Genomic DNA, 278497 nt, shown 5'->3' with positions numbered 1-278497 from the left:
CCCCAGCCAGCCAGCCAGCCAGAGGCCACACAGTCACCTCCTCACCCGGGACAAAAGATACATTCTCAGCGGATACAGCTCTCTGAATAACAGGATATGAAGGGACAGGCGGATCTAGTCTGAGTCGCCGCCCATGCCCAGTGCCCCCCCAAGTGAACCCGGGCAATGAGCCTCCACTCACACCCCCAAGCCCAGGAAGGAGCTGCAGCCACCCTGCCCATCAGATCCTGGTGAGGGAAGGGCCTGGGCACCCACAGTTCAAGTCCCTGCCCCTCCCACCTGCTCTCGAAGGCCGTCTTCCTCTGTGCCCACTGCCCTGCCCTCACTGCCTACTTAAAGCCTACTGGAACTGCCCCTCCCACGGGAAGCCTGCCCTGCCCCCTGCCCTCCATGCCCTCCTCCCCTGGCTCCCATAGACTCTCAGTTGGCATTGGCAGGAGCGCACTAACTGGTACGGCTGCAGCCTTTTCCTGGGTCTTATAATCTCCCCAGACACCAGACATTCCTGGAAGCAAGGAGTGTGTTTCTAACACACAGCCATTGTGTATTCTGAACCACACAGAAGGACAAGGCTTTGGAGCCATTTTTTAAAAATCCTGGATAGACAACCTCACTGCTTTATTATATATATATAGAGAGAGAGGAAGGGCAAGGGAGAGAGAGAAACATTGATGTGAGAGCCAGACATCTATCCGCTGCCTCACATCTTACCCTCCACCCCTCCCCGCCCCCCCAAGGAGGGATCAAGCCTGAAAGACCAGGCGTGTGCCCTGACCCGAAATCGAACCAGCAACCTTTCCGTGCATGGGACTACACCCAACCAACTGAGCCACACCAGCCAGGGCTTAAAGCTTTTTTAATCTCTGCATCTCTTCTAGCCTATATTGCTCAGCCCAGTGCTTTGTTCAAGGAAGATGTTCCATAAATGCCCTGCTTCCTTCCAGCCCTGAAACCAGGTGTACAAAGGCCTCTGACCACTCTTCTAATGTCTGTTGGTTTCTGTTGTGCTTATTTGCAAAGGTTTTTTGGGAGGTAGAATGAGACTGGACCAGGGTGCAGGAAGGAAGGAAAGTTGAGAGAGAGAGAGAGAGAGAGAGAGAGAGAGAGAGAGAGAGAGAGATCAAGCTGGGGCATCTCTGACCAGGAATCCTTCTCTTATCTGCCCTGGTCTGTGACCGAAAGGATGAAGTATGGAAGCAGGAATCCCGTTTCAGCACGGATCGTGCCAAGTGTACTCCCAGCCAAGCTTTGCGAGTGGCAAGAGAGTTCCCCACCCTTAACCATCCCAGACCTTGTTCCCTGAGTGAGGAATTTTATGGAAAATAAGAAGAGGAAATGGAAAGAAATCCAGTTTAGGGGGTAGCATGTCTTGCCCCTTCCCCCAAAGCCTGCCCATCCCTCCCACCACCTGTCTTCTTGGAGTCTTGTTTCTCTGACCAGAGGAACCTCCTGGCCTTCGTTGATACCACACCCCAGTCCCTACTGAGTCTCTGGCAGCCAAGTAGGCAGGACCCAGGTGAGCACCTGGTTGACAATCAGCCACCTGCTGTCAGGTGTGCGATCACCCCAGAGAGCTTTAGCAGCTCCGGGTTTCAGTCCCCAGACCTCCCAATAGTCTGCCCATCACTCATCCACACCTTCTCCTTCTTTTAAATCAAGTGGACATCTCTGGAGATACATCTGGATAAGTGCCTTTCTGAAGGAAGAATGCCAGAGTGGGATAGTCAGGCGTCTCCACCCTCTTCCGCCCTTCCTCCTCCCCTAGGGGCTGGGAGACAGGCTCTGCCACTACACCCATGTCATAGCCACCTGCTCCTCCCTGCCTGCCCCATCCCCCCACCAAAGAGGCAGCATGGTCCCAGGCACAGGATGGGAGCCGTGAGGGCAGGCCACAGAAGGTAGGTCCTGTATTGACTTTGCTACAGGTAGATCCTGGCCTAAGCATTCGGGGGAGGTAGACATGTCCATTAGAACCTTCCCAAAAAGTGGGAATGGGGAGGCCACTGGTTCTCCAAAGGACCCCTCACCTGGGACCCTCAACCCTCCCCCAATGTTCTCATTGTCTTTTCCTTGAGGGATTCATTATTGAGCAACCAAGAAGCCCCTAACCCCACCCCCACTCACCTCAGCCTAGCTTGACGACTTCTCCAAAAGTGCAAATTGCCCAGACACCATGCCCTGGGACTCAGCCACTCCAGCCCCACCCTTCCACCCACAGGTTCTGGGCCCCACCCCTCCAGGTGCCTCCTAACCATCCCCCATCTCTTCAACTCTCCAATCCCCTTCAATCTGGAGCCCTGAACATCCACCATACTCTTCAAAATTCATCTCCCCCTCCCCGCTTCTGCACACACTTCTTGAGTCTTAAATTGTTTCCAAATGTCCCTGTGTTAGAGTAAGCAGAGAGAGAGATAGGAGCTGGGAGAGGTCGGGAGAGGCAGCTGGGGCCTGGAGAAAGCAAGTGTGAGACACGACAACCTGAAAATAGACAATGGCGATACCAGGCCCTTCTGTGAGCGGGAAAGATTCAGAGCCCTCCAAGATAGGGCCTAACTCTAAGCGATGGCATAACTCCTAGATGAAGGAGCCTCATAGCTTACAGATACTTTTTTTTTGAGACACGAGGGAGGGAATGACTTGCTCCTTGCCTAGGATCATGCCAGCCTAGAGGTATAAATCCTCTAAACTCCCCAATACTGGTATTTGGTCTCAGCCAGCTGAGCTGCCCACTTAGGGCACTTGGTTTGGTTTCATCCAGTTGAGTTGCCCATTCAGGTCCTACCTGAGTGTATTTCTTTCCTACAAATAAATCCTCGCCTGCTTTTGCTGCCATAAAGTTGTCTCTTGTTTGAATCCATTCCTACAAGCAAGGTAAGAACTGAGGGCACAGAGTACTTATCTCTGGCCAGAGGCGCCCTTGACCACCGCTGACAGCTGGACTCCTGTCTCTCCTAGTCACCAACCTCTCTAGAGCCTAGCCCATTCTCAAGCCTAAATTTGGCATGCTCTGTGTCCCTTCCCTCTACCTCAAATGTGCTCACTCTTTTATTCACCATTCATTTGCTTGTTCATTCATTGGCTCATTTATTCATTTATTGACTCATTCATTCATGCATTTCCTTGATTCCCGTCAATATGCAGGGAAGGTGTAATCTGAAGTAGGCTGGTGATGCTTGACTCGATTTGCAAGGCTCTTTCTAACTAATCTCTTCAGCCTCCATGGCCCCACTCTCTGCTCTGCCTTCTCCTGGTCTTTTCCCAATTCCAGAGGCTACTCTCTCACACAAGCGCCCCTGCCTCGCCCTTCCCCACCCTCACAGGACTCACTGCATCTAATTCGCACACATGGATACACAGCGTGAGGCACTCTGCCATTCCTGCCCCCCTCTACTTGGGTAACCTATCTGCCTTCCGCCCACTTGTGATTTTAGAGAATGTAGCTGGAAGGAGAAGCCTGCTCCTCTAAATTCTTTTCTGGACAAGTAAGCTGGAGGAGTTTGATGTGGACACACACACACACACACACACACACACACACACATACACACACACACACACACACTCCGCTGGTCCTAGTCTCACCAATACCCAGAGGGCTCTTTACTCTTGGATAGGGAAAGGCTGCGCCCGCTCATCGGCACCTCCAGTGCCCCCTCCCCCAGAACCCCTGCCCTCACCCCCACCCGGACAGGGCTGGGCAGGGGAATGCTCCCACGGCGCAGGTGGCTCCACCAAACAAAGCCAGTCAAGCCAGAACCTGCCTCGGTCCTGAGGTGGAGAAGCTGCCCAGACTCCTGGCCCCTATCCCAGAGCTCCCCGGCGCCCCCGGGATCTCACCCAGGTTCCTCAGGTCCCGTCTGCCCTCCCTGGGAACGGCTCTGAGAGCACAATGGGGCCTGCGTCCGGGGACCTTCCTGAGTCCCAAGGTGGAGAGAAGCCACCTCTCTCCCCGCCTCAGGCTCCCAGGCTCCCTGGGCCCTCCCCGGACCCCATTACCTCTCCCAGGACACTGCTCCCAGAGGCCAGGGAGGCCTGTAGCGAGGGTCCGACCTTCCCCAACCCCCAGCTGCACGCATTTGCCCCGTTTCTGTCAGGAAAGGATCGGAGCAGCTGCGGGCAAAGCTCCCAAACACCCTTCCCGGTGGCCCCGCCGCTGGAGAGGAGCCCAGGCAGCTCCTGGCTGGGGAGGGGTCTCGCCACCCCACCCGCTCCTCTGACGGCCACTCCAGTCCCTAATCTTACCAGAATTCTCCATTTGCAAACCAGCCTTTTGGGAGAGTGAATTAACGAAACCTCCCGGCCCAGTCTCTGGCAGGGCCCTCCCTCCTCAGGCCCCTTTACAGCCCCTTCTCCGGGCCTCAAACGCCCCCGACCGCCCAGGACGGGGCTGGGGTGCTCACCTGCCTCCTCGGTTCAACTCCTCTCCAGCGAGGCTCTGGGGCCTGGGCTCTGGCACCGCCAAGCAGCAGCCCTCACTCAGCCCAGCCAGGACTCCTCCCCACCGCACTCCCCAATGGGTCCCACTCCCTCCTTCCCTGCCTGGCGGAGCTGGCTCAGTGGGGAGGTAGTGACTGAGCTCCCTCTTGTCTTGGCCCTGGGGTTGGGCCCTCGTTAAAGGGATACACACCTTTTTTAACACCCCTCCACCCCACCCCAGAAGGAGGGGTGGAAGCTGGCATTCTGTCAACCCCACCCTCCTAGCCCCGCAGGGCCTGACAGAGCCTTCCAGGTGAAGAGAGGAAGGGAAGGACTGTCACCTGCCCTTCTCACCTAGGTCACTGGAGCTCAGGGTCAGGGGCCCCAAGCAGACATGTGCGGGTTGCACTCCAGGCCAGCTTGGCTGGCCTCAGAAACGGCCTTGCCCTTGGGATCTCAGGAGTAACGCCGGCTTGTGTGCACAAGCCAGAAGGCAGGCACCAGGGACCGGACTCCGGCCCCCTGAGCTACCACCTCCAGGCCAGCCCAGCAGGAGCTCTCCTGCCCCCCCCATCCCTGGGACTGCTTTTGTGCAGCAGATGATTCCTCTGGAAATACCCTCTAGCCCAGCCGTGGGCAAACTACGGCCCGTTTGAAATGAATAAAACTATTGAAAAAAAAAAGACCGTACCCTTTTATGGAATGATGTTTACTTTGAATTTATATTAGTTCACACAAACACTCCATCCATGCTTTTGAACCCATTGTGGCCCTCGAGTCAAAAAGTTTGCCCACGGCTGCTCTAGCCCTTCCCCAAGGAACCCAAGGAACCTGGCCAGTTCCACATCCCCGTGAGGAGGCAGCAGCTGAAAAGAGGGGGGACCCATTCACCAACTCTGGCAGTTCACCGGGCACTCACTGTGCCAGGCTCTCTGATAAGTGCTTTACATGAGGCCTCACATTATCCTAACAATCCTCTGAGGGAAGCACTGTTAATATCCCCATTTCACAGATGAGGAAACTGACCCTGAGACTCACACGGAGGCCACCAGCCCCACATCTGCCTTGCTCCTCACCCAGGCTCCATCCGGCAGACCCGGGTTCATGTCCTCTCCTGTCCGAGTGCCAGGCCCTAGCAAAGAGGAGCTCGGCCCTCACAGAGGACCAGGTCTCCCACCTTTGGGGCCTGGCACCGTCCTCAACCCAAATCCCTGGGATAAAGTGGGTCCCTATTCACTTCTACTGACAACCACTGCAGCCACCCCTGGAACATGCTACCCGATGACTCTGCCATTCACCCAACCACCCGGCACCCATGGGCCCGTGGACCTGGGAAGAAGGTATGCAGGCACAAGACATCTTTCACTTTTTCCATTTTATTTTTATTAATCAAGATATACAAAACAGCCATCATTCTTTAAATGCCCAACCACCCAGCTGGTTCTCGCTCCCCAAGGTCACACCCTTCTTAGCCTGCTCCCCCTCCCCACTGCTCTCCCACTTCCCCTGCCCTCGTCCAAGGACAGTCTTGGGAGGAGGCTGGGGCAGAGCTGGAGGCAGGAAGATAAAGCATTGACAGACAGCTCCTTAGGGTTGGGGAAGAGAGTAGGAGGGGTAGGTTCTTAGAGACCTTTTTTAATTCCAAATATCCAGCCCTATTCCCAGTCCCTTTCAAATCATTTCCCAAAGTCCAGCTCCTCTCTGCCCAGCACCCACTACCAAATGGTGTGGCCCTTAACCATGCTGACCCCTCCACACCATCCCTGGCCCCAGCCGGTCCCCTGAGCCTCCCTCTGGTGGGGATCCCTGGACCCATTCTCTCCACAGAGCGAGGGATGAAGTGCAGAGACCCCAGGAGGGGCCGCTATGAAGCTGAACCTGGCAGAGGTGAGGCAGGCGCGGGCTGGGGAACAGTGCGGTGACGGTAAAGAGAGGAGTTTTATTTCCAGGCCCACAGTCTCTAAGGTCCCCTTTCCCCAGCATCCCCCCAAGAATCCCAGGGGAAGGTTCTCAGCTCCCCCGGACAGCCTTCTCCAGCTTCACGCTCTTGGCTGCTTCTCCAATCAGCTCCCAGAAACTTCCAAACTCCAGTTTAGAGTTGTTACAGCTGCCCAGGTTGGCGATTCTATCTTCCAGCCCACAGTTGTTCTGAGAGGAAAGACCACAGCTCAGCAAGCAAGCACCTTCCAATCGTCCCACCCCACCCTGCCCAGGGGCCAAAGCAAGACTGGAGCCTCCCCAGCACTGCCTCAGGGCTGCTAGTGCCAGGGGCTGTGGCTGGGTGGTGGCGCCTTGGAGCATTTGCTTGGGAAGCCAGTGTCCTGCCTGGTGTGGGGTCACCCCCTCAGTACCGGCATAAGGTGAGGCAGCTGCTGGGTCACTAGGTTCTGTAGCTCGGAGGGTGTCAGCGTCTCCTTCCCACCCTCCACCGAGTACTGGTGGAAGTTCTTGATGAGGGTCTCAATGGCCCTCTCCACGTCACTGAATTCCTGGGCATCCTGCGGGTAAGGGACATCACCCACATCAGGGAGGCTCCACCCCACCCTATGACACCCTGCTTTCCCCGGGAACCTAGCCAGGCCAACAGGGCAGAAGACTCTGGAAGGCACACAGGCTCCCGCCCACTCCAGAGCCCAACATCCAGCCCTCCTCACCCCCACTGGCCTCTGCCCTGAGCCACAGGTTGGACAAGGCTTCCTCCCACCACCCACAGCTCCCCCCCCCCCTCCCCAGGCAAGGCAGGTCTCAGCACGTGGCCCAGGCATCCTCTTCCTGGGAGGCCTCCTACTGCATCACCCTGCGTGGGCACCAGAAAGGGGGTTCAGGTCTCAGAGCCAGGGTCTGGAGGGTAGACCACGGCCAAGGCGAGAGGGCAGAGGTCAGTGGGAGAACACAGACCCTCAGGGTAAAGGAGAGGAGTGTGGGAACAGAAAGACAGGCCGGGAATGAATGGGCTCACCTCGGCATTGGCTGACCGACACTGTCCCATGGTGCCTGGTGTGCTTGGTCCTTTGGTGGAGAGTTGTGTAGTCTACAGCCTGCCCCGGAGGAGCCGATGGCTCATGATCTACCTAGAGGTGAGGGGAAATCCCAGCGTTTCTTTTTCAACTACCCCCTTTGGCTCCACCCCAGATACTCTGGCCTCATCTAAGGGGTCAGGGTCCCCACCCAGGCTGCAGGCCAACTCCCAGGCCAACCCATTTAGAGAGAATCCCTTGGACCTCATCTTAGCTTTCCTCCTTCCTCTTCCTCCAAACACCCACTTCTGTTCCAGACACACATACCAGCCTCCAGGGCCTCCCCCCTCCCCCCCCCCACTCCCCCACCCCCCACCCCCGCGCCCCTTTCCCTGGCAGATTAGAGTAGAATAGTCTAAGCATGCCCTCTGGACAGGGGCAGCCCATTTTGGGTGAAAAGCTCTGGATCTCCTTACCTGCTGACACCTCTGAGGCAGGACAGGATGAGCCAGCTAACCTGAGCTCAGCTCTTATACCTGGGGGAAGGGAGGGGAGACAGGGGGAAGGGAAGCGAGGCAGGGGGCTGGGCCTCATCCCTAAGCCACCCAGGCAATTGCAGCTGCCAGGGCTATGAGCCAGCTGTGTGGGCTCCACCCTCCATTGGCCAGAGCTCCAGAGCCCGCCCCATCTCTGCCAGGAAGAGAGAGTCACAGAGGGCTGGGTCTGCTTGCCCCTGGCCCCAGACCAGGAGGCAGGGTCCCTGGAAAAGATAGGGGAAGAGAGGCAGGGGAAGGAGAGGGGGAGGGCTTGGAAGCACTATAGGGTTGAGCTTGGGAGGAAAGACCTGGAGGAGTTGTAGGGCAGGGAAGGGAAGGGGCCCTGAGCTAATAACCAGAAGTAGAGGCTGATGAAAGCAGGGTTTGCGGCCCAGAGGGAATGAGAGACACGTGGGTTGAGAGGTCTTCAGGGACCTCTCTGTACTTTGATGTCACACACACACACACACACACACACACACACACACACGCACCAGGGCCAGTTTGGATCCTGCCCAAATCCCAGACACCGGCTTCCTCAGTCCCAGTAGCAGAGGGATGAAGGAGGCCTGGGTCAGGAAGAAGGAGCCAGAGAGGGGCAGCTGTCCTGCCTTCCCTCGGCTCCCCTCTACCAGCATGCACATGTGCAAGGCCCGAATGAGTTACCTGGCAGCTAATGACCTCTCCAAACTGGTTGGGCTGCCTTCTCCTCCCTCCCTCATGCCTTTCCTACCTCAGTGGCTCCATAGCAACCACACACACACACACACACACACACACACACACAACCACACAGACACACACACACAATCCAGTACCGAGGATGCATCCCAGGGAGCAGATCCAGGGACTCAGCCCAACCCCAAAGGCTCTCCTCACCTGATGGAGAAGGGCAGGGGGTCAGGGCAAGGGTGGGGCCTAGAGTCAAAGCTCCTGGACTCCTTTCCTAAATTCTAAGATCAGAGCATACCTTCTGTAAATAATAATAATATAAATGGAACCACTTTAAAATGGAGTCAGGGTGCCTGGCCAGTGTAGCTCAGAGTCCCATGCACCAGGAGGTCGCTGGTTCGTTTCCAGGTCAGGGCACATGTCGAATTTCCGGCTCCATACCCAGTAGGAGGTGTGCAGGAGGCAGCGGATAGATGTTTCTGTCTCTCCCTCTCCCTTCCTCTCTCTGAAATCTGTAAAAACTTTTTTTTAAATAGAGTCCAGGGTGCCATTCCAGAGGAACTGCCTTGTTTATCTCACTCTTCAAACCTCTTAAAACTGGGCAAAATGACCTTTGGACTGGGCCTAGCAGCACTGTATCCCAAACTGTTTGCAAAGATAACAAGAAAGCAAATAGAAAATTGAACACATTCCTTAGAATTAGCATCCCTATGTTAGCTTACTGCACCTATAGAAATTCCTTCCTTAGCTTATTAACGCCACTAAAAATTCCTTGGGGGAGGGGAACGGAGTGGGCTAGAAGGGGTCAATGGGGGTAAAGGGGGTAAATATATGTAATGCTTTCAACAAAAAAAGATTAAAAATAAATTTCCTTCATCACTCGAGCCAGGTAGTTCAGTTGGTTAGAGCATGTTCCTAATACACCACATTGTGGGTTCAATCCCCTTCAGGGCACATACAAGAATCAACCAATGACTAAATAGATAAATGGAACAACAAATCAATGTTTCTCTCTCCCTTCCTCTCTCCCTCAAATCAACAAAAATAAGTAAATAAATAAATCCTTCCTTCTCTCCACCTGTAATTATTCCCCTTCCCTTTCTCATAAATCCCCCGCACCTCTTAATCAGAACATTATCTGGGTTTCTGCCTAAATCAGTGCTTCCAAAAGAATGATCCTTTTGGGTCTCAAATAAGAGCTTGTTGCCTCACCCTGTCCTTTTATTTTTAGGTGACCGCTCCAATGGCCTCCGAAGGCCCCTTCTAGGCCCCCGCTGTACTTGTGGCCTCGGTGAAAGGCGTCCGTGTGTGTCCCAGTGAGGCCCTTCTAAGGGTGTCTCATTCTGAAAGTTCCTCGGAGAGGCATCACTCTGGAGACCCTCTGACAGTCTCTCAATCTGAGGGCTTCTCCAGAAGTGCCTCAGCCTGCGGTCCCTCCGAGGAACTTTCTGGAGCTCCCTCCTGGGGTCACTCACTGTGGGAGCCCCACTGGAGTACCTCCGACAAATGACCCCTGGCAGTCCCAGTCTGGGGGTCCCTCTCAGTTCGGAGGCACTTAGAAGGTCTCAATCTAGGGCCCTTTCATGGTGCGAGGTAGGAACTGTACATGTGCCTCTGCACTAATAGCTGCCCCAAATGGACACCTGATGGTCGTGCAGTAACAGCCCCTGCAAGTCGGCACCCACTGGGCTGTCCCACCCCTGCCCCCTCTGGTGACGGGCAGTGCAAGCCACATGCCACTCAAGCCAAGGACAGAGAGAGGGGCACCATGGTGCTCTAATGTTCTGCTTCCTGCAGCACCTCCGCCATCATTACCCCGCAGTCCTCCAACCAGAAACTGTGTCCATCCTTCTGTTCCACCCCCGCTCTGGAGGGAGCAGGGAGCGAAGGAGGGAAGGCCCAGCATTCCCAAGCACCCATCCAGCCAATTCATCGGACGCACTGGGATTTCCATCCAGTCCCACCTGTTCATGACTTTATGGCTTAACCTCTCTAAAATCTGTTTCCGCCTCTTTAATACGGGACTTACAAATAGAACCAACCTCAAAGGGCTGTGAGAAGTAACTGAGATAATGCAAGAGGATGTTTAGCAAAGCGCCTGGCATACAGCAAGCCTGTGGGGCGTGGCCACAGTGTTTTGGACAGGTTCAAGCCTTGGACTGAGGAGAGGGCAAAGTCCTTTCATGGCCATGTGCAAGTCCCAGCTTGGAGGGCAGAGCCTTCCCAGCACAATTATAGCCAACAGCTATAGTTATGAGCTTGAACCTATGGTCCGAACACGTGGCCCCAGGTGCCTGAGTGACATGGCTGTGGGTGCTGGCGCTGTCCACCAGAGAGGCAGTGTCCCACCGAGACCCAGCTTTCATTCTCTTGTCTGTCTTTTCTAAGCCTTTCATCGCCCCCACTCAGGGTCACTGAACCAGGCTGAGCTGGCATGAGTATGCCATGGCCGTGCCAGCTCCCCACATATGGCGCCCAACCAGGGGCTGAATTCTGCAACCAGGGACTGAGTTATGAGGAACAGGGCCTGAGTTCGGGCTCCCCACACAAGCCGTCAGCACGTAGTCACGACTATCATCTCCCAAGGACGCAAAGCCCAGGAATAAGAAAAAAGGGAACTAAGACCATGCCCCTGAGCCCTAGGAGGCACCAGTAGAATGAGTCACCTCATCTGGCCCAAAGATCTGTCTCTACCTTTCATATATTCATTCACCAACCATTTATTTGTTGAGCAACCTAACCTGAGCATGAGACCTCGGTGCTAGATGCTGCAGAATATTTGAAGATGAGTAACATTCCTGGTCCTCAAAGAGCCCATAATTTTTGGACCCACCCTCAGGTCAGAGCAGAGCTTTCCCACCCCCTGGTCTCAAGAGAAGAAATCAGGGTGGGCACGAGTAAGAGACATTGGTGTGTTAAGGAGAAGGCTTTATTTGCGGGAGTGGAGTTCTGCCTGGTCCTGCCCATCTTATCCCAGGCAACCGAACTTCTTCTGCGTCTCCTTCTCCTTTCTGATCTCTTTGGCCAGCTCCCCAAGCAGACTCCAGTACTCATCGAACAGGCTCTTTGAGTCCCCTTTCACAGTCAAGCTCTTCATCTTCTCATCCAAGGAGCCCACGTCCTAAGGCGACACCAAAGGGAAGGGTGAGGTTAGAAACAATGGTTCTGGAGAGGGAGAGAGGGAAGAACGGCTAGTTGCCATTCCCTTCCCTCAGGGAGTGTGAGGACCGGGCTCAGACCTTCGAGATGAGGCTACAGCCCCAAGACAGGATTGCCGGGGGGCCCAACTCCAAGGGAGAGGAGCACAGGGAGGTGGGGACTTGATTCATAGTGTTTGCTGGGGTGGAAATACCCCCGCCACAGCAAACTAGGAACCACAGACATGGCGATGAACATAGAGCTGGGAAGAGATGCAGGTGTAGGTGGGTTCTGAACACGACTGCACCAGCCCTGGGATTTGTGCAAGGATCCTCGGGGAGCCCTTGTAGGCATGGACCCACGCTGATCATCCTCAAAGCCTTCTCAGGCCAGCCTCCTCACCCACAGAAAGCTGTGGCTGCTCACTTGCATAAACCGGATGTCTTCTCATATTTCCACTTGAGCCACCAGCCTGGTAGATTGGGGGAATGGCAAAGACACAAGGTGTTTTCCTAGAGGGCCCTTGACTAAGTCTCTCATGACAAGCCTGGGAAATCAAAGGATACTGTAAGCTGGACCGTCATGATCAAAGCATTTGTTGCCAGATAAACAACCACAACCAAAAAGTGGACTGTTTAACAATGCATCCTTGTCAAACCAGAGAAGGGTGCCTCAGGCACAGCTTGATGCTGAATATCTGAATCAATATTTGGATGAAGACAGAGCAGATTTGCCTATTCAATAGATGGCACAAAGCTGATCCGTATAAGAGCTACACAAGACTTTTAAAAAAGCTACTATCATGTTTAATTGCAGAATACTATAAGCATTGCCAATTGAAGGCAAAGATGCCCAGTGTAACACTATATCGGAGGAGAGAAAACATACAATTAGTCAAGAGAAAGAAATAAAAGGTATAATAAGTATTAGGAAAGAAGAGGAAAATTCACTTCTTATTATCTCAGCAATTACATCATTGTACACCTAGAAAAAAAACAAACACAAAAGAATGATAATAGCTAACATTTCCACAGGTGTAAGCACTTAATAGTGCTGACTGTTCCAAGCATTATGATAACACATTACACTCGTTGGCTTCATTTAATCTTCATAATCTGCTGGAATGAAAGGGTCCATGAGCACAGGGACCTTGCCCATCTTGTTCACCGCTGTAATGCCAATCCCGGGAGGATGTCTGGCACGTAGCAGATGCCTGTTCACCACTGTGACCCAAAGCCTAGAACAGCATCAGGACAGGACAGAACACTGACTGAACAAATGCAAGACCAATCCAACCAAAAACATTATTATGAGTCCATTTCACAGACGAGAAATTAAGGCTCTGAAAGCTTAAATAACTAACCAAGGATGACATGCTAGAACCTGCATTTGAACCTAGATTGTCTGACTCAGAGCTTATGTCCTTATCCACTATTCTGTATGTCTACCCTCACCCCCCCAAAAAGACTATTAGAAGTGATAAAGTAATATTTAGGTATATAAATATTAACCAGTTAGAAACTATAATAGACAGATCACATTTAAAATAGTAAAAAATAGCCCTAGCTGGTTTGGCTCAGTGGATAGAGCCTCGGCCTGTAGACCAAAAGGTCCCGGGTTCAATTTCAGTCAAGGGCATGTACCTTGGTTGCAGGCTCCTCCCCGCCCGGGCCCTAGTCAAGCTCCAGCAAGTCGATGTGTTTCTCTCACATCAGTGTTTCTCTCTGTCTTTCCCTCTTTCTTTCATCTCCCTAAAAACCAATGGAAAAATATCATCGGGTGAGGATTAGCCAAAAAAAAAAAAATATATATATATATATATGGAGAGAGAGAGGGAGAGAGAGTAAAAAATAAAATAAAATAAAGCACTTAGCATAAATGTAGAAATCTGTTTAGGTTTTGTGAAGAAAACTGAACTGAAGGATATATGCAACACTGTGATTTATAAAAAATATATATTCGGTCCTTCAGATGACTGATCAAAATATAATTATAATATATACAGCTTGTGGTCTTCCACAGCTCCTGACTCAGAACTCCCAAAACCTTTGGAATATCCTAAGTGTAGAGCATGAGCAAGGTGTCTTGTGTTATGTTAATGAGGCCCTGACACATTAGCAACTAGACCTCAGAACATGTATTGAATATAAAAGAAAATTCGAATAAATATAAAAACATACCTTTCTTTAGAAAGAAAGGCTCAATGGTGTAAACATGTAAATGTTTCCTAAAATTTATTTACATGATCCCAACTAACAATCTACAGAATTCTTTTTTTATTTTTTATTTTTTTAAATCCTCACCCGAGGATATGTTTACTGACTTTTTCATAGAGAGAGGGAGGGAGAGAGAAATATTATCAATGGATTGGTTGCCTCTTCTACTCACCCAACTGGAGATCTAACCTGCAACCTAGGTATGTGCTCTGACTAGGAATCGAACCCGCAACCTTTCCGCATACTGGACTGAGCCACACCAGCCAGGGCTATAGGGTCTTTTTTTACCATGACTAAGTGTTATTAAAATTCTTATTGAAAAATAAACATGTGAGATCCACCAGTAAAAATCTGCATAATACGAGAGAACCAGCCCTCTCTTTCTCTCCCTTCCTCTCTCTAAAAAAATCAATAAAAAACAGCCCATGCTGAGACCGGTTTGGCTCAGTGGATAGAGTGTCGGCCTGCGGACTGGGGGATCCTGGGTTCGATTCTGGTCAAGGGTGTGTGCCTTGGTTGCGGGCACATCCCCAGCGGGGAGTGTGCGGGAGGCGGCTGATCGATGTTTCTCTCTCATCGATGTTTCTAGCTCTCTATCTCTCTCCCTTCCTCTCTGTAAAAAATTAATAAAATATATTTTTAAAAAAAACAGCCCAGCCTTAGTGGCTCAGTAGTTGAACATTGGTTGGATTCGATTTCTGGTCTGGGTACAAGCCTGGGTTAGGGCTTGTTCCCCAGTAGAGGGCGTGCAAGAGGCAGCCAAATCAATGATTCTCATCATTGATGTTTCTATCTCCCTCTTCCTTCCTCTCTAAAATCAATAAAAATCTATTTTTTAAAAAATAATAAATAAGCAACATATTGTTGGTTGAGGATTGAAGAGAGAGAGAAAGCCAACTCTACAGATTATTGTTAGGCATATTCTCTACCATTACCCCCTGCTTGGGGCTCTCACCCTCCCTTCAGTTTTCCCATTATTCTCATTTCAGGTTTTGCTAGACATGACACAGCTTTCAGTTTCCAGTAAACCGCCTCACCCAGTTTCCAGTGGACTGCCTACACCTGGTTCGACTGGTTACTCTAAACTTTACAAGAGACATAAATATCCCGCTCCCCCTATTCTGCCCCACTGACAACCCTGGGTGCATAAGGGAGACAACCAATCAATGTTTCTCTCTCCCTCCCTCCCTCCCTTCCTCTCTCTCTAAAATCAATAAACATAACCTTGGATGAGGATTTTAAAAAATAAAAAAAGACTCAGGAAAAGACCTTTGACCTTCCCCCTAAATGCCTAAAAGAATTTATTTATTTTTTTTTTTTTAATATATTTTATTGATTTTTTACAGAGAGGAAGGGAGAGAGATAGAGAGTCAGAAACATCGATGAGAGAGAAACATCGATCAGCTGCCTCCTGCACATCTCCCACTGGGGATATGCCCGCAACCCAGGTACATGCCCTTGACCGGAATCGAACCCAGGACCCTTCAGTCTGCAGGCCGACGCTCTATCCACTGAGCCAAACCGCTTTCGGCCCTAAAAGAATTTAGATAGAGAACCTGCTCCATAAAGGAACTATCATGATAGATAACTATAGTTTAATATGAATATTGTGTGATAGACAGTGAGGAACCTGGCAAAGCCCATTTGGTAAAAGTCCTCTCTGTGCCCCATTGTTAAAGGTGGCCCCGCAAACATTATTTGCCAAACACTTGCTCTTCTGTCTCAATGGGAATTGCCCTCCTGCCCTTTCAAGTCCCAAATCACAATCCCCGCCCCCCCCTTCTCCTTGCTCCAGAATGGCATATAACCCTCTACTCTTCTAGGGCCCCATTTTCTTATGGAACCCCCATGTATACACATGTATTAAATTTGGTTAGTTTCTCCTCTTAATCTATCGCATGTTAATTTGATTACGATAGCCAGAAGAACATTCATTTTTACTCCCCTACGGAGAAGCAAAATCAGAATGACCGGAGGTAGAAGGCAGAGAAAGGGAGGCTTAAAATTGAGACTTTGGAAGTGGTGCGTTATTTCGGTAATAACAAGATCTGAAGCCTGAGCAGAGGAGTGGAATGCTGAGATGCAAGAAGACAGAATCTTTGGAAGTGAGGCATTCTCAAGAAAAGGAAAGGGCCAAGTGCTAGAGGGGCTGTCTCTGTGGATACTAAGGATAATGACAGTACCAGCAATGAGAATAAAACAATGAGGAAGGAGCTGAAAAGCTCTAAGAAAAAGCAGGTGGTATCTGAGCTTCCAAGGAGCTGGGCATTTAGAAAGAAGAAAAAACGAAGATCCGGAGGCAGCGATGAAAAGCAAAGAGGTCACTCCTGCATTTCCAGGCCCAGAGGAAGCTGGATTTGGAAGAAAAACCACTCGCTATGTGCGATGTGACGAGGCTACAGGAAATGCTGTATTTTCAGGAGAGAATCTAAAGTTTCCTGTGAGAAGAGGAAGGGAAAGGTCTGGGAAATCTAAGGATGTAGGGCAGTGGTCGGCAAACTGCGGCTCTCGAGCCACATGCGGCTCTTTGGCCCCTTGAGTGTGGCTTTTCCACAAAATACCACGTGTGGGCGCGCATGTACAGTGCAATTGAAACTGCGTGGCCCATGCTCAGAAGTCGGTATTTTGTGGAAGAGCCACACTCAAGGGGCCAAAGAGCCGCATGTGGCTCGAGAGCTGCAGTTTGCCGACCACTGATGGAGGGGATTTTGCAAATGATAGACTATGAGTTTCAAAGACCAGTTTGCTTGCTTTTAAACCCATCTTCACACACTTTTATGTGCCCATGACTTTTCAGAAAGAAACTGTTAGCAGCCTGGGGAGGATGTACCAACCCAGTGGCGATGACATTTAAATCCCTCTTCTGTCCAGTGAGGAAAGAAGGAATGACCTTGTCAGGCACGTGATTGAGGGGATTCCCAGAGAGGGTGGGCAGGAAGCACAGTTGCTGAGAGCCTATGAGGACATGAATTGGACTGTGGGGTTTTTTGTTTTTGTTTTTGTTGTTGTCGAGTTTTTTCTAAACCCCTCCCCACAGCTGGGCCTCAGATTCCATCATTGTTAAGTGAGGCGTGTGGACCGTATTTTCTACTGGCCACCAGCTCTGATGGTCTGTGGACCTCCTGGCAGGAGCTTTGGGCCCAGTCCTGTGTGAGGGAAATGGGACCAGAGAGGCACAGAGCAGACACAGGAACCTACAGCATCTTCTGATGGGAGCACAAAGCCCACTAACGCTTCCCCTCACACAGACACAGAGTTGCCTAGTCACACACACACCAGGCAAGATCAGCCAGGACCACTCGCACAAGCAGTCGACTGCACTCCTCTCCACAACACACCTGTGGTCACATGACTGTGCCCAGCAATGCCGTGTCACATATACAGAGTCTCACAGTCACTATCTGCCAAAACCTCAGGCCCAGAGACCCCTACCTACCTTGAGCAGGTGAGGGAACTGCTGAGTGGCCATTTCCTTAAAGTCACTGACGTTGAGGCTGTCCTTCTGGCCCTCGCGCTTTGCAAAGGTGCAGAAGGCATGGGCCAATGTGTCAATGGCTGTCTCCACCTCAGTCAGTGGCTCTGCTGCCATTAGGATCCTGCGGACTATAGCTGATGTCCTCTGGGGGCTGACCTGCTGGGAGGGGAAGGAAAGAGAGAGTCGGGATAGGCCAGAGTGCCCCTGTCCTGGTGGCCACCTCAAGCCTCTGTCTGGACAAGGCATTATGGGGAAGGAAGGAGAAGACAGGGATGGAGCTTGGGCAGGGGAGTGCCTCAGGTCAGGTGCAGGGAAGGATATTCATTTCCAGAAACCCCTTCCTCTCTAGATCTCAGTCCAGGGTCCTTCTGTTTTGTTTGTTTGTTTGTTGTTTAAATATATTTTTATTGACTCCCAAGAGGAAAGGAGTGGTAGAGAGAGAGAGAAACATCAATGACAGAGAATCACTGGTGGGCTGCCTTCTACACGTCCTCTATTGGGGATCGAGCCTGCAACCTGGGCATGTGCCCAGGTCAATATTCGAACCAGGACCTCCTAGTTCATAGGTCAACACTCAACCACTGAGCCACCCCAGGGGTCCTTTTGCAGTGCCTGTGTGTTAAGGACCTCGCTGTGGTGGTCCCTCAGCCTGAACTTTGACCACAGATGTGTTGTGGACAAGAGTGTGTAGTCGACTGCTTGTGCGAGTGGTCCTGGCTGATCTTGCCTGGTGTGTGTGTGACTAGGCAACTCTGTGTCTGTGTGAGGGGAAGCGTTAGTGGGCTTTGTGCTCCCATCAGAAGATGCTGTAGGTTCCTGTGTCTGCTCTGTGCCTCTCTGGCCTCATTTCCCTCACACAGGACTGGACCCAAAGCTCCTGCCAGGAGGTCCATAGGGCATCAGAGCTGGGTGGGCAGGAGAAACTATGGTGCACACGCCTCACTTAACAATGATGGAAACTGAGGTCCAGCTGGAGGAGGCAGGGGGGAGAGAGAAAAAACACAAGAACAACAACACTCCAGCCCACGCCTGCAGTCACAGCATCTCGGGGAGGAGGCTTTCAGGCTGAGGGGAGCCCTGTCAGCCTCCTGACCCCTCTGTGGGGTTCAGTCCCAGGGCTCTTGCTGGAACCTCACCCAACCTCAAAGGGCCAGGAGGCTGCTTGCCTCCAGAGCTTGCTTGTTTGTGCGGGGACCTAGTCATCACCCGCAGGCACTCGGCCTGCCCCTCCCCGCAGAGCAGCCCGGTCTGCAAGCGCCCCGCGCCCCGCTCCGACTGCAGCCACCCAGGAGGGGTTCCGCCCCGCACCCCCAGCCCAGGGGCAGAGGAGGGCTGGGGGACCTGCCCCTCATCCTCTGCCAGCCGCCCCTCCGCTCGCTCCCGGGGCCTGTGGCTGCTTGGCCCCAAGCCTCTTCCAGATCCCCGCCGAGGGCTCCGGGGCGGGGCCTGGGAACCCAGGGAGGAAAAGGCTCCTCGGGCTCCCTCCCGAGTTCGGGGGACACAACTCACCGGGGCGAGTCGCGCAGATGGGGTGCAGCGCGGGCGAGCAGCGGAGCTGAGGTTTATAAGCGCTCAGGCCGGGAGGCCCGCCGCTTCCAAACCCGGAGGACACAAGTTTCCTTGTTGATTCTGGAGCGAGGAGACGCCCACGGCTGCTGCCCCTCCCGCACCGCCGCCCACGCCTGGCCATCTGCCCTGGAGCCCGGCTCTCCCCCAGCCCCGCGCTAGCCCAGCCCACGTGCAGACCCCCTTTTGGCTGGGGTGGGGGGTGGGGTGGGGGGAGAGGACCTGCCTGGAACTGCCTGGCCAGATCCCATTCAGCGTGCAGCTTACGGTCCTGTCCCTCCCAAAACGGGGACCTGAGTCCCACCACACCCCCACGTCTAATCAGGAGTGTGTATTAGGGGGAGAGGGCGTGACTGCAGATTGAAAGAAACAAGGGAGGGCGCTCAGCACTGAGAGGCCCGATCTAAGAAGCCCCCCCTCAGAATGGGGTCTCTCTAAGGACCCTGCAGCCCAGATCCCCTCAGAGAGTCCCAGACTGAGGCCCCACAGACAATGGGATCAGACTGAGACCCATAGAGGGGACCCAGGTTGCAATCTCTCCTGGAGTCTCATCCTGGAACCCCTGGGGGAGCCTTCCAAGACTAAATTATTCAGTGGGCTCCTCCCCTTCCCTGCCTAGCTGGCCACAACCAGGTACTGGGGGGGGGGGCCTAAGGGGGGGCACTCAGTGTCCTTCTCAGGACCTTTCCCACTCCCCTTCCTCCTAGGCTCTGCCTTGGGGCCCAGCAGTGGGGGAGAGGCGACCAAGCCTGGAAAAGAAGACATAGGGCAGCTTGTTCCAGCCCAGAAGACAGAGGGCACCTCTGTCCACTCCTGGCCCCTTGCCCCACTGGGTGTCTATCTGTGAAGGGGTGGAGCCGATGGAGGGGGGTCAGTGGGGAAGGAGGACTGAAGACAGGTCTCCCCACACAGCTCCAGGAGCCACAGTCGCAGCCTTGTCCGTCTGTCTGGAACCTGCTCCTGCCTCAGGCCCAGCTGACAGTAAGTACCCTGCCCGCTCCAACCCTGGCCAGCTGGGGGGAAGGGACCTCAGTCGGGCTCCAAGAGTTTGGGGACGGTGGCATTGTGGTGCACGGAGGGTCTGGGGGGAGTTCGGATGATAGCAGTTTGGGAATCGGGGGAGTCAGGGTTTGGAGGGTCGTGAGAGGAGGCAAATGAAGGGCAGAGGGATATCTGGGAAGTAGGTGAGTGGGTGAGGCAGCCAGTGGGGAGCCCAGCCACTGAGTTTCCAGGAGAGCAGGCCCTCCAACCAGGGAGCCCTCAAGTGCCCTCCCAAGGCTCCCTCCATCTCCCAGCTGCTGGGGAGGCAGCCCACCCTGGGCTCACTTCCAGTGAGATTAGAACTGAGATTAGAACGAGAGCAGATGGAAAAGCTGCTCTGCCACCCCTGCCCAGCCAGCTGCGACCCAGGGCAGCCTGAGAGTGGCAGGGCATAAACCGAGAGGTATCAGGAAGAGGGGGCGCGAGGGAACTACACCCACTCCCAATTCTCCCTGCGTGTCGCCTCCCGTCTCCTCCGCTTTCTCTGCCCAGACCTCCAGACTCCTCTCTCCCCCAGTTCTTTTCTCTTTGTTTTCCCAGGTGCCCCTCCCTGTCAAGGTCCTCTCTGAACAGCCCCTACATAAAATGCCTGGCTGCTCTGCGGGCTCGAGAGCTCCAGGTGCCCCTCCGGGCTGGGGCCTGTAACTGAGCCTCCAGCACTCCTCCCTCACACGCCCCTTATCCCCTCCATCAGCCAGGCTTGGGTTCCATCTCCCCCAGGTCTCTGTGACAACCGCTTCTCATGTCCAGAGTTCAGGTGACACTCACAAGGGCCCCATTGAAGAGCAGGGATGTCATTTGATCAGGGCCTATTGTCCAGCCCCTCAGGCCTGGGGCAGGATGGGGACACCTGATCTGAGATACCTGAGCTGCCCCCTGAGGCTGTGAAGGGGCTGCCTGTCCTAAGACCCAGGGAAAGAGACCCCTGGCTTGGCGATCTCCTCTCCTCAACGGACCCCTTCATTTTTCTCCTCCTCTCTCCCAGCCCCTTAAACTCAGAGGACCTTCCTTACTCGCTCAGCGTTTTATCTCCCCCAATACATGCCAGTCCCCTTCTCCCTGCTGCCACTGTCCCCACATCTACCAGGCTGGGCCTTGGGGTGGGAGTGGCCGGCAGCAGGGACGACATCCCCCCCCCCCCCCCCATACACATGTCTCTCCTCTCCTCTTCCCTGGAAGCTCTGGCTTCAGGGCAAAGGCTCAGACATCCCTCTCTCCCTTCCCACCACTACCCGATGGAAGGGGAGGTAAGAGGAACCAAACTAGAGGTGATGGAGGCTCACCCCAGGGAGCCAAAGTGCCATGTGCAGGTCAGAACAGAGTTGAAAGACCAAAAGAGGCCCCCAGTCTGCTGACAGGAAGCTCAGAGGCAAGGAGACCCTCTCCCCATGAACCTTGGGCCAACCACTCGGGCTGGCACCTTCTCCACCAGGTGTCCAGGGGCATCAGACGGACTCTTTGCCAGGGGTGGGCAGCAGAGAGGAGCCCAGCCCACCACCCCCAACAGCAGAGCTTGGCTGTGCTAGGCAGGCAATGTCCAGGGTAAAAATAGAGCCAGAGGAAGCCTGGCTGGGTCCTGTGACCACCCCTGCCTGCCTGCCTGCCTGCCACACCCTCCTCCGTGTCTGCCCAGGCAGCCGGAGACATTGCGAAGTCCACTGCAGGCCTCTAGAGCCGCTCCCGCCATCCTACCTCCATGCCCCAAACCCCGACTCCCCTGGCTGGCGTCTGGATTGAGAGACACAGAGAACGGTCTGGACTTAGATCTGTTCGGGTTCCCCTACATCAGTGATGGCGAACCTTTTGAGCTCGGCGTGTCAGCATTTTGAAAAACCCTAACTTAACTCTGGGGCCGTGTCACATATAGAAATTTTTTGATATTTGCAACCGTAGTAAAACAAAGGCTTATATTTTTGATATTTATTTTATATATTTAAATGCCATTTAACAAAGAAAAATCAACCAAAAAAATGAGTTCGTGTGTCACCTCTGACACGCGTGTCATTGGTTCGCCATCACTGCCCTACATCATAAAGTCCCAGGGAAAGGCACGTTGTGACGGGGCTCCGATCTCAAGGCTCTTGGGGCTGTGGAACCAGGGTCGGGGTGAGGGCCTGAGCATGGTTCCCAGCTCACTTCCATGGTGGGGGGTGGGTAGGTGAGCTGCGCAATGGGTTCTGAGCTGGAGACGGCGATGGAGACTCTCATCAATGTGTTCCATGCCCACTCGGGCAAGGAGGGGGACAAGTACAAGCTGAACAAGAAGGAGCTGAAAGAGCTGCTGCAGACCGAACTCTCTGGCTTCCTGGACGTAAGCACAGGGTGGAATGGGGGTGGGGGGAGGGTATGGAGTGGGCATCTCCCTGCCATCTCCCCAGCCCAGCCCAGCTCACCCATCTCCTTCCTCTCCTGGTTCAAGTCAAAATACCCTGATTTATTCATCACCGGTGCCAGGCCCTGTGTCAGTACATCAGAAACAAGGCTCACAGTCTAGCAGGGAAAGACTGACACCTGAAAGTAAACCTTGAACACCAGGAAGCACACAGACGCTTAACAGAAGTGGCAGAAAATATTATGGGAGGATATTAACCTGGCTGAAGTGGGGCAGCTTCTCCAAAGAAGTGGCACTGGAGCCATAGATTTCCAGTGGAAGGCTATCAGGGTGAATGCAGACATCTTAGGAGGAGGTATCTGCATGAACAAAAGCCTGGCAGGAAGAATACGCAGCATGCACAGCAGTTTTGACTAGAGTGAAGGATGCAGAAAAATAGGCTAGCTCTGACCAGGCAGCGTCATCCCCAAATGCGAAGGTTGCAGGTTTGATCTTTGGTCGGGGCACGTAGGGGAAGCAACAATAAATGCATAAGTAAGTGAAACAACAAATCGATGTTTCTTTCTCTCTCTCTCTCTCTCATCAATTTAAAAAAAAAAAAAAAGCTAAAGGAGAAGTAAAAAGTGAAACAGCTTTGAGATTTTATTAGACCTGGGTTCCAATTGTGACACTGCCACTTCCTAGCGTGTGACTTTGGACACGTTGTTTAACCACCAGCTGTCCACTTGTTTCTTCTCTAGAATAGGAATAATGAAGCCTGCTTCATACTGTTACGTTAGACAAGGCTCCTAAACTCCAGGTGTAGTGCTTACCCCATTGCAGGCACTCGACTCATACCTGATGTTATCATTACTCTGCCTTGTTGAGGAGCTTATTCTGTGGGCAACAGGAGACTCCGGGTGTCGGTTTTGAGGAGGGCAGCAGAAGAGTCTCATATTTAGATGTAGCTCCCCCTCGTGCTCATCTCTGTCTCCTTCTCCCCAATCAACCACCCCCTTGCCTCTGACTCAGCGCTACAGACATCGCCATACAGTGCTCTCTCTATCTCCTCGATTCGCAGGCCCAGAAGGATGCGGATGCTGTGGACAAAGTGATGAAGGAGCTGGATGAGAACGGAGATGGGGAGGTGGACTTCCAGGAGTACGTGGTGCTGGTGGCTGCCCTCACGGTGGCCTGTAACAACTTCTTCTGGGAGAACAGTTGAGCAGACAGCCCCAGTGGGCCGCGCCCTTCCCCTCTGCCCTGCCATACCTGCCCCTACACCCTGCTTTCCTTCCTCCCCACCTGCCCCTCCCCATAGTCCCACCTTTGCCCACCCTCCAACAAGGGCGCAAGAGTAGTGGGCCAGACCTGCAACTCGTCTTTCATTAAAGGCTTCTCTCTCAACAGCTGCTGTCTGTCTCCTTTGGGCTCTGGACGTGGGTGGGGGAAGTAAAGGTAGCTCACTTCCAACTTGCCTTGTTTGGGGTGGAATCTTATGTAGAGAGAGATCACAGAACCATTGCCTCTTCCTACTTGAGGGAGTCTCAAGGCCCAGGAAGGGAAGGGTTCAAGGTTCCAGCTGGAAGTGAAGGAGATGTTAGCTTCTCAGCTATAAAAGCCAGAAGGAGAATTTCCCTTAAAAGAACATTTAGAGGATCTCCCATGTGCTAGACATCGTGTAGGAACCGGGGATACAGCAGTGAATAAAACAAACACACTCCTAACCCTCACACAGATAAAGTCCAGTAAGGACGCTCGACCATTAACCACATACACAGAAATGCTAGGATCCTGATGGGCGCACATGGGGGTTGAAGAGGGTGGAGGGTTGAAGATGTGTTCATTCATTCATTCATTCATTCATTCATCAAACATTTGAGCATTTTGTGTATCCAGGCATTAGAAAACCCCATTTATGTCTGTATCAAAATCCACATAGATGGCTGATGAGGGGAAGACCTGGAAGGGAGATCAGGGACTCAAAGATTCCACCCAAATAAGGATTTAACAATTTAATAATATTCAGGCCAAGTTGGGGAGGGGAGAAAGTGAAGAGGAAAATATGGAGGGGGGCGGTGACTGGAACAGGATCCAGTAGAGGGTGGCTGGGCGTTCATGGCACTCCACAACTCTCTGGAGAGAGCAAATGATAAGGTGGGGAGAACCAGTGCAAATTAATAAGTTTATTTATTTTTTAAAAATACTTTTATTGATTTCAGAGATGAAGAGAGAGGGATAGAGAGATAGAAACAGCAATGATGGGAGAGAAACATCATCAACCAGGGCACGCGTCCTGACCGGGAATCGAACCCCGTGACCTCCTGGTTCAGGGGCTGGCGCTCAACCACTGAGACACACCGGCCGGGCCCGCATAAAGCATCTTAGACGCTCTGCCTTAGTTTGGGGAAGCGAGCAGACGCGCGAGGAAATACGAACACGATTCCCACGGGGACCAAAACTTCTCGGAGGGGCCCAGATCTCGTACTAACAACCCTGCGGGTTAGAAGAACCTCCAAATGCAAGGCCTTGGCCACGCCCCTCCGCGGGCCAAGCACCGCGAGCTCTCAGAAGGGGGCTTCGCTAAAGCCCCGCCTTCTCTCTACGGCTCCGCCCCGATTCCCGCGCAGGCGTAGCACAAACCTCCCCGCCCCTAGTTGTGCGCAGCTCTGACGTATGACGTAACTGCGTCGACGCCATTTTAGCCGGTCCCACTCCGCACTGGGCGTGGCGGCCATTTTGTTTGGGCACCGAGCGGGAGTTGGTGGCGGCGGTTGCGGTGGCACCGACGAAAGGCAGGAAAGGGCAGGCCGTGTGGGCAGGTGGACCGGCTGAGCCCAGCAGACAGCCAGCCAACAGCGAACTGACCTAGCCGTCTACCACTTACGCATCTAGCCAGCCAAACCAGTTCGCCCGAGCCCCTTCACCATCAACTCAGGTTCGGCCGGCCCCCGGCCCCCCTTCCGCAGCCGTCGTGGCAGCCCCGGGAGGAGCACTGGCGTCCTTTTCCTTCGGTAAGTTTCTGTGGTGAGAAGGATAGGCTCGGGGAGCGGAAGGGCCGGCGAACCGGACGGGGTTGGGATGTGGAAGCCGAGAGGGTGCTGGCGCGTGGGAGCCCGGGGAGGGGCGGGGCCTCGGGGCGCGAGGCGGGGCGGGGCGCGGATTGGAAACTGGCGGCGGGACTGCGGCGAGAGGTTGCGGTTTGATGTGGATAAAAAAGAGAGTTGTTTGGCGGGTGGAGCAAAGTTGGCGGTCTTGCCAGCACTTCGAGATGGTAGGGAGGTGAAATGAGGACTGCGGGGTTTGGGGGGACGCTGGAAAGTCATGGCAGCTTTAAGGTTAAATGTCATCGAGCGCTCTCCGGGCGCTCACGCCCAGGTGAATGCCCGATCGGGAAGCCTGGCCTGCCCCCTCCCCCCACCCCTCCCCCAGGTCCCCAGCCCCTTGCCCAGGCCCCCTCTCGTTCTGGAGTCGATGTCAGTTTGAAACTCGGCCTGCCTGTGTCCTCTCTGCGCCGGTGGTTCTCGGTCGGGTCTGCACGTGGGAAGCGCCGGGTAGCCTTTCTTCCCCTCTCCGGTTGCTGATCCCCAGACCTCGCCACCCGATATCGAGGTTTAATTGGTTTGGGCCCAGGTTCCTGCATATTTTTTTTTTTTTAAAGCTCCTTGCAGCCAAGGTGGTTGAGGACTGCGCTAGATGGAAAGCCAGACTCTTAAACACTCCCTTCAGCTAGGCCTGGGTCCGCGAGGCTTTGGCAGGTATTTTCTGGCCCTTGGCCTTGAAGTGTGCTAGTTTGACATGACTGTCTTAGAAGCTTAAGCACCTGGAATGAGTTTCAGTGTGGTCTTCAGGAGTCTTTGATGCAGGCCTTTTCATTCATTCACTCACTCACTCACGTACTCACTGCTGCCTTGGGCCCCGGTAGAAATGAGGCCCTTGTTGTTTCTGATGTGCTCATTCTGCCTATTGTCCTTTGTAGATCCTCGGGATTTGAAGATGGCTGCACAGTCAGCACCGAAAGTTGTGCTAAAAAGCACCACCAAGATGTCTCTAAATGAGCGGTGAGGCAGCGAACAGCAACTTCAGCTCGTTCATAAGAAAACATTCCTTAAATTGGCCCTGGGGTCCAATGCACAAAAGCCGGTTTTAAAACTAAATACCAACAGAAGGCTACAGACCTCTGTTCTTAGTTGCATCTTATTTATGTGGTACACAGAGCAAATTGGGCAGTTGTTTCAAAACCCCTTACCAGTAGATTTTTATGTTAAGCTGTCTGAAGTATTGATTTGGTGGGATGTATTTTAAAAAGACTCCTCACACCCTCCCTTTTCTTCACATTTTTTTAACATTGACACGGGGATGGTGCAGCTTGGTAGCACGGTACCCTGGCTGCAGTAGGCTTGCTGCCCAGTCCAAGGCCAGCAGTGTTGTGTCTGGCCTGTAAGAGGCGGGTAGCAAGCTTTGAATATGTCCAAAGGCCCTTGAATGCCATTCTTGGGCCTTGTAAGAGGCACTTGCTTTTGCTCCATTTCACTTTCTTTCCATTCTGCTTTTCGTTTGTTTTTGTTCTGGATTCTTTTACAGCTAAGTGTTCTTCTCTTCCATTCCATTAAGCTTATTTTACAGAAATAATAGAGTGTCTTCACAAACTCTTAAAACAGTTGAACTAATCTAACTTTTCCAGAAATAGTTGAAGTAAAAAAAATTTAATCATTTCAGACTAAGAAAATCAAAGATATTAAAAGGCGGTTTCTGTCTATGAGGGCTCTGTTCATTGAGAGCCTTTGGCCAGTGATTTTATTAAGTTGATTTTAGACCACGTATATTTTTGCCTTTTTTGAAGCATATGTGCTCCTTTTCTCTTGGATACACTAATGCTTTGTATTCACATAACTAAGTGGACAAACACATAAGAAAATGTGATGCATTCCTATAACTTACATGGGCGCATTATTTCCATGGGCTTTGAAGGTGCTCTAGTCCTTCCTTATATTTGCCCTTAAAATGCACCCTCAGTTCTCCCAGGGTTTTGACTTTCTTTGTTTGTCTTTGAAGCTACATCTTTTGTCTCGTGTTGTCATCATATCTGCTTACTGCGTGTTTTTCATACCTTTCACCTCTCTAAAAGCCGTTACTTGAGCCCTTGTTATCACTTTTGATTGAATGTGCTGCACTTAGCTGCATTTCTAAGTTTCTGATTCTTGCAAGTTTATGGAAGCAGAGGAGTCTTTAACCCACATCAGCTTTGATCTAAGTGTACCGCTTTACTTAAAAGTTCGTGGGATCTGGAGTTCCTGGTCTAGCAAGCCATGAAAATGCCAATAAATGTTTTATAATAAAGCTTTATTTAAACATCCATTTTGTTCGACCTTGAAGCTTTACTAATATGCTGAAGAACAAACAGCCGATGCCAGTGAATATTCGGGCTTCGATGCAGCAACAGCAGCAGCTAGCCAGTGCCAGAAACAGAAGACTGGCCCAGCAGATGGAAAATAGACCCTCTGTCCAGGCAGCATTAAAGCTTAAGCAGGTGAGAGAATGAGTCTGAACATTCCAGAAGCAGCTGGTGATTTCTGTCAGGCAGTCCACTAAGACTGTCAGGAGTGATACAGGGTGGCTCGGGCCAAAAGCTGAAACTTCTCTGCAAGAAAGAGAAGTTCAGAGAATCCCCATTTTGTCAGGTACCAATAAGTAACTCTTTGTTGTCTTTCTCTTTTTTAGGGTGTTTGCCATCAATGTGGCCTGTTTCTCTGTTATCAATGAGTGCTAATCTCTTGTTTTCTGATCCTTTGCCCTTAAAGTAAATTCACTGGCTTTTTCTACAAAGAAATTTTGGTTTTAGATGACCTTCAAAAAATCCTTTATTCCCTGTTACATGATTTACAAATCAGGGATGTGCTTTCTCCCCTAGTCCAGGGGTCTGAATGGCCTCAGTCGGTGGTTTCAGTGCTAACATATAGAAATAATAGGATGACCCTCATCTCCGCAGCACCTAAATTTTTGTCAGTAAAGTCCAGCAAGAGCACTGAGTAATTTAAAAGTTAATGGGTTTGCTTTCAGATTTCCAGTAAGAGAGAATCCTATTCAGACCTGAAATAAAAACCTGCTCTTTATTATTCATAGACTTTATATGCAAGTCCGGACAGTGGCTGTGGAAGGATATGTCCAAGCTGTGGCTGGGCGTCTGAAGGGCGGTGCCATGCAACTGTAAGGACTAACTGGTAGCACTGCATGGCTGTGCATAAATTCAGCAGTTAAATATAACACCCACCCCCACCCAGAACCATTGGGCTCACTGACCAAAAATAAACAAGGCCTTCTGCTTCAGCTACCTTAAGCCTTGGAGTGACTGTGCTCGTCCCTGACTCAGGAAAGCAGTAAAAGGCACCACCGTTTTCTAGGAGTAAATATAAAAAATGGTTGAAAACAAGTCTCTGACAGATCATTCCAAAGGGTCTTTCAACAAGCTTTAAATATAGGCTATGCAGAAATAGCCTCAGGAGTGGCACTCTCCAATAGAACTCTTACAGTAGTAAAAATGTCCTGTGTGCTCTCCAATACTGTAGTCACTAGCCACAAGGGACTTTTGAACACTTCAAATGTGCTTAGTGCGATTGAGGAGCTTAGTTGGTTGGGGGCAGGGGGTGGGCAGGTGTTTCTTTGTGTTTTTAATTTTATTTACTTGAATTAGCCACATGTGGCTAGTGGCTACCTTAGCATACAGCATAATTCTAGAGTAGAAACTGGGTGATATAGTGGACATCCTTAAGCTTCCTGTCAATGTTAGAGACCAATATTGGTGGCTGGTAAGGCTTGGGAAGGGAGAAGAACTAAGTGCTGTACATTCTCCCTTTAAAACACAGGTCTTGGGAGAGTATTCTCAGGATGCCTGAACAAAACGACATGTAGAATGAAGTCCTGACCTTATAATAGTATGCAGTCAGGAGAGTGATGTCATGGGCTTTTATGATTGGTTATACCTGCTCACGCTAGGTGCATAATGTTCAAAGACTGGCCCTCTGATTAGAAGTAGTTTATGATCTTGTGCTGGAAAGCTAATAATAATAACTCAGACTATATGATTGCAAAAGTCATTGGTAGTCGTTTATGGGTGAAGCCTAAGGATACATAGAATTTATTTTAATTTATATTGACTGATGGCTTTATAGAAAAACAAGTTTGCTGAGGTCTTGATTGTGTTCAAAGCTACAGTTACCTTTTTCTTTGAAGAAATTTAATTCTTTGGTATGTGGTCTTTATAATTTTTCTTCTAGGGACAAATGATTGAAAATCTTTGCCTCTGATGTGTCTTTGTCCTGGAGTGTGGGCCTGCGTTTTGTGATTATAGCTCACCTGTCTTTATTCTGATGCAAATTTGGCCTGTCTCTCTCTGGAGATACATTTGAGTTATATGTTCATTTTGAATTAAAGGTCATTATACTGGTTTAATGGAGCTATTTGCAAGGGTAGACATGGAATTGAGGCTATTTAAGAAATTAAGAAAAGGAGGTTTGACTTTTTGTGTTTATTTACGTCTTAAGGTAAAAAGTGGACCGTCTGGGGATATGTACTCAGGAAAAATGGAACACATTGGCCTCTGAGAAATCAAATGTTGTTCTTAAGTCACAAGAATTCAGATGAATTTTTAATTTAAATTTTGCCCCACCTGGATGAACTTCCTATGGTGTTTGAGTAAACCTTTGAAGACAGTGGTAGTCCTTGGGCAAGTATTAATCAAGAATCAAGTCATATCATTATCAATCTGTGATTTAAAAACAACAGAATCAGGATTTGGAATATAGAGTGTTCTTACTAAAACTTAAGTTTCAAGTAGTGGTGTAAGACTTTTATAGGCAAACTAGCAAGCTAATTTGTTGTAATGCCAATTTCATAGGACCATTCTCAAGCTTCTTAGAAGCTCTGGATCAGAATTTTGCCTTTATGTCATGTTCTGAGGCTTGCTTCTAGTTTAACATTCTTATGACACCCACAGCAGGTTTATCTGCCTCCACATAGTCATCTCACTTGCTTCTTTTTCTCTGCACTTTAAGTTACAAAATCCCACTGGATTGCTTTTTTGATCTCAATCCCTCCAACACCTTTTCTTCCAGAAGAGCTTAAAGCAGCGCCTGGGTAAGAGTAACATCCAGGCACGGTTAGGCCGACCCATAGGGGCCCTGGCCAGGGGAGCGATCGGAGGACGAGGCCTACCCCTAATCCAGAGAGGCTTGCCTAGAGGAGGACTACGTGGGGGACGTGCCACAAGAACCCTACTTAGGGGCGGGATGTCGCTCCGAGGTCAGTGCTGTGTTCCTGATAATTGTCGAGCCCCACCCCCTTTCCTTTTCTCTTGGGCTGCTTATGGACACATTTGTTTAACATCTTTAAGCCTGAATTTGTATTAATATAATTAATAACTTGATATCACATATTTTTAATAGTGCTGCATGTCCTTTTATCAATACCATACCTTTTCTGATAATGTGCAATGGTGAGAGGCTATGACCTGCGTAACAACAGGTAATTCACGTCATCTCCATTCCATTTTAAAACACCCTGCTGCTGCTTGAATCAAAGCACATTCAAGTTCTAGCAATAAGTCAAGTCTTAAGAAATGTATGGGTCTGTTGGCCTATATCTTAACCAGTCATCTCTTTTCCTGGTGCTAGTGAAATACTGTTACATCTATAAAAAAGAAGACAAGTTGACCCATAGCACTTAGCTATATATACATTTGGGGCACTGTTCCCTGTATAGTTCTTGTCCCTACAAGAGTGTATTGAGAACAGGAACCATATCATTTATGTGTAAATTTATCGTAATGTTAGGTACCTATCTGATTATTCAGTAGATACTTATTAAATGTACATACTTCCTAATTACCTTAACTCCTCCCAGCTTCTTCCAAAAAATGAATTTTTGATCAGACTTGTTTAATCTTAATCTGTTCACACTCCATATGCAGCTTTCCCCACCCAGCCTAAAAATTACCTGAATTAACTTATTTAACCCTTACCGCCTTCCTTTGGTTAGAATCTACTTTGTCTCTCTTGGATTTACCTGCATATACATTGTATGCCTCCTCTCTAAGGTCAAAACCTGCTCCGAGGTGGACGAGCCGTAGCTCCCCGAATGGGCTTAAGAAGAGGTGGTGTTCGAGGTCGTGGAGGTCCTGGGAGAGGGGGCCTAGGGCGTGGAGCTATGGGTCGTGGCGGAATCGGTGGTAGAGGTTAGTCAGCTACCAACTTCAGAGAATAGCTCCCTCTTATTTCTCTCCCTTTAAAGCTCAGAGCCACCTTTCTGCACAGCTTCAAGTCGTAGGCAGGCTTATTTGTTTGTCTTGTTTTGTTTTTTGAAACTGGCTTATTTTTCTAAATTCACGTGGTGGTAGTGCAAAAGTCTGTCCTGGGTTTTCTAGGAACTAGTAGGTACATGTTATAGAGCCAGATTGTATGTGCAGTCTTCCAGACTCTTGTGAATTTAAATTGTATTGTTAAGATGACAAAGTGGTCAGTTTGGGGTTTTACCTTTCTCTGTCCCTGCCCCACCACCACACACAACGCACCCCATAACTCAAAACCCCTTTTTTGAGTCTAAAAATCTAAAAGAGGAAGGTGTACAAAAATGAAGCAGAGTTAAAATAAGGATGAGATCTGGAACTGGGTAATGACTCTAAAACCAAGTAAATTCAAGGTAAAGTTTGTGTCTATGGGAAACCAGAGATGACTTTTTGAGTACATTTATTAAAGCTGGGGACCGTGAAACAAGGAAGGGCCTGGGATAGAAGAAGCAACCAAAGGGACCTTGGAGACAGGCTCAAGGGGTTAGCCCAGGACCACATGCTCCCCGGTGGCAAGTCTCTCGGGAGTTGAGGATATGCCCGCCTGTGGAGGAAAGGGAGGGGGTAAAGGTTCCTGCTTGCTCCCAGGAGGTAGAAGGCAAGGATGGTATTGTGTCAGTTAACTGACTGACTCATGTTTGATAACAATCTTACCTTTGAGACTTAGTGATACTTGTCTTGTGACCTCTTGACCCAGATTGGAAGGGTTTTAATGGTGTTGCTGTTAAAATGCCAGATCTCATGGGAATTTTCTGGCTTAAAGTTCAGTGGAAAACTCCCAACATCTGTCGAAGAAAAAGAAAATTTTTACTCTCTTAGCTTAACCCTGTATATATTGGCTTTGGTCCTTTTAAAGTGTGTGGTGGGTCCATAATTTATGACCTTAAAGTTGCCAAGGGATAATAACTGTTAGGAAAGGAAATTTGATAACTAAGGGCTTGTTTTCTTCTCGCCTATTATATGTTGCTTGGCTTATTGAGTGAAGTGCAAGCTAGTTTGGGTTTCAGGATGAAATAGCATGTTTCCAAATTATCTTGACTTGGTTTCTGAGCAACGACACAGGGGTGAGGGAGTCAAAGTCTTAGCTGAGTATGTTTTGTTAAAGTGAATTGAAACCACCTCTCAGATAACCATAATTGTTATAAGTATCTAGAATAGCAGATAAAGTGGCTGAGACTACTCAGGATGTTTTTTCCCATCTCCCCACATTGTTCCTATGTAAAAATAACTCCTCAGTCTCCTGACATAGGGTCAGCTCTTTAGGTCTTTAGGTTTGATAAGTTTGAGGAGAGATGAGCTAATTTTCCAGAAGGATCTCCAATAAAGCTTAATTTGAAAACTGGCTTCATACCTCTGTTGCTCTGTGTCCTTATTACTTTCTCCCTATCTTAATAAATGAGTTTGTCTGTAATGTATTTTAATTATGAGCTTATATAGTAGGTCCCAAAGTTGAGGTAATTTGTTTTAGGAAACATTAAAATTTTTTTAAATTAAATAGCATTTAGAGGTGAGCATATAATAAGGGATTCATTATGTGTGCTTTCCATGTGTTGCTTGCTACCCAGTGTGTTTCCTATTTTTCCAGACTTCTCCTCTTTGCCCTGCCCTTCAGCCTCTCAGCTAGGCCCCACTGCTCTAAGGGGCATTTACTAGAGCACCCGTTAAACCTACTTGTAACTGTCTTTTTTTTCCCTTGGGCCAGGTCGGGGTATGATAGGTCGGGGAAGAGGGGGCTTTGGAGGCCGAGGCCGAGGCCGTGGACGAGGGAGAGGTGCCCTTGCTCGCCCTGTACTGACCAAGGAACAGCTGGACAACCAATTGGATGCATACATGTCGAAAACAAAAGGACACCTGGATGCGGAGTTGGATGCCTACATGGCACAGACAGATCCTGAAACCAATGATTGAAGCCTGCCTTCCCTCCTCTGAGAGACTTGTTAAAAAGTTACCACATCTGTAAATAACCTTGAGATGACAGATGAGAAGAGCCTACCTGACTGATTCTGGAAGGACCTGTCACAATAGACTATGGACTTACTTGCCACCAGTGTGTGCATTTAGTGTGTTCTTTTACTTTTTTGATAACTATTGTATGAAACCCTTTTTCCCTCTGATTTGGGTTTGGTTTCGTTTTGTTGTTTGGGTTGGTTGGTTTGTGTTTTCCTTTTCCCAGACTTCTCTTTGAACATGAATATGTTGGCCTTCTTTCCACCTCTGCCTCCCCTCACCTGCCATATATGCTTTGACTGTCTAACATTTCCTCTGTTCATCTCTCTATTCTCTGAAAGTCCCAGAAAGAATCCATTCAATGCTCCTCCCTGATGCCTAGGTGTCTGTGATGCAGTTCTGTTCTTTATCACTTTAATAGCCACTTAGAAGTGGTTAGAAAACCTGGAGTTCAAAAATGCATTCTGCCACGTTGATATTTTAATATAATAAATTAGGAACATTGGCCTAGCTACAGTGTCACATGACAGGTTATGCATGGTAGCAGCTCTGATTTGATGGAAGTTGCTACCATGTGCATTGATACCACATATGTGAGCTGGTTTGGGTGTGTGCATTATTTCTACCATGGAATAAGATTTATAAACTTGCCTCTTGGCTTTGCATCATGTCCAAAGGGGTGCTATTGAGTTGGCTTACACCTGCAGTGGAGAGGGAAAGGCCATTGGTTAAGCAGATGCGTCAGAAGGGATGGGAGAACTATGGCAGATACCTGCTGGGGAGGGGTCAGAAGATACCCATGTTGAATGTAATACTTAGGTTTATCCCAAACCAGTCTTGAGCTTTTCCATACATTGGCTTTGTTTGACCCTCTTATTTCTCTTGAAGGTTTGTAAGTTCAACCATATTCTGTCAACTGTTCGTTTCAGTAGAATCTTGTATTTATGGTTTATTATAACAAGAAATTGTTCTCTCAAATCCAGCTAGGACTTTTTATTTGTTGTGCTCTTGGAGATGCTATGGCTACTGTAACACTACCTTAATATACCCCTTATAGAGCTGAGTCCTTCATAGTCGTGTTAAAATTCTTGGGAGCTCAGTGGATGGAGTGTCGAACTGCAGACCCACAGGTCTTGGGTTTAATTCCGGTCGAGGACGCGTACCTCAGTTGCAGGCTTCTCCCCGACCCGGGCGTCGGGGGTGTGTGCGGGAGGCAACCAATGTGTGTGTGCTCTCACATCGATATTTCTGTCTTTCGCTCTTCCACTCTCTTTCTGAAAAGTCAATTGAAAAATACCCTCGGATGAGGATTAAAAATAAAAAGATAAATTTTAAAAAATCTTAGGAAAGGGGTATTGTGGCTTTGGGACAGAAAGTGAAGAATCTGTCTGTCCCTGAGTAAGCCTTGCAGAAAGATTAACCACACGAAGTAATGTACTGACCCATTTGGTCCATGCAAAGTTCAAGCAGTATCCTGGAACCCAGCACTGGTTTCCCTTTTTCCCTGCATTGTTTAAGGGAAAAGAATCTAACCACCTCCAGGCAAACCAATTACCATGGAGCTACCTGGTGCCTAAACTGTTGGGTTGTGTTCATTGCATGCTGGGAAGGAAGTTTTGATCAGGAATCCTGTCTGTCTGACCTAAGCTACTTTACTTAACCCCTCGGTGCAGCCAGTGGTTTAGTTAGCTGTGGAAGGGAGAGCTTGAAAAGATCACATGGGGATAGGATTTAACCATGCTGACAGCCAATCTGACCTGGATTCTGAGTGTACTGTAATTCCTCTAAGAATGGATGGAGATGAGGTCTTCAACCCAGATAGGTGTTCATAACCTTTAATTAGAAGGAATAAAAGGTATTTTTACGTGGGTGTGGGTAGGTGTAGGGATATCTCCATTGGAGCCCCCAAGGCCCTGAGGGAGGTGCTGGTCAACAGTGGGCAGCAAACGTCACATCCCTGGTGGCCTTGCATCAGGCACATGCAGGGTTTCTAGGAACCCTTTGGGAAGAGAGAGGAAGGGGGAGCTGCAGGATGAGTGGGCTCCTTACCCTCTTCATATAACCTGGGTGACCTAGGATTTTTCCCCAACCCTCCCCCAAAGTAGTTAGCAACTACATTCCCCTAAAATGACTTTTTACCTAGAACTTTCCCTCAGGATATATATTTCAATCTGGTGACTTTTGAGCCACCTCTGATAATATACCCAAATACTTCCTCTGTAGAGTGAAAGGCATGAAGGGGAACCTAGCGGGGATAGAGGTGAGGGCCACCGTGGAGCCTTTCAACAGCAGTCTTACAGTGCCCCACTTCACCTCCATGCAGCTCACACCTCCCTGCTCATGCCCATCTCCCCTCATTGGGAGTTCTCCCCAGACTTGACAACATTTCCAGGATGAAAACTATGGAAGGAGTCCCGAAGTGGGGAAAGGGGCACAGGATGGCAGCAAGTGCCTCCCATCACCACCCCCTCATCCACTGATGGAATTCCTTTGAGGGGGTTCTCTCAGGACAGAATCCCTGGATGCCTCACCCCCCTGGGCTAAGGAAGAAGTTGGGGCTGGGAAGCGGTCCTCCCAAGGCACTGGGTGTACCTTAGTCGCTCTCTCTTAGGTCAGCCTCTTCTAGCTCAGGCTCCCCCAGCCCAGGGTGCTTCTAATCCCACCACATTCTGACTCATTGTTCTTAGTGCCTATGGTGGCTGTTCAAAAGGATGTGTTTGGGCGGGAGGGCGGGGGGGTGTTAATGGGGGGATAAGAACACATTTGTAATATCTTAACCAATAAATTAAAGATTTAAAAGAAAAAAGATGTGTTCATGTCCTCTACACCCTTGGCACTGGCTCCACTGGGCAGTGCAGGGAGCTGAGCCCAGGTCAGGTCTCATTTCTAAAATCTGAAATCTTTACTACTGTGAAAATGTCGACATGGCCTGGTGTTCAGGGGACCCTGAGGCATCCTGGTGGGGTGGAGGATGGGGGCTTTGAGGGTCCCAGTGGAGCCTAAGCTCCCTTCTCTTTGTGCCTCCTCTATTCCTCCTTCATTCCCAACAGTGGGTACAAGGAATTTCCCTCCAGTCACGGGCTCTCTAGCCCCACCTGCTGCTCCCTGCAGTTCCAGCACCTGAGGCTTGTGTCCCATTTCTGCCACCCTCTGTCCCTATTGAGTGTCCCGGATAGAGTGGGACCAGGAGTCAGCCTGGCTCCTACGTCAGCCTTTTACTCATTCAGCCACCATCCACAGAGGACTTGCCATGCAGACACAAACAAGGCATTATTGTTAGAAGGGCACTGGGAGCACAGAGAAGAGAGTGATAAACTGGATCTTGAAAGTCCTAGGAAAGTTTAACAGACAAGGGAGAATATTTCAAGTAGAGGGAATGACAAATACAAAGGTACCCAGACCTAAAAGAGCATGTTGTATGCCAAGGAAAGTGTGTGTGAGTGGAAACAGGCCCAGGAAGGCTCTGGGAACTGTGATGGCAGCAGCCACCATGGCCCTCTTACCTTGTAGGGCTGGCAGGCCAACAGGCCTGTGACAGCTGAGGCTTCATGAGGCCTCTTTATTTATTTTTATTGATTTTTTTATTTTTTGTAGGGGTCACTGGCCCACCTTTGCTTGAAACTGATGGGTCCAAGATCCAATCATTGAGTTCTGAGAGAGAAACATTGATGTGAGGGGGAAACATGGATTGGCTGCCTCTTGCACGCCTACTACAGGGATTGAGCCCACAACTCAGGCATGTGCCCTGACTGGGAATTAAACAGGCCACTTTGCCCTCGCTGGAATGGCTCAGTGGATAGAGCATCGGCCTGTGGACTGAAGGGTCCCAGGTTTGACTCCAGTCAAGGGCACATGCCCGGATTGCAGGCTCGATCCCCCGTAGGGGGCATGCAGGAGGCAGCCAATGATTCTCTCTCATCACTGATATTTCTCTCTCTCTTCCTCTCCCTTCCTCTCTGAAATCAATAAAAAGATATTAAAAAAAATAAATAAAACGGGACTACCTTTTGGAGTACAGGACAACACTCCAACCAACTGAGCAACACTGGCCAGGGTTCATCAGGCCTCTAAAGGATTTGCTTTGAGGAAAGAGTGAAGATAGAAAATAAAAAATGGAATCACTTTAACTAAGCTGCTAAAATTATCCACACTATGAAGGCTGAGGCATGAGGACTCTATTCTTGTTCTAACTAGCCTGGGGACTTAAACTTTTTGAACTTTCCAGTCCTGTGTCAATGCCTGTAAATACATTTGGACTTCCAGGTAACCTTCTGATTACCTGCCTAAAGGACTCACATATCCATTCAACCTGACATCCATTATATAGACCACCTGACATCTGAGTGATAACCATCCTGGACCAATCCTAAGGCTAAGAATGCTGGACTGATAGTTCACAAAAATGAACTTTTACTCTAAAAACTCAACTTTTCTTTCTTCTTTGGAACACTTGTGGGTTTTTTGCCTAGCAGTGTTCCAACTTTAAGACCGTTTAATAAATCTTTCTTTTATTTCTCCCAAAGCCTCCAGACTCTGAGTTTGACAACTTGATTCTCCATTTAGGCTTGATTAGTTTATTTTATCTTTTAGTGTAAGGTGATTCTTGGCTTAAGATTTAAAAACATCTATGGCCCTAGCCAGTTTGGCTCAGTGGATAGAGCGTTGGCCTGCAGACTGAAGGGTCCCGGGTTCAGTTCTGATCAAGGGCACATGCCTGGGTTGTAAGCTCCATCCCCAGTAGGGTGCGGGCAGGAGGCAGCCGATCACTGATTCTCATCATTGATGTTTCTACCTCTCCCTCTCCCTTCCTCTCTGAAATCAATAAAAATATATTTTAAAAATAAATAAAAACATCTACAGTGTAATATGAGACATAGGAGAAATATATATTTGGTCTTGAACCCTGTTCCTGGCACAGAGCTTCTGAAACCCTAAGAATTTCATGTGATAAGAGCAATAATGGTGTCTTGTTATGTTAAAAAAAAAAAACAAAAAAAAAACACCCGTAGGATGGGGACTGGTTGTCAGTGGAGCCAACCATGTGATTAAAAGATTGGAACTTCCTGCCCCATCCCTCTAGGGAGGTGAGAGGGGCTGGAGGTTGAGTTATGTTAATGATGTGCTTTTGGACCCCATCTAAAGGTTGCCAGGAGAACTAACCTTATGATTAAAGAGTTGGAAATTTCAGTTCCCACACCCTAACCTCCAGGGAGGGGAGAGGGGCTGGAAGTTGAGTTCAAGCACCAATAGCCAATGAATTATTTAATCAGTCATGCCTATGTAATGAAGCTTCTATAAAAACCCAAACACATGGAGATGGGGGAGAGTGGAGCACCTGGAGAGGGCAGGCACCTTTGTGCCCTTTCCCCATACTTTGCTCTCTTCCATCTCTTCCATCTGGCCGTTCCTGAGTTATATCCCTTTCTAATAAACTGGTAATCTTGGAAATAAAATGTTTTGAGTTCTATGAGCTGCTCTAGCAAATTAATGGGACCCTAGAAAGGAGTCATGGAAACCTGATTTATAGCCAATAAACCAGAAGCACAGGTAACAACCTGGACTTCCCATTGGCGTCTGAAATAGGGTGGGGAGGGTCTTACAGGACTGAACCCTCAACCTGTGGAATCTGATGCTCCTGCCTGGTGGGCTGTCCAGGCAGATAGTGTCAGAATTGAGTTGGTGCCCAATAATTGCTTGTTAAAGGTGTTAAAAAAGAAACAACAGTCCAAAATGGAGTCACCCTTGCTAAGCCACAAGTCAAAATTTAACTAATTGCAATGTCAGCTTCTCCCAAACCAGTCAGGAATTACCTGGTCAGCACCAGTGAGGTAATCTGCCTGAGGGAAGGTGACCTTGCCTGAAATAATCCATTATTAAATTTCTTGTTCCAACTCTTTCTGCCTATAAAACCTTCCAATTTGTACAATTCCTGGGAGCACCCTTCTAGTTGCTAAGTGGGATGCTGGTCAATTCATGAGATTTATGAATGGCCTAATAAAGCTAATTATGTCTTCAAATTTACTAGGTTGAATTTTGTTCTTAGGTTTGTCTGTGTGTGTGTGTGTAGAGAGAGAGAGAGAGAAACATTGATTTGTTGTTTCACTTATGCATTTATTGGTTGACTAGAGGCCTAGTGCACGAAATTTGTGCACAGGTAGGGTCCCTAGCGACTGACACTGCCGTTTGGCCAGCCGCCTCTCCTCGCCCCGACCCCCTTGCCCCCCTCCCCACCCCCCGCAGTCCAACTCCAGTGGAGGGGACAATTTGCATATTAGGCTTTTATTATATAGGATTCTTGTACGTGTCCTGACCAGGGATTGAACCCCCAACCTTGGTGTATTGTGACGACAGTCTAACCAACTGAGCTACTTGGCCACGGCTGAATTTTGTTTTTTTATAGAGGTATGGGGGAACACACACATACACATGCACATTGAAATTTGATCCAGGAACCCAAAGGCACAGTGATGAGAGACACACAGTAAAAAGCTATCTGTGAGAGTCTTGGGTGAAACAAGGGCTCCCAAAATTCCTAAAGTTTTATCATTTTGAGTTTAACCAAAAGTATATCCTTTAAAGGAATTTCAGAGGAAAAACCAGGTCAGCAAATAGAGAAGAGAGGAGATGGGGGAGAGCTAGACAAGGAAGATAAAAGAAGAGGACAGACCTCAGCCACCTCACACTTCCCAGTGCTACGGATACCAGAACCCCACCCTCAGCCTCTGACTCCTTTGTGATAAGCAGGAGTCCTAGAGTCTGACCTGATATTGGTCTGACCGAAAAATTCACCCATGGGTGAGGTGGGATGACAGCTCTCCAGGAGCACCACTTGATAAAACACCTGGAATCTCAGACCTCCTGACTTGCCCATCCTACCCCTTCCGCACGCTCATTCCAGGTGTCTGACAGGTGGGGTCAGACCAACCTTGGTACTGGTTCAGCAATCTCGGTACTTGGGTTCTCGCTAGGAAAGAATTCAGAGCAAGACCAAACTGTAAGAGAACATTTCTTGGGTAGATCACAGAGGTAGCAAAAGTAATGGCTAGAAGAAATGGGCTTAGCAAACAGGTTCCAGAGGTAAAGGAAGGGCCCTTGGAGCTTGGGATTTGGGGATGGAGAGAGAGCGGAAGGGAAAGGGAAAGGCTCTCTCCTGGGAGAGAGAGCGTGCTGGGTCCTCCATCCTAAGGGGTTTAAGCGTGGAGATTTTAGGGGAGTGCCAGGGAAATATCCTGATAGAATATTAGCAGTTTGCCAGGTGTGTCCATTCAGGGCTGTGGTCTCCACTGATTGGTTGGACAGCACCAGGACAGGGGGTCATTATTCCATGCAGCTAGTCCTGACGTCAGCGGTGGCTGATTTTGTTGCTTTTCTGGGCCTGGAGCTGAAATACAACTGAGGCCTAGATGTTATCTCTAGAGAGGAAAGGTCAGGGAGTCCTAACCTCATGGACCAAGGATGTGCTAGGGAGGAAAAGTCACCCTACAATTATCCATTGCTAGGCAAATGGGGCTTTCCATCCTGGTGACCTTCTGTACCTGACCCCTTGTCCTTGCTCTGCTCATGTCTGTCTAACTGCCTACAGCACCACCACTACTGCTGCCCTCTTCATTTCTGCCATTGAAGCATTGTAGAGCTCCCCACACAAAGTTCTAGCCTCCCAGAAAGCAGGGTGAACTAGGAAATCCTTGTCCCTGACCTGAACCTAACAAGTTTAACTCTCAGATCTCCCTCACCAGTAGAGCCACCACCAGATACCATTCTGTGCCCACTACCCCCACTACCACAAGAAGGCCCCTCTAATAACCCTGGCTGCCCTCTCTGCCCCATTCAGGGTCCACCGTGGGTGTAGGGGTGCAGCTAACCTGTCAGACAGAGGGTACTGTGTGTGGCTGTATTGCCTGAGCCAGACAGCTGTTCCCACAGCTTCCTCATGGACCTACCCCGCTACCCACCTTCAAATCGCCAGCAAGGAGGGGGCAGGTCAACCTAAGCACCACCCACGGGGTGAGGAGATGGGAGACAGAAGAAGGGGAGTTCTTAGGATCTCCTTAAGCTTTTATGGAAAAGCCAAGAACGGGAAAGCCACTGCAATGTGATAGGGGTGCAAGCTGGGAGGAGGGGGATTTTGTGCTGAATACCTTGTGTCATGATGCCTGGAATTTGAAAAATGTTTAGAGAATGAATGAATAATTGAACCAGCACTGGCTTTCAACCTGTTATCAAACTTCAGGGTTTCTGGAAGACCCTTGCCCAGTCTCCCTCACAGAGCTATCTAAGGAACCAAGGAAAGAAGGATTCTAAAATTCCCTTTCATCTGAATGGTATTTTAGATGCAGAATGACCTGGAGAAGAAAGACTAGAGGCAAGATCAGGAGGCTGTTGCAATGGCTCCCTGAAAGATAAGAGCAAGTCAAGATGATAAGGAGTGGAAAGGAAAACATAAACCAAAAGTCATTTTCTTCAGAGAACCAGCTTCTTTTTAAAAAATAGTTTTAATTGATTTGAGAGAGAGACATCCATTTGTTTTGTTGTTGTTAATCCTCACCCGAGGATATTTTCCCATTGATTTTTAGAGTGGAAAGGAGGGGGATGAGACAGAGAAACATCGATTTTGTTGTTCCACTTATTTATGCATTTGTTGGTTGAGTCTTGTATGTGCCCTCATGGGGGATCAATCAATCAATCCTGCAACCTTGGTGTATTGGGAGGATGCTCCAACCAACTGAGCTACCCAGCCTGGGCTAAAATATTCTTTTCACTGTGGCAAAATACACATTACACAAAATTAAGCACTTTAACCATCTTTTAAAAATTTATTTTAGAGAGGAAGGAAGGCGAAGACAGAGAGGTAGAGAGAAACATCGATGTGAGAGAGATACAGCTAACTGTTGCCTCTGGTATGCTCCTGACGCATTGATGTTTCTCTCTCTCCTCTCTTCCCCTCTAAAAGTCAATGAACGAAAATGAACGAATCCTTGGGTGAGGATTTTTTTTTAAGTGGACTCTCGTAAATTTAGAAGTATAAAACTATACTATGAATGTAACCTGGTTTTCTCATAAATTAGGCTAGGAAGACTATGGCCAACTAGGGATTTAAGAATTAATTTTTCAATAAAAATAAATAAAATAAAAAAGATATTAAGGAAAATAAAAAAAATAATAATAAAAAGAATTTATTTTTCACCTTTGGAGAAAACAAAAAGTATCCGTCTCCCAAATTATTCCTTCCCCAGCTACTGAAGTCTGAAGATTTTGAAAACCCGCCCCTTCAAGGCCCATAAAGAACTACAACTCCCGGAGCATCAAACGCGCCGGCCTCCTCCCCGTCCTGCCGGCTCCAGGGACTCCATTTCCCAGAAGTCCCGGGGGCTGAGCGGGGGCTCGCATGACTCGGGCGCCCCCGCGCGGCGCACTTCGACGGGGCTTCAGTTCCCGGCGGCCCTCGCGGCAGGTTCCGGGATAAGGGTAGTTCATGATGGCGGGAGCTGGTTCCGCCACTGTGTCCGGGGCAGGGACGCCGGTGGCGGGGCCCGCAGGCCGCGACATCTTCGCCGAGGGGCTCCTCGAGTTTCTGCGACCGGCTGTGCAGCAGCTCGACTCTCACGTCCACGCTGTCAGGTGCCCGAGAGGGGAGCTTGGGCGGAGCCTCGCGCTCTCAGTGTTTTGTGTGGGGCGGGGCCAAGAAAGGGCGGAGTCCAGAGGGGTTGCTGCCGGGGCTCTGATGGGCTGAGAATATGGAAAAGCGGAGGCGGCAGAACGGCCTGGGGTGGGCGTGGGCGGCGGCCGGCTGCTCTCAGCGCTTGGGAAATGCGCCGGGGAACAGGTGTCTTGAGTCCCGTTGCTTGACCCTGCAGGTCTTGCATTTCTTTGCAGAGAGAGCCAGGTAGAGCTGCGGGAACAAATCGACAACCTGGCTACCGGTGAGTAAGCATCCCTATGTACTCGGAATCCTTCAGCTTGCTTTCCGAACCTTAGGTTTTGCCACAAAGTCCGTCCTCTGGGCTGAGTTTCCGTCACTTCCTTGCAGCATGGCAACGCTGCCTCAGATTCCGTTAAGTTTCTAGTGACTGTGGTCCTTGTGGTGCAAGAGCGTTTTCCGTCCTACTTTGCCAAAAAACAAGACGTGCGCCAGCAGGTATTAGTTGCACCTTACATTACACCCACAGAGCTGTGCCGTATCAATGAGGATCAGAAAGTGGCCCTGGATCTCGACCCCTATGTAAAGAAGCTACTGAACGCCCGGCGACGAGTTGTCTTGGTCAATAACATTCTGCAGAATGCCCAGGTAAAAGAATTTCCTGCCAGCAGTGACTCTGCTCTGCTTTGTAAGTTCTCAGTGTGTATCTCCACTTTTCAAGGGATGTCTCCCGTCTCCAACTCAACGAAAGTCATTTTGCAAGTCTTTGGGGAAAGGGAGTCGTCAACTAAATTAGTGTCTAGAACTGTTTATTCTTTTTTCTTTCTTTAAATATTTTTATTGATTTCAGAGAGGGCGAGGGATAGAAACATCGATGAGAATCATCGATTGCACCCCAGTGGAGATTGAGCCCACAACCTGAGTATTTGGCCAAGACTGGGAATTGAGCCATGACCTCCTGGCTCATAGGTCGACGCCCAACCACTGAGCCACATCAGCCGGGCTAGAACTGTTTCTTCTCACTACCCAGTGGCTCTTATTTACATTCTTATATACCTTAGGAGACCTACATTGAGATGGAGCAAGCCTAAGATATTTTACATGCCCGGTAACAGTGAGCTCTAAAGCCTTTCACAGAGCAGTTAAGATTACAAATTTGTCTTATAGGAGCGGCTGAGGCGGCTAAACCACAGTGTTGCCAAGGAAACAGCCCGAAGGAGGGCAATGCTGGATTCAGGAGTTTACCCCCCTGGCTCCCCAAGCAAGTAACAGAAGATGGGCCTCAGAATAGCTCAAGTACTATTCCCACCTGCCTCATTTCCTTCAGGACACCCTATTAACCCTGGGACATCAAGGCAATCCTATGGATTGTTTGAAGCACTTAACAGTCGTACCCATTTATGTGGGGGTCCACAGAAACCTGTTCAGGACTCAGGATCCCAAAGGATTTATTCCAGCTCTTCCTTCCAAGAATGAGCTGAGACCTCTACATTTTTTAAAGGTACATACTTAAGTTTCACCTCTACCTTCAAATCTAGTTAACCAGGGAGGGGCTTCTTGTTACATGGCTGGCAAAGTTGGTAGTTGTTGGGGCCTGGGCAGCACACCCTCTACCTGTGACTTCCCATTTTCCTGTTTATGCTTAGGATTTGGAGAGGGCAGGCAGTCACCCATCCACCCTGTTGTAGATTTCACTGGCTTGGACACAGTAGTCTTGCTGGAACCATTTAATTCAATAAATGCTTAAACAAAACTCTAGTTTACTTTGGTATATGGAAAGGTTCCAAGGATCTTTGTACTTTAATAAATTCAAATACAGCTTCAAATTGTGATCTAGCATTCACAATGAAAATACTTGAGTTGCATTTTTTCAATGAAGAGTACAGAAAGCAAAAAGGGTGGCCAGATACCACAGAAATACAAGACCAAGAAAGAGCCCTAGTAGGAAGTACTTTATTTTTCTTAGAAAAAAAAAAAAATTTCCAGGCATGAACAGTTGACATTTCAACAACAAAGTACTGGTTAAGAGAGGTTTCAAGGACCTGGGGATTCTACAATATCATGAAGAAAAGTTGGTAACCTGCTTCACTAGAGATGGGAGACTTCTGGCTACTAAGCAACATAAGAATTCAGTGGGATGACATTTCCTTCCGTGGTTTATTTTTATTTTCTTTCCTGTCTCCCCCAGCCCTCAGAAATGCCACCATATAGAACCCAGTAGCAGTTAGCTCAGGCTCCAGTCTTCCCCTTGGGTAAGAAAGGGTGGAGAGAAGGGAGTCACTCCTGAGTCTCCATGCTTTCCTCCTCCTCTCCTTGAGGTGGTTCTTCTGTATTCTCCTCCTCTTCCTCCCCTTCCTTCTTCTCTGGTGGCTTCTCATAAGCCTTTTCTGAAGGTGTCACTATCACTCCATCCCAGGTAGATATTTCAGAAGCAAGATCTAGAAGAGAAAAAAGGTGTGATTTCAGACACATAGCCCAGCATACAAGTCATGATCTACACAGTGGAAATACGGAGACATCTGAGTAGTGTAGAATTTCTTCGTAGACCACAGAATACCCTAAAGAACCTCCAGCCCAGGGGTCACTCACAGCTGGCATCACCCTCCTGGCCAAGGATCTTCCTAAAGCCACCATGTGAGAGGATCCGGACCAGAGTCTGAGCTGTGTAGCAGACCATGTCCTGGAAGAGAGCAAAGTGAGGATATATAAGCAAATATCAAAACACCTTGTTTGACTAACATTCTCATGAAAACAGAGATGAAGATAACCTTTCAATTTCAAGCCTAAAGTATATGAGAACCCCCATATCCCTGACCCCTAAAGACCACATTCCCTTTGCCTTCAGACCCAGGAGTATTCAATAATGGCGTACAACAGACCATTTCAGGGCTGTCCCAATACCTGCTGTTCCAAAGTCATGACCGTGTGTACTCTGAAGTTGCCACTCTCACAGGGGTCTGTGATACCCATTGACCCTGGCAAGAACAGTCCTGCAGCCAGAATCTGCAAGCAACGCCTGAAACACAGGGAGGTGTTAAAAGAGCAAAAACGACAGTTTACCTCCAGTCCCAAACCCAGAGAAGCATGCTGTACCTGTATGCCACATTGAGGGCCAAAGGCTGTCTGGTGGGGTTGTTCATCACGGCATAGTGCCCCTGGAAAAGAATTAATCTGGTAGGTGTGCCATAAAACAAACTACAACTTTAAGCTATCATGAGGAAAATTGGTTATTAAGGCCAAGTCAACATGTTCACGTTCAGAAAGGATTCTGAAGTGACTGCTCATCTAGTCTGTCCTTTCCGTTATTACATTAGTGAAATGACAGCAATAATAAAAAAGACAAAGGGGCATTAATAACGACTCTTTTACTCTAAAAAAATCTTTATTGGATTACTTGTCCAGCAATAAAAATTTTTTAAGCTTCACCAAACTTCAGATTCTGGTAGATGTCAGAGTATTATTAAATAGGGAAGATCAGGAACAACTGCCCTTTACTTACAAGTAGGTCAAGGATCCAGGGTGTGAGGGGCTCAAAGCCAGGAAAACGAATCCTCAGGTCCTTCAGAAGTCTGATGAGAACTTTAACTCTAAAGGTAGGAGGGATCCAGGCATTAAAAGTAATGACCATGTACTTCCACACCCGAGGTACACAGCTAAAGCTATTTCCAGAACTACACATTCTCTCCTTTCAATTTCAATTTGAATTTTGCTTAACATAAAATTCAGAATCCAGACAGAAGGTCAGAGGAAGTACAGCAGTGCCCTGTACTGTAGTTAGAAGGGTTAGGTTATCTTAGCTCAAATAGTGAGGGGAGAACTCACGTGGACTGAGAAGCATTTTCTTCAAACCAGCGGGCATGTCGGATGGCTGCTAAGGCACTCTGCAACACCTTGATGTCCACTAGAAGCATGACAGGCCAAGATGAAACATTCCTATTATTAAGCAAGCAATTCAACCCCACCACCACAGTTCAGTAACTTGGAAGGACGACAGGATAATATAATTCCTAAACCACACCATGTTTGCCCTGACCAACTAGCTCAGTTAATTGGAGCATCATCCCATGCACCAAAAGGTTGTGGGTTTGCCCTGGCCACATGGCTCAGTTGGTTAGAATGTCACCCCAATACATCAAGGTTGAGGGTTCGATTCCCCGGTCAGGGCACACACAAAAATCAACCAATGAATGCATAAATAAGTAGGACAACAAATAGATGTTTCTCTCTCTCTAAAATCAGTAAATAATTTTTTAAAAAGGGTTCGATTCCCAGACCAGGCACATACCTACATTGCAGGTTTAATTCCCTGTCAGGGTACATACAGAAGGCAACCAATCAATGTTTCCCTCCCCCTTTCCTCTCTCACTAAAAAATCAATAAAAATACATGTACTGAGTGAGGATTCAAAAATAGTAATGAAAATTAATAAACCACTGTTTCTCAGATCAGCAAATCACTTGTCCAAAACTCACTACTTTTCCCCTAGACCAAATCTAGAAGCATATAAGATCCATAACGTTTTCCAAAAGCCTAACCCAACTCCGTAAGTATTTCCATAGTTCTTAGCCCTCAAACTGCTTTCCTGGTCATCCTATATTTGATCATTTCACTAGCAAGTTGGTAAACCTGTCTCCAAATTACAGATGGAGAAAACAAAGTTTGGGAGTAAATTTAAGTTGCAGAAGGTTTTATGTGGAATAGCAACAAGCTCAGCAAACTCAACAGCAACTGTATCCCATCTTTTGAATTTCCTCCAAATTTCCCAGCAATGGAAAAAAAAAGGACTAACAATGGAGTTCTGGATCCAGTTTTCGGAGATTGGGTGGCACTGTTGTAATGAGAATCTTCACTGTAGCATCAGAAGAACTGATCTCAAAACCGGTTTCATTGGTCAGCATGGTCAAAACTAAAAGAAAAGAAAAAATTCAAAAGTTTTAACTCTCAGATTTCCATTAGTGAATTGATAGGTTTTCAAAAGCAGCAAGAGTCCAGAATGAGGATTTAGAATACAGAGGTTTGAAAGTAAAGATCATGTCAACAAAAATAAAATAAAAAAGTAGAGATCAAGAGGATTTTGCACAAGGAAGATCGCGCCCACACTTCCCCAACATAAAGCTCTCCATCACATTTCCTTCTGGCCAGACTTTAACTGTATACTTAGAATGACAGATCTGGCTCTTATGTCCACTAAATACGTGTTCAGCAACAAACTCAAACCTTCAGAAGGATCCTGTGCTCTTAGGCTTTCCACAACTTTGTTCCCTAGGGCAGCAACAGCTTCCACTAAAACGAGAGAAAAGAGAAATTTGGGCTTTAAAGATCCCTACGCCTCAAATCTAACTGCTATGTTGTTTCCATAGCCAGAAAGAGGTATACTCACACGTTGGCAAAATCTTTAGGATGACCACCAGGTCAGCCACATTATGTCCTGTAGTCATTGTTCCCTTTTTATATGATCCAACCTGTCGCACTTCTTCAATTTGCTGTTGGAAAAAAGGATTTCAGAGAGAAAGGAAAAAAAGTGAAAAGACTGCCTAGTTCCTCTCAGAGCTCAGTTACAACACAGCTGCTTATCACCCAGATTTGGAAGTTGCAAAGGTCAAATCATGTCCCAAAACCATTAAGGAAAGCCTGATACATCATGGCTAGCTAAAAGCAGTAATACAAGTCTTGTCCCCAAGATCAGTACCACAAAGGAATTCCATTGTACTTTCCCATGTAGGCATGGCTTTGATGGAAGAATTAAAAAAAAACAGGAGCCAATGTAATTCCCACACGACCAAGGCTGCCCTTTTCCAGGACTAAATCATCAAAAACTCACCACTTCAAATGTCCCTGGAGCCACAATCAAATTGTCAATCACATTGTTTATTTTTGTCACCAGAGAAAGGATAGAGGCCTGAAAAATAGCAGGAAACAAAAACAACCTAAGGTGAAAAATTATAAGCCAACTTCTCAGTTTGAATTATTTCCCCCTAATCCCTTCCATACAAGCTGAATCAATACCAATATAGGGCTTTGAAAACACTGACCCATCTGGCCTTGAATATGCTAGAAGAAAACTTTTTTTTTTTATCTCAAAGATAGGATTCCCCTAATAAAAATATGAACACATACGCAATCTGGCACTCTTCCTCCACCCACCATGAGAAATAAGAACAATTTTAAGAGTAATCCATTTTGCTAGTTTTGTTTTCCATGGTTTCAGTTACCTGCAGTCAACTCTGTTAGGGAAATATTAAATGGAAAATTCCAGAAATAAACAATTCATAAGTTTTAAATTGTGCACCATCCCCCTCAGGACACGAACCACCCCTTTGTCTAGTGTACCCATGCTGTACATGCTACCTGCCCATAGCCCTGTCTGTTATCAGATCCAACTGGAGGTGTCACAGTGCTTCAGTTCAAGTAACCCTTCTAGTGAGCTGCCTAAGGCTATGCCAGTGCCTGTGTCATTCACCTCACTTCATCATGTAGGCAGAGGATCGTATCATCCACATTATCACATGAAAGACAGTGAGCACAGTACAGCAGGAGATTATGAGAGACCATATTCACAAATCTTTTATTACAGTATATTATTATAATTGTTCTATTTTAGAAGTTATAGTTGTTGCTATTAAGCTCTTACTGTGTCTAATTTGTAAATTAAACTTTACCACAGGTATGTATGTATAGGAAAAAAGATAGTATATACAAGGCTCAGTACTATCTGAAGTTTCAGGCAAACAGTGAGGGTCTCAGAACATACACCCCATGTACAAGGCTGGGGGTAGAGGGAGAGGGAGGCTAATATAAACCTGTGAAGTTTAGGCTCTGATAACAGTAACCTCACCAGTAGTTACTCACTTCTCTAGCTTTCTCAGAGAAATCACAGGAAAAAAGCCGAAAGAATATACCTGTTCAGCAGAATTAGGAGCAAGGTCCTGATTTCTTTTCAGCAATGCCTCACTGAAGGAAGATTCATCAGGTGCTGGCTTAACCCGAGGGAAGGCCATTTCACACTAAACCAGAAATAAACAACTATTTATTATTTATCAAAATAATATACAGCCCTGGCTGGTTTGGCTCAGCGGATAGAGCATTGGCCTGCAGACTGAAGGGTCCTGGGTTCAATTCCAGTCAAGGGTACGCCCCGGTATTACTTAAGTCTCCTTTTCCCCCCGGCTGCTCCCACCCCCCAACACATGCCCTCACCAACCAGTTATGCTCATATGCATGCATACAAGCCCCTCAATAAAAAAATATTTTTAAAAAATCATATACAGGGGAGATTACATTTCTGTTCCTACAACAGAAAAAACTGAAAACAAAAAAATCTTAACACTTGTTTTTACTCCTTAAGATGTCCAAACAAGGATACAAACTGGAAGAAACAGCCATAACTTAAGCTCTTGCCACCTTTACGTTAACAGATAAGCCAGAGATACAATAACTATTCAGAACAAAGATTACAAACATGTTACTGCCCATAGTAGCCAAGGAATTAGCTTACCTACCCAGCTTATACTGTTTTTGTATGTAAAGCAACATGCAGCTGATTCAAAACCCCAACTCTATTCCCTAATCCCCTTTCCTCCTGCAACCACCATTTTCACAGGGAGATGCTGGGCTCCAGGAAACTGCAAGTGAAAAGTGGGCAGGCTCCGTGCCTGTCACCGGGGAACAGGGGCAGTGGTACTCACCAAGTAGAAATCAAACGGGATGTGGGGCACAAAGGGCCTGAACCTGAAGCAAGAGAAACAGTCCAAATTACTAACTACCGAAGATGAAGCCGCTTAGCAGGAGAGCTTGTGGCCTCTGAACCACAGCTGCACCTCACAAAAGCGGGTGCCAGGAGTCCGCCCCAGGCTCTTACTGGGGTGAGAGATGCCGGACACTCACCCTCCTCCCGGGCCTCCTCGGGAACCAAAGCGCCCGCCACGACCTCGGCCTCTGTCGCCCCTGGAAACGCATAAAACAAAGAGCCTTCGACTCGTTTCCCCACCAGCTGGCCTATCATGTCAAGCTTGCCGACTCCATCTCCGACCTTTCCTGTGGAAACTAAGCATCCCCGTTCCCACTGGGATTCCTCCCCATTTCAAAAGCCCAACCTCACCCCTGACCTCCTCCATCTGGAGACGTTCATCACAGCCCACACCAGAGGACGACGGGGCCCCACCGCTGAGCCCCTCCAGGGAACACCCCGTCATCCCGGGACTCGCCAGCGCGGCCCCCGGAGAGACTAAAGGCTCTTCTTTCGTCATCGAGAGAGTGGACCATCTCCCGGGCACATCTGGTCAAGCACTTGGAGGATGAATGAGGCCGCGTTCAAGCCTCCTCAGGCCACACGGGGAGACGAGAGGGGTGCTCCTCCTGGGACCCGAGGACCCCCCTCACCCGAACCCCCAGAAACCGGGCTGTGGAACGCTCTACCCCAGGCCTGGGTTTCCCCGCCTCCACGGCCTCCGATCGCCCCCACTCGCCCAGACCGGAGTTCTCAGGGCAGCCCCTCGGCACGCGGTCCTTCCCGGCCCCACGACTCCTCCAGGCCCACCTCCCCAGCGATTTCGACCACATACCCCCACCTTTCCAGACCCCCTCCGTGTCCTCACCTCATGGCGCCCCAGATCCTGAACAATGGAAGCCACACCAACCGCCCCTCTCCTCCGAGCTGCCGCCAGGCGCAGAGGCGGCGTGCCGGTATGCCAACAAGCCACGGCGCGATTGGCTCCCGCCTCGCTCCTCCGCTTATGCCTATTGGTTTGCCGTAGAAAACGGGCTTGTAAACCAATTAAAAATCCCTGCTGCGTCAGGAACTAGCCAATCAGATTAGACTACACCGTAATGACGATTTTTTTTTTTTTTTTACCAGACATTCGACGGCGCTGCGTAAAGAGATTAGGACAGAGATTACGTAGGAAACTTTCTATAGGGATCAGGAGACGCCTGCACTCGCAGAAGCAGAGTGGCGCAGCGGAAGCGTGCTGGGCCCATAACCCAGAGGTCGATGGATCGAAACCATCCTCTGCTAGTAAGACTTTTTTTTTTTCTTTTTCCCTTCACTAGAATAAAGAGAATTTTAACTTTTTCAGTAAAAGTAAACGCCATCCTTCTACTTTTTCCTCCCTGGAAAATTCAATCTTTTGAGGCCGTTTTTGCCATTAGCAAGTGAAATGAGGCAATAGGAAGGGACTTTAAGCAGCAATGGACACTGCTCAGACGAAGCGGCTCTGAGAAAAGGAGGCGTGTGTTGACTGAATCACAGGGTGAGGGACTAGAAGGGAAACTGAGGCAGCTTCGGAAAGAGATTTCAGAGAAAACGAGCAAGGGAAGAAGCAAGGCGAGAAGGACCCGGCCCATCCCCGTGGCAGTTTCCCCGCACTTTTCTTTCCTCATTCTACAAACGGACGGATTTTACCCTTATGCGAGGTTTCACCAGTTACAGATACCGATAGGCTGTATTCGCGTTTAAATCAATCAGATTACTACGTGCTTTGACCCTCCTGTAATACATTTTCTCCCCTGCTTGCCTCCTTTTGCATTGATTAATGTTTATTATTCCCTCCCCGCCTTTGTTAATTGAAAGTTACTCTTCTTCTTCTCTTATATTGGCTACCCTAAAAATTACAACATGCATCCTTGACTTATCTAATACTTTTTTACTTTTCTCATAAAAAATGCAGGAATAATTGGTCATCACTCCCTTCAGAATTATCTGCTATTGCTGTTGTTGTAATTCTTTTAAATACTTTATTGATATATGATTTAGTACAACAAATGCACAGATCTCAAGCCCACAGCTCGATTATTTTTGAGTAATATATTCCGTCTATAGAACCAACTGAGGTGATGTTTTTATCACCTCAGTTTGCTCATACCCCTTTGCCCTGCCACTAAAGGCAATCTCTCTTCTGATTTCTGTGACCATAGATTAGTTTTGTCTGTTCTTGAACTTCAAATAATTGAACTCACACTGTATGTACTCTTTTTTTGCCCCAGCTCCAGTTTTTGCATTTATCAGTAATTTGTCCCTTTTTATTTGAATAGCACTCCATTGAATAATTATACCACAGTTTGTCCTTTCTCCTTTTTAAAAATACATTTTTATTGATTATAGAGAGAGAGAGAGGAAGGGAGAGGGATAGAGAGATAGAAACACTGATCAACCGCCTGCTACAGGGCCCCCACTGTAGATCAAGCCCACAACCTGGGCATATGCCCTGACTGGACACACAGGTGACCTCTTGGTGAATGGGTTGATGCTCAACCACTGAGCCACATAGGAGTGTGTCTGTCCTCTCTCCTTTTGATGAATTCAGGACCTCTAACCAACTGAGTCACAGACAAACACATTTGGGTTGCCATTATAAATAAAACGGCTATGGACATTTTTTTTTTTTTTTTTGCAGAATTCTTGTGGTCAGATGCGTTCACTTCTCTTGGGTAGGTGTAGGTATACATGTGCACACAATTTAATTATCTATATATTTTCAGTCCCACAAGACATTAATGTTTATTAAATTAGTGGTCATTTAGATTTACCATTTTTTAAACTTTATTTGTATTATTGACTAAATTTACCATTTTTTAATTTTTTATTGATGAGAAAGAGAGAGATTTGTTATTCCACCCATTCATGCACCCAGCCAGGGGCTGCGCCCTTGATTGCTTCCTGCAACTCCAATCACTCACCTGGAATAACATTCCTCCTGCTTGAGAATTAGTGTCCCTCTGCTGGCCCCTTTCTTGGTTTTGGTTTGTATTAATACATCTTTATTTCACATGTGTTTTCGAAGGATATTTTTTTCTGGGTATGGCTTCCTAGTTGGGAGTTACTTTCTTTCATCACATTTACAATGTTATTTTACTGTCTACGGCTCCCCCCCCCCCTTTTTTTTTTATAGTAAAGGTGGAAATTTATTGAAGAACAAGTACAGACTCCCAGGTGGGGAGAGAGAGGGAAAGAGTCCCACTGAGTCCCTTTTCCCTACAGTTTATAAAGGCTGCAGATCTTTGTGCCTTGATACCCCCTCTGATTGGCCACTATTCCCTTAGCTTGGTTACTACAGCAACTCCTGAGCTTAAGCCACACATGAAGTTCCCTCCTTCTTCTTGTGGCTTCCCTTTTTACTGTAAAAAAAAAAAAAAAAGTTGTCAATCTAATGGTTTTTCTTTTGAAGGCAATTAATACTCTTTTTTTATGTTTTATTTTATTTTTTCCACTTTTTTATGTTTTAAACATTTTATTTTTAATTTCCTGCAGTTTCATTCTGATGGGTTTAGATATGGATTTTTAAAATCCTATTTGAGGTTTGTTGCACTTGGAATTTGCGGCTTAATGTATTTCATCTACTTTTTAAGATCCTCAGCCATAATCTCTTCACATATTGTTTCTATCCTATTATTTCCCTCTGTCTGGGCTCTAAATAAAGGTGTGTCAGACTTTCTCACAGTATCCTCTATGTCTCTAACCTTCTCTTAGGTTTTTCATCCCTTTTATTGTCATTATGAGAGAGAAAAAAACATAGATTTGTTGTTCCACTCATGGCTGATTTCGTCTTTGTATGTGCCCTGACCAGGATGGAGCCTGCAACCTGCCACAACCTTGGCATACTAGGAAGTCACTCTAATCAACTGAACTACTCAGCCAGGGCTTTCTTCTGTTCTTTCTTTTAAATCACTTATTTGATTCTCAGTGTAGTCTAACTTGCTGTTATACCCATCAATTGGTTCTTAATTTTGGTTTTTGAATATTTGGGGTCAGGATTTTCTACTTCCAGTTTACCCTACTCTTAGGTTTTCCCTAAGAGTGCTGCCTTCCAGGATCATAACCCAAAACAGGATGGTGGTTTACCAGGATTCTCACCTTTGGGGACATTTGGAGTCCAATTTGTCTCACTTGCCCCTCACAGCCCATTTTCTTCCACCGGTTCCCGGTCAGCAAATGACCTCAAGGTAAAAGCAGTCCCACTGCTGACCTCAACTTTGTCTTTCTGCCCTTTCATGCTCTAACACCAATAATTCCTCACACTTGTACTACTTCTTGATCTTTTAAAAAATATTTTTATTGATTTTGAGAGAGAGAGAAGGGAAAAGGAAAAATGGGGGGCTGGAGAGAGGGGGTGGGATATGATGCCTCCTGCACATCCCAGGGATCCAGCCTGCAACCGGGGCATGTACTCTGACTGGAAATTGAACTGACAACCTTGCAGTGCATGGGACGACTCTCAACTTACTGAGCCACACTGTCCAGGGCTTGATTTTTAAAAGCATTTAATCCAACGTTTTTAGTTGTCTTCAGCTTAGAAATTAGACAAATTATTTAATCAAACATTATTGATGGAGGAGCTCAATTATTAAATTAGATATCTAGCCCAGTCATTTCTCCTGAACTCCAGTTCCACTAATCCAATGACCTATTGGACACTTCCATTTAGGTTTCTACAGGCACCTCAGACCTAACAAACTAAAATTGTTAACATCTCCCAAAAACCTGCTTCTTCAGCTTCTCAAAGATGGTTCAGTGTCACCTAGACTTCGGTTATTTGTATATTGTCTTCTCTTCCTGAAGTTTAATTGATTCTACTTACAAAAAAATCTCCCTATACTTAAAAATTTATGCATTAAAAATTTAAGAGGGTAAAAAACAAGGAGAAAGAACTAAAAGAACCAAAAAATTTTTAAGAGAATAGATCTCATGTCAGTGTTCTTTTACTTTTTTTTTTTTTTTTTTTTGCTTAAAAGCTTGGGCTGACCTGGTCCTTACGGGCCCTGCTCTGAGGCTCCTGGGAGCTCAGTCCCCACTCCTGCTCTGACCCCATCTTCCCACAAACCTGGAGCCTGCTGCATTTGCCTGCCCACTGCCCTGCTTGGCACCTACCCCACTGACCTTCCCCAGTATTTCCTCGAGGACTGTGGTCTGGGGGTTGGGGTGGGGCTCTCATGATGACTTGTTTACAGCAGGGTGTGACTCAGTAAAGAGATTTTTTTTCAAAAAAAAAAAAAAAAGCTTGGACTGGGTGTGGTGTCTGCCCTCTGATAGAGGGACAGACACAGAGCTCATGTCAGTGTTCTTAACATACACAAACACAAAAGATACAAGAGCTCTGGCCAGTGTGGCTCAGTTGGTTGGAGGGTTCCCCTGTGCACTGAAGGGTCTTGGGTTCAAGTCCCAGTTAGAGCACATACCCAGGTTGGGGGTTTGATCTCTGGTGGGGAGGCAACCAAATGATTTCTCTCTCTCTGTCTGTAAAATAAATTTTTAAAAAATCCTCAGGTGAGGATTAAAAAAAAAGACACAAGGAAACTTTTGGAGGTGATAGATATATTTGTTACCTAGACATGGTGGCAATATTTTCACAAGTATATACATATGTCCATACTAATCTAATTGTATACATTAAATATATAGTTTATGGTGTATCAATTATACCTCAACAAAACTGTTTTTTAAAAACCTCCCTAGTAAGAAAGTTGAAGTAATGTTAAGCTATGTCCTTCAAGCAATTTTATATTGTCTATGAACTTTCTGTTCTGTGATCTCTACGACAGTTTGCCTGGTAGTGTATGTGGAGGCTAATATTTCATCAAGGAAACTTTCTACATTCGCCAAACTTTTTAAAATAAATTTTTAAGTGGCTTGCTGCATATCAATAAAAAATTGACACATTAAAACAAAACAAAACAAAAATCACCCTGCTGGGCTGGTGTGGCTAATTGGTTGAGCATCAACCCAGGAATCAAGAGGTCACCAGTTTGATTCCCAGTCAGGACACATGCCCAGACTGTAGGCTTGATCCCCAGTAGGGGGCGTGCAGGAGGCAACCAATCAATGATGTTTCTCTCTCATCAATGTTTCTACCTCTCTAAACCTCTTCCTTCCTCGTTTTCTAAAAAATCAATAAAAACATATTTTTAAAAAAATCACCCTGGTTAGTGTGGCTCAGTTGGTTGAGCTTCATCCAGTACACTGAAAGGTCGCTGGTTTCAGGTCACATGCCCAGGTTGTGGGTTCAGTAGCTGGTTGGGGTGCATGCGGGAAGCAACCAATCGATGTTTCTCTCTCTCTCCCTTCCTCTCTCTCTCTAAATCAATAAAAACATATAAAAAATTTTAAATCTCCCAATCTCCCATCTGCCTTTATAGTCTCTGTAGCTCCCCTTATGGGACCAAGACAAGCCTGTCACACAAAAGCTTGCCTAAGTTGCCATGTGCTGCCCTTTCTTGCCTCTCCTCCTCATTCATTCCTACGTGAACACACCTTACATCACAGGTCAGGATTGAAAACATAAACTCCTACTGCAGCCAGTAATGCCAATGAGTGAACAGGGTGGAAAAGAGCCATCATGAACTAAACATCTCAAGGAGGTCATGGATACTGGTTGCAGCTGATTGATCATGGATAGATGCAGGACATATATTATCAGCTCTCCAATATTTCAAGACAAGTCAGAACACCAAACATTCATGTGCCATCTACTGATTTTTTTTTTATTTATTTTAGAGAACGAGGAAGGGAGAGAGAGAGAAAGAGGGGAGCATCAATGTCAGAAAGAAACATCCAACAGTTGCCTCCCGACCCGGGATTAAACCTGAAACCCAGGAATGGAACCTGAGACTCACCCTTCAGTGTCCGGGCAGACCCTACAAGCAAGTGAGTCACATCAGCGATGGCCCATTTTTAAGTTTGGGCTATTAAATAGAGAGAAAATGCAGGCCAAACAAAATGTGCCTGCCATCCTAAGTTGGGCTACGACACCCAATATTTCTAACCATAGAAATATTCAAAATTCTCCTAAAATTCTTTATATAGAAAACATACTTCAGTTTCTGCTCTCTCTACACAGAATACTTTTCTCATCCTTCTACCCTTGTTGAAATATTTCTCCTTGAAGTTTTTCCTGGTCCCAAGGCAGGCAGAAGAATAGTTTTCATCTGGACCTCTGCTTAATTTATCTGTCTCTATATTGTCGTGCTTAACGATGCTACGTTATGACTGTCTGTCCCAAATAGAGCTCTTGAGGTACAGGCTCTCTACCTACTTCTCTTTTTGCCCTTAGCAAAAGGGGTGCCTGCTGCCAGGACGATGCGCCCTGAGATTCTAGCTGGCGCCTAACCCTTATTAGGTCCCCCGCAACTGTTTGCAAGCCTTGGGTCCTGGCCTGGGCGCCGGGTTGGAGAGCTTGGTGGCCCAATACCGTCAATGACGCCCACTGACCACTAGAGGGCAGACTGGTTCTACAGCGATCCGGTCTAGCCGCCCAGCCGTCAAGTAAGGACGCCCAAACCTTCCCCTCCGCTGGTCACTTCCAACACTAGTTCTCGCCGCCACCACGAAACCCATTTTAGCAATCCTTCTCAACACGACACACACAGTTACATTCCCGGAGCGGCCCGGAGGTCACCCCTCTTCCCTCTCCAACCACCCGCACGCTCCCTCCTCGGCCTAATAACCCTTTAGGAACTAAAGAGCTAATTCCGCCCTCCCACCTGCCCCTGTTCTCCGCCGATCCCTTTAACGGGGGTGGAGGGGCGTCCTGGAGGGTCTGGGTCATCAGGACCCTGGGGTTCACCTACTTGAACGTCTTTTCCAGAAACCCCTCACTCCCAGACACACACATCGCACACGCACACCTTCTCCTGCCGAGATCCCGGACCAGCACCTCCTTCCTCCCCAGGCGGAACCCGGGAGGAGGGGAGGGCAGAGGCCCCCGGGGGTCCCACACGCTTCTCCGTTCAGTCCTTCCGCGCGGCCGCCTCTCTGAGCCGGCGGGCGGGCGGGCGTTGGGGGGTCAAGGAGCCGGCAGAGGGACCGGGGGACAGCGCTCAGGCTCTGGGCGCTGGCGAGCCCGCGGCTTGGGGGCGGGGAGGAAGGAGTTAAAGGTCCGGATTGGCTCGGCTGATACCGAGTCTGGGAGGGGAAGAGTCCGGGAGGGAGGGGTAGGAGCTTGGCTCGGGTCCTCCCCTGTCCCCCCCCCGGACAGCCGGAGACTTGGGCCAGCCGGACGCCTCTCCTGGCAGACTCGCTGGGGCCGCGCTCCCGCACGCACAGCGCGCACTCCCCTTTTTCCTCCCTCGTGCCATCTCCTACCTTCTCCCCTGACCCAGCGAGCGCTCCTTCTCTCTCTCTCTCTCTCTCTCTCTCTCTCTCTCTCTCTCTCTCTCTCTCTCTCTCTCACACACACACACACAACTAGCTCCCTCCGGCCCCCTCCGCTCGGGCTCCCCTTCTCGCGCCCACCTGCTCGCAGCGCCCTCCCCGCACCTCGCCGTCGCGGCTGTCCGGGTCCGCCCTCCCGCCCGCCCCGCACCGTGACCGTGACTTAGCCGCTGGAGGGGACGGAGCTCCGCGGGGCGAGCGCCCTCGCCCGCTCCACCGCACTCCCGCCGGGGCGCGCCCTGAGCGCGAGGGGACCGCGGAGGCCATGGTGGGAGCCCCCGCCCGCCGCGGCGCCCGCTGAGGCCATGCCGCGCCCCGGGTGCCCCGCCGGCGCCCGCTCGCGCCTGTGGCTGCTCCCGCCGCTGCTGCTCCTGTGGCTCCGGGGCAGCCACGCGGGCAACTTGACGGTGGCCGTGGTGCTGCCGCTCGCCAACACCTCGTACCCGTGGTCCTGGGCGCGCGTGGGCCCGGCCGTGGAGCTGGCCCTGGCGCGGGTGCAGGCGCGGCCCGACTGGCTGCCCGGCTGGACGGTGCGCACGGTGCTGGGCAGCAGCGAGGACGCGCGGGGCGTCTGCTCCGACACCGCCGCGCCCCTGGCCGCCGTGGACCTCAAGTGGGAGCACGCGCCCGCCGCGTTCCTGGGCCCCGGCTGCGTGTACGCCGCCGCCCCGGTGGGGCGCTTCACCGCGCACTGGCGGGTGCCGCTGCTCACGGCCGGCGCCCCGGCGCTGGGCTTCGGGGCCAAGGACGAGTACGCGCTGACCACGCGCGCCGGGCCCAGCCACGCCAAGCTGGGCGACTTCGTGGCGGCGCTGCACCGACGGCTGGGCTGGGAGCGCCGGGCGCTCGTGCTCTACGCCTACCGGCCGGGCGACGACCAGCCCTGCTTCTTCGTCGTGGAGGGGCTGTACCTGCGGGTCCGCGACCGTCTCAACATCACGGTGGACCACCTGGAGTTCGCCGAGGGCGACCGCGACCACTACGCCAAGCTGCTGCGCACCGTGCAGCGCAAGGGCCGAGGTGAGAGGCGCACGGGGCCCAGAGCCCCTCGAACCCCCGGGAGGTTCCTGGACGTCCTGTTTCTTCCTCCTCCATCTCCTCCTCCTCCTCCTCCTCCTCCTCCTCCTCACGTTCCTGTCTCAGCCTCCCCGGCCTTTTCCAGCTCTGAGTTCCCATTTCCTTCTCCTTTTCCAGCCCCTTCTCTTCCCGGTCCCGTGGCCCTCTCCCTTCCCACCTACCCCACTCCCCCACCTCCTTCCTGCCCTCCAGCTCCTAGCGAGTTCACGGCGGGAAGGGGTGCCTGCTGCCACCCTGACACGCAGTAGGTTCCTGGCTTAGTTCCCATCCCTTTTCTCTCGCCCATTTTCTCTCTTCCCAACAGCCTGGCTCCTTCCTCCATCTTCTCCTCCCATTGCTCCCACACACCAGCTCCTCTCCAGGCCCCTCTCCAGCTGGCCTTCCTCTCCTTCCGCCCCCCCTCCTGACCGACCTCCCCCCCTCTGCTCCCTTCTCCCTCCCACCTCCACCTCCTGCCCTTCTCCATCTTTCTCCCGCCACAGCCTGTACCGAGGCAGGAGGTCCACCCAACCTACCACAGGGTCTCTGAACGACCCCCTGGGTGCCCCAGCTTCCCTACCTGGAGAGTCTCCCCCTCCCCAACACCTGGGCTTTTCTCTCTGACCCTCCTCCTTCCCCCCAGTCATCTACATCTGCAGCTCCCCGGATGTCTTCAGAACCCTGATGCTTCTGGCCCTGGAAGCTGGCCTCAGTGGGGAGGACTATGCTTTCTTCCACCTGGATCTCTTCGGGCAAAGCCTGCAAGGTGCACAGGGCCTTGGTTCCCGCAGGCCCTGGGAGCGCGGGGATGGACAGGATGTCAGTGCCCACCGGGCCTTTCAGGTGAGTGCCAGGGGGTGGGACTCTCAACTGGTGACACGTAGTTTCTGGGCACTGGGTCCTGCATTATCTGAAATGATTCTAGAGAAGAAGTTCTTTCTTTCTTTTTAAAATATATTTTATTGATTTCAGAGAGGAAGGGGGAGAGAGATAGAAACATCAATGATGAGAGAGAGTCATTGACCAGCTGCCTCCTGCACGCCCCCTACTGGGGATTGAGCCCACAACCTGGGCATGTGCCCTGACCCGGAATCAAACCTGGGAGACTTCAGTGGGCAGGCCCACGCTCTATCCCAGCGGTTCTCAACCTGTGGGTCGAACGACCCTTTCACAGGAGTCGCCTAAGACCATCCTGCATATCAGATGTTTACATTAGATTTATAACAGCAGCAACATTACAGTTATGAAGTAGCAATGAAAATAATTTTATGGTTGGGTCACAACATGAGGAACTGTATTTAAAGGGCCAGAAGGTTGAGAACCACTGCTCTATCCACTGAGCCAAACCGGCCAGGGCAGAAAAGGAATTCTTGATGCTCACAGGGAGTTAGGTGACGGAGCGCAGGGGCCTGGGTCTAGAGGTGTATGGAGGGACAGGGGGCTCAGAGCTGGAGGGTAAAAGGATGTGTGCGTAGGCTTGAGGTGGAAGGATGTCCAAGTCCCGCAGACTCACTGGACTGGGAGAAGCCCTCCCTTTGGGTCCCCTGCTTTGGAGCAGTCAGCACCTCACCCAGGATATGGGGTCCAGTTTGACCTTAAGCTGAGCAGAGATGCAGCTCTGGGAGGTGGGTCCCAGGCTACTGGGAAGGTGGATCAGCTCCCAGCTCACCCCTCTCCACTGACCCCTTCCTCAGGCTGCCAAAATCATTACGTACAAAGAGCCAGATAACCCTGAGTACGCGGAATTCCTGCAGCAGCTGAAGCACTTGGCTCATGAGCAGTTCAACTTCACCCTGGAGGACGGCCTGGTAGGACGGGGCCCTGGGACCCTCCACTGTGGACCTCCAGCCCCCCCTCCATGGCCCCCTGCCAGTCTCCACCCTGTCCTCTCAGCCATCCCAGGATCCCCAGGCCTCCCCTTCGTTCCCTGCCCCTTGTTTCTGTATCTCTGGGGGTTGGGAGGTGGCGCTGACCAGTTCAACCTCCGAATCTCAGGTCCTCACAGTCAAAGGGGAGTGATCTGTCCTGCCCCCCCTGCCCAGGGGCATGCGAAGCGGTGGTCTATGCAGAGGCATCTTATCCATAGCAAAACCTTGCTGTCCTGTGGGGATGTTTTCTCCCATCCCTTCCCAGCTCCCAGCACTCCCAGTGCCTCCCCCCAGCACCCACTGTGTGCCCTCCACATCCCACCCAGTGAGGCTCCGCTGTCCCCGCAGGTGAACACCATCCCCGCGTCCTTCCACGACGGGCTCCTGCTCTTCGTCCAGGCGGTGACAGAGACCCTGGCCCATGGGGGAGCCGTCACCGACGGGGAGGGCATCACCCAGCGGATGTGGAACCGGAGCTTCCAAGGTCAGGGCCTGGAGGTGGCGAGAACGGCCTGCCTGGGACTGCGCCGGGCGGGAGGCCGTGGGGAGCCGCTAGTCCTGCCGCACGGCAGTCCCTCGCCCCCGCCAGTCTCCCACAGCTTCCTGTAGGCCCTCCTGCCCTCCTGCCCTCTCTCCCGAGCTCCATCAAGAAATCCTTCTGAGTATCCAGCGCCCATCAGTCCTGTGGCTGAAGCGTCTGTCCCTTTTATTATCATTCCGTATGTGTGTGTGTGTGTGTGTGTGTGTGTGTGTGTGTGTGTTTGGAGGGCAAGGCAGAGACAATCAAGGGATCAGATGAGGTGTGTGTGCATGTGGGGGGGGGGTCCCTGAACTTTCTTCCACTCCCTCAAAACACAGCCATCTTCCTCCACGCCCCCAGGTGTGACAGGACACCTGAAAATCGACAGCAATGGAGACCGAGAGACTGACTTCTCCCTCTGGGATATGGATCCTGAGACTAGTGCCTTTCGGGTAAGGCTGTGCCCGAAGACAATGCCAACTGAGAAAGACACCTCACCCCTCTTCTCCCGGCCTTCCCCGCCTCCCCCCCCCCCCCGCCCCCCAGCCCTGGCAGGGCATCTGTCTACTCTGAAGTTACCTACTATGCTTGTCACTGATGGAGAGCCCTGGATTAAAGCTCTAGTGGGGGGATCAACCAGAATGATAGGGACTCACAGGCATTACCCTTGGGGAACCCCATGTCTGAGGAGGGAGCACAGCCCTGCCCTCAGGAAGTCCAGTGTCTCCTAAGGTCACAGAACCCCTCCCACAGAGACGGGCAGCTCAGAGCCAAGGTGAACACACACTGTGTTTGTTATTCCACTCTAATGACCTGGGGCACAGGTGTGGGGTCTCTGTGTCACTCACAGTAGGGGTTTGATACAGGGTTGACATCCCAGTTAAAGGGCCTGGAAGCAGAGATGGGGTAGGTGGGAGGCAGGACTACCCTACAGGACAGGAGGTCTTGCCCGCTCACCGTGCCTGCCCCCCCCCCCCCCATAGGTCGTCCTGAACTTCAACGGGACTTCCCAGGAGCTGGTGGCTGTGGCAGGGCGCACACTGCACTGGCCCCTAGGATACCCGCCTCCTGACATCCCCAAGTGCGGCTTTGACAACGAGGACCCCGCCTGCAACCAAGGTGCCTGCCCCTTGCCATCCAGATCTCCATTCTGAGACACTGCTCCCCTCCCCCCACACTGAGAGTTTTCTGGAAAGACTCCTGCCTTTTCCTTCCTTCATCCATCATCCGAGTGCACTGGCTGACCGTTAGAAGGCACTCCTCCTGCTGTCTAACCGAACTCTTTCTTGCTGCAACTCGCACTCTCTCCCACAGCCCACTTTTCCACCCTGGAGGTGCTGGCACTGGTAGGCAGCCTCTCTCTGCTCAGCATCCTGATCGTCTCCATCTTCATATACAGGTGAGCCTTGGGGTGAGGGTGGTGAGTGAGGCTGGGAGACCCGGAGAACCAGCCAGACTCGGGGGAGGCGGCAAGGATGCAGAGGGAAGGCAGGAAGGGTGCGGGCACAGCAGGGGAAGGCCGCTGGAGAAAAGAGACTAAAAGGCCTTAGGACACAAGGAAGAAGGGAGGAAACGGGTAGGGGTAGGAGTGCCCAGGGAGAGGGAGGTGATCCCAGACAGCAGGGGGGTGGGGGATGGAGTGGCCTCAGAAAGGCCTGGATCTTGGCCCAGGGGCCGGTTTGTCCCCCCTGCTCTTGCTGACGGGATGGAAGCAGTGGTTCGGACCCTTTGGGATCGGGCCCTGCTAGCAGGGCAGGCCGATGAGCCCTGTGCCTGCCTTCCAGTGGAGAAGTTAAGGATAGAGGGAGGGGAGAAAATCGGTGCTGGCTGATCACGTACTATGTAGAGACCCTCCCACACAACATCTCTTTTCATTCTTTGTTTTTTTTAAAATATATTTTATTGATTTTTTACAGAGAGGAAGGGAGAGGAATAGAGAGTTAGAAACATTGATGAGAGAGAAACATTGACCAGCTGCCTCCTGCACACTCCCCCACTGGGTATGCGCCCGCAACCAAGGCACATGCCCTTGACCGCAATCGAACCTGGGACCCTTGAGTCCGCAGGCCAATGCTCTATCCACTGAGCCAAACCGGTCAGGGCTCTTTTCATTCTTATAAATGTTAGGTTAGGTGGCTCAGGAGGCGGCGCAAGAAATAGAGTCCAGTGAATCAGAAAAGAAAGGAAAGGAAAAGGTTTATTCTGCGTCCCCGGGAGACCCACGTACCCCCAGGACAGGGCACGTGGATTCACCACGCCTTCTCCACCGCCTCCTGAGCCACCTAACCTAACAATAACAATGCTTTTGAAACAAATATCGAGGTTCCCCGTTTCCAAATGAGGACATTTGGACATGAAGACGTGAGACTCAAAGAAATAAAGTGACTGCCCCAAGTTCCCGGTGAGGCAGAAATTCACCCACACCTCCCGGCTTTCAGCCAGGGGCCATCCTGAGACCGGCCTCCAGAGCAGTGGGGCTGCTCTCGGCTCGGCTCAGGCAGTGGTGCCAGGGCTCTGGGAAGGGGGTATGGGTCAGAGCCTCCCCACGCGGGGTCAGGGGCTCAGAGGCCAGTGTCATGCCGCAGGAAGATGCAGCTGGAGAAGGAACTGGCCTCAGAGCTGTGGCGGGTGCGTTGGGAGGACTTGCAGCCCAGCAGCCTGGAGAGGCACCTCCGGAGTGCGGGCAGCCGGCTGACCTTGAGTGGGGTAAGAACGCTGGTATTGGGGGGGACTTGAGGGACAGCTGGGGATGGGGTGGGGGGAGGGCAGTGCCTGATGGGTCAGGGAGAGAGCAGGGTTCCAACCCCAGCTGTCTTCACTGTGTGACCTTGGGCAGGTCACGCCCCTCTCTGAGACGCTCAGATAGTGGTTACATCTAAGAGCCTCCGGTAGAGGCTTCTTCAAAGGTTGGAGATAGTCTATGTGACAGTACATTAAAGGGAAAAAGCAAGTGAGGGGCGGGTGTCATGATGTGGAAGGAGGCAGTGAAGACCAAGCTCAAGCCATTAGTAGGGAGAGCGGGGCCCATGGTGGGGCCCACGGGCTGACCGTCCCTCCTGCTCTCCCTCCCTTCAGAGAGGCTCCAATTACGGCTCCCTCCTCACCACAGAGGGCCAGTTCCAGGTCTTTGCCAAGACGGTGTATTATAAGGTGGGCCTGGGGCCTGGGGCCTGGGGCAGGCTGCTCTCTGACAGGACAGGGAGGGCCCGGGAGGCATGGTGGGCTGTGAGGAGCAGCTGCAGGTCCCATCTCCTCACAGTGACAGTCTCCATTCCTTGCCCAGGGCAACCTCGTGGCTGTGAAAAGTGTGAACCGTAAACGCATTGAGCTGACAAGAAAAGTCCTGTTTGAGCTGAAGCATGTAATGTAGGGGAGTGAGGCAGTGGCCTGCGGGAGCACCCCAGGGGGACAGGGGAGGTTGGCCAACAGCACTGCTTATGGAGGGACCTCAGGGTCGTCTGTAGCCCCAGGAGGGGCCCTGGCATGTTGCCCGTGGGAGGAGGGCGTCATGGATGGGGAAAGGACACCTGGACATGTCCTGGAGGAAGGTCCTCGAGGGGCCATACTTGACGCCCTGGGCGGGTGGAGGGCTTGGGAGGCAGGGGGAGTGGGGAGCAGATGTGGAGGGATGGTGGGCCACAGAACACGGGTGGGAATCACCAGGGAAGGCCCTAGAATGTCTGGAGAATAAATACAGAGTTAAGAAGAGTGAGTGGTCCTTGAGGGTGGGGGACAGCTTGAGGAGTGAGGTCTCTGTCAGGCTCCTGATGCTGGCTCCCACCTACAGATGCGGGATATACAGAATGACCACCTGACCAGGTTTGTGGGTGCCTGCACCGATCCCCCCAACATCTGTATCCTCACTGAGTACTGCCCCCGTGGAAGCTTGCAGGTGAGGGGACCAAGGGGAGTCAGGAAACCTGGGTCTAGCCCTGGCTCTAGCCCCGGGCAGGCCCTCTCTCTTTCTGACCTTTATTTGCCCCATCTGTAAAATGGGACGGGGGTGGGGGTGGGGGGGGGCGGGGAAGGGCAGTGGCACCAAAGTAAATACAAAGTTTCTCCTGTTCTGCCACTTGACGGCAGTAGGGCCCCTGCACTCCTCTCCGGGGGAGTCTGCAGGCCACAGGGCTGACTCTCACTGCCCAGTAGGACATTCTGGAAAATGAGAGCATCACCCTGGACTGGATGTTCCGGTACTCTCTCACCAATGACATCGTCAAGGTAGGTCCCGGAGAGCCCATTGGACGTGGGGGAGGCGTGCTTCTCTGGCCGGGGTTGTAAGTCCCCCTCATACCCCAGACCCCTGCCTCCTCGTTCTCCAGGGCATGCAGTTCCTGCACAGTGGGGCCATCTGCTCCCACGGGAACCTCAAGTCATCCAACTGTGTGGTAGACGGTCGATTTGTGCTCAAGATCACTGACTATGGGCTCGAGAGCTTCAGGGACCCAGAGCCTGACCAAGGACACACCCTCTACGCCAGTGAGCTCAGACCCACGCTGTCCCCAATCCTGACTGAAGGCCAGCCCAGCAGGGAGGCTGTGCCTGGTCTCGGATGGGCCTGAGCACGCACGCCTCTCCTGACTCTTGCTCAGCTCATTCACCAGTAGAACGAGCGAGGAGTCCGACGAAGTCTCCAGGCCTCGTCTAGCTCTAGCACTCGTTTGGTGTCTCCAAATCCGTCCCAGACCAACCTTCTAGCTCTAGCCTTGTTTCCCTTTAGCTTTGGGCCCTTCACCCTGTGACTCCTGCCCTCTGACCCGCAGAAAAGCTGTGGACAGCCCCCGAGCTCCTGCGAATGGCCTCACCCCCCGTCCGGGGCTCCCAAGCCGGTGACATCTACAGCTTTGGGATCATCCTTCAGGAGATTGCCCTGAGAAGCGGCGTATTCCACGTGGAAGGTTTGGACCTCAGCCCCAAAGGTAAGAGGACATGCCGTCCCCTAGCCCTGCCTCAGTCTCTACTTACCTCAGCCCCAGAGAGAGACGCCTGGAAATGCCACCACATCTTCCTCCTGCAAAGCCCAGCCACCACCCGTTGCTCCATTGTTGCCCGTGACCCTGAGGCATGACTGCCCCAAGCCCGGGTCCTGGCCTTCCCCACCCCATCTCTCAACAGGCCCTTGGCTGGCCCAGCCACTGAGCCCCTTTCTCCCCACCACACAGAGGTCATCGAGCGGGTGACTCGGGGTGAGCAGCCCCCGTTCCGGCCCTCCCTGGACCTGCAGAGTCACCTGGAGGAACTGGGGCACCTGATGCAGAGGTGCTGGGCTGAAGACCCCCAGGAGCGGCCACCCTTCCAGCAGATCCGCACGATGCTGAGAAAGTTCAACAGGTCGCTGGCCTTAGGCCTGGAGCACCCCCAGCCTCCTCTGTCCACCCCCCCCCCCCCCGCACCATATACCCCCCACTTAAGTCTCATCCCTGCCTGGCTCAGTTGGTTAGAGCATCGTCCCAATATGCCAAGGTTGTGGGTTCGATCCCCAGTCGGGGCACATACAAGAATCGACCAATGAACGTATAAATAAGTGTAACAACAAATTCTCTCCCCCCCACCCCCCGCCCATTCCTCTCTCTCTTTAAAATAACAAAGTCTCATCCCTGCAGTAGCTACTGCAGCACCACAGCCTCACAGCCCCCAACCCCACCCCCCGCACCGTGTGAATACCGAATGACCCAGATGTCCCCACCTCTCATCCCCCCTCTCCTCCCACAGCACCCCTCCCCACACCCCTCCTGCCCAGCCCCCAGGGCCCCTAGTCTTCCCTGGTGTGCAAAGTACACGGGGCCCCTCCCCTGCATGGGAGCTCCCAGCCCATCCTGTGAACTCCTTTGCCCAGGGTGCCACCCTGGGGCCCAGTGCCTCCAGATGCACCTCGGAGCCTGTGTGCCCTCCTGCTGCGTTCTCAGTCCATCCGAGTCCCTTCCCACCTCTTCTGCCGCCTTCTAACTCACTGTTCCAACAAAATAGCTGTGCCTGAAGCTTCATACTTGACCCTGGCATCTCAAAGATGACCCCAACGTACCTCCTACCCTTTCCCCCTGCCCTCCCATCCAGCGGTGCCCCTCATCCCCAGCCTTCTCCAGCATCCCCACTGCCGTTGGGAGGTGGGTTGGGAGCCTGGGTCCGTGGAGGCCTGGGGTGGGCGCACTCTCACCCCTGCCTGCTGCTCCCCGCCCCCAGAGAGAACAGCAGCAACATCCTGGACAACCTGCTGTCCCGCATGGAGCAGTACGCCAACAACCTGGAGGAGCTGGTGGAGGAGCGGACCCAGGCCTACCTGGAGGAGAAGCGGAAGGCCGAGGCCCTGCTCTACCAGATCCTGCCTCAGTGAGTGCCCGTGCCGGCGACGTGCCCTGCCACCCCGGTGCCAGCCCCACCTCACCCTCTGATCCCTGACCCCTCAGCTCAGTGGCTGAGCAGCTGAAGCGCGGCGAGACCGTGGAGGCCGAAGCCTTTGACAGCGTGACTATCTACTTCAGTGACATTGTGGGTTTCACAGCCCTGTCCGCCGAGAGCACACCCATGCAGGTGAGTCAGGGAGCGGCCACAGTGAAGGCCGAGCAGGTACCCTTGGTCCACCATCGCCATCCCGTAGGCCTGCCTTCTGGCTCCGCCTTGCACCCAAGCCCAGGTGGAGCCCTACTCTTCCTTTCCAGGTGGTGACGCTGCTCAATGACCTGTACACGTGCTTCGATGCCGTCATAGACAACTTCGATGTGTACAAGGTGAGGGTGTGAGCGTGGGTGGGAAGGGACAGGCGGACGCCGGGGCAGAGTCAGACAGAGGTGACGGGAAGGAGGAAGTAGAATCTTTGAAAGGAGACCAAGGTGCATGGGGAGAGAGAGCATCCATCACAAGGAGACCCAGGGGCAGGCAGAGAAACCGCGCGGGGAGGGGGATGGGGGGGTGGCGGATGAGGAAAGCCAGCGCCTGGCCTGGCGGGTGGGAGTCCAGAATGATAGTACACGCGGGGGTGGGGGCGGCCCAGGGAAGGGAATGTTCCAGCCTTCAGGTGCTGCACCCTCTCCCGCCCTCGCAGGTGGAGACGATCGGCGACGCCTACATGGTGGTGTCGGGGCTCCCGGTGCGGAACGGGCGGCTGCACGCCTGCGAGGTGGCCCGCATGGCCCTGGCGCTGCTGGACGCCGTGCGCTCCTTCCACATCCGCCACCGGCCCCAGGAGCAGCTGCGCTTGCGCATCGGCATCCACACTGGTGAGGCCCCCAAGGCGCGGGGAGGGGGCTCCCGAAGGCGGAGCTGCGGGGATGAGGCTCATTCCTCTGGCCTGAGATGCACCTCCTGCCTCTCCCAGAGCGCCCGAGCTCCGCCCTGTGGCCGCCCTCCATCCTCCTCCCTCCCTCCCCACCCCCCACCCCCCCCACCCCCCAACACCCTCCGGCCCCCTCGCTGACCGGCTTCCTCCCTCCAGGACCCGTGTGTGCTGGTGTGGTGGGGTTGAAGATGCCCCGTTACTGTCTCTTTGGGGACACAGTCAACACGGCCTCAAGAATGGAGTCTAACGGGGAAGGTATGGTGGCCCCTAAAGGGGATGGGAGGGCAGGGTGGCTGGAGCCCAGGAAAGTCGCCCGGACCGCTTGTGCCTGTCCCATCCCTGCCCCAGCTCCTAGCCCTCTCTCCTCCCAGCCTCTTGCTCCTAAGAGCTCAACCTGGGCAGATCCCCTTGCATCTAATCAGAGACTCAGATCCTAGCTGCCCTGCCTTTCCAAATGTTTGGAAAGTCTTTCCAGGCCATTGCTCGGCAGTTCCCAGCAGGAATCCCGCCTTTAGAAACCCTCTGCTCCCCGTGGGCGTGGTCAGGCACGCTCAGAGCTGCCCTCTGGGGTGTGGAGCTCCGCTCTACACCTAACCCAGCTGGGTATGGATTTGCTACACCATTGTGAGTCTCCGTGCTCCTCATCTGTAAAAATGAGAATAAATACCTGCCTCACTAGAGTTATATGAGGAAGCCGTAATACATGCGGAGCACATAACCGTCATTCAACTTTTCCGAGCCTCGGCTGTTTATCTGTAAAAAATGATGCCTGTCTCGGCTTGTAGAAAACCTAGCACAGCCCTGACACACAGTAGGTACCTAATAAACGCTTGCTCCCACCGCTTCCTTTGCTCCTGCTTCCTGTTGATCTTCTGCCTTCCTGCTGTATTCAACACAGTTTAACCCAGTGAACATTTATGGAGCAATCTGTGAGAGCCGGGCCCTGGGATACGAAGACCCAGACCCACAGTTGGCTGGAGCGTCCCTGTGGACCCCATCCAAGCCTCATGGCGGAAGAAGGGCTGGCTACTTGGGGCCAAGTGGGGCTCTGGTCCAGCAGATGTTCCCTGGGCACGGTGCTTGGGGCTGTCCGGGGAGGAGAGAGCCTCTCACTGAGATGCAGTTCTCAAGGAGCACATCCTCAGAAATGGTTAAACAGCAAAACAAGGCCACTGTGATGCAGACCCAGGGGTGGTGGGAGCGAGTTCAGAGGGAGATGGATAGAGAAAGGGTGTGGGGATACCCGGTCAGGAGTCAGGAGGCCGAGGTCTGACCGCAGCAGCCTGGGAAGATCTCCTCTAGGCCTCAGTGACCCCAGTGGGAAAACGAGGGTGGTGAGGTAGATAACTGACAGCAGTTGCTGATGGAGTGCTTCCCATGTGCCAGATTCTGTCCCCTTTTTGAAGGTTAAATGTAATCCTCACAGCGGGGCTTTGAGATGGGCGCTGTCCCTGTCAGCTCGCTACGGATTAGGAGAATGAAGCCCAGAGAGTTCGCATGACTTCCCCAAGCAGGCACTCACTCCGGCATTCAGACGGCAGAGCAGGGTCCAAACTCTGAGGTCCTGACCACTGTGCTAGACTGCCTAGAGCAGTGATGGCGAACCTTTTGAGTTCGGCGTGTCAGCATTTTGAAAAACCCTAACTTAACTCTGGTGCCGTGTCACATATAGAAATTTTTTGATATTTGCAACCATAGTAAAACAGATTTATATTTTTGATATTTATTTTATATATTTAAATGCCATTTAACAAAGAAAAATCAACCAAAAAAATGAGTTCGTGTGTCACGTCTGACACGCGTGTCATAGGTTCCCCCTCACTGCTCTAGAGGCTGGTGATGCGCGAGGGTGCTGTCCAATAGAACTTGCTGCAGTGATGAAAATGTTCTCTAATCTGAGCTGTCGCACATGGGAGCCTTTGTCACAGGGGCTATTGATCGCTTGAAATGTGGTCTTGAAACAGGCATTGAGTTTGTACCTGTATTGAGTTTTAATTAATTTAAGTGTAAAGGATGGATAGATCACACAGCTCTCAGGTGCCAGCAGAGAGGCCAGTGTGGTCAGACACCCCATGGAGAGGGTGGGACTCTGATTAGGAAGCTTCCCAGACCAGAAAGAAGGAGAGAGCATCTTTCTACCCCCACAGTCCCTGATTTCCCCTGGTCCCTTCTCTTGCATCCCTCACCTTCCCTTCTCCTTATCCTCCTCAGCCCTGAAGATCCACTTGTCCTCGGAGACCAAGGCTGTCCTGGAGGAGTTCGGTGGTTTCGAGCTGGAGCTCCGAGGGGATGTAGAAATGAAGGTAGAGAAGGAAGCCCCTATCGTCACCATCCCTTGGGGTCCCAGAGCGGGCTGCCCTCCCTCAAGCCCCTTCTCAAGCAGCCACTTCCACTCCCATCATTTGGCAGATGGGCTTGCCACTCCCCATCCCCACCCCCTCTTCTATTTCCCTCCAGGGCAAAGGCAAAGTTCGGACCTACTGGCTGCTGGGGGAGCGGGGGAACAGCACCCGAGGCTGACTCGCCTTCCCTCCTGGCCTCCCACACCTCCCTTCCTGCGCCAGAGGTGACAGCGAGGGTCCAGGCCTCACCCTCACCCACCGCAGCCCCACTGTTGCCAGAGGATCAAGAGAAGGGGTTTGAACAACTCAGGTGTGCTCACTGCAGTGGAGACCCCACATACCACCTCTGAAAGAGGACCTGTGTCGGGGGAGAGAACCCGGAGCTCACAGAACCAGAACAAAGCCCACCGCCACGCCCAGAGGGACCCACACCCCTTATCCACCCCGGGCCAAGCTGGGGTGTGGGTTCCTGGATCCTCCTGCCCCTCCTGTGCCCGCCTCCCTCCACCTGGCTACACTGTGACTTCTATGGGGAAGGGAAGAGCCATCTTAAGGGGAATAGCAAAAGGTTTTAGAGGTGAATCTGGGGGGGGAGCCCACAACTGCCACAAACACCCCCTATCTCCCACCACCCACCACTGGATACAGTGTGCAGGGGAGAGGCAAGGTATGGCGGGTCTGACCATTAAAATCAATCGTTATCCTAGTGACAGTGTCTCTTCTTGAGGGAGAGGGTTGCCGGAAAACACAGCCATGTTCTCCACCCTCTGTCAGATGAGACCTGCTTCTCAAGCTGGGAACAGCCGACGCATTGCCCAGGCAGCGCATGCATCACTCTTGATCCCAGGAACCATTTCCACCCTAAGAGTTCTTGAGCTTTTGTTTCTGTGGGCTTATCTACTGATATCTACTGTACAATAAATGAAAACAAGCCCTGTTAACTCATTTAAAATAACTATAATAAACCCATCACATGTTAGTAACTTTTTCCTGCTTTATCAAGCACATTCTTAGAGAAACTGGCAGCCCTGGCCAGTGTTTCTCAGTGGTTAGAGCATCAGCCCAGGCACCGAAGAGTCGAGGTCTCTGTCGAGGGCATGTTTCCTCAGGTGAGGAGTAACAAAAAAGAAGAGAGAGAGGGAGAAACTGTTTGTTTTTTAACTGGCAATAGGTGAAAATGAAGATTTCAGTGACTGGTTTGGTGCTACTGCCTTGATTTATGCTAAGATACCAGCAGTTTCTCTCTCTCTCTCTCTCTCTCTCTCTCTCTCTCTCTCTCTCTCTCTCTCACACACACACACACACACACACATTGCTTTTTCACACTCAGCGCAAATAACACAGTCCATAAGGCAAATCATGTACTAGTAGGAGCATGAAAATCAGAAGCAGGAAAAGGAGTGAGGACTGAATGGAGAGCTCTCACATCTTTTGCCCCAGGAGGCCTGGGAGCACAGAAAAAGGGATGGGGTGGGAACATATGGATCCCTTTTTAATTCCATTGAGGTTTCGGGATTGTCCGCATGTCTCTCCATTCCCATGCCAGTGTAGACAGCTGTGACTGATAGTTTGCAAAATGACTCTCCGCTGGGCTAAGGGCCCTCCTTGTCCCAGCTCCAGCAGCTCACCCCACCCCCTTCCTGAGAGGCAGGCAGGCAGGAATGCAGATGAGGGGGGAGAGGTGGCTACAGCTTCACCTCCCCCAAGGGGAAAGAAAGTGCCAGACATTTCTTCAGTACCATCCATCAAGTGCAGACAGGCCCTTCCTCCCACCTCCCCTCCCCAAGCCTCTTCCTGGAGCCCACACCCAGTGGGACCTGGAAGTAGGGGTGGGCAGCTTGGAGGTCTGCCTTCAGGGCAGTGCTCCCCGATACACAAGTGGTGGTCTGGGATGTGACCTTGTCCAGTGACCTTAATGTTCTGTGCTCCCTACCCACCCTTTTGGGCTTCAGTCAGCTTTGATTTATTGGGAGAGGCAGCTTGCATGGTCAAGTCCTCACCCTCTGCTGGAAGGCCTAACAGAAGGATGGTTGCCCTGGTAACCACAGCATACTCAACTTCCTATGGGCCCTGGTGACCATCTGACTCTCCTGCCCCCGTCGCCCCTCCCAAGGGTAGTAGACACCCCCAGAGCAGAGTGGATCTGCCAAGGAGGGCTAGGGCCTGAGATGTTGGGCATGGGGGCTGGGTACCTAAAGAGACTGGGCTTTGGGGAGGGGAGCGGGGAGCCCAATGACTGAGGAACTCCGGGAAGACAATTCTAGGAAATTGCCCGTCAGATCCTTCCGGGGTAGCCTGGCTCTGCTGCTGACGCTGGAGGGAGGGCCTGGGTGGGCGTCAGGAGAGGCCCTGGGAGTGGGTGATCTCTGCAGCTCGGGAACTTTCACTGCGACCGAGAAGATTTCCTTCCGGAGGAAGGTCCCTGAAGCCAGGAAGACCTGGGAAAGCCATTACCGAGAGGTGGGGGGTCCGACGTTAGAGAGCGTCTCTCCTCCAAGTCCGGGAGGCAGATCTGTGCCAGGAACCGCCGCCCGCAGGGAGGGGCAGTCTGGCCTGGCAGTTTCCCCGGCTGGCCCGCAGAGTAGGGCTGGGAGGGCCGAGTGGGCAACAGGGTTTCCCTGGAGTACAATAAGAACAACAACAGTAATCCTTGGCATTCAATTGTGCCTTGGAGTTGACAAAGGCTTTCACATACGTTAGCTCATCTGTCCACGTGACACCCTGGGAGGGGGGGCGCAGGCCGTGCAGCTGGGGGTAGGAAGGCCCAGCTGAAGTCCAGCTGTGGGTAGGAGGGCCCACGGTAGACTGTGTGCAAAGGGAACCCTCGCCCAACCAGCTCTGCACCAGACCAGGGCCTGGGAAAAAGTAGAGTTGACAAGACAAATACCCTCTTCCCCACCCCCTCCTTCTCTACGTCCAAGAGCTTGGGTAATATATCATAGCAGTACATTAAGTAATAATTTTTTAAACTTTTAAAAAATGTGTTTTTTATTGATTTGAGAGCAAGAGGAAGGGAGACATGAGAGAGCAATATCGGTTGAAAGAGAAACATTGATCAGTTGCCTCTTATAGGCACCGGGACTGACCATCCAACCCGAGTCTTGGGCATGTGCCCTGACCAGGAACCAAACTGGCGACCTTTTGCAGCAAGGGACGATGCTCAACTAACGGAGCCACTCCAGCCAGGGCAAGTAATACTTTAAAAATATATATGTTTATTTAAAAAAATGATTTCTACCTTCCTGGACAGATCCGTGGAATCTAATTAGCAGCAGAGGCCAGTTTTGCAGCCTGAAAGTCATTTTTAATTAAATTGCAGGAGCTGTAAAAATATAAAAACAAATAAATTAACCATAAAAAAATACCTAATGCTGTCCAGGAAGACTTAATCTCATTGAGTTGGAAGGCAAGCAGGGTTACAGGCGAGGTGTTTACCACCAAGATGAAGGAGTTAGGATGCTGATGAATTTGGTGATGCATCAAGCAGAGGCAAAGATGCTGAGGAGGAGGAGACCAAGGAAGACAAGAGGCGGTGGGCAGGAACACGTTTGACCGTAGTGCTAAGCCCAGGTTTAGTGAGGGGGTCCAGGTAGGAAAAATCCCACCCACTCAGTTCCCTATTACATGCATTGCATCATTGAGTGAGTGGCTGGGCTGGTTGTCCTTTAAGAACCTTTCCATCGCAAAGATTCCATAATCAAGTACATCTGTTAAACGCCTGAACTTGATGCAACTATCTCACTATTATTCTCTGCTTTTGGCTTTCAAATGTAGACTTCAGGAGGAGAGGGGTGGAAGAGATTAACCAAAGAACTTGTATCCCTATAATCATAATCCATGGACACAGACAATAGTGCAGGGGGACGGGGAGGGGAGACAGATGCAGGGTGGAGGGGGTCAGTGGGTGGAAATAGGGGACATCTGTAATACTTTCAACAATAAAGCTAATTTAAAACAAACAACAACAAAAAACAAATGTGGACTGCACACGGCATACTTTGCCTGCTGATATGTCCCATGAGCAGGTCAGCCCACAAAACTCCCAGCAGGGTAGAATACCGCATAGATCTCAGCGTTTGGAATTAGAGCAATTTCAAACATCTCTGAAGTGAGAGGCAGTATGATGTTGGATAAGAAGAGGCTAACTATGGAGACAGCCTGCCTGGATTCAAATCCCAGCTTTGCCCCTCATAATCCATGTAATCTTGGGCAAATTTCTCAACTCTGCTAAGTCTCAGCTTTCTGCTCTGAAACACGGGAACGATCTGAAGACCTATCTCGTAGGGTCGCTTTGAAGATTACATGAGTTAATTCTCCCCAATGCAAGCTTAGGATGCTGACTGGCAAGTGGTGAGAACTAGATAAGTGTTTGCTTGTTTATTGAGTCCACATCATGCAAACCATGACGCTACATGTAAGAAGTCCCTGCTGTCCACAGAAGAGCTGGAAGTGAAACACAGCACACAATTAGAACCCTCAGTGAGAGGTACTGGTAAGATCTAAAAATCTTAGAAGAGAAAGTAGAAGTTGTGCAGTCCAGCTGCCTATCCAAGCCCAACATCTTTCTTAAAATATCTGTGAATTCTTCCACGTTCTATTGGAAAACTTTCAGGAACTTGGAACTCAAACCAATCTATTTTTGAACAGCTGTAACTAGAATATTCTTCCTGACATAAGAAGATGGAGAGATTTCAATCATTAGAATTCCTTTTGAAGGAATCCTTTTGTTTATGGACAAGGGGGCTTGCCGCTTCAACTGCCATCTAAGGAAGGTGCGTCTTTGTTTTGCTGATGTTGGAACTGAGTTTTCATAGAAATTATGAGGCTCAGAATGAACTAAATTCATTTGTGCAGTAGTAAATATATCTAATAGAGACTTTTGTTATTTTTTTATAAATATTGTTGAAAGTATTACATATGTCCCCCTTTTTGTTTTCCCCATTGCCCTTTCCCCCCCCCTCTAATAGAGACTTTTTTAAATAACATATTTTTATTGATTTCAGAGAGAGAGAGGGAGAGATAGAAACATCAATGATAAGAGAGAATCATTGATTGGCTGCCTCCTCCACGCTCCCCTACTGGGGATTGAGCCCACAACCCAGGCATGTGCCCTTGACGGGAATCGAATCGAACCTAGGACCCTTCAGTCCGCAGGTCGATGCTCTATCCACTGAGCCAAACCAGCTAGGGCTCTAATAGAGATTTTCTTAAAAGACCAAAATCACCCAGCTGGTGTGGCTCAGTTGGTTGAGTGTCATCCCTTGCACCAGGAGGTTGCTGGTTCAATCCCCACCTAGGTCACATTCCTGGGTGTGGGCTCGATCCCCAGTGGGGGGCAGCCAACCAGCCAACCAGCCAACCAGCCAACCAGCCAACCAGCCAACCAGCCAACCGATGTTCCTATATCTCTCTCCCTGTCCCTTCCTCTCTCACTAAAATAAGTAAAAACATATTTTTTTAAAAAGAGGAAGACTAATGTCTTTGTTTTCTAGAATGACACGCACTTATATAATAAAGAGGCACAGAGAAGAAATTAAAGACACCTAAAATTCTACCATGGAGATATTTATTAACATTAAAAAATATTTTTATTGATTTCAGAGAAGAAGGGAGAAGGAGAGAGATAAAATATCAATAATGAGAGAGAGCCCTAGCCAGTTTGTCTCAGTGGATAGAGCATCGGCCTGCGGACTCAAGGGTCCCAGGTTCGATTCCGGTCAAGGGCACATGTCCGGGGTTGCGGGCTGGATTCCCAGTAGGGACATGCAGGAGGCAGCCAATCAATAATTCTCTTTCATCATTGATGTTTCTATCTTCCTCTCCCTTCCTCTCTGAAATGAATAAAAATCTATTTTAAAATAATAATAATAATGAAAGAAATATATATTTGTCTTCCCCTTTCTTATACAAAGTGTAGCATCTTAGTTCACTTAATATCTCGCTTTCCATATCTATTTAGAAAGAGCTTCCTTATTCCTTTTGCAGTTGCATTTTATTAATTTTGTGCATATACCATAATCTATTAACCTAGCTGGTGGACATTTACCTGTTTTCAAACTCTTGCTATTGTATACAATGTTTAATCTCATACCTACACCTCATGTCATGTCTGTCCCATGCAGAATACCTGCAAGATAAACTCCTAGGAGTGGGATTGCCCAGTCATAGGGTATACATATTTGTAGTTTTTATATCCATTCTAAAGTACCCCTTTATAGGGTTTACCAACCTGCACACCCACCAGCAATGCATGAGGGTAACTAATTCCCTAAAACTTTGACAACTGTTTTCAAATGTTGCCATTTTTGCCACCTTGACAGATGACAGGTGATGGCTCAGTTTGGTTTTATTTGTTCCATTTTTAAAAATTGAGGTAAAACATACATAGTAAAATGAACAACTCAACAAATTTTAACACATGTATGCAGTGCTCGCTTCAGCAGCACATATACTAAAATTGGAATGACACAGAGAAGGTTAGCATGGCTCCTGTGCAAATTCATGAAGTGTTCCATATATTTTTTGGGGAAACAAACAAAAAACATATGCAGTCACCCAAATAAACCATGCAATCCTCACCCAAATAAAGATGTGACTGTTCCCAGCACCTCTAAGTCTCCTTAATGTCCCTTCTCAAGCAATACCTCCTCCAACCCTCACCCCTCGGAGCTAACCATTATTCTCACTTCTATTGCCATAACTTTCAGTATTCTAGAACTTCGTATACATGAAACGACATAATATATACTTAGTGTGACTATTCTATTTTTGTTTCTTTGCTTTTAAGGGTATTTTTTTTAAAAATCAATTGATTGGTAAACTGAAAGGTCAGGGGTTGGGTTCTGTTCCTGTCGGGGCACATGCCTGGGTTGAGGGTTCAACCCTGGTTGGGGTGCCTGCAGAGGGCAATCCATCCATGGTTCACTCTCACATGGATGTCCTCTCTCTCTCCCTTCCTAAAATCAATAAAAGCATGTCCTCGGGTGAGGATTAAAATAAATTGAAGGAAATGGTTCTGTCATTTAGTAAAATTTTGCGAGATCTAGTGCTGGCACGACTGTGATTTGCACAAGTGGCTCTATGCACTTTTTTCTGGCAACATCTGGCTAACTGCACTTGCGCGAATGCATGCATACACTTGCTTGTGTGATGCATTCTCAGCTCGGGGAGCTGGCTCCATGGCATCCGGAGGCATTTGCTCCGGGACTGCTTAGGGTGACAGCTCCGCTCCCTCGCTGCCAATTGTAGCTACAATTGGGGTTTCCCGAAGTCAACCGCAGTCTCCCAGTTCCTGTACCTTCCCCCAAGCTCCGGATGGAGAGAGGAAAGGCGGGTTAAGGGAGTTAAGGAGGGCGGAGGCCCGCGCTGCGCATGCGCATCAGTGCGCGCAAGCGCAGCCTCGCTCCTTCCTGATCACCTTGCACTGCCAGCCTCCGGAAGTCGGCCACCCCGCCCTCCAAGAGCAAATGAGGGCTGCGATTGGGTGTTCTCGTTGTCCATCAGGACGGTCGCTCTTCTTAATATCATTGGCAGCTGGGAAAAGGCCGGCCGCTGTCCTCCGCCCACCGCTCCGCGACTCTGAGTCACCGCTGAAGCCGCAATTGGCGGAGGCCGAGGACCGCGACTGCTCACTTCCGGCGCGGGCCTCCACGATTCCTCCCCTCCCCCGCTGTCCCCTCCGCCTTCCCACCCCCCGCCCTTCCACCATGGCCGCCTCTGTGTGGTGTAGGGAGAAGCTGGCCCTCGGTGCCTTCCTGTAGCGCTTATTGCCTCACCCTCACCCCCCGGGGACGGATCCAAAGGAGCCTCGCTCTCTAACCCTGGGGGCGCTAGCCAGGAGCTTGCCCACCCCCCACTGCGGGGCAGGACTGCTCTTGCACCCAGCTCCTGAGGCAGAAACTTAGGGTTCCCCTACCTCTCTCAGGGTCAGAGCCAGAAGGGGCTTATCCCCACTTCCTCGGGGCCGGAAGCCTGTCCTCCCCCCCTAGGGGCGCAGCCCCTGACTTCAGCAGAGTTAACGGCTCTTCCCCGGCGCTGCCCCTCCACGGCAGGACCTAGAGGGCCGCCCGCCTTGGCCTCCTGCAGAGCGGCCTTCCGCAGAGGAGGGAGGCGTGGAGAGGACAGGGACCCTTTCCCTCCCCTCCCCACGAGTCCCTTCGCCCCCGGTCCCTGGCAACCCAGAGGTCCTCGTTGCTAGGACCCCCCAGCCATCCCCTCCCTGGCCTCTTCCCGCCTCCGGGCTGCAGCCATGGAGTTACAGAAGGGAAAGGGCGCAGCAGCAGCTGCTGCAGCAGGAGCAGCGGGAGGTGGAGGAGGAGCGGGAGCAGGAGCCCCAGGAGGGGGGAGGCTGCTCCTTTCCACCAGTTTGGATGCCAAGGATGAGTTAGAGGAGGTAGGTGTGGGGGGAGGGGAAGGGAGCTGAGGAACGGGGCTGAGGAGGGACACCGGAGCGGATGTGGGGTGGGGGTTGGGGAGGAGGCCTGCCAGTTTTTTCCAAGGCAACACACTGTTCCACACTTCCTGTTCCTGAAGGAAGAAGTGTGGGCCAACTTCCTGGACAGGTTGTCATAGCAACAGAAGCCACTCGTGTGAAAATGGGTGGGGAGGGGGTGTTGATGAGGAAGGGAGACAGCGTCCAGATCTACCGATTTTTTATTTTATTTTATTTTTTTGACATTCCTTTCCACATAACAGGCCACAGCTATTCTTAATAGTTGCCCTGTTTCAGACTTAGGTCGTATGTTGAGAAGTAATGTGTGTCTGTGTACGTGTCCGGGGGGCCCATAGGAACTTGCAGCAGATCTTGAACCCTTATGTTAGACAGTATTGGCTTCATGTAGGCACAGTCAACGGCCAGTTTATGTTAACTGGGCATGTCTTTATTTATTTATTTGTGAGTTTTTGTAATAGTTCACTTGAGCCAAATTGATGGCATATACGGGGAGCAAGATCTCAAATGCTCCCTTAACTGGGCATTTGGAGTGAGTGACAACTTAAGCAAACGTGGTAGTGTTTAGTTGGCATCCTCTGCGGCAGTGGGGTGAGGGGACAGCTTCAGAACCAGATGGCACAGGGAAAGATGCCAAGGAAGTGGGTGGAGTGAGGTGATGGAGTGGAGTGTAAGGGGGATTTTAGATGAGGGATAGTACACCTCTCCTCCCTTTCCCCACTTGTTCCTCTGCCCCTGCCCCTGCCCACCCAGATTGGCTCATGCATCTCTTTCCACCGTCACAGACCAAGAGACATACTTAGGAATATGAGACCCAGAACTGGGAAATGATTGTTGAAATGTCCTTAAGATCTAATGCATTCAACTTGGTTATCCAGGGACAGGATGAGTAAGTTAGACACTGGCTCTTCACTGGCCATTTCCCTGCTTTTAACTGTCACTGCCCTTTATCAAATATTAGTGGGTGGGCAGGCAGAGAGGTGGAATTCAGAATTTAGATTTGGAGAAATGTTGGTTCAGGTTCAGGTGGTGGAATTTATATACAGAAATGAATTTTGTGAATCAAGAGATGCTGGATAGCAACTTTGAGGATTATCCACCAGCAAATGTCTCCTCACAGATCGGCTTCCTATCATGCATCGCCCCCATAATTCTTTGTGCTTTTAGGAAAATCAAAGTTTGTTTTCTCCTGTTGTTTTTATCAGGTAAAGTAGATATAACTCGGAACATACACAGTGCTTCTAAGAGTAATGTATTCCCAAATGCAGCAGATAATGACTCCAGGATTGTTTGACAGTTTGAATTACCCACTTTTTTTTTAGAAGTGGCCACTGTCATTGACAAAGTATTTATTGAGCCCTTTGTGGTAGTGCTGGAGCTCTGGAATTGTAGAGAGAAAATAACTGACTGCCTTTGATCCCTCCACCAGTGTGAGTGGAAGGGAGAAGTCCCCAAAGTTGGATGAAAACCTGTTTATTTTTACCACCATGATTGTTAGAGCCATCCTGCCTCCGATCTAATCTGTGCCACAGAATCCGCATCCTGTTCTGAGCGGTGACGTGTTTACTAGTAAACCAAGTGGAATGGCAGGAGGGGAACACAAAGGAGAGGAAGCGTTTATTTTCTTGCTTTTTCTGGTCTGTCTGAAAGTGAACTTTCAGCTGTTTCCAGGGAGAAGGGGGAGGAAGGGTCTCTTTTTTCTGAAATCCTTCGTGGTGTAGATGTTTCCAGCACGTCTTGGGCTCCCCCTTTCTTTGCCCTTTGTCCTTTGCATTTGAATTTTCCAGCAAGCCTTGCCACTCTGTTGTTGTTTTGTTGTTATGTTTTGCAATTCATCTTGCTCTTTTTTTTTTCTTTTTCTTGCCACTCTGTTTTTAACCCCATGTGTATGGTTCCCATTAGACCAGAGTGTCTCCAAGGGCAAGACTTACTGGCTTCTTCCTCAGGGTCTCCCCACAGATGTTTGCACACAGAAGTTATCACAACCTCATGGAGACTCGCTGGTCTCTGCTTGTTCTCGTTTGGTTATCTTCTCACACAGGCCTACCTATTGCCTGGGAACACAGCTTCCTGACCGTAGGTGCTTAGAGTGCTGGGTCTGATAGGAAAGAGAATGAGGGAGACCCAAGGTCTGCTTTCCAGAACTTACCATCTAAAGTCTGAGTTAACTTACCGTAGGGAGGTGAACAAAACCACTGGTTATGGGAGTGAAGAGACGGGGCGTGATGAGGAAGGGCCCTTTAGGGTCTGCAGTATGAAGCACTGGTGGAGAGCATTCCAGGCCGGGACTGGGACTCTGCTACCCCAGGGAGCATTGTATCCTTTCTTCTCCTTGGCCCTGTTCCTCTCTTTGAAGAGGGAATTCTTGCCGATCCCTGTCCCCTTTTGGGAATGAGATAAAAATAGTGCCACAGATTGGAAGCATTTAGAACATGGAGCTCCTAGTCTCATAAACATTCTCAGCCCCCCCGGTCATTTCTCTGCGGAGAAGGACCCTGTCCACTTGGAAGTAGGCTGAAAGCAGGAGCTGTGGCCCAAACAAGTCAGAACTTCCCCTGAAGCTATGGGCAGGTCTCAGGGTTGCCTTTGGTTACAGGTATGTCCCTCCCAGGCTTTCTCCAAGGAATGATCCGTATCTTGTCTGTGAGGAATCTCTAGGAAATGGACTTTGAGTTATCTATGATTTTCCACCCCCTTAACCCTACAGACCGCTGTACCGATTTTTCGGTAATTTCCACTCAAAGGTGGAATATTGGCGCTAGATGAAAGGTAGATGAAAGGTAGACCTATTTTCTACAATGTCTCCAAGTTCCATCTTATTCTAACCACTTGTTTGCATGTAACTAACATATTTCTATGTCATGTTGGTTTTCTCTCTTTAATGCTCAGGAGCCCAGGTATAGGGGACAGTTAAGTTCAGGGCCTCAGGTCTGGTAGGATTAAATCCTCATTTCTCAGATACATGACTCTTGGTTGTGGAGTACTTGGAAACCCGGCTTGTTCAATAATGCAGGTCCTTGGGATTTTTCAGGTTGGATCATATCCTCTTTTTCTGAAGGTGGTAGAATTTAGTCCTTCAAGGCCACTCACTGACTTCCATAAGGGGGTCGTATTTAATTTACATTTGTTACCAGACTGTACATTCACCTGGCTGAGGGAGGGGAAACTGAGAGGCTAGAGGGATCCTTCTGACTTCAGTCTCCAGCTTCAGGTATATACTGGAAAACTGAAAGGCCACCTCCCACCCCCTCTGCCCATACTCCACCTACTGCTGCTATCATGGAAACCATGTTCAGGTACTCTTAGAACTAGGAAAATTAATTCAGAAGCTCCTAGAAATGGTAAATAATTACTCAGCTCTCTGAGGTGCTGTTGTGGAGGGCTTGCTCTGAACAGAGCTGTTCTGCCAGCTGTTGGCAACTGCATGTATGATTGCATCTTTGCTCAGGGCCTCTAGAGACTGGGGGGCGGGAGGGGTGAGGGGGGAAAGAGGGGGTACTGCTACTTGATTGTAGAGATTTGGCCTCCTGTAGTCTCTTTGAGGCAGTGTGGTCCTTCTGTCACCCTGAATGATTTGTAATTAGTTCTCCCATCCGTGTTTGGAAAAGTAATTTCCATAGTTCAGAAAGAGTAGCATCTTTCATACTTCGGTTGCCTGGAAGGACTGGCCCTCATGTTTCTTTTCTCACTGCTGTTACCCACACATCCAAATTCTGGACCCTCCCACTTCGTACATCCTTACTTTCCAAGAGGCCACTTTCCTTCTGGACGGGGCAGTGACTCAGAGCATTGCCTCAGGCCTCTGAGTGGAGTTTAGAATATGGAGGAGGGGCCTAGAGAAACCTGCTTCAGCCAAGGCCTCTGTTCCGTCACGGCTATGGGGCTGCGTATCTGTCTTCGCTGTAGGATCTCGGTGCAAGGTCCATCAGGTAGTCTTCCTCCCCTCTCCCCTGAGCTTTTTCCTTCTCTCCTAGAAGGCAAAGGTTTACCGAAGGTAAGTAGGAGAGGAGGCTTTTCAGTCTGGCTAGGGACTTAACCCATGCTCTATAGCAGCAGGATTCAGTTTTCAGGAATCTTTAAGGATGAGCCATTAGCCGTCGTGGCGGGGGCCGGTCTGGTCCTCGTAGATTTAGTTGTGCAGCTGCTGAGCTTCCTCACAAAGGGAATGATTCTAATTCAGCTGAGGCTGTGTGCTAGGTGCTTGCACATTATGTATGCTATCTCCTTGAATCCTCAGCGTATCTTCGCAATACAGGCTCTGTTTCTATTTTCAGATGAGCAACCCAGGGTTTAGAGAGGATAAGTCATTCACCCCAGGTTAGCCCAAGGCTAGCGAGTGGTGGTGGGGCTCTGCTTGTCAGTTTGCTTATTAGCTTGCTGCTGCTCTTTGACTTGCATCTCTGCTGATCCAGCAGATTTTTCCTTTGAGGAGGAAGCAATATCTAGAATTCTAGGGTGCTGCTGCTTGTGTCTCATCTTCCTCCACTTTGATTCTGCTTGTTACCCTAGGCCAGTGGTCGGCAAACTGAGGCTCGCGAGCCACATGCAGCTCTTTGGCCCCTTGAGTGTGGCCACGAAGTTTCAATTGCACTGTACGTGTGCATCCGCACGTGGCATTTTGTGGAAGAGCCGCACTCAAGGGGCCGCAGTTTGCCGACCACTGCTGGGTGAACAGTTCCCCCCAGAGCTGTCAGCAAAAATAGTTTGGACCTACCCACTGGACCTGCCTGTAGGTGAGATGCTGCGGTCATTGATGACTACCTTGGCTGGAGGGATACGATTTCAGAAGAGAAAATCCAACCTGAAGGTTTTCCTTCCTCCCCTCACACAGGAGCTAGATGAGGTGGTGCTGAATCTCAGAGCTTGTGGGTGAGGTGGGTTGCGAGAGTCACGCTCAGCTTTCATGTGCTCTCACAGCCCCTTGTCACAAGTACCCAGGTGCTGTTGAGTAAGGCTGAACACAGTGATCTGACCTAATTTGAGGGACAGGCCTGGTGATGAGAGTGAAGTTATAATACCTTCAAACCTGAGCGGCTTTGGGCCTATTTTAGATTGAAGTTTTGTGGCTGTGGGAGCTCCTTGCCTAACACTCAGTTCTACCCTGTGCCGCCCTATACTCTGAGGGTTGGCTGTCAAAGGAGGATTGTCTTCAGGCCTCTTTCCCATTGTCCTTATTGGTTGGCTCCTCACAATGCTGCAGTACAACCCGTTCTCAACAAGATGTTTTGTGATGACCTCTAGCCACTGAGCCAAACTGGTCAGGGCCATTTTACTGATTTCTTACAGAGAGGAAGGGAGAGGGATAGGGAGTTAGAAACATCGATAAGAGAGAAACATCCGATCAGCTCCCTCCTGCACACCCCCTACTGGGGATGTGCCCACAACCAAGGTACATGCCCTTGACTGGAATCGAACCTGGGGCCCTTTAGTCCACAGGCCGATGCTCTGTCCACTGAGCCAAACCGGTTAGGGCAAAGTGTTCTATTTTTAATCCTCACCCAAGGATTTGTTTTCAATGATTTCTATTTATTTATTTATTTTTAATTTTCTTTTTTTAAATATAATTTATTTCAGAGAGAAAGGGAGAGGAAGAAAGAGATAGAAACATCAATGATGAGAATCATTGATTTGCTGCCTCCTGCACGCCCCCTACTGGGGATTGAGCCCACAACCTGGTGACTGGAATCGAACCTGGAATCGTTCAGTCTGCAGGCAGATGCTCTATCCACTGAACCAAACTGGCTAGGCCTGTTTTTAATGATTTTTAGAGAGAGAGAAACATTAATCAGTTGCCTCCCGTATGCGCCCCAATGGGATCAAACCTGCAACCTAGGTATGTGCACTCTGACTAGGAATCAAACCTGCCACATTTTTTTTGCTCCAGCCGACTGAGCCACCCAGGCAGGACTTTTTCCTTGCAGTTTACGTGTGAAAGAAATCAGGTCACGTGTCATGTTTTCCACATTCTGGATTTTGCTGATTATACCCACAGTGATGGTAGTTAGCTCTGGAGACATAATGATGTTGGAATTTCTAAAACGTTTTTGGGCCAGAAGTATTTCACTGTTCATTTTCCTCATTCACAGAGGCTGGAAAGATGTATGAGCATTGTGACATCGATGACTACTGGTGTCTCGGAGAGAGAGGCCAATGATGCCCTCAATGCCTACGTGAGTATAATGCTCTCTCCCCTTGTCCACTGTTGCGGAGTCGAAAGCTCTGAGACATGGTCAGAAAGATGGAAAGACTTAAGTGGTGGGAATTAGGGAACTGAAGTCAGTGTCTTGGCTCCCCAAACCAGGCTTCCAACTCCTCTTTCTTACTTGTGGGAGTTCATTTCTTGGAGCCTTAGGCATCTTTAAAAAAATTATATATATATATATATATTTTATTGATTTCAGAGAGGAAGGGAGAGGGAGAGAAAGAAATATCAATGATGACAGAGCATGATTGATTGGCTGCCTCCTGCACACCCCCTTACTGGGGATCAAGCCAGCAACCCAGGTTTGTGCCCTGGCTCAGAATGAACTATGACCTCCTGGTTCATAGGTTGATGCTCAACCACTGAGCCACACTGGGCCCTTAGGCATCTTTAAATAACAACTTTAAATAATAACTCATAGTTCCATAGTGACTTTTTTTTCTTTGTAAACCATTCTTTCACATGTGATCTTTCACATGTTCTAATCTGTGGCGTTGAAAAAATATTATAAATAGTCCATATGAAGGACTTAGAAAAATGGTACATAGTGAATGCCCTGTAAGTATTACTGACTAATATTTATTTTGTTATTATTTTTTTAATTGTCATTATGTGTTTCCCTTACAAATGTCAGAGGTTCAATGATTTGTGCTACTCCATGACTGTTTGCAGCTCCTGCTCTGCTGAAGGCTGTTAAGGTCTGGGAAGTGGAGGAGGATTTGTTTATTTTTCCATTTTAAACACTTAATTTTCTGCCCCTGGTCTGCATCAAGCCTTGGAGAAAAGCAATACGATCTATCCTTTCCCTCCACCTCTCCCCTAGAACAGATGCCCCACCACTGTTAGGAGAAGGAATCCTCAGATTTAGGAGTTGATGATTCTCCTTTGCAGGTTGCCTAGGAGTCCCAAGTTTTCTGGGAGAAACTGTGCTCGAGAACTTTTCTCCTGTGAGTGACAACTATTGTTTTTTCTTCCTCTGATCCCAGGTATGCAAAGGCCCCCCGCAACATGAGGAAATCTGCCTGGGTCTCTTTACTCTTGTCCTCACTGAACCTACTCAAGCCCAGAAGGTAAGATGCCCTGCTCTGGATCCACAGACCCTCCTCAGATACGATCTGAGAACACGGTGGAACATGGATATGGCTTCATGGCATAGTGCCAGACACTGTGAGCAGAGCTGGGCCACCTCGGTCTCTAAATATAGTTTTTTACGCTCCATAAATTTGTCATTCTCTGACTAAAGTCCCTTCTCTGCCTCTCGATTCTGAAGCTAACAGGCAGTTGTGAGCGTGAAAAGCATATAAAAGGCTTCACATTTCAGGTTCACTACTCAAGGCTAAAAGACTTGGGGTGTAATCTAGAGAACAGAACCACTGTCACCAGGGGAGTTCTTCCCCAGAAGCGCATAATCTGTAGTTTTCAGGTTCTCTCACTGGCAGGTGAACAGAAGGCAGGCTGAAGGTTGCAGCAGATAGGATTTAAGTTAGATAGCTGGATGTTAGGTGATTGACACAGTAATAATGTGATGGACTAGCTAGAATTAGGCTTCCTGAGGAATACTGCCTGAAAACTGGTCGGGTTTTCACAGAGCTTTCTTCATGTGGAATGGCTTACGTGGGATCCGTCCTTGAGCCGAGGGGCTGGACACGATGCTCTCTTTGGATGCTGTTCTTTCTGTAACAGAGGAGCAGAATTCTGTCTTTTACCTCTTCCCATTTCCCCTTTCCAGCAATTCTGTGTCCTTTGTGTCTTGGCATGTTGGTTTAGAAGTTTATGTCTGATATCGGGCATTAACTCTATGCTGCTAACAGAGGAACACTTAGAGTGGGAGAATTTAATATTCTCACCGGCCCTTCCCTGAGCAAGGGGAGTGTGGAAAGGCAAACGTGCCCTGTGCCCAGCGTTGTGTTAGGCTGTATCCAGACAGGTTCTCATTTATCCTTCGGAAAAGCCATATGAGGTTGGTGGCTTTGTCCCTCTCCCTAAACTGCTCCCTGTTTATCCATAAGTTAACTTGATATCAGAGACATTATTGTTTGTTCAAGGAGAACCAGAGAAAGGTCATCCCTAGGGACAAAGACAGGATGCCAGGCCCCCTGGCATAGCTGCTTGAATTAACCTCAGGAGAAGAATTTATGGGCATGGCAACCAGGTGTATTTGTACTCTTCTGGTGCCAGCTGGAGGAGGGTCTGGTATGCTTGTTGGGAGGGTGGGGCAGCAAGTATTCACAAGTCCTTGGTTTCACAGGCCATTTCTGGGCTGGGACCTTGTTGAGTTAAATTGGCGTTTCATTTTCATACTGAATTTGTCATTAAGATCCTTGGAAACAAATGAATATTGCCAAGTTGGTGGTGTTAAACAGTGATTGATATGATCAAGTCTAGCCCCTCTATTTTATTTTATTATGTATTGATTGATTAATATTAGAAGGGGGGGGAGGGAGAGAAACAGACACAGAGAGAAACATTGATTTGCTGTTCCACTTATTTATGCATTCATTGGTTGATTATTGTATGTGTTCTTACTGGGGACTGAACCCACAACCTTGGCATATAGTGATGACACTAAACAACTGAACAACCCGGCCAGGTAGCCCTTCTATTTTAAAGAAATTATTGGCAAAGTTGGATGTGTAGGGATTGGGGTTGAGGTTTAATTTTTTCTTCTGTGGGTTTCATAAATACAATTAAAATATCATTTAATCATCTTCATGCGAAGTCATTTTGCCCGCTGTTTTTTGTTGTTGTTGTTTGTTTGTTTTTTAAAGATTTTTTTATTGATTTCAGAGAGGAAGGGAGAGAGAGATAGAAACTTCAATGATGACAGAGAATCATTGATTGGCTGCCTCCTGCACACCTCACCCTGGGGATTGAGCCTGAAACCCAGACATGTGCCCTGACCAGGAATTGAACCGTGACCTCCTAGTTCATAGGTCAACGCTCAACCACTGAGCCACACCAGCTGGGCCTGCTGTTTTTTCATTTGTTTCAGATGGGCTCTGAATCAGTGAGGGTATATTAGTAAACATTAGTCAAGGGAGCAGGGTGTGTGGAGTATTTCTAGTTCTTTGTCTGTCCTGGCAGTGAGAGGCCTCAGGACTCTGCGGTATGAAAGCTTATTATGTTGTGAATTTGGTCATCCAGACCCAGCAAGGGACAAGAGTACCTTGTCGTCTTTGTGCCCTACAATAGCCCTCTGGGGTGGCCCAGGCCCTCGCCTTGGGTCTCACTGCTGGTTGCCAGCTACATCAGGATTATGTTCACATGCTAAAGGTTTCTAAGTAAATCCTTTACCTGGGAGCTTCCTACGTAGACAGACGCCCAGGTCAGGCCTCTTCAGACAAAGTGGGTAAAGATGGGGAAATAGAAGGATACAGTTTTAGGCAAGTGAGGCACCGTCAGTGACTCATTCAGAGTCCTTGAGCCAGGTCAGATTATGGTGGAAGAGTCAGTGACGTATCCCCCATTGTGCTTTGATCCTTCTCCCTAAAAGGTCGATTATGTTGTGAAATACTTCTGTCCTGCAGAAGTTTAGGTGGGAGTTACTGATGAGAACTGATCCTAATGCATTGTTTCAGGCTTTAGCGTAAAACAAGGGGAGTGTTTTCTAAGGGTTTATTCGGGTTAATTCTGTCTCTGGAACAGAAACCTAAGGATGGATTGGGGATTCCGTTGTTCCTGCATCTTCACAGGGGATAATGGAGAGGGTGGGAGTAGAAACTAAGTCTTGAACACATGAGAAATTTGCTCTGGGAGCGTGAGGTGAGGAGCCTGTGTCAGTGCTGGCAGGCAGGTTCAGAGTTAGGGCCAGCTCTCTAGGACTTCTAAGTGGGTGGATTGAACCAGAGAACTCAGTTGAAGAGAAAACAGATCAGGTATTGGTGGAGAGTAGAATCTGCATGGGGTGGATTTTGTTCCAGATGTACCTTCTGGATTTACGTCTGCTCTCTCGGCAACTCTTAGGAATGTTTATATTCTTTGCCTTTATTTATTTCCTATTTGATGTCTGAACTGAATAGCTGGGAGCAGGCCTGGCTGAAGAAGAGAGGCTAAAGGAGAGGCCTTGCCTTCCGTGTAGGCGCTGGTAGTCAGTAGATACAAAGAGGGGTCTAACATCAATGCCAAGATCTCTCTTCACCAAGGGGTCAAGGACTCCGGCCCTGGCAGTTCTTGGTCTAGATACAGTTCCCTAAGCAGACAGCTCCAGGAAGTTGGGGGCTGTGAGGGCCGGGGCTGGATGGAATATCTGCCTCGACAGACCCAGGACAGATGTGCGACCACAGCACCATCCTGTCACCTTTCCTTTCTCTTGAGACTCTCCTTCTCTTCTCTGTTGCCTGCTGAGTCCTCCCTCTCCCCCTCTATTTGTTTTCCAAGCCAGTCAGCAAACTGGTACAGAGGTTGGTGAGAAAACTGGCAGCATCAGAAAGATGATACTCCTGGTACCCAGCTGCCATGTGTGACTAGCAGTGGTGGTTGTTAAGGTCCCGGCTGGAACATGGAATGAGGCAGGCAGTATCTGCTTCCTTCATCTGACCCTGTGTCTCCTCAGAGACTCTTTCTTCCCTGTTCTGGGTTTATTCTACATTTCTGCTTTCGTTAGAATAGACAGGAGGGCTCTTCTCTGGTTTTCTTCTGCCTCCCTCATCCTCTCTGCATTCTGTGGCTCACATCTCTGGGGGAGGCTCCAGGCTATACCACCAACATTTACTGACCTCACGTTGGCAGTAGTTCACTGGATCCTTTTATCTCTTCCTTGTTCCCTTGCTTATACGTTTGATCTCCCTGCCTTCACCTCAGATGGAGCCAGAGAATAATCAAGGTTTCCTTTGGGTATGAAACGTTCGCAGCACATGTGGGATTCCCTAAGTGTTGGTATTTCCATTATATTAATTAGTTTGACTTAAGGACACTAGAGACAAGAGGAAGCGACAGTAGCTAATCTCTTAGGAGTCCCCAGTCACTCCAAGGCCAGGGAGCAGCTGGTCTTGAGTACTCCTCTTTTGACTACTTAGGATGAAAGAGTTTAAAAACCTAGCAGTCTCAGAACCACCGTACATTCTTATTTCCATCCCAGCAGCCTCTTCTTTTAGTGATTTCTAACAGTGGTACAGGGGTGGTTAAGAGCATGGATTCTACAATTGGACTGTCCAGACTTGAATCCTGGTTCTTCCTCTTATCTCTTATGTTACATGGGTCAAACTATTTTAACCTCTCTATGCCTGTTTTCTCACCCGTAAACACAGAGATAATAAATAGTACTATTTCAAAGGGTTGTTATGTAATTCAAATGCAATAATATATATATGATACAACTTGGCACATAATGCCAATGCATTATAATTGCTGTTATAATTGCTATTATGGTTGATGCCAGCCTTCCAAGGTCGTGGAAAGCTGCCTACCTAATTTTACCCTTTGTGCTCAGACCCTGGCAGCAGAGAACTCAGCAGGCCAAGAAGGTCGCTAATGAGGTCCCCTAAGGTATTCCTCCAGGAGTCTGGTCTCCAGAGAGACCGGGTGAGAAAAGCTCTAGGGGGAAGGGAAGCAAGAACTCTCAGAGAGAATTGGAATGCCCTCCCTCAGCTCCCCCAGGGGTGGGTATGCATAAGGACCCCTCCTTTTTCAATACTTGGCAAAAGCCAAGGGCAGCCCAGAGAAAAGGAAGACATGGAGTTAAGGAAATTCAGTTTAGTTTCGCCCTTTCTTTCTGGGGCCCAGGTCCCTGGATCCTCTTCCTTTAATACTCCTATCCCTTTGCTTCTTCTGGCTGGGTCAGTACAGGCTTAAAAACTTCTTTGTGATCCTTTCTGGCCTGTTCAACCAAACCCATTCTGTGGTGACCTTTTACTGGCAGATGAAAAGCAGATGGCCTCCACCTGGTTTTGCTCAGCGTGTGGCATCAAACAGTGTGACATTTCCTAAGAAGGGAGGTGGGGGGACAGGGAGCCTTTCTTAGCAGGCTTTTCTGCTTTATTAGAGAATAGCTCAGTCTGCCCCCACCCCCCATCCCACTCCATGTGATGGAGCAAGGGATAGGTTAGCACAGAGTGGAAAGTCCTTCATTGCTACTCATATTGGTGTTAAGTTGAACAGGTCAGGGGGCCCCTGTGGGTGGGGTCAGGAGTGGATCCCCAGCTTGCTGGCTGCTTACAAAACTCTCTTCTCAGTGTTACCGGGATTTGGCTCTGGTGACTCGTGACGGCATGAATATCGTCTTGAATAAAATCAACCAGATACTTATGGAGAAGTACTTGAAGTTGCAGGACACCTGCCGAACTCAGGTAAGGCCAGAAAGAAAAGAGATGCAGCTCCAAGACTGAACAGAGGAGGAATCGGGCGTAACATACCCCCACCTTTGTACACCTAAGTTGAAATGTTATTGGATGAGCCCGTTTCTCAAATTCATAGGCCCTTCTCTTCATCTGTTTTTTCCTTTCTCCTTTAGTTGGTGTGGTTGGTACGGGAACTAGTGAAGAGTGGGGTTCTGGGAGCTGATGGTGTATGCATGACATTCATGAAGCAGATTGCTGGTGAGTTTGATGGCAAGAGCATAAAGAAGAAAGGAGAGGAGCCCAGAGACTGCACCAGGCAATGGAGAATGATTGCGTGCCTCAGGGACTCCGTTTCTGGGTCATTTAGACTCTCCTTGTGAGAAAGGCGTCTTCTGGCCACATACGTTGAAGAAGAAATTGAAAAATCACGGGGCGCCTTTTGAATCAATAAGTCTTGCCTCATTTTTCTTCCTGCCAAACTCAGGCCTGACATAGAATAGTTGACCTATTTTAGCCAGTCAAGCCAATAGTCAGTAGACATGAGAAGGTGCTCAGTCTCATCAATAATCAGTAAAATGCATACTGGGGTTTATGGGGTATTGGATCTGAAAGGATCTGGAAGGAATGAGGAGAGAAGTGAGGGCCAATAATTTGTTCCCATCACATTATGCTTTCAGAAGCAGACATCTTCCTTGGCTCCACCCCCATGTTCTGTGTACTTGCTCCCTAATAATTATGACATCTGATTAGGGCCAGTTTGAGGGACAAACCATGTCACAGAACAGACCCTGACATTTAGGTTTTGTTATCTTCTTGGCATTGGTGACATCTGTCTAGGCCACTGAATATCCAAGAGGCCTGCCTGTGCCACTTCTGCAAGATCGCATGTGTTTGTTTAAAAATGAGCCTGCCTCTCCTTCACCATTGCCCGTTGGTTCTTTGTTTCTTTCCTTAGGATTTTATGTAACACTGATGCTCCTGTTTTGATGTCTGTAAACCTTAATTTATGTGATGTGTGACTGTGTGAACATTGAATTTTTAAATTGGGTCCTGGGGCAAGACATAGCGTTGTGCAGGGTGTTTTTATCCACGCTCCTGGCACTTCCTCCCCTGTCAGGCACTGTCAGTTCTCACTTCTCATCCTTAGACTTTGGTCTGGTGCTGCTGCATATTAATTCTGCCCCAAGAAGTTCCTTAGCAAGCCCTGCACACTGATACCGGGAAACAAGAAACCTTTGGCCCGTCATGAGCCTGACACGGGATGTGGGACGTACACATTCTGGCTGCTACTGTCCCCAGCCCCCGGCACCTCTCAGGCCCTATCTGAGATGTCTTCCTTTCTTTCCAACCATGGTGTCCTTCCCAGACATTCCTTTCAAGGGTCAAAGTATTCCCACTCCAAACGCTAATCTTTGGAAAAGTTGCAGCTCTAGTTTCTGGAAAAATCTAGAACCTTCCCTTCCCTTCTCTCTGGAGGTAAAGGAGGAAACTTTAAAGCCTGACAGAACAAAAGGCAGTTTTCCAAGACTCAGAACATCAATGATTGATAACAGTTAGGGATGGACCATTGGGACAGCTCACGAAATGTATTGTGTATCTGAGTAGCTAATTAGAATCATTCTGATTCTCTCTTCTCCCTTTTGATTAGGTGGGGATATTACGGCAAAAAACATCTGGTTGGCAGAAAGTGTTCTGGATATCCTGACGGAGCAGAGGTAGAGTCTACCATGAAGGGTGGGGAGAGAGCCAGAGATGGCCTTGTTGGTTTCAGGTGTGGGAAATGGGATGAAAGGAGTGTATGAAGACTGTTAGGTGACCCCAAACACCTTGGGTTAGAGAGACTAAGGCAGGGGAGGGAGAAGCAATTCCATTGGTGGCAAGCGAAGGAATTAATGCCATGATATGCCCAAAGGGATGAAGGATTGGGAAAGGAGGTCTTTGCTGAAATATCTCAGAGCCCAGGAAAAACTAGTTTCATCTGATAAGGGTTTATTTTTGACCCAGACCTCCTTGGAATGTTTATCTTTGTGGGGAGGGGGGGAGAATGAGCTCAGCAGAATGGGGCCAGCCAAATACCCAGGCCTGGCAGGTACCCCTTTTCTCTCTTCCAAAACTTTCCATCCAACCCATTCTCTTGTTGTTGTTGTTGTTGTTGTTGTTGAAGCAGCATGGGAGAGGGGGAGTGAGGAGATCATCGAGACCCGCTAGAGTTTGCATCAAGGGCTTGGAGGCTCGAGTGGTAGAGCGGGCATAAGGGGGGGCATATTGTGTTTTCTCACTGATCCTTTCCCTTCCCCATCAAGTAAAGGACCAGAAATATTATGAGGGCTGTTCCATGGCTGAGGCCTGCCTCTTGGTCCTGTGGCCTCGGTCCTGCTTGATTTCAGTGTGTGTTTCAGGGTGAGGACACCATAGTAGTCAATAATGGAGAGGGCTAATCGTACCCGTATTTCCTATTTCCTAGTATCCGTGGACCTCCTCCCTCATTCACTCTTCTGAAAGAGAGGGCTGTGGTCTATGCTCTGCCCAAGCTTGAGAGCTGTGCCAGGTCAGCTGTGCAGTGCCACCTAGTGCCCTGGGCACAGACGTGCACCCACAGCTGTGACAAGTCACTGCCTCCATCATTATTGGTACCATTGGCACAGCACACGAGATCCTAGCCATTTCTTACCAGGCCTCTGCTTCTCTTAGGTGTCTTTGCAGAATGTCTGTGTCCTGGCCAGAGGGACTCCCTTTTTTTCTCTTTCTGGACAGATACATTTATCACTCCTGTTAGCAACTTTCCTAAAAAGTAGTTTTTCACATTTTGTTCCCAATGCAAGATACCTCCCATTTCCATACCTTAAAGCTCAGTTTCTGCCCTAGCTGGTTTGGCTCAGTGGATAGAGCGTTGGCCGGCAGACTGAAGGGTCCCAGGTTTGATTTTGGTCAAGGGCACATGCTGGGTTGTGGGCTCATCCGCAATAGGGGCTATGCAGGAGGCAGCCAATCAATGATTCTCTTTCATCATTGATGTTTTTATCTCTCCCTCTCCCTCTCCCTTCTCTCTGAAATCATTAAAAATACATATTTAAAAAAATAAAGAAAGGACAGCAGAGTTATAAAGAAACTACCCATATTAAAAAAAAAAACAGAAATAACTCAGTTTCCCTCATTTAGGCAATTAGAGTGCAGTCTCAGTATACAAGTGTCAGATAAGTGTCCTACCCTTTCTGTTCTCCAAAACACAATGTTTTGGTGTGGTGTCCTCTTCCACACCCTTCCCTCCCTCCCTCCCTTCCCCCCTCCCTCCCTTCCTCCCTCCCTCCCTTCCTCCCTCCCTCCCTCCCTCCCTCTCTCCCTCCCTCCCTCCCTCTCTCCCTCCCTCCCTCCCTCCCTCCCTCCCTCCCTCCCTCTCTCCCTCCCTCCCTCTCTCCCTCCCTCCCTCCCTCCCTCCCTCCCTCCCTCCCTCCCTCCCTCTCTCCCTCTCTCCCTCCCTCCCTCCCTCCCTCCCTCCCTCCCTCTCTCCCTCTCTCCCTCCCTCCCTCCCTCCCTCCCTCCCTCTCTCCCTCCCTCCCTCTCTCCCTCCCTCCCTCCCTCCCTCTCTCCCTCCCTCCCTCCCTCCCTCCCTCCCTCCCTCTCTCCCTCCCTCCCTCTCTCCCTCCCTCCCTCCCTCCCTCCCTCCCTCCCTCCCTCTCTCCCTCTCTCCCTCCCTCCCAAGTGTTTCTAGGCTGTGGAGTTAAAAGGTAGCAGACAGGGAGGGCGCGCTCCCCAGTGTCCTTGGCTGCTGCTTTCATTCTGTGCAAGGAAAAGGCCAGAGTCTCTTAATTAGGTGGCTGTAGCACTTTTCCGGAATCAGGATGTTGCCTGGTTGGATTAATTAAACTCCCTGTCTTCCTCTGGTTCTCTCCTTCCAGCAGGGGTGCCAAGCGTTACAAACTAGTTGCTTGGAGAAGACAGCTCCCCGATTCGGCACTTTGAGATGGCATTGGAGTTTTTGGAATCTCCCCACTGCGTCTTTCTACCCCTTTTAGAGCACACAATTCTTTCATTACCTTCTTTTCCCCAGAGAAAGTCTAAAACTCCTAGGAAAATGGGCTTTGCTGTCCAAAATGAAGTTCTCCTTTTCAGCTTGTGATTTAGGGCAGATGACTCGTTTGGGAATGGAATCAGTGGAGAGAGAGAGAGAGAGAGAGAGAGAGAGAGAGAGAGAGAGAGAGAGAGGGGCTCACGCCAGGGAAGGGTTTGTGGCATGGTGGGTGGTTAATGGAACATGATGGAAGGGCTCAAACAGTGTGTTCTGAAACCTCCAGGGTTCTCAAAGGGTCTTAGTTATCCCCAGAGGCCCACCGACTTAGGGAGACTTACAAATGTTTCCCCATATCTGAGTTGGGTAGAAGCTATGGCTTATCTCTGTCCCTAGTACCTCACACATGCTTGGCACATGAGAGACACTCAGTAAATGTTTGAGGGAGTGAGTCAACAAACAAAATTATTGTATTGGGATCTAGGTAGTTACATGGTAGAGAGAAATGGCTTTCATCAGCATTTATCTGTATTGGACACCTGGTAGACTAGTAGGACGTTGTCCCCACCTTTGCCAGTTGATAGTCCTAGATAATGACAGTATGAACGAGCAGTCAAGGAATCAAAGAGCCTACTTCTAGTGTGAATCATCAGACATTTCTAAGATCCTGGAGCCACGTTTGGGGGGAATTGGGAGGGTGGACAGGTGCAGACAGCGTGCAGCTGCCATTGTCTTCCCTCCCTGCAGGGAGTGGGTGTTAAAGAGCAGCATCCTCATTGCCATGACGGTTTACACATACCTCCGCCTCATTGTCGACCACCACGGCACCGCCCAGCTTCAGGCCCTGCGGCAGAAGGAGGTGGACTTCTGCATCTCGCTGCTCCGGGAACGGGTGAGGACAGGATGGTACGGGGAAGGGAAGCCCAGGGCAGGACACCTCTGTGGGTTTTATCCCGTGACCGGGGCCAGAGATGTCATGTTGGAGTGATGGCGGTCGTTCACAGTCTGCTGTGTTTTCCATCATTCTAAGACGGATGAAGGGGAAAGGGTAGGGGAATCAGTGTGGGATGGCCCTAGTTCCTAGAAATGCTGCCCGCTACTCTGGCATCCTAGGGATTTTCCTGGTCAGCTTCGTGGGCACTTGTATACCACAGACACAAGCTGTTCTTGTGTGCTCACTGCTGTCCCCCACGCCTACCTCGCTGGGTAATTGCCTGATCAGGTGGGATTGTGAATTGCCCATTAGCATCTCTCCCAAGATTGAATGAGTCTAAGGCTATGCTTTCTAATGTGGTAGCCCCTAGCCACAAGTGGCGGTTTAAATTTTAAAATTAGATAAAATTTTGAAATTTTTTCCTTAGTTGAATAAGCCACATTTCAAGTGCTAATTGTGGCTAATGAGTATTCTTTTGGGCAGCACAGATATAGATCATTCCTTTGTTCTGTTGAGCAAGTGAGTTTTGGGGTTCAATTTGCTAGTCCTATCCTTTTAGAATTTCAGTCTCTCTTGACCTGGATGGAAACAGTTCTGGGAGGAGAAGGCAAGAGATTAATGTGAAAGCCAAAAGGGTTCCAGCAGTTTCTAGTAACCTCTCATCCTTGACATCAGTCTCCAACTTCGAGCTCTCTTCCCCTGAGCAGCTAGGAGCCAGTCCTTCGTTCCAGAAGAAATCATATAATCCCTTCAGCCCTCCTCCATTCCCTCCCTGGAACATGTTGTTCCTTCGCCCCCTCTGCAGCAGGTAAACAATCCATGTTTTCATTCTTTTTCCTATCTGTAACCCCTCACCCCATCAAGTTCATGGAATGTTTGATGATTGGCCGGGACCTCGTAAGACTACTTCAGAATGTTGCCAGGATACCAGAATTTGAACTGCTTTGGAAAGATATTATCCATAACCCCCAGGCCCTGAGTCCTCAGTTCACAGGTGAGTACGGGCTGGGGCATGCTGTCCAGGAGAGGTGGGAGGTCAGTATGTATGTACTGCTTGAATCAAGAGGGCAGAGTTTCATGTGTAGGAGAGGCTTTGGGAGTCAGATAGAGGAAGCTTGGGACCAAGCAGGCTCTGCCAAGTGCAGCTGGATAAGGGAATGGCAGAGCTACAGGACAATCCATACGGTTCCCAGATAGCCCTGCTCGACAGGCCCCAGCTGTCGTTGCTCCTAAGAAAAGTGAAACAGCACTGGGACCCTGCTCCTCCCCCTCCCGGCAGCTGTTTGGCTCAGGGGGTGAGCCGATGACCACTTTCCAGCTTCACTGAGTCCAGCAGGGGAGTCAGAGGTCAGCTCGTGAGACTGAGTCAGCAAAGGCGCTGGAATGAGTCCTGTTAGAGAAGGCGCCTCCCAGGACCAGTATTGTCTCTGAATTCCAAGGATCCAGCTGGTCAAAATCCTCTTTGGGGGAGGGAAAGTAGCTCCGTGCGCCTCCTCTGACACGGTCCTTCCCATGTCCCTTCTTCTTCCCGAGTTCCTGCTTATGGTCTAAACTATAACTGTACAGCTTTGCTCCCCGCCCCACCTCTGCCACACACGTGTGTGTGCATACACACCTGCCATGAAAACAGTTGGTTAGGACCTGGAGAGTCAGAACCGCATTAGAGGTGTGCAGGGTGCAGCTCTTATATTGAACGTGTATTAAGTTGTTTTGAGTGCCAACTGTGTGCCAGGCACATGCATACAGGGTGTCTCAAAAAATATACACACACTTTGAATGAGTATGAAGTCGCTGTTTATTAACATACAGCTCAATTTCAAAATTTATTTTTTTTATCTTTTTTTTTTTAAATTAAATCTTTATTGTTCAGATTATTACATTTGTTCCTCTTTTTTTCCCCCCCCATAACTCCCCTCCTCCCAGTTCCCGCCCCACCCTCCGCCCTCACTCCCCACCCACTGTCCTCATCCATAGGTGCACGATTTTTGTCCAGTCTCTTCCCACATCTCCCACACCCCTTTCCCCCCCAAGAATAGTCAGTCCATTCCCTTTCTATGTCCCTGATTCTATTATAATCAACAGTTCATTCTGTTCATCAGATTATTTATTCACTTGATTCTTAGATTCACTTGTTGATAGATGCATATTTGTTGTTCATAATTTGTATCTTTACCTTTTTCTTCCTCTTCCTCTTCTTAAAGGATACCTTTCAGCATTTCATATAATCCTGGTTTGGTGGTGATGAACTCCTTTAGCTTTTCCTTATCTGTGAAGCTCTTTATCTGACCTTCAATTCTGAATGATAGCTTTGCTGGATAAAGTAATCTTGGTTGTAGGTTCTTGGTATTCATCACTTTGAATATTTCTTGCCACTCCCTTCTGGCCTGCAAAGTTTCTGTTGAGAAATCAGCTGACAGCCGTATGGGTACTCCCTTGTAGGTAACTGACTTTCTTTCTCTTGCTGTTTTTAAGATTCTTTCTTTATCTTTTGCTCTTGGCATTTTAATTATGATGTGTCTTGGTGTGGTCCTCTTTGGATTCCTTTTGTTTGGGGTTCTCCGAGCTTCTTGGACCTGTAAGTCCATTTCTTTCACCAGGTGGGGGAAGTTTTCTGTCATTATTTCTTCAAATAGGTTTTCAATATCTTGCTCTCTCTCATCTTCTGGCACCCCTATAATTCTGATGTTGGTACGCTTGAAGCTGTCCCAGAGGCTCCTTACACTATCCTCGCATTTTTGGATTCTTTTTTCATTTTGCTTTTCCGGTTGGATGTTTTTTGCTTCCTCGCATTTCAAATCATTGACTTGATTCTTGCGCTCCTCTGGTCTGCTGTCGGGCATCTGTATAATATTCGTTATTTCAGTCCGTGTATGCTTAATTTCTAGTTGGTTCCCCAATATAAGATCGAGGGTCTTATTAGTTTTCGTGTAGATCTCATTAAGTTTATCGGCAGCTTCTAAACAGTTCTTGAGAGACCTTAAAAGTGTGGTTCTGAACTCTATATCTTCCTTTGACAATTTTGTCCTGTTTCTTTGTCTCCGAATTTTGTTATGCTTCCTTGGTGCACCCCCTAGTGGTCTTTGTTCGCAGTCTTATAGTTAAATCTTGATTGTTGTAGCTAATTCCAGGGAGGGTTTGACCTCCAGGCCAAGTGGCTATGAGAATCAGTTGTGTCAGCGGTGAGAGAACTTCTGTCCTCTAGGGAGGTGCTAATCTAGCCTTTGCCTGAGGCTATCCGGCAAATGCCTCTGTGCAGGGCTTGGGCGGGGCGGGTCGCACAGGATCAACAGGGTGGGCTGGAGAGAGCAGTTATGGCGGCTCTCAGTCCTGTCCCCAGGGGCTCTGCCTCTCTGAGTCCCAGCACCCGCTGCAAAGCTGGGAGAGAAAGCTGCACTCGCTCTGACCGAAGCCAGACAGTCCCACTTCTCCCGTTTGAGTCTGGGTCCCTAAAGACTCGCCCGGATCTGGTGCTCAGAGTCTGCGACTCCCTCCCGATTGAAAACAACAACCGCGCCCTCCGCCGCCAGCCCGCTCCGCGCACTCCGCACCTCAGAATTTGACTTCAGCACTGCGCCTCCTCTGAGTGTCCGTGTGCGTTTCTCTTTCCTCCTAGTTGTAGGACTTCCACTCAGCCAGCGTTCCTGTGGTTCTGGGTGATGTCCCTTCCGTTTTTTGGTTTCACTTTTGAAGTAGTTGTTCAAAGCAGCAAACTCCGGCATTAACCTATGCCGCCATCTTGGTTCTCCTCCTTATTTGTCAATTTCAAAATTTAAACGAATCTACAGAAATGAACAATTTTTTTGTCAACACCTGTTTTCAAATTGATGACCGTCTGGTCTAGACACTGCTGATAACTTGAAGCAATGGAATCGCAAACATCAAGAATCATTTCATTCGATATTTGTGCGCCTTCAATTCATTGACTGTTGCTGGTTTTGTACTGTAAACTTGATCTTTTATGTATCCCCATAAAAAAGTCTAGTGGCATGGCATGTTAGGATAAAGTTTTCCTTGTTCAAAGCTTAGTCTGGTTTCACCCATTATTTCAGATCAGTTAAAGCTGAAAAGGGGTGAAATTTAAGTGAGCAATCAGCTGTTACAGTGTTTACATTTTTGAGGGGACACCCTATATTAACTCATTTAATCTTTAGGACATCCTGTAAGATGGATGTTCTACTTTCCATATTTACGGATAAAGAAAATTAGACTCAAGGAGATAAAGTAATTTGCTCAAGGCCACACAGCCGGTAAGTGTCAGAGGCAGGATCAGGATCCAAGTCTGACTGACTCCAGGGCTCATGCTTGTACCACACACCACACTGATCCCGGGGCCCAGTGATGGGACCGCCAAGAGCAGGAGGAGAGGCGAGGGTTTCCCATATCCCCCCAACCATCCACATGATGCCAACTGGAGTAATGTGAGGAGCAGGCTCTGCATGGCCAGTAGAAGAGAATGAATATGTCTGGGTTGTGGGGATGGTGGTTCACTGGAGCGGAATATACAGATGCTGGCTAGAACCCCCACTTGCACCTATGCGCTGGTCTTATCTTAGATTTCCCCACAAGTAAGACCATTGGCCAGCAGTCCTTGGTCCAGGTTCCCCACCTGCCTTCCATTCTAGTCCTGAAGCTTCTCGTTTTTCTCTTCCCGTCTACGCTTGGTTCAGGCATCCTGCAGCTTCTTCAGTCAAGGACATCCCGAAAATTCCTAGCATGCCGTCTAACCCCAGACATGGAGACGAAGCTGCTCTTCATGACCTCCCGGGTAAGCTCGCCTGCGAGGCTTCTTCCTCCAGCCTGCCCGTCTGTCACTGACCGGGGGCATGTGGTCAAGTGGGTGCCCCTGATCTGCCTGGCACTGGGCCTGGCACTAAGAACGGGGATACATCGCGGAATGAGAGAGACAGTTCCAGCTCGTGTCTATCTGAAGTGCCATTAAACGAATAATTGTAAAGAAATAATGTACCTGGTAAGTGTGAAATGTGCTATAAAAGGGTAAAGTGAGGATGTTCGTTCGGGAAAACCCACTGTTCCTCTGGGTGAACCATGAGCTCTCAGGAAGAGAGCCCTGGTCTTTTGGTTTCCAAACATGGCTGACTTATGGCAGAATTGCTTGAGGAGTACCTGAAAAATACATCTTCCTGGAACCCACTACCCTAGAGAATCTGAAGAATCTGTATTTCTAACAGAATCTCCCGACAGCCGCTCCTCTGCAGCCAGCCTGGTGTCAGGGAGCAACTGAGCAGCCAGCGCTCAGCTCCCCGGGTCGTCCAGGAGAGCCGTCTGATCTGTGCTGTCCTGTGTGGCAGCCACTAGCCATGTGTTGCGATTTAAATAGTTAAAACTAAGTAAGATTAACCATTCAGGACCTTGGTTGCAGGAGCTATATTTTAAGTGTCCAATAACTACCACCATTGCAGACAGTTCTGTTGGACAATGTTGGTCTCGATGTTGGTTTTTCCCCCCTCCTTTAACCCTCCTACTCTCTGTTTTGGTTGAATTTGAGAAATAGAAGAGGAAACCAGGTCTTTCTTCTTAATTAGTGTTGCTGTTCATAACCTGTTTGGGGGAAGGACTTAACTGCAAGAAGGCTTGGAGGTTGTATGTACCTTGGATAATTATCCTGTTAAGTCCTTTAGTGTCAGCTTTTAGTCAGTGCTGAGCAGTGCAGTGGCTCAGCTCTGGTTCTGAAGCGGCATTGCTTGCTGTTCACAAGTAACTCAAGAAAATAAAAGATTATACTTATGAAAGAAAGAAAAAGGTTATGCTATGACTGCAGAATCAGGAACCAGTACAGGAGGAGGAGCCAAAATCGGGCGGCGGTTGCAGGTAATGTGACATCAGGTCAGTGGCAAGAACGAGTGCACCACTGGCCTGTGACTTTCAGCATTTTTTTTAATCAAGGAGGGGAGACTTGAGAGACAGTATTAGTTGATTAATAAATTGTGGGAAGAAATTGAGGTCTGGCTCCAGCCTAGAGTTGAATGGTGCTCATTTTCCTCTGCCCAAAGACCTCACTTCCACGTTTCTTTTCCAATGTCTTCCACCAGGTGCGGTTTGGTCAACAAAAGCGATACCAGGATTGGTTCCAGCGCCAGTACCTGTCAACCCCCGACAGTCAGTCTCTGCGCTGTGACCTCATTCGCTACATCTGTGGGGTTGTCCACCCTTCTAATGAAGTGCTGAGCTCAGACATCCTGCCCCGATGGGCCATCATTGGTTGGCTGCTGACAACATGCACGGTGAGAGGCTGGACCATGGAGGCCGTTGGGTGGCAGAGTCCCCCCTCCCTCACGCTCCCCAAATATCCATGCTTCTTCCTGACTCTCCGAGCCCCCTGACCCCTCAGGGCCCTCATTTACTCTCATGTCTTTGCACCCCCTCCCTTCATGTCTCGAGAAATTCACTTGCTCATTGTTTCCCATCTGGGCTCCGGGTTAAACAGGGTCTCCTGTGCCTCTAGTGCCACCCCCAAGCCTGGGCCCCTTGGCACTCCTTCTTCCAGAAACCACGGGTGACTGTTCTTGCTCAGATCCCGAGCTGTGATCCTCACACACTCACTTCCATGCCTTTGGCATCGGCTTTGGATATTTCTCTTCTCCAAAAGTAGTGAATTCATCGCTTCTCGGCCTTTAGGCTAAGATCAAGTGCAAAAGTAGTGAATTCACAATGGAGCCATCTCCTCCCCAGCATTTCCCTCCCATGCCAAGGGTGGGAAACCCTCTGCTCCCTGGTGTCTAGTTGCCCTCTGACCTCTTCTCACAGGGCTCCTGCCCCCCCCCCCCCCATCTGACTGTATCCTTGGAATGTGCTGATTCAGATATAACAGCAGGCTATTCCTAGGGTCTTTCCCTTAGGAATGTGCCTGGTGCATCCAGCAAGGGCTCAGACTCGTGCTGTCTCAGCTCACGAGTGACCAGGGACTCCCAGCCCAGGTGTCTTCCCTTATGGGGTCAGGTGTGTGCTTCTGGATATGTGAGACCCCACGCTGAGCCTCAGCCCTGGTTGGTGAGACCGTGAGGGACTCACACTCATATACAGACTTGGTGTCCCTCACCCCCGTGGGGGTTCCATTCTGTCTCACTAGGAACTGAATTTTCCTAGATGGGTCAGTATTGTGAGCCCTGGAATCTGTCTTGAGCTCCTAAAGGGAAGGGAGCTGGTTGATGAAACTAGCCCTCCTTTTCCCCTCTCTCTTCTAGTCAAATGTCGCGGCCTCTAACGCCAAGCTGGCTTTGTTTTACGACTGGCTGTTCTTTAGCCCAGACAAGGACAGCATTATGAACATAGGTATGTGAATGAGACTCAGCAGCCTCACTCTCCCCCCCACCACCCCCCGGGCCCCAGGCCTCAGTGACAGCAGTCATCAGTCAGGGCGAGTGGCGTGGAGGCAGCTTATCTGGGAGCAGTTCCGTTGTTCCTCATCAGTGCTCCCTTGACCTAGAAGAGAAGTTGCTTTGATGAGGCCAAGCAGTACTCCACCCTCTTTTCCCTGTAGCCTGACGCTTAGACTTGGGGGGGGGAGAGGGGCGGAGTAGGGGGACGGGAGGGTCCCTGCAGAGGAAAGGGCTGCACCACATCCCGCTTTCCCTCTCCTGCTACCTCCTTCCTCCAAGCTGAGTACTGGGGACAAGAGGGGAGATGAGGTCTGCCCGCTGTTTGTGGGGGGGTGCTTTTGGACCTGCTCAGTGGGACTAGGGGGCAGGGATAGCTCTGGAACCATTCATATATATTGATCATTCGGTTTATGGAGCTAAGAACAGACCCTCTGATATGGATCCCTTTAACTCCACGCTCTCCAGAGCCAGCCATCCTGGTCATGCACCACTCCATGAAGCCCCACCCCGCCATCACTGCCACACTCCTGGACTTCATGTGCCGTGTAAGTGCCGTTGCCTCTTTTCTCCTCTTGCCTGGCTGAGCCGCTAAGTGTGTGTCCCCTCCAACCTTCTAGGTCAGTGAGTAGGTCCTCCCAGTTCCCCTTGCCTGGGGGAGCAGAAGTGGTGGTAGGTCCCATCCCCCGAGTTAATGAATTCCTGCCGTCTTCAGTTGGGTCTTTCCACGTTTCCATGAGGTTTCCCATCCTCAGGGATGATGACGTAACATAGACTCTAGTCTCCTGGGGGACCAGTAAAGCTCCCACTTTCGGAACCTGGAGCGGTCAGGAGCACCCGGCCCTTTCCGCAGCCATACTCTGGTGGCCCAGTCAGAACCAGCCCTGTGCTCTGCAACTGGAACAATACAGAGATTAGCAGGGTCCTGCGCAAGGATGACAGGGAAATTCCTGAAACAGTCCTTTTTTTTTAATTTAAAAAATGTATTTCTAAAAATTGATTTGAGAGAGAGAGAGAAACGAAACATCTGTGAGAGGGAATCGTTGATCGGCTGCCTCCTGCACGCCCCCCACTGGGGACTGAGCCAGCAACCCGGGCATGTGCCCTGACTGGGAATCGAACTTTGACCTCCTGGTTCATGGATCAATGCTCCACCACTGAGCCACACCAGTGGGGGGCTCTCTCTCTCTCTCTCTCTCTCTCTCTCTCTCTTTATATATATATATATATATATATATATATATATATATATATATATATTTTTTTTTTTTTTTTTTTTTAAAGCAGCCTTTTAGATCCCGTGCTCATGCTCTCCCTTCTTCCCTTCCAGATCATTCCCAACTTCTACCCACCACTGGAGGGCCACGTGCGGCAGGGTGTCTTCTCCTCCCTCAACCACATTGTGGAGAAGCGGGTCTTGGCGTAAGAACTTTCTGTCTGGGGAGAGGGAGGTTGTTTTCCCATTTCACCAGGTCAGGCACATGCAGATGTTGCCATACGACTGTGGACCCTTTACCTTGAGAGGTACAGGGAGCACTGGCTCCACCTCAGAAGGCTCGGCCTGTGTTCTCGTGACTCTCAGAGAAATGTCTCTCCTGCCGTCACATGACAAAGGGCTTCAGATGCGTCCCTGTCCCCTGGGGACCCTCCCAGGACCTGACCGTAGCCCAGTTATACTGGTCGGGCTTAGACCTACCCCTGTGCCTCCGTGTCGAGTTAGGAGGGAGGAGCCCTGATGTTGATCTTCATTCATGGTCCCTGTTAGGCACTTGGCTCCCCTGTTTGACAACCCTAAATTGGACAAGGAGCTGCGGGCCATGCTGAGGGAGAAGTTTCCTGAGTTCTGCAGTTCACCCAGCCCCCCTGTGGAAGGTACGGACCCTCCCATGTCGGCATCTGCTCCGGAAGAGGGATGGGGACATTCAGGGCGCTCAGGCGAGAGCCCCTGTTTAGGGGTCACACCTGTGCAGCGCTCTACCTCCGTCATTGTCCATTCATTTTCCCTTCCCTACCTCTCTTCTGATTCCTTTTCATGTCTTCTAGGTTCTCCCTCTCCGTCTAATTTAAAAAAATCTTTTCACTGATCTTTAGAGAGATAGGGAGAGAAACGTCGATTTGTTGTTCCACTTATATATGCATTCATTGGTTGATTCTTGTGTGTGTCCTGACCGGGGTTTGAACCCACAACCTTGGCGTATTGGGACAGTTCTCTAACCAGCGGAGCTGCCGGGCCAGGGTCTTTCCATCTAATTTATCTAACTTGCGCTAATCTCTCTTGCTCTCTTAACTATTTTTCCTCTATTAACCTGTCTTCAGCAGGTAGAGATGTTCATGGGATGTGTTTACCTTGCTTTAACTTTGTCCACCTTTTTCCTTTTCAGGCCAGGGCCCTGGCCTTGGTGAAAGGTTGTCATGTTGGGTCTCAAGTCTTGCTCCCAATTTTAGACACACAAACACTTTTTGTTTAGGAGGAGGAGTTAAGCCAAGCAAAACTTCCCAAGTTGGCTTTAAATTAAAGAGTGCTTAAGGCTGTCCTTGGTCTTATCTACTCGCTGATCCTGAGCTGAGCATAGAGGAGTCGTGGCCTGTGCTGTTTTATTCCTGGCAGATCCCCGTGCAAGTCCTGGAGGGTTGGGAGAATAGGACCTTTATCCTTCAGGGTTCATATTCCACTTAGGTCGTGAAATCCTTATTCTCTCACTTGCCCTTCAGTCTCTTTTCTAAGCGAGGTACGTGTTAGAGGACACAGGAGGCCATTGAATGCCTTGTCTTTCTTTCCCAAGTCAAAATTGAGGAGCCAGTTTCCATGGAGATGGACAACCACATGTCAGACAAGGATGAGAGTTGCTATGACAATGCAGAAGCAGCCTTCAGTGATGACGAGGAGGATCTGAACAGCAAAGGTGAGGCCAGCAGCTCGGGCAGCTCAGGGTGTGCCAGCTCCATTGGTAGGAGAAGCCTGTGCGCCGTTTCTCTGTCGCCTTTGCCTGTTAACGGGCACTGGCTGAGACTCCGGGTGCAGAGCCCTGCACTTGGCCCTAAAGCAGGAGGGGAAAGAGAAGTGGTCCTCGGCCTTGTTTGCTCCTCAGGGCTTGGGTGTGCACACATTCAGGGAAATGCTCAGGCCACTCACACCGTGCTGAGTGCGCGAGAGGGGGACAGAGTATTTGGGGGAGCGGGAGGGGGCTGTCTCCGTTGCTGGTATCTGGGCAAAGTGACTTCCTTCCCAAATCACGCCCTTCAGGAAAGAAGAGAGAGTTTCGCTTCCACCCCATCAAGGAGACAGTTGTGGAGGAGCCAGTTGACATCACCCCTTACCTTGACCAGTTGGATGAGTCCCTAAGGGACAAGGTGCTCCAGCTACAGAAAGGCAGGTAGGTGCGCCCGCTGCTCTCAGCCCCCGGATGTCCAGCCCGGGCTCTCTGCCTGGTGCTTAGTGGGTGGCAGGATGGGGGGGTTGGGGAGGACGTGGTAGGTGTATGGAGAAGTAGTGGAAGCTGCATGAGGGATGCCTTCTGCAGTTTATGTTGGCGTGTAGGGACTGGGTGTGGCAGCCTCATTTCCCAGCATCCCGGGTTCTCACTCCGTCTGTTCTCACTCCGTCTGTTCTGAGGCTTTGAATTTCGAAGCAGGATTGTGGGGATTTCACTTCAGAATGGGCCTCTGCCCAGAGAGCAGCAAATTCTACCCCGATCCTCCCACGCAAGCACAGGGTCACACAGAGCTCCTTTGTCTTGTCTTGTCTCTGTGCGGCCGAGCGTGCGTGCTGGGGGGTGTGTCCTGCCCTCCGCTATCGCTTACGTCCCTGAGCTTTCCTCTCGCTCTGCACTGCAGCGATACCGAGGCCCAGTGTGAGGTCATGCAGGAAATTGTGGACCAGGTCCTGGAGGTAAGAAACGCATCGCCTGAGGGAGGAAGCAGCCCAGCCTGCCCAGCTTCAGCCCTCCCCCCAGCAGCTGACTCCCTCCTGCCCTGCCCAGTGGGTCCCCTTTTCTCGGGGGAGGGGCTGGTTAATCCTGGAGGTGGAAGCTGATGAGTCCGGGTAGTGGGGGCAGTAGGCTCAGGTCTGACAGTGATTTCCCCTCCCCTGTCTCACCACCAGGAAGACTTTGACTCGGAGCAGCTGTCTGTCCTTGCGTCCTGCCTACAGGAGCTCTTCAAGGCCCACTTCCGAGGGGAGGTGCTGCCCGAGGAGGTTACGGAGGAGTAAGGCTCATCTTTCTGACTTTTAGGAGCCAGAACTGTGCTCCAAGAGGCACCTTGCTGAGGGCTTGAGAAAAACCATCTGTTCTGATTCACGTGTACTGACTCATTTAAACTAGGATTCCTTTTTCCCTGCTGAAGGCCAAGCGTGCTGGGGCGGTGGACTAGCCCCCCACCCTGTTGCCCTGCCCGCTGCTGTACCCAGCAGCCCCCCTCCTTGCTACTTGAGGTGGGACCGGACCTTGCCTGGATCCTCCCTGAAGGGCGGGAATCTCACTTTCAGTGACGATGACAACCCAGATGTGGTCCCATGTGAGGAACCTGTTTTCTCTGTGACCAAGTCTCTGGAGCAGCAGGACACTGACTTTTAGTTAGGAAAGGAGGAGGCTGGCCTCCTGCCTCAAGCTGGTCCTCCACAAAATCTGCCTGCAGCCCACCCTCTCCTCTTACATGGACTCTCACATCACCTTCCTCTCGTAGGTCCCTGGAGGAATCTGTGGGGAAGCCCCTCTACCTAATATTTAGGTAAGCATCCAGCGGTAGGAGACACTGCCCTGCCCTCCACCCTCCCTAGAGCGCACGTATGCTTCTGTCCCGGGGTAAGGGGACCCCTTTCCAGGAAGGAAGGGTCTGCAGTGGGGCAAGCAGACACGCCTCCCCAGGGGCCCGGGTGAAGCTCCGCTCCTCCCTCGTCTCCCTCCAGGAACCTGTGCCAGATGCAGGAGGACAACAGCAGCTTCTCTCTGCTTCTGGATCTTCTCTCCGAGCTGTACCAGAGGCAGCCCAAGATCGGCTACCACCTGCTCTACTACCTGAGGGCCAGGTGGGCGTGGGCCCCACATTTAAGCAGGGCCAGGGGGCACCCTGGAGCGCCTCTCTCCTACCACACGCGGGTTCCCACCTGTCTGTCATCGCCAGGGCCTTCCATGAGCGCTCTCTCTCTTTTTTTTTAAATAACAGCTTTAAAGTGTACAGTTCAGTAGTTGTTAATAGAGTCACAAAGTTGTACAGCTATTACTGCTGTCCAATCAGAACATGTTTATCAGCCTGAGAAGAAACCCGCACCCTTTGGCAGTCACTTCCCTTCCTCCCTTTACCCAGCCCTGTCACCACTGGTTTGTTTTCCGTCTGTAGCTTTATTTATTCTGGATATTTCATATACCAGCAAATGGAATCACACAGTGTGTGACTTCCGAGCCTGGCTTTTGTCACTTAGCGTGCTGTTCTCGAGGTCTGTCCCCATTGCAGCGTGTATCAGCACTTCCTTCCTTTTCCGTGAGTGAATAATGCTCCACGTTTTGTAATATCCATTCGCTCAGTGATGGACATGGCAGTTGTTTCTACTTTGTCTGTTGTGAACATTCACATGCAGATTTGTGGGTGAGCATAGGGTTTCGGTTTTCCTGGGTATACACCTAGGAATGGGTCAGATGGTAACTCTATTTTTAAGTTTGTGAGGAAGTGCCAAACTGTTTTTCCAAAGTGACTGCAACCATTTTACATTCCCCCAGTGATGTGTGAGAGTCTAAATTTTCTACATGTTCCCCCAACACTTCTTACCGTTTGGCTTTTTGATTATGGCCATTGTAATGGGTGTGAAGTGGTATCTCACTGTGGTTTTTTTGTTTACTTGCTCGTTTGTTTTTTATTGATTTTTTTTTTTAGAGAGAGAGGAAGGGAGAAGAATAGAGAGATAGAAGGCATCGAAGAGAGAAACATTATTGATCGGCTGCCTCCTGCACGCCCTCTTGTGGGGACCGAGCCCGCAACCTGGCCATGTGCCCTGACCAGGAATTTAAGGGCAATTTCTTGGTTCCTGGGTCGACACTTAACCGCTGAGCTACACCAGCTGTCCAAATTCATTCCTCTTTTTTAATTGGGCTATTTGTCCTCTTACTGTTGATTTTTAAGAGTTCTTTATATATCCTGAATGCAAGTTCCTTATCAAATGTATGGTTTGCATATATTTTCTCCCATTCTGTGGGTTATCTTTTCACTTTCTTTTTTTGTTTGTTTGTTTGTTTGTTTTTCATAATTTTTTCATCTTTTCACTTTCTTTATGGCATCCTTTGAAACACAAAAGTTTTACATTTCGATGAGTCCAGTTTCCTTTTTTTGGTCACTTGTGCTTTTGATGTCATGACGATGTACGCTTCTGTATTTTCTAAGAAGTATACATTTAGTTTTTACAGTTAGGCCTGTAATCCATTCTGAGTTAAGGTCTGTGTATGTTGTGAGGTAGGAGTCATTGTCCTCATTGCTCAGAGCCCAGAGAGCAGGAAGGAAGGTTTCTTAGCCTGACCCGGGCCCTCTCTCCCCTGTTCTTGCCTGTCCCTGTTTAGTAGCTGACTCGCTGTGGTCCGAGCCCTGGTAGAGACTGGGAAAGGCGGGGAGAAGGAGAAGTGGCTCCTGGTTCCCATCAGTCATCCAGCCCTTGGGGAGGCAGGGCAGAGCCGTGAACTAGATCAGCCCCAGGCACCTGGGTAGCAGAGGGTTTCAGTGGCAGCCACCTCGGGGGATGCCTGAGGTTGGGCGCTGGGGCCAGGCTGCTGGCTTAGGCTCCACTGGTCCTGCAGCAAAGCCGCCGCGGGGAAGATGAACCTGTACGAGTCATTTGCCCAGGCCACCCAGCTGGGGGACCTGCACACCTGCTTAATGATGGACATGAAGGCCTGCCAGGAGGACGACGTGCGACTGCTGTGCCACCTCACACCCTCCATCTACACAGAGGTCAGTGCCTCCACCCGTGTCCATGGGGTGGGGTAGCAGCATCCCCTGTCTCATTGCACACAACCCTGACGCTCCGTACCCACCCCACTGGCCTTGGTGAGCCATTTCTCCCCACACCACAGCTGTCCCCTCCGTCCACATCTTTATTAAAGATTTTAAAAGGTCTCAAAGCTCCCGAGTTTCTATGTGAGTTGGGATCTGGGCCTGTGTACTTGGCTTCATGGCTTTGGCCCCACCTTCTGCACCCAAGACAGGCTCCCCTCTAGATCCACGTTCACAGATCTCGGCCCTCTTGCCAGCAGATGGCTCACCCTCGGAGTCTTTCTATTGGCTCCCAAAGACCAGGGCCTCTGGTGGAGGCTCAGCTTTCATTTCCCGGCCCACGCGCAGTCTTCCCTGGAACTGGAACACAGGAGGTGTCAGCTCTTCCTCCTTTGGTGAAAGTTCGCAGGAACTGGGAAGTCGGGGCCCAGGGTGTGGGCATGACAGGAGGAACTGTGATCTCAGCCAGAACCCGGGGGGGTGCGGGGTGCAGATGCGCAGCAGATGGGAGTTTCCCTCTCCGCTCCCTAACTGGTGAACTGGTTTCTCCAGAAGGGGTTCTGCCCACCCCGACACCCTGAACACTCCCTGAACACCCACACACTCTCTACACCTTCTCTTCTTTGGCTGAGGATCAGAATAGATTGGATTTCTTTGCTGCCAGAGATGCAAATGCATATTTTGTCACCACACAGAACGAACGTCGTGTCCAATCCGTTCTGCTCTGGCTTTGTCCCTGCATAGTTCCCATTCCTTCCCTCGTGCGCACGCACACACAGAACACAGCCCGGCTCTTGGGGGTTAGGTTCCCAGCTTCATAGCTGTTGTGTCTTTGTGTAGGGTTTTCTATTAGGACCCTGTGTCCGGCTCACCCAGCCCCCCCACCATGTGCCAAGGCAGGGGAATGGGGTGTGCCCTGGACTCCTGCCCTAGGGCCCCTCTCTCTCTCTCCAGTTTCCAGATGAGACCTTGCGGAGTGGGGAGCTACTGAACATGATCGTGGCCGTCATTGACTCTGCACAGGTGAGCGAGTTGTCATCCCAAGAGTGTGGGAGGCAGGACTGGAAATCAGGGCTCTGCCTCCCCACCAGCCCACAGACAGTGTCCAGCTGCTCCTGGCTGCCCTGTGTGCACCCCAGGGGTTCCCCTTCTCCATATTCTTTGGGCACTTCTGCTCCACAGGGAAAGCGAAGGAATTGGTTTTTGCTCTCAACCAGCCTTCCACGTACCTGACTCGGGATGGAATGGTCACACCGTCTGTTTGACCTTTGCACCAGGCATACGTCCCCAAGAGGCTTTCACTTTGCTTATGTCCATTCGCAGGCCGAACTGGGGCCCCGTTTCTGTTCCTTCTCTCCATCCATAAAGGAGGGAGTTTAATACTCCAGATCCTTCCTCTGCTTTGCTTTCCCCACACCTGTAATCCAGAGCTGGGTCTCCCATGGCCCTTCCCTCCTCGGTGCCGGCTGGGATGGGCCGAGGCCCTGACTATGGCAGGTAGAGAAGTTGCCATTCTCTAGCCTCCGTGTGAGAGATGGCTTCACTTAACTGTTCTTGCCCCAAGTGGGTCTGTGGTTACCACTCAGGCCTATTGCTTCTTTCCCAGGCCCCTTTGTCCTTCAGAGACCCCAGCACCCATTGTATGCCATTTCCTCCCTAAACCTTTAAAAACTAGGCTTTCACTTCCTCTGATTTCTCCGTATTGAGCCCTCTTGGTTCTCCTGCCATCCTGGCTTCCCGGCCTCTTTAAAACCAGTGGGTTATGGCTTCTCCTCCTCCTCCTTAGCTCCAGGAGCTGGTCTGCCATGTGATGATGGGGAACCTGGTCATGTTTCGAAAAGACTCAGTCCTCAACATACTCAGTAAGTGAGCAGATCTGTTAGGAACCTGGAAGAAAGGGGATGGCAGCCTGTTTATAGGAACGGGAGGGCTGGTTGTGGGGCTGAGAATGGGACAGAACAGCATCCACCCTGCTCTGCGGTCTGGGGTCATGTCTCTGGATCTGCTCCTTGCTCTGTGAGATGGAAAGATGCCCTCTGGCTTCAGGGCTGACGGGGCTACAGAAGCTATCTGAATGAAGGCTTTTTGTGGAAAGGGAAAGTATCTATAGGCTTAGGATTGGGGTGCTGGTTGTTAGGGGAAGAGAGAGAGAGAAAGAAGAAATGTCTCTTCACTGTCTCGCAGTCCAGAGCCTAGAATGGGAAACCTTTGAACAGTACTGTGCCTGGCAGCTCTTCCTGGCCCACAACATCCCCCTGGAAACCATCATCCCCATCTTGCAGCACCTCAAGTACAAGGGTGAGTAGGGATGTGGCAGAGAGCATGGTGATGGGACTCTCCTGGTCGGGCTGGGGCAAGGCTGAGGCCTCTAGACTCCAGATGAGCCCAGGCCCCTGCTCCCCTCCCACCGAAGCTCTTGCAGAAGGTCAGCCACTTCTGCTCTGAGCCGAGCCCTGCACACCCCTCTGAGCCAGGCGCCCGCTGGGCTCGGGCTGTGCAGGATCCGGTAGGACTCTCTTCCTGCTCCCGAAGACTGTTTTTGCTCCTCCCAGCGCTGTTGGTTGGAGGAGGGGAGAGGTCCCGGATGTCTTCCTGGAATTGTGCCTTCCTCTGAATGGCCTCTACCCTTCCTCCACAGAGCACCCAGAGGCCCTGTCCTGCCTTCTGCTTCAGCTCCGGAGAGAGAAGTGAGTCCCACCTGGAGCTGAAGAGCCCCATCCAGCACGAGAGATGCTCCTGAATGGAGGGCTTTGGTCCTGCCCCTTGGCCATGTTTGTTCCTGTTGTTGACATGGGCTTCTTCTGTCCTTTCCCCAGTGACGGACAGATCAGCAGCTCGGGGGCCTGGGCTTCCTCTGGACTTTACCCCTGCCCACCAGGCGCTGCCCGGGGTGGGGACCGGACATCCCTGTTTCCTGCTGCCACAGCAGTTCTGATCCCGGGAGCTGCTGCTCCCCTCCCCCAGGCCCTTGAGGCCACCCCTCGGCTAATCCAAGAGGAGGAAGGGTCAGAGCAGAGGGGTCACACACCACCTGCTTCCTCAACCGCTGGTTCCCTGCTGGGGGGTGAGGCGGAGAGGCCCCGCCCCCCTCACAGACACTTTTTGTTGGTTGGTTTGTTAATCCTCACCCGAGGAAATTTTTTCCATTGATTTTTTTGAGAGAGTAGAAGGGGGGAGGAGGAGGAGGAGAGAGAGAAACATTGATGTGAAACAGACACATCCATTGGTTGCCTCCCACACGTGCCCCAGCTGGGGCAGGGGATGGAATCGTAGGCCCTTCAGTCGCAGGCTGACACTCTAACCACTGAGCACATGAGCACGCCAGCCAGGGCCATCACAGGCACTTTTTTTAAAAAAATATATTTTATTGATTTTTTACAGAGGGGAAGGGAGAGGGATAGAGAGTTAGAAACATCGATGAGAGAGAAACATCCATCAGCTGCCTCCTGTCCCCCCCCTTCCCCCCTACTGGGGATGTGCCCGCAACCAAGGTACATGCCCTTAACCGGAATCGAACCTGGGACTCCTCAGTCCACAGGCCGCCGCTCTAGCCACTGAGCCAAACTGGTCAGGGCCATCACAGGCACTTTTGCAACAGCTCCGTATACATGGCACAACAGCTGTTGTCTTTTCCTTCGTACCTTCTTGTCTTTCCCTTTTCTCCTCTCTTGCCTGAGAGACTAGAAGTGGTACAAAGCGTCCTAAAGGAAGCGGGAAGGCAGGAGGACTGTGTGGGGACTGTGCCCTCCCAGCCCTCACCCCCGCCCCCCCGCCTTCCCTGGGCTGGGTACTAGTGTGGCTCACAGCCCGGGATGGGGGGCGGGGGGGCAGTGCTCACACACCACATGTTGTCCTTTGCCTCCCTGGTCATTTCCTGAATGTTTTGGGGGAAAGGGGGGGACTTGGGGGCTTCCTTCCCCGAAGGTCCACACGCACCTTCTGCCACCACAGAAACTACAGAATCTCACTTCTTGTCTCCTGGCTTCTGCAGAGGATGAAACCACATTCCTTGGCCTAAAGAGAAGAGGGAGAGGGATGTGAGAGTAGGAAGCTACAGGACTCGGGCAGGGTGGGGAAGGCTGAGGTTTGGGAAATAAGTACATGGGAGCGATCTGGAGGTTCCTGCGGCCAGCCGTGTGAGCCGGGTGCCCACAGCCCCTCTCGCCCCCAGGCCCAGCGAGGAGATGGTAAAGATGGTGCTGAGCCGGCCCTGCCACCCCGATGACCAGTTCACCACCAGCATCCTGCGACACTGGTGCATGAAGCACGATGAACTGCTGGCCGAGCACATCAAGTCCCTGCTCATCAAGAACAACAGCCTCCCACGCAAGAGGCAGAGGTGGGAGTGGACCCTTCAGGACACACCAGGCCGAGCTGCTGCTGTCCACCCTCCATCCCGGGGCAGCCCATGCTGTCCCTGCCTGGCTTGTGGGTGACACCTAGTGGTCCAGTGGTCCGAAGCTACACGGCACACTGGACCATGTGGCCCCTTCCCCTCCTTTCCTAGTGCCCTGTGGCTGGTCCCTATTCCAGCTCACCTCCCTGATCCCATCCCAGCGCTCTGTCCCCTCCCTGTATGGGCTGTGTCTGTCGTCAGGAGGGACCCTGGTGGGGGAGAGTGCCTTGCACTCCTGGAGCCCTCACTTGGAGCTCAGGTCTGGTTCTCATGGCTTCCTTGCAGCCTGAGGAGCTCCAGCAGCAAGCTGGCCCAGCTGACTCTGGAGCAGATCCTGGAGCACTTGGACAACCTGCGTCTCAACCTGACCAACACCAAGCAGAACTGTATGCGCCAGCCCCCCTGAGTCCAGCCTGCCTGGTGCTACCCTGGCTCAGACCGCCCCTGGGCCGGGTGGGAGCGGGGAGGAGGAAGTCACCCCTGGGCACCGCTGGTTAAGCTCCCAGACCTCTGACTGCTCCTCCTCCCCGCTGCCCCTGCCCTCTCCCTCTAGTTTTCAGCCAGACCCCCATTCTCCAGGCGCTGCAGCATGTCCAGGCCAGCTGTGACGAGGCCCACAAGATGAAGTGAGGCTCCTTGGGAAGCAGTGGGGAAGGCCAAGGGGGGGCCCGCTGGGACACAGACTTAACGACCAGGAAGACCGGGGGCTTGAAGAGAAATGGAGACGCGGGCCGGGGGCAGAGAAGATGGGAAGGAGGCCAGAGGCCAGAGGCCCCGCTCTGAGAGCTCTCCTGCCCCTCAGGTTCAGCGACCTCTTCTCCCTGGCAGAGGAATACGAGGACTCTTCCACCAAACCCCCCAAGAGCCGGCGAAAGGCAGCTCTGTCCAGCCCCCGGAGTCGAAAGAACGCCACTCAGCCCCCCAATGCGGAGGAAGAGTCTGGCTCCAGCAGCGCCTCGGTGAGCGCCCTCGCCCGCAGGGGCGTGGGGGCAGGTGCAGCCGGCAGCGGCCAGGCTGACGCTCCCCTTCCCTCCCCTCCAGGAGGAAGAAGACACAAAACCGAAGCCCACCAAGCGGAAGCGGAAGGGCTCCTCTGCCGTGGGGTCTGACAGTGACTGAGTCCCTGCCGCCCGCCCGCCCGCCCCTAGTGGGACGGCCCTCCTCGGTGAAGCGGGGGTTTAACGGGGGGAGACGGGGGAGCACCCTCTCCCCATCCCGAGACACGGCCGGCCGGTGGGAAGCCTGATGGCCGCCATGCAGCCTCAGCCCCTCCCGCTCCCTGGGGCCTCCAGCCCGTCGCTGCTGCTCCACCGGCGCTGGGTCCCCCTGAAGCCCGAGGCTTCGGAACCTGGGCTGCGGGGGGGTCCTCAGGCCCCTGCCCCTCCCCCAGCCCAAAGAGCTGTTTAAATCAAGAGGAGAGATGGCAGGGGGGCAGCTGGCCAGACGAGGACGAGAGGAAAGACTCAAGGGTGCGCGTGTCCCTTCTGACGATCCCCTTTAGTCTTAATTTGCCCTGAACAGGCAGCTTCTAGTCGCTCTCCATACACTGGTATGAAACGGGCATTTAACCTGTGACAATGTTGGGCTGCCTGTTTGTTTCCCTGGGGCAGATGCCACAAGCGCTCAGGAAGGAACCTGAGAGGGAGGCGCAGCCCCACCTGGTGTGCCCTGGAGGCACCTCACGCTGGGCCAGAGCCCTAAGGAGTCTCGGAGACGTGCTCCCCAGAACTGTCAAAGGTCCCATTTCCTTGGTTGTCTTCTTTGGGTTTTTTTTGTGGGGTTTTCTTTGGCAGAGATAATCGTGTTTTAAAAGCTGTTTTTAAATGACAATAAAACAAGCCAGAACCTCTTTTGTGCTGGAGTTGCCGCCCCCATTTCCCCTGTGCATGTACAGGTGGTCTGTTTCATTGGCGCCCCTCCTGTGACTTCATAATTTCCCCCTGTTCCCTTCCTGTCCTTTCCCCCCACCACCACCACCTTTTTAAAAATATTTTTTAAAATATATTTTATTGATTTTTTTACAGAGAGGAAGGGAGAGTGATAGAAAGTTAGAAACATGGATGAGAGAAACATCTATCAGCTACCTCCTGCACCCACCCCACTGGGGATGTGCCTGCAGCCAAGGTACATGCCCTCGACCAGAATCGAACCTGGGACCCTTCAGTCCGCAGGCTGACACTCTATCCACTGAGCCAAACCGGTCAAGGATTAAAAATATTTTTAATATTGATTTCAGAAAGGAAGGGAGAGGGAGATAGAAACGTCAATGATGAGAGAGAATCATTGATTGGCTGCCTCCTGCATGCCCCCTCCTGGGGATGGAGCCGGAAACCAGGCATGTGCCCTGACCAGGAATTGAACCGTGACCTCCTGGATCATATACATAGGCAGACGCTCAACCACTGAGCCACACCGGTCAGGCTGTCCTTCCCTCTTCTTGTCTGAAGCAGAGAGGACTTGGCTTTGTCCCCCATCATTCTGGCTGCCACTGGCAGTGAAGGCCAGACAGTAAGCCGAGGTCTGTCCTTAACCATCTCAAGTAGAGACTCCCAGAAGCTGGTATTTGTCATATTCCATTTAGTAAGGCCGAATGCCAACTACGGGCACGCTCCCAACTCAGATCCTGGGCACGTGGAGAGTTCGGTTACCAGGGAGGGGGCTCCCCTTCCTCCACACCTTGTACCGGCAGGAAGAGCTCCTTGGCTGTGCTGTCCCCTCCTGTCAGGGAGGTGGGTGCGAGCTGGAGAGGAGTGAAGTTCAGGCTGACTGAACAGTGGCTCAGCCCGCAAGCTTGTCTCAGGCTCTCCCCTCCTTCAGAGCTGCTACTCCTTCCTTTGCAAGTCTGAACCGCCAGAGGCCTCTTCCTTCCTCTCTCCTTCCCCCGTTTTCTCTGCCCCAATTAAAACCAGGATGGAGAGCATTCGCTGGCTGGCCCCAATTGTACCCTTGCCCAAAGGGAGGGGCCTCCGCCACGGCCCCTCCGGAAATCTGGCGGGCTGGGCCTCCACCTTTCCCCTACTTAACTTCCAGCTCCCACCCATCCCCTGGGGTTGCTGCTGCTGCTGGCAGCTGGAGGGAGGGCATGGGTCTGGCTACCTTGCCGGGACTTGCAGCACCAAACAGGCAAGGGGCCGAGTCCTTCAGTCTTTTGGGAGAGAACAGAGGCACCCTTCCGTCACGGGTGCAAATGAGAGAAGAGGGAGCGGTGGACTTCGATCCAAACGTCCTGGTGCTCAGACCTGGACGCCAAAGTCCAGCCAGATGCCTAAACCGCCCTTGAGAAGGGACCTAAAATGAGACGACCCTGGGATTGAGGGAAGGCGTGAGCACCGCCCAGGACCTGGGGAGGTGCAGGCGAGTCGCCTGGAAGGAGCGAGTCCAGGGCGGAGCGTAGGGGTGGGGAGGCCGGGAGTGCGGGGGCCGGCCCCCACCTCCGCCCCAGCTCGCCTCCTGGGGGAAGGGGCGTGTGCCAGCGCACGCGCGCTCCGGGGAAGGAGCGGTCTCAGAGCCAGAAAGTGAGGCCCCAGTTTCTCGGAAGCAAGTACCAGGCAGCAGCAGCCAGAAGCGAGAGGCTGGTGCCAGCCGGCGCCGAGTCGAGGAAGAGGGCGCGATGGCTGCTCTCCTGCTGCTGCCCCTGCTGCTGCTGCTGCCGCTGCTGCTGCACTTCTGGCCACAGTGGCGCTGGTGGGCGGCAGACTTGGCCTTCGCGGTTCGCGCCCTACGATGCAAACGCGCGCTCGGAGCACGCGCCCGGGCCGCGGCCGCCGGCGACCCGCAGAGCCCCGAGGGAGGCTGCAGCCTGGCCTGGCGCCTCGCACAGCTGGCTCGCCAGCGGCCGGCGCACACCTTCCTCATCCACGGCGCGCGGCGCTTCAGCTACGCGGAGGCCGAGCGCCAGAGCAACCGGGCGGCGCGCGCCTTCTTGCGCGCGCGGGGCTGGGAAGAGGGCCCCCGCGGCGGCGATTCGGGGGGCGCCCGGGAAGGCGAGGGGGCAGCCGGAAGCCAGGAGGCGCGGGCTGCGAGGGAAGGGGATGGCGCGGCACCACTGGCACCTGGGGCCACCGTGGCGCTGCTCCTCCCTGCCGGCCCGGAGTTCTTGTGGCTCTGGTTCGGGCTGGCCAAGGCCGGCCTGCGCACGGCCTTCGTGCCCACCGCCCTGCGCCGCGGCCCCCTGCTGCACTGCCTCCGCAGCTGCGGCGCGAGCGCGCTGGTCCTGGCGCCAGGTGAGGCTGAGCGCCCGCGGGGCGGGGCCCGCAGGGAAGGGGCGGGGCGGGGTCAGACGGGACGGGCTCGGAAGGTACCCGAGAACGTTTCTGGGGTTCCCAAAGGGTGGGGAGGAGTCTGTGGATTTGCGAAGGGATGGATGTCTATACTCTACTTTCACCCAAGAGCGGGGCGGGGGGGCGGGGAGTGGCCACGCCAATAAGCTAAGGGGTGGGAAAGGCTTCTGGGTGGCGGTGGGCGGAGCGCGGAGCTGTGCTTTCCTGCCGCATCCAGAGTTCCTGGAGTCCCTGGAGCCTGACCTGCCGGCCCTGAGAGCCATGGGGCTCCACCTGTGGGCTGCAGGCCCTGAAGCCCATTCCGCTGGCATTCGCGATCTGCTGGCTGAGGTCTCCGCTGAAGTGGACGCACCGGTGCCCGGATACTTATCTGCCCCCCAGAGCATAATGGACACGTGCCTGTACATCTTCACCTCTGGTACTACCGGTGAGGGCTGGTCACCATGCTTACCTCCCAGAAGCTCGGGCAGAGGAAGACAAGGGTCTGGGACAGGACCGGGGACCTCGCAGCTCCCAGGCCACCCCTCCAACCCCCCGGAGGAGATGGTGACCCAGCGGCCCTGTCCTCTCTCACCAACCCTCTCATTCCGGTCCTTTCTCCGCCTTCCCGATCTTCCCACATTTCCAAGTCAGCCTGGCCTCCCTTCTCAGCTTCGGTTTTGCCTCTGTGCCTCTTTCTGTGGGAAACCCAGCAGGGGCGACGAGGGAGGCAGGGCTTGGCGCTGAGCCCTTCCCCTGGTCTCCCCCCAGGCCTCCCCAAGGCTGCTCGGATCAGTCACCTGAAGGTCCTGCAGTGCCAGGGCTTCTACCAGCTGTGCGGTGCCCACCAGGAGGATGTGATCTACCTGGCCCTCCCACTCTACCACATGTCCGGCTCCCTGCTGGGCATCGTGGGCTGCTTGGGCATTGGTCAGTCTCCCCTCGCCAACCCCCATGTCGCCCTCTAGCACACATTTAGGAAGCACCTGCTGGGGTGCCCCAAGTCCTTCAGGTGGAGAAGGGAGCAGGAAGGCAGGCAGGGCCTACTCCAGGAGCTCCCGGTACAGTGGGGAAATGTCACCTCACAGACCTGCAGGCTGAGCACTGTGGGAGGCCGTGTGTTCACAGAACTCCGCATTCCAGGGGCAAGGGGATGGAAGGGCTGGGGGTGTCAGCCTGGGAGGAGGCACATGGAGAGGAGGAGGGGTGCGACTTGGGGCAGGGTACCCGATGGGGCGAGAAAAGGGCATACCCTCTGAGGCACAGGTGGGAAAGGAAGAGGGCCAACTTGTGAGAATGCTACTGGGGCGCTGCAAGCTAGTAACTGGGAAGAAGGGGACAGGGCTCCCCCGACAGCTCTTAATCTACCTCTTTCCTCCCTCCCCTTTCTCCCCTTCTGGCAGGGGCCACAGTGGTACTGAAGTCCAAGTTCTCAGCTGGTCAGTTCTGGGAGGACTGCCAGAAGCACAGGGTGACGGTGTTCCAGTACATCGGGGAATTATGCCGATATCTCGTCAACCAGCCCCCGGTGCGTGGGCTCAGATGCTGGGGCGGGGGGGGGGGGGTGGCGGGGGGAGCCGCCAAGGCAGGGAGATGGGCAGTTGCCAGGAGACACCGGGACAGGTGTCTGGGAGTTGGAGGCAGAGGAGGAAGCCTGGAACGACAGGACATCTGATACTTAGGGAGTCTGAGCGTACCGGTGGAAGGATTTCTGGGGGATGACAAACAGGACTTCACTTTGGGAGCTGGCATCTTGGTGTGAAAGCTCCTGCCCCTCTTTGCACGCTTCTCAGAACCAGGCAGAATGTGGACACCAGGTCCGGCTGGCGGTGGGCAGTGGGCTGCGCCCGGACACCTGGGAGCGTTTCGTGCGGCGCTTCGGGCCCCTGCAGGTGCTGGAGACGTACGGACTGACGGAGGGCAACGTGGCCACGTTCAACTACACCGGCCGGCGGGGCGCCGTGGGCCGAGCCTCCTGGCTTTACAAGGTGAGGGGAGGAAGGAGCCCGAGACCTCCTGGGACAGCCGGGGGTGGCTGGGAGGGCCTTCATGCAACTGAAATGACCCAGTGCCTGGGGCTCCCTTCCCCAGCATGTCTTCCCCTTCTCTTTGATTCGCTATGATGTCACCACAGGGGAGCCATTTCGGGACACGCGGGGGCACTGTGTGGCCACATCTGCAGGTCTGTGTTGGGGGTGGGGGGGTGAAGCTGGCTAGGGGTGATTGGCCTTGAAGAGTGGGGTGGGAGGCCGGCAGTCACCCCTGACCCCAGCTGCTCTGCCAGGTGAGCCAGGGCTGCTGGTGGCCCCGGTGAGCCAGCAGTCTCCGTTCCTGGGCTACGCCGGGAAGCCGGAGCTGGCCCAGGGAAAGCTGCTCAAGGACGTCTTCCGGCCGGGCGACCTTTTCTTCAACACGGGGGACCTGTTGGTCTGCGATGACCAAGGCTTTCTCCGCTTCCATGATCGTACTGGGGACACCTTCAGGTATCTGTCCATACCTTCTGTCTCCGTCCAGGCATCGCATCTCTGTGGCCCGGGCCCCCTAAACCTCAGCTCCGTAATCCCCCAGCCCAGCCCGGCTCCTCATCTAACCTCTCCTCCCAGACCTCTGGCCCCTGCCCTCTCCGACACCCTCCCCGCCGGCTCTGGGGCCCTGACTCCTACCTCCCGGCTTTGAATCTGCTCTCTGGCAGGTGGAAGGGGGAGAATGTGGCCACGACCGAGGTGGCGGAGGCCTTGGAGGCCCTGGATTTCCTCCAGGAGGTGAACGTCTATGGAGTCACCGTGCCAGGTGCCCAAGCGTGGGAGCTGGGGGGGCACCTGGCCCACCTCCCGGAGTCGGTGTAACTTGGGCACCGGGAGCCTGAGGCTGAGCCTTGCCCCCACCTCCCCAGGGCACGAAGGCAGGGCTGGAATGGCGGCCCTGGTTCTGCGTCCCCCCCACCCACTGGACCTCGGGCAGCTCTACGCCTATGTTTCTGAGCACTTGCCACCTTACGCCTGGCCCCGGTTCCTACGGCTCCAGGTAACCATCCACTCCTGCTGCGACCTCTCGCCCCACATATGCACCCCATCTCTGTGCAGCAGTCGGTGGCTCCCAAACCCCACCAAGGGACACCCCATAACACTCTGAAGAGGAAGAGCAGCTCCTCCCAGACATGCTCCTCACCCCTTCATATCTAGACTTGGCTCCTTCCCTGTCACCTCCTCCCCTGAACCCTGACCTCATGACCCACTTTTCCAAGACCTGCCCCCTAATAAAATTCAGGCAACTCACCTGAGCCACCTGGGCAGCGTACCCCTCCCTTCAACTCCCTTGACGCCCCCTTCCCAGGAGTCTCTGGCCACCACAGAGACCTTCAAGCAGCAAAAGGTTCGGATGGCCAAGGAGGGCTTCGACCCGAGCGCCCTGCCCGACCCTCTCTACGTCCTGGACCAAGCGGGGGGCGCCTACCTGCCCCTCACACCCGCCCGGTACCGAGCCCTCCTGGCGGGCGACCTGCGGATCTGAGCGCCCTCCCTGCCCGGCTGAGAGGGGCCTGTGGGGCGGGGCATCGCAGGGGCTGCAGGGATCTTTTCTACCCAGATTTGTACTCTTTATTTTGTAATAAACGTGCCCAGAGCCAGCCTGGCTGTCTTTCTCGTGTCCAGTTCGTCTTCCCTGTCGGCTGTGGCGCCGCTTCTCCCTCCGGTGTTCGCTCCTGGCACAGAGCCCGGGCCCTCCTGCCCTGACTTCCTGTGGCCTCGGGATTTTCCCTCTCAGGGGACCCCAGACGATCCTTGATCCTTGTTCTGGGACAACCCTGGTGACGGATGTCTGTGATCCTGGTGTCTGGTCCCAGTCTCACTCTGAGTTCAGGCCCCCCCCCCTCTGTTTTCTCCCGAGAGCTGCAGGCCCCCAGGGTTGCCTCGGGACAGAGGTGGCGGGGCCTGGGGCAGAGCCTCCACCCGGCAAAACAGGGGGAAAGGATACTCCAGGCGCCCATCTCCCCTCACAGCCAGTCAGCGAGGAGGGGAGAGAGGGTCACGCAGCCTCCCCAGCGCAGAGGTTCCCAGTTTCACCTAATCCCGGTCACACGTTCCCTTGAGCAGGCTGGGAAGGGGCCCCGCGGGCTCTGGAGTTTGAAGACCCCTCGTGGAGCAGGGCTCCGCCGGCATGCGTGCCTGTGGCAGCAGGAGGAATGGAGCAATCAGGGGAATCACACCCTGAAGTTAATCATTTAAAAGCCTGAAATGACGAAACTCCTGCTTCTCCTAGAACTAAAGTCTCTGTTTTAAGCTGTGGGTCCCTGACATTTTCTGCTACTTTCCCTTGGGTTGTCTGTCCCCTTCCAGCCTCTCTCCCCAACAGAGAGCCCAGGGGAAGGGCCCTACCACCAAGCTGGGGCCCCCCTGGCTAACCCTCCCGTTCCAAAGCACGCTGCCCCACCCTCCACCAACAAACCCCATCCAGTGTCACCAACCGACTAGTGGCGGCGCACGCTGGGGTGTAAGTGACATCTTCCCACACTGACCAGTAAAAGTAATTTCGCTGCTTCTGCTCACCTCTCTACGCTGCCGAGGGTCTGCCGAGGACTCAAAATGTGGCTAGTCCAAGCGAGCTGGGCCGCAAGTGTGCACTACTCATTCGGCTTCAGACTTACCACCAAAAAGAGAATTTAGAGATTTCTTTCATAATTCTCTTCTATTGCTTACATGTTGGAATACTATTTTGGATGTATTGAGTTAAATAACATGTTAAAATGAATTTCACTTGTTTATTTTACTTTATAAACATGGTTACTAGAAATTTTAGAAAGAATTATTTAAAAAAATAAATAGCCCAGCCAGTGTGGTTCAGTGGTTGAGCGTCGACCTATAAACCAGGAGGTCAGGGTTTGACTTCCCGTCAGGCCACGTGCCTGGGTTGTGCGCTCAGTCCCCAGTGTGGGGCGTGCAGGAGGCCGCCGATCAGTGACTCTCTGTCATCACTGATGTTTCTAGCTCTCTCCCTCTTCATTCCTCTCTGAAATCAATAAAAATATTTTAAAATAATAAATAAAATTTAAAAACTAGGTTTTCCTGCTAAAACACACAAACCACACACATTGAAGTGAAATAAAATGGAATGATGAGATAGTTTGCGAAGAGAGAGTAAACCAGAGGAGCCAGAAAAGGGGGGCTGGGGTCAGAGAAACATTCCTGTTTGTTTTGTTTTGTTTCAGCCCGAGGGCTGAGAATGGCTTTATATTTTCACCGGGTTAAGGAAATCCAAAGGATATGTCACGACATGTAAAAATGATCCGGAATTCAGGTTTCCGTGTTTGTATGCAGTCTTATTGGGACAGGCCACGGTCCTTCCTCGATCTGTCCTCTGTGGCTGCTTCTGTGCTACAAACGCAGAGACGAGTGGTGCAGGGACCAGACGGCCTGCAGAGCGGGAGATGCTGACCGCGGGCCCTTGGGGCAGCTGCCAGCCCGTCCAGGGCGTCGGCCCGGCGCACCCTGGGGGGGGGGGGGGCCAGGCCCTGGCGGCCCTGGTTGGGGACCGCGCCCGGGGGACCAGGCGGGACGTCCCCGGAGACCACTAGGCGGGAAGGGCATTAACCGGCGGGCAGCCCGCGCATCGCCCGGCTCCCACCCGCCCGCGGGCGCCCTGGCGGCCACGTCCCGGCGGGAGGAAGGCGGGGCGGCCCCGGGGCACCGGGAGGAGTCACCTCCGGCGCCCGATCGGCCCTCCGCGGCTCCCGACCCAGAGAGGCGCCTGCGCACGTGGGCGCGGGGGGCGCGGGGCGGGGGGTGGGGGTGGGGGAGCCCCGCGCTCTCGCTAAAAGTAGAAGAAACGTGGAGGGGCGGGGCCAGAGTCCCCCGAGTTCTTCTCTGAGGCCTCTAGGGGGCAACTGCAGGAGCAGCTATTTGAGATATAATTCACATCCCATAAAATAAAATTCGCTCTTTAAACATGTAAACTAGGGTTTTAATGCATTCGTAAATTTGCGCAACCATGGCCACTACCTAATTTAGAACGTTTTAAAAATATATTTTTTTATTGATTTCCGAGAGTAAGGGAGAGGGATAGAAACATCAATGGTGAGAATCATTGATCGGCTGCCTCCGGCACGCCCCCTACTGGGGACAGAGCCCGCAACCGGGCATGCGCCCTTGACTGGAATCGAACCCACGACCCAATCCAATTCAGGCTGCAGGCCGACGCTCTATCCACTGAGCAAACCAGCTAGGGCTGGAACACTTTTATCACCCCCAAAAGAAACCTCTAGCTCAGCCCGCGTGGCTTAGTGGTTGCGTGTCTACCTATGAACCAGGAGGTCACAGTTCGATTCCTGGTCAGGGAATGTGCTTGTGTTGCCCGCCCGATCCCCAGTGTGGGGGCTGCTGTAGGCAATCAGAGATTCGCTCTCATCATTGATGTTTCTATCTCTTTCTCCCTCTCTTTTCCTCTCTGAAATCAATAAAAAAATATATATACTTTTGACAAATAAAAAGAAACCCCTACCCTTTAGTAGTCACTCTCCAGTTCCCCTGCCCCCAAACCCCTGGCAACCACCGCTCTATATTGTGTCTCTATGGATTTGTCTATGCTGGGTATTTCCTATGAACGGAATCATACACTATGTGAACTGCGTATAGTGACTTTCACTTAACCCGTTTTCGAGATTAATCCCCATCGCGGCATGTATCAGTCCTTCATTCCTTGTTTTTCTTTTTGCTGCAAAAAGCGTTATTGTTTCATTTGGTCCAACGCATGGGAGAGGCCTCAGGTGGTTAACAGAATGGGGGTCCGGGGAGAGGCCTCAGGTGGTTAACAGAATGGGGGTCCGGGGAGAGGCCTCAGGTGGTTAACAGAATGGGGGTCCGGGGAGAGGCCTCAGGTGGTTAACAGAATGGGGGTCCGGGGAGAGGCCTCAGGTGGTTAACAGAATGGGGGTCCGGGGAGAGGCCTCAGGTGGGTAACAGAATGGGGGTCCGGGGAGAGGCCTCAGGTGGTTAACAGAATGGGGGTCCGGGGAGAGGCCTCAGGTGGTTAACAGAATGGGGGTCCGGGGAGAGGCCTCAGGTGGTTAACAGAATGGGGGTCCGGGGAGAGGCCTCAGGTGGTTAACAGAATGGGGGTCCGGGGAGAGGCCTCAGGTGGTTAACAGAATGGGGGTCCGGGGAGAGGCCTCAGGTGGTTAACAGAATGGGGGTCCGGGGAGAGGCCTCAGGTGGGTAACAGAATGGGGGTCCGGGGAGAGGCGCAGGGAAGCCAGGCCCAGGGAGGCAGCGGCCCCTCACCGGCCTCCGGGCTCCAGAGGCGCCTGGCGGTGCGGAGGGGCCTTTGGGAGACACTCGCCCTCCCGGCCCGGGGCGCAGGCGCGGGGAGGCAGGTGGCGGGGAGGCAGGCGAGGGGAGGCAGGTGGCGGGGAGGCAGGCGCGGGGAGGCAGGTGGCGGGGAGGCAGGTGGCGGGGAGGCAGGTGGCGGGGAGGCAGGTGGCGGGGAGGCAGGTGGCGGGGAGGCAGGTGGCGGGGAGGCAGGCGCGGGGAGGCAGGTGGCGGGGAGGCAGGTGGGCCCGGCTTCTTGATGAGCGGCGCCTCCTCCCCGGAAGCGGTTCTGCAGGAGCCAGAGCGGAGGGCCTGCGGGGAGCGGGCCTGCGGGCCCAGAAGGGCCGGGCTCAGCTCCTCTCCGAGGCCAGGGCGGCTCGCATGGCGCCCTGAGCTGTGCCCCCTCCTCTCGGGGCGGCGGCAGCTCGTCCTGGAGGAGAAGGCGCCCCCGCGCCGGTTTCACAGCTCAAGACGCTGGGCGCCCTCGTGCTTCTCCACCAACTCGAGGAGGACGCGCCCCCGCCCTCCGGGCCACCTCGTCCGGACAGAGGTGGGTGCGGGCGCGCAGGTGCGGGCTGGCCGGGCGGGCGGTCGATGGCAGCCTCCAGCCGGTGGAACAATTCTGACGAATTTGGGGGCTCACGGTTGTTCGGTGATGAGGGTGAAGGTGTGTGGTTCGGCAATAAGGAGCAGCAGCTGTGTGGTTCGGCTATAGGCGTGAAGGTCTGTTGGCTGGTCTCAGAGGTGATGCCGAAGGTGGTGACTGGAAAGGACGGTGGTTGGAGGTTGGGAGAAGGGGTGTCTTTGGGTCTGTTCCGTCCAAACACTGTTGAAGCCAGAGACAGATCCGGGATCGCCGCGGGCACCGTCAGTGCTTCATTCCTCCTTAGGGCGAACAATGTCCTATTGGGTGTCCATGCCACCAGCTATCAGTTGATGGATGTGGGCGGTTTGAATAACACTGCTGTCAACGTTGACGTACCAGTTGTTGTGTGGACATATATTTTTAGTTCTCTTGGGTGTACAGCTAGAAATGGAATCGTTGTGTCTTATAGAAACTTGTTTAACTATTCTCCACAGTGGCTGCGTAATTTTACATTCCCACCAGCAGCGTATGAGTTCCAGTCTTTCTCCCTCCTCACTGACGCTTGTTATTATTTGTCTTTTGACTCTCAATCCTAGCGGGTGTGATGTATCGCATTGTGGTTTTCTTTCTTTCTTTTTTTTTTTAATATATTTTATTGATTTTTTTACAGAGAGGAAGGGAGAGAGATAGAGAGTTAGAAACATCGATGAGAGAGAAACATCGACCAGCTGCCTCCTGCACATCTCCCACTGGGGATGTGCCCGCAACCCAGGTACATGCCCTCGACCGGAATCGAACCTGGGACCCTTCAGTCCGCAGGCCGACGCTCCATCCACTGAGCCAAACCGGTTTCGGCCGCATTGTGTTTTTTTTGTGTGTGTGTGTGTGTGTTTTTTTTATATTTTATTGATTTTTTACAGAGAGGAAGGGAGAGAGATAGAGAGTTAGAAACATCGATGAGAGAGAAACATCGATCAGCTGCCTCCTTGCACATCTCCTACTGGGGATGTGCCCGCAACCCAGGTACATGCCCTTGACCGGAATCGAACCTGGGACCCTTCAGTCCGCAGCCCGACGCTCTATCCACCGAGCCAAACCGGTTTTGGCCGCATTGTGGTTTTGAGTCGCGTTTCCGTGATGGCTAGTGATGTTGAACGTCTTTTCATGTGCTTACTGGCCATTTGTATATTTTCTTTGGAGAAATGTCTATTCTAATTATTTCCTTGTTTTTTGTTTGTTGTTAATCCTCACCCAAGGATATATTTTTCCCTGTTGATTTTTGTTTGTTTTTTTAGAGCGAGTGGAAGGGAAGAAGGGAGAGAGTGAAACATCAATGTGAGAGAAACACATTGATTGCTTGCCTCCCTCACACGCCCCAACCCAGCTGGGATCAAACCTGCAACCCAGGTACCTGCCCTTGACCGGGAATTGAACCCGAGACCCTTCACTGCATGGTCTGATGCTCTAACCACTGAGCACCCAGCCAGGGCTTGCCTTTTTTTTTTTTTTTTTTAAATTGGGCTATTTACCTTTTTACTGTTGAGTTGTGAGAGGGTTGTTGTTGTTGTTTTTAATGTACTCTGAACTCAAGTTCCCGATCAGATACATAGTTTGCAAATATTTTCTCTCATTCTGTGGGTTGTTTTTCACTTACTTGATAGTATCCTTTGAAAGACAAAAGGTTTTAAATTTTTATGAAGTACAGTGTATCTATTTTTTGTACAGGGAGAATATTGCAAGAGTTAGTATTTTCCTAAGGACAAATAGATATGTTACATTTTATTGGGGAGTGTACTTGTTAGTAGTAGTGGTGTTATTATTTGAAACTATTTTATGTATATTAACACACACATTAGGAGTCACTGTTTCCTGAGCAAGAGAACAAAAGGTTTAGTATAAAATGAAATTAGAGCCCTAGCTGGTTTGGCTCAATGGATAGAGTGTCTCCCTGAGGATTTGAAGGGTCCAGGTTCGATTTCGGTCAAAGGCGCATGTCTGGTTTGCGGGCTTGATCCCCAGTAGGGGGCGTGCAGGAGGCAGCCAATCAATGATTCTCTGTCATCATTGATGTTTCTGTCTCTCTCTTCCTCTCTGAAATCAATAAAAATATATTTTAAAAAATAGTAAACATTTTGTATTTCACTGAAAAAGCTTTGAGGCAGTGAACAATCCACCAGCAGTGAGATCTCCTGGCGCCCAGCTCCCTGGAGGAAGGGTTGATTCTAGATCAGGGACAGGAAACAGGATGATCCTTGAGGCATCTTGTGCCCGAAAGCAAAAATATCAAAGAACTGGGTAACAGCAAAAGGACACAGAGCTCCCACTGCCAACCTAGGGCAATCCAGCCCTGGCCGGTGTGTCTCAATTGGTTGGAGGGTCATCCTGTACAAGGAAGAGCGGTGAGTTCAATTCCCGGTTAGGGCACATACCCTGTAATACTTTCAGCAATAAAGATACATTTTTAAAAAATCAATAAAAGCATGTTCTCAGGTGAGGATTTAAAAAAGAAAATAATAATAAAATAAAATAAAATAGGGCAATCTGTATGTCAACAAGATTAATGAGCCCTGCCTGCTCAGTGGTTGAGCGTTAACCCAGGAACCCAGAGGTCACTGGTTGATTCCCAGATAGGGCACATGCCTGGGTTTCGAACTTGATCCCCACCCAGTAGGGGGCGTGCAGGAGGCTCATCAATAATGTTTCTATCTCTGTATCCCTCTCTCTCTAAAAAAAGTCAATAAAAACATATTTAAAGAAAAGATTAAGGAATGCACTTGAAACATTGAATATACAACATGTAGCAGTTCAGAGTGATACTAAAGGGGATGTGAGGATAAAGGGAAATGGAGAAAAACTGCTTCCATAGAGCACCAACGATTTTATGTATATTAATAGTTACAGTAAAGAATTAAGCATTTCTCCTTGTGTGAATTGTATTTCAGGGTTATCAAACTGTCCTAGCTGATGAAGGAAAGTTCTTTTGTCCTTTAAATTGACTTGAGAGAGCCCTAACCGGTTTGGCTCAGTGAATAGAGCGTGGGCCTGCGGACTGAAGGGTCCCAGGTTTGATTCCAGTCGAGGGCATGTACCTTGGTTGCGGGCACAGAGTGTGCAGGAGGCAGCAGATCGATGTTTCTGTCTCATTGATGTTTCTAACTCTCTATCCCTCTCCCCTCCTCGCTGTAAAAAAATCAATAAAATATATATTTTAAAAATCGACTTGAGAGAGAGGGGAAGGGCGGGAGAGAGGAATATCTATGTGAAGGAGAAGCCTTGATTGGCTGCCTCCTGCACGCCCCCTACTGGGGATAGAGCCTGCAACCCACTCTTGTGCCCTGACAGGGGAATCTGAACTGCCGACCTTTCGGCCGGTGCTCAGGGCTCTGGGCACACAACAGGGACAACAGGAAAAAGGCCAGTCCCTGCCGCAGAGAAGTCCCCTCCTCGAGGAGACACAGAACCCAAACAAGGAGACGTGAAATGAAAATCGCGTAGTGACGTCGAAGACAGAAAAGACAGGAATTGTGTAGAGCGTTCTATTTGCTGCTGTCACCAATGGCCACGAACGCAATGGCTTCCAACAACGCGGATGTATTCTCTATGGCTCTGTGGTGGGCTTTCAGACGCAGGTGTCTGGGCGAGCATCAGGTGCAGACAGGGCCGGCCCTCCCTGGAAGCTCCGGGGGCGGAGACCCCATCCCTTGCCTTTTCCAGTTTCCCGGGGCCACCCCATCCTTTGGCTCTGCCTCCTTCACTTCCAAGTCAGCAGCGTCAGGTTTGGTCCTTCTCACGTGACATCACTCCAACCTTTTCTATGTCGCCAGCTTCTCCCACTTTTAAGGCCCAGAGGGTTACATGGGGCTCACCTGGGTGACCCAGGCTGCTCTCCTTACGGTCACTGATTAACTCCACCTGCAGCCTCACCCCTTGACAGGGACCCTACCGTAGTCAGAGGTTCCAGGGATTAGGACGTGGGCTCTCCGGGGGCCATTACTCTGCCTGTCACAGATGGAGAGAGAGGAAGATGGAGGCAGGGAAACAAGGGTTTGGGGAGATCTAGGTCCCGGTTGAGAGAAGAGCGTGGGAGAGGCAAGGGAGACACTGTCCCGTGTGCTGTGTGCTCCCAGGGCGCCGGCTGCCAGGGACCTTCCCGGGAACTTATTCCGGAAAAGCCTGGGGCTGGGGGGGGGGGGGGGGGAGAAAGAAGGGCAGGTCACAGGGAATCAATCCAGCCAGCACCTCCTGAGCATTAAGGCTATCGGGGACTCCATCGCGGGGGGACAACACTTCCCAACCTGGGGTTCAGGGGCGCGTGCAGACGTTCATGGGAACTGAGCAGCTCTGCTTGGTGGGGTGGGAGGAAGCTTCCATCAAATTCTCAAAAGGGCCTGGGAACAAGAAGAAGTTAACTTCTAGCTTGAGGGTTATAAAAAGAAGTGCCTAGAATGTAAAATGCTGCAGCCACGTTGGAAAATAGCTTAGCAGTTCCTCAAAATGCAGTCACTATAGGACGGAGCCACTCCATGCCTAGGTATATACCTGAGAGAAAACATCTCCACACACAAACCTGCACACACAGGCGGGCAGCAGCCCTCTTCATAATCGTAAAAAAGTGCAACAGCCCCCATGTCCCTCATCCGGGATAAACACACTGGAACAGCCGTGCAGTGGAACAGGATTAGGCCACCAGAAGGATTGAGGCACTGCCCTGGCCAGTTTGGCTCAGTGGATAGAGCGTCCCAGGTTTGATTCTGGTCAGGGGCTGGATTGTGGGCTTGGTCCCTAGTGGCGGGCGCGCAGGAGGCAGCCAATTGATGATTCTCTCACATCACTGATGTTTCTCTCTCCCTCTCCCCTCCGCTCTGAAATCAATCAAATGATTTTAAAAAAAAGGAATGAGGCACTGATACGCGCCACCCCCCGAATGAGCCTTGAAAACATGATGCTACTTGAAAGAAGCCAGGCACAAACGCCCACATCTATATGCGACGCCCAGAACAGGCAAAGACAGAGCAGATTCGTGGTGGCCCGGGCCAGGAGGCAGCAAGGAGTGAATGTCTATGGGCACGATGTTTCTTTGGGGGGTGATGAAAATGTTCTAAAATAGATTAAGGCGATGGTTGTGCAAGTCTGTATATATACTAAAACCATTGAATTGTAGTTTAAACAGGTGGGTTTATTGTATATGAATTCATATCTTAGACAAATTGTTCTCAAAAAGGAGCGGGGGGGGGCGGGGCATGTGGTGGTGCTTGGCCCTTCAAGGCCAATGCCGTTCACCTGATCCTCACTCACAGCCCTGAGGGACAGGCCCTGCCTTCTTCCCACTTGACAGGTGGGCAACCTCAGAGGTGAGGGGCACAGGCCGAGGCAAGGTGGCTGGCTGCTTAGTGACAGAGCCTGGACTTGAATCCAGGTCTTCTGCATTGGTTGATGTCCTGGGGTCACGCTGGAGTGTGAATTCGGAGGTGACAAAGCAAGTGCTGCAGCTAGGGAGGCATCTTCTCAGTAGGTGCTGGTGAGGGGCAGTGCCACCAGGGCAGGGACACCAGAAGTGGGGGGGCAGGGAGGAGGGGCGCAGAAGAAAAGGCGCGAGCAGGCTCTGTCCTCAGCCCTTACTTAATGCCGTCCCCCAATCATGGGGCGAAGTTGCTCCGTCACACACCCGCCCCATTTTATAGATGCAGCGGCTCAGAGAGGTAACTGCCCACAGAGGGCGCACAGCTCACAAGTGACTTGGTCCTGTCTCCCTGGCCACGGGGCCTGCGGTCCCTTTCCTGTCCACGCTGCGCCGACTCAGGAGGCTGCCCAGGGAAGGTGGGCCCCCGAGAGATGCAGGGCTGGGTCAGGACGGCCGGGGGGAGGTCTCCTTGAGGGGTGGCCCAGGACCGGAGGCACACCCCAGGACTGCCGGTCTGGAAGGAGAAGGTGGAGCGTGTTGGGGTGAAGACTGAGGATAGAGCTTGTGCTGACGAGGCAGGGGCACACCTCAGCTGTGCAGGGCAAAGCCAGACACAGGAAGCGGAGGACATGGTGAGGGGAGGACTCCAGGAGAGTGGGGTCAGGAGTCAGACTGGCTGGACTTCTGGGGCCAGAAACCTGGCTGCCTGTGGCCTCAGGGCAGGACACCAACCAGATTCCTCACCCCTGCTTTCCTCCTCCTCCTCTCTCCCCCTCCCCCATACTTCCTCTCTCACATTTCCGGCCGCTCTCCTTTTTGGAGGCCTCCCATTTGGGGAGGGAGTCCTACAGAATAGCAAGTCTCAAAGTCAGTGCCTTTTTGGGTCCCAGGCTCCTTTGGCAAAAGGAAGGCCCCATTTTTGCATGTTTTAATCATCACCCGAGGATACGTTTTTATTGATTTTTTGAAAGAGAGGAAGGGAGAGGGAGGGAGGGAGAAAAAGGAACGGTTGTCTCCTGTATGCCCCGACCAGGATTGAACCCACAACCTGGGTATGTGACCTGACTAGAGAATCGAACCTGCAACCCTTGGGTGCATGGGACGATGATGCTCCAACCAACCGAGCCACACAGGCCAGGGCGTTTGCATGTTTTAGATGGTCAGCGGGGCGAGGGGGGGTCTGGGCCTCTTCTCTGTAGGATGGGGCAGTGGAGGCTGGGCCACCTCCCGCCTGCTGGCCACCTCCGGCCCCTGAAGGCCCAATCCATTGTCCCAACAAGAATAGAACAGCTTTGTAAAGTGACGCTATGAATGGTGCAGGGCTGCCAGGGCCAGACCAAACTGATGGGATGAGCTCCCCCATGCTGGGCCTGCCTCAGCACCTGGGACAGCAACCCTGCTAGGAGGGGTGGGGGCTCTCCGCCCCCCTCTGGGACCCCCAAATCAGACTCCAGGCCACCCCTGTCCAGGCGCTGAATCCCCAGAGATGAGCTTAGGGCAGTGGTTCTCAACCTTGGCTGCACATTAGAATCACCTGGGAATCTTTTTAAAATCCTGATTTCTGGGCCTCATCCTCCGGAAATTCTGTTTGTTTGTTACTAATGTTGTGGCCCTACCCCATAACAAAGGAACATGATTTCCGGAGGATGAGGCCCAGAAACCAGGATTTTAAAAAGATTCCCAGGTGATTCTAATGTGCAGCCAAGGTTGAGAACCACTGGCTTAGGGCAGTGGTCAGCAAACTGCGGCTCGAGAGCCACATGCGGCTCTTTGGCCCCTTGAGCCACATGTGGCTCTTCCACAAAATACCGACTTCTGCGCATGGGCCACGAAGTTTCAATCGCACTGTACATGCGCGCCCGCACGTGGTATTTTGTGAAAGAGCCACACTCAAGGGGCCAAAGAGCCGCATGTGGCTCGCGAGCCGCAGTTTTGCGACCACTGGCTTAGGGGAACAGATGCCCCAACTCCCCTTAACACTTCATTCTTAATCAAAGTTTGAGAGGGAGGAAGGGGTGGGTCTGATGGGCTGGGAAAGGATTCTGGAGGCTGGAAAAGGGGCGGGCTTGACCCCCAACTTTTCCCTGCTCTCACTGCCCCCCACCCCCTCCCCCGCCCCAATTGTCTCAGTGTCTGCTGGGTCCTGGGAGGAGAGAATAGTGGGTGGGGGTGGGGAAGGGGCTCGGACTGAAAGTAGAGAGACTGAGCTCCAGGGAGGGCAGAGTGAAGGACAGCAGCCTCTGGCCTCCACCCCAGACCTTGGCCTCCCTGATCCTGGGCTCCCCAAAACAAGGACGGAGCCCCCACCCACACTGTGTCTCCCGAGGGTGGGGTGGGGAATGCCCACAGCTCAGGGGCCCCCAGGCTGAAGGCAGACCAAGGCTCTTGGGGAGTAGCCCCGGCTGAGGGCTGGGCCTGTGGGGACGGGGGGGGGGGCAGGGGGGGCGGGGGGGCCTGGGGCTGCTGCTGCTGCTGCTCCAAGACTGGGGTGAGGGGACGGCCTGCAGGGTGTGAGGGGAGAAGGAAGATAAGGACAATGGGGGAGGAATGGGGGGTCAGATGGGAGAGGTAGATGGGAGAATAAGGGGACCTGAGGGTGGGAGAGTTGGGAGCAGAATGGGAGGGAGAGAGACAGGCGTGTAGGAGCAGAGGTGCAGAAGCCCTGCAGGACACAGGGAGGGGACAGTCGTGTGCGTGTGCATGTGTGTGCGTGTGTTAAGAACTACGTGGAGGGCCAGCCTCTGGGGAACCAAGACTGCTACAGTGTGAGGCCGCGCCAGCTGCAGGAAGCCGGGTGGCAGGGACAGCTGTCGGCGGGGTCTTGGAAAAGCAGGGACCAGTAGGTTTCCCCAGATGTCCCTGAGGGACTGAGGCTGGATGAGCCCTGGGTCTGTGGGCTCTGGCCCCTCCACGGCCACTGTCTGCCCACCCATCACCCCCACCTGCTGGGCAGCCTGGCTCAGCCTCGCGGGCGGAGGCATCATACACGGTGTGCGTGGTTGGCGGGTCTGCGTGTGGGTTCAGCTCAGCTCAGGCATCCCTGGGCTTGTGGCATCAGTGTCTGTGTTTTTATATGTGTGACTTTGAGCCTGTAGGGCAGTGGTTCTCAACCTTCCTAATGCCGCAACCCTTTAATACAGTTCCTCATGTGGTGGTGACCCCCAACCATAAAATTATTTTCGTTGCTATGTCATAACTGTAATTTTGCTACTGTTATGCATCGTCATGTAAATATCTGATATGCAGGATGTATTTTCATTGTTACAAATTGAACATAATGAAAGCATAGTGATTAATCACAAAAACAGTATGTAATTATATATGTGTTTTCCGATGGTCTTAGGCAACCCCTGTGAAAGGATCGTTTGACCCCCAAAGGGGTTGCGACCCACAGGTTGAGAACCGCTGCTGTAGGGCATCCGTGTGTGACCTGTGTTTGTCCTGTGAATGTGTCTGGGATACAGCTGTTTGTGTGTAGAAGGTGGGGTGGTCTGTGAGGTTGGGATTTTTGTCCAAATGTGTGTGTCTGCGAATGAGTGTAAGAGTGTTCCTTCCCTATTCAGAGGCTGGGGTCCTGATGGTGGGGACGGGCAGGGGGAGAGCCAGGAGTCTTGGGAAGCTGACCCTGCAGGCAGATGGACAGATGGGCTGGCAGGGGAAGGAGAGGGCGACCCCACTGTCCCCTAGGGAGCACAATGCCCATGCCTGGGCCCCTGACCTCTCTATTGTGCCCGCTCCATCCCCTCCCGGTTGCCAGGGCCTGGCTGAAAGAGACCATCAATCATGCTGGCCCGCCAGGCCTGAGGCTCCAGCCCAGCCAGGCAGTGCCCGCCAGGGCCCGCTCCTCTGACTGCCCACCCTGCTCCTCCCTTGCTGACCCGGGTCTCGCCCCTCACCCAGGCTGGCAGGGGATCAAAACTGAGGGGAGGCAGTGGGCACAGGAGGCTGCCAGTCTGGCCTCACTGGCTGTCCCCACAGGCCGTGCTGTAGGCTCCGAGCTGGCCTTTGTGCAGGAGCCCGGGGACGTGGTAGCTGTGTGGGAGCGCCCACTGGTTCTGCCCTGCCAGGTGGAGGGTGAGCCGCCGGAGTCCTTTCCTGGCAGCAGGATGGACTGGCCCTGGCTGACAGCGGTGCCACCCTGATGCCGGATGGCTCCCTGCATCTGGCCGCCCTGGCTGTCCACCGGAGCCTCCTGTCCAGGCCCATGAGTACCACTGCATGGCCCAGAGCTGCTATGGGCGGCCGGTGAGCCAGGGGGCCCGGGTACAGCTGGCAAGTAAGTGACCAGGCTGCTGCTTAGGGTGGGGGTGAACACACAGGGCACCCACGGACACCCATGGGGCAGAGTTGCGCCGAGTGAGCCCCGGGCAGTGCCAACTTAGCCATGAGACACAGTAATCACAGGGCCTAGATCCCAGGTTACTTTCAGGAGCCCATAAAACTGTCTTAAACCGTAATGAAAAAATAATAATACACAATAATGACCCCAGCCTGGGTTCTATTTGTCTCTTTCCAATGCAGATGTAAAATGTAATTTTTAATGTTTTTTATGGAGGAAGACAAAGTGGTTATGGCCCATAAAAGTCAGACACCAGATTGCAAGGTTGCATAGTGAAGTGGGCAGCAGGAAGTGACCGAAGTGGGCACAGAGGTGGGGGCCAAGGCTCTGGAGCATAGTCGCTGGGGGCAAAGCCCAGGTCCAGCTCTGTGGCATTCAGGTGGTCCCCTGTGCCCTAGGTCTGTCCCGTTTCCACCAACATACAGAGTCTGTTGAAGTGGAGCAGGGTGGAGTTGCCTGTTTCCAGTGCCTGATCCAGGGGGTGCCTGAACCTTCCATTTCCTGGGAACATAATGGCACAGCCCTGGACCCTGACTTCTGCGTCCTCAGGGTCACAATGCTGCCTGGTGGCATCCTCCACATCACCAGCGTAAGCCAGGCTGATGTGGGCACCTACCACTGTGTGGCATGCAATGTGGCCAATACCCGGCACTGCTAGAGTGCCCAACTGACCCTCACTGGTGAGCAAGGACTAGGGGAATCAGAGCGGGCATCAGGCAGAGGAGGGCATGGGGAGCTGGTGCCACTGGGAGCAGGTATGGCCGATGTGGTTGTAGGCGGTAAAGTTCTTTGTAGAGACAGACATTTGGAGCACCTGTGATCTGTGGGGCACTGTTGGGTGTTGGGGGTGCAGCAGTAGGGGGACAGAACACCCCAGTACAAAGGGAGGAGCTGTAGGGACCCGGGATAGGGGCCTTTAACCCAGCTTTGGGCTGGAAATGGTCAGGGGCTTCAGGAGCAAGCTCTACCAAGCTGGGTGTTGGAGAGGTGAGGTCAGGAAGGTAGAGAGGTCAGGGAGGTTGAGGAGTGAGCAGCCAGGTCAGGAAGGTGGAGAGGGTGGCATTCCTGACATTTCCTTGTGCAAAAGCACAAGGATGAGAAGAGAGTGGCCGGATCTGGGGTAACAGAGTCGATGTAGGCCAGGCCCACTGTGGAAAGGAGTTGGGACTAGATCCAGAGGAAGTGGGAACCCCTGATGGATTTAGGGGGGGGAACATGGGCTCAGAGTCAGCCTGTCTTGGCTGGGAGTGGATGCCTGGGTGCAGTTGTGTGTGCGTGCGCATACACGCACGCACGCACGCACGCCTGTGTACCTGTGCTTGCATGTTCCCTCCTTGGGGTTCGGATAACAATAGCTTGTAACTGAGATTAAATGTCCAGGGTGACCCCAAATACAGGCCTCGTGGAGTGGGAGGGTTTTATGCCCAAAGCAAAGCCTCTGAGAAGCTGGTACCAAGCAGGAGCCTGAAGGGGAAGCTGCAGGTGGCTGAGGGGAGTAGCGCCTGAACCGTCCACCAGGGGGCTCCATAGTAGAAATAACAAGGAACCTTAGGAAAAACCCAGGGTTGCCTTTGGCAGTGACAAAATTTCATCAAAGGATGTTTATTTTTTTTTCCAAAAGTCATTGTGAGACCTTCCAGAAATAATACATCTGTCTCAGTTTTATTTAAAAATGTGTCTTTATTGATTTTAGAGAGAGACAGTGAGAGGAATGACCCCTACTGGGGATGGAGCCCAAAACCTGGGCACATACTCTGATTGGGAATGGAACACCAGCCAGGGCCAAAAGATGTGTAACTTAGACTGAAAGGGGAAGAGAGGGAGCTGTTGTGTGTCTAATTTGGAACCAACTTACAAACTGAAAGCAGAGAATGGGGCTCAGAGGCTCCTCCCTGAGAGCAGAGGGGGTCCCGGTGTGGTTCCTCTGGCCTCCCACTTCTCATCCCCAATCAGCCACCTGGGGCAGGAGGGCTTCCATGATACTCAGCGCTCCTGGTCAAATGCCAGGGTATCGGGCAGGCATGGTCCACCATCCTGCTGCCCATGGAGGCAGGGGAATGGCCAGTGTCTCAGGCAGGTGAGGAGGAGCAGCAGGCTCTGCTGGGAGCAGAGGATCAACCAGTAACAGAGGGTTTGCGGGTTCCCTAAATGTTGAGAAAGGAGCTGGGGTCAGTGCAGGCTCTTTTCCAGGGACAGGAGCTGGGACCAACGCCCTGACCATTCCCTCCTAAAGCACTCCCTGGGGTGTGCCTTCCCATGGGAGGCACAGGGAGATAGGATTTCCCAGACTCAAGGTTCGAACAGTGGCAGGAGGGGTATGCTGTCACCTGGCCAGTACCTCCAAGACCCAGGTTTGAGGCCCATTTCTGCCAGTCCCTCTGACACTGGACACATTACTCAACCTCTCTGACACGTGGTTTTCTCATCTGCAAACTGGAGAAATTAAAGCAGTTGCCTCATAGGCTTTAGTGAAGATGAAGTGAGACAAGGTGTGCGGATGGGCTCACAGTACGTCGGGGAATGAGGAGGGGTTCAGCCAGTGGTAGACAAACTGTCATATGGTCCAGGTTCTATTCCACTGAACAGTCTGACCACGCAGAACACAGCCTCCTTGGTCAAGGCCAGGACATTCCAGGACAGCCCAGGGCTGAACTAGAGCTTATAAGAGGCAAACTGGGGACGGTCTGGCCCCAACTAGGAATGAATGGATGGCTGGATGGATGAATGAATGAAATACCGGCACATTTATTATTATTATTACTTTTTTAATGAAAGAGGAATGGAGAGGGAGAGAGAGAAACATTAATGATGAGAGAATCATTGATCAGCTGCCTCCTGCACGCCCTCCCTCTGGGGATCAAGCCCCCAACCCGGGCATGTGCCCTTGATCAGAATCGAACCCAGGACCTTTCAGTCCGCAGGCCAATACTCTATCCACTGAGCCAAACCAGATAGGGTGAGGCACAACATTTTGTATTTAAAGTTCTTGATAAAGGACATATATGAAAGGGTTAAAGATATGTTACAAAGTCTCAAAAAATACAAAGTAAAAACAAAAACAAAAATGAAGGTAACAGATTGAGGTATTGGCTTTGTTTCTGTCCAGTGGTTTGGGGGTCCACTGGGACAGGACTGGGTGAGGAATTATTTTGAAAACCTGCAGGGGAGTGGGATGGGAGGGCGCAGAGACAAGTACAAGAAAAGGAAGGTTAAAAAAAAATAAAAAATGAAGGTAAAAGGATAAAGGAAAAGAAAGGCTTATTATTCCTTTGCTGTTCCCAGTGTGAGAACAGCTTCTGGCCATGGTACCCCAGTGATGACTTGTTAAATAACCTAATAGAATGGGAGAGAGTGGCTTAAAACAACAGATGCAGTATAGAGCCAAATAGTGTACAGTAGACCTTTGATTTTTGTGGACCTCGATTTAACAGATTTCGGACTTAATGAACAAAATTTCTTATTCGTGTATCATATGTAAAAGTTAGCACTCTATTCATTTTTAAATGCTTTTAACCCAAGATTTGCTTAAAATTAAATTAACAGATTATTTTTTTGTCATTAATTCACTATTATTTTAAACAAATTTTAGTGAACAGGCCATATGTTAGAGAAAACACTATAGTAACTTCACTGACAATAAATATTATATATCTACAAATACAGTCTACATATTTAGAAGTCAGGGCTTGTAAACAATGGTTAGCATGTTTATCACACCATACTGGGCGTGGTAATTGGTTCTGATGTCACATGGCCTGACTTTCTGCAGTTTTTGTTTTTTGTTAATACTCTCCTGAGGATGTTTTTGCCATTGCTTTTTCAGAGAGTGGAAGGGAGGGAAAGAGGGGAAGAGAGAGGGAAACATCGATGTGAGAGAGCCACATCTACTGGTTGCCTTCTGCATCACCTCAACCCAGGGCAGGAGTGAACCTGCAACCAGGTATGTGCCTTTGACCTGGAATGGAACCAGAGACCCTAGAATGTGCGGGCCAATGCTCTAACCACTGAACACACCAGTCAGCGCTCTGCAGCAGTTTTAACTGGTTCAGGCCACACCCCAGCCATGTGCATTTGTTTACTCTGGGTGACTGATGAATGAATGAATTGAAAGGAAAACATGGGGGAGTGGGTTAATTAAGGTGGCACACAAAGCATTCCAGGTTTTTCAGGGGATGGTGCATATATATAGATTAAGGAATGATTCTGCAGTTTGCTAAGAGCAGTGTGAGCTGCTGGTATAAGGTCCCCACCTGGAGAAACCAGCATGTTACAAAGAATTCAGTCACTAGAGACTAGAGCAGTATGAAGGGAAGGGCTGAGGAAGGCTAGGAAACTCCTCTCCCTAGGACAGAATGGAGACCCAGACTGGGTTAAATGCTACCTCCTTCCAGATACCCTTTATTTTTTTTATTATTTTTTTAAATATATTTTATTGATTTCTTACAGAGAGGAAGGGAGAGGGATAGAGAGTCAGAGACATCGATGAGAGAGAAGCATCGATCAGCCGCCTCCTGAACACCCCCCACTGGGGATGTGCCCGCAGCCAAGGTACATGCCCCTGACCGGAATCGAACCCGTGACCCTTGAGTCCGCAGGCCGAAGTTCCATCCACTAAGCCAAACCGGCCAGGGCCAGATACCCTTTAGACCTTAAGTCATCAGGTAACTAAAGTGGGGTCAGCGGCTTCTGGAACACTGGCTCCATTTAAAGATGGAGGGGAATATGAACACAGATGTAGGTCAGAGCTTTAAGTAATCATCACAATTGGAGGGTACAAACCAAAGGTACCCCATGACTAGGGAGTACAACCCAGAGCCCATCTCCGAAATACCCCTAAATTCTCCCACCAACTGCCCACCATGACTAAAGCACAAGCCACAGGAAAGTTTAGAAACCATTCCTTTCTTTATTAAACATAGCTTGCAAGTGATAAATATTACAAAGTTTTTTTTCTTTTAATCCTTTCTCCAAAAATTAGCTTATTATTTGAATCTGTCACTACTGAAATGCTCAGCAGCATCTGAAACAGATGGGAGTGTATTTGCCTTTTTGAAACCCAGTTTCTATTGGTCTTAGTTTTTTTCACTTTAATTCCCAAACACAATGCAGAAAATTAGAATGCGTTAAAAAAAAAAAAAAAAAAGGAAACTTAAAAGAGGGTTGTGCAAAAGGGTCTTGTTCCCCTCCCACCCACCCCATTCAGAGAAGGCCATTCCCCATCCCACCTCCCTGCTCCCCACCCTCCACCCCGGTCTATCCTTCCACCTTCATCAGGGCCTCATCCATCGTTCTCTCCAGGCTTTACCAGCCAAGAACCTAAAGTGTGTGGAGTACTCAGCCCAGGCTGTGGGGAAGTTGGGCCCCTGAAAGGGACAGGCTGTGTGTGAGCTGTCTTTAGGGGGTTCAGATGAGATATGAGGGAAGGACACAAGATGGGGACTATGTTGGAGCTCTCCTACTGTGTCACCAAGATGATGGGACATTTCACAACCAGTAGCTCAAAGAGGGTGTAAGTCACTAGACCACTAACCTGGGGCATTCACTGGTCAACCCCACCCTTAAGGATCCTGTGGCTGCTTGTGAGGTGCGGCCTGAGGCCTGGTCCACACCCTCAAATGACTAGAGGCATAAGGGCAAAGATGTCACAGGTTTACTGATGTCCTAGACACCACTCTGCTGCCTTTCCCAAACCAAGCCACAGCAGAAACCTGGCAGCTCTCCCAGGGCCTTGTCACACATATAACCACTTTAGCATAGTTACTCTGATTTTCTCCCTGGTTTTCAGCCCAACATTCTCCTCACCTCAAGCTGTTCGCAGGCTGGAGAAGGAAGCATAGCATTAACTTGGTGGCAAGATGATTTCCACTGTAATTTCACAAACAAGAAAACTGAGACCCAGAAAATTAATTCTACCATAACAAGTTAGTAGGAAAATTTGGGACTAGACCCCAGGTCTTCAGACTGTGCCACCACCACACCCCACTTTGTGTTGTGGTTCTCTTTACTCTCAAGTCTGGACTAGGAGCCTTAGCTTTCATAGAAGCCCAGCCTCACCCCAATTTACAAAGATGGATAGGGCTTTCCCTAGGTGAGACTTTCTTAGGATGACTTGTTAAAGTCCTTTCTATCGTCCCCTGGCAATCTCCCCCCATCAAAGGCCCATGAAACTAGATTCTTTTTTTTGGGGGGGGGGGGGAGGTAGGGGAAATCCCTTGCATAAGAAAGCTTGACACTAAATTTTGTTATATAGGTATATTGTATATATGCTGATGCAGTAAGAGGGGGGAAAAAAACAGTGCAAATACAATTACAATTCATAATACTTGGTTTCAATGCCCCCAGGAACTGCCCCATTCCTCAGCTACCTTCCAACCCCAGCACTTCCCCACAGTATCACCCTAATGCTGGGGGGCAGAGAGGGCGGGCAGGTTAGGGTAGGGAGTGGGCTCTGCCGAGGCAGTGCTGGTGACCCGGAGGGAATGCTCCAGGGTGGGGAGGCAAGGCACAAATGCGGGGTGGGTGGTGGGGGAGGGGCTTCTCTGAGGAGGGACAGGGTGGGAGCAGCTGCCAGTCAGTGTGCTGGGCCTGGCCCCCTCTCCGACCACCTCCCCAGCCCTGCCTCCCTCCCTCCTCCCCTTCCCCAGAAACCCTTTTGCACGGATCATACACAAACGGGCACATTACAAAATGACATAACACGGTTTCACAATATCCATGGCTAGGGCTTTTTTTTCTCTTTTTCAGCTTTTTTTTTTTTCTACACAATGTACAATTCCTTTTAAATGAATCAAGAAATAGCTTATATACACGAATGAGTCCTTGTTATAACATCTCGGCAGCAAATATCATAAGCTAATGAAGGTCTTGTTGGAGGGGAAGGGAGCCTAGGACTGGGGTGGGGGTGGGGTGGAGAGAAGGGTTATGCCTTCTGGAGGAATGGGGAGAAAAGGGAGTGGAGGGGGGAAAGGAACAAAAGTAAAATATCAAGAAGCATCTTTACAAAGCAGTTCTATAGCTAATTATTTTTAAAGGGGAAAGGAAAGATAACCAAAGCAGGAACACATCTCTGTTTTAAAAAAAATATGTCTACCATACATACATACAAAAATGTGGAAAAAATACTTATTCCAGGGATGAAGGAAGTCCAGATGCTGTGGTCAAGTGAAAAAAGAAAAAAGAAAAAAAAAAGAAAAGAAAAATAAAAGAGAGACAAATAAGGACCTCAGTCCCTCAGCTTTACCCAAGCCTTACCACTCATCCACCCGTTTCCGGCTTCTAGGGAGTAAGCCACCATCAATAACCTATGACTTTTAGAGGCTTTGGGGATGGAGAAAGCCAGGCAGAACTAGTGGGATCCTCACTATATTACCCTGAGCCTCAGAGCTCCAGGGGTAAAGGGTAACTCTGAATAGAGGGTCTTTCCTCCTATCTTTAGCTTAGTGTCTAGGGGGCCCAAGGCCTGCGGATGAACAGCAACAATAGGCTTGGAGGGACTCAAGGCAATCAGTGATGAAAAAGTAGAGAAATGAGGAAGACGGGGGAGGGAGGGAAGGAGGGAGGTGGAAGGCTAGTACTTTACCATGATTTAGGGAATCCTCACCCCCATCACTAATCCCTGGGAAGGATATGAAAATGAGAAGAGAGGGTAAGAAATCAAACCTCAGCGATTGAGCAAAGGGTCATGGAGCTTTACTAGTGAATAAGCAGCCTCTATGTAACTGACCCTGAGGGGATAAAAACAGGAAAGACTCCACCCTCTCTCCCATTGCCTCAGCACCTTGGCAGGCACTCAACTATAGGTTTTCCTTCCCCATCATCCCCCTTTCTCTACACATCTTACTTCCAAACACCATCCAAAGGTGGCCTGGCTCCCAGGGAAGGGGCTCAGTTCAGGGCAGGGACAGACCCCAGCCAAACGATATTGCACATTCTCTGTTTCTTATTTTTAATCTCAACTGACAAACTTGGGCACCTCGTACCTCTGAGCACCTCTGAGCTGGGGGAGGGGAGACATAACAGAAATGGCACTTCATCATGGGAGGAGGGGGAAGGGCTAGACAGACATGCCACAAGGCAAGATGACTTGTAGGGAAAATATTTTTTTTAAAAAAGCTTCCAATTTCATGGAAGACAGAAAAGCAAAACCAAACGATTTATCCAGTGCTTTCAAAGCACAGAGGGCAAAGAAGAGATGTAAGAATATATCTTTATATATATATATATATATATAATTTTAAAATAATACCACACCCAGTTCCATTAACACCCCCCTCCCACCACTTACAGTCGGGGTAACACATTCCCCAGAAAAATACTTGAAACAATCCCATCACTACCTGTAACTAGTGTCTAGCTTCCAGATCATTTCACCACTGGGGGAGCACAGACATAGGCTGTAGCTCTGCTCCTTTATTAAGTGCTCAATGAATTTGGGGGGAGGGAGGAAAGAAAAAAGCCAGGAAGGCCTTGTAGGGCCAGTATAATCACCCACAGTGGCTCTGGAGTATGGGGAATAGAGGCCAGAGTGGGGAGAACTGAGCCTAATTCTAGCTCCTTCTCCCATCCCATCCCCAAACTTTATAGGGAAGATGTGCAGTTTGTGTGTGTGTTAATTTTAAAAGTGCCTTCTTATTTTAAAAAAATTATTTAATTTTAAAAAATAAAAGCGGGGGAACTTCCCCAGGTGGCTTTCAAGGGCAAAATGTTAAACAACTCTTCACACCTCTCTGCTGAGAGTATCCCTTTCCAGCACTGTGGTAGCTTTTAGAGCTGGAGAGGCAGGTGGGTGTACACTGTGAGAGCAGAAACCCCGCTTTTATGGGACTTCTCTTACCTCAAAAACAGCCGGGTCCCCACCGTATAAGTAAATGGGATACTAATCTCCCCAATCCCCAGAACAGCAACATTGCACAATTAAATTCATTTTCTACATTAGTAGCACTTAAGGAAGGGGGTGGGGCACAATGAATAGAATTCGGGGGGGGGGGTGGCAACAATTAATTTTCTAGCAGAGGCCTAAAGCTGGTTTGGACATGAGTGGTCTGGTTCTGAGCAGTTGGCTCTGCAGTCAGTGCAGCAGGGTCAGGGCAAGACTCCAACTTGATCAGGTGCTCTCACCCTCACCCCCTGGCACTCAGAGGGTGAAGACAGACAAATGTGAACCTCAACTGTCAGGAGAGAAAGCCCTTCTTCCTTCCTCTATTTCCTCCCTTTATCATTTCATGCCCATCCCAACTCTAGGTCACCCAATAAACTCAGGCTGGGAACAGCCATTCCTCTATAGTACAAATGGGGCTGTGGTTACTAGGATAAAAAAAGTGGGGGATAGGAAAAATTTTTATAAGAAAATAAGATGAAATTATTATTTTGGGCTGGTTGGCCTGGAATAGACTTCCACGACTCCACTAGGCTCAGGAGACCAATCTTATTCCCCCAGCATCCAGATGGCTAGGACCTGGTCTCAGTCTTCCTTGGCTCAACATTATGCTCATCATCATGCTCCTTTCTCCCCCTTCTCCGAGTCAACTGTAGGATGGTTAAGTTTTAAAGCTTCTCCCTCCAGGCTCTTCCCCCTCATGCTTAGAGCCCAACTTAAATACTAACACTGCCTCCTGAACTGTCCAATCCAGAGACTCCACAGTGGATGTGCTGTTTCTCCTTGGTTGATGCCACCATCTCCCCTGGTTAAGTGCATAAGAACTCTGCCCTAATACTCCTGGTCATGCTCTACCTGGCAGCTGGGACCCTACTGCAATGCGCCTACTATTTAACTGAATGTCATTTGTGTTTATTTAAAAAAAAAAAAAAAAAGGGGGGGAGGGAGGACAAAAAAAAGAGAGAAAAAAATATTGGGGAAATAAAAAAGGTTTAACCGTCCACTGAACAAAGGGAGGACACACAACATCATTAAAAATAGTAATTATCATTATAGCATAAAAACAAACTTTAGAAACACACGTCAGAGGGCTTAAATTTCTCCCCAGGACCTCATTCTCACCTCTACCAGAGGTGAATGTTCACCTCACTGTTATAAGAAAACTGAAGAGAGAAGACAGAGCGGCAGAAGAACAGATCGCAGCAGTATGAAATAAAGGGGAGGTGGTGGGGCGGGGCTTGTGTTTTCTTGCTGATTTCTATTTTTTGTCTTCTGTTTTGTTTTCCGTGTATGGTAGGCACCAGTACAGGCACTGCATGCGACGGAAGTTAGGGCCGAAGGGAGAGGAGAGGGGTAAAGGATTCAAGGTTGGGGCAGTACAAGTGGAACAGGCGTTATTTCTGTCCACTAATGGATTGCGATATAGACCGGGGAGGGATCATGTCTAAAAGGTATTCCCGCTGTCGGTCTGCCAAACTGGGGGCTTTGTGTCCTCCGATGCCAGTGTTCAAGTATGCAATGTTGACACCTAGACCCAGGAGACAAAAGTGGAGGGCAGGTATTAAAAAGGAAATGACACCTTCTTCTGCTACTTAGGGCTGCAGAGCTGGAGATGGGAGAAGATATTAGAAGCTGCCTACTTCTGTCCAGACTCAGTTAACTTTGTTTCAGTAGCAACTATCCCTTTGCTCTAAGCTTTAGGGAAAGAGGTCTTCCTGAAACTTCAATCCTTCAAGAATAATAAACATGATGTCTTGATGATATAGGCGAGTCAAAGAAAACAGTGGTGAGAAGAAAATAACCAAGACAAAGAGATGAAATCACTGAATCTGCTTTGGTTTTGGGGCTGCTGACCATGGAAAGGCAACCATGGATCCAACAGGATTAGGACAGTTGGTTCTGCAGTTCTAGCCAAAAGACATCAATAACCACATGCCCACCAAGGGGGCAAATTAGACATTAAATTTCTAATGGCAGGGACTTTGTCAGTTTCACCACCAAAACCCTAGTACACTGTGCTTAGCATGTAATATAAATTTAGCAAACATTTGCCGTATAAGGCATATAGATCAATGGAACAGAACAGACCCCAGAAATTGCCACAAGCCATTACGCTCCATTAATATTTGACAAAGGAGGCAAGAGCATACAATAGAGTCAAGACAGTCTCTTCAATAAATGGCGTTGGGAAAATTGAACAGATACATGCAAAAAAATGAAACTAGACCACCAACTTACACCATACACAGGAATAAACTAAAAATGGGTAAAGGACTTAAATGTAAGTTGTGAAACCATAAAAATCCTAGAAGAAACCACAGGCAGCAAATCTCAGACATCTCCATAGCAATATGTTTATGGATACATCTTCTAGGGCAGTGATGGCGAACCTATGACACGCATGTCAGAGGTGACACGCGAACTCATTTTTTTGGTTGATTTTTGTTAAATGGCATTTAAATATATAAAATATCAAAAATGTAAGTCTTTGTTTTACTATGGTTACAAATATCAAAGAATTTCTATATGTGACACAGCACCAGAGTTAAGTTAGGGTTTTTCAAAATGCTGACACGCCAAGCTCAAAAGGTTCGCCATCACTGTTCTAGGGCAAAGCAAACTAAGGAGAAAATAAAAAAAATGGGACTATAGCAAAAGAAACCAACAAAATGAAAAGGGAGCCCACTGTTTGGGAGAACATATTTGGCAGTGACACATCTGATAAGGGTTAATATCCAAAATATATAAGGAACTAATACAACTTAAAAGAAAGAGAAACAATCCAATTAAAAAATGGGCAAAGGACCTAAAAAGACACTTCTCCAAAGTGGACATACAGGTGGCTAAGTGACATATGAAAAATGCTCAAAGTCACTGATCATCAGAGATGCAAATTAAAATGACAATGAGGTGTTACTCACACCTGTCAGAATGGCTACCATCAACAAATGACAAGTGCTGGGGAGGATGTGGAGAAAAGAGAACCCTAGTAGTACAATGCTGGTGGGAATGCAGACTGGTGCGGCCATTATGGAAAACAGTATGGAGTTCCCTCAAAAATTTAAATATGGAACTGCCATTTAACCCAGTGATCCCACTTCTAGGAATATATCCTAAGAAATCCAAAACACCAATCAGAAAGAATGTATGCACCCCTATGTTCATAGGAGCACATTTCACAATAGCTAAGATCTGGAAACAGTCCAAGTACCCATCAGTAGACGAGTAGATAAAAAAGCTGTGGTACAGTGGAATACTATGCAGCACTAAAAAAGAAAAATCTCTTACCCTTTGAGACAGCATGGAGGGACCTGGAGAGTATCATGATGCTAAGTGAAATAAGTCAGTCAGAGAAAGTCAAGTATCACATGACCTCACTCATATGTAGAAATTTAATTAGCATGATAAACTGAAGAACGGAGTGGATCCAGAAACATGGAAGCATGGAACAGAGTGCAAAATCTCTGAGGAAAGGTGGGGAAGGTTGGGTGGATGGGAGATAATCAACCAAAGACCTTGTATGCATATATGCCTAACCCATGGATATAGACAATAGGATGGTGAAGGCCTAGGGTGGAGGGGGTCAATGGAGGAAAAAAGGGAGCATATGTGATGCTTTCAGTAATGAAACTTTAAAAAATTTGTCATATAAAAAAAAAGGGAAGGGAATAGGACCTAAAGAAAGAGCAGAAAACAAAAGAAGGACAATTTACCTGAAGGGGCTGCTATAGAATTGTGTACTAACTAGTTAATCCCTGAGAAAAGTTCTCAGATCAACCCTTCTTACCTGGCATACCAAGGAGGCCCCCTGGCACAGACAGCTGGGGTGCCTGTGCAAAGTTGGAAAGCATGGAACGGGCAGATGTGGGTATGCCACGCTGGAGGCTGCTTTGGGGCTGTGGAGCCTGCAACGATGAGGAGACAGTTCATCACAACTTTGCCATATGGAAAGTTTAAGTGGGGGAGTAAGAACATGAAAGTGCAAGATTGTAGTATGACTTCCCGCAGAAGGAAAAAACAGTTGGGATAAATAGCTGACAAACCCTGAGATAATTCCTCACCTGCCGAAGTGTATGATGTCTCATTATGGTCTCTTGTTTACTGACACTGGACACAGCTGGAGCCGTAGTGGGGGAGAGGGCTGCCTGCTGCTGTAATCGCTGTTCAATTTCCTGTTGGGAGTCATCAGGTCAAATTGGGCAGGACAGCACCCAATTTCCTAACCAGAAAACCTAGAAGTCTTATCTCTATTGCTGCCAGCTAGTTGAAGGGATATAAAAAAGGCCATAGAGTTTGGTGGGGTACAGTGCACTAAGATATCAGGGTACAAGTAGCCTACATGCTTCACTGATTAAGGGGCCCCTCTCTCCTGGAAAGCTGGCTTTCAGAAGCTGGCTGGGTAGTGGTGATGAGCTGACCTATATAATTAAAACTGAAGAGTTACTGAGGTTTTATTTTTGACTCCTGTCTACCATTTTCCAGAAGATTCATGATGTTACCCAAAGGGTCTGATGGGTGGAAAATGTGACAGACGAAAAGAATCAGAGTTTCCCAACATATCCCTCCCCTCTTCAAGATAGATTCATTATATTAACCCCTAGAGTGCCGGGAGCGCTATCCCGCTCCTCCTGCAGTGTCACTATTAAATGCTAGTACTTCACTCTTTATTGACAGATGGCACCTAAGGAAAATCAGCAAAAATGCCTTGGCAATTTTAGCATAGTTCCTAGGATATTGGTTGGCACTCAAAGGGTTAATACTATAGGTGGTATTCACACACTCTAGCCCCACTAGTCTTCACTGGACTACTTTATATCTACCCTTTCCATTGTCATTTCTTTGTCAAATGTGGACTGCAGATAATTACTTCTCTCAAAGAGATTTCCAATACAAATACAAATCCCTTCCATTAAAATCCATTTGTTTGAGGAGGAAACAAAGTTGAGAATAAATTTCTTTAGTGATATTAGGGAAAGGCAAGAGTCTCAAGCTTTCTGTCCCTTTCCCTTAACCTCAGTCATTATATATCACTCACTGTGCTCTTATCCAATCAGAAATAATCAAATGGAAATGGGAAGGAGAATGGTTAAGTAGGAAAAAAGGGAACCACGGCCTCCAGGTTCTAGGAACTTCAATCCAGAAACCAAATCACCAGGACTGTGAGGATCACATAGATAGCTCCTCTAAATTAGAAGTAATTATCTTTAGGGACAACCCAACCTAGACAAGTCACTGGTGAGAAGTCAGAATTCTTACCTGTTCCTGCTGTAGGGCTTTAACAAAAGCGTTTTTCAGCCGGTTGGTGTGTTCAGCTTTTAGAGCCTTCTTCTGGTTGGAGGTCATACATTGCTCACATAGAATCTTACCATTCTTCTCTTGCTTCCAGTGAGGGGTGAAATCTGTGCGGCACTGGGCACAAACAAAGGGTTCGACCCGCAGAAGTGAGGCACAGCTTTTGCCTAGATGCCAACAAGAAGAATAATCAGTGGTTTCACATTTCCTCTCTATCTCGTTTCTCTTCATCAAAGGAATCTTTTTCCAGGAGTTTACTTTCCTGAATTAAGAAAGAGACTCTACAAAAATAATACTCTATAAAAATACTTTATTTCCTTTGATTTTAACAGCATAACTTTAGTGAATTCAGATAGTACCATTCCCATTTACAAAGGAGCAAACAAAATTTAAGAAACATAGTTCCTAAATAACAAAGCTGGCATAAGAACCCGAGTCTTCTGATTTCTTATTATATTACCATTCCAAAAAGTGCCAATTTAGATTCAAAGGACTCCAGCTAACTCAGCCAATACTTTTGCTTCTTAGCACTGCTTTACCTCAGATTACATTTATCTTTGTCACATGTGTTTATAAGTTTTAGTTATCAGTGTCTAAATGATTCACTTTATGATCTATTTCTAGCCAATATTGAGCCCTTTAGACACTTTACCGTCAGGTATTCCCTTAAACTTGTATGTTTGGAAATTCAGGCTTAGTAACTTAATGACAGGGACTGAATATAAGAACGTAGCACAATGCCCCATAAACACTGACATTAAAAGGTAAGTGTTCTAGCCTGGCCAACCTGGCTCTGTGGTTGAGCGTGGACCATGAACCAGGAGGTCACAGTTTTATTCTGGGTCATGGCACATGCCTGGTTTCGGGCTCAATTCCCAGTGGGGGGATGTGCAGAAAAGCGGCTGATCAATGATTCTCTCTCATTATTGATGTTTCTATCTCTTTTTCCCTCTCCCTTCCTCTCTGAAATCAATTAAAAAAAAAAAAAAAAAGTACAACTCAACACCAAAACTTAAATAAGTGTTCTAGTCATCAAATTATGTATGAATTATGCTAGGCACCATTTAAAACAATACACTGCAAAAATACACAAGAGACAAAAAATACACAATATATATAGTAAGAAGAGGTTATTTAATATTACATAATATCCCGTGATACTCTGCTTATGTCAACCAGGCTTGGCAACCTCTTGCTTAGATAAAGACTGACTAGAGAAAAAAAAAGTCTTACCTTGGCTGTCGATAACACTTTGTACGACTTCTTCCAAGCCTACCATGTAGATGAACTCGCTGTTAGCTGCACTAGGCAGAAAGTGAAGCAAGGGAGCAGGAGGTTTAGGAGGTGGAATCTCCAGGAGTGTCTTTTCCAGCTGTTTACGAAGAGCCAATTTGGCTGCAGCCTGTGAGTTGGCAGCATCAGTCATGGCGCTGGGGCTAGGAAGTGGTGAGGACACTCTGTTCACGGTCCCTGGCTGGATATGGGAGGCAAGATTCATATAGATGGCAGAGGATGTTGTGCGCTGACAGGGAACAGAAGAACTTGACTGCTGAAATAGATTTAGTACAGGGTCAGTGATGATATGTGGGAGAAAGGACCAATTCTTGTTTTTGTGGCAGAGAACATTATTTGATCTTAGTTTAGACTACCTAGCTTCCCCCAAACTAAGAAAAAGGCAGGAGGTGTCCAATTTCTTCTTTGGAAAAAAAAAAAAACTACAGCACACAGGAAAGAAGAATAATGACTGAGCTAAAACTGCTAAGGGAAAAATAAAAATATTCCCTAGAGACTTCTATCTATCTTCTAGACCAGGGGTCCTCAAACTACGGCCCGCGGGCCACATGCAAATACAAATACTGTATTTGTTCCCGTTTTGTTTTTTTATTTCAAAATAAGATATGTGCAGTGTGCATAGGAATTTGTTCATAGTTTTTTTTTAAACTATAGTCCGGCCCTCCAACGATCTGAGGGACAGTGAACTGGCCCCCTGTTTAAAAAGTTTGCGGACCCCTGTTCTAGACAATGTTAGCTCATTATGCTCTACTGGTATAATCTCTTTTTTCCACCCCTACTTTCATATAATTCCCTCAGTGCTTCCACTTTTGGGGATAGTTGTCCAAGTTCCATCAAAATTATCCTTGTTGTCTTAATTTCTATCTGTCCAAAAACGTAAAACCTACAATTCTTTCAACAGGGAAAGCAAATAAAAGATTTCTGTGTTACCACATAGGGCTCTCTCTTACCGGTTGGTAATTGATGGCGGGGTTTATATTGGGTGTTGTGGTGCGTACGAGGCCAGGCTTAGGCGGGCCGCGCTGACCCTGTAGCTGGGCTGGGTTTGGTGCAATAACACGCTGAGACATCAACATGTGTGGGAGGGTGGTATTGGTTGCTGAACGAATGACACTATGACCCTGAAAGGAAAGAAAAGGAAAAGAACTAGTCATAGGTGATAAAATGCCCCACAAAATGTGAAAGGGAAAACATTATTTATAATACGTAGCTGAGTAGAAATATAGAATAAGTATACCATCACTGTAAACCCTTATTAGTCGCTAGAAATTCCCTGGCCTTTTTTTTTTTTGTATAAGCTATCTAATCTATATGGAAAAGGGCTAAACTGAAAACCTTCTCTAGAGAAGAAAAACTAGAGTGGAAAGATGGGGGTTATTCATCCTACTGCAGACTACATCAGGCCACAAAGGACCAACAGGATTGCCTGTAGTAATAACACCTATTTCATGGCCCTCTGACACTAAGATCCCACTATGGGTCACATACCTGTAATGTTCTTAAATTCTGAGGTTCAACCCCCTGGGCCCCAGGCCGGGAGGGAAGCTTGGATAGGCCCTGCTGTCCAACATGGGCAGGAGATGGCTGAACAATAGATGCTGCATTCTGTACAATTGGAGTCTGGGAAAGAGAATAGAAAATGAGACAACTGGAAAAGGCTGAAGAGGTATAAACTTGGTACACTTCTAAACTTTTTTTTTTTTTAAATTTTTATTGATTTCAGAGAGGAAGGGAGAGGGAGAGAGATATAGAAACATCAATGATGAGAATCATCGATCAGCTACCTCCTGCACAACCTTACTGAGGATTGAGCCCACAACCCAGGCATGTGCCTTGACTGGGAATTGAACCGTGACCTCCTGGTTCATAGATAAATGCTCAACAAATTGAGCCACAATGGCTAGGCAATACACTTCTAAACTTTAAATTCTTGTCAGTGTGAAGCTCCCACTGACCAGGAGGGAAAATGAAGGGGGGGGTGGTGGGGGTGGAATAAAGAATCAAAGTTTTTTTTGATTAAGGCCTAACATAAAAAAACCTACCTGGGGCAGCCCATTCTCAATCCAGTCCGCCCCCCCTCCCCTCCCTTTCCCCAGTCCCTTATTTCTAGGGCACATTACCTTCTGAACCACGTTCTCTTTCTGTAGCTGACTCTGTCTCAGTTTCTTTAACAGCACTAGTCGAGCTTCTTCCAATCGCAACTCATCCCTCAGCTGCTTGATGAGCTGCTGCCGTTCCTCAATGCCCTTCCCCTAAGGAAACATGGAGACTGTCAACTATGGTAGCCCAGAGTCCCTTCCTGCAAGATGATCCCTTCTTTTAGGTCTGAAACCTTCATCTTCCACAAGTAGCAGAAGTGATGATGAGATTGTTATCTTTGTGTTCTTGGGGTCTGGCAAGCACAGAGGCAGTGGCAGGAGCCTCTCCCGGTGGTAAGGAGTGAGGGATCCCGGGCTGTGAAAGGGATGTCTGACTGCCGGCTTACCCGATCCCGTGCCCCCCCCCCCCCAACTGCTGGCAGACATCTCCTGAGGGGTCCTGGACTGCGAGAGGGCGCAGGCCAGGCTGAGGGACCCCACCTCCCACCCCCAGTGCATAAATCTCATGCACCGGGCCTCTAGTCATTTATAAAGTGTCATCAATGGGTATTTTGACCTAACAAATAACTATAAAAATAACAGAACTGGGATACTTACAGAATTAGAGAGAATAGGAGGAGTAAGAAAAACATTTTTTTTTGTCCTTTTTTTTTTTTTTACCTTAAACATCTCTAGGTTGGCTGCTTTGAGTCTTTCTTCCATTCGGGAACTGGAACGGGGACTGGAAGCCTCATTATCAGATAAAACAATGATGTCTGGGGAGGGAGTTAGCCTTCCTCGGTCTGGCTCACTAACACGAAAAGAAAAAAATTAAGGTATGTCCAACAATGAAAGTTCACCGAAAAGTTTTTAAAACTTCAAGGGACCTTAGGTCTGTCCCAATTCACCCAGAGGATGACAGAGAACTCAAATTATAGGATAAAGAAGACACTCAAATGAAAGTGATGATGAAACCTCATCAAAAGTCCTTTTCCTGTCTAAATTCCTCACAGAGGATGCAGCGACAAAGTCATGGGCTTTAGAAATGGAAATAAGAGTGTTCTCATCACACTTAGTAAAGTAAAATTCTAAATGTTCTCCCTATACCTCTCTCCCCTTTGGGTTCATTAGTAGGAGCAAGAAGAAAATGGCTGGTTTGACAGGCGAAGAAGGGTTTAAGGCAGTAAAGCCTAGTTGCCCACCCCAGGTACATATGTTGCTAATATGTTGCTAAGGAGATAGCTCATTATACCAGTAATATGGTCCTGGCCATCTGAGGATTTACAAGAAAGGAGGTTTTATCACAACTCCATGATAGTCTTACCTTGTCAAGAGTTAAGGCAAAAGAAGGTACTGTTCTCATTGGCTTGAGGGAATGGACAATGCCAAATATAATGTCTATGGCCTTCTGGAGGACTGACACTCCAGATGTAAATATATATGGAACTTGCATCTACTTGCCAGAGTTCTGCGTAGTATCTTTCTTCAGAAAGAAACTGTCTAGAAATGAATTTGAAATCTGTCTTCCACAATGGTTCTCCTGGAGCTTATTTATTAAACAACTTTAGTTTTGGTCTTTGTGGGGCTGCCTTGACAGAATTCTACTTGTGTCTGGCCAGCATGGCTCAGTGGTTGAGCATCAACCTAAGAACTAAAAGGTCACAGTTCGATTCCTGATCAGGGCACATGCCCAGGTATTGGGCTCCAGCCCCAGTGGGGGGCATGCCGGAGGCAGCTGATCAATGATTCTCTCTCTTCATTGATGTTTCTATCTCTCCCTCCCTCTCCCTTCCTCTTTAATAAATATATATATATCCCTAACCGGTTTGGTTCAGTGGATAGAGCATCGGCCTGCGGACTGAAGGGTCCTAGGTTTGATTCCAGTCAAGGGCATGTACCTTGGTTGCGGGCACATCCCCAGTGGGGGATGTGCAGGAGGCAGCTGATCGATGTTCCTCTCATCGATGTTTCAAACACTCTATTCCTCTCCCTTTCCCTTCCTCTCTATAAAAAAATCAGTAAAATATATTTAAATATATATCTAATTATATAATTAAAATATTATATATATGTAATTAAAAAGAATCCTACTTATTTCTCTAAGATGATGAAAAATAGCATTCATCATTTACCACTTAAGACCTTGAGTTCTTCACTGTATTTTGGAATACAGAAATCTAAGCAATATGTTCTTAGGTCTTATTTAAACATGTAACCCAAACTCTTAATACACATAGACCTTTAGTCCTGAGAGCTTCTCTACCATTTCTGAGGGCTTGACAACATGTGCCTTTTAAACTACGCACCCTGGATGGTTGGGATAGGCATTCAATTTCTCTACAGGGTAAACTAAGTTATAATAAAAATCAACTAAAATTTAGCTGAGGAAATAGAATAAGAAGACAGAGTAACAAGAATGACTATCTAGGGCCCTGGTTAGTGTGGCTCAGTTGGTTGGAGCACTTAAGGTGGCGGGTTTGGTTCCTGGTCAGGGTATATACCCTGGTTGCGGATCCGGTTGGGGTGCATATAGGAGGCAATCAATCTATGTTTCTGTTTCTCTCTGTCTCAAATCAATAAAAAATACATTGAAAAAAAAAGGAATTACTATTTTGGGAACTATTCAAGTCTCCTGTGTAATCACTAGTCACAGACATAGCAAGCTGAGACTGTGGAGTTATAGAAAATGAAGCCACTAGAGGGGAAAAAAGAACCTTTCATAACCCCAAATTCCTGGAGTAATGGTCAGGCCTAAATAAAGTTTGAATTTTTTAATTTTTTTTTTTAGTTAATCCTCACCTGAGGATATTTTTTCATTGATTTTTAGAGAGAGTGGAAGGTAGGGGGGAAGAGGGAGAGAAATAGCAATATGAAAGAGACACATCAATTGCCTCCTGCATGAGTCCTGACCAGGGCCCAGGTAGGGGAGGAGCCTGCAACCGAGATATGTTACCTGGACGGGAATCGAAACCTGGGACCTTTTAGTCCCCAGGCTGATGCTCTATCCACTGAGTCAAACCGGCTAGGGTTGAATTCATTTTTTGGGCAACTTTATCATTTTTATATTCTTTCATCTCCCCACCATCTCTAACACTGACATTGCTGAATAATTTTGAGCTCTGGTAATTTCTACTTCTTCTACTTGATTCCCCAATGTTTATTATATCAACAGTCTGAAGCTCTTTCCATTCTGGTCCCTGCTGGATACACACACCACATATTTCTAAGTTAAGAAATTCTTCCTTGCTCAAATGAGTGCCACCTACCTATTGCTAGGGATTCCCCAGCAACAACACAAGCAGAGACATTCCTGGATGGGGATTTTGCAATTGAGTGGCATTTATCAAGAAGTTATGCCTGAGAACAACCCTAAATGGTATTTTATTCCCAGAAATAATCAGACTCATAATAGCTAGACCCACAATAGGTAAGACAAAGCTCAAGTCAAATTTCATTCCTCAAATTTTTAATTAACTTTTGAGACCTGGGATTCTGGCCTCATTTATTAAACTTTCTAGGGACAGAAATGGCTACTTTCCCCAACATATATATATGATTTACAATATTTTATGTTCCTAAGTGTGAAACACTACTGGCTACAGAAATATTATTAAAAGCTAGACTTGCAGCTGACATCATCTATGACTCAGACTGAGAGATACCCAGAAGCTATAAAATACCTAATCATTAATTCCACAGTAAAAACAACTAAACAGAAAGAAAACTGCCATGTCTGTCCAGCATTACAAAATATTAGTAGTACTGGTTTCATATATATACCTTACTTCATAGTAGATGTAACTTGCCCAAATGATTAAAAAAAAAATACTTAGGCAATTATGATATAGCTATGATGCCAAGAGCACATCTTTCTTTCTGCTTTAAATCTTATTATTTTTTAAAAATATATGTTTTTGATTTCAGAGAGGAAGGGAGAGGGAGAGAGATAGCATAATGGTGAGGGAGAATCAATTGCTTGCCTCCTGCACTGCCCACACTGGGGGTCGAGCCCGCAACCCGGGCATGTTCCCTGACTGGGAATCGAACCATGACTTTCTGATTCATAGGTTGAAGCTCAACCACTGAGCCATGACAACTGAGCTAATCTTACTTGTTCTTACAGAAACCTTGGGGCTAAGTAGAAATAGCTGTTAGTATATCTGGTGAAGAGACATGGGCCAATAGGGCCCACTTTTCCATGTAGAATGGGGTTTTAGAGGGTTCACTCAAGCCTTTTTCCTTGGAGACCATTAAAAAATATCCCCATTTTCTAGAGGATCAAGTTCCAAAAGATCATCCCTCTAAAATAAAATTAAAAGCAATGGTAGGGTTGTTAGGATAAACTGAGTTTTTAACATAGAATTTATCTGTGATATTGTATAATCCCAATACCATTGATGAGATTTTACCAAAATGTGTAACGTTTCTAAGAAAAATGCATTTTCAATTCCAATTTAAGATGTGAGAAATCCGCCTAACATTTTTTCTCTTCTTCCTCCCCAATGAAATATAATTAGTCACTAGCTCCAGAAGGGTAAGAGTGATTATGGGGCAAGTGGATTGCTCAGGTACATGATCTCATTCACTCACTTTATTTTTTTCCCAAAGGATCTGAGGATTAACCTACTTTCATAATATTCTGCTGACACTACCTATAGCTTCCAAGGATTTTTTTCTCTTCCAGGACCACTAGAAAATTTATCTGAAATTTCTTAAGGTTTTTTGTTGTTGCTTTTTAAAAAGTTTCTCTTGGTTTTTCAGAGAGAGGAAGGGAGAGAGCAGAAAAACATCGATTGGGTGCCTCCTGCACTTACCCTGACTGGGGATTGAACCCACAACCTGGGTATGTGCCCTGACCGGGAATCGAACTAGTGACCTTTTGGTGCATGGGATGATGCTTAACCAAGTGAGCACACCAGCCAGAGTGCTAAGGGTTTTTAATGCTATACCAAGAATAATATTCCCTCCTTGGGTGTTTCTTAAAAAGATAGACCTGGGATAATACTAGTTAGTAAACATTAAAATGTAGAGAAAGAAATACAGGTGAGGTTATAACCATTCCTCCTTTCTTCTTTCTCCATCAGTCCAGCTTAAAGATCCTGCTTCGGATCAGTGCTAGGACAAAGTCAGGTCAACTGGAAGGCAACTGAACACTGAAGAGTAATTTTCATGCCTATCAGCTGTTTCTGAACCCTAACAAACTGAATGTTCTTAAAACTAGGGTTTGTCTATACTGTGATTCACTGTCAAGGTAGCCTCTACCCTCAGCCAGTACTAGATACCTCTTCTCAGTGTTTGCTCCACAGTTTTAAGTACTCAACCTTAACAGAAACCAGAAAAAAAAGCCTGTAAAAACGTGTGCTTGTGTTGTTATGTGTGCGTGAAAGAAAGAGAACACAACATGAGTGTACATGTACAAGCAAATGTGTATGCATATGTTCGGAAAAGTGGCACAAATAAAACAAGAACGTAGAGAATTACCACATGGAGGTAATTTGTCACAAAAAAAGTTGGACCCATGTTTTTTGATGTAATAAAAGGTGGGACTCCAGAATAAACAGATCCTAAAACACTTAGGATGAAGACTGCTTTTTCCTCCTAAATTAGACATCAGATTAGAAGAAAAGTATTAATTCACTTTTAATTGGGGTATCAATACTGTAGTGCCTCCTTTATCCAGAAATGACTTCATCTTTTTTTAAAATAAATTTTAGCCGTAACCGGTTTGGCTCAGTGGATAGCACATTGGCCTGTGGACTGAAAGGTCCCAGGTTCGATTCCGGTTAAGGGCATGTACCTTGGTTGCGGGCACCTAGGTACCTAGGTACCTAGTTTCATTTAGAAATGCGAGGAATTCAGGGTCAAGCCATATGGCAGACCCTGTCTTCATTCAGGCCTGGCCAGTGTGGCTCATTTGGTTGAGTGCCATCCCAAGCACCAAGAGATCATCTGTTCATTTCCAGTCAGGGCAGATGCCCAGGTTGCTGATCAATCAAGGTTTCTCTCTCTTCCCCTCTCCCTTCCACTCTAAAAAATAAAAAAATCAATAAAGCCCGAACTGGTTTGGCTCAGTGGATAGAGCGTCGGCCTGCGGACTGAAGGGTCCCAGGTTCGATTCCAGTCAAGGGCATGTACCTTGGTTGCGGGCACATCCCCAGTGTAGTGAGTGTGCAGGAGGCAGCTGATCGATGTTTCTCTCTCATCGATGTATCTAACTCTCTATCCCTCTTCCCTCCTCTCTGTAAAAAATCAATAAAATATATTTTTTTAAAAATCAATAAAAACACATGGGGGGGGCGGAGACTTTTTAAAAAATAATTTTTAAAATGTTTTTATTTTATTTACTTATATGTTTTTAGAGAGGGAGGAAGAGAGTGGGAGAGAGAAAAATGGATCCTGCAAGTGCCCCAAGTAGAGATTTAACCAGCAACCTAGGTATGTCCCTGATTGGGAATTGAACCTGAGACCCTTTGGTCCATAAGAAGATGCTCCAATGGAGCCACACCGGCCAGGGCAAAAAAAAAAAAGATATGTTAGGATGTAAAACACCCTCCTCTTGCTGGAATTCATTCCATTTTCATAGGCTTATTTTATGAGAAAACCCTATCCCTAAAGACAGCTGAACCAAGCCATACCTCCGTCTAGCACTCATATCCACAGGCTCATCATTGATGTTTTCTTTGCCGGGCCTTCCAGCAATCCTATTGTCTCCATGAGGCCTGAGATTCCCATTGAGTTTCTCTTCATAGCCCTTGACACCACTGCCATCCTGTTTGGTGGGTAACTCATGAGACACCTCAAGATTTGCCAAATCCTTCCGTTTGAGCAATGCCAACATTTTCAGACGTTCCATGGCCTCATGCCCCTCCATTTTGAGTCGCTTGGCCAGGACATCATCTCGCTCATCTGCTGGGTCCAAGCTCCGTTTCAATAAATTCAGGCGAAGAGCATCTTCTGTCATTCTATCCATCCTGTGGCAAGAAAAATACAAGTGAGATCAGAATAAAGTCCCTTAAATAGTCCATAAGGAAAGAGGGTGGGGTGGTAAAGGTATTAAGAAGAATCATAAACATATACATGGAGGCTTAAAGTTAACTCAGCTAACCTACCCTGTATCTTCCTAGAAACTAAAGAAACTACAAATACTCTCCAGTCAATTAGGTCCTTACTGTAGAGATACCTGAAACCAAACACTACACTCATCTGGATAGTCTATGAAGAGCCTACATCTCTCAAAAAAGAAACATTCCTTTGTGATTGGCTTTTTGTGAACGCATGCTCCTAGTCAGATGCTTTAACACTCATGCCAAATTTGCCTCTTGGAAAACTCTTTATGAATGGGAAGTTCTTTAGGTCACACATGCATTATCTTGAATTGGTCTATCTTATAAAGGGAGAAATATGAGAAAGATGAATTAGACAATGAGCATCTAACAGGAAGCCTCAGTTGTCTGAATATAGCAAGGATTAGAGGTGCCCATTTTTATTTGCCCTTAATGCTATAGACACAGATTCAAAATCTTAAAATACTTGGCTTTGCTTAATGACTCAGGTGCTAAAGCTGCTAAGAGGTAGTATTTTCTCTACTAATGCAGCAAAATTATTAAAGACAAGCTAATTATAATTTTCCCTTCCACTTTGATTTTTTACACCTTGGAAATCTAAATAAAGAATTTCTCCAAAAGCTTTAAATCTAGGGTTGTTTTCTTAGTAGGAAATAATTGAGGCACTGGAAAGAAACATTTTGAGTCATAGAAACATAGATTTGAAATGCTACTTATTTCTAGAAGATAAAAAAAATTAAGTTACTTTACCTCCATAAGTCTCAATTTCATATATAAAGTGGGCACTTAAAAGGTGCTAAGCAAAATTTAATTTCTATACCCTTGGGCTATGACTTCCATACCTAAGATATGAGATTAGGCACAAAACTTCAGAGACTCAAGTAGTAGGTTGAAAAAAACTAATGTTAATTGGTGCTCTTGCAAAAAAAAAAAAAAAAAAAAATTATTGTGCTTGAGGAATCTCCCTTCCTGTAGTGCACAGTAAAATAATAGCTATTCAATTCTTTTCTGGTTACAACAAAGAAAAAGAGTAACCACCACCAACAAAAAATTCCAATGAAAGAAAACAGATCTTTTGGAGACCAGAGAAAAGTCAGAACCCAGAGCTCTGAATTTTTTTAGTGTTTCTTAATTTTCTTTTTAAAAGAATAGCTTTATTGAGATATAATTTGCATATCATACAATTCACCAATTTAAAGTGTATAATTCAATGGGTTTTAGTATTATATTCACAGAGTTGTGCAACCATCACTCAATCAATATTTAAAACATTTTATCCATCTCCCCCCTAAAAAACCCATAGTCATTAAGCAGTCATTCTCCTTCTCTACGCTCCCATCTCTGTTCCCCACTAATTTACTTTCTGTCCCTCAATTTGCCTATTCTAAACTTTTTATATAAATAAAATCATATGTGGCCCTGGCCAATTTGGCTCAGCGGTTAGAGCGTCAGCCCATGGATTGACGGGTCACGGGGTTCAATTGCCCTTCATGGGCATGTACCTTGGTTGCAGGTTCAATGCCTGGCAATGGCTGGGGCAAGTACAGGAGGCAACCAATCAATGTGTCTCTCTCAGATCAATGTTTCTCTCTCTCCCCCGGTTCCTTCCTTTCACTCTTTCTAGAAATCAATGGGAAAAAAGAGGATTTAATGAATGAATGAATGAATGAATGAAATCACATGTGGTATTTTGTGACTGCTTCTTTAACATAGCATTGTGTTTTTAAAGGTGCATTCATGTTGTAGCATATATCATGACATCTTTTTAAAGCTGAATGCTATTCCACTGTATGAATAGATCATATCCTGTTTATTCATTTATCAATTGATGGACATTTGTTTCCCCCCCTTTTTGCTATTATGAATAATTTTGTTATGAACTTTTTTGTACAAGTTTTTGTGTGGACATACATTTTCAATTCTCCTGGGTGTATACCTAGAAGCAGAATTGCTGGGTCCTCTGTTAACTCTCTGTTTAACATTTTGAAAGACCATTTTCCAAAGTAGCTGCACCATTTTGCATTACCACCAGCAGTGCATAAGGGTTCCAATTTCTCCATATTCTCTAAGTCCTCTGTTAACAGTTTTAGAGGTGAGGTATTATTAGCTACAGGTTCCCAAACATTGTTATTTTGACATGTGTTACTTCTAAAGTGGTTTACCTCTGAAATATATAGTCTCTGATAGAGTGACTGGAAAGTTGAATGCTATATGGAACATCAAAAAGTAAGCCCTAACTCCACAGTAACAATGTCTTGGATAACTTGATCAACACAGGAGTTGTAGAGGGTGGGAATAGTCTGTCACTCAACTAATTATACAAAAGTACTAGTATTTCAGAAAACTACACAGCAAGATATACAAATTTAATACACACAGTGTTCTAAGTTTTGAGATAAATTATATTAATGAGCAGCAAACGTATATGATAAAACTTAATAACCTAGAGCTGAATGGAGTTGGGATGCCACCATTATTCTGGCTTCTTCAATGGACAGTTATACAAATAGGTTAAAGCAGTTCAAGTAAGTCCCAAGGACACAAACAGATACATTGAAGTTGGTAGAAACCAGAACCAGGTATTTGAATGTCTAAGGTAATCTTTCCCAATAGATGGCTTGAAAACCCTGACAATTTTCCTTGCCCACTCTCTTTCAAAAAAGTAGAGGTTAACATTGGTTTAAGTTTCAGATATCTATATATATAAAAGGCTAATATGCTAATTGTCCACCCAACCGGTAGCTATGATGCACACTGACCACCAGGGGTAGATGCTCAATGCAGGAGCTGCCTTGACGCACACTGGCCATTTACAAAGAAACGGCACCGCGGTCCTGGTGCCAACAAAGCAACACTCGGCTTCCCCCAAGTGGGACACGGGCCCCGCATCCACCCCAGAGCAACAACCCATCAAATTGCAGCCAACACTGCCAAGACCCCACGGCACAAAATGCAGCCCACAGCCCAGCCCAGCCCAGCCCAGAAACGGTAGCTGTGGATGCCAGGTAATGACGTCACATAGCAACGCCCAGCTTCCTCTCCCTAGTGACTAGCCTCCTTGGAGTTTCTTCAGCCCAGGAACACAACTTGCTTTATAGCCTGGTGCAAACATTTTACACTTTACCCAAATGTTTGTGAAGCATTTTCCCATGCCTCATCTCATTTGATCCTCACAGAAATCCTGGAGTAGGTAGACAGGAGACTCGATAGAATCCTATTTTATTTTCATTAGCCAGAAAACAGAGATTTAGAAAGTTTAGAAACTTGACCTGACTGAAAAGAAGAAATGATGGACCTTGAAAATGACTTCAGGTTTTCTCACTGTGCAGAATATAGTCAAACACTGCTGTAGTTAAATATTTTACCCTTTGTTCTCCCTGCATGATCTACAATAATAATCTGCTTTGTATTGATAATTACTGCTGTGTTGCTGACAATTACCTGGAAGAGAAGTTGGGGTGCTTCACTGGGCTGGAAAAAGTTTAGCTACATCAGAAAGCACGTCTAATTAAGCAAGTTTATTCTATATATATAAAAGGCTAAGTTGACTCGCATATGTGCAATACATATAAAACTCTCACTGGCGCCAATCGCACGCGTGTTTCGATCTGTCATTGTCGATTGTGAATTTGGTTGACACTTCTATTATAGAGAAAGGGAGAATACCAATATTAAAATACTTCTTCTAATTAATTTTCTTTCAATGTGCACGAATCCATGCACTGGGCCACTAGTCCTATACTAGCATGCTATATAATAAAGAGGTAATATGCAAATTAATCCTCACACCCTCACAAGATGGCTGCCTACGACCAAGGCCAGCTGGGGGGTTAGTGAGGGACGACCAAATGACTGAACAAGCGGGGTGGCTAGGCCCCGGCTGGGGGGGGGGGGGACATGAGGGGCGACCAGGCCAGTAGGGGGGGGCAGTTGGGTGTGACCAGGCCAGCGGGGGAGGGGGCAGTTAGGGGCAACCAGGCCGACAGGGGGAGGGGCAGTAAGAGAGTAAGAGGCAACCAGGCCGGCAAGGGGGGGGGGGGCAGTTAGGGGTGACCAGGCTGGCAGGAAGGGGGTAGTTAGGGGCGGGCAGGCCGGCAGGGGATGGCAGTTAGGGGCAATCAGGCTGTACGCAGAGGCAGTGAGGGGCGATCAGGCCAGCAGGGGGCGGGGAGCAGTTAGGGGCGAACAGGCAGGCAGGCAGGTGAACAATTAGGAGCCAGCGGTCAGGATTGTGAGAGGTATGTCCCTATCCCCTAAACCGGCAGTCGGACATCCTCTAAGGGGTCCCAGATTGGAGAGGGTACAGGCTGGGCTGAGCGGACGCCCCCCCCCCCGTGCACAAATTTCGTGCACCGGGCCTCTAGTACCATAATAAAAGGCTAATATGCAAACAGACTGAACGGTGGAAGAACCAGTTGCTACGACGTGCACTGACCACCAGGTGCAGCACTGCTCAACCAGAAGCAGAGCTCACAGCTGCAAGTGCAGCAGCGGTGGTGGGAGCCTCTCACGACCACGCAGCAGCACTAAGGATGTCTGACTGCTGGCTTAGCCCCGCTCCCCACGTGGAGTATGCCTAAGCCATCAGTCAGACATCTCCCAAGGGCTCCCAGACTGCAAGAGGGCGCAGGCCGGGCTGAGGGAACCCCCCCACCCAAGTGCATGAATTTAATGCACTGGATGTCTAGTATAATAATTTGACATGTTACAGATGTCAGTGTGCTCACCACCAAATATCTAGTTTTCACTTGTCCCCATGCAATTTCAACCTCATCCCAACCCCTTCTCTTCTGTTAACCAAAAACCTGTTGTCTGTATCCATGAGTTTGTTTCTGTTTTATTTTTAATTATTTCACATATGAGTGAGATCATATAGTACTTGTCTTTCTCCGTCTGTTTCACTTAGCATAATACCCTCAAGGTCTATCCATGTTGTTCCTAATTCCTACCCACTTTTTTTTTTTTTTAATGTTCTTATTTATTTCAGAGGAAAGGAGAGGGAAAGAGAGAGAGAGAAACATCAATGATGAGAATCACTGATCGGCTGCCTTCTGCATGCCCCACACTGGGGATTGAGCTCGCAACCCAGGCATGTGCCCTGACTGGGAATTGAACTGTGACCTCCTGGTTCATAGGTCGACACTTAGCCACTGAGCCATGCTGGCCGAGCCACTGGTTTGTTTTTCTTAATGTTTTTATTGATCTTTTTTTTTAAGAGAGAGAGAGAAACATCGGGACAATGCTCAACCAACCAAGCCACACCAGCCAGGGCTCCTTGCCCACTCTTGACTTCACTGACCTGTAAATCCCAACTTTATATACTCACAGCCATGCCTGCCTCAAAATCCAAAGAAACATGAATAAGTCTTGGAAATATTATGCTAAATAAAGAACATAAAAGGATAAATGTTTTATGGTTCCACTTATTTGAGGTACCTAGAATAGGCAAATTCACAGAGAGAGAAAATAGAACAGTGGCTAGAGTTGGAGAGGAGGGGAGTGAGGAGTTATTATTTGTGGAAACAGTCTCTAAGATGATGAAAAAGTTCTTAAAATACATAGTGGCTAAAGGAGATAAAAGACTTGTACTTGGAAAACTACAGGACGTTGAAAAGAGAGGAAGATAGAAACAAGTGTTCATGGATTGGTAAAATTAACATAATTAAAATGTCCATACTACTCAAAGCAACCACAGATTCAATGCAATGTCTATTAAAATACCAACAGCAAGCATGGAACAGAGTGCGGAACCTCAGAGGGGAGGCGGGGTGGGTGGGTGTGTGGGAGGAAATCAACCAAAGACCTTGTATGCATTTATGGTATGCATAACCCATGGACACAGACAATAGGGAGCTGAAGACCTGAAGTAGGGGGTGGGGGGAGCAGGGGTGGGGCAGGCTGGAGGGGTCAATAGGGGAAAAAGGGGAAGATATGCAATACTTTCAACAATAAAGATTTATTTATTTAAAGAAAGAAAGAAAGAAATGTAGAAAGTCACCTACCCCCAGAAAATCAGTATTAGCAGTTTGGGATATAGTCTATCAAACTTAAAAAAAAAAAAAAATACCAACAGCATATTTCACAGATCTAGAATACTCCAAAAATTTATATGGAACCAAAAGAGACCCCAAATATCCGCAGTAATCTAAGAACAAAGTTGGAGGAATCACAATATCAGATATCAAGTTATACTACAAAGCCACTATAATAAATACAGCTTGATACTGGCACAAGAACAGGCATATAGAACAAAACAGAGACCCCAGAAATTGCCACAAGCCATTACGCTCCATTAATATTTGACAAAGGAGGCAAGAGCATACAATAGAATCAAGACAGTCTCTTCAATAAATGGCGTTGGGAAAATTGAACAGATACATGCAAAAAAATGAAACTAGACCACCGACTTACACCATACACAAGAATAAACTAAAAATGGGTAAAGGACTTAAATGTAAGTTGTGAAACCATAAAAATCCTAGAAGAAACCATAGGCAGCAAATCTCAGACATCTCCATAGCAATATGTTTATGGATACACCTTCTAGGGCAAAGAAAATTAAGGAGAAAATAAAAAAATGGGACTACATCAAAAGAAAAAACTCTGCACAGCAAAAGAAACCATCAACGAAATGAAAAGGGAGCCCACTGTATGGGAGAACATATTTGGCAATGATATATTTGATAAAAGGTTAATATCCAAAATATATAAGGAACTAATACAACTTAACAAAAGGAAGACAAACAATCCAATTAAAAAATGGGCAAAGAACCTAAATAGACACTTCTCCAAAGTGGACATACAGATGGCCAAGAGACATATGAGAAAAATGCTCAAAGTCACTAATCATCAGAGAGATGCAAATTAAAACAACAATGAAATATCACCTCACACCTGTCAGAATGGTTAACCTCAATCCTCCTATATAATAAAGAACTAACATGCTAATTAGACCGAACAGCAGAACAACTGTTTGGACGAAGCCGGGGCTGCGAGGGCCAACCCCCTTGCACAAATTTTGTGCATTGGACCTCTAGTCCTATCTAATAAAAAGAGAAACATGGTAATTAGCGTACGACCGCTACCCTTCCCACTGGCTAATAAGGGTGATATGCAAATTAACTGCCAGCCAAGATGGCGGCCAGCAGCCAGGCAGCTTAAACTGAACATGAGGCTTGCTTGCTTCAGTGACGGAGGACTGCAACGTTCCCCGCCTGCCTTGCCGGCCTCTGAGCTTGCAGTTTGAAACATTGTAACAAATATAGAAGCTAAACAAAACCCCAGAAACCAGCTTTCAGCCGGCTGGGATCTCAGAGCTGGAGTTGATACAGAGTTTCGATTATAGAACCTAAACAAACCAGATACCTGCTTTCAGCAGCTGAGGCCTCAGAGCTGGAGCCAGAGCTAAAGCTGGCCCAGAATAAAAAAGAAAAAAAGGAACAGCTGGGAGCTTCAGTCCCAGCCTGAAAACAGCCCTCAGCCCCTCACCCAGACTGGCCAGGCACCCCAGTGGGGACCCCCACCCTGAAGGGTGTGTGACCAGCTGCAAAAAGCCATCATCCCCTCATCCAGGCTGGCCAGGCACCCCAGTGGGGACCCCCACCCTGATCCAGGACACCCTTCAGGGCAAACCAGCCAGCCCCCACCCATGCACAAGGCCTCTATTCTATATAGTAAAAGGGTAATATGCCTCCCAGCACCGGGATCAGCGGAGCCGAGAGGCCTCCCGGCACCGGGATCAGCGTGACAGGGGGCAACGCCCAAACCCCCTGATCGCCCTGCGGATCTGTGTGTGACAGGGGGCGGGGCCACAACCTCCCTATCAGCCCTGCTCTGTTCCTGACAGGGGAAGGCACCCCAACCCCGATTGCCTCTGCTCTGTGCCTGATAGGGGGGAGCTCCGCATCCCCCTGATCGCCCTGCGGCTCTCTGTGTGACAGGGTGCGGCGCCCCAACCCCCCCACCCCACGGGCCCTGCTCTGTGTATGATGGGGTAGAGCCATAATCTCCCCATCGGCCCTGCCCTGAGCGTGACAGTGGCGGCGCCCCAACCCCCTGATCGGCGCTGCTGTGTGTGTGACAGGGGGCAGTGCCCCAACTCCCCTATCGGCCCTACTCTGTGAGTGACAGGGGGGAGCTCCCCAAACCCCTGATGGGCCCTGCTCTGTGCGTGACAGGGGGCAGTACCCCAACCCCCTGATTGGCCCTGCTCTGTGCGTGACAGGTGGTGGCGCCGCAACCTCCCCATCGACCCTGCCTTGAGTGTGACAGGGGGCGGTGCCCCAACCCCCTGATTGACCCTACCCTGAGGGTGGCATCGCAACCTCCCAATCCGCCCTGCTCTGTGCATGACAGGGGCGGTGCCCCAACTCCCCAATCAGCCCTGCTCTGAGCCCAACCAGGGGCTGCACCTAGGGATTAGGCCTGCCCTCTGCCACCCGGGAGCAGGCCTAAGCCAGCAGGTCGTTATCTCCCAAAGGGTCCCAGACTGCGAGAGGGCACAGGCCGGGTTGAGGGCCGCCCCCACCCCCCCTGAGTGCACAAATTTTTGTGCACTGGGCCTCCAGTATATAATAAAAGGCTAATATGCAAATTGTCCCCATGGGCAGGAGTTTGACCAACCAGGAGTTAGACCTGCACTGACCACCAGGGGGTGGCGTGGAATATGGTGGGCATCAGTGACGCGGTGCTGCCAGCCCCGATGGGCCCCGGCGAGAGCAGGACTGCGGTAAGATGGTGGAGCAGGTAAGCGGGCAGCACCAGGCCAACGCAGGTGCGAAGGGAGGCCCCGGCTGGTGGCAGTGGCGGTAGCAGGTAGCCGGGGGAAAGGAGGCCCTGGCAGCAGCTGCTAGGAACCCTACCCGTGCACAAATTTCATGCACTGGGCCTTTAGTAAATGAGTAAATGACAAGTGCTGGTAAGGATGTGGAGAAAAGGGAACCTTAGCCAGCACACTGCTGATGGGAATGCAGACTGGTGCAGCCATTATGGAAAACAGTATGGAGTTTTCTCAAAAAATTAAATATGGAACCGCCATTTGACCCAGTGATCTCACTTCTAGGAATATATCCAAAACACCAATCAGAAAGAATGTATGCACTCCTATGTTCATAGCAGCACAGTTTACAATAGTTAAGATCTGGAAATAGCCCAAGTGCCCATCAGTAGACGAGTGGGTTAAAAAAGCTGTGGTACATTTATACTATGGAATACTATGCAGCAGTAAAAAAGAAGGATCTCTTACCCTTTAAGACAGCATGGAGGGACCTGGAGAGTAATATGCTGAGCAAAATAAGCCAGTCAGAAAAAGACAAGTATCACATGATCACTTTCATATGTGAAATCTGATTAACAAAATAGATCCAGAAACATGGAAGCATGGACTGGACTGTGAACACAGATAATAGGGTGGTGAAGGCCTGGGGTAGGGGGTGGAGGTGGGCTAGAAGGGGTCAATGAGGGAAAAGAGACATATGTCATACTTTCAACAATAAAGATTAAAAAACAAAATAGATAGTGGTTATGGTTGCACAACACTGTGAATGTACTTAAAGCTATTGAATTTGTACACTTAAAAATGGTAAATTTTGTTACATATATTTTGTCACAAAATTTTTTTTTAAAATATATTTTATTGATTTTTTACAGAGAGGAAGGGAGAGGAATAGAGAGTTAGAAACATCGATGAGAGAGAAACATCGATCAGCTGCCTCCTGCACATCTCCTACTGGGGATGTGCCCGCAACCCAGGTACATGCCCTTGACCGGAATCGAACCTGGGACCTTTCAGTCCGCAGGCCGACACTCTATCCACTGCGCCAAACCGGTTTCAGCTGTCACAAAAATTTTTAAAAAAATACAATGTAATGAGACTGAATAAAATAGCCCAAGCTTCTTTTTGGGGTGATGGATATGTTCTAAAATTGGATTGTGGTGATAGCTGTAAAAAAATAATATTTAATGTAAACTTGTCATATAAAAATTCTCTCCAAAAAGCAAAACAAAAATTCTATAAAAATGAATGTTGTATATTGCCTTTTAAAGCTTAACAAACCTTTTTTGTTTATTCTGGGCTGCTAATAATAACAGCTAATATTTCTTATGTAGCTGATTAAAAGCCAAACATGCTAGTAGGCACTTTATCATGTGTTCTTATTTAATAAATGAGGTATTATCCCTACTTCATGGATGGGAAAAGTGTCAAACAAGTATCCTAAGACTCCAAAGCTGTAGTGAATCTAGAATTCCAACAATGATCGAGCCCACTTCAAAAACCTATTATACAATACATCTCTCTGCACACAGATGTATTAAGCACAGGAGGAATTTATGGCCGGCTGATATCTATGCCTCCTCCACTTAACTTCTACAGTGTGTATTGTGTAGTTAGAGTCTATACTGTAAACGGTTAGACCTGATATTCAAACACCATGATTATTCCATAAAAAAAGCACCCTAGCCCAGCCAGTGTGGCTCAGTGGTTGAACCAGGAGGTCATGGTTCAATTCCTGATCAGGGCAGGTGCCTGGGTTGCAGGCTCAATTCCTCAGGAGGGGGTGTGCAAGAGGCAGCTGATGGACAATTCTCTCTCATCATTGATATTTCTAACTCCCTTCCTCTTTTTGAAATCAATAAAAACAGTTTCTTGCCTTAGCTGGTTTGGCTCAGTGTACAGAGCCTGTGGACTGAAGGGTCCTGGGTTTGATTCCAGTCAAGGGCACATGCCAGGGTTGTGTGCTCAATCCCCAGTAGGGGGCATGCGGGAGGCAGCCAATCAATGATGCTCTCTCATCACTGATGTTTCTCTCTCTCTCTCTCTCTCTCTCTCTGAAATCAATAAAATATATTTAAAAAAAAAACAAACAAAAAAAACACCAAACTTTTTTTCAAAAAACAAAATACCCCACCCTAAAGGCCAAGTAATTTAAATAATTCAATAGTTGGTATTGTAAAGACATTTATTTGTATAAAATATGAACACATATATTAGAAATATGAATTTGGATTCTATATAACTTTACTTACAAAGAATTCTGAATAAATGGCCACTGCAAACTCAAATAAGACCTGTCTTCTTGATGTTTTGTATAAATACTGCCTTACTGCCATTATAATTGTTATTAGGGGCCCAGTGCGCAAAATCATGCGAGACCTAGGACCCAGAAAGAGTCCCGGAGACGGGACCCAGAAACCCACCCGCGCCTCTAGTCAAGTCCTCCAGAGTCAAGTCCCCACCCACCTGCACGCACCCTGCCACACATGCAGCCCTGCCCACCCCACACACGCAGCCTCCTGCTGATCGGTTGTTACGGCGTGATGGTGTGACGACCACAGGCTTTTTATATAATAGATTAGTGATGATATCCACGTAATTTTTTGTTGTTATTAATCCTCACCTGAGGATATTTTTCTATTTATTTTTAGAGAGAGTAGAAGGGAGAGACAGAGACAGAGAAACATCAATATGAGAGAGACAAATTGACTGACTGCCTTCACGCACCCTGATCAGGGCCAGGGAACCTGCAACCGAGGTACATGCCCTTGACCGAAATTCAAACCCAGGACCCATCACTCTGCAGGCTGATGCTCTATCCACTGAGCCAAACCAGCTAGGGCTCCACCTAATTTTAAAATTAGGAACTCATATAAGTTCAGTGTTTTGGGGTCTCCTCAGGGGCAGACCTAGATAATTTTAAGAAGCAGGATTGTATAGTCACATCTTTACACATCCATTCCCCCTTGCCCCAAATATGTGCCAAGTTCAGGGTTAGGTGCTAGGAATAATGGTAAAAGATTAGGTCACTATCTTTAATAATTTCATTCTGATAGAAGACAGATGTGCAGATAACTGAAATAAGTACCTGGATGTTTACATGAACTCAATTTTTTCTGCCTTCCTATATCCTGCTTTTCTTTCCTATATTTCAGTGAAGAGAATTCAATTTATCCAGAGGCAAAAGCTAGAACCCTGGGAATCATCCCTGACTTTCCCTGACTCTTAAATCTAAGTCACCAAATCCAATTAATTCTGTTCTCTTATTCTGAATACAAATAAGAAAATAGAGAGCCCTGGCATGTTGCTGCCAGCAGCCACGTTGTAACCATGAAGGAAGAGAACTTGCAGATAAAGCAGACACTGCAGAGTAGAGCACTGATATGGCAGCTAATTATATAGCTGTGCCACCAGACCAAACTACCCTAGAGCTAGTCTCTGGATTCCTGTTATAGAGGCCAATAAATTCCCTTTAATGTTTAAGCCAGTATGAAGTAGGTTTTTTGCTACTTAAACTGAAAATATCCTAATAGAAAAACTCTGTCAGAAGTGCCAATATGAAATCAAAGTTAAGATATCCAAAACACAGGTAGATACACGACATATACAAAAAAGAATCAGAGCGTAGACCAGAATTGGAGATAATTATCTGAATGATTAAAAGAGGTGATTTAAGTATGCAGATGAGTGAAACCCCAGAAAAAAATGAATGTACAGTTAAAAGGAAAATGGCCAAAGATAAAACCATGGACAAGGCATTTAAGGGCTGGTTGGTCGGAGAGCTAGGGGGAAACTCGCAAAGTATGACATGTCAACAAATTAAAGCAGAGACTCAAGAAGAGAGTAGTTGTGTCCAATAATTACAGCAAAAAAATTCCCAGCTTTAACTTTACCATTGACTGTTGTAAAAAAGAACAAAAAACCCCACAAAACAACAACAAGAATAGCCAGATGGCAACACAGCCTTAGTTAGACCCATGCTTGTCAGGTTTCTGACTTGTTACCCCCAAACCAAAATCCAAATTGGCAAAAAAGACTTTGAGGACCCTAAAAGGGGAGAGAATGAAGGAAGAGAGAAGGCTAGCAAAACAAATTAGCATCTACTGACTCCGTATTTACTAGGCAAATACAAGTTCCTTTATATTTGTTCTCTCATTTACATCAGAGGATTAATAAAAAATTTTAAATTGTCAACAAAGTTAAAAAAAATTATAAAAAATGATGAACTTTAAGACTATAATAATATAACATTGACTTTAAAAGTCTGAAGTAGCAACAGTCTAAAAGACCATATTACTTCATGAAGAGTTTTCAGTATTTATACTGAACATAATAGTCCTTACAAAGCAAAACAGTACTTCTTTAACAAAAAAAAGAAGTTGGTTGGGTGTCGTCCTGTTCACCAAAAAATTGCTGGTTCAATTCCCAGTCAGGGCACATGCCCAGGTTTCAGGCTAAAGCCCCAGTAGGGGCCATGCAGGAGGCAGTCGATGGATGTTTTACTTTCACATCAGTATTTCTCTCCCTCTCTAAAAACCAATTTTAAAATCTTAAAAAATACATTAATTGGAATTATATACAGTATACAACTTTGGGATTGGTTTTTTCCAAGTTGTTGCATGTACTGATAATTTGTTCCTTTTTATTGCTAAATAGTCAGTCCATGGTGTGGATGTACCACAATTATTCACCTGCTGAAGGACAACTGAGTTTTTCTAGTTTTTTGCTATAACAAAGCTACTACATTCATATATAAGTTTTTGGAAGAACGCAAGTTTTCATTTATCTGGGATCCATGCCCAAGAGTATGACTGCTGAGTCACATAGCAAATGAATGTTTAGTTTTATAAAAAACTGGCAATCTGCTCCCCGGAGTAGTTATACCATCATATATTTCCAGTTTCTTCATATCCTCACTAGCATTTGGTGTTGTCATTATTATTTATTTTGTTTTTAATTGTCACCCAAGGAGTGAGGATAATTTTTCCATTGATTTTTTATAGAGTAGAAGGGATGGGGAGAGAGAAACGTTGATGTGAGAGACACATTAATTGGTTGCCTCCCACACACGCCCGGTCCTGCAACCCAGGTACATGCTTTTGAACCAGAAATGGAACCCATGACCCTCCAGTGCACAGGCTGACACTCTACCACTCAGCCACACTGGCCAGGGCTGTCATTTTTTATTTAAGCCATTCTGATAGATGTGTTGTGGTATTTCATTGTGGTTTTAATTTGTATTTCCCTAGTGGCTAATGATGTTGAGTATCTTTTGCCCATTTTTTAATTCAACTGTTTGGGTTTCTTACTGTAGAGTTTTGAGAGTTCTTTACATATTTTAGACATTAGTCATTTGTTATACATGTGGCTAATTTATTTTCAGTGCAATTAAACATTACAGATACAGTTGAAGCACCCTAACTTTACCCCCAAACTATTCTTTTTTTAAAAATATATTTTATTGATTTTTTTATAGAGAGGGAGAGGGATAGAGAGTCAGAAACATCGATGAGAGAGAAACACAGATCAGCTGCCTCCTGTACACCTCCTACTGGGGATGTGCATGCAACCAAGGTACATGCCCTTGACCAGAATCGAACCTGGGACCTTTCAGTCCGCAGGCCAACGCTCCTTCCACTGAGCCAAACCGGTTAGGCCCCCCCAAACTATTCTTTATTCTTCCTCCTTCCTCTCTCCCCAGAATTCATTATGATGAATTTATTATTATTCTCATGAACTTATTTTTTTAATCCTCACCCAAGGATAGTTTTCCATTGATTTTTAGAGAGAGTAGAAGAAAGAGGGAAAGACAGAGAGAAATATCAATGTAAGAGAAACATATTGATTGGTTACCTCCTGCACGAGCCCTAACCAGGGCCCGGGCCGGGGAGGAGCCTGCAACGGAGGTATGTGCCCTTGACCGGAATTGAACCTGGGACCCTTTGGTCCGCAGGCTGATGCTCTATCCAATGAGCCAAACCAGATAGGGCTCTAATGAATATTTTATAAGTTTATTTCATATGTATGTATCCATAAGTAATAAAATATAGTAGTTTGTATACATTTATAAATTTTATTTTTTAAAGTAGTGCTTGGCCTGGCCGGTGTCACTCAATGGTCAAGTGTGGACCTATGAACCAGGATGTCATAGTTCAATTCCCGGTCAGGGCACATGCCTGGGTTGTGGGCTCGATCCCCAGTAGGGGACGTGCAGGAGGCAGCCAATCAATGATTCTCACTGATGTTTCTATCTCTCCTTCTCCCTTCCTCTCTGAAATCAATAAAAAAAAAAAAATTTTTTTTTAAATATATTTTATTGGTTTTTTACAGAGAGGAAGGGATAGGGATAGTCAGAAACATTGATGAGAAAGAAACATCGATCAGCTGCCTCCTGCACACTCCCCACTGGGTATGTGCCCGCAACCAAGGTACATGCCCTTGACCAGAATCGAACCCGGGACCCTTGAGTCCACAGGCCGATGCTCTATCCACTGAGCCAAACCGGTTAGGGCAAAAAAAAAAAATTTTTAAAAAGCAAAATTAAACAACATATACTAGAGCTTCTTTTAAAAAATATATTATTATTTTATTGATTTCTGAGAGGAAGGGAATGGGAGAAAGAGATAGAAACATCAATGATAAGAGCAAATCACTGACTGGCAGCCTCCTGCACGCCCACACTGGAGATCCAGCTCTGCAACCTGGGCATGAGCTCTGACCAGGAATTGAACAGTGACCTCCTGCTTCATAGGTTGACACTCAACCACTGAGCCATGCCAGCTGGGCTCATTTTGCTTTTCAATGTTAAGTTTTTTAGTATTTAAAATTTACCTAAATAAATGAAGCCCTAGTAAAATCCTCACCTGAGGACATGCTTAGAGAGAGAGAGAAAAACATGGATGTGAGAAACATCAATCAATTGCCTTCAATGTGCACCCTGACTAGGGATCAAACCCACAATCCAGGTACGTACTCTCACCAGGAGTCAAACAGGCCCACCTTTTGGTGCATGGGACGACACTCCAACCAACCGAGCCACTCTGGCCAGGCTAGTTGATTTGTTTTACCGGCTGTGTAGGATTCCACAGCAAAAACATACAATTTAATAATCCATTCTCCAGTTCAACACTTTTTAGGCATCAATTTGTAGATGTTAAAAGCAATGCTGCGATTTCTACTTCTGGCCAAGATGGCGTGACACAGGCTGGATTTACCCTCCCACCTGAAACAATAAAACCAGACAAAATACATGAAACAAGGGTCTCAGGACACTGGACACCAAGCACAAAGGACAGCAATCCCAGAGGGATAAGAGACAATGGGATGAGCTCCACAACTGCCCTCATTTATTGCTTTAGAAGAGTTTCTAGGACATGGTGTGGGGGAAATGAGAGGGAGCCAGGCAGACCCCTGAGTTGAAGGGATGGGTGAGGGTACAGTGAGACAAAGGCAGGTTTCAAAAAGGACAGAGTACCATAGAAGTGAGAATGCAGAAAGGTGGATATAATTTAAAAAGACAGATAATAAGTGTTAAAGGCACATGTAGGGAAGTTGGAATCTTCATACACTGCTGATGGGAATGGAAAAGAGCCTGGAAGTTCCTTATGAAGTTAAACACAGTTACAACACAATCCAGCAATTTCACTGCTAGATATATACCCGACAGAACTGAAAACATTATCTCCACACAAAAATTTGTACATGAATGTTCATAGCAATATTATTCATTATAGTCAAAAAGTGGAAACAACCCAAATGTCCACCAACTGATGACTAAACAAACAAACGTACATCTATAAAATGAAATACTGTACAGCTATAAAAAGGAATTTAATGCCCTGGCCAGGTAGCTCAGTTGGTTAGAGTGTTGTCCCAATACACCAACGTTGTGGGTTTGATGGTCAGGGCACATGTAGGAGTCAACCAATAAATGCATGAATGGGTGGAACAACAAATTGATGTCTCTCTCTCTCTCTCTCTCTCTCTCCCTCTACCTTCTTCTCTCTCAGAAAATCAATAATAATAAAAAGGAATGAAGTACTGATATATGTTACAACATAGATGACAGTTGAAAACATTAAGCTAAGTGAAGCAAGCCAGTCATAAAAGGTAATATATTGTATGATTCCATTTATATGAAAAGTCCAGAAAAGGCTTGAAGGAGAATGGAAACAGAACGTAGATAGGTGGTTTCCTAGGGCTGAGGAGAGAGGAAAATAAGGAATAACTGCTAATAGGTGTGTGTGTGGGGGGGGGGGGGGTGTTCTTTTTAGGGTGATGAAAATGTTCTAGTTTTTTTTAACATTTTTTTTTATTAGTTAAGGTATTACAAATGTGTCCTCATCCCCCCATTAACCCCCAACCTCCCCCCCCCCAATTTTAGATTACAGTGATAGTTGCACAACTCTGAATATACTAAAACCATTGAATTGTATACTTTGAATGGGTAAATTTAGGATATGTGTAATATGTTTCAATAAAGATGTTAAAGCCCTGATCGGAGTGGCTTAGTTGGCTGAGAAATATTTCATTTAATTCTCAGAACATTCCTATGAAATTCACATTATCCCCATCCTATCAGAAAGAAGTAACTGAGACTCAGAAAGACTAAATAAACCTGCTCAACGTCACAAAATAAATAGAAGAGTCATGATTAAAACCTAGGTCTAACTCCAATGCCCAGTACACCCCTCTTTCCACCACACCAAGGATGGTTAAGTAGGTTTCAACTCTCATGCCAACTTCATTTTATTGATGGTGGTTACCTATAACATTCTGTTTCATCAGTAAAGACTTTTACTTAATTATTGTCTGCCACAGGTACCACATATGAAAACAGCAGCACACATATAAGCCAAGTATTTATCATATCCATCTATAATAATAAAAATGTAACATGCTAATTAGACCGGATGTCCTTCCGGAAGTCGGATGCTGCAGCCGAAGCAGCTGCCATGGCTGGCCGCAAGGGAGGGATCCAGGCAGCTGCCACGGCTGGGAAGGCCTAGTCTTGCACAAATTTCATGCATCGGGCCTCTAGTATATTATCATAATCAGACTAATAAATCTGAATTTATTGGCCTGTGAGGGTAACCATATTTTTGTACTTTGAGGAAACAAGAGCTGAGACGTGGACATGGCAGGCAAACAGCAAGAATCTACAAACCTTAGGAAAGTCTCACAAAAGTTTTTGGCATCATGAAAATTTCTTCTAAATATCCCTCAAGAATGTTCATGGCTTAAGCCAGTTTTGCTCAGTAGATAGAGCATCAACCTGTGGACTGAAGAGTCCTGGGTTCGATTCCAGTCAAGGGCACCTACCTTGTTTGCAGACTCAATCCCTGGCCCTGCATGTTTCTATCTGTTTCTCTCCTTCCTTTCCACCCTCTTAAAAAAAAAAAAAGAATGTTCATAACTCTGTATAGCACTAAATCAGTCATATCAGAGAAGGGAGAATGTTATAAATAGCAGCCTCGCTAGGTATTTATTCCATAGTAGGCCTAATGAAGTTTCTCTAATGCCAATTCATGTACGTGACAAACAATCATACAAATAAATTCTATCTCAGCAGTGCTTCAGAGATGAGTAGGCTCATGACCTCTACTTATAACTGTGTACAGCTGAATGAATGTCCATTTGTCTCCCACCAAAGTAAAAGCAAGTTGCACTTCCAGGTCTTGGCAAAGATCACAGAGCAATGGTCTTGTTCTGCACATCAGATAGCTGAGCGAATGAGATATCTGAGCTCCTTCCAAGCTACCTAATGCTTCCTGCAGCCAATCATTTCCAGCAATTAACTCTGCAACCTCTCTATTTCAGTTCCCTAAAGAAACTCTCATACACACAAACCAAACTGCAAAACAAATTCTTCAAGTGGGGGTAAAAGCCCCTAAGGGAAAACAAAATGGTTATAGAACAGGTTTTATCTTAAATGCTAAAAGAATGAAATTATCTCCAAATGTACCATTTTATTGGATCATCTTAGAGGTTGCTTCTACACAGTCCTACAGGTAGCAATCTCTGGATTCAGCAACTGGTGGAATAGAAAAGGGTATGGATAAGGGCTTGAGAAGAATATGCATCAATGTGAATACCTAAGCTCTATTAATCACTTCTCATTAAGAGGTTTAGATAACATGGAACAAAAAGAAACCACTCTGATCACTGCGTAAGATAGAAAAATGCAGGACATGTCAGATCCTAAAGTAAATGCTTATTACACTAGAGACCCGGTGCACAGACTCGTGCATCGGTGGCGTCCCTTGGCCTGGCCTACGCCCTCTCAAAATCCAGGACCCCTCAGGGGATGTCAGACTGCCAGTTTCAGCCCGATCCCCACAGGCCAGACCGAGGGACTCCGCTGGTGCACAAACCCGTGCACTGGGCCTCTAGTATGCATATAAGATCTTTGGTTAATCTCTTCCCACCCTCCCCACCCCTTCCCTCTGAGATCTATCAGTCTGTTCCATGTTTCCATGCCTGTGTGTTCAGCGTCTGGCCCTTGGTGGTGAGTGCGCATGATAGCTACCAGATGAACAGTCTCTTAGGCTTTTATATATATATAGATTATCGCTGACAAGACTATGAACCAGAGGTTAGAAATAAATCTGGCAGCCCTGGCTGGTGCGGATCAGCTGGTTGAGTGTCATCCAATACAACAAAAGATCACCGGTTTGCCCTAACCGGTTTGGCTCAGTAGATAGAGCGTCGGCCTGTGGACTGAAGGGTCCCAGGTTCAATTCCATCACCAATAGGGAGTGTGCAGGAGGCAGCTGATAGATGTTTCTCTCTCATCGATGTTTCTAACTCTCTATTCCTCTCCCTTCCTCTCTGTAAAAAAGTCAATAAAATATATATATATTTTAAAAAAGGTCACCAGTTTGATTTCCAATCAGGGCACATGCCTGAGTTGCTGGCAGAATGTTGCTGGCTCAGGAGGCAGCTGATCATTAATGTTTCTCTCTCCCTCTCCCTTCCTCTCTGTCTAAAATCAATAAAAACATATTTTTAAAAACAAAAAAAAGGCCCAGCTGGTGTTGTTCAGTGGTGGAGTGTCAACCTATGAACCAGGAGGTCACAGTTCTATTCTTGGTTAGGGCACATGCCCGGATTGCAGGCTTGATCCTGAGTAGGTTTGTGCAGGAAGCAGAAGATCAATAGTTCTTTCCCATCATTAATGTTTCTATCTCTCTCCCCCTCTCCCTTCCTCTCTGAAATCAATACAAATATTTAAAAACAAAAAAACAAAGACAATATACTAATGACCAATAAATACATGAAAAATACTCAATGTCATTAGTCATCAGAGAACTGCAAATCAAAACCACAATGGCCTGGCCGGAGTGGCTCAGTTGTTGAGCATCAACCTATGAACCCTCTCTCTCCCTTCCTCTAGAAATCAATAAAAATATATATTTAAAAAAAACCACACACAATAAGATAGCAATTCACACCCACTAGGATGGCTATTATCAAAAAGAAAATGACAAGTGTTGACAAGACTGTGGAAAGACATTTGCAACGTCATGGATGGAACTGGAGAGCATTATGCTAAGTGAAATAAGCCAGTCAATAAAGGAAAAATACCACATGATCTCACTCATTCATGGACAATAGAGACCATTATAAACTTTTGAACAATAATAGATACAGAGGCAGAGCTGCCTCAAACAGATTGTAAAACTGCAGCGGGAAGGCCGGGGAGGGTTGGAGGGCAGGAGTTAGGGGGGTAAGAGATCAACTAAAGGACTTGTATGCATGCATATAAGCATAACCAATGGACATAAGACACTGGGGAATAGGGGAGGCTAGGGGACTGTCTAGGGCGGGGGGATAAAATGGACACATATGTAATACCCTTTGTAATACTTTAAGCAATAAAAAAATAAAAATTAAAAAATAAAATAAAGTAAAATAAAAATTCAAAAAAAAAAAAAGACTGTGGAAAGAGTAGAACCCTAGTATATTGCTAGTGGGAGTGTAAAATGGTACAGTTGCTTTGGAAAATGGTTTGGTGGTTCCTTAAAAAGTTCGAATAATCAAAAATAGAGAATTATCATATGACCCAGGAATTCCATTCATAGAAAAATATCCAAAAGAATTGAAAACAGGTATTCAAACAAAAACTTGTACAAAAATGTTCCTGGTAGCATTATTCACAATAGCCAAAAAGGTAGAAACCCAAATGTCCATCAACTGATGAATGGATAAGCAAAATGTGATATACAGTAAGTCCTCACTTAACAACATCAGTAAGTTCTTGGAAACTGCAACTTTAAAAAAATGTTTTATATTGATTTTAGAGAGAGATAGGAAGGAAGAGAGAGAGAAACTTTGATTCATTGTTCCATTTATTTATGCATTCACTGGTTGGTTCTTGTAATATGCCCTGACCAGGAATCAAACCACAACCTTGGCATACTGGAATGGCACTCCAACCAACTGATCTACTCAGCCAGAGCAGGAAACTGCAATTTTATAATGAAACCAATTTTGCCATAGGCTAATTGATAAACATAAGTTTCTACAGCATACTTTTGGTCACAAAACATTACCAAACTTCTAAATTAAGACCTAATATTAACACTGAGATAAATAAGCTATCCATATTTTTTAAAGATTAATAAAAATGAGTAAGATAATTATTTCCCAACCTGCTTATTCCAGTTCAGGATTGAGAGTGGCCAGAGCTTATTCCTGCAGCTCAGGGCACAAGAGGGAGCCAACCACCCTGGACAGAATGCCCTTCCATTGTAGCAAGTATTCACACCCATACTCAGACCGAGATAATTTAGATACACCAATTAACCTAACATGCACATATTTGGGGTGTGGAAGGAAACCAGAATGCCCAGAGAAAATGCATGCAGACACAGGGAGAACATGCAAACTCCACACAGTGGTCCTGGCCAGAAATCTTTTTTTTCTTCTTTTTCTCGTCAATGTAATAATGACACAACATTATTTGAGGACTGCTGTATTCCTACAGTAGAATATTACTCAAGCAAAAAAAGGAGTAAAGTACTGATACATGCTACAACGGGGATGAATTTCAAAAACATTATGCTAAGTGGAAGTAGCCAGATACAAAGGGTCACACTTGTATAATTATATTTATACTAGAGGCCCGGTGCACAAAAATTTGTGCACTCGGGGGAGGGGGGGGATCCTCAGCCAGGCCTGTGCCCTCTCGCAGTCTGGCACCCCTCAGGGGATGACCACCTGCTGGCTTAGGCCTGCTCCCCAGGGGATTGGGCCTAAGATGGCAATCCGACATCCCTCTGGCAGCCCGGCAGCCCTTGGGGGATGCCCACTTGCCAGCAGGGAGCAGACCTAAGCTGCAGTCGGACATCCTTAGCGCTGCTGAGGAGGCAGGAGAGGCTCCCATCACCACCGCTGTACTGGCAGCCATCAGCCTGGCTTGTGGCTGAACAGAGCTCCTCCCATGTGTGAGCACCCTGACCACCAGGGGGCAGTTCCTGCATTGAGCGTCTGCCCCCTGGTGGTCAGTGTGTGTCATAGTGACCAGTCATTCCCAGGTCTTCTGCTGTTAGGGTCAGTTTGCATATTACCCTTTTACTATATAGGACAGAGGCCTGGTGCACAGATGGGAGCCAGCTCGTTTTCCCTGAAGGGTGTCTCGGATCAGGGTGGGGGTCCCGCTTGGGTGCCTGGCCAGCCTGGATGAGGGGATGATGGCTGTTTGCAGCTGGTCACACCTCCTTCAGGGTGGGCGTCCCCACTGGGGTGCCTGGCCAGTCTGGGTGAGGGGCTCAGGGCCATTTTCAGGCTGGCGGGTGACTGAAGCTCCCAACCTCTCCTTTTTTTCCTTTTTGTTTTTACTCTGGGATTTATTTATCTTCTATGGCTGTCACTGGAGCTGAGAGCCAGCTTTAGCTCTGAGGCTCAGCTCCAGCTCTGAGACCTCGGCTGCTGAAAGCAGGTATCTGGGTTTGTTTGGGTTCTATAATTGTAACACTGTTGCGGTCCTGCTCACTCCAGCTCTGACGGCTCACAGCAGGTTTCTGGGGTTTATTTACCTTCTATAATTGCAATATTGTTTCTTAGACTGCAGCTCAGAGGCCGGCAGCGACAGGCGGGGAACCTTGGCTTCCTCCATCACTGGAGCAAGCAAGCCTCCTGTTCGCTTCAGCTGCCTGGCTGCCGGCCGCCATCTTGGTTGGCAATTAATTTGCATACCTCGCTGATTAGCCAATGGGAAGGGTAGCAAAGTTATGGTTAATTACCATGTTTCTCTATTATTCGATAGGAGGACTAGAGGCCCCGTGCACAAATATGTGCACAGGTGGGATCCCTCTGAGTGGCCTGCAGGGATCGGGCCAAAACCACAGTCCAACCTCCTACCTGCCGCTTCTGCTCATCCTGGCCCCACTGTGCCTGCTGTGGGCTTGTGCCCAACCAGTCCCAATCAGGAGAGGCTCACAGCAGCGCTCACCAGCCATAAGCCCTGCCTTTGGCACCCTCCCAAGGCGAGTGGCCTGCGGGATCAGGCTGAAACCGGTTCTCTGACATCCCCCAAGGGGTCCCAGATTGCGAAAGGGTGCAGGCCAGGCTGAGGGAACCCACCAGTGCACGATCAAGGCTGGGGAGGGACCACGGGAGGGCTCCAGGTTGTGTCAGGTCCATCTCACTCAGTCCTGATTGGCCTGACCCCACTAGCAAGCTAACCTACCGGTCAGAGCATCTGCTCCCTGGTGGTCAGTGTACGTCATAGTGAGCAGTTGAGCAGCCTTTGCATATCATTAGCATATTATGCTTTGATTGGTTGTTCGGTTCTGCAGTTTGGTCTATTTGAATATTGCCCTTTTATTATATAGGATAAACTATCCAGGATAGATAAATCTATCAAGACAAAAAACAGCTTAGTTAGTAGTTGCCAGGTGCTAGAAAATGGAGAAATGGGGAATGACTGCTTAATGTGTACAAGTTCCCTTTTGGGGTGATGAAAATATTTTGGAATTTGATTTAGGTGATGGTTGCACAACACTGTGAAACATACTAAATGCCACTGGATTGCACAACTTAAAATGTTTAATTATATGTTATACGAATTTTACCTCATTTAAAAAAAACACCCAACACAGTAGTTTCTAAATGTTTGTTGCAATGTGAAATCTGATACCTTATAATTATTATAATTATTAAAATACATTGGCCTATCTTACACTCTGAATGGATCTTTTACCCAAAAATTATTTTGTTACATCTCAAGCATTGGTCATCTGAAAAATTCTGGTCCACTACGTCATGTAGATTTCAATGTTGACATATTTCATTATACAATAGTTTTAAAAATCACATTTGTGCAAGATGGCGGTGTAGGTAAATGCTAGTACTTGTGGCCTTCCACAACCACATCAAATTTACAACTAAAATACAGAACCACCATCATTCAGAACCACATGAAATCTGGCTGAATGGAAGTCCTGCAACTACAAAAGTAAAGAAGAAAGCACATTGTGACTGGTAGGAGGAGCGGGGGCATAGAAGGTGCTGGTTGGACACACACGTGTGGCATATTTTTAATTGGAAGGGATATCTCCACTGCAGAGGCCTCCGTTGAGAAGCAAGGGGTTCCAGACCCACACCAGACCCCTAGCCCAGGGTTCCAGAGCTGGGAAGAGAAAGTCCCATAACTTAAGGCTGTAAAAACCAGCAGGGATTGTGGCTGAGTGGCCCAGAAGCTGCTGAAGACCCAGGCAGTCCCTCTTAAAGGGCTGGCACAGGGACTTACTCGGATTCGATCCCTCTGAGTTCCAGTGTTAGGTGGCGGCATTGGGGGAACCAGAGACATACCGGGAGGAACTGGATTGTCTGGCATGGGACAGGAACTTGGTGGTGGCTTTCTCCCAGATGGAGGTGCTCACAGGGGTCATTGTTCCTATGTTGGGACCTCCCCAGTCCCAGAGCTGACTGGCAGCCATATCTGAGTTTCCTTCAGCAGGGCTCACACTGTTCACTCCATCCTGGTGATTCCCTGAGACCCCACCCCACCCAATTTGCAGCCCTAAGCTGTTTGCAGCAGCTTTTCCAAATGAATAGCCTGTCCTGGCTCAGGCTTCAGGCTTTCCTAAAATCTCTTAAACAAGCAGCAGCTGGCATCAGCTTGCCTTATACCTATCAATAAGAGGCCCAAGACCCAGCACTAGCACCAGCCTGCCTTGCTTCACAACTTGGCCTTGTCTGGGCACTTCCAAGCCCAATACAAATAGCAACCATCTGCAGATCACTCGGCCCCAGACAGTGGCTGACTTTGCACCTCCCAGGAGGCCCCAGAGCCAGTGCACCTGGCGGACAGCTTCAGACCATGCCATATTACAACTCTACATATCCACAAGCAACATATTCAAGGAGCAGACTCAGTGAACACGAAAGCCCCACTGAAGCAAGTCCTGCTCCATAGGGGTATAGGTGCAGCTGGTCTTCACAGCCATTGGCCTGGAGGTCAATTCCTCCCAGTGACGCCAACAGCAATCAAGGCTTAACAACAAGACTGTGCACACAAGCCCTCACAGGATCACACCTGTAGTGCCCAGCTCAAGTAACTGGGGAGGCTGAGCCACTGGGCCCTACAGGACACCTAATACACAAGGCTACTCTACGAATTCTAGTAGACATTGCAGCTCTACTTACTTAATACATAGAAACAACACAGGGAAGCAGCCAAAATGGGGAGACAAAGAAACACATCACAAATGAAAGATCAGACAAAATCTCCAGAGGAAAATCTAAATGAAATGAATGCAAGCAAACTACCAGACACAGAGTTCAAAAAAAATGGTTATAAGGTTAACTGAAGGATCTTAATGAGAGCGCCAAGGGACTTAGTGAGACTTGCAAGGATCTTAGTGAGAACATCAAAAACATGTTAAAGGACCAGTCAGAAATTAAGCAAACATTAACTGAAAAAATTTTACAGAAGTCAACAGTAGAATAGAGGATTCTGAGAATCAACGATTTGGAATATGAGGAATCAAAAAACACCCAATCAGAAGAGTGGGGGGGGGGGGCGCGGGGAGCATCCAAAAATATGAAGATAGTGTTAAGAGCCTCTGGGACAACAAGTGTACCAACATTCGCATTATGGCGGTGCCAGAAGGAGAAAAAGAGCAAGATAAATAATGACAGCCCTAGCCAGTTTGGCTCAGTGGATAGAGCATCAGCCTGCAAACCAAAGGTTCAGGTTCGATTCCGGCCAAGGACATGTACCTCGGTTGCAGGCTCCTCCCTGGCCTGGGCCCTGGTCAGGGCTCTAGCAGGCGACAACCAATCGATGTGTTTCTCTCACATCAATGTTTCTCTCTGTCTTTCCCTCTTTTCCACTCTCCCTAAAAATCAATGGAAAAATATCCTTGGATGAGGATTAACAACAACAAAAAGAAATAATGACAGAAAACTTCTCTTACTTGGTGAAAGAAATAGACTTACAGTCCGGAATGTGCAGAGAGTCCCAAAGAAGAGGAACCCAAAGAGGCCCACACCAAGACACATCGTAATTAAAATGCCAAAGGTTAGCCCTAGCCAATTTGACTCAGTGGATAGAGCGTCAGCCTGCAGACTGAAGGGTCCTGGATTCAATTCTGGTCAAGGGCACATGCCCAGGTTTCGAGCTTGATCCCCAGTAGGGGGTGTGCAGGAGGCAGCGGATAGATGACTCTATCTAATCACTGATGTTTCTCTCTCTCCCTCTCCCTTCCTCTCTGAAATCAATAAAAATATATAATTTTTTTAAATGCCAAGGGTTAAAGACAAAGAGAGAATTTTAAAAGCAGCAAGAGAAAAACAGTTAGTTACCTATAAGGTAACTACACCAAGGGAGTGCCCACACGACAATAAGCTGATTTCTCAACAGAAACTTTGCAGGCCAGAAGGGAGTAGCAAAAAATATTCAAAGTGATGAGTAGCAAGGACCTACAACCAAGATTACCCAGCAAAGCTATCATTTAGAATTGAAGGTCAGATTAAGAGCTTCACAGACAAGAAAAGCTAAAGGAGTTCATCACCACGAAACCAGTATTACATGAAATGTTGAAGGATATTCTTTAAGAAGAGGAAGAGAAAGAGATAAAAATATTAACAATAAAATGGTAATAAGTATATATATGTATATGTATATATACATATGTATATATCAATTGCTGTATCTAAAAATCAAAATAAATGAACAAGAAATCTAATGAACAAAATAAACTGATGAATAGAACCAGAGGCATGGAAACATGAAACAGACTGATTAATCTCAGAGGGGAGGAGAGTAAGGGGCAGAGAGATATTAACAAAATATCTTATTGCATATATGCATTACCTATGGACACAGACAATAGGGTGGTGAAAGCCTAGGATGGGGAGGACATCTGTAATACTCTCAACAATGAAGATTTTTTTTTTAATTACATTTGTTAACATCACCATTAATCGCACTGGGAAAGTTATTTCTGGGAAGCTGTCAAACTCATGGTTTAATTTTATTTAAGTTTTATTACTGGGCACAAATAGTTGTTTTCCTTAAAATTTTTCAAGAATATGTCTGCCAAATATCCAAATCAAAAGACCATAGTTCACAGATTATTCTTTCAAGTAAAAACAGCGTTCTATGAAGAAAGCAGCTAGTTTGCTTGCAATTCAATCAGTACTTTTCCTTGAGACACCATTGTGTTTCAATATATAGCTGAAGTACATAATGAGTATTTCCCATTTTATCACACAAAATATTCAAAAGCCATGTTCTGAAAGGTCAAAATTATATAAAATTCACTCTTACTGCTTCATAGAGAACATCCTTAGTGAAACTGGATCATTTTTTTCCTGAAGTTTAAATGTATGGCAATGAAGAATACAATGACTACTTGTATAGTTTGGTGCTACTGTTTTGATTCGTGCTAAGGCACCAGCAGTTTTACTCACTATTGATTTTAGATCATCAGCGCAAATGTCAACACAGTGAAAAAGGCAAAAATGCTTTTGTATTATTATGAAATAATTTTGATCACAAGACTCTCTGAAAGGATCTAGGGGAATCCCCAGGAGTCACAGACCACATGGGACACTGCTTCCATACTCTAATATACTTGTTTAATAGGTAACCCACCAATTAATACTATTTTCCAGGTTTAATGCAAACTACTTGGTAGCAAACCTTCTTTCTTTATATTTTCCTTTAATACCCACTACTATGAAATGTTCCTAATAGACTACATAAGCATTATTATTGCCTAACCAACTCCAAATCGTAAATACTTTCCCTCAACTGTTATCAGCTATAATGGGCCCTCTTCTTACTATTCCCAAAGCTACAAAATTCCATTCCTACAAATCTGAAATGATTAATTCCTTCTGGTCCATTTAAATGTCTATTTTAATTACTTCCCTTTTGATTTCTAGAATTTCTTCCTGGCTCACTCTTCTAGAAAAAAAAAAAAAAAAGAAGACGACTCTTGATCTACACCATGGGTCTGGAAAACTTTTCTATAAAGAACCACACAGTAAATATTTCAGACTTTGTGGGCCAACTACTAAACTCTGCTGTTATGAGCAAATGAGTGTGGCTATGTTCCAATAAAACTTTACAGAAATAGGCAGTGGCTGTAGTTTGCTGATTCCAGACTTTCAACCTATATGTCAATCAATCAAATCTAACTCAAAAGATCTGCCCACAGTAAAGTAAGGAGGTAGCCACAGATTGGCTAAAAGAAACTAATACAAACTGTGAAAACAGTAGTAAACAAACCCAATAGCAAGGAATATTACTAATAACTAACATTCACTGAGCTCTTATTATTTGCTAGGCACTGTGCTAAAATGCTCTACAAAGGCACTATCTCATTTAAGCCCTTAGAAAGGGCTTTAAGCCCTAACTGGTTTGGCTCAGTGGATAGAGAGTCAGCCTGCGGACTGAAGGGTCCCGGGTTCGATTCCAGTCAAGGGCATGTACCTTGGCTGCGGGCACATCCCCAGTAGGGTGTGTGCAGGAGGCAGCTGATGGATGTTTCTCGCTCATCGATGTTTCTAACTCTCTATCCCTCTCCCTTTCTCTCTGTAAAAAAATAAATTAAAAATGTTTTTAAAAAAGGGGGGGGGCGGGACTTTAAGCCCTGGCCCATGTGACTCAGTTGGTTGGGAGTCATCCCATGCACCAAGAGGTTGCTGGTTCAATTCCTGGTCAGGGCACATGCCTGTATTTCAGGTGCAAGCCTCAGTGGGGGTTATGCAGGAGGCAGCCAGTCGATGTTCTACTTTCACATCGATGTTTCCCCTTCTCCTTCTCCCTTCCTTTCTCTCTAAATACCAATAAAAATATTATAAAAATAAACAAATAAAACAAAAAGGGCTAGAGTAATTTAAATATTTCTCCTTTTACAGAAGAGATACAATAAATAACTTTCCAAAGTCTTAGTCTGTAAATGCTTAAGCCTGATTCAAACACAGATCTTTCTTACCACAAGGTCCATGTTCTTAATCATCATACTATATTATCTACTAGAGGCCCAGTGCACGAAATTCGTGCACTGGGCCGGGGGGGGGGGGTGGTGGTGGTGGTCCCCTCAGGCCAGCCTGTGCCCTCTCCCAGTCCGGGAGCCCTTGGGGGATGTGCAACTAACAGCTTAGGCCCGCAGTCAGACATTCAAAGGACTGCCGCAGAGGCAGGAGAGGCTCCTGCCACTGCCACTGCACTCGCCAGCTGTGAGCCCAGGTTCTGGCTGAGTGGTGCTCCCCCTGTGAGAGTGCACTGACCACCAGGGGGTAGCTCCTACATTGAGCATCTGCCCTCTCGTGGTCAGTGCGCATCATAATGACTGGTTATTCTGCTGTCCAGTTGATTTGCATATTAACCTTTTATTATATAGGATACTGTCACTTTGGTTTTTTAATCCAAACTGATAAGATAGTAATTCTAAATTAAAACAGACCATTGTCATTTACTTGCTCTTACAGTGTCTTTTCTATATCGAGTTTACTACACAAACCTTGGCTCATATTCTGAAGGAAGAGCCTATTTTAGATGACATACTGTCTAATAATATGCACCAAGGATCATATGCTTAACTGTGACAAGATGTGCTGCCTAAAAAACTAATGGATTAGGAGGTAAGCAGTCCTTTCCCCAATGTCACATTATAAGTTAGCACAAATATATTATTATACTAATATGTTATATATTATAAAAATATAAATCAGCACAATAATTCTGATATATACCAAAGGAAATCTGCCAGACATAATTTAAAACAGGTGATATTAGAATAAAGAGAACAGAGGCAGTCAAAGGGCAGATTTCATACATTCTTCAAAACTACTCTTCAGATAGCCCTAACCAGTAAAATGGGCCTATGAGAATTAAGCAGAAAGGGGGAAAAGAGAAAAAAATCTACTACTAATAGAATGTGCTAACTTAACTTATGCCTCATTAATGATAACTACCTAACCATAAGATTATTCCTTCTAATCGGCTTTCAGGTACCAAGAGAAAAGTTAAAAGTCAAAGGCTGCAAAAAGGCCTCTTTGAAACCTATCAGTCTAGCCAAACCAGTTTGGCTCAGTGGATAGAGCGAAGCCTGCGGACTGCAATGTCCCAGGTTCAATTCCGGTCAAGGGCATGTACCTTGGTTGCGGGCACATCCCCAATAGGAGGTGTGCAGGAGGCAGCTGGTCGATGTTTCTCTCTCATCGATGTTTCTAACTCTCTATCCCTCTCCCTTCCTCTCTGTAAAAAAATCAATAAAATATATTTTTTTTAAAAAAAAAAAACACCTATCAGTCCAATAAGCAAGCATCATACAGACAGAATCTTAAATTAAGAGAGAATGGTGCCCTAGCTGGTTTGGCTCAGTGGATAGAGCATTGGCCTATGAACTGAAGGGTCCCAGATTCCATTCCGGTCAAGGGCACATCCCTGGTCTGGGGGCTTGATTCCCAGTAGGGGGAGTGTGGGAGGCAGCCAATCAATGATTCTCTCATCATTGATGTTTCTCTCTCTCCCTTCCTCTCTGAAATCAACAAAAATATATTAAAAAAAGAGAAGATGGTAAGGAATGAAATAATCCTTACATCTTCCCTTCCCTTTATATTCAATGTAAACCAGTATAAAAGATATGACAATACCACACATATAACACATGTAAAATGGTGCCCATGGCATTACCAAATAATAGTATAAGAAGACAATATCAATTCAAAAAGGTAATTATTACTTCTAAGAATTAGCGAATCTCACAACTCTGACTGTATCTTCTAGCCTTCTAGGTTTCAGGTATGCGGGACTGTTGCTGTTTGGTCTTTTAGTATTCATCTGACTGCAAAATGATCTCCCTTAATTCATTGATAAAGGAAACTTGAAAGAGTAGGCTCCAGCTACTCAGGGTGGGGAAATATCTGGGGCAGTCTAGGGAATAAGCAATCCAGCCACTCTGGTAAATCCATCTGCCAACCCATAAAAAAAGCATAACATCATTAAGTACCTCCTAACACTTGCACCAAAACTGAAAAATATACATCTATTCAAAGATTGTTGCTTGTGAAAATGTAGCTAGAACAAAAATTCATAACCAAAACATTAAATTAAGGCACTACCTCCAGACTACAACCTGACAAACCTTATTATAAGATAAACTAGTTCAAAAGTTCCCTCCCATGCTAAGCTCTCCATACCTAATTATTGCATTATTCTGAATGGTCAGACAGGGGCAAAAATAAACTCTCATAAAACAACTGTTACAGTATGACTCTCTGTTATTCATTAATATACTTTATTTCACATTTCCACTTAATACAAGAGTTACTTCATTTATGTACCACACCTAGAAAGCACATAGAGAAATTAAGAAAAAAGCCGAAGCCAGTTTGGCTCAGTGGATGAAGCGTCGGCCTGCGGACTGAAGGGTCCCAGGTTCGATTCCGGTCAAGGGCATGTACCTGGGTTGCGGGCACATCCCCAGTGGGAGATGTGCAGGAGGCAGCTGATTGATGTTTCTCTCTCATCGATGTTTCTAACTCTCATCTCTCTCCCTTCCTTTCTGTAAAAAAATCAATAAAATATATATTTAAAAAAAAAAGAAAAAGGGCACCATGGTAAACTGATGGTAAGCTGAAATACAATTTCTGAATGAATATTAGATTTCTAATAGCCAATAAGAGATACATTTTTCCAACTGAATCCCAAAATTGTGTCACCTGCAATATCTGGAAGCTTAAATCTCTCTTTTTCCTTCTTTTCTTTTGTACAACTGTAACTTTGCAACAGATGGTAGAGAGGGGGGATTATGCCACTTTTATAATGTTCTAAATAGAACAACAAGAAATAAGAGAAATAAGGGAAGGGGTGGGGGAGGCAGGTGAGGGCAAAGGGGGGGATAAATGAAAAGAGACATGACTTGTGGTGGTGAACACACAATATGCAGATGATGTATTATAGAACTGTACACCTTAAACCTATATAATTTTATTAACCAATGTAACCTCAAAAAATTCATTTAAAAAGGAAAGGAAAAAAAAAGAAATAAACAAGAAGCCCTGACCAGATAACTCAGTTGGTCGGTTGGTTGCAGCACTGTCCTGATACAAACAAGGTGTGGGTTTGATCCTGATCAGGGCACATATGAGAATCAGCCAATGAATGCTAAGTGGGACAGAAGATCGATTTCTCTCTTTCTCTCTCTCTGTCTCTCTCTCAAAACCAATCAATACTTTTTTTTTAAAGAGAGAAAAGAGAAAAAGGGGAAAACTTAAAGAAGTAGCTAATAGGTATTTTTTTCTCTATTATTTGGTTTTTGTTTCTCCTTAAGAGCATCCTGTTGCCCACCCACCCTTGTACCTTTGGCAACCCTGAATGATTAAAAACAGTTTGGAGCCTAACCGGTTTGGCTCAGTGGATGGAGCGTCGGCCTGCGGACTGAAAGGTCCCAGGTTCGATTCCAGTCATAGGGCATGTGCCTTGGTTGCGGGCACAACCCCAGTGGGGACTGTGCAGGAGGCAGCTGTTCGATGTTTCTCTCTCATTGATGTTTCTGACTCTCTATCCCTCTCCCTTCCTCTCTGTAAGAAAATCAATAAAATATATTTAAAAAAAAAAAGTTTGGAGAGAAATAAAAATATCTTAACAAATTACAGCTGTTAAATCCAGGAGGCATTTCTCTTCCAGTCACCCCTCTTCTTCAAATAAACATAACTCTAAATGGGGACAGGAAGAAGAGATAGAAAACAAACTGCTTCACCTCCCAAGAGTTACTACTTCCACTAGGAACATGGTCACTACCACTGGAACAGAAAAGCTCTCTTTCACATATTGCTACAACACAAATTTTTTTTTTTAAAGACAGCAAGTAAAAAAGTGTGTGTATGTATGTGTGTGTCAAAAGGATCTTTTTCTTGCCCTAATAAGCCTTCCCCTTTTCCTTGTCCATCAGCCCAAGTAAGCAGAGATGACGCAGACTTCCTTACATAATAGCCTGTGATTTCCTAGACTGCAGGCCTTTCCCTTTGTGTTCTGTATACACATACACACAGGAGTGCACATATTCTCATTGCTTTGCAGCCACTGGCATGATGCCAGCACTCAGTCAGCTGGTTGATTCCATTCACAGAGCAGGGTTGGAGCTGACATGGAAAAGGGAGGGGGTGGGTAGTGAGGGTAAGGGGGAACTAGAACCATCATTGCTACAGACAAAAGAAAAATATTTTTTTAAAAAGAAAACGTTAGCATAATATTCCTCTTACAGCTTTAGCTCAAAGAAAACTAGAAGCCAGAGACTATTATAGCAAAAGGATGAAGCACAAGGGTTGAGGATCCAAACCGAAAGCTTTTTATGAGAAACAATTACTCCTCAACAAATTTTAAAAAGCAAAAGTATGTATTACTTCACTCTCATCAGAAACCTCGGCATATCATCTCTACACATAGGAAAAGGCTGTGAGAAATTTAGAACAATTTTGAGTTTCTGCTTTTAGAAAAAAAAGGGGGAGGGGGAGCAAGACAGTTAAAAGTACTTACAGGTATACATTTTTCTGCTCCCTCCTCTAGCTGCCAGGAAAGCTGGAGACAAGAAAAGGGGGGATACAGAAAAAGAAGGAAAAGAGGAATAAGAGATGGGATTGGGTTTTGGTTTTGGTGTTTTTTAGAGGGGGTAGAGAGGGAAGGTTCCCTTTATATTTTCTATCATACGGCACAGAGTGGCCCCATACGTGCCAGCCCCCTCGAGAGACCTGCACAAACCCAGTCTCTCCAAGCGGGCACTGCCCTGCCAATCACATGGCGTACTGTTATATTAAACAAAAGAAACAAGGGGATGCTTACTTTTACCCATGATGCCTAGCGGGGGCAGGGGAGGGGGGGAGAAAAACCAGTTGTATCCGGTTTATAACCTCAGGACATAGAATTATCTCTTAATTTTTTAAAGTCATTTGTGATACAAAAAAAAAAAATCAGTCTCCCCACCCTAACTCCCTCCCACCCCCCGCTCCCAATTATTCTGGCCTAGTGCCAAACTTTGCCTTCATTCGTGAGAGCTAGTTTCCTCTCAAATCATGATGCTTTAACTGTTTAGTTTCCAAAGCCAACATCCAAGACAGGAAATGACTGCATCAATACCAAAACATACCTCAAATAATAATTAAAAAAAGACATATTGCCAACCAAGCTCCCTTTCTTTATCCTTTATTGCTAGTGCTAGAGAGCAGACACCAGGTATGATAGTAGATGTGTTCATTAAAGATTTTTTCCTGTAGTTGTCCCACACACAGCTTAGGGCAGTTGAATCCGTATCTAATACAAATTATAGCAAGCTTTCACAGCAAAGTCGTCATGACAGTATATGCAACACTATAGCCATAACTGGTTTGGCACAGTGAATAGAGTGTCGGCCTGTGGACTGAAGGGTCACAGGTTCGATTCTGGTCAAGGGCATATACCTTGGTTGCGGGCACATCCCCAGTAGGGAGTGTGCAGGAGGCAGCTGAATTGATGTTTCTCTCTCATCAATGTTTCTAACTCTCTATCCCTCTCCCTTCCTCTCTATAAAAAAATCAATAAAATATATATTTTTTAAAAATGGCTTAGGTCCTTCTTATGTATGTATTTACAGCACTTAAAAATAAGAATAAATTTTAAATGGCTTAGGCCCAGCCATGATATGGTTACAAAATTATTTTATTTTTGTGTCCTATCTAGAACCTTTTTCCTCTTCATATTCCTTACCCAATGTAATCATTTACCACACATATCCTTACTAGAGGCTCGGTGCATGGATTTGTGCATGGGTGGGGTCCCTCAGCATGGCCTGTGCCCTCTCATAATCCCGGACCCCTCGGGGGGATGTCGGACTGCAGGGTTTTGGCCCAATCCCCGCAGGCCAGGTTGACTGGGCCGAAACCCAGCAGTGTGGTATCCCCCTAAGGGATGCAGCAGTGCCCAAGTGGCAGGCATCCAGGGAGGAGCCCCAGCCGGGGCTGGGCACAGCTCTGCTGCCACTCATCCCGGCCCTGCTGAGCCTCCTCTGCCTCCTGGTAGCGCTGCCATGGAGGCGGGAGAGGCTCCCACTGCGGCAGCTGCATACCAGCCCTGAGCCGGATTCTGGCTAAGTGGCGCTCCCACTGTGGGAGCACGCTGACCACCAGGCAGCAGCTCCTGTGTCGAGCATCTGCCCCCTGGTGGTCAGTGCATTTCATAGAAACCAGTCAACTGGCCGTTCCGGTCGTTAGGTCGCAACCGTCGCTTAGGGTTTTATATATATAGATGTCATTCTATAGACAGATCAAGATTGTAGACATATCTGAGCCTAGCCTCCTGATCAACCTTCCTTTTCCTGTTTTAGAGCAACTGTCTCCAATCACTTTATAAGACATTTTCCTTTCCCAAAAGTACTTAGGAGGGGTCTGAAACTGGTGAGGAAGAAATTCAAGCAAACCAAAGAGCTAAGGCAGCGGTAATTATTTGGAGATTTACTGGCTGGAGACTTTAACTCTACAATCTTTGTCTGTTGGAGGGAATATGTTCTATATAAATAGTAACAAGGAATAACTAGGGGGCAGGGGAGATTTCCTTACTTTTCAATTGATCTCTCTTATCAACATACCACCCAAATGACTGCCTCATTTGGGCCTCTGAAAGTCAAATCACAACTGTACTTACTCCATCAGAATCTCTCAAACACTTGCTTTTTCCAAAAACTAAAGCTTCTAGAATCTATAAAATATAGAGGGGGAAAAAAATCAACATCCTATCCAAAAATATTAATTTGTAAATAAAAGCTTTCCTGAGCAATTTAATACTAACTTCAATTTTCAGAAAATGAATACTGACCTAAATCTGAAATAGACAGCATTGGCCACTTGCATAAGGCATTCAATAATTTACAAACTACAACGGAAAATGCTACATCTATACCAAGGTAAGCTGCAAGTTGTTGATGTACCGCCTCAGTCACAGTAAGTGGTACTTAACAGGAGCCCATTAGAGATCTTTATATCTAGGTACTGTTATCATTTTAGGAGATAAATGGGGGGGAAATGATGCCTGTAACATATGGGGGCAAAGAAAATAATACATTTTCCTCTTACTCAAAACATTTCCACAAGAGACCAACTATGAATTTTAAAATGAAGCTCACTAGTTCTATGTTTGATCAGGGGAGGTAAGAGTGTTTACTTTTAACTAGAGGCCCAATGCATGAAATTCGTGCAAGAGTAGGCCTTCCTTCCCCTGGCTGCTGGCACCGGCTTCCCTCTGGCACCGGGAACCTGGGCATCCCTCACAGCCCTGGCTTCTTCTGGAAAGTCGTCTGGGAGGACGTCCGGTCTAATTAGCATATTGTGCTTTCATTATTATAGATAATCATTCACAGATCATGCCCATTTAACTCCACTGAATACATTTGACTGCATTTAAACACTGGTCAATTTTTATCAGTCTTTAAGATAATATAAAAGGTTTAAATACAATTATGCTGTCACTAGTGATTACCATTAGGCATGCATTAATTCTCAAATAATTACATAGGATAAAGCATACACTATGTTTACTACAATAGAGTAAACTCTCAATTTCGTGCACCTCGATTTAACAAACTTAGGATTTAACAGACAAAATACCAGCCTGTATGTCAAATTAACACTTAATTTTTTAAAATGCTTTTAACTAAGATTTGCTTATAATTAAATTAACAGCTTATTTTTTGTTATCAATTCACTGTTATTAACAAATTTTAGTGAATAGGCCAAATGTTGGAAAAAACATTGTAGTAATTTCACCAACATAAATATTACCTATCTACAACTATAGTCTACATATTTTTTTTTAAATATATTTTATTGATTTTTTACAGAGAGGAAGTGAGAGAGATAGAGAGCTAGAAACATCGATGAGAGAGAAACATCGATCAGCTGCCTCCTGCACATCCCCAGTAGGGGATGTGCCCGCAACCCAGGTACGTGCCCTTGACCGGAATCGAACCTGGGACCTTTCAGTCCACAGGCCGACGCTCTATCCACTGAGCCAAACCGGTTTTGGCTAGTCTACATATTTAAATCCAAGAGTCACCACTCGTAAACAATGTTCTGTGAATGATTAGCATGTGATCACACTGCATCTCAATCGATAATTGGTTCTGTTGTCCCATGGTGTGACTTTCTGCAGCAGTTTTTTAAAAAAATATTCTTTTATGATTTCAGAGAGGAAGGGAGATATAGAAGCAGCAATGATGAGAATCAATTATCGGCTGCCTCCTGCATGCCCTCTACTGGGGATGGAGCCCACAACACAGGCACGTGCCCTGTTTGGGAATCAAATTATGACTTCCTGGTTTATGGGTCAACACTCAACCACTGAGCCACGCTGGCCAGGCTCTGCAGCAGTTTTGTGTGTTTTTTTAATTGATTTCAGAGAGGAAGGGAGAGGGAGAGAGAGACAGAAACATCAATGATGAGAAAAAATCATTGATCGGCTGCCTCCTGCACGCCCCCTACTGGGCATTGAGCCTGCAACATAGGCATATGCCCTTGACCAGAATCGAACCCGGGCATGCAGTAGTTTTAGCACATGCCATGGCCAGCCAACCTTCCCACATGTGCTAAGCCACGCCCCAACCATGTGCATTTGTTTACTGGCAGTGACTGGTGAATGCACCCATTTACTAGACCTATTCAGTATAAATTTAAAAATTACTGTAATACATATAATAAATTTTTCTTGTGAAATTAGACTTTTCATACATACTTAATTTTAATCACATAAACGTGTCTACATAAGTATAAACAGGTAAACTTAACTTGTCAACTTTTTACCATACATATTTGGAAAACCTACTTTATTATAAAACGGACTTTCGGCTTAAATAGACACCCCCTTACCCGAATCAGTCCATTATATTGAGACTTTACTGTATCTGCTTCTGTATATTAAATTGATTAGTAGTCCAAAGGTACCAGAGATGCTCTCAAACCAACAGGCACTTCTCTTCAGAATCCTGGAAAATTAAGAACTCTATGGTAGCCAGCAACCTTGTTCTTTTCAGCTAAATCATAATCACCCAAAATCAAAGGTGCTTAATTGTGTGAACTGAAAAGTGTAAACTTAAACACATTTCTCGGTAAATGTTACCCAAGGTGTAATGCTCTGAAGAATATAAAATTCTTTAAGGAAAATAAAAAACCTAACATATCCTTAGCATTTAATGCACTAAATATTTATTTAATCCACACAACAAACCAGGAAGGCAGGATTCTTTTCCTGTTTTATATTATGGATATTAACTTGGTGAAATTAAGAAATTTGAACGAAGTCACTCATTCAGTTAACAATAATAGAGGCTGACTGAAAAGGCCATACTCGTTCCACTACATCATGATGATTTGAGCATTTCTTGTCAAAAACTCAAGAGCCCAGTTCACTAGGCTTGCCCTGCCAATCTCCACTCCAAACCTTTGGGTTAAAGAAAATATAAGCCAAATACAACTGAAGTCATAAATACAAACTCTTTGCCTTGGCCAGTGTGGCTCAGTTGGTTGGTCCCATGCACTGAGAGGTTGCTGGTTCCATTCCCAGTTGGGGCACATGCCCAGGTTGCTGGTGGTTTGTTACCGGCTCAAGAGGCAGCTGATCATTTATTGCCATAATCACTTCAATAGGCCCTAATTATTAGAACAAGGTTTCTAAACCTCAGTTCTAGCAATTAACACTTTGGGCCAGATAATTCTTTGTTACGGGAAGCTGTCCTATGCAATGTAGAATGCTTAGCAGCACCTCTGGCTTCTTATACACTAGATGCCAGTAGCACCACATCCGCCCAGTTTTGAATACCAAAAATGTCCCTATACACAGCCAAATGTCCTCTGGGGGTCAAATCCTCCCAGTTGAGAATCAATATTAAACAACAACAACAACGTGATTTTACTAACAAGAAGGTCGGTGGTTATTATCACCAACAATTTCAACCCTAGAACACAAATACTACCAGAGGAAATGAGAATAGTAGTTACCTTTAGAGGTGAGGAAGGATAATGACTAGGAGGGAGCATAAAAAAACCTTCTGGGTAAGGGGTGGGCAAACTTTTTGACTCGAGGGCCACAATGGGTTCTTAAACTGGACCGGAGGGCCGGAATAAAAGCATGGATGGAGTGTTTGTGTGAACTAATATAAATTCAAAGTAAACATCATTACATAAAAGGGTACGGTCTTTTTTTTTTTTTTTTTTTTTTTTTTTAGTTTTATTCATTTCAAGCGGGCCGTAGTTTGCCCACGGCTGTTCTGGGTGGAGGTATCTTCTATATTAGCGGTCGCCAACTGGTGGTCTGCGGACCACTGGTGGTCTGTGAGGTCCGAAAGGTTGGCAACCACTGTTCTATATCACTATCTAGGTCCCTTATAACACTTTCTTCTGTATGCATGTTATATCTCAGTAAAAAAAATAAGTTTACCCAACAATACAACAGCCTTGCCAATGTGGTTCAGTTGACTGAACGTCCTCCGATGCACTAGGAGGTTGCCTGTTCTATTCTCCAGGTCAAGGCACATGCTCAGGTTGCAGGCTTAATCCCCAGTAGGCGACATGCAGAAAGCAACTAATTGATGTTTCTCTCTCATCAATATTGCGCACGCGCGCGCGCTCTCTCTCTCTCTCTCTCTCTCTCTCCTCTCTCTCTCCCTTTCCCTTCCTCTCTCTGAAATCAATAAAACATATTTTTAAAAAATACAAAACAAAAATTGATAAGAAAGAGATGGTACTCCTTGCCTCAACGCTACTAGAATTACAGAACTCAGACATCTGAAGGGCAGGAAGACAAATACCTAAATATTTCTGAATAACACAATGATTTACCCTTGAATTCAAGATACTTGACAGTATTCAGGTGCTTCCTTTAGCCATCCAGCTCCAATTTCCCATTCCTTTTTACCTATAAAGCTTTCTAAGATTGATAATCATATCTGAGGTCAGGGTCGATGTATCCTGTTCAATGAGACTTTCATACCTTGACTTTGGAAGCTTAAAAAGGCTCTTCAAAAACCGCTCTAATAGCCCGAGCTAGTTTGGCTCACTGGATAGTCAGCCTGCAGACTGAAGGGTCCCTGGTTCCATTCTGGTCAAGGGCACATGCCTGGGCTGCAGGCTCTATCCCCAGTAGGGGGCATGTAGGAGGCAGCCAATCAATGATTCTCTCTCATCATTGATATCTCTCTCCCTCTCCCCCTTCCTCTCTGAAATCAATAAAAATATATATAAAAAATACTCAAAACTCTTACCTCTTTATTTTTTTTTTATATTTTTATTTATTTTTTACAGAGAGGAAGGGAGAGAGATAGAGAGAGTTAGAAACATCAATGAGAGAGAAACATCGATCAGCTGCCTCCTGCACATCCCCCATTGGGGATGTGCCCGCAACCCAGGTACATGCCCTTGACCGGAATCGAACCCGGGACCTTTCAGTCCGCAGGCCGACGCTCTATCCACTGAGCCAAACCGGTTTCGGCAAAATTCTTACCTCTTTAAAAAAAGTTAAGAGACAACCTCCTTTAAAAAAAACACCTCTAAGACATCCCTAGCCAATCTGGCTCAATGGTTAGAGTGTGGGCCCGTGGTCTGAAGGGTCATGGTTTCATTCTGGTCAAGGGTACCTTGTTTGCAGGCTCCACCTCCACCCAGGTCAGGGCACCTGCAGAAGGCAACCAATCAATGTGTCTCTCTCAGATCAATATTTCTATGTCTCTCCCCCTCCCTTCTATTCTCTCTAAAAATCAATGGAAAAATATCCTCGGGTGAAAATTAACAAAAATAAAATAGAACTGAATTCTCTACTCCAACAAATAGGGCAGACAGATAAAGGGAGTAATCTGAAAAAAATAAAAAGTAGGAGGGACCATAAACAGAATGGCTTGTGGACTTTAAGAGTGGGTAGCAAAATTTTCAGACCAAGAAAGCAATTCCCAATATTACTAGAAATATTAGCCATAGAGGAATTTAGAAGATATTCCTGTATTCTATTTATACATCCATAAATTTCTTAGAGAAAAAATGTCATTAGACTAGATATTTTATGTTTCATTGCTTTTTATATCTAGGGCAACTTAATTAAGACACCTTTTAAAAAACATGTTTTATTGATTTTTTTATTAGAGATAGAGGAAGGGATAGAAACATCAATTAAGCAAGCAACCTGTGCATGTGTCCTCAACCACTGAGCCACACAAACTGGGCTAAGATACCTTTTCAAAGGGTCTTTTAAAAAGAGAAACTGGCTAAGCAAGCACTTCCAGTTAATTAAAAAATACTGTGGCTATGGCTTTGAGAACGAAATCAATATATCTTAGAACACTTTATAAGATAAAGAGCACTCAAATCATCTGATTTTGCCTCTTCTGTTTCTTCTAATATGATGAGAACACAATAATCTTATGCAACCTGGGGAGAATGTGAATAAGAGAGAGCTACCTCAAATAGGATTACTTGACTTTTTGGTGCCAAGAGCCTCAGACTACCCAATGGAGTTCAAGGAAAAGATTAGTGCTTCTCAAGGAAATACTTAAGTCACTATTTTCCTACAAATAATTAAAATTATACCATGTTGCTCTGAAGCTGAAGCACTTGCTTAAGAAAAATTTCTTCTATGGAGACCCAGCATTATGTCTTTAAAACATGCCCATTTGCCGAAACCGGTTTGGCTCAGTGGATAGAGTGTCGGCCTGCGGATTGAAAGGTCCCAGATTCGATTCCGGTCAAGGGCATGTACCTGGGTTGTGGGCACATCCCCAGTAGGAGATGTGCAAGGAGGCAGCTGATCGATGTTTCTCTCTCATCGATGTTTCTAACTCTCTATCCCTCTCCCTTCCTCCCTGTAAAAAATCAATAAGATATTCTTAAAAAAAAACACAAAAAAAAACACAAAACCACAAAAACTCTTTAAAAAATAAATAAATTAATTAAAATAAAACATGCCCATTATATTGCCCTGCTGGTGCGGCTCAGTAGTTGAGCATCAACCTATGAACCAGGAGGTCACAATTGGATTCCTGGTCTGGGCACTTGCCCAGGTTGTGGGCTCGATCCCCAGTATGGGGTGTGCAGGAAATAGCCGATCAATGATTCTCTCTCATCACTGATGTTTTTATTTCTCCCTCTCCCTTTCTCTCTGAAATCAATAAAAATATATTTTTTAAAAATTCTTTTAAAGTGGCCCTAACCTTATTTTATCCAAAAAATGAAGAATGTGAAGGGGAAAAAAGCCAACAATTTAAGTAGAAATCCTTTCCCCTTCATTAAAGCTTATTTAAAAGATACTTCCTTTTTTGCCGAAACCGGTTTGGCTCAGTGGATGGAGCGTCAACCTGCGGACTGAAGGGTCCCAGGTTCGATTCCGGTCAAGGGCATGTGCCTGGGTTGCGGGCGCATCCCCAGTGGGGGGGGTGCAGGAGGCAGCTGATCGATGTTTCTCTCTCATTGATGTTTCTAACTCTCTATCCCTCTCCCTTCCTCTCTGTAAAAAATCAATAAAATATATTTTTTTTAAAAAAAAAGATGCTTCCTTTTTTGTAAATCCTCACCCGAGGTTATTTCTTCCACTGATTTTTAGTGAGTGGGAGGGAGGGAAGGAAGGAAAGAGGAAGAGAGAGAAACATCCATGCGTGAGAGACACATCAACTGGCCGCCTATCGCACTTGCCCCTACCAGGGCTGGGGATGGAAGCTGCAACCCACGTATGCGCTTCTGACTGGGAATCAAACCTGAGACCCTTTCGTGTGGGGGCCAACGCTCTAACCACTAAGCAAACGCCAGGGCTAAAGATACTTCTTAAGCCAAGAGATAAAGGAAAATTCCAGAATTAACTTTCACCCCAAATATCAGAATCATAAGCTATCAACATTTTAAAATTAGAATCGCAGTTGCTTTCACTCAGGTTTAAACTATAAACAGGTCAGTAGTGATGATAAGACAACTGAAGTTTCCAGTTTCTTTTCCTCTTCATTTCCAAAAACCAATTCAAGCAGTAAGGAATATAAAGATCAGCAGTGGATCTAAATCTTTTAATCTATTAACAGAAGGAGATATCCTAGTAATCCAAAACTTAAAAGAAGTGATATTAACACGTCCAGAAGACAAGCTTTGCTTGCTGTTGGAAGTAAAATGACATTAAGTAAACAAGACGACAATAAATTAATGAAACAGTCTCAAATGCTCTTTTAATCTCTAAGAAGATGGTAACTTTGAACACATCTCATGCCTTGAATTAGTCAATTTCCTGTGAATCCTTAAGAATGTTTATGAAAACTAAGTCTGTTTCATTTTACTCCTGACAATAGGCCCCAAATACGGGATAAAAGAATATATGTGGGGGGATAAGAACACATATGTAATACCTTAATCAATAAAGAAAAAAATAATTTTTTTAAAAAAAATAAAGGCTTAAATATATATATATATATATATATATATATATAGTACCACCAAAGGTACCCTACACAACACACACTGACTCTACTTTGGGCGGTGAAAGCCTACTAGCAAGTTCTAAGTTCACTAAACAAAATGTAAATCTGAATAAAACAAATCACTTCTACCCTGAAAGCAGAGAAATGGGATAAGAGAAATACAAATAAGTGACCCACGACAAAGAAAAACTAGTCAGAAAGAAAATCTAAGTCATATAAGACATTTATTCATCTTAACCTCCCCATTCCCTGAAAACAGTATGACTCTGTGAATATAGCTATTAGCTCTCTGTCTCTGCCTATGGGAGTTCAACAAGAACTCTAGGAAGGAGTTTCTATGTAAGCAGTCATCTGGAAACTACATATACTCCTTACTCCTGAAGTTGTCCTGATTTAAAAAGACTATGGTGACAAGAAATCAATTTATCAAAACTTTTACATTTAGGTCAACAATTGAGAGGTTTGAGGGACCAATGCAATCAAGAAGAAAATTTTTCTTTTAAAATGCTTACTCTTCTTTCCAACAACTGGATACAGGCCAATAATCAAAATCCAGACATTTGCAAAAGAAAGGAAATGCTGATAAGGTACATGAGTGTTCCTAAGGACATTTGAAGATTGTTCTCATCACTGTCCACACTTACTTCCTTCCCATCAGATTTAAGTTGAGTTTTAGAAACTCTCATAGCCTGTTGGTATGAATGTAAATTGGTACAAAGTTGGAAGATAATTTAATACTATCTAACAAAATTTTAAAAGTACAAGCCGTTGGGTCCAGTAATTATATTTCTAGGAATTTTATCTACAGGTATAGTAAAAAGTGTGAAGACTGATGAAAAAAGGGTCTATGGAAAGTAACCTCACAAAATTATCCTCCCATATAATAAAAGGCTAATATGCAAATTGTCCCGATTGGGAGTTCGACCAGGGGGCAGGGCTGGCTGGCCAACCGCCCACGACCCCTCCCCCTGACCAGCCTGGCCCGATTGCCCAATAGGGGTGGGCCAGCCAGACCCCACCCATGCATGAATTTGTACACCAGACGCCTCTAGTCTGATTATAAATCCCTAACTGGGCAATTATTGTCAGTTTTGGTTCAAATAAACTTTTATAAAAATTCTCAACAGATTTGGACGTTTCTTATGTCAAAAAGATGTATGTAAAATGTTTCATTGGAACTTTGGTTATGACAGTACACACTTACACACAAACTGAGAACATTCTAAATGTTCCTAAGGGACAGATTAAGTAAATTAACATATATTCATACAATGAAATCTTCTTACACAGCTATTAAAACAATGATATACAAGTGTCATATATATATATATATATATATATATATATATATATATATATATATGTAACACACACACAGATAAAAGTACAGAACATTACTCAAAAGTTTGACCTTAAGAGTTAGACTTCCTGCCCTACCTGGTTTGGTTCAGTGGATAGAGCATCGGCCTGAAGACTGAAGGGTTCCAGGTTCGATTCCAGTCAAGGGCACATGCCCAGGTTGTGGGCTCAATCCCCAGTAGGGGGGCATGCAGAAGACAGCTGGATCAATGATTCTCATCATTGATGTTTCTATCTCTTTCTCCCTCTCCCTTCCTCTCTGAAATCAATAATACAGTTTTTTTAAAATCAGACTTCCTGATTCTGTATAGAGTTTACTTAAGTAGATATGTGACCTTATGCAAATCACTTAACACCTCTCTGCACTTGTTTTTTTCATTTGTAAAATGGGAATGATAATAGATCTACCTTTAGAGTATTGTGAGGATTAAAAAAGTTAATTAATGTGAAGTGCTTAGAACAGTTCCTGTCACACTGAAAAGCCCAATTACTAGCAAGTGTCATTATTAACAGCATATCCAAGGTACTAAACAGATATGGGCAAGCAATCACAATGGCTAACATCAGAGCAAGAGAAGTTGAGACAGACACAAATAGATGGACTGGAGAGAAATTTTGAAAGTAGAATTTTCAGGATTTGATAATAAACCTGTCTCACACTTGGACCCAAGTTGTAAAAATTGCTGAACAGCCCTGGCCAGTGTGTCTCTGATTAACAATGTTGGCCAGCACACCAAAGGGTCACGGATTCGATTCCCAGTCAAGGGCAAGTACCTGGTTGCAGGTTTGAGCCCCCGCCCAGGTAAGGAGCATGCAGGAGGCAACCAATGGAAGTGTCTCTCTCACATCGATGTTTCTCTCTCTTTCTCCCCCTCCCTTCCACTCTTCCTAAAAATCAATGTAAAAAATACCCTCAGGTGAGGTTAACAACAACAAAAAAGTGCTGAATAAAGGTACTGTTCCTACTTAAGAAGCACCTGTTCCTAATATGCTGACTACTTAATTTATAAACACGTTGAATTTAGTATTATAGTTATTTTTATATATGTCTTCTCTCCTCTTCTACACTACCTTTTTTTTACCCTACTTTTTTGAGAACTAATATCATTTATCTTCATATACTCTACGTGTGTGTGTGTGTGTGTGTGTGTGTGTGTGTGTATTTATTTATATTTTTTTAGAGAAAGGAAAAGAGAGAAAAGATGTGAAAGCAAAACATCGATCGGCTGCCTCCTACACACACCCTACCTGGGATCAAGCCCACAACCCCCACATGTGCTCCAATCGGAAATCCAACTGGCAACCTTTTGGTGTATAGGATGACGCCCAGTGAATCAAGCCATACAGGCCAGGACACTATGGATATACTTTTTACGTAGTAGGTGTACAACAAATGTTCTGTGACTATATGAATGGTCAGGCCTTTTCAGTTCCCTAAAACTAGAGGATTTAAGTGGTTATAAAGTAAACAGAGCTCTGATAGGTGGGAATCAAATTTTCCCTTTATCATAATAGTTAACTACTATCATTTTCCTACACTGAACCTGTCTAGGGTAGACAAAACGACCTGGGCTCTATAATCCAGGATTTATAACCCCATATCACTGATCAGAGCCTTGGATTTTCTGACATAATTTTGGCTTTACAACTACAAGACAGACTTCATGAACTAGGTACTAGCATTCCTAAATGAAGTTTATTAGCCTAGTAGTATTCAAATGTTATTCAATTTTAACTAAGAGAATAACAGACATAAAGGTCATTAAAGAGCAAGACTTACAGGCAACAGGAAAGGTACACAGCCATAAACACAAATATTTTTCAATGAAATTTGTTGTTGTTTTAAATATATTTATATTGACTTCAGAGAGGAAGAGGGAGAGAGATAGAAACATCAATGATGAGAATCACTGATCAGCTATCTCCTGCACTCCCTCCACTAGGGTCAAGACCACAACCAGGACATGTGCCCTGACCAGGAATTGAACCATGACCTCCTGATTCATAAGTTGACACTCAACCACTGAGCCACACCGACTGGGCTCAATAAAATTCTTATATCCATAAAAAGATTTTTACCCTTAAAATTTTCATTTAAAGAACAAATAAATTCTCTATGCACAGACTTGAAAAAAAACAAAATCTTCTTTATTATTAAACTAGAGGCCTGGTGCACGAAATTCGTGCCACTGGGGGGAAGGGTCCCCCTCGGCCCGGCCTGCGCCCTCTCGAAGTCCGGAATCCCTTGGGGGATGTCAACTGCTGCAGAGTCGGGAGAGGCTCCTGCCACCGCAGCTGTGCTCACCAGCTGTGAGCCTGGCTCCGGGCTTCTGGCTGAGTGGTGCTTCCCCTGAGGGAGTGCACTGGGGGCAGCTCCTGCATTAAGCGTCTGCCCCCTGGTGGTCAGTGTGCATCAGAGCGACTGGTCATTCTGCCATTTGGTCCATTTGCATATTAGCCTTTCATTATATAGGATAGAAAACAGCATGATGTGGAAAACTATGCTTTTATATAAAAAGACTAGAAATAAAAATTTAAAAAAAAAAGACTAGAAATAAATTCATACACACACACACACACACACACACACACAAAGAAACTGAAATAAAAGAAAGGAATAACAGTGACAGGGTTTAAAACTTGGCAGGTGACAAACAATTATGAGAAACTTTCTGATGTATATCTTGATTTTTCTAAAAAGATTTGAACCAAACATAATAATTTTCCAATAACAATATAAAAGCAAAGATATTTGGTATAACTTTGATTATAATGCCATAAAGAAAAGTACTGTGATCCAAGAAGCCAGGTGAAATTAAAACTCTTATGACAGCTGTCATAATGTAAATCACATTCAGTTTAGTTTTATGTTGCTTAATCCAATATAAAAAAAGTATTGAAAAACCCAGCCTAAAATTTACATGGCATCTTAAGGGATTCCCAATAGCCAACACAATCTTAAAAAAGAACAGAGAACTCAAAATTACTGATTTCCAAACTTAGCCAAAACAGTATAGTAATTGCATAAAGACAAACATATAGACCAATGAAATGGAGCACCCAGAAATAAACCCAACGTATATGATCAAATGATTTTCAATAAGGGTATCAAGATCACTCAATGGAGAAAAGAATGTCTTTTCAATAAATGGTGCTAGAAAAACTGGATATCCACAAACAAAAGAATGAAATTGGACCCTTACTTACATCATATACAAAATTAGCCAAAATGGATCAAAGACATAAATGTAATAACTAAAACCATAAAAGCTTCATTACAATGATTTGGAAGCAATTTCTTGAATACCAAAACACAAACAATGAAAGAAAAACTAAACTCTATCTTATCAAAATTAAAAACTTTTGTGCATCAAAGAACAGTCAACAGAGTAAAAAAGTAACCCAAAAAATGGGAGAAAATATTTGCAAATCCATATCTCATAAAGGATTAATATTCAGACTATAGCAAGAACTCCTACCACTCAACAACAAAAACCCAGTTAAAATATGGGCAAGGACTTGAATAGACATTTCTCTAAAGAAAATATACAAATCAACAAGAAGTATATGAAAAGATGCTCAACATAGCACTAATCATTAGAGAAATGCAAATAAAAACCACGATGAGGTACCACTTCATACCAATTAGGATGGTTTGTTTGTTTTTTAAATCACCAGAAAATAACAAGTGTTGGTAAGAATTTAGAGAAACTGGAATACTCGTACATTGCTAATGGGAATGTAAATGGTACAATCACTGTAGAAAACATTACAACTCCTCAAAAAATTAAACATAGAATCACCATATGGTCCAGCAATTCCAATTCTGGATATATACCCAAATGAACTGAAAGCAGGAACTCAAAACAGGTTATCTGTATACTCATGTTCACAGCAGCATTATTCACAATAGCCAAAGGAAGACAACCCAGGTGTCCATCGACCGATAAACAAAATGTGGAATAAATATAAAATGGAATATTATTCAGCCTTTAAAAAGGAATGAAATTCTGGCTCATGCTACAACATGGATAAACCCTGAAGACATTATGCTAAATGAAATGAGCCAGACACAAAAGGATATTGTATGACTCCACTTACATGAGGTACCTAGAGTAGTCAAAGGTATGGAAACAGAAAGTAGAATGGTGGTTGCCAGGGGCAAGGAGGAGGGATAATAGGGAGTTGTTTTTTAATGGATACAGGGTTTCAGATTGGAGAAGATGAAAAAGTTCTGGAGAGAACAATGGTGATTACACAAAATGTGCACATACTTAATGCCAATGATGGTTAAAATGGGCTTTGGCCGGTGAGGCTCAGCTGGTTGGAAGTGTTCCCATAGACCGAAAAGTGGCAGGTTCAATTCCTGGTCAGTGCACAAACCCCGGTTGCGGGTTCGATCTTGGCAAGGGGCATACAGGAGGCAACTGATCAATGTTTCTCTCTCTCTTTTTCTTTCTCTCCCTTCCTCTCTCTGAAATCAATGAAAAACATATCCTTGGGTGAGGATTTAAAAAAAAAAGATTAAATGTTAAATTTAAGTTATGTACATTTTACCACACAAAGTATGTACTAGATTTATCACTGTCTTTTATAAGAATGTCTAACATACATTTACTGAATAGTTACTATCTGCCAGGCACAGAAGTAAAAGGTTTGGTAAGTTAGTGGTGGAGATCTTCTGTCAGGACCTTCTGACTAAAAAGCTATACTTTTAATCATTTAGTGATCAGAAGTTCTTCTAATTTAACTGAAGAAGGAAAGCTCTTAAGTAAAAAATATCCACTAAGAATAGTACCAATACTAGGTTATTTTCTCATATCCAAACACCAGAGTTCAATTTATACACAACATTAAGAATGGTTGGTTCTGGCCCTGACTGGTTTGACTCAGTGGATAGAGTGCGGGCCTGCGGACTGAAGGGTTCCAGGTTCGATTCCAGTCAAGGGCACGTACCTTGGTTGCAGGCACATCCCCAGTAGGGGACGTGCAGGAGGCAGCTGATTGATGTTTCTCTCTCATCAATGTTTGACTCTCTATCCCTTTCCTTTCCTCTCTGTAAAAAATCAATAAAATATTAAAAAAAAAAAAAAAAAGAATGGTTGGTTCTGAGAGGACAGACAGACAGACAGACACACCAATTGGCCAAAACTTTTCATAATAACCAGCAAAATCCCTGGCTGATGTGGCTCAGTTAGTTGGGTGCTGTCTGGCACACCAAAAGGTTGCTGGTTTGGCCCGGCCGATTTGGCTCAAGGGTTGAGACTCCACCTAGGAACCAGGAGGTCACAGTTCGATTCCCAGTTAGGGCACATGCCCAGGTTGTTAGCTTGATCTGCAGTGATGGGCAGGCAGGGGGCAGCCGATCAATGATTCCCTCTCATCTTGTATGTTTCTATCTCTCTCTCCGTCTCCATTCCTCTCTGAAATAAAAATATATTTTAAAAAAATTTTAAAAAAAGAATGGCATCAGAGTAGCATTAATTTATTCATGGGCATTTATTATAAGCCAAACTCTAGTACAAAGAAAGAGTGTGATGATATTCACACATCAAATTTTCATAGAACTTGTTATAGGCTCTTCTAGCCAACCTGTCCTGGGTAGTAGCAATACACATGACCAACTGTTTTAATCTCTTTTATAGCAACATATCAATCTAGCCATATAAATGTAAAATAGTAGCCCTGGCTGGTTTGGCACAATGGATAGAGTGTGGGCCTGCGGACTGAGGGGTCCCGGGTTTGATTCCAGTCAAGGGCACATGCCTGGGTTGTGGGCTCGACCCCCAGTGGGGAGCATGCAGAAGGCAGCCAATCAATGATTCTCATCACTGATGTTTCTATCTCTCTCTCCCTCTCTCTCTCTGAAATCAATAAAAATATTTTTAAATGTTAAATAGTGATTAGAAAACTGCCGCTCCCTCCAAAAAATGTTATCCTATTAGGGAAATATTTTCAATATTTTTCACTGGTAGCTCAAACTAAAAGTTTGGATTTCAGGAGTGAACACCATTCAGGTAACCTTCATGCATTGAAATGATACAGAACAAATTTCTCAAAGTTTCATTTTGTTTTAAAGACCAACATACCACCTTTAAAAAAAACTGAAAAATAAAAGGTATCCACCTTTTCTCCTCTGATCCCCAGGTCTATCTGCATGTCTCACAGAAGAAAAAGAACGATGGGCTTTATAGATTTCTTACTGTGATATGACCATCTTTACAGAAAGAAAGGGTTTCTTGCTCCTGGCTCAAGGGTTTCTGCTCACTCACAAGGTTGAAACCTTACTCTCCTGCTTCTAGCACATTAGATGAAAGAAGGTGGGGCCAGCAGCTCAGTTACAGTTATCCACCTAGAAATTCAATGAAGGTAGGGCCAAGTCAGATGAACTGTGCCACTTGTCTTAGAAGATTCATGGAGGCGGGGACTGGGGAATGCAGCCTCCATACCAAGGAAGTTTCTAAAAAATATCTGGCCTAAGGTCACCAGACTATTTCTCTGGAAAACCAACAAACAAAAACAATCAATTCCCTCATTCCAAAGTTGCAACTCATTAAAAAAATTCAATCCACAGAAGAACTACACGGAAGCAGAATAGTGAAGCACAGTATTCTGAAAGCATTCAGTGAGATCACTAGTACTCTAAGATGCTCTTTGATGTTCAAATAATTTTGAGAAGCTCTGCATCCTTTAGCCATTCTTTTACCACTCCCAATGTACAATGCAAGGCTATGGGAAGTCACGTAGTAAAGAAATCTGAGCCCTGGACAGTAGCTCAGTTGGTTAGAGTGTTGTCTTGATATGTCAAGGTTGTGGTTTCAATCCCTGGTTAGGGCACATACAAGAATCAACCAATAAATAAACACATAAATAAGTGGAAAAACAAAACAATGCCTCTGTCTCTCTTTCTCTCTCTCAAATCAACTAAAAAAATGAAATCTGCCTTGCCCTGGCTGATGTGGCTCAGTTGGTTGAGCACTGTCCCAGGCACTGAGAGTTCACATGTTCAGTTCCTGGTCAGGGCACATGCCTGAGTTGTGGCCTCAATCCCCAGTAGGGGCATGCAGGAGGCAGCTGATAGATGTTTCATCTCTTTCTCTCTCTCTCTCTAATAAGAAAAGTGCTGCTGAATACTTTGGGAAGTTTATAGTGAACATGTTCCATCTCAAGATACTTGTGAACGCTGGTTTAAATGCTTTAAAAGTGATGATTTCGATGTGAAAGACAAAGAAAGTCCAGGTCAAAAAAAAGAAAAAAGTCCAGGTCAACTGAGAAAGTTTGACGACCAACAATTACAAGCATTATTGGATGAAGATGCGTGTCAAACTCAAAAAAAACTTGCAGAAAGATTAAACGTTGCTCAGCAAACAATTTCCTATTGTTTACAATGGGACAGATTTTAAAGGAAGGAAAATGGGTGCCACATCAACTTAAAGAAAGACAAATGGAAAACCGAAAAGTCATCAGTAAAATGTTGCTTCAAAGGCACGAAAGAAAGTCTTTTTTTGGATTGAATTGTGACTGGCGATGAAAAGTAAATTTATTTTGAGAATCCCAAACGCACAAAATCATAGGTTGATCCAGGTCAATCATCAACATCGACTGCAAAGCCAAATCGATTCGGAAAGAAGACAATGCTCTGCGTTTGGTGGGATCAGGAAGGTATGGTGTATTATGAGCTTCTAAAATCAGGTGAAACCATTAATACTGATTACTACCGACAACAAATAATCAATTTGAACCATGCTTTGATCATGAAACAACCAGAATGGGCGAGAAGACACGGCAAAGTAATTTTGCTTCATGATGACGCACCATCACACACTTCAAAACCAGTTAAAGACATGTTAAAAGATCTTGCCTGGGAAGTATTAACCCACCCGCTATATTCACCAGACCTTGCTCCTTCAGATTACCACTTGTTCCGATCGATGGCACACGCACTTTCTGAGCAGCACTTCAAAATATACAAAGATGTGGAAAGTTAGGTCTCTGAATGGTTTGCCTCAAAACAAGAAAAGTTCTACAGGGACGGTATCCACAAATTACCTGAAAGATGGAGGAAATGTGAAGCTAGCGATGGATATTACTTGGAATAAAGCACTTTTGATGTTTCTCTTGAAATTATCTTGTTTTCTTTGATTACAAAATACCAATTATTAACCCATACCCCTAGTATAAGGAACAACCAATGAATGCATAAGTAGAACAGTAAGTCGATGTTTCTCTCTCTCTCTCTCTCTCTCTCTCTCTCTCTCTCTCTCTCTCTCTCTCAAGTGTCCTTTTTCCTCACCTAATTCCACTAAACCAGCGGTTCTCAACCTGTGGGTCGCGACCCCTTTGGCAGTCGAACGACCCTTTCACAGGGGTCGCCTACGACCATCCTGCTTATCAAATATTTACATTACGATTCATAACAGTAGCAACATTACAGTTATGAAGTAGCAATGAAAATAATTTTATGGTTGGATCACAACATGAGGAACTGTATTTAAAGGGCCAGAAGGTTGAGAACCACTGATTTATGGCTTCAGTGATAGAAAGGGCTTCATTATCAATGAGGAAAAATGGGTTGTGAGGAAAGCTCAGCTTGTATCAGCGCATAATAATTAACAATTGTACAGGGCTTTACAGTTTATAAAGCACCTTTATATGACTAACACAGAAACCTAGTGAAACAGATAAAGCAGCTACTGATCCTCATTTCTAATCTGAGGAAACCATGGCTTGGAGGAAACCATGGCTTGAGTCAAATGACTCAACCAAGGTCACACAAATGGTAAGTGGCAGAACTAAAACTCCAACTTTGTTCTTCTGCCTCCAGAACATAACAAAAGGAGCATCTTCTAAATGTATGCAGCATTTTTCAACCCATAGGATTATTCATTTTAAAATATCTTTAGGTGACAGGCACCATGCTAGACACTGGAGACACAATAGTAAAAAAAACATGTTATCTTCTTCTTTCAGGATGTTTATAGACCACTAAGGGGAGATAAATAATATTTATAAATTAGAAAGAGATTAAAGAAGAAAGCATTTCTAAGTCTCTTTCTAAGCCTTCTCTTCAGGAAAGGCTTTCCAGAGAAAGCAGCATTTGAAATGAAATTTGGAAGTTGATCTGGGAACTAAAAGAACTGTTATTTGCCCACTTATAAATTGTAAGGGAGAAAAGCAAGGCTAAGGCAAAGGCCAAAATTATAAAGGGCCTTAAATACTAGGTAAGGTTTAAATTTTACCTTTAACTGATTGGAAACTATTGAATACTTTTTGAAGGTGACACTGAATAATCAGGTCTCTGTGTTAGGCCACTGTGAAGACAGTATGATTGAGTTTAAAAGGGAATAAGAATGTCCTGACCGGGTGGCTCATTTAGTTGCAGTGTCATCCATACATCAAAAAGCTGTGGGTTCAATTCCCAGTTAGGGCACATATCTATGTTGCAGGTTCGATCCCTGGTCAGGGCATATATGAGAGGTAACCAATCGATGTTCCCCTCTCTCTCTGAAATCGATAAAACATATCCTCAGGTGGGATTTGTAAAAAATTCCTATATAATAAAAGGCAAACTGTCCCCTCGGAAGTTCGACCACCCGGGAGTTCAACCACTCACTATGACGTGCACTGACCACCAGGGGGTGGCGCAGAACGAAGGAAGGCCCCAGCCAGCAGCCGGGGAAGGCCCTGATCAGCCCTGATCACCAGCCAGGCCTAGGGATCCTACCCGTGCACGAATTTCATGCCCTGGGCCTCTAGTTTAAAAATAAAAGGGAATAAGACTAAAAAGCAGTGAGACCTATAAGAGATTATGGCAATATTTCAAATAAGTATTGTGGGTGTCAATGAGAAGACCAGCAATGGAAATACAGAAAAAGGCCTAACCGGTTTGGCTCAGTGGATAGAGCGTCGGCCTGCGGACTGAAGGGTCCCAGGTTCGATTGCGGTCAAGGGCATGTACCTGGGTTGTGGACACATCCCCAGTAGGGGGTGTGCAGGAGGCAGCTAATCGGTGTTTCTCTCTTATCGATGTTTCTAACTCTCTATCCCTCTCCCTTCCTCTCTGTAAAAAATCAATAAAATATTAAAAAAAAATACAGAAAAAGGTAGATTCATAAGTATTTAAAAAAAGTAATGGATAAAAAATAAAAAGGAATGGATGAGAGAGAATTGACAACAATGCTCACACTTTTTGGCTTAGGTGATTCAATGAACCACAGAAGGGAAAGAGATGATAGAAATGTTGTTTGAGGCACCAATGGAATAGGAGTGGGTATGTCCAGCACACAACAGACAACTGGAATAAAAGGACTGGAGTTTAGGAGAGATGTGATAGTATTTATATATATGAAGATTATTTTTTTCAGTAAACAAGTATTATTTACCATTTTAATAGGAAGGCAATTATTTTAAAATCATTATTTGTATCATGCTACAAGGTTCACATTTAAGATCTCATATTATGCTTATCACATTCATACTTTCGTTATAAACAAACATGAGGTAAACATACATGAGGTTAGAAAAAGTTTTATTCCTATTTAATCAACAAATACTTGAGTATTAACTGTATGTCAGGTACTGTACTAGGTATTACACAAAACAAAATAAATCCATGCCTTCATAGACCTTATAAAATATGAAAGGACCCAAAAAGCAATAAATGTAACAAATCAGCATGTTATAAAGTTGTTAAGTGCAATGAAAAAGAAAACAGAGTAAGGAGGGATTAGGAGTAACTGGGTGGTAGTAGAAGGAATAATTTGTTGTTGTTAATCCTCACCCGAGGATATTTTTCCATTAATTTTTAGAGAGAGTGGAAGGGATGGGGAGAAACAGAGAGAGTGAAACATCGTTGTGACACATTGATTAGTTGCCTCCAACATGCACCCTGACTGGGGCCGGGGAATCAAGCCTGCAACCAAGGTATATGCCCTTGACCAGAATGGAACCCTGGACCCTTCAGTCCACAGGCCAATACTCTATCCACTATGCCAAACTGGCTAGGGCTGAAGGTACAATTTTAAATAGTGGTAGGATAAGGTCTCATTGTAAAGGTGTCATTTATTAGTAAGCAAAGACTTGAAGGAAGTTAGAAAATTATTCAATTGTATTATCTCTGGGAAAAACTCGCTAGTTTTTCCCAGTGGAGGGAATAGCTAGGGCAAAGGTCCTAAGATAAAGAATGTGGCTGAGCCCTGGCCAGTGTGGTGTGGCTCAGTTAGAGCATCGTCCTGTGCACTAAAGTGTCTTGGGTCCACTTCCTGGTCAGGGCATACACATACTCAGGTTGGGGGTTCAATCTCACACAGTCAGGGTCAGGGCATGTAGGAGAAACAACGGGTTGATGTTTCTCTCTTTCCCCCTCTCTGACTCTCTCTAAAAACAACAAAAAAACCACACATTTATACAATAAAAAACATATTCTCGGGTGAAGATTTTAAAAAAATGGCTGATATACAGGGGTAAGCAAAAGTAGGTTTACAATTGTAATACGAATAAATAATACAATAATTAATAAATAATACAAGAATAAACTTTCACATACAACAATAAACCTACTTTTCCCCACCCCTGTATTTAAAGAACAAGTCAATGCGGTTTGAATGGAGTGAACAAAGAGGGTGAGGAGGGCAGGCAGGTCATGTAATACCGCATAGGTCACTTTAAGGACTGGCTTTTACTCTGACAGAAATGAGAATTCAAAAATGATGAGCCTTACCCAAAGTCATATACTAGTAGCTAATAAGTGGCAAAGCAGCTCGGATTTGAACCAATATTTCTAGACTCTCTACACCTGTGTTCTACTATTCCAATTTGCCACTTATTAGCTCACAACCTGCCTCCACGAAGTGTAAATTTAAATACTCTCAAAAAGCTAATTTTATAAGTACCTTCTAGGTAAGAGACCACAAGCTCTTCAATTAATATTTCTAATCCCTCACAACCATAATGGGAATTTATTAATCCTAATATCTAACTTAAATCCTACTAACATTGCAGCCTATATTTATATTACAAATCCCACCTTCCCCCCAAATGAGACAAAATAAAAAAAAAGCTTTGATCAGAAGGCTTAAAGCATGACTTTCAGGTTCAAATAACAGTAACCTGAAATTATTTTAAAAATGTATACTAGCCAGATGTGAAAAGCAACCAGAGAATGGCTCAGGAAGTATTGTCATTTCCCTTAATAGTTCACTGGTTAGTATTAATAACAATTATGTTGTCAAAGAAGCTTTTGCAATTACTAAATGACTCTTTAAGGTCTGGGATATGACCACTTCATACCTCAAAAATAACAAAAATATATGCTCTTATTCATCTGTTGCTGTTGGTGCTATAATCCAAAACTCTTGATAGTTTCTTGCCGGATAGCAACTTAAGGTGGCAATGGCAAAAAAATAGAGGATTTTTGAGGGAGACACCATCTTTGAGCTATATGAGACAGGTTAAGCCCTTAATGGCACTGGTTCAGTCCTTTCCTATTGGATGAACTCAAACTGCATAGGAATATTTCACATATCCATAAGATAGAAGGTAAAAGATGGAACACGAGGAGGGAGCATTTCAAATTAGACCTACTCTTCAGAGATTTTCATCATTACTATTCAAATATAAGAGCCTCTCTGCTTTATGGACCCTAAAGCCACCGAAATCCCCAACCAGTAACCTACAGAAAAAGCATCTCAGAGGAATTACCAAGAATAAAATAATATGGCTAACAGAAGCTTCCCCTCACTCCCCAAAAGCCAGTCCTTTTTTGACAGAAATTGAACTGCCTTATGTGTTATCTTTTCCCAGGCTTAGCCAATGCAGGGGAACTGCAACTTTGTGTGGCATTGTCTGATAGGTTGCTTTTTTTTTTCTTCTGAGCAAGAGGTGGACAGCTTTAGGCCAGGACTAGATTTATAGTCAATCTGGGTTCATATCTTTTTTTTTTTTTCTTTTTCTTTCCCTCCAAATGGCCTCAGAAAATGCCTGGCTATTGTGCCTTGATATGTACTGATTCAGGACTTTAAGTACTGCAAAGGATCTGGAAAAGAAAGTCCCTCAGCCCCAGTTATGGTTCAAATCTTACGATGTCTATAGCATCTGTTTTAATCAACCAAAGCTGGTTTGGTTTTTCTCAATGAGCCAAACAAAATGAACATTCTGAGTTGAGTACAGAGGGGCTGCTTGTCAGCATGACTCCCAATGGGTGGCTAATATGGAATATGCTCCCGAGTCTTGAAACCAGGACAGCACAGATACTGTTCCTCTACACATGAACCTCCAGTTTGGTGGGTGTGCAAAGAAGAAAAAAATCAGTAAATTAAAACAAGAGGCCTGGTTTCCATACTGCTTAAGGCTAGTATGGAGCTGGAGATCCCAGAATATGACTAGGATTCTATTACTGACACACCCTTCTTCCACACTGCTGTTCTCTAACCAAAACCCAACCTGGTGACCAGGTCCAGCCAGAAGAAAAAAAAGGGGTGAGGGGTGGGGAACACAGGGACCAAATGGGGACATTTGCCTCCCAAACAGAGAGGAGAATACACAGGTTTTTGAATATACTTTAAGACTATCAGATTCAGAACAAATTTCTCACATCTTCCTCCCCACGTCCCTGTGGCCTTATGCTAAGCACAGCAATAAAAGTTTCTGCTAGAAGTTAAATGTGAAGAGCTGATCAGGGAAGCTGGTTAACATTGTTCCTAGATTCATATTTGAATGCAGCCTCTATTCAGACCCTATTCCGACTGCCTTTAAACAGGAAGTTAACAGACATCACCCACAGTCAGGGGAAGCAAACCACAGTGTCATAAAACAAAGATGGATGCTGCTGTCAGCTACAAATCACTCTCACCTCATGGAAAGTGTTCTTAAGTAAGGAATAGGCAGGACAAAAGTCCTTAAGCTTCACCTCTTCTCAAACTGGGTCACTCAGCCCACACACAGGTCCAGACTTCTGATACCTGCTGATTAATACTTACCTTCTTCAGTCTTTACTATCACTGCCACTCGACTAAAAACTACATTCTTCTAAAAACGGAAGACAGCACTACCAGATCAGTACTCCCATTAATTAACTCCTTATTCATACAACCTATCTGCTCAAGAAGCCCAAGGAAAAACTATCCTTAACCCAGCCCATCCCAAAACAGTCAGAGACTGGGTATCAGTCACACAAAAAAACAGGATCATTTCCAACAGGTGTGTGTCTTCCCTCAAAATATATCCATCTCCTCCTCAGTAGCACCTTTAGTAGCTCCAGAAGTAGCCTCCTTCCCAATCAAGTACCAACAGAAATGCTACTTTAGGACAATAATCTTATCAAGACTGCTCCAGCATCAAAAATATCAATTCAAGTGGTTATCAGACTTTCAAGAAGAGTCAGTGTATCAAAGAAAAAACAATAACGTTACCATTAAACTCCCAAGTAGGTTCATCTCCAACATATAGACAACATATGGACACCATCTTGCTGCCAGAAAACAATCAGAAGTTCATCTGCACTGAAAGGGGCATTGGAGGGCTGGAGGAACATTTCTTTTCATTTTTGTATCACATTTTGTAAAAACAAATGTTCAGAGAGAAACGTGTTTCAAAAACTCAAAAAAACATCAGCTCTTCTCCAACACAGATCGGTGGAACCTGCTTTTATCCCAGCTGCTGCAAGTCCAAATCTCTGTTGCAGGCTGCTCTTTTGCTTTGCTAAAATTATCTCCCAGCTCTGTTTTCACACAAAAGGCCTTCAAATAATTATTGATCAGAAAGGAGAAAACTGTTGTTGGGAGGCTACCTGACTCTCCAGATGACAGAAGCAGAAAAGGTGGATGGGTAGCCACCCACCCACCACAATGCCTCCCTCTCCAACTCAGTGCCAGGCCCGCGAGCTAACAGCTCGTGTCCGGAGGGAAGTGGATGCTGGGGAAGAGTGCAGAGAAGCTACCCTACCACCTTCGTGAGGGGAGAGCGGGCCCGGGCCAGCGAGTGGCACCCAAACCTCGGCACCCACTCACAGGAGTGGCCAGCTCCTCAGTGTGACCGGGAGCAGGGGGGCAAAAAGTCCTCTCAGTCCCGGACGGGTTGGGGAAGGGTAAGTTCTGATTCCAGAGACCCCCAAGCAAGGGCCTGGGATACAGGTCCCGTGTGTCCCAGAAGCCCAGCTGAGGAAAGGGGTGGCTTAGTCGCTACAGAAGATAGGAGTCCACACAGACTGAGACAATTCCCTTTTCCTAAGGGAGAGCGAGGGGGCCGTGGCCGCCGCCGACGAAATAAAGGGGTCGGGTTCTGCGCTCCTGATGCCTTTACCTAAATAAAGATAATTGCCTCGTGCTTCCTTTACCCTTCAGAATCCCCCATTTGTCCCAACCGCCGCCAAACACCAGACTGAAAGCAGGGAGCGGCCCCCGCACCCTGAGGGCACCACTGGGGGTGGAAAGTTAAAGGGGGGGGAGCGCGTAGAGAGGAAAGAAGGGGAGCATGGCGGGCATGAGGCAGTGACTGAAAGCGGGGATGGCGGGGGAAACGGGGCGCGAGGGAGGGGAGAAAGAGTAAAAGGAGAAGGAATGAAGGGAGCTGAGGGCGCGCGAGGCCGAAGTGAAAGACCGGGGCGCGCGCACGGAGCGGGGGGAGGGGATGAGGTGAAGGGGGAGCGCGATGCGGGGGCGCGCGGTGCCGGGGTGGGGGGAGGGGGACGCAAGGCGGGGGCGCGCGGGCGGGCGTCGGCTCGCGGGCGCTTCCCCTCCCCCGCCCCTCCACCTTTCCCTTCCCCCACCTCCGCCGCCACCGCCTCCTCCCAGCCTCCCTCCCTTCCTCCCTCCTCACCGCCCCCGGGCGGGCGGGCGGCCAGGCTGGCCTAGGCCAGAGCTCCTCACCTGGCGGTGGCGGTGTAACTCCCAGCTAGCTCGCCTCTTCAGGCGGCGGCGGAGGCGTCGAAAAAGGAAGAGGCGACGGCACAGTGGGTTCCGTACCCTGCTGACGGGACGAAGGACGGAGGTGGGAGAGGGGGGCGGGCCGGACCGGGGCGGGCGGGCGGAGCAGACACTGCGGTACAGACGGGGGCAGCGGCGGCGGCGGCGGCTGCACCGGCGGCGGCGGCACCACACAAACAAGGACGCTGATTGGGCAGCTGCCAAGCGCCTCGGCTCCGCCTTACCCACACGCCACGACGCCCATTGGGCAACCTAAGCCGGCCTCCCCGCCCTCTTCTTCTAGGCCATACCAATAAGAGAGGGGATGCCGGGACTACACCCCACCCTTGAGGAGTGAGTGGCTGGCGAAGTGATGATTGGCGTACCTGAAACCCAATCCTAAACGGAGGAGGGGGATGGTCTAGCGGGGGCGCGTTAATGGGTACCTCGACCAGTCCCAGACACATCCGGGTCTTCAGCAGTCCATTAAGTGTCGGGGGTCAAAAAATCGCTTCAGGCTGCAACTTTACCTTGGAGACGTTTTGGTCCCCAGGCAGCCGCCGTACCCCAGTCTCCCCAAACCGGGATTCCCCTTTGGCTAGTTCTCATTCTTCCAATTCTAAAGATGGAAACTGATGAACGGCGCTGGGCTCTGCGTTAGGTGGTGTTTCATGCCGAGAAAACCCATGAATTTCACGATGGAAGTAGCTTTAGGCGCTTGGGCCTTGCTGTCTATTTGGGGCGTGGCCTGTTCTCCGCCTGCCAAAGGCCTTGAGTTCCTAGACTTCATCGTACCCCAGCGTGGCCCTGTCGTGACCAAACCACGACAGCAGAAATAAAAGGCAGCCCGCCAGATTGCTGAGAAATTACGGCGTGCAAAGCCCTCCTAGCTCCTTCTCTCGGGATCTTGTCTGGTTAGGTTCACAGTGAAGGGAACGGCCTCCTTACCCCTAATCAACTCCAGGCCCAGCTCCTCTTGGTCTTCCCGGAAGCTGTTAGACCCACCTGAACTTTCTTAGCATTTCTCGAGCACCTCGGTGAGAAGCAACAAGTATCAGAATGTGCTGAGGGAATTATAATAGCTAACTTTTGGGGAAAGAGACTGAGCTGTACATGCATTATTTATTCTTTTAAGAGCTTTACATGGGTTCGTAACTATGGAGTAATTATTATCCTCATTTTACAGACGAGAAGAAAGGAGGTACAAAGTTAAAAATGCTAAGTGGCAGAGCTGAAATTTGAATACAAATAGATTAAAAAAAAAAAAAAACAGGCCCAGAAAGGTTAACTTGCAAAGGCCAGACAGCTAATTAGTGACTATGCAGTGCTTTGAGCCCAGAAACAACTGATTCCAGAAGCACTAGAACATGTTCTTCAAATTATTTAAAAGTCATGCTCTGCACTGGAAATTAAACTAATGAAGGACATGGCCACACACGAATGAAGGACCCTGAACACACACGCACGCACATGCAGAGGCATGCCCCAATTCCTGTTTTAAGTGGGTAAGAAACCTTGTTTCATCCTAGTATAGTGTCCAGGTAAAGAACATGGTCTCTGGAGTCAGACTACTTGGGTTTGGATCTTTGCTGTAACTCTTACCAGTTGTGTGATTTGGGAGCAAGTTAATTTATATTCTCTACTAGTGGCCCGGTGCACAAAATTCGTGCACATTAAAAGGGAATTAATTAGAAGAAATATTTTAATATTGCTATTTACCCTTTCACTATAATAGAACTGTCAGAGATGAAAGAAAATTAGTAAAATGTATATGAAAATCTCCCACCTTTCAGAGTCTGGGGTGCGCCGCAGAACCCAGAGTCAAGTCCCTGCCCACCCGCACGCACCTCGAAATCACGCGAGACCCAGACCCACTGGCCCCACCCCAGTCAAGCCCTGCAGGGGGCGGGGGGCGCAGCCTCAGGTCCCCCAGCTCCAGCGTGAGGGCATGACAACCATACGCATATTAGCTCTTTATTATATAGGATGCTTTAGTTTCCCTGTCTGTAAAAATGGGAATGACTGATAAGAGTACGGAGCTCATAGGGTAATTGTGATGATTATAAAATAGTCCATTTAAAATGCTCAGGACAGCCTGACCGGTGTAGCTCTATAGTTGAGTATTGACCTATGAACCAGGAGGTCAGGGTTCAATTCCCATTATGGGGTGTGTAGGAGGCAGCCGATCAATGATTCTCATCACTGATGTTTCTGTCTCTCCCTCTCTCTCTGAAATCAAAAATATATTATAAAATGCTCAGGACAGTGCTAAGAATACAGTAAGTACTCGATAAACATAAATAGTAACTTATGGGATTCCTCACTTTTCCAAGAATTTCACCCTTAGTTCAAAATTCAGCTTCTGTTGGTATTCTATTGGTAGTAGTCTTGTACTGAACTGAAAATTATTTCTCTACTGACCCCCTAATTTTAATGCTTTCACTGTTATTAGTACACATGATAGAGGGCCTATTATATCATCAGGCACTCTTTTATGTGCTGGGGCTATAACAGTAAATGAGATAGTCACTGCCCTCATGGAAGGTATAGTCAGTCCTCTTCCCTAACCTGCTTAAACCATGATCAGTCCAATGCATGCTCTGTATCTGAAGGGCCATTCTTCAAGGGCTGTGAGGAGACAAAAGAAATATGTTGGTGGATACCAGCCCAAAGAAGATACTAGTGAGTCCTGAGAAAATGCCTTCTAGCAAAATTAAAAATCAGGCCATGGAGGGGAACTTTCAATCTGGAATTATCAAGTTCCAAGGAAGACAAGTAAGTGAGGCCACTGTTGTAATGGACATGACCTTTGCCCTATGCAGTCTCTGTTCATTTTCTTTTTGAAGCTAACATTTATTAATTTCATATGGATTTACATAATTAATCTTTAAACAACATCCCCAATTTGCAGATGAGGAAAAACTGAGGCATAGCAGTTAAGTAACTTGTCAGATGTAATAAAATTAGTAAGTGGCAGAGACAAGATTTAACTACAGTTTTTCATACTGGAGCCTATAAACTTCAAAGTCTGGGAAGATAACCCTAGCCAGTTTTGTTTGGCTGTGGATAGATAGAACGTGGCCTGTGGGCCAAAGGCTCTGGGGCTCGATTCTGGTCAAGGGCATGTCCCTTGGTTGCAGGCTTCTCCCTGGCCTGGGCCCCGGTTGGGGCTCATGCAGAAGGCAACCAATGGATGTGTTTCTCTCACATCGATGTTTCTATCTTTCCCTCCGTCTCCTACTTTCCCTAAAAGTCAATGGGAAAATTATCCTCGGGTGAGGATTAACAACAACCACAAAAATAGTCTGGGAAGAGAAATTGGGCCAGGTTATATGTGCATACCCTTTCCCTCATACAGTTCCCTAACCCACGGGACAGAGAAGGTATCAGACGCCATGATGATTACTTTATTACTGGAATTCTCAGATATTCTTGTGGTTGAAGAATTCTATAGTTCTGAACATCTGACTCTAGACCTCTAAAAGGAAGCCCCAAAGTGAGAAACAGACGCTGGAGGCAGGGTTGATTAGCATTATTGTTTGTGAACCAAGAGGCCCTCTAGACCAGTAAGATTATACGGTCTATTAAAGTGGGGACTGAGCCCTAAAAATCTCTCCACTGTCAGTTGGTTTAGCATATTCCTAGGCACGTTACACCCAACAGAAACTTATGAATTCAGGAAGGCAGTGGCTCCATTGCAGAGGGTCCCTGAGGATGATACAGGGAGAGGTCGATTTTGGAGAATGAGGTCTGTCGGAACCTGGGGTGACATGAGGGTTCCCTCTGAAGGAGGCATCTCCTAGTCCCTGGCAAAACAGATGGCATGTCCTAAGCCCCGGCTTTCCTCCTGTGCAGTTTCTTTGCCAAGCTCAAGACAGGATGGTGAAGGGTCCTCTGGCTTGAAGGTCCCAGAATTCAGAAATAGTACTTTTCATCCACTGATCTCACCCCAAGGAATGTGCACGAAAGGCTCATGTAGGTTATTTCCTCCACTGACACTCACACCCGCCTTCCCTAAGGCATTTCTGTTTTGTTGGCTAATTCCCTTTGGTAATTTGTTTTGCATCTCTGTTTGGAGTTGCTTCTGTATCTATTTCATTACACAGGGAAGGAAGGGAGAACTCCAAGTAGGCCAGAGGGATTAGAAAAGCGAAGCCTGTCTCTCTGATGCCCACATGCAGGGAGCCCCTTAATCCTGGTCCCCATCTTCCTGGCATTGTCCCCAGACTGAGACCCTGGTTGGAAAAGCACTTCCTCCAGCTGGAGCCACCAAGGAGGCCTAGGGTAACCGCCAGGGCTCCCAAGATGCACGAGGGCCACCAACACCAGCGATCGGGGAGAGCGCGGTCATCCCTGTGGAGGTGCTGGAGAAGTTGGAAGGGGATAAGCTGGGGGCGAAGAAAGAAGGCAGAGATGAGCTCAGGGCCCCCAGAGAATGGAGTCTTTGTGTGGGCAGACAGATGAGGGACAAGGGGGTGATTGTGCGGGAGGGCCGGAAGTGCCGCACAAACTGGCATCACCACAGCCAGCACCGGATTCACCCCTCTCCTGCTCTGAGAACTCCCTGTGCCTCAAGGGACCGGTAGCAGACCTGGTCGGGGAAAGCCGTGTGTACCTGAAGGCTGCAGGAGATGGAAAGGCGGAAGGGAGGATGTATAGCCAGGGGAAAAGGAGAGGTATCCCCCACCGTTATCCCAGACCCAGAAAACAGGAGGCAGAAGAAAAAAAAAAAAAACAGAAGCAGCTTTTACTATATTTACATCCAACAAAACTTCGCAAGGAACAATCCTCATTGCACAGTCAGGGCCCTGGGGGGTGACGCACTTGTCCCCAGGTGGAGAGGACAAGAAGGATTAGGACTTAGAGGGGGCATCAGTACTTCCTGAGGAGACCCTGGGACTCCTCCAGTTCCCACCTCTGGAAATTTAAGGTGCTACAAAGCACTGCACCGTAGGACCCCATTCCCCTTCTCTTTTTCACCATCCATAATAACTTCATACGCAAGGGGGCTGTGGCTCCAGAATAAATAACTTAAAATAAAATACAAATGCTAAGGTAGAAAGGCATGGAGAGCCTTGGACTCCTTCAGCAATTCTAGCGAAGGGGGGCCATCCTTGATGGGGAATGATGACCCTCCCTCCCATTCAAGGCAAAGGCTCAGTGGCTCTGTATCTTTCCAGTTGTTTTTTAAAACAAAAACTTATAAAATGACCGGGGGTAGAGCAGACCTGTGGGTAACTGGAGGGGAGCTCCTAGTATAGGATGGGGAGAAACAGAGCTGTGCCAAATGTCCCCAGGCCTCCTCCAATGTCAGCATGAGCGCGTTGGGCAGGTGGGAGACAGCGAACTGTGACTTTTGGTAATACTGGGTCCCCCTTCCCGCTGTCCCCACTTGGAGCCTATGGCTGGGGCATGTCTCCTGGCCCGTTTCCCAACTCCTCTATGAAAGGAACAGGGAAGCAGATGATCGCTAGAATCCTTTCTCCTCCACCTCCCCACTCCAGGCTGGAGGGGGAAGCTTCAGGGTCCCTAGCATTCCAGAAATGCTCCGAAACATTTTCGGCAATCAAGGGCCTTCGGGGTGGGCATCTGTGCCCGCCGCTGCCTCAGCTCCTCCTTGCCCATGCTGCTGGCCAGCTTGTTAAAGGCAGACTTGTACCGCTTATCGAAGTGCACTAGGGAAGAGGTGGAAGGCAGGTCAATACATAAGGATTCCAACCTCCCACACCGGGCCCCAGATCCCTAAACTCTTCAGCCCCCTGCCTGCACCCTCACCTGCTTTCATGTGGTCCTTGCCCAAAGCAGCTATCGTCAGGAAATAGATCTCACGGTAGATGCCCCTGAGTGGAGGCAGAAGGGCATGAGTGAGAGAAAGGGGATACAGAGTCTGGTACAGGCCAGCCAACTTCCAGATGGGAGCCCCCATACCTCTGCAGGTGCAGGCCTGTAGGAGGGGGCCCTAAAATTTCTAGCAGGAGCCCTATAGCCTTGTGCACCTCGTCAAGACCAACATAACGCAGCACCGACTCCAGCAAATGCAGGCTCAGGGATGGAGGTACGGGGCCTGGCCATGCCACCCGCTGGGGGATCTGGCCTGGGTGAAAGAAAGGAAGGCAAGCAGGATTATTGAGTCCTCTGGGTGTGGAACCCACCCCTTCCCACCCTAGGCCAAATACCAGACTCACTGTGGACCCTCCAGAGCACATAGAGAGGGGGGCAGCTATTGGGGTCAGGGGTCAGAACATCCCACAGCAGGCGCACCTGCACAGAGGCTGGGTCAGGCACTAGACAAGGAGATGGGGCCTGCAGGAGGCCAAGAAAAAGGAGACAGTGAGGCTCATGGAGGATAGGACATGGGCAGACAATGTTCCAAGACACACGGGGACATCACAGGACATAGCCAAAGAGAAGAGGGAAAGGAACTCTCACCCCCGGGAGAACACAGGCTCTCTGAGAGCAAGGACTGTGGTCTGTAATCTGCTGTATCCCTGTGCCTAAACACTGTGCCTGTGCTCAATAAATATTGGTAAAAGGAGGAGACAAACATTAATGAACCGGTCTGGGCATTACACAGGGTGTCTAACAACAGCCCTGGCGGGGGAACACTCATGCCATTTTACAGATGAGAAAACCCAGGCTCAGTAGTGAAGTGAAAGGGTGGGAAGGAGGACCAAGTACTCCCGACTCCAAAGCATGTGCTCCTTCTGCAGTACCAAGGACACCGAGGGCTGAGACAGAGCCGAGGGCTGAGGCAGACACTCGGGAACAGGGAACCACCGGAGGGCACTGACCTGGGGGGGTGGGGGACCATTGCAGGAGGCGAGCACCAGGCATGGCAAAATACTGGGCAGGCGCAGCCTCTGGAAATACCACAGGAGGTTCCAGAAGATGATGGGGTGGGCAGCAGGCAGCTCAGGCAAGGCCAGCACTTCACTGCCCTCGTTCTCTACCAGCGACTCCAGCTCCTTACGCAGCACCAGGGGGCTCAGGTATGCCCACGCCCCACCCTCGACTCGCTGGGAGGCACCCTGTTGGGCACAAACGGGGAGGGCAGGGGAGGGCATGTGCCATGCCCCATCCTCAGAGCCATGCTTCCACGTGTCCAACAGCTTCTGGGATGCCCCTTGGCCTCAATGCCCATCTCTGGACAGGATCACCGGGGGCCCCCCACAGGGCAACACGCACCCATTCCTCAAGCCCCTTTGGCCCAGCCCTTACCCCCATGTGCCCGTTGCAGAGCTGGGGCTCATCCAGGGCAAGGCAGAGCCTGCGGTCACTGAGCACAGGGCCTGGGCCCCCTGGGACAGGAGCATCTTTGCTGCCGCTGGCACCAGCAGGGGCAGGCTTGGGGCTGGGGGCACTGCAGGGGAACAGCAGGAGGGTTCAGCACTTGGGCCTCCACCTCCCTCTCCCACCCGAAGCATCTGCCCTGCTTTGGCCACCTGGGTCGGGAATCAACAGTCTGGACACTGAGCAGGGGCACGAAGGGGCAAGCGCAGAAGGGGCAGGTGGTGTTGAGGTTGGAGTCGTCAGGTGCCCAGCCGGCCATAATCTCCTCATCGTATACCAGCGAGTCACAGGCACGGCACAGGGAGCAGCTGGACAGCAGAATCTGCAGGCAAGAAGACCCCAGGAAGCAAGCGCTGCTTGGCCTGAGGCTCCTTCCCCAGCCCCCCCCACCTCCGCATCCCAGCCCAGCCCCTGCCTTGACAGAGGGTGTGTGTGTGTGTGTGTGTGTGTGTGTGTGTGTGTGTGTGTGTGTGTTTGCGTGCGCGCGCGTGTCCCAGCACACCCGTGTGGGGGGTTATCCTCACTTCCAGGGAAGGTGGCTGGGAGGTCCCGGGGGTTTCGGTGAGGCGCTCTGAGGAACGGCGAAGGCTCAGGCTGCTGACAGAAGATTCTGAGAGGTCCCACTCACTGCCCAGAGAGGCTGAGCTCTACCACACGAGAAAGCATGGTCAGCCAGCCCCTGCCCCTCTTCGCCCAGGACGCTGACTCCCACCACCCCTCAGGGCCCTCTCGGGCTCTGTCCCATTAGCAGCCCCTCCCCAGCAGCCTCTGGGTGCGTAAGTGTCTACCTTCCCCTCGCTGGCTACCTCAGAGGCAGTGGATCCAGGGCGCTCCCGGGGGTGCAGAAGGCCATCCATGGGGCTGCGGTGGGCTGGGGGAGGCAGGTCGGGGGGCAGCTCAGGTGGGGGAATGCGAGAGACAGAGGAGCGGCGGCGGGAAGGAGTGAGCAGCTGTTGGAGGCGGGCACCCAGCCCTCGCCGGGGGGTGCTGCTCTCATCCTGATGCCCACTAGCCTTGGGCACACGCTCACTTAGCCCTTCCACGACTTCAGTGGACTGGGTACTCAGGGCGGAGCCCGAGTCCCCTGGGCTGCCTCCAGCTGCCAGGTCCTCCCCAGGCAGGCTCAGGTCTGAGAGGCTTCCATCATGCCAGGGCACAGGTGATGCCCGGGACTCCAGTACCCCCAAGGCCTCCATCACTGCAGGGCAGAGAAGAGTCAGGGAAGACGCAGCCCAGGCCCTCCTCCAGAGACTGAGTAAACACAGTTTCTGGCTGCACAAACTCTGGCACCACAACCCCTATCGTGACGGCATTCTGGGCAAGATTCCCTGAGTCTGCAGTCCCCACCACGGAGGGCCACCCCTCCATCCTGGCCCTAGACTTCCTCTCTCACTGGCAAGTGGTTAGCAAAGCTGACTGGGGTGTTCGTCAGTCAAGGGCACTCACTGTGGGCCACGCCAGCCTCCACCGTGGGTTGTGCCTCTCGGGCACTGCCCAGGCTGCCACTCTTCAACAGGCGCCCCTTGGGTGAGGCCAGGTCCCGCAGGCTGCGCCCAGCCCAAGTAGTCTGGCGCTGAAGGGGGCGGGTAGGGGAGGGGCGCTCCAGGCAGGGCTCTGTAAGACACAGGGAGGGCTGAAAGGCAGCCAGGTCGACACCCAGCCTTCTATTCCAAAACAGAACTCCTTGCACAGACCCGGGTTCGGAAGGTTCTTTGTAGAACTTCATCTCTTTTGTTACCAGCCAAGTGTAGTTTACCCATCCCCAGAACACCCAGTGCCAAACAACGGGCCAGTCCCAGCTCTCCCTGCCTGAGCCCCAAGCCCGTGTCTCCAACCCCTGCCTACCTGTCTGGGAGCTGCCTGCCTCCTGTGCTGCCGCCTGCTGCTGCTGCTGCTGCTGCTGCTGCTGCTGCTGCTGCTGCTGCCACCGTTCCTTCAAGGGCTGGCGGAACTGAGCAGCCCCCAGGACAATGTTCCGAAGCTTGGCCCAGCGCAGGCGCCCACCAGGTGTACCAGATGGCCACTTACTCTCCAGCACAGCCTGCCAAGCACAGTGCCCATCAAGATGGCCTACTTTCACACTGATCCCAGCCTGACACCTACTGCCTGTCCTGCATCCCAGGGACCGCCTTCCCCTCCAGGCGTGCCGCCCGGGACTGTTCTGCCAATGGCTCAACCAACCGGGAGAGGCAGTTGGCAGCGGCCACTACTGACAGGGGGGTCGTAGAGGAAGCCAGAAGCAGGGAGACAGTTTATTTCCAGACTCTGTTACTTCTAAACTATATGGCTTTGAAGAAATCATTTCACTCTTTGGTCATTAGTTTTCTCATCTAAAAAAACAGGAGGCAGTTTAGTGTCATGGTCAAGGGCCTGAATTCAGGAGACATCAATATGCTTGTGTTCATATCCCACTTCCCTAACTTACTCACTGTGGGACCTTAGACAAGTTACTAACTCGGCAACCTCATTACCTCGTCTGTAAGATGGCGATAATAATCCTTCCACCTCTTGGGACTATGGTGGAGATAAAATGATGTAAATCAGCGGTTCTCAACCTGTGGGTCGCGACCCCTTTGGCGGTCGAACGACCCTTTCACAGGGGTCGCCTAAGACCATCCTGCATATCAGATATTTACATGACGATTCATCACAGTAGCAACATGACAGTTATGAAGTAGCAACGAAAATAATGTTATGGTTGGGTCATAATATGAGGAACTGTATTTAAAGGGCCAGAAGGTTGAGAACCGCTGATGTCAATGTATCGCGGCACACCGGCTAACACTCAGCTTTAATTGGGTGGTAGCAGTACCTGCCTACCCTTGTCAGGGCTGTTGTGAATATCAAAGCAGCCAAGCATGCGAAAACCCAACGTAGGTGCTAAGACCCTACAGGAGCACATGGACAGCAAAGCTTACAGGACCTAGCTGGACTGTATGGGCCCAATCTCCAAGGAGAGGGGAGGGAAGCAGGTGCCAGGGAGCAGCCTCCTCCCCATGCACACACCTGGCACATGCCACTGTCCCACCGTAGCCCCAAACTTGGTACCTTGTTGTAGTAGCCGTAAGTGATCGTGTTGGGCACAATGCCTGCCTGCCGCATCTCCAGCATGACCCGCACAGACAGCACAGGCTGCCCATAGTGCGAGCACAGCTGCATCAGCACCCGGTAACACACCTGGGCCAGGGGAGGTACAGGATGAGGCGACTCACTCCCACCCCAAACCCTGAAGTCTCAGCAAGCACCTCTTCCAGCCTCCCCGGTTCTCACAGACTTCCCTGGCCCCTGGCAGCTCCCGGGGCTTCCTGAGAGCTGCCCACTGTTCCAGCTGAGCCGCCACCCTCCCGTTCCTGGTCATGCTCATTCATTCAGTGAATCTTACGAAGCACCCGGCAACTCCTCCAGGGCTTGTGCCAATGCCCCCCTTCTGCATTCCCAGCTCTCCAGTGAATCTCATCGTACCCAGGACGGCACAAGCACGCCTGGGACTGGGCACGGGCACCCACCTCATCGGGCAGCACCACCTTGTGGTGCTCCATCTGGCGCAGCACGTGGTAGGCCGTGTGCAGTGCCTGCACCCGGGAGGGCGCTGACTGCACGTAGGCAGGCAGACACAGGAACCAGAGCCCGTAGCAGTGCCCCAGCAGGCACCGGGCCCACAGCTCAGGCACCGCCGCAGACTTCTGCGCCATCCGCTGTGCGACCTTCATCTCCTAGATGGGGTAGGGGACAACGGCAGGGCAGGGCAGGTCTTAACATGCTGTGGGAGAAGCAGCCCCCTCCCTGAGGAAGGGGCTGTGATTGGAGGAGGGAGGGGGGCTGCTGCACACACAGGCTTCAGCCCCCAGAGCCCTGGGCAGAGGGGCCAAGCCCCTGAGGATGGGCAGATGCCCTGGAAGAGGCAACACACCCCCGGTTCCCAGAGTGCTCAGAAGATGAAGACGGTAACAACACCAAATGTTTTCTGGGCCAGGCACACGTAACCCTCCTGACAACCTGACGGCATAGGTACTATTATGCCCATTTTACGGATGAAGACGCTGAAGCGACAGCCCTTGGCTGAGCCTGAGCCCTTGCCTCTGAGGGGCACCTGCTGGTTACCTGTTTGGTACGGCGAGGAGCAGGACTGCTCGGGGCACTCCGGGCCGGGCCGGGCACAGGCAGAGCCCCAGTTTGCTCCTGGGGAGATTCAAACAGCTCAGCCCGTAGCTCTGGAAATCCATCGTAGCTGGAGGGGCAGAGAGGCAACGTCGGGGCAGTCAGCACTCAGCTAGCCCGTGTGGCCTTGGAACCGGCGAGGGCGCCAGGGGCGCTCACCAGTACTGGGGAGTGGGTTCGCTGCCCTCGGGCACCGGGGGCTCCTCGGGAGGCGTGATGAAGACAGTGAGCTCACTTCCCGACAGCTCCTCCAGCTCCACCAAGGGCGTCGCCTCGGGCTTCTCCTGCTCTGGGTGGACCTGGGACAGGACGGTAAGAGAGTGAGCATCAAGGGCGTGTGGAGCAGAGCCGGCGTGTCCGGAAGGTGGCAGGTGGCGTCGCCCAGGAAAGCACACCCCGGGGGAAGGAGCAAGTGCGCTGAGACCTCACCGAGGTCCTGAGATACAGCGGGGGGGGGGGGGGGGGGGATGGCGTCAGGAATGGAAAGATGGGGTACATATAAGCCACCATGTGTGGTGACACGGGCTCTGCACTGAGTAACTCCAGGGGCGCCATCACCGTCACAGACAAGATACAGAGCTGTGTGTATGGTGGTCCTGGGGTAACAGAGACAGCCAGGAGGACAGCAGAGGGCAATGGGCACGAAGAGAAGGGACAGTGCTCAAAACCTTATCAACGCAAGAGTCAAAGAATTCGAGGGCAGCGTGCCGGGCAGAGCCAAAGGAGCATTCCTCGATGAACTGCGAGAACATCTGCGTGTGCAGCAGCTGCGAGTACAGCTTGTGGCTGGAGCGTTCCCGGGACTTGAGGAAACCTGAGGGCATGAGAACGGGGCGGGGGGCGGGGGGGGAGATTACCAGGCTTCCTACCGCGGCCACGCCCCTCGTCAGCCCCTCTCCTGGTCCCCTGCCCAGCGAAGCTGCCATCTCTTTGGCCCCTCTGACACTACCCCACACTCCAAGCGGACTGGTTCAGCTCCCCAGCACCATGGCCCCTTTTGTCTGTCTGTACTCCCTCCCTCTCTCTGGGGCTTCCCCAAAGCAGTGTCCCTGAAGAGAGATCTGCCCATGGGGGCGGCTCACCCCAAAAACAAGGCCCCAGAGGGCAGGGCCACAGCCGGTTCCGCTTTGTGCCCTTACTCCCTCCAAGCCCAAAAGAGTGTACGGCTCAAAGCTGGTGCCCATAAAGATGTCTGCTGAGCCCTGGCCGGTTTGGCTCAGCGGATAGAGCGTCGGCCTGCGGACTCAAGGGTCCCAGGTTCGATTCCGGCCAAGGCCATGTACCTTGGTTGCGGGCACATCCCCAGTAGGGGGCGTGCAGGAGGCAGCTGATCTATATTTCTCTCTCATGGATGTTTCCAACTCTCTATCCCTCTCTCTTCCTCTCTGTAAAAAATCAATAAAATATATCTTTTTAAAAAATGTCTGCTGAGTGAAGGAACAAGCCACTGAGTGGTCCCCAGTCCCCCAGCTTCCCGTGATGCCCTTCCCAAGCTCTTTACCCTGCAGGTAGAAGAGGTTGTCGACATCGCGCGCCCCCTCAGAGGGCGCCTTGGTGAGTGGACGCAGGAAGTCCCGGTAGCCCTTGAGCAGGCAGGCCATGAAGCGGAGAAAGGCCCCCTGGACTTCGCGCTCCAGCCGGTCCCGGCGGCCACACACGGCCTCGTAGTCTGTCAGCAGGAACTCCAGGGATGCCTCCTCCTCGGGCCCGGTGTATGCTGGGGACCAGGGTGGCCGGAGACTGAGAGCCAGCCCCTGAAGGGCCAGTCCCAACCCTGCTCGGCACGCAGGTCTCCACCACGGCCTGGCCACCGCCAGCTGTTAAATGACTTTGCACCAATATTGACTGAAGAGTTACCCCGAGGCAAGTTTCAAGCCTCCCCGATGACCAGCTCGTCCTTCTCAATACATTCAGGCACACTAATATTATATATTCCTCCCTCCTGCTTATATTTCCCTCACTTCCACCCAATGAAATCCTAGCTCCTCTAACCTCCTCAGGTAAGGTCTGGCTCTCCACAGGCCTCCCCAAACTGGGGGTTTAAGGTCAATGACAGTTTCCAGCCTCCCCCCGCCAGGCTTCTCACTCTGATCCAGCTGCTGATGCAGGGTTGTCAGTGTAGCCAGCAGAACCTTGTAGGGTCTGCGGGGCAGGGTCCGCGGGGTGAGGGGCTTCTTCTCCTCCGTCCTATGAGAGAATCAGAAGGAAGAAAAGGCCATGGGGCTCGCTGCCAGCCCCCCCGGTTTTTGCCTGAGGCTCCTTTTACATATCGGTGGCACGCCATACACCTGCCCGCATGCTCCTCCCCGCAGCCCCTGGACGAGACCGGCCATCTTACTGGAAGAGGGTGTTGGTGTCCAGATCAACACAGATGACATCAGAAGGTGGGTCGTGCAGATCGAAGTAGCTGGAGTGGATGCCCACAATGAAGGGCACGGGGGCGCTCAGCACGTCAGCCAGCGCCAGCGGGCACAGGGGAATGTAGGGGCACTGCCAGTGCAGCGGGAAGATCATCTGAAGCACCAGGGAGTGAGGAGCAGTGAGCAGGGGGGTAGGGGTGGGGGGGTGGGGCAGTGGTGAGGGCGGGAGGGTCACTGGCTTTTGGGGGGGGCCTGTTGAGAAACTTGAAGGTGGGCTCTGAAGAAAAGCCCCTGATGGAAGCTGTATGCCCCTGCAGACTGTGCCAAAGGAGAAGACTGAGGAGCCCTCCCCAGGGAAGAGTCCGGGACGGGGTGGGGTCACCTGAAAGAACACCCTGGGGAAGGGAGGGCACTCACAGAGACGAGGGCCTCACAGACGCTGGTGAGCAGGTCCGGCCGCAGCGAGTGGACTAGGAGTTTGTGCTCTGTGAGCACAGCCAGCAGCAACGTGACGGCCAGCTCAGGGCCCAGGTTCTGCAGCAGCTGCAGGAAGCTGGCACCACTGTGGGTCACACCAAAGTCGGGGGGCAAGTCACCAGGAGGCCCTGGAGACCCTTTCCTAGTCCCTGGGCACCGACACCGCCTGGGCCCAGCCTGCACAGACCTCAACAGCTGTGCCCACCTGCCTGGCACCTACCATGTCCTTGGTCCTCAACCCTCTCCCCCAACTTGGGCACATACCTGAGGGGCAGGGGTGAGGATACAGGCTGGCAGAGGAGCAGGTTGTCGTAGGGAGACATCTGGGAGGCAGAAGAGCCATGGGTCAGGATAACGGAGGCTGGCCCCTGCCAGGTGCCCACCTCCCGCCCAGCCCCAGCCCGGCCTCAGCCCTCACCTGCACCAGGATGCGGGGTCTCTGTGGGGAAGGGAAGGGGACGTTGTGAATGAAGTGGGAGATGTGCCTGGGGAAAGAGGTGTGCGGGTCAGAGACGGATTCCCCAGTCTACCTGTATCCTACCATCACATTCACTCTCCTCAGCCACCTGGCCCCAGAACTTTATTCCTCCCTGACCTCGCCTTGAGCCTGCGTCAGCCATCAGAGCAGCCAATATACAGGGTGTCCCCCCAAAATGTACACACACTTTAACAGCTGATGGCTCCGTTTTGAAATTAAATGTATTTTAATGAGCACTGCCTTTTATAATGATTCGAAGTGTGTGTATACCTGTTTGGGACACCCTATGTATAGAATCCAGGCAAGCCCCTTAGCTAGCAAGTGTAGACTGGACTTCAGCCCCCTCTCCCCCTTAGCCAGTGGCACTTTGGCAATGTATACAACCACACAGGACAGCCCTGTCCCCCACTTCTCTGCCCACCTCCCGCACACACACCCCCAGTCCGCTCCATCCTAATCTCTTCCATCTCTCCTGGCCTCCTGATCCCCTCAGACTCCCTCCCAGGGTCAGGGGAGCCATGCTCACGCTTCCAAGGGCAGGCGGTGGGGGCCTGAGACGGAGTAGCGGTAAAGGAAGGTGAGGAAGGCGCGGAAGGCAGAGAAGGCAGGCCAGCGGGACAGCACGGCGATGGCGCGCCGGCTGCGCACCGCGCGGCCCCCAAGCGGCCGGCCTCGCTCCACCGCGCTCAGCAGGCCCAGGGCCCGTGACTGCCGCTCCGACAGCCTGGCCCTCGGGAACGCCTCGTAGAACTGCAGGGCCGCACCGTACACCTGGCGGGGCCAGAGGGGCAGTCAGATGGGCCCTGCGCGGCCCAGACCCCCTCCCCCACTCCACACACCCACCTTATTACCAGCTGCACCCGTCAACACGAAGGTGGAGAAGACAGGCACCGGGTACTTGGTCTCGGCCGGCCAGCACTCGATAGTGGCCCCCATGGGTAGGCAGAAGACGGGCACCGACTCGGGCAGCGGAAATGTCTCATTGTCCTCCTCTGGGTAGCGGCCCAGCAGCTCTGCACCCAGGACGGGGGGGGGGGGTCACCCAAAAGGAGGGTATATCAGGCTCCAGGGGAAGGAACCGGGGGGATCCCAGGGAAGGGCCAAATGGTGAAGGGGAGTTCCAGGCACAATGAAAGTGACAGCCAAGAGGCGCCAGGGCAGAGGGACATGGAGGGCCAAGGGGTTAGAGAGGGGCTACAGGGCAACTCACCTGCCTCATACACAAGCGTGTTGGCCTTGGCCAGGCCCACCTTGTAGCACAGGTACACTGCTGGGCCCCACTGCCCAAGAAACAGCAAGAGACAAGCAGATACACAGGTTTCTGGGGTCCACTTCCTCCACCACCCCTAAGCGGTCTTTCGTCTTTAGAATTCCCACTAATCCCGGTCCCCCAAGACCAGAGTCCACCCTGGGCCCACGCCTGCCATGAGAGGCCTTAGGCTGCGCATGCCCTTGGCGCCCAGTGTCCACACCCCCATGCTGAGGGGGGGGACAGGTTTCAGCCCTGGGCCCGAGCCCCACTCACCATGCCCGGGTTGAGGTTGCGGGGCAGCCGGCAGTAAGTATGAGGAGTGCCCTCACCCTTGCTGGGCAGCACCAGGCAGAGGTCAGTGATGCCCAAGGCATGCAGCCCTGCCCCCTCTGCTGCCCGCCGGTAAGTGAGGTAGGTGCGGGGGTGCCCAGGGCCTGCAGGGGCCAGGTTGGCGGAGTGGCTGTAGGGTGTCGTGTCTAGTACTTGGAAACCAGGCTTGGGACGTTCCTTCCCCTCATACAACACCCTTGGCACAGAGAACAGAGAGAGATGTCGAGCAGGGGCAGAGGAGAAAGACCCCGTCCTGCCAGATCCGCCTACGCAGGCCTACCTATCTGCTGTGCACCCTCAGCCTCACGAACTGCGACCCCAGGGCTCACTTACTGCTGACCTCTGCCCCCAAGAATCCCATGCCCCTCTTCTGCCCTTGTCTCTACTTCTCCATCAGCAGCAACCCCTCCAGCTTCCCATGGCTCTCCTAGTCATTAATAAATGCTATGAAAAAAGTTACCATTTACGGCCTCTGTGCTAGTCCCTTCCATGGATGATCTCATTTAATCTTCCCCACCACCTTATGAGGAGGTACAATTTCCCCCACTTTATCCACCAGGAAACAGGCCCAGAGGGGCTCAAACCCTGCCCAACATCCCACAGCTGGCAAGTAGCAACATGACTACAAGAACCCAGATCGGTGTGAGGATTAAGTGAATAAACACTCAGTCCCTTCTCTCCGGCCCCTAGCCAGCCCACTGTCCTCCCGTTCCCATCGCCTATCCCTCATCCCATACCCCTGCGTCTCCCGGCCTCACCCCACAGCCCCTCCCAGCCTCCCCTGGTGCCAGCACGGGGAGGGGCACACACCCGAGCTCCACGAGGGGCGGCTTGTCACGGCCCCTGCGGTAGCAGATGACAGGCTGAGTTCCACTCAGGAGCCCAGCACTGAGTTCCAAGGGGTGGCCCCCCACGGAGGCCTGGATGCAGGTGTAGCCCTGGGGCACCTCCTCGCCCAGCGCCCGAGCGATGACTGCCACGTCGGTGATGGGCTCAGCCGGCCGGGGCGGGCGCAGGGGCCCACTGGGCTCAGGAACCCGGGTCTCCTCGGGAATGGGTGCTCCGCTCCCCGCAAGCCCGGCGATCACGAAGTAATCCACCAGCCGGGGGGGCCGCTCCTCGGCCATGGCCCCCCCCTCACTCACTGCATCTGCAATGGTCAAGGCAGGCTGGTGTTGCCATGGCAACCAGGGTGCCCCCCCCCTCCCCCTTGCTTCCCTCCTCTTCCTAGTCCCTCCAAGGAAAGGCAGGATCAGCGGCCAGCCAATCCTGAACTCTCCCGCCTATGACATCACCAGGCCTTCAGAGCCCTGCCACAGCTTCTTAAAGAGACCAGGACCCTCTCTTATGGTCCTAGCCCTCTCCCTGAAGGACCCAAACTCCACTCCACCACACACCTGTTCCCTTTTAAAGCCCCCTCCCCTCCTCACCCCCCACCCACACAGAGTTATAGTAGGTCCGTCTTTCCTGCAGTGGCCTGCAATGACATCATTAATTTTGGCCATGACATCATGCCAACCTTACAGGTTTTTTAAGGGTTTTTGAACTTTTCAACTCTAGTTATGACATCCTAAGAACTACACGAGCCAGTTAATGTTCTTAAAGAACCCACCTCTAGATTTTGGGAGCACCCAAGTGTCCACAAAACCCAAGCTTTAGTGTCCTTTCACCAGACTCAACTGTCCTTTTTTCTCACCTAATTCCACTAAACCAGCGGTTCTCAACCTGTGGGTCGCGACCCCTTTGGGGGTCCAACGACCCTTTCACAGGGGTCGCCTAAGACCATCCTGCATATCAGATATTTACATGACGATTCATCACAGTAGCAACATGACAGTGATGAAGTAGCAACGAAAATAATTTTATGGTTGGGTCACAACATGAGGAACTGTATTTAAAGGGCCAGAAGGTTGAGAACCACTGCAACTGACAAAAAAACCAACAACCAACAACCAAAACAACAGTGCCCGCCCACCTCCAGGGTCCTCGGGTCATCCCGTGAGGACAAAGGCGGCTGTGGGAAACAGTCCCGGCCACCCCATGTCCTCCTCCAGGGAGCCCCGCGATAGGCCCACAACAGGTCCTCAGTCACTGAGTTCTCACCTGCCTCCATGGCCAACCCGAGAGTGGGAGCCTAAGGGCCCTGGGGAGCCCCAGGTGCAGAAGCTAGGAAAGAGCTTGATGGGTGGCGTGCAGCGGAGGACAGGAGGAACGGGGGCGCTTCAGAGGGGAAGGGAGGTGACTTCCTGGAACAGTGGAGGGGAAGCTGTAGCTCAGCCCAGCTCAGCGGAAGTCAGCCTATGGGTGTGTGTTGGGGGGCGGGGGGTACCATTGAAGGCGCCAACGCAGCATCATGCCAAGTGTAACCTCAGACGAAAGGACCCCAGTTCAGCATGGCCCCAGGATGGACAGTCCTACTTAACCTCAGAGAACTTCAAGGAGCAAGGGGATCTCAGAAGCCAGGTTGGCCTTCTCCTCAGTATGGCTTCTGGACTCACACACACCTCCAGCTAAATTTAGCCTCCATGTCTGGAAGGTGAAGCCAGGAGTCAGCGTCAGCCTCCTAATTTAGCTCTGGGGCACAACCGCATCCCTCACCCTCTGCAGGCGAAAGGGCGCCCTATGCCCCAGGCAGCAGGCAGGAGCCCTTAGTGGGCCGAGTGGGTGGCCCCGACCCGCAGGACCTGCTCACCAGAGCCTCCGTCACCCAGCCAGGGAGACACCCTGCACAAGGCAGCCCTTGCTGCCTGGGGAAGGCGAGGGGCGCGGGCACCACTCGGGGTCCCCACGCCCACAAACCAGGCGATGGGGAGGTCGGGCCGGGGCGGCGGGCGGGCGCGTGGAGCAGGAGACTGCCTACCGAGGAAGGGCCGGGGCACCGGGGACCGGGGCAGGTGCGCCAGTCGCGGGGGACATGACAGCAGCAGCGCCGCGTGACCTGAGCCAGAGGGAGGGGTGCCCTGGCTGAGGACCCGCAGGAGCAAGGGGGTGCAGGGCACCGGGCGCAGCTAGCGAACTCCCCTCCACTTTCACTTCCCCAGGAGAGAGGAACCGGAACCAGATGTGCCACGCCAGAGAACAGCTGGGGGACCTCCTCCCGCCCGGCACCCCCTCCCTTCCTTCCCCGCCCGCCACCCCGCCCGGTCCGGCCCCTACCTGCCTGCCCTGCGACTCCCTGGCCGGCCGGCCCGCTGCGGGCGGCAGGGAGAGTGGGCTGGCGGGCCGGCGGGCGGGCGGTGGACGGTGCGCTACCCGGCCCCGGACATGGCGCACCGACTTGGGCGCCACTCCCTCCCGGGAGGCCAGGGAAGGAAGGAGAGGCAGCCGAGGGCGCCGGGGCGCTGGGCGCGGTGGAGGGAGATCCCGGCGGTGCCTACGTTCCCCGTGCGCTGCGCCACGCAGGGACTGTGCTGCCCTGCAGCTCACTTGGGCGTGCGCTCCTCCGGGCTCCCGCTGGCTGGAGGCGGGGTGCTCCTCCGAGTGTCCCGCTTTCTCCGCTCCCCCTCACCCCCACGGGGACTGTGGGCGCAGCTGCTCCCCCCACGCCCTCCCGGGCCTGTGGCCGTGACCCTGGCGGCGCCTGCCCAGCGCCTGCCCAGCGCCCGCCCAGCGCCCATCCAGCGCCCAGCAGCCTGCAGTGCGACCCCTGGCGGCTGGGAGGGCCCCTTGCACCCAAGCGGCTTCTCACCACTCACAGGATGCTGCAGGACACTAATGGGGTGGCCGCTGAAGTCCAAGGTGATCCTAGTCACATATGCAATGCAGGCCTTGGGGAGGGCCCTGAAGGTCTAGGCAGCAACACCCAGGTGGCTCCCCCTACTTCCAGGTTTAGGGCACATTGTAGTCCCTTCCCGCCTAAGCCAGAGCTCTCAGTTCTCTTTTCTGAAAGTGACAAAAGCTTTGGAAAGAGGAAGAGGAAAGACCAGGAATGTAGGGTGTGAAAAGAGTAGCAGAGGTGTGGGTAACTGAGGAGGGACATGACCCTTCTGACTTTGCTGGAAGTGGAAGAGAAGAGGGGAGAGACTATGATGGTTAGAGGGCTAGCAGCAACCCAAGCCAGAGAGGAACTCTCTTAGAACATAGCACTCCAGCATCTGGAGAACGAGTGAAGTATGGCCAGGGTGAATTCATGCCTAGTGAGGGGGCAGAAACGAGACCTCAGAGCTTCCCCCTAGGAGCATGGGTTCAGAGGCCGGCCAGGTACTGCTTGTCTAATTTCTTCTAGGCTTAAAGGGCCATAAAGAAGGGGGAGCCGCAGAACCGGTTTGGCTCAGTGGCTAGAGCGTCGGCCTGCGGACTGAAGGGTCCCAGGTTCGACTCCGATCAAGGACATGTACCTTGGTTGCGGGCACATCCCCAGTGGGGGGTGTGCAGGAGGCAGCTGATCGATGTTTCTCTCTCATCGACGTTTCTCTCTATCCCTCTCCCTTCTTCTCTGTATATTAAAAAAAAATAAAAGAAAAAAAAAATAAAAGAAGGGGGAGCCAACCCAAGACCTACATGGTGTCAGGATTTAAATCCTCTCTCCTAGGTAACATTAGCGCTGAGGCCAGCTACTCCGGAAGAAAGCTGGGATCCTGCAATCAGACACATCAGACCTCTGGTTCAGCTTGCAGTTGCTTCCCACTTCTACTCACTGCCAGGTCACAGGCCAGAGGAAGAGGAGTAACTCACCTGGCCAGCCAGAACTCATCCCAATGCTGCAGCAGGGCTCTGAACAGATGGAGGCACCTGTGCTGCCAGGGAAGCCGAAATCCAGCGTGAACTCCCATGTCCAATGCTAGGTACAAGTTCTGATGCTGGCCCCGCTGGCGTGGCTCAGTGGCTGAGCACTGACCTATGGACCAGGTCATGGTTCTATTCCTGGTCAGGGTACATGCCCTGGTTGCAGGCTCGAACCTCAATAGGGCGTGTGCAGGAGGCAGCTGGTCAGTGATTCTCTCATCATTGATGTTTCTCTCTCTCCCTCTCTGAAATCAATAAAAATATATATTTTAAAAAAAAACCAAAAAACAACAAACACCCTAACCAGTTTGGCTCAGTGGATAGAGCGTCGGCCTGTAGACTGAAGGGTCCCAGGTTCAATTCCGGTCAAGGGCATGTACCTTGGTTGCAGGCACATCCCAGTAGGAGGTGTGTAGGAGGCAGCTGATAGATGTTTCTCTCTCATCGATGTTTCAAACTCTCTATCCCTCTCCCTTCCTCTCTGTAAAAAATCAATAAAATATATTTAAAAAAAACAAAAACAAACAAAAAAAACCAACAAATTCTGACACTGGGGGGTGGGTCTCGAGGGTGGAGGCCTTCCACAAACCACAATGGAGCTCAGATGTAAAAAGCATAACAGATGGCCCAGCCCTGGCCGATAGACAGTGGTTAGAAGGTCTTGGATTCAATTTCCGGTCAAGGGCTCATGGTTGCAAGTCCAATCCTCGGTCCGTCAGGGTGTATGCAGGAGGCAACCGATCAATGTGTTGCTCTCATATCCATGTTTCTCTCGCTCTCTCTCCTTTCCCTCCCTCCCTTTCTCTCTCTCTAAAAATCAATGGAAAAAATATTCTCGGGGGAGGATTAACAACAACAAAAAAGCACAACAGGTGAAAGGGTCAGTACCCCAGGGACTCCCTAGTTTCCCAGCCACATCCCAAACAGTAGACAAACACATCAAGGGTTTGATATGATTTTTTTATTAACATATAATATATTTAATAAAAAATAATATCCACTCTGGCTCTCTCCTCCATTGCAAGGGGAAGAGTGGTGAGGAGGGGCTGGCACTGCCCACCCCTGGGCATCCAGAACTAGCCTTGCCTCTGGGGCTCCCTCTACCCCCTGCTTTCCAACAGGCTCTGACCTCCAGACGACGGTTCAAAGTTACAAGTGCTTCAGACCCTCCCTGAGCTCCCCCAGGCCTACCCCTGTGTACAATTCAGGGGCCACCTGGATAAACCCCTTGCTTTTCCTCATTCTTGGGATCCCTCATTCATTTAGAAAGAGGATCTGGGGGCAGAGAGTCAAGTCTCTACTGGCCAGGGGGAAGGGAGGAAAGGGACAGTGATGGGGAACAGGGCCAGTCAGAGGGAGGATGGTGCGTCCCCTCACTGTAGCCTGTCACTGCGGAATGAATCCTCCACCGCAGGATCAGGCAGCAGGGCACAGGGGTCGCTCAGCATGTTGAGGCCTTCCAGGCCCAGTGGCTCCATGCGCAGTTCCTCCTCCAGCCCCAGCCCTAACTCCAACCCAGCTGCTGACACCTCGAAGCCAGGCACCCCAGAGAGGGCCGCTGCGATCTCCTTCGAGAAACCCGGGGAGGAGTCTCCTGTGTGGGCAAAAGAAATGGGTGAGGACCCCCTAATCCCTACTGTGCCATCCCCCACGACCACCCACACCTCTCACCTGTGAGGATGATGTTGGGCCCTGAGCCATGGCGGGAACAATGGGTCAGGTTCTGGTGGTTGAGGGCATGGGGGTCCTGGAAGCCACTCACTGAACCTTCACCCCCTAAAAATCCAGAACCTTCAGAAAAGCCAGTGGGATCCAGCGCCAGGCTGGATGATGAACTCTCCATGCTGAACTGCTCCAGCTATGGATACAAAGACAAACCCTGAGGGAGTGGGTCTCAGAACAGGGGTACCTGCCTGCCACTGCTTAGCCCTGCTAATACATCCCCTTTCCCCAACAACCCCCCACCCCCACCCCCGAACAAAAGCAGAGACAGGAGATGGCAGCAAGCAGAGCGACAGAGGCGAGCACGGGCCCCAAGTAGCTGTGGGCACCGTACCTGCTGGGACAGAGCTTGTGCGTGCCAGGAAGAGAAGGGGTCAAAGCAGCAGTCATCAAAGAGCAAGCTGTGCAGAGATAGCTAAGGGGAAAGGGACGGGAAAGGGGTCAGATGCAGGACAGGAGGCCCCAGTCGGCAGTGTCATATTCCCTGGAGGGAGGGAAGATCTCCCCCACCTGGATCTCCAACTCATACAGCACCAATGATATCACTCTGACCCACTCCCATTCCCTCCCCTGCTTCGAAGCTAAGAACCTGGTACTCACATTCCCCAGGCTGAAATCACTCACTGGCCGGTGGTAAGACTGCTGCCCATGCCCACTGGAGCTGGGAGGGTACAGTGTCCCATAGTGTAGCTGCCTGCCTGGGGGCTGCCCACCTGAGGGCTGCACCAAGCAGGCCTGAGAGGGCAGCCCTGGTTGCTGTAGAGGCTTTGGGGTGGATGGCTGGACGGGCAGAACCAGACTTGAGTGGCTGTATGGGTATGAAGGCAGCCGCTGGTCAGTGGGCAGTTTACTGGTATCCAGGGGGACACCCTAGAGAAGCAAGGAAAAAGGGGGAAGCGTACCTTTCAGTGTGTCCCCAAGAGGAACTCTTAGGGCTTCCCACCCTTAGAAACTGCAACCATCCTCAACACAAACCTGACAACATCCCCATAGATATCCCCGGGATCAGGCGCAATTACGCAAAATGGCTGATCAGAATAAAAGCAATTGAGTGAGGCTAATATAAGAATAATTTTTAAACAGGTACAGAAGTAAACTATTCCTACACCTTGGTGCGTTAATGATTATTAGTAATCAAACACTTGTGACACTCCTAACAAGTGCCTGACAGCACAACAGTAAACTTGAGAACTGCCATTCTAAAGTCTTGAAAAGGCCAGAGGGAATGAGAGAGGAAGGAAGGAAGAAGGCAGGTTCACTCCAGGCTTTAAGAGAACACAGCCCTAAAAAAAAAAAAAAGAGAGAACACAGCCCTAGCTGGCCTGGGTCTCAGGCTTTCCTACAGAAGGGACCACAGCAGATGGAACACAGCACACACATTCCAGGGAAGGGGAATGGAGGAGGAGGAGAAAGTAGGGCAGAGGAGAGGGAAAGAGGAGCACTGGGGTGAAAGGAGAAGGGGTACAGAGAAAGTAAAAACAGAGAAGATGGGGAGGGCTGAGAATCTGAGCACCGAGGAAAGCCCGGAACTAAGAGTTTGTAGTTCTGGTCCCAACTCCTCCTAACGCGCTGTGTAAATTTGGGAGAGCCGTTTTCCCTCTGGCCCCCGTCTCCACAGCTATACAATGAAAGGACCAGGCTCCAAGGTCTGAGCCTCTCTGAGTTTATGGAATCTAGAAAAGGAAGAAGGGAGATGGCGGAAGGGATGAAACAGGATGGAGACATGAGAAAAAAAGACAGACAAGAAAAGCAGGACAGGAACAGAAAAGGGAAAAAGGGAACGGATAGGCCACCATCTGTGAAGCCTGCGGCGGGGTCAGGCATGGTGCCGAGCACTTCACGTGCGTGATTTCCTTTGACTCGTACAGTCTCATCCTTGTTCTATCGATGAGAAGGCTGACACTCGTAGAAATTAAACAACTGTCCAAGGAGACTACTAGTTAGAGCAGGATTTGAATCAGAAAGCTTAACCCCAAGGTTGGCACTCTTAAGCCAAGAGGAGACAAGATAGGTAAAAGATAGGGCTGGTAGCCCAGCCAGCGTGGCTCAGTGGTTGAGTGTGGACCTGTGATCCAGGAGGTCAGGTTCGATTCCTGGTAGGGGCACAGGCACAGGTTGCAGGCTCAATCCCCAGTGGGAGGTGTGTGGGAGGCAGCTGATCAATGATGCTCTCTCATCGTTGATGTTTCTATCTCTCTCCCTCTCCCTTCCTCTCTGAAATCAATAAAAATATATATATTTTAAAAAGGTGGGGCAGGTAGAGGATAGAGGAATTGAAGGGGATGGATGAGACAAGGAGTACGGGAAGTAAGGAGAAAAGGTTTTTCAGGAAAGGGGGGTGCGAGGGAAAGAACTCAGCAGGAAAGTAGAAGGGGAAGGGAGACAGACATGTAGGAAAGGCAGCCACGCATACCTGAGTGATGGAAGACAAGGTGGGTGACATTGTTGGCGAAAACTGTTTGGGCATCTGCTGTTGGGACCTTCTGGCGTCGGCTGGGCCCGCGGGCAAACTCAGGGGGCTGAGGGGTACACGGCGGTGGCGGGGGGAGGCCCCAGGGGTAGACGCTGGGTAAGGGGGGGTACCCAGCACAGGAGGTGAAGCAGAGGAGGAGGAACAGGAGGAGGAGAGGGCTGGGGCACTGAGTGAGGGGTGACCCAGGGAGGTGGTGGGCAGTGCATGGCGGGCCAAGGAGGAGGCAGGCAGTGAGGGGTGACTGTGGGAGCCCTGGAGCTGGGGCTGAGGGCTGCTCAGGGAAGCCTGGAGGTTGGGATTGCTTAGGGAAGACTGCAAGGATGGATGGTTGAGAGGTGAATGAAGTCCTGCAGGCACAGACAAAAAACCAGAGATGCCAACATTACTGATGGGAACTGGGCCCCCTTCTGCCCAGAACAGGTCGCAGTGATCAGACTATGGAGGTGGCAACACAGTGTCCTCTCTACACTGTCCCTGGCAGTGATGCTGGTGGCCCTGCCCACTTGGGGGCAGCTCTCCATCTTCTTTCTAGGAAAAGCCACACCTACCAGTCCTCACTGGCAAAAAAGTACAGTGAGGAAAACCTGGTAGAGACAAGTGACAGGTGATGGGTTGATGTGAGCAGTCACTGGTGCTCAAGCCTCCCATCCCTTAGCCCCTCCAGCCGGGCAGCACCCCATGGACTCAGGACAGCCACTCACCTGGCGTATCATAGCCTGGGCCTAGGCCCAGGCCCCCACTGATGCCCAGGTGGGTCATGGTGTGGGTCAAATTGGAGGTACTGTTGCCCCCGCTCAGGCTAGAGTAGGATGTCTCCTCTGGGTCCAGGGGGGTGGGCAGCGGTGGGGGAAAGTGCAGGTTGGTGAGGTCAGGTAGGGATCCTCCCGTGTTCATAGCAGGGGGGAGGACAGGCACATTGGCAGGCTGGTCAGGAGATGGAACGATGCTGGGAGGGAGAGGAAAAAAAGACGTAATTGTGGGGGGCAGTGGAAAGGGAAGAGCAGAGACCAGCCTCCCACATTTCCCTTTACTTCCCTTCCCCATCCTCTCACCGAGACACTTACTTAATTCCAGGGACCTCACAGGACCGAGGTCGGGAGGAGGAAGAGGACAGCTGAGGAGAGAAGGAGGAATGTGAAAAGTGACGACAGTGCTCAGGGGAGGCCCCTGAAAGGCCTGCCATGGGAAGAGGGGGAGTAGGCACACGTACCTTCTTAGCATCCCAGGGCTTCAGCAAATGCCTGTCATCTAGTAAGTTCTCCTCAATAGCAGGGACTTGAAAGAGAAAGATTGGTGAGGAGAGGGCTACAGAAGGAGTCCATAAGGTAGAACAGGAGCACAGGCAGGCAGGAGGGAGTCTGCACAAAGCCCCCAGCACCAGCCCAGAAATTCTTAGGCATTCAGTACCCGCAAGTGGCGAGAAACATATACCTTTGGAATCCATTTCGCCATCCAGATAACCTGCAAAGGATGCAGTGGAGTTGGCTGCAGGGCCCACATCAAACCAAAGCACCACGCCTACTCCCTAACCCAGGGACATGCCACATACCTCCACGGCGACTGGGCAGGACACTGGGAGGTACAGGGCCTGGATAAGTGTCCTGAGGGTTGGGGTTCATTACGCTTGTGTGAAGGGCCGAGTCAGAGCTTGTCCTGTGGGGCAAACACAGATCAGCTGGCACCAGTGACAGTCTTCCTGGCCCCCATGCCCTCCTCCTCAGCCGGGAAAAACACTAGCTGGGCTGGACAGGGTACGGCCCAGAAACTACGTAAGAGGAGACGTAGACTGAAGAAGGCAAGGACCATCACCTGTTAAGTGCAGATGGTAGTCGAAACAACTGCCCCTTCTCTGCAGGGAAATTACCCCAGGGCATTGTCCTGGGACGAAAAACAAAGTCGGGAGGAAGGTCAGTAGTGGACAAGGCAGGCATGGGGATTGGAAAGGGGGGGCAGCCGAGGTGGAAGTAAAGAGGGCTAGGCACCCAGGACCAGGCCTCTTTTCTTTCTGGTTCTTCTAGTATCTGTGACCCACGAACCCTCTCCCCAGTCAATCTTGAACAGCGATTTTCAACCGGTGTGCCATGGCACACAGCTGTGCCGTAAGAATTCTAAAAACATCCGATACCTGACTATTTAGTCAGGGACATTGACCCCTTTCCTCCTTAGATCGTTAATTTTAAAAAATGACAACTGTCAACACAACAATAGCTGTCTGATGTGAATACCCTGCCGGGAACCACAACTATATAGGTCATATAAAAGAGATGCATCTTATTGGTCACAGCTCATAATAAGGTTGCATCTGATTGGTTAATTCTTGGTATCAAAAATCCTTATATACAAGTACAGGCACCTGATTTTTAAATTTATTTTCTTTTTTATTGATTGATGATTTTTAGAGTGAGAGGAAGTGGGGGAGAGGGAAAGAGAGATCAATTTGTTGTGCCATTTCTTTATGCATTCACTGGTTGACCCTTGCATGTGTCCCAACCCGGGATGGAACCCGCAACCTTGGCGTATCGGGACAGCGCTCTAACCAACTGAGCTACCTAGTCTGGGCAACACCTGATTTATTAAAAAGTCACTTAGGAGCAAAAAGGGTAGGTAAAAAATTACTATTTTTAAAAACCAGCCCTGACTGGTTTGGCTCAGTGGATAGAGCATCGGCCTGCGGACTGAAGGGTCCCAGGTTCGATTCCAGTCAAGGGCACCAAAAAAAGAAAAAAAAAAAAAAGGTAAAAAACCAATCAAAATTATACCAATTTTTTTTGTCAGAGTAGCAAAAAATTAATATATTTTTTGATGTGCCACAGAATTTTAGTAATTATTTTACGTGTGCCATGAAATGAAAAAAGTTGAAAATCACTGATGTAGGAGATCTGGGAAATCTCAACTTCTATCTGCCAGGACAAGCTGATCTGGAGCCCAGCCACTCTTCTATGTACAAGTATTAGCGATGAGATGGACAGGGGAAGGGTTCCGGTATCTGAGTGCCAGAACACTACATCTGGCACCCACTCTTGACAAGAGGCAGCTGTTCTCCCTTCCCCCTGACAAACACACCCCAGCCGGCCCCAGTTACCATTGGTCCTGCCCTGCTTGGACTGGGAGGCTTGGCCACCCGTGTCAATACGGCCAAGGCTGGACTCTGACCCACCTACTCCACCTGCCACCACCCTCCCAGCCCTGCCCTTAAGAGAGGAGGGACTGCTGAAAGCCTGGCCCAGCAAGCCCAACCCCAACACAAGCTCCCTCCAGAGATATGTCAGAGTGGGCAGGAGATCCGCCTGCCCTGGACACTGACCTCCGCCAGCTGGACTCCGGGGGAGGAGACAAGTAGGCAGGACTGTAGGGAGAGCTGTCAATGTGAACAGCACCAGTTAAGGTAAAAAGTGAGGAGAGGCTGGATGGGCTAGCCCAGTGGTCGGGAAACTCATTAGTCAACAGAGCCAAGTATCAACAGTACAACGACTGAAATTTCTTTTGAGAGCCAAATTTTTTAAACTTAAACTATATAGGTGGGTACATTGTTATTAACTTAATTAGGGTACTCCTAAGGCTTAGGAAGAGCCACACTCAAGGGGCCAAAGAGCCGCATGTGGCTCGCGAGCCGCAGTTTGCCGCCCACTGGGCTAGACCCCAGATGAAGGAAGGATAATGGAGACAGCAGATGTGAGTTTCAAGAAACAAATACCTTTCTCCTTCTCAATAAGGGACAACACTCAGGTCAGAGAATGGAAGAGAAGAGGGTGAGGCCAGCAGAGTTGGAAAAATACAGGAGAGTATCTAGGTGGGGCTTGGGGAGACAGGTCTATGGAGGTCTCTGAGATTGAAAGCTAAGGACAGAAATGTGTGGAGAGAACCAAACTCCCTCTATTAATTTTTTAAAAATATGTTTGTATTGATTTGAGAGAGAGGAAGAGAGGAAGAAAGAGAGAGAGAGAGAGAGAGAGAGAGCCATCAATGATGAGAATCATCCATTGGCTGCCTCCTGCACGCCCCCTACTGGGGAGATTGAAACCTAGGCACGTGCCCTGACGGGGAATCCAACCATGACCTCCTGGTTCGTGGGTCCACACTCAACCACGGAGCCACACTGACCGGGAAACCAAACCCCTTGAGCAGGAGACAACAAAGAGCTAGCTGAATAAGGCAGCCAGAGCCAGCAGAGATGGAGGGCACAAGCTCTGGAGCAGCCACTCCTTTGCACAGGAGCAGCGCGCTCACCTGGGCCAAACGGCCACTTTTCTGGGTGGCTGGGTAAAGGAGAGCCCCTGGAGAAAATAGGACTGGACAGCACTTCAAGTCCCTTCCCACCATGAGCTTCTAAGGGACTCCAACCCCCCACCCTCCAAACCCCCCAACCCTCTGTGAAGGATATGTGGCGGGGGTAGCGGCGGAGTGGGGACACCATTCTTCGGGGATCTCGCTGCACCCGTTCCACCAGCCCATGGTGCCGAGTGTTCCGGGATGAATCCAAAGGTGAGTGGAGGGGGCTCTGCCAAAACACAGAGGTGAGTCGATGGGGGAGCTGCTGAGGAGCCTGCACTGGCCTGAGGCTGGGGTCCACTCACCTGGAACTCAGCCAAGCCACAGCCAATCTGGTTCACATTGGGCAGAGAACCTCCGTAATGGGAGTTCCTTGTGTATGCCAGTCGCAGTTTTTGGGCCTGTAACTGAAACATGAAAGGCAAACATGGGAATGTCAGGCAGGGGCCTGAGTACTGTTCCTATTCTTTGGCCACCCTTACCATGCCTGTCTCCAGGATAGGCTCCTATTGGTGCTGCTTTTAAGAGATTTGCCAGAAGGAGAAGAAGAAAATGGTGCTGGGGAAAAGCTCCACTGAGGCCAGGTGTAAACAACCTGCCCTAGCTCTTCCGCAGGCTGCCCGCATCAATGACATCACCAATGCCTGGCATCAAACACCCTGCCAAGCACAGAGCCTGACACTCTGCTCAGTTGTCCTCAGTCTAAACAGAGTCCCTGGGGGGTTGCCAGGAGCCCCCAGCTAGTCACATGGGAAGAGGTGCCTATTAGGCACCTCTGCTTTCCCTTCCAGACGTGTCCCAGAGTGATTGGCAAATGAGGGAAAGGCCACAGGTGGATGCCACAGAGACCAGCCTTTTCCTGTGGCTTCTGGGCTCTGCCATTTGCCCAGCCTCAAGAAGGCTACACAGGGCCTGCACCTCCTAAACGAGAGCATCTAAGGAATAATGGCTCACGTAGCTGTAAACACAGGGCCAAAACCAAGGCACACTCTTCTACTTAGTTGTAAGGCCCCGGAATGGGCAGGAAAGCCTGCAGAATGGGAATGGGAGAGGGAACAGTAGTCCACGCTAGTCTGGGCCAGAGCCATCTCCCTAGCCGCACCCTCACTTTGGGGAGATAAGTCTGGCACTGGAGCGAGACACCACATCCCTCAGCCTGGCATGGTTTTAGTCCGGCTACAGATCTCGTGTCCCTCTGTGAGTGGTGAGCACCTACTTCTGAGACTCAACCACGGTCAACAGCCAAATAAAAAGACCCAGGGCAGCTGATGAGGAGCAAATTCTACGAGCTTCTGGGACATACTGTTGTGCATAGGCTACCCTCAGGACTTTCTGTCCCAGGAGGTCAGCCCAGTGAGTTTAGTGGGCACTATGCTGAACCTTGGACCACCTCAGGGCTGCCTATATATATATGACAACCCCAGCCTCCAAGCAGTATAGGCCTCATGGCCACATTCTGCCTCGGATGAGCCCTCCCAGCTAGCCAAATACCAGGCTTCCGCTCCTGGGTTCCCAGGCTCTGGCTGAGTATGCCCACTGGAATCTTACGTGCCGCAGAGAAGGGACCCTGCAGGGGCAAGGTGGGGCCTTTTGACAGACCAAGACACTACAAAGATAGATGGCCTGGCTTTGAGTTCCTCACAAGCCTTTCTTTGTTTGCACACACAAACCCTAAGATCCTACCATGCTCTGCGGGAGTCACAGTCCAGAAGGCAGGGCCTCAAGCTGTCAGCTAGAGATCATCAGCCTCTCGCCCACCTTCTTGCCTCTGCCCCACCATGACCAAAAGCTACTAAAGGGGAGCAGTCAACAGGCAGACCATGATCCTCATGGCAGTTAGCAGGGGTTAGGCACACACACAAGATTTGCCTCCCCACCTAACTATCTCGTTTCTGTCTCCCACAAACTAGGGCACATGGTCTCTAGAGACTCAAAGGGGAAACAAACATGAAAAAGACTAAGAGTGTGGAGGGAGAGACACACAAAAATAAAACCAGAGTCAGTCCTAGACAGATGCAATCACAGTCAAATCAGGAGAAAGAGCTTTGAAATGTGGTATTTATGTTCCACCATCTCCCCTTAAATTCCTCCTAGCTCCCTGCCAGGAGGGAATCCTACAATATTCTCCTAGCCTGCTGTTTTGAGAACAATGCCTCCCTAAATTAGGGCTGCATACCAGCTGGGCGAACTCCCACCCCTCACTCCCTCAGACATCCAGTGCTGGCAGCAAGAAATCAAGGCCAGAGACTCGGTTTCAGAGGCAACTCTGCCAGGATGCCTTTTTTTCTGGCTCTTCCTAGGAATTTCTATTCCCTCCACATACAAGACCCTCCAAGCCAACCCGTAACTGACCCACAAAGCAGCCATCTCCTCAGAGAGCTCAGCAGACCAGCGGATTCCACACAACCTATAGCCACCGGCTCCCTGCCTCTCCTCCAAGGCGGCCACCACGGCAAAACACCACGCACCAGCCTGTGAGCAATGGACCTCACCTTCATTCACGTCAGGAAACCACAAGAAGCGTTTGAAAAAGGAAGCAAAGGGACGGGACGCAGGAGGGGACTTCCTGCTCCACTATACCCAGCGCCGCTGTTCAAACCGCTCCAGGGGCCCTTTCCCAGAGGAACTGAAGTGCCCGGTGGCCAAGAGGGCGGGAGGACCACAGTGGAGGAGATTGCCAACCGAGGAGACAGAGCAGGGCAAGCTGACCATCCTCCAACCCACACCCCAACCACCCCGGGGATGCTCGGGCAGAATCCCGGAGGGGACTCCATCAGAGATGCACGATGACCACCCCCCTCCGCCGGTTCCGGGGAACGGTCTCCTCCCTCCTCCCTCTCCTTACCCACTTAGCCCCCCGTCTTTCCCAAACTCCCAACCTCACCGGTGTTTCGGCCTCCTTACCCCCCCCCTCCCCCGCAAAATCCGTCTTCCTGCCCCCCGGCCCGCAGCCCGCGCATCCCAGACGGCGGCGTCCGCAGTCCCGTTCCGCCTCTTTTGCAGTGGCTCCCGCCCCCGCCCCGCCTCTCAGCTACCCGCTCCGTAATTGCTCCGCTCGGCTCCCCGGCGCGGCCCCTCACCCGGGTGGAGCCGATGTCCATCATCACCTCCTCGAAGGCCGCCGTCTCTTCGGCCTGACGCTGCTTCTGCAGCGCGATCTTCTCACTAAACTTGCGTGGATTGGAAGCCGAGGCCGTGGCCGAGCCCGGCCCATTCGGCCCCGACGTCGCCATCTTCCTCCTCCGACCCTCCCCGCCACCCTCCCAGCACCAGCCCCGGCCTCGGCCGCGGGCTCCCGATCGGGTCTTCCACCCGTAGCCGCCGCCGCCGCCGTCTCAGCGAGCACCGCGAACCCGGCCCCAGCCTAGCCCTGACCCGTGGCGCGCGAGGCCTTCCGGGAATTGTAGTTTGTTTACGTGACCCTCTCACAGCCCCAACCACGCAGTACGGAAAGGAAATGGACACCAATTCCCAGCAGCCCTGTTGACTCGGGGTACTGGGGACTTCGCTCCTCCCACTCGGCTCCTCCCTGCGCGCGGCAAGCTGGGAAAAGTAGTTTTACATTAGCCCGGAGCCTAGGAAAGCGAAGGGGAGAGGGAGGAAGGAGGAAAGGAAAAGGAGAGGAGAGGGAAGGGGTGGAGACAGGGAGGGAAGAAGGAAGAGACAAAAGAGGGAAAATGTCATCTTCAGGGAAGGGTAGAAGGGCCTGAATGAAAACAGTGAGACCAGGGAGACTACTGAAACAACGGTAAACATCTGGGACGCAGGCCCTCAGGCTAGCCACATGCCCGCCCACCCCTTTCCCAATACAAAAGAATCAGATTCCATACAGATGTAGAGAAACATCTTTTATTTGGGGAACATGTCCCAAAACAGATCAGTAAGTAAAATAGAGTCTAGAGAATATGGCCCTGTGCCCAGCCCTATCCCCCCCCCCCCAATAACCCTGGGGGTGAACATTCCCCACCCCCCCTTGGGCTCCTACGGTATAAAAGTTTTGGCAGCTCAATGTTTATCATCTGTGGCATATGGGGCACCATATATCCATGTTCAGTATTCCTAGAGTGCAGCAATGGTAGGGCCCTCGGATCTACCAACCCTCCCTCCACCCCAACTCAACAAACATTTCTGCCCCACCCCAGAATCTGGGACTAAAATAAGGAGCAAGAGGACGACCCCTTCACTGAGGTGCTGAGCAGGGCTCAGTACATCACTGTGCTTTGAGAAAGAGGGAGGGCATTTTATTTGGCACTTTAAAAATAGAGTGAGCAGAACTGGAGAAGCCAGAGAAGGTACCAATACTGGCAGGAAGAGGCCACTTGGCACTAGTGTCTTGGGAGAAGGAAAGGAGATATGTGTGAGAGTAGGAGCTAAGAAAATTAGGAAGGATCTACTCCAAATGACAGAGGGATGAAATGGGCTAGAAGCAAGAGAACTGCTGACTCTGGGCCTGTGTTCTCTCTACTTCCATCCCAAAGCCTCCCCAGTGTCAGTCTGTCCCTGTGTAGTGTCTGCCCAATTCTAGTGTGCAATGTCTTCCCTAATACTAATGTCTCTTGACCATGTCTCTAGTGACTTGATCATGCCTTGTCCCTTGAGCCTGGGGACCAGACTTTTGTCTACCCACTTGTTTCCCATTGGTCAAATTGTCCCAAAAGCTCCACCCTCACCTCTCAGAGAACTCTCTGGACCTCAATACTTCCCTTCCCCATTCCTGAGGAGGGGAGGTGGGTCAAGGGCACCTGGTACCCAATCTCCCCCGCCCCTCTTGGAGCCTCCTAGACTTGGATGAAGAGTAGGCCAGTAAGTAGGGCAAAGCCTGATAGGAGCAGAATGACCTTGAGGATCCTCTGGTCAGCAGTGGCCAGCTCCTGGGGCAGGATTTCCAAGAAAGTGATATAGAAAAAGGTGCCAGCTGCCATGCCCTCCAGCACAGACTGGGCCAGCTGGTGCAGTGGGCCAGCTGACTCTGCCAGAGCTGCGCCCAGCCCAATGCCCAGGGGTGTCATACATGAGAAGAGAATGCCACAGCCAGCCACCACCTTTGCTCGCAGGTGGCTCTGCAGCAGCCTCAGGGACAAGCTGACGGCCAGAATACCCTTATGGAGCAGCAAAGCCAGACACAGCTCCATGGCCCGAGCCCGGTCTCGCTGTAGTCCCACCGCCAGCCCCTCGAACACCGAATGCAGAGCCAGGGAGAAGACCAGTACACAGGCACGCAGGGCTGAGGGAGCTGCCAGAACTCCACTTGCCTGTGGGAGGCCTTGCCCATCATGCCAGTGCTGTGGCCCACCATTCACTGTTCCCAGCAGCGCCCTTGTCTCCTCTCGAGGTGGTGGCAGTGACTGCTCCTTGTAAGCGAGCGTGATCTGCTCCATCACCAGGACCAGGAAGAACCCCATGGCCAGGATAAACTCTTGTAGGGGAAACTGAAGCTGTGGGCAGAGGAGGCAACAAGGAGTTTAAGAGACAGACCAAGTATGGGGAACATGAGTCAGGTGCAGAGCCCAATGAAGTCCCAGGCACAGAGACGGGGGGTCCACACAGACACATGGCCACTCTTGGTCACACAGATACAGAGTCACTTGGTGACACAGACACAGAATGACACACAATCACACAGATCCTGGTGTCACAGTGTTACATGTAAACAAGATTTTCCAGCTTTGGCACTATAAACATTTGGGACTACATAATTCTTTGTTGTGGAGAGCTGTCCTGTGCACAGCCTCCCTAGTCTCTAACCATTAGATGTCAGCAGCAGCACAACGCCCTCCCTCCCGAAGCTGTGACCACCAAAAGTGTCTCTGGACGTTATCAAATGTTTTTGGGGGGAGGGGCAAAAACACTCCAAATTCAGAGTCACTGAATGACATTAGTGTAGACGTACACAAAGTGTCACATGTAAGCACACAGCGTCCCACATTCTCCCGCCTTCCCAAATGCTCACACAGAGCCGCACACTGTTGCAGGAACATTCAGGCTTAAGTCACAGGGAGAAACAGGTCACTCAGTCAGACACACAGATTCTATCCAGTGCTACTTCCTCATTCTTAGGGAAATAGAGGAAGAGCCCAGGGTGCCATCCTTGCACCCTCCCCCCTCCCCTGCAACTGTCTCGGTTTTTCCCATGAGACTTTCCTACACTTTGGAATTATCTTCCCCAGAGCCTACTTATTTGGGCCTTTTTGGTCAGCAACACCAAGCGCCTGGGATTGCCTCCCAAGCCTGTATGGACCTCTTTCTCCAACCCCTCAGGGAAGTGGTGAGGGAGTGAAGGTCATTCTTGGAATGCTGTTAACTTCCCAGAGGCTGAACCGATAAACCCACAGAGTAGGTCACACACCGGGTAACAAGGCTCCTCACACTGCTCCACAGGGTCACATAAGGACTGGGGGGAAACCCCCAAAAGAAGTTACGCCCCATAACTAAAAACCACAATTCACAGGTTCACATCCAAGAGCCTTCCGCACAGTCGCAGAGTAACACAGGAACAGATCCATACATGCCAGCTCTCCTAGAGGCATGCAACTCACACACACAGCCTCACTCGCAGCCAGCCGGTGCTCACCGTCACGTGCAGGGCTGCCAGGGCCTCGTCTATGGCAGACAGGTAGTCAGGCAGCAGGTCCAGGAGACAGGTGGCCAGAAACACACCCCCGGCAAAGCAGCTTACTAGGCTCAGGACCTTCTGGCGGAAGGCTGGGCAGGAGTGAAGGCAGAAGGGAATGAGCAAGGGAACCCCCTCCAGGCCCAACCCAAGCTTCGGTCGCTCTCGCCTTCCCCTCCTTAAGCCACCGTCCTCGGCCCCAGGGCCTTCCCCACCCCAAGCATCCGCGGCAGCAAGGACAAGGAGCGCCTTACCTGAGGCTTCGGGGCTGGCTCCGGGTCGGCGTAGCACACAGATGGGCACCAGACTGCAGATGAGCGTGAGCACCAGCAGGAGCACCAGGGCCCCCAACTTCACCTCCAGGCCCACAGGCAGTGGGGGAGCCGAGGCCACTGCCTCTGGGCGCCACACCAGGAGCTCTGGTTCTCCCCAGGGCCCCATGGTGGCCGGCTGCTCCAGTGACTCTCAGACCTAGGAAGCGCGCGCGGGGGGAACGGTCATGTCAGGGGCGCCGGGGCGGCAGAGCGCAGCTCGCGGGGCCGGCGCTTTCTGACCTTCCCGTGTGACTCATCCCCTCCTGCAGGGGAACAGTCCTCCTTCCCCTTGGTCCCTTCCCAGTGACTGTTCAGGGGCCCAGCAAGGGGGAAACAGGGGCACGAGGACTGTGCAGCCATCTCCTTGCGCTTTCGCCTGCAGCTCCCAGAGAACTGGGGAGCCGGGGCCCTGGGAGAAAAGTGGAGGCCAGGCCCCTTGGTGGAAGGCACGGAGGAGCCGAGCGGGGTTCGGGGCTGTGCAGAGATGTCGCACGGGTAGCTCCGTGGACCCCCAGAAAGAACAAGGAGAGCCCGGCTGCCGGACGGCTCTCCCGCTCCCGTTCCCCCGGCGCCATGCCCCCGAAGACGGACAGAGGCCACTTCAAGCCACAGGCCCTCGGGGTCTGGGGTCCCGGGACGGGCTGGCACAACCACCGAGGGCGGTGTCTGAAGTCCCCGCTGCGGGAGGCGGGGTCCCAGGCCGCCAGCGTTCCGGGAAGCCCAAGTGTGTGAGAACCCGAACTCCAGCTCCCAGGCCCCGGCCGGGGCGGCCCACGGGAATCGCACCCCCAGGAAAGCCGCGCTCACCTCGCGAGGGTCTCACTCCATGGCCCCCGCCGGGTTCCGGCCTCCGGTCGGGAATTCCCGCCTCCCCCCAGCGCTCCGCTCACCCTCCACCCCCACAGCCGCCGCGTACCAGCCCCCGCCGCCAATGACTGCTCCTGGGGGGCGGGACCAGGCCGGGAGTGACGGGCCTAGGGCCAATCAGAGACGGGCAGCGGGAGCTGGGTGGAGGCGGAGACCAGGGGGAAATCTGCAGGAGCCTGGGAAGGAGCTGGAGGGAAGGTCGAGGGGCTGAGGGCCCGGGCTGCTGCGCTGGAGTTCTGGTGGGCGGAAGCCGGCTGCTCAGCAGAGGCTTTGATTTTTGGACGTTTTAAAAGAGAATGCTAGAAACCTCGTGGACATGGCTGAAGTCCCATACGCACCCCGCAGGCCCTGGTCCTCCGCCTTACTCCTCTGAGTATGACTGCCTGGTCTTGGACCCCTTCGGTGCACCCTGGCGCCAAAGGGGAAGCCTTACCTTCTTAGTGTGGCGGGCAGTTAGACGTGAGCAGAGCAGGGAGGATGGGCCAGGTACAGAGGGTCACCAGGGCCCAACCCTGTTTGCTCAGTGGATAGAGCGTTGGCCCAGACTGAAGGGTCCTGGGTTCAATTCCAGCCAAGGGCACGAACCTCAGTTGCAGGCTAGATGCCCCCCCTCTCCCCCAGACCTGACCAAGCAGGAGGGAACCAATCCATGTCTCTCACACCGATGCCCCCCCCCCCCCCAAACACACGCTCTCTAAAAATCAATGCAAAAATATCCTGGGGTGAGGATTAAAACAAAAGGTTACCAGGATGGAAAGCTCCAGGTGCCTAGCAATGGATAATTGTGTAGGGTGGACCTCGCCTCGTGACTTTCCCTCCCCTAGCATATCACTGGTCGTGCGGTATGGATCCCTTGACCTTTCCTCCTAGAGATAACATCTGGGCCTCAGTTGTATTTCAGCTCTAGGTCCAGATAAGCCAGCCGTTCTCAACCTGTGGGTCGCGACCCCTTTGGCAGTCGAAGGACCCTTTCACAGGGGTTGCCTAAGACCATCCTGCATATCAGATATTTACATTACGATTCATAACAGTGGCAACATTACAGTTATGAAGTAGCAACGAAAATAATTTTATGGTTGGGTCACAACATGAGGAACTGTATTTAAAGGGCCAGAAGGTTGAGAACCACTGAATAAGCAACAAAACTAGCCACAGGGGACATCAGGCCCAGCTACATTGACTAATGATCCCCCACCCCCTTGTTGGCCAATCAATCAGTGGAGACCACAACCCTGAAAGGACACACCTGGAAAACGACTGAATATTTTATTAAGATCTTTCCCTGGGACCACCCCTAAAATCTCCTTCCTTAAGACCCGCAGGATGGAGGACTGTGCACTCTCCCTCCCCGGAACATGCCCATGACTTTCCCTTTCCAGCCCCTTCTTCATCCCCCCAAGCTTCCTCACTCCCAAGCTCCAAGGGCCCTAACTTTACCTCTAGAACTTGTTTGCTAAATCCATTTCTTCTAGGAATTACTTTTTCTAACTCTGTAATTTACCCAAATGTTCCCTTGCAGTTGGGTCTTGCTATATCCTCTTGGCCCACATCCTTGTGCTATCAGAATCCTCTTCTAGCCTCATGAGAGAGTAGGGGACAAAGCAAAATAAAGAAGGGGCTCAGCCTATTCTTCTTTGCAAAGGTGAAAAGGCCTCATTGTGTTAGGACTATAGGACAATATAAGGGCCGTTTTGTAAACTTCCTGCCACAGGAGACAAAGGCCAGGAAAAGCTTTCTGGACACCAGGAATCAGACCATATAAGGAACTGAAAGTGTCCTAAAAACACCTGAGCACACACCTGCATTCCATCTCCTTCCAAGCCTCCAAGCCACCGACTCAGTCCCCAAGTCCACTGATGACAAAAGTTTCCTGCCAGCAACTACATATAAGGATGAAACTCCAGCTCCTGGGTGCTGCCATCATCGACCCAATGTCCCCTTGGCTCAGTGCTGTGCAGCCCTTCCCTTTGGATATCCCATCCCTCATCCCCTTTTCCTAAATAAAATCATTTTTCTTTATCCACCGTCTGAGATGGTTATTTAGCCTGCCTGTGCACACCGTCATGTTCACCTTTCAGTGACCGACAGAAGGGACCAAGTGATGCCTTGGGAAATGAAAGCCAGCAACTTCCTTAAGAAAAGGGGGAATGTGCGGACTTCTTTATTATTCAATGCAGCTGGGCCTGATGTCCGCTGTGGCTAGTTTTGTTGTTATCTGGACCTGGAGCGGAAATACAACTGAGGCCCAGATGTTATCTCTAGGGAGGAAAGGTCAAGGGATCCAAACCGCAATATATATATATATATATATTCCTGGACACCAGGAATCAGACCATATAAGGAACTGGAACTGTCCTAAAAACACCTGAGCACACACCTGCATTCCATCTGCCTTCCAAGCCACCGACTCAGCCCCCAAGTCCACTGATGACAAAAGTTTCCTGCCAGTGACTACACATAAGGATGAAACTCCAGGTACATATATATTGATTTCAGAGAGGAAGGAAGAGGGAAAGAGAGATAGAAACATGAATGATGAAAAAGTCATTGATTATTGGGGAAAAAAGAGACATATGTAAAACTTTAGACAATAAATAAATAAATAAAATCATTGATCAGCTGCCTTCTGCATGCCCCCTACTGGGGACTGAGCCTGCAACCTGGGCATGTGCAGGCTCAATTGAAATTGAATCAGGGACCCTTCAGCCCACAGGCCCAGGCTCTATCTACTGAGCCAAACCAGATAGGACTGTGAGGACTTCTTGAGGGATGTAGTTTAGGAGGAAGGAATCACGTAGACTCTAAGATCAGGATGTAAATGAAATGGGGTACTAGTGTCTCATCATTTATAATAATTATCATTACTCTTCCAAGCTCTTAATTAAAATGATTATTAGAAGCTACTCCAAATTGTTTAAGGGAATATTATGCACACTATGGTTTGTTTATGGCAAATTATGCTTTTAAGGTTATTGATAATTAGTAATATTAAGAAAGAATCGCCAAAGCCGGTTTGGCTCAGTGGATGGAGCGTCGGCCTGCGGACTGAAGGGTCCCGGGTTCGATTCCGGTCAAGGGCATGTACCTGGGTTGCGGGCACACCCCCAGTGGGAGATGTGCAGGAGGCGGCTGATCAATGTTTCTCTCTCATCGATGTTTCTAACTATCTCTCTCCCTTGCTCTCTGTAAAAAAATCAATAAAATATATTTAAAAAAGAAAAAAGAAAGAAAGAAAGAATCATGGACTGGGAGTTAGGACACCTAGGTACTAGTTCCAGCTCCACCTTAATTTGGTGTGTGATTTTTAGGCAAGTAATTTCCCGCTTGTGAGCTTGATACATCTGGTGGAAGAGAGAAGGTAGACTAGCAGATGATACCAGAGGTTCCTTTCAGTTGTGACATTAGTGGAAGCTGACTATATTTTCCACTAATCATCTCTGCACATGCAGCGGGGAGGAAACCCTTTGAAAGTTCTCTTGCTCTGGGAAAAATCTAAGCAGGGACATTTCTGTTTTCCTCGGAGCTCTGCATCAACCTAGGAACCTGCTTTGTCTTTTCATTACTTGAGCAAGATGCAGGATGAGCAGGCAAAGACAGGGGGGAAATTTGAGAAAGTTCCAGCAAGGTAGTTTAGTATAGTGCAAGGAATATGGGCTTAGGCACCTAAAATTTGGTTAAGCTACTTACAGAGTAATCTTGAGAAAGTTCCTGAGTTACTCAGTAAATAGTAGGTCCTGTTCCTGTCTTTACCTTCAGCCCACTCAAATGTTCACGATAATACCAGTTTGAATTCCAGATCCACACCCCAAACTTTCCTGTTTTTATCCGACGTATTATTAGGGAGGCAGGCAATGAAAATACCTATATCACTATAGCCTCATTATTTTATTTAAAATGAATTCCTGCCCTGGACGGGTAGCTCAATTAGAGCGTCATCCCCATATGCCAAAGTTGTGGGTTCAGTCCTCAGTCAGGGCACACACACAAGAATCAAGCCATGAATGCATAAATAAATGGAACAACAAATTGCTGTTTCTCTCTCTCCCTCCGTTAGTCAACAGTCCCTGTGTGTATGTATAACTGCTGTTCTTCATCAGTAGCAGAATGCACTGATTACGGATTTTGACACCGCGCGATTGCGCGACTTCCCGCCGGCTGAGTCAAAACCCTGTCACTCGGGCTAACAGGATATTTTCTCCCTGCCTGGATAATAACCTGGGTTTACGAGTCACGTGACAAGCCAACCCGAACCAAGCCGCTCCCCACATTCCCGCAACTTTTGCCCTTCCCTACAATTCATCTCCAGGCGTTCACCCGGACCTGCAGAACCCAGGCCCCGCGGGACCAATAAATGCTCCGGCCCCATTGGCCTTATTTTCTCTTGGACAGACAATTCTGACCAGTTACGGCGGCGCCGGCGCCCAGACGGTAATCCCATTGGCTCAGTGCTCTGCCCATCAAAGCCGCTACGTCTTCGGCTTCCAATCAGACTCCAGTGTGGATGAGCGCCACCGGGTGGAGGAGGGGAATCCCCTGTAAATCTTGGCAATCCAGTGGACTCTGCCGCCTTTGTTTTCAACCCTGCCTTGTTCTCCTCCTTATGAAAGTGATGGCCGGAGAACAGGCACTCGGACATCCTGGGCTGCAGTCACAGCCGTCTCTGTCCTGCCCCGAGGAGCCTCCTCGGGAAGATTTGCTATTGCTAGGGGACACTGAGGCAGAAAGGGCGAGGCTGACTATGTTTGTCTCAGGTCACGTTTGTGGACGCTCAGCCTCTGAACCAGGGGTCCTCAAACTACGGCCCGCGGGCCACATGCAAATACAACTATTGTATTTGTTCCCGTTTTGTTTTTTTACTTCAAAATAAGATATGTGCAGTGTGCATAGGAATTTGTTCATAGATTTTTTTAAAACTATAGTCCGGCCCTCCAACAGTCTGAGGGACAGTGAACTGGCCCCCTGTTTAAAAAGTTTGAGGACCCCTGCCTGAACTCTCTGCTCCCAGATTCAGCGCCTCTACCGTGGCTCCCGACCAGGTGCAACCCACTTTCCTAGTGTAAGGCTGGGGGCGGGGTTTGGCTGGGCCGGTCCAGGATGCAAGATCCTGGAGGGAAGAAAAGGTGTACTGTTTGGGGTGCTCAGCGGGCTGGGCTGGCTTGGCAGGGCTGGGATCTTCGGAACAGGTAACGACCCGGAGGCCTGTTCGTCTGAACCATAGATAGAAGGACAAGGCGAGATCTCCAGGTAACAGGTGAGGGGCTGCATAGGTGAGGAAAGGGAATAAATGGAAGAGCAAGAGGAACCAGAAGCTGTGTGTGTGTGTGTGTGTGTGTGTGTGTGTGTGTGTGTGTGTGTGTGTGTGTGTGTGGTGGGGGGGGATGGGGAGGGGCAGGAATGGGGGGAGCAGCCATCATCTTCCTGCAACACTCCCACCCAACACGCCTCCCTGCAGGATGGATTTCGGAACCCCTGACCTGCTGGATGCGTGGCTGGAGCCCCCAGATGATGTCTTAACAGGACCCTTCCTGGAGCTGGGACTCCACTGTCCACCTCCCGAAGTCCCAGTGACTATGCTACAAGAACAGGGGCTGCAAGGCTGGGAGTCCAGTGGGGCCCATGCCTGTGTGAGTATGATGAATGGAAGTGGGGGTGGTTTGAAACACAACTCTGATAAGAAGCCCAAGAGACTTCAGCCTACACTTGGAAAGTGGTCTGAGACAGTACCCCTAGAATAGAGATAAACTAATTATCCCCATGTCCAAGGACAGAAAGGACTGAAACTGAAGCATGAAGGATCTAGGTTTGATGTCAGGAAGGACTAACAGAATTCTTCCCTGTATACATACACGCCCTCTTCTGATGTAGGGCCTTCAAGAGAGTGAGCCTGAAGATTTCCCGAAGCTTTTCATTGATCCCAATGAAGTGTACTGCTCAGAAGCATCTCCTGGCAGTGACAGTGGAATCTCGGAGCACCCTGGTCGTCAAGACAGTCCCCCTGTCCCCCAGGCACCCAGTTCTCCTGCCCTCTATGAAGTTGTTTATGAGACAGAGGCCCTGGAGAAGATGCAGGAGGAAGCTGGGCCAGCGGTGGGCTTCATCTCCATTCAGCTAGGTCAGTAGTGTTATGTGGGAAGGGGCCAATGGCCTTGAGATCCAGCCCTGGCGCTGGAGTTAAGGCGTCTCCCCGATCTGTGCCTCTACCCAGGCCCTCCTGCCAGCAGGGCGTCCCTTCCATCTTGCTTCTCCCAGCCACCTGTACTTTCTTTCTTTTTTTCTTTTTCTTTTTAATATATTTTATTGATTTTTTACAGAGAGGAAGGGAGAGAGACAGAGAGCCAGAAACATCGATGAGAGAGAAACATCGATCAGCTGCCTCCTGCACATCTCCCACTGGGGACGTGCCCGCAACCCAGGCACATGCCCCCAACCGGAATCGAACCCGGGACCCTCCAGTCCGCAGGCCAACGCTCCATCCACTGAGCCAAACCGGTTTTGGCCCTGTACTTTCCTTAGATCAGTGGAGCCCACCTTTCATGACGCCTGATGCCTGCATGGTCAGCAACGTGCCCCTTGATGCTCATGCCCACATCCTGCCCCGAGCAGGCACTGTAAACCCAGTGCTTCCTGCCACCCTGGTGAGTCTTGGGGTTGGCCTAATCCATCCCCCCTGATACACACACATATACCCACACAGATTGGGATAAGGGAGGGGGAAACTGATGCTGATCTCTGTCTTTGCCCTAATGTTTTTGGCATCAGGCCTGAAAGCCAGGGAGACGTGGGCAATTAATTAATTTTTATTGATTTGAGAGAGAGAAACATCGATTTGTTGTTCCACTTATTTATACGTTCATGGCTGGTTTTTGTATGTATGTGCCCTGACTAGAGATTGAACCTGCAACCTTGGCATATAGGGACAAAGCTCAAACCAACTGAGCCATAGGGCAGACTTGGGCAATTTAAAAGCAGGAAAGGATAAGTGAGACAGAAACACTTGGGAGTAAGTTGATGATGATGACTCAGTTAGGAAAAGGGGGGGTGAGAGAATCCAGGGATAGGGCTCAAGACAAAGGCCAAACCTTGTGTTCATTGTTTGCTTAGCTATTGTCTCAAGTCTTGGGTCAGGACGCAGAAATGGGACAGGCCACCTGGGAAAATTGAACTGGTTACTGGGCACAGGGTGTAAGGGAAACAACTGCATTTATGTTTCCACTGGAACAATTGTCTTCCACCCAATTGCATGGGGTGGCAGGGGAGTAACACATTAGATAACTTTCCAAGGCTACCTGGTCTGCTTCCTCCAGGGCGTGAGGAGGGGAACCTGCCTTTACCCTGGAAAGAACTTGTTGCACGCAAAAGGCAGGGAACAGGTTCTAGCCGCCCTGCAAATCTGTGGTTGAAGCTGGACCAGCAGCCAAGCCAAGCATCTTAAAATCTTAGGTTGAGGGACCTTAAAAAGTTTGATACGTCTAAATTTGACTGTGCATCAAAACAGTGGGGAATTTGTGGGTTTGTTTTTTAATATTTTTAAAATATTTTTATTGATTTGAGAGAGGAAGGGAGAGGGAGAGAGAAATAGAAACATCAATGATGAGAGAGAATCATTGATTGGTTGCCTCCGGCACATCCCCTACTGGGGATCAAGCCTGCAACCTGGGCATGTGCCCTTGGCTGGAATCAAACCCAGGACCCTACAGTCAGCAGGCTGATGCTCTATCCACTGAGTCAAACCAGCTAGGGCGGTTGTTTTTTAAATAAAACTTTCTAGGCCTCATTCTCACAGATTTTGACTAGGTGGATTGGGAGGGACACCTTTCTAATATAGTTCCACCAAGCAGTCACAGGCACAAGAAGGGAGCATCAGAAAAAGGCAGAGACAGAAGGAATGGTTCAGTTAAAAGCCAAAGGCTGTCAGGGCAAAAGCCACGCAAATTCCTAAGACACAAAGGAAAGCACAAATTTTTCAAAAGGTAATTGGAAAGGCAAGTCATTCAGTTGATAGACTCTCATTAACCAGACACTACCCTCCCCACATACCTTTTTTCTTTAGTTCTTTGTCTGACAGGGGACAGAGCTTTAGTCTGAAAAAAGGGGATCAGACCCTAGGGGAGAATGGGCCACTGCCCCAGGGAGCTCACTGTGATTGACAGGTGACTGGATAACACACTCTGCCAAACAGGAACAGCTAAAAGTGAATCGTTTGCCTGCTGGAAGATTGGGCAAACCCGACCTTAGTGAGCTACTCCACATTCTCTTCAAATACTCCTGTTTGGGGAGATGTGGATCAGAGACTGCGGTCAAAGGATATGACAAAACCACCTCTTCTCTCCCATCTTCTCTCAGGAGGTCCCCTGAATTAAAGTCCCTGCCCTCACTTCATTTCATGGTTAGCTATTCCTCAGTGCAAGTGGAAAACACTATAGAAGGCACGCACGGGGAGCAGCCTGGGTGCCAAAAATGGGATGACCCGCTCCCCCCTCTCATCTTCTGTGCCCCACCAGCTACCCTGTCAAGCCTTGTTCCTGACAGATGAGGAGAAGCATCTGCTGGGGCAGGAAGGGATTTCCCTGCCCTCTCACCTGCCCCTCACCAAGGTAACATGCTTCCCAAAAGGGTATCCCAACCCAGTGGCCCACCATGGCTCTGAACAGCCAGGATCACGGGGGAGAGTTGGGGCATGGGGGTAAGTTAAGGGCCCAGGACTGATACACCTTGGGGCCCCAGACAGAGGAGAGGGTCCTCAAGAAGGTCAGGAGGAAAATCCGTAACAAGCAGTCAGCTCAGGACAGTCGGCGGAGGAAGAAAGAATACATCGAGGGACTGGAGAGCAAGTATGTTTGAACTCACATGTCTGGCTTCTGGTGGGCCAGGCCCGAGTCCTCTTCCTGACCAAGGGGGGTAAGGCCAGGGACGCACATAATGGAAGAACCCTGTCCTGCCTTTCCACACTCCTTAGGGTGGCTGCCTGTTCTGCACAGAACCAGCAACTACAGAAAAAAATCCAGGAGCTGGAGAGGCACAACATGTGAGTGAAAGCATCGTGTGCACGTTGGAGGAGGTATGCAGCACAGGGGCACCACTCTTGGACCCTCCTTCCAGATCTAACTCATCCTTCCCCCTTTCCCAGGTCCCTGGTGACTCAACTCCGCCAGCTGCAGATGCTCATTACTCGAACTTCCAACAAAGCTGCCCAGACCAGCACTTGTGTTCTGGTACCATTAGTCTACTTCCCATCTCCCCCCACTCCCACCACCTGACACACGTCCACCCTGATACCCCTACACCCAAGCCATAGGAATCTTCCCATCCCTGATGGCTCCAACTGCCCTCTATGCACTTATTGTCCCCACAGCCCAAGTGTCTTCTGCTTCCTCCCAGATCCTTCTTTTTTCCCTGGCTCTCATCATCCTGCCCAGTTTCAGCCCCTTTCGAGGTCCACCAGAAGCTGGGTCCGAGGATTACCAGCCTCATGGAGGTGAGAGGCAAGGGCAGGGAAGGACTTTTGACCTGGTGAGCAAGTGGGATGTTCTCCAGGTAGTTAAGAGGTGGGAGGGAGGGCCTATCCTGTCTAGGAATTCCCACCCAAGGGGGCACTCTACTACTGCCCTTTTTCCTTCACCCCACAGTGATTTCCAGAAATATCCTGATTCACAAGGACGCAACAAAAAATTGGGAGACCCCAGAGGTAGAGTCCAGATTGGGAGGGCCACCTGGGATCAAGAGTGCAAATGGCTCAACAACGGCGCTGCTTGAGAAGACGGGAGGGAAGACAGGCCCCCGTGGGCTCCTTAGAACTGTGCTGCATGCAGATGAGATGTGAGCTGGAGCACTTCCTAGCCCACCCCTCAGTCACATGAGGAACCCAGGGCTCTCCGCTCTGCTTTCCCCTGGGATTCCCACTCGGGGTTCTTTGGCCTCAGGATTACATCAGGATGCCCTAGATGCCTGTACCCTGAGGCCGTCTGTCTGTGTGAGGTGGCACCACAAATACTTTTATTATGTATCTGTGATTTTATTTCTTCTTTGGATGTAGGGTTGAGGAAAACAGACGTTTTTGCTAATGAAATAAACATTTTTTTGCTGAAATTTTATTCCAGTTTTAAATAAGTAGTAGAAGGGGGGAAGATAGGTACTTTATGATAAAGTGGGGCCTAAAGTTGCCACCCCGGTTCCCTCTCTGCCTTCATATCTTCCTGCCCCAAACCAAATCACAATAGAGAAGGAAACTATTTTACTCTTTTTATTCTGCTCATTGATGATCTAGACGAGGAAGACGGAAGGGGTTTTGTTTGTTTGTTCCTCCCACTCCCCAAAATACTAGGGGCACAAATAAGTCCATTCTACTTTCTCTGTCGGAGGTGGGGTCTTTAAGACCCATATACAAGGGTAGAAGGTAGCTATATGGATTCGATTTGCTTCCGGACCTTTTCCAGGGCCCTTCTGTCCAGTTGTCGCTGACGAATGATGACAAGGCAAGCGAAGACCAAGGCTACACCGATGACAGTCCCTTCAAATTTCCAGAATAAGTGTTGTTCCATCAGAGCCGAGCGACAGCTGAGGGTAGGAAGAAACAATTATTCCCAGGGAAGGCCAGACAGCCTCTCCCTCTAGCCTCCCTCTACTTCAGCCTAACCAAGACACAACATCTGAGGGGAAAAGAGAAAACCAAAGTCAGTCTACTGTGCTCACAGTGCACAAACCCCATTCAGATATATCATTCAACTTATTTTCTGGTGAGGTAAGCAGAGCAGGTATTAAACAATTTTACTAATGAGAAGAAATGGCCATAAATATAGCACTGAGAAGAAGAATTGGGACTTGAAGTAATTTGGTTCCAAATCCCTTCCTCTTTCCAATGTGCCATCCTACCTCCAGACCAAGAGGAAGAGGTGGGACTATCTACCTAAGGTCACAGGAGCAAAGGAGGTGATCTAGGAGGTTTCCAGAGGAGAAACAGCACTTGCCTTTTGAACCCATTCCTCTTAGATAAGCTGCATGTGATTTTCTCCACATACCCCGTGGAGCCACATTCAGGGGTGGTTTTCTGCCGGGAGAAAAGGACCAAAGCACACGTTAGGAAGGGGCCAGAGGAGAAGCAGGCTGGCTGCTATTCAGAATGGGCAGGTGCCCAAGTGCTATGGCTCAGAACCGGGAGGTAACTCGCGAAGAGTTCTAATGGGGATGGTGGAGGCGGTGGCTGCACGGTTAGGAATATGTGTTAGAAAGAATATTTCAAAAGCGATCGTCGCCGAAACTGGTTTGGCTCAGTGGATAGAGCGTCGGCCTGTGGACTGAAAGGTCCCAGGTTCAATTCCGGTCAAGGGCATGTACCTGGGTTGCGGGCATATCCCCAGTAGGAGATGTGCAGGAGGCAGCTGATTGATGTTTCTCTCTCATCGATGTTTCTATCTCTCTCCCTTCCTCTCTGTAAAAAATCAATAAAATATATTTAAAAAAAAAAAAAAAAGCGATCGTCTAGGAGAGGCGTGGACAGGTCCCAGAATCTACTGGATTCAAAATGAACAGGACACGGTTATTAACTCAAAGTTGCCATTAGCCTGGAAAGAAAAGGGGACATTTACAGGGGAAGACAAGTTCATATGTGGACATATACAAGGAAAAAGATAAAAGACAATGAAAGGCATACTCAGGAAGACTTAGGGGCTGTGGTGGAAGCGTGAGAGAAGCCAGTTTCATTTGCAAGTATCTCTGAGCTCGCTGAGTAGACACCATGAGCAAAGCTCACCCCCTGAGGTAAAAACATTTATGGAGCCAAAACCGGTTTGGCTCAGTGGATGGAGCGTCGGCCTGCAGACTGAAGGGTCCCGGGTTCGATTCCAGTCAAGGGCATGTACCTTGGTTGCGGGCACATCCCCAGTAGGAGGTGTGCAGGAGGCAGCTGATCAGTGTTTCTAACTCTCTATCCCTCTCCCTTCCTCGCTGTAAAAAAATCAATTAAATATATTTTTAAAAAAACATTTATGGACAAGAAGTTATCCTTGAAACTAAATGGCGGCTGCCCGGCTGGTGTGGCTGGGTTGTGGCTGGGTTGGAGCGTCATCCCATACACACAAAGGAGGCAGGCTCCATTCCGGGCCAGGGCACATACCCAGATTTCAGGTTCCACGTCACATCAAGGCTTCTCTATCTCCCTCCCCTCCACTCTAAGATCAATACCTTGGGTGAGTATTAAAAATAAAGGAAAAACAAAATAAACGGTAGCAGACATGTCCAAGGAACAGTGCCAGGATTTGACCCCTTTATGAATCTTGTAATGGATGAATGTGTGGAGATGGCAACAGTGGGCACCAGGGCCCCATTGGGATGGTGGTCACACAGGAACCGGTGCCATGTCAGAAGCCCGGGCACGGACCTGAAGAACGGCTGTGTTCCTCGGAGAAATCAACGTGCCTGCACCTGTTTTTCTACAATATTAAAGCCAAGTCTTGGACATTTTCATATTGCACTTTTGTTAAATGAACTTTCGCGTTGGTCAGGATAGAAAACGATGTAGGGACTGATCAGATGTGAGAAAAAAGGGGGAGGAAGCAGCTACTCACAGCCTGGAAAGTAGAACACGGAGTACACTCTTCTGCCACCACGAACTCTTCCGCCATCCAGCACGGCAAGCCCGAGGTGCTCACTAAAGGGGAGAGAGGCAGCCCCAAATCTCACTCGGAAAACACTGCCCCAAAGGTTCTGCCCATCCCACTTCCCAGCACCCTGACGCCCTCGGTCCGCACGGGGCGCCCTGGGCCGCCTGTGCTCTCGGTGCGTGGGAGGAAGTCAGGACAGAAACCCCGGGGGCGCCGGGCTCCCTCCCGGACCATCACCCACCTGACAGCTTCTCCTCCCGCACCGGGGCCTCTGCTTGGCTGCGGGGGACAGGGGGGAAGGGGCAGACGTCAGAAGCCAGAAAACAGGGAACCCCCCACCGCGCGGTCGCGGGGCGCAGTCTCCCCCACCCCGAGGGCAGGGGCTAGAGCCCGTCTCCCGCTCCCCCTCCCCCGGCGCCCAGCCCTCACCAGAGCTTTAAGGTGAACGCGCAGAGCAGCCAGCAGAGGCGGCGGCCCGGGGGGAGGCCACGCCTCCCCGCCCCCGCAGGCATGGAGCGCTCCGGGTCGCCGCCGGGACGAGGAGGCTGCTTCCCTGGGCTCGCGCCGCCGTCAGAGCGCCGAGGCGCCGCCCACCCCGCAGCGCTCCGGGAAGTTCCAGGTCAGAACTGCGAAATGCTGGGGCTGCCTCGGATCAAAGGCTCTACTGGGAGGTGCCCATGGCCCGGACGAGAAGAGTCAATACGTCCAATACGCAGAGCGGGACGGCCCTAGCCGCCCCTCGCCTCCACTTCGGCTCCCAGCGCGGCCATCTTGCCCTGTGAAGGCTCCTGGGTGTGGGCCTGGTTTCCCTGAGCGGGGCGGGGCGGGGCGGGGCGGGGCGGCGCAGGCGCGGGCGCGGGCGCGCGCGTTGCTTGCTGGGCCTTGTAGTCTCGCAGGGTTGGTGGCGCCGCGGGCAGCTCCCGGAATAGAATGTCACTGCGTTCGTGCTGTGCACCGGGGCATTCTGGTCCTGGTAGTCTTTGGTGGGAATGGAGGAAATGGCGGCGAGGCTGTATTCTCAGTTCCTGGCTCCCTGCCTGGCCTGTCGCTTATTTACCCATCTGGGCTAGATGAGCAGCGAGACGTAAAAAAGAACCATACGTCGCACTCGGGACTTTGTACTTTCCTTAGAACCCTGGGAGTTACCATTAAAATTCAGCCTTTCTGACACACTTACCTGTCTCATTCTTCCTGCCCAGTACGGTCAAAGGGAGAAGCTGGGTTGGCCTCTCCCTGCCACTGGGCCCCCACTCAGCTCTACTCAGATGTCACCTCCTCTCATGTTCAAAGATCCCCAGAACTGGCCCTTGAATAACCGCATCGAATGTTCTCAGCTCTCCCTTGCTCCTACATAATGCGCAATAAAAAAGAGCGTAAGAGCTGAAGTTCCAGCAGGTGTTCAGTCTAGCTAGGTTGGGGTGCTTATTAGCTACATGACTTTAGCACTGTGTCTGGCTCTCGGTGTTCTGTGTTAAAAGGAAATGCAAACGTGCGTTTTCTTTGTTTGTTTGTTTGTTTTTGAGATGCAAATAAAATGTGTAAATACTTATTCCCCTCTATATTGCCTCACATTTCTGTCATACTTTTTAAAAGGTATGTTTTTATTGATTTCAGAGAGAGGAAAGGAGAGGGAGAGAAACATTGATGAGAGATGCCTCCTGCATGCCCCCTAAATGGGGACGTGCCCTAAAACCTGGGCATGTGCCCTGACGAAGAATAAAAAATTAAGATACTTAGGAATAAAGTAAACCAAGAAGGTAAAAGACTTGTACTCGGAAAATCACAGGATGTTGAAAAAAAGAGACAGAGGAAGATAGAAACAAGTGAAAGAATATACCATGTTCTTGGATTGGTAGAATTAACATCATTAAAATGTCCCTACTACCCAAAGCAATCTATAGATTCAATGCAATCCCTATTAAAATACCAATAGTATATTTCACAGATCAAGAACAAATACTAAAAAAATATATATGAAACCAAAAAAGACCCCAAATAAGCCACAGCAATCTTGAGAAAGAAGAACAAAATTGGAGGGATCACCAATACCAGATATCAAGTTATACTGCAAACCACTATAATCAAAACAGCATAATACTAGCACAAGAACAGGCATATACACCAATGGAACAGAACAGAGACCCCAGAAATCCACCTGAGCCATTACACTCAATTAATATTTGACAAAGGAGGTAAGAGCACACAGTTGAAATCAAGACAGTCTCTTCAATAAATGGTGTTGGGAAAATTGGACAGATACAAGCAAAAAACAAAAAAAGAAACTAGACCACTAACTTACACCATACACAAGAATAAACTCAAAATGGATAAAAGTCTTAAGCATGTCATGAAACAATAAAAATCCTAGAAGAAACCATAGGCAGCAAAATCTCAGACATCTCCGTAGCAATATGTTTGCGGATACATCTCCTAGGGCAAGGGAAAAAACTAAGGAGAAATGAACAAATGCAATTACTTAAAAAGTTTCTGCACAGCAAAAGAAACCATCAACAAAATGAAAAGGGAGCCCACTGTATGGGAGAACATATTTGGCAATGATACATCTGATAAAGGGTTAATATCCAAAACATATAAGGAACTGATACAATTTAACAAAAAGAAGACAAACAATAAAAAATATTCCCAGCTGACCTGGCTCAATGGTTGAGCATCAACCTGTAAACCAGGAGATCACTGTTCTATTCCTGGTCAGGGCACATGCCCAAGTTGCAGGCTCGATGCCCAGTAGAGGGTGTGCAGGAGGTAGCTGATCAATGATTCTCATCATTGATGTTTCTATTTCTCCCTCACCCTTCCTGTCTGAAATCAATAAAAATATATGTTTAAAAAATAGGCAAAGAATCTAAATAGACACTTCTCCAAAATGAACATACAAATGGCCAAGAGACATATGAAGAAATGTTCAAAGTCACCAATCAGAGAGATGCAAATTAAAACAACAATGAGGTATCACCTCACACCGGTCAGAATGGCTGTCATCAACAAATCAACAAATTGCCCTTGCTGGTTTGGCTCAGTGGATAGAGCGTTGGCCTGTAGACTGAAGGGTCCCAGGTTCCATTCCAGTCAAGAGCACATGCCTAGTTGCAAGCTCAATCCCCAGTAGGGGGTGTGCAGGAGGCAGCCAATCCATGATTCGCTCTCATCATTGATGTTTCTCTCCCTCTCCCTTCCTCTCTGAAATCAATAAAAATAAATAAATAATTTTTTAAAAGATCAATGGAAACTTATCCTCAGGTGAGGATTAACAAGAAACAAAACAAATCAACAAATGATAAGTGCTGGTGAGGATGTGGAGAACAGGGAACCCTAGTACACTGCTGATGGGAATGTAGACTGGTGCAGCCATCATGGAAAACAGTATGCAGTTTCCTTCACAAAATTAAATATGGCACTGCCATTTGATCCAGTGATCTCAATTCTAGGAATATATCCTAAGAAACCCAAAACATCAACCAGAAAAAATGTATGCACCCCTATGTTCATAGCAGCACAATTTATAATAGCTAAGATATGGAAACAGCCCAAGTGTCCATTAGCAGATGAGTGGATAAAAAAGTTGTGGTACAGCCCTAACCGGTTTGGCTCAGTGGATACAGTGTTGGCCTGCAGACCGAAAGGTCCCAGGTTTGATTCCAGTCAAGGGCATGTACCTTGGTTGCGGGCATATCCCCAGTAGGGGGTGTGCAGGAGGCAGCTGATCCATGTTTCTCTCTCATCGATGTTTCTAACTCTCTATTCCTCTCCCTTCCTCTCTGTAATAAAATATATCAAAAACACCAATTTTCAAAGGGCAATAAATGTAATAAATAAATACATACATAAAGAAACTACCTAACTGAATAAATGTACATATTAAAAAAAAAAAATAGCCGAAGCCGGTTTGGCTCAGTGGATAGAGCGTCGGCCTGCGGACTGAAAGGTCCCAGGTTCGATTCCGGTCAAGGGCATGTACCTGGGTTGCGGGCATATCCCCAGTGGGAGATGTGCAGGAGGCAGCTGATCAATGTTTCTCTCTCATCGATGTTTCTAACTCTCTATCTCTCTCCCTTCCTCTCTGTAAAAAATCAATAAAATATATATTTAAAAAA

At 49.0% G+C, this 278497-nt stretch overlaps 16 protein-coding genes, 1 non-coding gene and 2 pseudogenes across 51 annotated transcripts in view; 10 read left to right on the top strand and 9 right to left on the bottom strand.

Annotated features, from left to right (window-relative positions):
- S100A16 (S100 calcium binding protein A16) overlaps positions 1 to 4559 on the bottom strand; it is a 6379-nt gene extending 1820 nt beyond the window's left edge. The window contains exon 1 of one of the 5 annotated variants that reach the window (XM_059673566.1): positions 4401 to 4559. Coding sequence is in view for 1 of the 5 variants with exons in the window: in XM_059673565.1 (XP_059529548.1) it covers positions 4243 to 4255 (13 nt within the window). In the remaining 4 variants the exon portion in view is untranslated. The other 4 variants (XM_059673565.1, XM_059673567.1, XM_059673571.1 and 1 more) reach the window with 4 other exon arrangements.
- A 1217-nt stretch (positions 4560 to 5776) lies between these two features.
- Positions 5777 to 7989, bottom strand: S100A14 (S100 calcium binding protein A14). Of its 2 annotated transcripts, none has more exons than XM_059673576.1 (4): positions 7850 to 7989; positions 7376 to 7487; positions 6768 to 6914; positions 5777 to 6564 (listed from the first exon to the last, which is right to left on the bottom strand). In XM_059673576.1, the coding sequence occupies exons 2-4, from the start codon at positions 7403 to 7405 to the stop codon at positions 6427 to 6429; spliced, it is 315 nt and encodes a 104-aa protein (XP_059529559.1). In that variant the 5' UTR covers positions 7406 to 7487; positions 7850 to 7989; the 3' UTR covers positions 5777 to 6426. The 2 variants fall into 2 exon arrangements, with proteins under 2 accessions (XP_059529559.1, XP_059529560.1); XM_059673577.1 differs by having other exon boundaries at positions 7376 to 7483; positions 7850 to 7894.
- A 3503-nt stretch (positions 7990 to 11492) lies between these two features.
- Positions 11493 to 19074, bottom strand: S100A13 (S100 calcium binding protein A13). 2 transcript variants are annotated; one of them, XM_059673578.1, is made up of 3 exons: positions 18920 to 19074; positions 17372 to 17566; positions 11493 to 11702 (listed from the first exon to the last, which is right to left on the bottom strand). In XM_059673578.1, exons 2-3 carry the CDS (start codon positions 17522 to 17524, stop codon positions 11550 to 11552), a joined length of 306 nt encoding a protein of 101 aa, XP_059529561.1. In that variant the 5' UTR covers positions 17525 to 17566; positions 18920 to 19074; the 3' UTR covers positions 11493 to 11549. The 2 variants fall into 2 exon arrangements, with proteins under 2 accessions (XP_059529561.1, XP_059529563.1); XM_059673580.1 differs by having other exon boundaries at positions 17372 to 17569; positions 18920 to 19071.
- A 3113-nt stretch (positions 19075 to 22187) lies between these two features.
- S100A1 (S100 calcium binding protein A1) lies at positions 22188 to 23735 on the top strand. Its single transcript, XM_059673581.1, has 2 exons — positions 22188 to 22328; positions 23410 to 23735. Exons 1-2 carry the CDS (start codon positions 22188 to 22190, stop codon positions 23551 to 23553), a joined length of 285 nt encoding a protein of 94 aa, XP_059529564.1. The 3' UTR covers positions 23554 to 23735.
- Positions 23736 to 25038: 1303 nt separating this feature from the next.
- CHTOP (chromatin target of PRMT1) lies at positions 25039 to 34678 on the top strand. Of its 10 annotated transcripts, none has more exons than XM_059674127.1 (7): positions 25040 to 25342; positions 26308 to 26389; positions 27705 to 27858; positions 28452 to 28535; positions 30440 to 30626; positions 31420 to 31557; positions 33371 to 34678. In XM_059674127.1, the coding sequence occupies exons 2-7, from the start codon at positions 26325 to 26327 to the stop codon at positions 33574 to 33576; spliced, it is 834 nt and encodes a 277-aa protein (XP_059530110.1). In that variant the 5' UTR covers positions 25040 to 25342; positions 26308 to 26324; the 3' UTR covers positions 33577 to 34678. The 10 variants fall into 10 exon arrangements, with proteins under 10 accessions (XP_059530112.1, XP_059530110.1, XP_059530109.1 ...); XM_059674126.1 differs by lacking the exon at positions 25040 to 25342 and adding an exon at positions 25431 to 25602 and having other exon boundaries at positions 31362 to 31557; positions 33371 to 33510; XM_059674122.1 differs by lacking the exon at positions 25040 to 25342 and adding an exon at positions 25483 to 25602 and having other exon boundaries at positions 30443 to 30626.
- An 8363-nt stretch (positions 34679 to 43041) lies between these two features.
- On the top strand, positions 43042 to 45003 carry SNAPIN (SNAP associated protein). The gene is made up of 4 exons (XM_059675116.1): positions 43042 to 43233; positions 43489 to 43535; positions 43782 to 43900; positions 44420 to 45003. Exons 1-4 carry the CDS (start codon positions 43088 to 43090, stop codon positions 44519 to 44521), a joined length of 414 nt encoding a protein of 137 aa, XP_059531099.1. The 5' UTR covers positions 43042 to 43087; the 3' UTR covers positions 44522 to 45003.
- A 186-nt stretch (positions 45004 to 45189) lies between these two features.
- Positions 45190 to 51979, bottom strand: ILF2 (interleukin enhancer binding factor 2). Its single transcript, XM_059675114.1, has 14 exons — positions 51847 to 51979; positions 51137 to 51196; positions 50938 to 50980; positions 50152 to 50256; positions 49074 to 49151; positions 48633 to 48735; positions 48470 to 48535; positions 48042 to 48158; positions 47075 to 47153; positions 46752 to 46839; positions 46346 to 46407; positions 46154 to 46268; positions 45842 to 45932; positions 45190 to 45690 (listed from the first exon to the last, which is right to left on the bottom strand). The coding sequence occupies exons 1-14, from the start codon at positions 51849 to 51851 to the stop codon at positions 45530 to 45532; spliced, it is 1173 nt and encodes a 390-aa protein (XP_059531097.1). The 5' UTR covers positions 51852 to 51979; the 3' UTR covers positions 45190 to 45529.
- Positions 51980 to 52193: 214 nt separating this feature from the next.
- TRNAM-CAU (transfer RNA methionine (anticodon CAU)) lies at positions 52194 to 52265 on the top strand. Its single transcript has one exon. It is a non-coding gene; the product is annotated as a tRNA-Met (tRNA).
- Positions 52266 to 59139: 6874 nt separating this feature from the next.
- Positions 59140 to 73439, top strand: NPR1 (natriuretic peptide receptor 1). Of its 2 annotated transcripts, XM_059675367.1 has the most exons (22): positions 59144 to 60413; positions 61093 to 61292; positions 62144 to 62257; positions 62666 to 62801; positions 63198 to 63289; positions 63821 to 63956; positions 64152 to 64236; positions 65423 to 65543; positions 65913 to 65987; positions 66121 to 66198; positions 66625 to 66729; positions 66987 to 67058; positions 67160 to 67316; positions 67601 to 67756; positions 68000 to 68168; positions 69018 to 69164; positions 69242 to 69365; positions 69494 to 69562; positions 69877 to 70051; positions 70267 to 70365; positions 72322 to 72413; positions 72568 to 73439. In XM_059675367.1, the coding sequence occupies exons 1-22, from the start codon at positions 59699 to 59701 to the stop codon at positions 72628 to 72630; spliced, it is 3180 nt and encodes a 1059-aa protein (XP_059531350.1). In that variant the 5' UTR covers positions 59144 to 59698; the 3' UTR covers positions 72631 to 73439. The 2 variants fall into 2 exon arrangements, with proteins under 2 accessions (XP_059531351.1, XP_059531350.1); XM_059675368.1 differs by lacking the exon at positions 70267 to 70365 and having other exon boundaries at positions 59140 to 60413.
- A 5440-nt stretch (positions 73440 to 78879) lies between these two features.
- On the top strand, positions 78880 to 78973 carry LOC132221507 (U6 spliceosomal RNA; annotated as a pseudogene).
- Positions 78974 to 80119: 1146 nt separating this feature from the next.
- INTS3 (integrator complex subunit 3) lies at positions 80120 to 118872 on the top strand. The gene is made up of 30 exons (XM_059674871.1): positions 80120 to 80844; positions 86988 to 87071; positions 88090 to 88173; positions 93274 to 93387; positions 93552 to 93636; positions 95027 to 95093; positions 98132 to 98276; positions 99183 to 99312; positions 102986 to 103083; positions 104369 to 104560; positions 105521 to 105608; positions 106121 to 106200; positions 106983 to 107074; positions 107418 to 107524; positions 108436 to 108555; positions 108897 to 109026; positions 109487 to 109541; positions 109755 to 109858; positions 110336 to 110380; positions 110559 to 110678; positions 112432 to 112585; positions 113582 to 113650; positions 114414 to 114489; positions 114812 to 114925; positions 115266 to 115314; positions 116799 to 116966; positions 117309 to 117409; positions 117577 to 117649; positions 117826 to 117982; positions 118065 to 118872. Exons 1-30 carry the CDS (start codon positions 80701 to 80703, stop codon positions 118140 to 118142), a joined length of 3123 nt encoding a protein of 1040 aa, XP_059530854.1. The 5' UTR covers positions 80120 to 80700; the 3' UTR covers positions 118143 to 118872.
- LOC132221421 (U6 spliceosomal RNA) lies at positions 106527 to 106622 on the top strand (annotated as a pseudogene).
- A 1206-nt stretch (positions 118873 to 120078) lies between the features above and the next one.
- SLC27A3 (solute carrier family 27 member 3) lies at positions 120079 to 124908 on the top strand. Its single transcript, XM_059675686.1, has 10 exons — positions 120079 to 121246; positions 121521 to 121730; positions 122054 to 122212; positions 122686 to 122810; positions 123076 to 123270; positions 123374 to 123464; positions 123567 to 123765; positions 123975 to 124072; positions 124176 to 124306; positions 124616 to 124908. The coding sequence occupies exons 1-10, from the start codon at positions 120634 to 120636 to the stop codon at positions 124790 to 124792; spliced, it is 1998 nt and encodes a 665-aa protein (XP_059531669.1). The 5' UTR covers positions 120079 to 120633; the 3' UTR covers positions 124793 to 124908.
- Positions 124909 to 145607: 20699 nt separating this feature from the next.
- GATAD2B (GATA zinc finger domain containing 2B) lies at positions 145608 to 224640 on the bottom strand. 4 transcript variants are annotated; one of them, XM_059673762.1, is made up of 12 exons: positions 224429 to 224640; positions 182246 to 182314; positions 163080 to 163415; positions 157126 to 157255; positions 156487 to 156618; positions 155855 to 155986; positions 155317 to 155487; positions 154307 to 154622; positions 153038 to 153240; positions 151843 to 151953; positions 151569 to 151686; positions 145608 to 149309 (listed from the first exon to the last, which is right to left on the bottom strand). In XM_059673762.1, exons 3-12 carry the CDS (start codon positions 163412 to 163414, stop codon positions 149176 to 149178), a joined length of 1782 nt encoding a protein of 593 aa, XP_059529745.1. In that variant the 5' UTR covers position 163415; positions 182246 to 182314; positions 224429 to 224640; the 3' UTR covers positions 145608 to 149175. The 4 variants fall into 4 exon arrangements, with proteins under 4 accessions (XP_059529745.1, XP_059529744.1, XP_059529743.1 ...); XM_059673761.1 differs by lacking the exon at positions 182246 to 182314; XM_059673760.1 differs by lacking the exons at positions 182246 to 182314; positions 224429 to 224640 and having other exon boundaries at positions 154307 to 154619.
- Positions 224641 to 229191: 4551 nt separating this feature from the next.
- On the bottom strand, positions 229192 to 244315 carry DENND4B (DENN domain containing 4B). 5 transcript variants are annotated; one of them, XM_059674867.1, is made up of 28 exons: positions 243966 to 244315; positions 241620 to 241959; positions 240753 to 241005; positions 240438 to 240507; positions 240071 to 240240; positions 239754 to 239998; positions 239168 to 239234; positions 239014 to 239072; positions 238690 to 238834; positions 238251 to 238426; positions 237999 to 238099; positions 237414 to 237629; positions 236581 to 236726; positions 236072 to 236211; positions 235856 to 235982; positions 235261 to 235467; positions 234803 to 234931; positions 233600 to 233795; positions 233201 to 233368; positions 232561 to 232952; positions 232279 to 232401; positions 231907 to 232076; positions 231683 to 231824; positions 231256 to 231492; positions 230650 to 230767; positions 230393 to 230558; positions 230240 to 230304; positions 229192 to 230139 (listed from the first exon to the last, which is right to left on the bottom strand). In XM_059674867.1, exons 2-28 carry the CDS (start codon positions 241934 to 241936, stop codon positions 229994 to 229996), a joined length of 4491 nt encoding a protein of 1496 aa, XP_059530850.1. In that variant the 5' UTR covers positions 241937 to 241959; positions 243966 to 244315; the 3' UTR covers positions 229192 to 229993. The 5 variants fall into 5 exon arrangements, with proteins under 5 accessions (XP_059530850.1, XP_059530852.1, XP_059530853.1 ...); XM_059674869.1 differs by lacking the exon at positions 243966 to 244315 and adding an exon at positions 242913 to 243273 and having other exon boundaries at positions 230650 to 230725; XM_059674870.1 differs by lacking the exon at positions 243966 to 244315 and adding an exon at positions 242913 to 243272 and having other exon boundaries at positions 232561 to 232625.
- Positions 244316 to 246480: 2165 nt separating this feature from the next.
- CRTC2 (CREB regulated transcription coactivator 2) lies at positions 246481 to 257377 on the bottom strand. 12 transcript variants are annotated; one of them, XM_059674710.1, is made up of 15 exons: positions 257106 to 257377; positions 254304 to 254405; positions 254114 to 254227; positions 253034 to 253098; positions 251539 to 251607; positions 251279 to 251382; positions 251161 to 251190; positions 250940 to 251004; positions 250794 to 250843; positions 250431 to 250675; positions 249670 to 250076; positions 247857 to 248126; positions 247591 to 247671; positions 247206 to 247392; positions 246481 to 247128 (listed from the first exon to the last, which is right to left on the bottom strand). In XM_059674710.1, the coding sequence occupies exons 1-15, from the start codon at positions 257229 to 257231 to the stop codon at positions 246908 to 246910; spliced, it is 2136 nt and encodes a 711-aa protein (XP_059530693.1). In that variant the 5' UTR covers positions 257232 to 257377; the 3' UTR covers positions 246481 to 246907. The 12 variants fall into 12 exon arrangements, with proteins under 12 accessions (XP_059530693.1, XP_059530692.1, XP_059530694.1 ...); XM_059674709.1 differs by having other exon boundaries at positions 257079 to 257375; XM_059674711.1 differs by lacking the exon at positions 251161 to 251190 and having other exon boundaries at positions 257079 to 257376.
- A 456-nt stretch (positions 257378 to 257833) lies between these two features.
- Positions 257834 to 261865, bottom strand: SLC39A1 (solute carrier family 39 member 1). Its single transcript, XM_059675113.1, has 4 exons — positions 261730 to 261865; positions 260863 to 261079; positions 260570 to 260700; positions 257834 to 259433 (listed from the first exon to the last, which is right to left on the bottom strand). Exons 2-4 carry the CDS (start codon positions 261047 to 261049, stop codon positions 258777 to 258779), a joined length of 975 nt encoding a protein of 324 aa, XP_059531096.1. The 5' UTR covers positions 261050 to 261079; positions 261730 to 261865; the 3' UTR covers positions 257834 to 258776.
- A 4894-nt stretch (positions 261866 to 266759) lies between these two features.
- Positions 266760 to 271875, top strand: CREB3L4 (cAMP responsive element binding protein 3 like 4). The gene is made up of 10 exons (XM_059674769.1): positions 266760 to 267040; positions 267242 to 267413; positions 267655 to 267901; positions 268303 to 268424; positions 270291 to 270383; positions 270514 to 270620; positions 270746 to 270814; positions 270917 to 271001; positions 271168 to 271264; positions 271416 to 271875. Exons 2-10 carry the CDS (start codon positions 267243 to 267245, stop codon positions 271607 to 271609), a joined length of 1185 nt encoding a protein of 394 aa, XP_059530752.1. The 5' UTR covers positions 266760 to 267040; position 267242; the 3' UTR covers positions 271610 to 271875.
- Positions 271876 to 272014: 139 nt separating this feature from the next.
- Positions 272015 to 275198, bottom strand: JTB (jumping translocation breakpoint). The gene is made up of 5 exons (XM_059674790.1): positions 274815 to 275198; positions 274627 to 274664; positions 274350 to 274432; positions 272754 to 272833; positions 272015 to 272343 (listed from the first exon to the last, which is right to left on the bottom strand). The coding sequence occupies exons 1-5, from the start codon at positions 274895 to 274897 to the stop codon at positions 272187 to 272189; spliced, it is 441 nt and encodes a 146-aa protein (XP_059530773.1). The 5' UTR covers positions 274898 to 275198; the 3' UTR covers positions 272015 to 272186.
- Positions 275199 to 278497: the final 3299 nt, after the last annotated feature.

This window comes from Myotis daubentonii, chromosome 18 (genome assembly GCF_963259705.1).
Source record: "Myotis daubentonii chromosome 18, mMyoDau2.1, whole genome shotgun sequence".
Classification (NCBI taxonomy): domain Eukaryota; kingdom Metazoa; phylum Chordata; class Mammalia; order Chiroptera; family Vespertilionidae; genus Myotis; species Myotis daubentonii.
Note: the sequence above shows the minus strand (reverse complement) of the source record. Positions and strands in the feature narration are given on the sequence as shown.

Coding starts and splice junctions, on each gene's coding strand:
- S100A14 (XM_059673576.1), bottom strand. CDS start 7,405: ATGGGACAGTGTCGGTCAGCCAATGCCGAG. Junction 6,915..7,375: donor GTCGGTCAGCCAATGCCGAG/GTGAGCCCATTC, acceptor CCTTACCCGCAG/GATGCCCAGGAATTCAGTGA. Junction 6,565..6,767: donor AGCTGCCTCACCTTATGCCG/GTACTGAGGGGG, acceptor CTTTCCTCTCAG/AACAACTGTGGGCTGGAAGA.
- S100A13 (XM_059673578.1), bottom strand. CDS start 17,524: ATGGCAGCAGAGCCACTGACTGAGGTGGAGACAGCCATTGACACATTG. Junction 11,703..17,371: donor AGTTCCCTCACCTGCTCAAG/GTAGGTAGGGGT, acceptor GTGTCGCCTTAG/GACGTGGGCTCCTTGGATGA.
- S100A1 (XM_059673581.1), top strand. CDS start 22,188: ATGGGTTCTGAGCTGGAGACGGCGATGGAGACTCTCATCAATGTGTTC. Junction 22,329..23,409: donor AACTCTCTGGCTTCCTGGAC/GTAAGCACAGGG, acceptor CTCGATTCGCAG/GCCCAGAAGGATGCGGATGC.
- CHTOP (XM_059674127.1), top strand. CDS start 26,325: ATGGCTGCACAGTCAGCACCGAAAGTTGTGCTAAAAAGCACCACCAAG. Junction 26,390..27,704: donor AAGATGTCTCTAAATGAGCG/GTGAGGCAGCGA, acceptor TCGACCTTGAAG/CTTTACTAATATGCTGAAGA. Junction 31,558..33,370: donor TGGCGGAATCGGTGGTAGAG/GTTAGTCAGCTA, acceptor CCCTTGGGCCAG/GTCGGGGTATGATAGGTCGG.
- SNAPIN (XM_059675116.1), top strand. CDS start 43,088: ATGATGGCGGGAGCTGGTTCCGCCACTGTGTCCGGGGCAGGGACGCCG. Junction 43,234..43,488: donor TCTCACGTCCACGCTGTCAG/GTGCCCGAGAGG, acceptor ATTTCTTTGCAG/AGAGAGCCAGGTAGAGCTGC. Junction 43,536..43,781: donor AATCGACAACCTGGCTACCG/GTGAGTAAGCAT, acceptor TTACACCCACAG/AGCTGTGCCGTATCAATGAG.
- ILF2 (XM_059675114.1), bottom strand. Junction 49,152..50,151: donor CTCCTAATTCTGCTGAACAG/GTATATTCTTTC, acceptor GCTATTTTTCAG/GCCTCTATCCTTTCTCTGGT. Junction 45,691..45,841: donor CCAGGAGGGTGATGCCAGCT/GTGAGTGACCCC, acceptor TTTCTCTTCTAG/ATCTTGCTTCTGAAATATCT.
- NPR1 (XM_059675367.1), top strand. CDS start 59,699: ATGCCGCGCCCCGGGTGCCCCGCCGGCGCCCGCTCGCGCCTGTGGCTG. Junction 63,290..63,820: donor CTGAGACTAGTGCCTTTCGG/GTAAGGCTGTGC, acceptor CCCCCCCCATAG/GTCGTCCTGAACTTCAACGG. Junction 64,237..65,422: donor GTCTCCATCTTCATATACAG/GTGAGCCTTGGG, acceptor GTCATGCCGCAG/GAAGATGCAGCTGGAGAAGG.
- INTS3 (XM_059674871.1), top strand. CDS start 80,701: ATGGAGTTACAGAAGGGAAAGGGCGCAGCAGCAGCTGCTGCAGCAGGA. Junction 88,174..93,273: donor AACCTACTCAAGCCCAGAAG/GTAAGATGCCCT, acceptor CTCTCTTCTCAG/TGTTACCGGGATTTGGCTCT. Junction 110,381..110,558: donor CCCCTCTACCTAATATTTAG/GTAAGCATCCAG, acceptor GTCTCCCTCCAG/GAACCTGTGCCAGATGCAGG.
- SLC27A3 (XM_059675686.1), top strand. CDS start 120,634: ATGGCTGCTCTCCTGCTGCTGCCCCTGCTGCTGCTGCTGCCGCTGCTG. Junction 121,731..122,053: donor CTTCACCTCTGGTACTACCG/GTGAGGGCTGGT, acceptor GTCTCCCCCCAG/GCCTCCCCAAGGCTGCTCGG. Junction 124,307..124,615: donor CCCGGTTCCTACGGCTCCAG/GTAACCATCCAC, acceptor CCCCCTTCCCAG/GAGTCTCTGGCCACCACAGA.
- GATAD2B (XM_059673762.1), bottom strand. CDS start 163,414: ATGGATAGAATGACAGAAGATGCTCTTCGCCTGAATTTATTGAAACGG. Junction 155,987..156,486: donor AAGAGAACGTGGTTCAGAAG/GTAATGTGCCCT, acceptor TCTCTTTCCCAG/ACTCCAATTGTACAGAATGC. Junction 149,310..151,568: donor GGGCCTCCTTGGTATGCCAG/GTAAGAAGGGTT, acceptor TCCTGGGTCTAG/GTGTCAACATTGCATACTTG.
- DENND4B (XM_059674866.1), bottom strand. Junction 238,427..238,689: donor TCTGTGAGGCCCTCGTCTCT/GTGAGTGCCCTC, acceptor CTGGTGCTTCAG/ATGATCTTCCCGCTGCACTG. Junction 238,100..238,250: donor GACACCAACACCCTCTTCCA/GTAAGATGGCCG, acceptor ATTCTCTCATAG/GACGGAGGAGAAGAAGCCCC.
- CRTC2 (XM_059674709.1), bottom strand. CDS start 257,231: ATGGCGACGTCGGGGCCGAATGGGCCGGGCTCGGCCACGGCCTCGGCT. Junction 254,406..257,078: donor TGGACATCGGCTCCACCCGG/GTGAGGGGCCGC, acceptor TTCATGTTTCAG/TTACAGGCCCAAAAACTGCG. Junction 250,844..250,939: donor AGCCCTGGGATGCTAAGAAG/GTACGTGTGCCT, acceptor TTCTCTCCTCAG/CTGTCCTCTTCCTCCTCCCG.
- SLC39A1 (XM_059675113.1), bottom strand. CDS start 261,049: ATGGGGCCCTGGGGAGAACCAGAGCTCCTGGTGTGGCGCCCAGAGGCA. Junction 260,701..260,862: donor AGCCAGCCCCGAAGCCTCAG/GTAAGGCGCTCC, acceptor ACTCCTGCCCAG/CCTTCCGCCAGAAGGTCCTG. Junction 259,434..260,569: donor TGGCAGCCCTGCACGTGACG/GTGAGCACCGGC, acceptor CTCTGCCCACAG/CTTCAGTTTCCCCTACAAGA.
- CREB3L4 (XM_059674769.1), top strand. CDS start 267,243: ATGGATTTCGGAACCCCTGACCTGCTGGATGCGTGGCTGGAGCCCCCA. Junction 267,414..267,654: donor CCAGTGGGGCCCATGCCTGT/GTGAGTATGATG, acceptor CTTCTGATGTAG/GGCCTTCAAGAGAGTGAGCC. Junction 270,815..270,916: donor GAGCTGGAGAGGCACAACAT/GTGAGTGAAAGC, acceptor CCCCTTTCCCAG/GTCCCTGGTGACTCAACTCC.
- JTB (XM_059674790.1), bottom strand. CDS start 274,897: ATGCCTGCGGGGGCGGGGAGGCGTGGCCTCCCCCCGGGCCGCCGCCTC. Junction 274,665..274,814: donor GCGTTCACCTTAAAGCTCTG/GTGAGGGCTGGG, acceptor TGTCCCCCGCAG/CCAAGCAGAGGCCCCGGTGC. Junction 272,834..274,349: donor CGTGTTCTACTTTCCAGGCT/GTGAGTAGCTGC, acceptor TTCTCCCGGCAG/AAAACCACCCCTGAATGTGG.